This window comes from Balearica regulorum, chromosome 4 (genome assembly GCF_011004875.1).
Source record: "Balearica regulorum gibbericeps isolate bBalReg1 chromosome 4, bBalReg1.pri, whole genome shotgun sequence".
Lineage (NCBI taxonomy): Eukaryota > Metazoa > Chordata > Aves > Gruiformes > Gruidae > Balearica > Balearica regulorum.
In genome coordinates, this window is record NC_046187.1 from 7,566,264 (window position 1) to 7,854,621 (window position 288,358).

The following is a 288,358-nucleotide window of genomic DNA, read 5'->3' on the forward strand; positions in this document are numbered from 1 at the left end:
GGTATTTTTCCAACTGTCCTTGAAGGTTGCCTTTTTTTTTTAGAGAATTTATGGGACTCTGAAGCTAAGCGAGTTGCCCACGGAAAGGTTGCTGGCTCATCAGTGAGATTTACAGCCTGCTAACTACTCCGTAATAAGGTAAATACAGAATGGCTGGGCCATCGTGGAGCTGCCACGGAAGAAAACTGGCAGCAGTTTCTGTTCCTTTCCCAAGCCCCTTTTCTCCTGATGTGTGTGGGGGGGGGGGGGGGGGGAAAAAAAAAACCCCCAACAACCAACTTGGTCTGTGATTTAAAAAGAGAGTTAAGTTTTAATAAAATGGAAACTGTCCATTTTGAGATAAAGCTAGAACTTCTAGTGCTATGCTTTAAACGTAGTTGGTGAGATTAAAGGAAGTGAGGTCTGGATAAATACCGTGGAATGCTAAACAGGATTGCTATCAAACAATAAAAAAATGCCCTACAGAAGAAAGCCCGCTCGCTGATTATTCTCCAGTGCTGTATAATTACCATCCATTTTGTCATAACTCTCAAATTTGGAACAGCCTTGATTTTACAACTGAGAAAACAACATACAGGAGAAGACAAAGTCCCATGAGATATGATTTTATTGGCAGGGAAGGGAAGCATGCACATGTCCAGTAGATAAACTAAGCTGTAAATTAACTTTAATGGAATTGAGATTTCCCAGAAAAAAATCTTATCATTTTCTAGCAGAACTTACGGTACTTTCTCTGCACTGTATTGGCAACATCTCTGCTTTCATTGCATCGCTCTGGAATAGACTGGCTTTCTGGATAGCCCTTGTCACCACATGTCGTTGTGTCACAGCCTTTTTGTCATGCTGAACTTTCAAAGACATTCCTGTATACCTACTGCCGGATCATTTCTCTTCTCATCACCTACACAGGGACAGCTATAGACTCTAAACAAATACTTCTTTCCTCTTCTTACAGTCAAAACATAAATCTTGATATGATGACGAAAAATCATATTTCTCCGTCTTGGTTACTAAGCCATAATGTATCTAAATACCAGAAAGTTTTTAATCAGTGCCCATATGAGCAAAGCTCCAACACTGAAAAGTACAAAGTACCTGAAGGACCACTCCTGCCTTTGGAAAAAGCACCTCACACATTGAAAAGAAGCTATTTTTCTCTCATCTCAGTACATTTACTGACTATAACCACATAACCTTAAGTAACACAGCCACAAAATGCAGGTTCTTTTAGAAAGTACTTTGGCTTAGGGGACTTTTTTTCAGAATACTGTATGAGCTGGGGTTTTTTAGGCTCAAGTAAACAGATCAAAAAATTTGGTGTAGAGAGGCAGAAATAAAAACCGACCTAGAAAATATCACATAAATGGAACTGCAAACACTGCTCTTAGTAAAAACCTGGAGGAAAATGCCAGCCAGAATTACATATTACCCTGAAAAGAACAAAGTAAATATTTTTTTCCTAGAGCTACTGAAGTACCTACTCCGGGTCTACTGGAATATGGTGTGGTTTATGTTCCAGGTGTCCTCAGTTCACTCGCTTCACTCCTACACTTAAGACTTTCGATCCGTGATTTTTTCCATACAGGTGGACAAGTGCGAGCAACAGAGTTATGCTGATTGTGACAAATTAGTTCGTTTGCTTGCAGGTGCTGTCAAGTGTTACTTGGAGGCTGAGGCAGTTGGAAAGTGGAACAGCAAGGATTTTCCAAGTAAAGGCCAAAAACTTGCACGCATGAGCACACAAAAGCTTAATTGCGAGGAAATAGTAGGGGACAGACTGCCATCCAAAAAATACTGAAAGCAGCTAGAGCAAGGAAAATGTTGTGTGTTGAAGAAGAAAATCTGGGGGAAAGTTAAGGCCGAGATTCTCCTGGAAGACCTAGTTCTGCCAAGGGCTCTGTTTGAAGTGGGCAGCTGGTAAGTAGTGCTTGAAGTGAGGTGCAGAAACGTCATAAAGTCACTTCTTTACTTTCAATAATTGCACTTTTCCCACAAAAATGACGATGTTTTTAATGCAGCAGGAGCTCCTACGGTGCCAAACCAGAGCAAGCCAAAATCAGCAAAAGACCATACGCTGGTTCCTCTGAGAAAGGCAAGGTACAGCTTTTCATAACCTCGTCGCCATCACAGGGTCTGTCTGCAGACATTGCTTGTTTCTTCTGCGTTTGAAACCCCGTTCTCACTCGGGGCACGGGCTATAGGGACGGAATGAGGGTAGCTGCGCTGCGTGGCCGTGGTGTGATGCCAAGGTGCTGCTTTCTGGTCTGCTGCTTGATTGTTCAGTCCCGTGCTGCTGTACACCGACAGTAGGTACAGAACGCGTACATCGATCGCAAAGTGTTTCGCAACGAGGCCTTTCATACATTGGTACAAATTACATCTGCGCTTAAACTCCTGACCCAAATCCATAATCCTGATCTGACTTTCCTCCAAGAGGGGAAAAAAAAAAAAAAAAAAATTTTTTTTTGCATGATAAAGATATGCCTGACCTCAGATCTAAATCTGGAGAGACAAGAATCGGAAGGCAGGGCTCTGGGATGACAAGAACTAGCTGATATTCTCATTTCTGGCAACACAACAGCTCGCTGTGTGACCCGAGGGAGTCGTTTCCTCCCTGCGTGCCTTGCTTTCCCCGTCTAAACAGAGGTAAAAAAGCTTACCCTCACAAAGGTGATTTGAGGTCTATCACCAAAGGCTGCTGTACACATCTATAACTGCCTGGAAAAGTTTGTGCTTTGTTTCCTAGAGAATAATCAGGATATGCAGCTTCTACATAGCTTTGAGATGTTTACATGCGGCTGTCCAAATCAGCCCATTGCTAACACAAATTTCACAAGGTCTTTGGGAACCTCCATATATTTGTTGTCCTTTGGTGCGTGCTACAATTAAGCAGCGTATACAAACAATACCTGCAAAAACAGTTTCTCTGTTGCAGTGAATTTCCACACCAGTTGCCCTATTGCAGTGTAGGGGAAGGAGGAGGGAAAGCGAGATCTGAGCAAAGACACAATTTTTTACAGCCCCGCTATGTCTCTCCGGGAGCTGGGCCCCTTGGGGCAGACCCTTCCCTCCATGCCCAAGGGAGCCCCGAGATCCTCGTGGGCTCACGGTGCCTCCTCACGATGCACCTGGGTACCAGCTTCCCGTCGCCGCTGCCCGCTCGCCAGCTCGGCCGTGCTCCCTGCTGCATGGATCCGACCTATTTATCTCAAGGAAAATCCCACATGTCCTTATCCAGGGGAATTTTGTCCACCTAGCAGAGGAGCGGGCTGATGTCCGTGGCAGCCCTTTGTGGGTCGGCTGCTGGCGGCGGTTCCTTTCTCAGCTGCTGCGGTGTGTTAGCGCAGCTAGCCCCGGCTGAGTCACTGACCCCAGGCTGGAGACACAGGATGCAAACCCTTCATTACAGGAACTTTGTCAGCTAGATAGATACTCGCTCTTTCTTCTTTCTCAAACTTTGAAGTGGTTTTGCGGTCGTACAGAAGCTCTTCAGTCAGCACAGCTTCCCTGCCAGGCTGCAAAGTAGTTACTGGGATCAGGGATGGAGCGTCAAGACAGACAGAAATCACACTTTTGCATTCATTTGGAAATTATACGCTCATCTGTTTGTACTCCTGCAAGGTGGGAAGTGTCTCAGAGTTCACTTGGAAGAGCCGCCATGCCCAGCTCTTCCCATCTTGAACTCCGAGCGCTGCACGGAGCCCCGAGCCCGCGCCCACCGCCGCAGGGCAGAGCCGAGCCGGGGGCGGCAGCGGGGGGTACGGGCTGCCAGCACAGGGGCAGAGGATGCTCCCGCAGTGCCTGCCCTCGTCTCCGCAATAGAGGAGATCCCGCGCTCCCGTCTCCCGGGCCCTGGCGCTGGTTCTGCCTGTGGAAATCACTTTGTCCTAAGTCTCGCTGAATTACGGACCCCGGTGATTCCCATTTGAGGGCTGTCTGACGACACAAGCAAACAGACTCTGCAAAGGCTTTTCTACACATGCACGCTTCTGTCAAAGTCACAAGGCATATGCAGATTAGGAAAAAAGTAACAAAGCCTGCCTGGAAAAGCGTTTTACTAAACCCTAAACCCCCATCGAGTTTAGAGCAGCCATTTCAGGGGATCATAGACCTCCTGACTCGGTCTCAATCCTTTGTCTACTTCTTATATTGAGATCGATCCTCTCTTTCTAAATTCCCAGTGCCTCTCATCAAAGAGGGCACAGTCACTTCAACCCCCTTCAAGGGAGCCAGACCTTGGGTGCTGGGGAGAAAAAAAGAGGAAAATAAAAAGAGAAAAGCTGCCTTGGGTAGATATATTGAGCAATACTGGTGCATTTGAATATATAGTCTTCCAGGTTCATAACTCTTGATCTCAAACTCTAATTTACTTTTGTAAATGTTGGGGAGAAGTCTAGTCCAGCAAGAAGAGGGAAAAAAAAGGAAAGCAATATAGCTGCCCAATCAAAATACTGCTCGCAGAGCAAGATGGAGCTTTTTAATCTGAGGAAAGTCTCCAGTTTTCTGACTCTTTATCTAAACACCAGGTACCACCTCTATCTATAAAATTAGTATTTATTTGTATTACTTAAGGGCTGATCCATGGACCAGAAATACTCTGCAGTTCCTTGGCTAATACATGCAGAACCACAGAGGTGGTTGTTGCTGCAAAGAGCTGATCTTAAAGACTCAGAGAAAAAAGGCAAAAATGCAAAGACTTTATTCCCAATCTAACTATTCTAACTCATTTTTCTCATTTCAAATGTTCAAGAAACAGTCTCTTGTTTCATGGAGCTGATTAGTCGGTGTTTCTGCCACATTATAACCTGTGATTTGATGTGGATTTATATATGATAAAGCTTTACTTTGCTTTTGTGCAGTCTACATGCCTGAAAGCTTTGAATAGATTCATTTACCTCCGGAAGATCGCTTTGGTCTAACACCACTGACAAAACAGTCATTCCACTTGGTTTTCAGGACAGTCAGATTTTTACTTTACACGTTTGGCTTTTCTCTGCTTGTTCTTTTCCTTTCCTCCCTCGGTTCATTAGCGTGACCCGCTCCCTCCTCTCTCCTCGTGCTCCCCCAGTACCCGCTATCCTCGCGGGGTTTCCTATTTGATGGCTGAAACGTAACAGGGAGCAGCTGCTTTGACTGCTACTTCCGACAGTACAAGTGTAAGTAAAAGGGTGATCAGGCGTCAAATAACAGCCATGAGTGCCTGTAAGCTGATCTTTTTTTTTCCTTTCCCCCCCGCCCCTGTTTCTCTTGATTTGGAATTAAAAGGCAATCAAAGAGCCCAACGCCTCGCCTGCGATACACCAAGCCCCGTGCTGAGCGAGGCTGCGTGGCACGCAAGGGTACGTCCTTTATTACGTCGTGTCCTGGGGGTGGCACGAGCCCTGATCGGGGTCCCGCTCGCTGTCCAAGCAGAGAGGACCCTGCTCCCACCTCACCAGCACCCTCCAGCGCCGTCCGGTTCACACTACCCTCGTCTTTAGAGCTCTAAGTAAAACCTCTGCTGAGAAGCAGGTAGGAGTCACAACCAGGTTCCAAGGCCGGGAGGTACGACGGGCTGCTGTGCCGTTCGATACCTGCGTGATACCGAGCAGAGCCGCGGGGGCACCGTTGGCGACATACCGCTCGCTAACTCCAAAAGTTTAAGCCTTCTTCATCTTAGAAGTCCTCTCGTGAGACATATCTCTTCTCAGCAATACCGTTTCTTCTGCTGTGAAACCTAATTGTTATTACTCCTGCTCCTCTGATTTGAATGGATTCACGCTAAAGAATAAAATCCCTTACAGTTTTAAAGCACTAAACGATCTAAAAGACAAGAAAGCTTCCTACACAGACAAAAATGTTATCCGCTGAATGTTTTTTCCTGCCGTACAGAAGAACATCGTGGTTGTTAAAATTCAGCTTCCAGGAGGTTAAAGCCTTCTGCGTGCCGACTGGAAGAGGCAGCAGCCCGGGAAGTCTCTCACGCAGCTCCGCCGACGCTCTTGGCCTTCAGCAAGGAGGGAGAAGCTCCGAGCAGCTGCCGAGCTGACCCAGCGCGGCTGTGGCTGTCTTTGAACGGCAGCAGGTGTGAAGCAGAGGTTGAGAGCCAGGTCCATCCGACGGGGGGGCCGAGGTCCCTTCTGCAGGGCAGAGCCCAGAACCCTCGCTGGCACCATACCTGCCCGTGCGCCCAGCTCGCGCGGGCGTGGAGGTTTGGGTCAGCGTAGGCTCCGCTTTGAACGGGTGATTTCGGCAGCGCCTCTCGGCTCGTTTTGGTATACGTCTGTCGGAAGGCAGCTACTGGAGCTTGCCGCTGTGCCGCTAGACGGGCTGCTCGAACCTGGGGATGCGGCACGTAGCGGGGGTGCGCTCGAGCATCCGGGGTTTACGGCATCTCTGCCCCTGCGGCTGATCTTCCTGCGGCAGCCAGCCGCTCGGCGCCGGCTGTCCCGGCACAGCTGCAGGGAATTATTTCATATAAAACTGCAATTTGGAAATGCTTTGGATGCGTTCTTTTCAAGCCAAGGAGACGACTCTCCTTCAAACGGGACTTTGAATAGTAAATAATGTCACTTGTCTTTATAGTAAAAGATGATGCTCGGTTAATAGGATGGCAAAGTTCATACGCTACCCTATAATTAAAAAACAAGGGGAAAGACAGACCACTTAAAAGGGTTTCCTGCTGTGACAAATTCTGTGGCTAACAACATTTTCACACTGCTGTAAAAAGCTGCTACGCTGGCTGTAAACTCTCCAGCAAGGGTAATGAGTAGCATAGTCAGGCTTTCATTTATTTTGCAGTCTGATGCTCAATCTTTTCTGAAAATAAAAGCACAATCCTTGCATTGCTTGATCAACTGATCCAAAATATATCTTAAAGAAACAGCTTTGCTTCCCCTCCAGTGCCTAATTTCTGTTGTCTAATTAAAGCAATACCATTTGCATTTCTGAGGTATATGACTTTTGGTCTGCACAAATGAATACCATGTTTTTATTCTAGTCTTTTTTTTTCTCTAGCGGCTCACTTTTCATATCTTTCTGTACATTGACTTTAATATATTTTACTGTACTATATTATTTTTATTTTTAATTGAGCATCTCAAACACTCCCATCCCCTCTTCCCACCATAAATTTTCGTGGCAGGGACAAACTTCTTTCCTCATCTACCAGCAGTCTCTCAGCACAAAACCCTAGGTGAAGCTCACTTCACAATAGATAGCATTTCAAATCTTAACGGGCTCAACCTCTAAATTTCTTTTGCACCTGTGTTAACCTCAGAATATAGCAAGTTCACAGATTTATTTTTTTTTTGTCTAAAGTATGATGAAAGAGACCCCTCCTCCCCTCCTCCCATTTCCTCCTGAGATTAATTGAAACACAGCCCTCTAAACCTCCACTAATCTGTTTCGAAGCCAGCTATTTCCTCAAACAGTTGCAGAAGATGAAAGTTGTTGATAGGAGCTGCAAAATTTTATAATTTTTTTTTTTTTTCTGTTCCACTGCTACATGCCACTTAAATCCCTGGCTTTGCTCCCGTATCTCTTGACACATGTATCAGAGCTACCCTGGATAAAAACCACGAGGCTCAACTCCGCGTTCATTTGACCCCCGAGAGCTTTCTGCCGAACAGTTGGGTATGGGCCGCGAACGCGGCAGCAGCGGAGGCGGGAGCAGGGCGCAGGGGTTTTAGCGGTGAAGGTTATCATTTCCCATGCTACTTCAGGGGTCAGATTTTTCCACCCTTTCCCAGCCCGAGCGCTTCAAAAGCAGGCAGCTGCTGAGCCGGCGCAGGCGGACGGGGCGGAGGGCTCAACTTGCAAAACTTGCAAATAAACCTCGATTATAAGGCACATTTATTTCAGCGCGGGAATTCAAGGCAGCGTAGGGACTAATTTTACCAAGTCATTGATTGAGAGATTAAAGCTGGCCTTTAATATGTGCATGGTAGTACTAGCGAAACCTATTCTCCTCCTGAAGGCTATGCACGACTGGGTTGTTCGGACAAAACTCTCGCTCCTTTTTTTTGTCGCTGCAGTTAGCTTGATTTCATCCGAGTCATTCTCATTCTTCGCATGCCATGCTCTGCGTATGCTCGCCGCCAGATTTACATCCTAAGTTGGTTGTGTCCCAACCTTCTTTACCTTTTTTTTTATTTATTTTTTTTTTCCCCGTCTCAAATGTAGATGTTTTCTTTCTGGGACTGAATCCCAGTTTCCTTCTGTTGATTGTTGTCCTCAGTTTTCGGCTTGTTTGGGGCGGGGGGGTTTCCACAGTCCCGTTGGTGCTGGGGGAAGCTGAGCTGCAGCTGATCTAGTACTTGACTGATGTACTATGTTTCTGTTCCATCAGCTTTCCACACAACCGACCGTAAAATTAAACCTACTTTTCTAAAGCCTTTCAGAGCACTGTAAAAATTACCCATTATGTTCATTTATTTACCGGATGGGGTTTTTATTTTATCTCTTTTTTTGTGTGTGCGCGCTGGTTTAGTACTTTGCATCTCAATGTCCCCATTAGTAAAAGAAAAAAAAAGGGGCATCTAAGGGCCACATAAGCAAGGAGACATGTAGCCACCAGACTCTGAATCGGAGGGGGAGTTCTGCTTTTGTTTCCACTGGTGTTGGCAGCGTTCGTAGCCCGATAGTCTGTAAGAAAACTTCTTCAAAGAGCAATTCTGTTGCTGCTTGGCTGCGCTTGTCTCTGGGTTTTTTGGCCGTCACTGAAGCATTGACTTAAGAATCACTGAAAACTACCATCAATTTCTAATGAGTAAGACTTTACCAAGCAGGTATTTAAACAAAGAATAACAAACCCCACTTTTCTCTCCACCCCAGCTGCTTTTGATCCCATTGAATACTGTCAAATGGGTTAGAGTCATGCGTGAAGTTTGTCACTTCTGAGTTGCTGACAGTACCTACCTCAATGTACTACATGCTATGAATTTTAAATGATTTTATTGAAATAACCCAAAATTTATTGAAGTATTGCCATCTGGTATGTAGCACAATTCTTCTCACTGGCAACTGGGAAAAACAAGACAAAGTGGCTGCATTTTGTCATTAGAATTTTCATTTCTGGGACATACGAGGATTTCAGTTGCCGAATAGCAGTAGTCACTGTGTTCAGCCCGTCTATTCCGGCACAAGGTTGATACTCAACTACGGCGTCCCACTTAGGGCTGGCTGTGCTCTTACATACATAAATACGAGAGGAATACATTTTCTGTAGGCTCGTAGTGATACAAAAACTTCACAGCATCCTGTCTTCCAGCTTTCTAAAGGACACTCCTCAGCGCCGGCGTGCCCCCTCCGTTCCTCACCGTGTTGCCATCGGCACTGACGGACCACGCACAAAGCCTGTTGCACATCAGAGGATGCATCACGGACCCACCCGTGGGTCCACACAGCAGGACGTATAACGTCTCGCTCGGCGATTCCTGCAGTATCCAAAAGAGTCATCAGGATTTCTTTGGTGTTGTACTGAAGATTTTTTCCGAGATATCTCTTCCATAGAGGAGAATAACAGTAGATCTCTTGGCAAAAATCAAGTTTGAGTATCAGAAATGTCTTTATCGCTTCCTGTGAAGAACACTTCTTATAAAATAACCGCCCCAAGCCCCACAGTATCACTATTTCACCATATGTTTTAGACCATTTTTCCAAGAGCCATATGTAAGAAGATGTGCTCATGGGGAATAGCATCCCTGCAGTAAGATATTAATTGAAGTTACTTTTTGTTTTGTTTTTAACCTTCGAAGCCACTGCAAATTAGGGCATCATATGAAGTGGTGAAATGGAGAAGGTCCTTTTTAACTTAGTCTCTCTGCCTGATCCACACTATAAAGCAGGGTTATTTTCTCAGGAGACCAGTTCTTCGATGAGATCTGCCTGTACCCAACTATCTGATAAGCTGAGAACTAGAGATCCAATGTCACCTTTTATTTTATTTACCTATCTATCTGCCAGTGGTGCAGGGATCTGGGGATACAGTCACTCCAAAGTTTTCAGAATATTTTCTTAGCCATAATTCATAAATTAAATCCCCAAATAATTTCTTTCCCTTTAAAATCACAAATGAAATATGATTTTCTGAAAGGGGAAAAAAAAAAGGTTTAAAAAGGTTTAAAAGCTGTAAATCATATCTCCTAGGGATATCTCTTAGCATCTGTTGTCCAAATCATAAGGCTTTGCCATTACTATTCAGAGGCCGTCTGTGTTGTACTGGCCTAGCATTTTGACTAGACGAATAACAAGCCGGTTAGCTTGTTAAAACGTTAACCAGGCTAAAAAGCAGTTCTTAACTCTATATAAATGGGTAGTTACCTTTTTTTTGCTCGTAACAAAATTTTGTGTGAAACACCTTGGACTAGGATTTTGAGATGCACCTGTTCCCGGGCTTTGTATTTTGATCTGTCCACCTGACTGTATTTTAACGTTTAATGCTCTGTTTTGAAATTCGGGCTTGCTACTTCAAAAGAAAATGGCCTGGAAAGATGATTTAAATAAATAATGATCAGTCATTTATTATTATTCAAGGGAGACTGCAACCTAATGTATATTTTAACACCAATGGGGTTTATATAATGAAATTATTGCACTAGTGATGTAATTACAACAAAACCACAGTTTGGGGCTATTCATTTATTTTTGTTACTGTGCACGGATAGAATGCAAGGCTTTCCACAGATCCTCCGTGTGCCTGTTTAATGCTCTGATTTGACCGTATCTTGCTTTCCCTGATTAACCCACCTCGCTGCGCAACTCCGCCTCCCGTATTTGAGCTTTAACTTTAAAAAGGCTGCCTGGCGTCTCTGTGAGCGTGCCCGCTCCGTGCCTTTTTATCAGACAAAATTATCACGAAGAAGGAATCGCAGGAATCCCGCTCTGGGCTCTGCTGGCCGTTCAAGCTTGACCTGTGACTCTGGCATTCCTCACGTCTCCTGCGCAGTCATCCCTTTGCTGCTGCAGAACCCCCCCGTTATTGCGGGGAGCAATGGCCAGCTGCTGCCATCACTGCCTTGCAGGGCACCCTTCCTACGAGGGAAGAGTATGCACGCTGTACTTGCACAGCTACAAAAGTAAACCTTAGTGTTTTCCTCAGCTTCTTCCTAAGTCAATTGTCCCTAAAATAAGAACACAAGAAGTTTAGGCGTTATTTTGACTACGCCTGCGTGGTGAGGAAGGTGCTCAGCTGGTAGGATTGCTTTAGAGGCACGATGGCCGTGAGCAAAATGAGGATCTGCCTCATCCCGTCTCGCCGGGGATGCCCTGCACAGTGTTACTACTGCCGTTTAGTTGATCATGGGAAAGGTGACGATTATTCCTTTTGCCTTAAACACCGAAAACAAAAAATCTTTATTTCCATGCCTGAACTATCACCTTCTAGTGAATACATCAGCTTCAATTCAAAGGCTTATCCCCAGGCTCGTTCCTTATCTGCTACTAGACTTTTTGCATACTTGTACTTTAAACTTCTCATATCCTTTCTATAGCTGCATGGATATTTACAGAACCAGATGATAATTAATTTATTTTTTCATACGCATTTTGTTTTCATAAATTTTTTTAAGTTGCTCTGGTGCTTCATTTCATGAACACAGTCTTATAAATGCTACTGAGAAATAAACCAAAACAAATTACATAAGGAACAGAGTCTTCGTAGCGCCAAGATTTTATTTTCTGCATTGCACACGCAGTTTTTCTAGCTAATTAAGAACACACACGCGCACAGCACAACTAGCTCCTACGACATGAATTTCATTTCCTTGAAGCTAAATAAAGACCAAACAAAACCATTCTTTTTACAATTCCGATCTTCAAAGGAGTTTGTTTATTTCTTTTCATAGGTCCGGACAGCCTTGAGCTCTCTGTGTTTAGATTAAATCAGCTCCAGAATCCTCCTGTCCCTCTCAGCTGTAAACAACGCCGAAACGGGCACGGTACACCAGGATTAAAGCTGAAATCAGCGGGATGAACTGGCAAGAGGTTGCCAAGAAGCAAGAGTCACCCTGGCCTGGACTCCCGCGGTCCGGAGCCCCTGCAGGTCTGCGGCGCTGGGCAAAGGGCTGGGAACACCGCCACGGTCCCCGCTTTGTTCCCTGGGAGGGGGATCACTTCGAAACACACCAACCAGCGTTATTAGAAGTAACGCTTTAACACGCTAGAACGTCGGTGAGTCTGTATGATCCCTTCAATAACCTTCTTTATTTTCTCTTTGTCTTAAAACTGAGAGCTGCACCTCCAAATTACAAAATTTAAACTATTTTTGTCCACTACGTTCTCATTTGTAAAGGGTTTACATCCCCTGCACAAATCATGGCATCAAGTCTAAATTTTTGACTAGCCACAAGTATTGCTAATTTTTTTCTTCACAGCATTAAAAAGAAATTTGTTGAACCTGTAAGCTGCCCACGACGAAAGAAAATATTGTCACTTTTTTTCCCCCTAAAAGCTCAGTTTTGTTATGGTGGAGCTACACGGGAGAAATGAAGCCAGCCCAGGAGCGATGAACGCTGGGCGTCTGGTGGAGCTGTGCTGGAGCGTGCTGGCGTGAGGACACCGAGGGCAGCCTGGGGAGCGGGGCTGCAGTCTAAGAGCTCACCTGGCACGGATTTCTGGTTTGAGCACGGCAAAGATGTGTTCTGGATACTTCGACATGCAGACACTTTGCCTCGAATAGGTCAGGCGAGGACGGGCAGTTGTGTGAAGGCTAGAATGAAGGGGTATGGGAAAATTTATGTCAAAGCACAATATCCTCCTGTTGTCTACTGGGATTGTGTAATCATTTTCGATATGTATTTTAAAATAGTAGGGTATGTGAAAAGTTCAGTTTTCATTGCAAGGTATAGGCTGTATAGAATGTACTGCAGCTGAGACAAAGGGTCCCTGAAACTTAATAGCCTTGGCCCTCCATCCTACAGCTCCCAGCGAGCACCGGAGCGCTCACTTCTATCGCCACTAAAAGCTCAACTGTTCACCTAATGCAGACCATCTGGCTAGACTGCTTGTAAACTCAATTCTCATGATTTGATAGAAAACGTTACTCAAAATAATGCTATTTAGGAAGCCCTTTATTACATTCTGGTTGTTTCTGTGCTGTCACTTGAGAGACTAGCTGAGATTGTCTTTGATGGATGAGCAGCAGTTTACAATCCAGGGTCTACCTTCCCTCTCAGGTTTGAAAATGCCAGTAGTGAAATCTCCCTGGAAGCCGGTGGAGCCACTGCAGATTAATATTAGAAAGGAAATTACAGTATAATACCATATTCCAATAATGCCACGCTACCACTGCTTATTCTTAGCATGTTGCCGTTGCTGTTTCTTCCAGTGAGGAGCAATTGTGTGGACCAAGCTGCTGCCTCATTTCAGGGATGAAACACCCACCGTGAGATCTCCCTTACCTAATCCTAGAGTTTTCCAGCCCACTCCTTGGCTTCCATCATTTTCCATGAACAACTCCCCAGTAAAACCGAATTGTTGAATACTCACGGAAAGCAATCGCTGTAGGGGTGTAAGCAGGACTGAGAGAAAATTGCTATATCTTTGAGTGAGTTAATGAAAAGAGGAATTTATGCCTGTGTCTGCTGTCAGGACTGTGCATAGCGCTCAGACTGACATGGTATACATGCACCATATATTAGCTCATATGGGGAAAATCCACCCTACGCATGAAAGAAATGCTGCATCGGGGGGGCAAATGAAGACCTCACTGTCTGCCCAGACCTGATGCCAGCTGGGGGAAAAAGTGCCATTTTGAGGAGTTGTGTCCTTGTCCTCTCCATGGCTGTGCTGATCTGGGCAGGGAGACGTAATGGCAACCCACATTGCCCCCCACCAAGCAGCTGTCTACGAGGCAGTGGACACAGCAAGGGAAGTTTTTTGACCTTGGACATCCCTGTCCTGCTCCCTCCCACAGGGATTGCAAGGAAGCCGGTCCCCACCGTTTCCCACCCGAGGTGCAGGCGAGTTTGCTGGCATGAGCACATGCAATATTGGTACCACCAAGCCTTAAAACCGCGGTTACAGATCCTGGGTGGAGCCACAGGTGAAGGTTGCACGGGGAGGGACGTCACCACAGCCTGCTGTCACACCGCACGGACCACTGCCAGCATCGTTTCTGCTGACAAGGGTTACGCCAGCAAATCGCCAGGCACCACGGTGGGTGCCAAAAATATTACTCTGACTTGGCTCTTGAGTTAAGTCTAGGCAGCAGGGACTGCTCCGTGCTCCCCAATCTCCTTTAAGGCTCTACACATCACCAAATATGGTTCCCATGATCTGATCCTGACCTTGCAAACCCTCTGGGAAGTCCTGAGCTCAGCATTACTCAGGTCCTTCCTGGCCTTTTAATCGGCAGGTCAATGAGACTGGTCATGTCTCAGATGGGTAATACCAGCAGTTTTGAGTATTTGAGCAACACTAATTCTCCTTCTGATATATTAGGCAGAGATTCTTAAAATCAGAACAAAAACATCTCCTGAAAAAAAAATAAAAATACAGTGGTTATGAAAATGTGGTCTAAGTACTGACATAGACTCAGTAGGAATACGTGCTCATACGAACGTATACGAGCATATAGAGCAGAACATATGGCACGTACGCAGCTGGTGTCTCACCCTCGGCTGCTCCGAGACCCCCGCTCGGCGTTCTGCAGTGGCTGCTGGTGCTGAACCAGCGTGAACAACCGCTGCCTTCACATGAGGTGAGCCTCAAAATTTTCTCCCTTGCCATTAACAGGAAGAAAATAATCTAGTTTAAATAATTCCCTGATAGAACACAGGTCACGCACAATGACCTCCTGGCATACTTTCATTAAACTGCTTTTTACACGATTGAAATAAACAAATAATAAACAAATTGGATTGCTAGTAGTAAATAGAAAGTAAACCCACGTTTATCAAGAAAGTTATGATGAATTGTTCTCTAAATTCTGGTTAGGAGGAAGAACCCCATGAAGAAAACGAGAATTTTATTTGAAATTAAGTTTGGCTATGAATGTATTTTAATGTTTTTGGAAGCGGTTCTAGTAAACACAAGATTACCTGCATTAACTTATATTGGATAACTTTTCAGTTGTCAAAAATAAACTTTCCAATTAAAATAATATGAAGGATGGTGAAAACATGCTGTACATAAATTGTATATAGAGCGCAATAACTTTTTGCCCCCTCGCTGACCAGGGAGCTATGTCTGCCATTGCTCTGTGATGAACACTGGCCAGAAGAAACAGAAAACTCATCAGGACAGTGCCGTGCCGAGATTGTTGCACTCGGAAGAGCGGGAGGTTAATGCAATCCATGATGATATTTTAGTACCTGAGAAGAATATACTACTCTCGGAAAACTTCTAAAGTTATTTGTAAAGTATGTTAAAAAGGGATTAATTCTCCGGGCATTTTACAGTGTGCGAGGAATTCTGTTCTGTAAAAGCCAAGAGCAATTTCTTTTAATGAAGGTGATGCTTAATTTATATAGATAGAATAATTTTAATACACTTTCATTTCCATTTATCATTATTATTGTCATGAAGTATCTGATCTTCTGTAGTATTGAAAAGCCAGTAAAGGCAAACATCTCCACCAAGCTTGTCACTAATTTACATCATCATACTGGGCATGTTTTGCAGGTTGTCAGCCTCTTAATCTCTTTTTATAATTGCAGAAGTAATTGTACTTGCCCTCCTTTGCACAGTACTTTCAGCTCCAGAGGTGAAAGTACTATAAAAGCATTAAGTGTTATCTTACCAGTGGCAAGTATATTAAAAATTACTTCAAATCTTGCATGGAGAAAACGTTGCCAAACCTGAATGTAATTTTTATTACATCCTTTTCATATTACACAGGCAATAATGTATCCTTAATAAAGCTGAAACACATGATTTTTTTTTTTTTTTTTTATTAGATGTAATTCTGCAATTAGTTCCACAGTATAGCTCAGGAGACAAATGAGACCGATAAAACTATTTAGCTGTTTCATCTTCAGAATGCATGACGGTTCGAACGTTACTAAACTGAATTTGCAACCGTCCCCTGGGACTGCAGATCGGCCACGAGCTGCCGGTGTGGTCCACCTTCCCTGGAGAAGTCATCTGAGCTCCCCCACCACCACCCCCTGCCCCACGCTGGGGGCTGCGAAAGCCACGTAACCCACCAGTGAAACGAGCTGCTTGTTTTTCTACTGCTGAAAAGCAGGAAAAGTCAGAGGTGGAGGGGAAACATTTCCAAAAGACAAAGTTAGTCACAAGGAAGGTTTCAGCGTGATAACCCAGAGGAGGAAATCCTATCAGTGTGAGCAAGAGCTAGAATAAACAAGTCACTACAAATACTTCTTTCCCCTTTAATAAATATTTGACTGAGGTCATCAACCTTGCCTGAACTGGACCCGTGTTTGATAATGCAGACCATTCCTCCCTCTTACAGCTGGAAAGTGGTTTTGCTTGTTTTAGAAGTCAGAGTTTGCAAATCTGTTTGCACACAGGCTTTTCTGCCCTGTAAATCAGCAAGCAATCAAAAACTGTTATTACTCAGATAATTATCGGAATCTAGTGACACGGTCTCTATTCTTTTTTATTAAAGCCAGTTAGTGAATACTTATTCTTTGTCCCTCTGTGCCAGCACACCGCTCAAAATTGTTAGTTCTGAAAAGTAACGCTGGCCACAGCGCCCAGAGCCACGTGCCCATGAGGGACAGACGAACCAGCCTCTGGCAGTTTACAGCCATCCCACCATGCCACGCTCATCACTAACGGTTCAAAAGAGTTCAAGTCACGTATCCCTCCACTTTATTTGCCTCAAAGACACCGTTTGGTCTATAGGGAAGAAAGAATTCAAGTATTCCTCCGGTCCAAATTTCTCATTTGATGTTTAGGCACATTCAGTTTTATTGTGCTTAGGTACACAGGATGAAGAACGGGAACAAACCCGAGCAGCGCCGAAAACAGATAGCACCGGTTGCAATGTATTCCCATTCACCTTTGCTTTCACCATAAATATCAGACCCCATCCTACGGGATCCTCAGCGCCTGGTATCGCGAAAGCTCTCTGGCCAGCAGAAAGCACTGGGATCTTTCCCAACCGCGCTCAGCTTTGGAGCGTTTTCACAGATATCAGCTGCTTTGGCATTTGCCGCAAGATGATTTCCTTGTACGACGTATCTGTAAGTACGTGGTTTCGCCGTGAAAATACACAAGTTATCAAAATATCTGAAGTCCCAAACAGACAGCGGCCATCACCTCGAGCTTGGAGGAAGATCCGTTTGATTTCAGAAAGAAGCATGGCAATTCTTTCTCAAATCCTGACATCACAATTGCACAGAACCACAAAGCAGCTGATAGCTCGCAAGGAAACTGCCTGGATTCCCGGTAACCAGAAACTACAAGAGTCTCATTTTCTCATTGGTGCTGCTGGAGCACCGATTTCTGAAAAACGTAGCGCTCCTATCTGTAACGCGGCGTTTCACATAGCCAAATGTTTCACAGAAAACGCGGCAAAGCTGTTGTAACTATGTGAGAGATTTGGTTAACTATGTCCTAAAGTCTAAAGAAAACATGGCACAAATTGCCTAGCTGTCTGAGCGCCAAGTAATTTTCTTATCTCAAACTGCGTCCTGTGAATTGGGCATTAAAAGCAGAGTTTGCAGCTTACAACGCCACCGCCATTTGTTGTAGCTGAGGAAAGGGCGTTCCAGGATGGTGCTTCACAGGCAACCCGAGGGGAAAATTCCCAGGCCCCAAAACTTCGTGCCTGCTGTCACATCTGCTACCTTACCGTATGCAGCAGTTCCCAAAGTCTTTGGCTTTGCTGTGAGTGTCGATGTTCACAAGTCTCCATCTCCCTTGGAGCAGTCATGGCAGCAGAGTAGGCAGGCTCCCAAAACGTGAAAGAATATCTGCAAATATACAACTGCAAACTTTCACTAAGTCACGCACACGCCAAGCGCCGATATTTTATCCGTAGGGTCTGGCCGCCTCCAAGCCGTGGCGGGATGCCCACGACTGCGCTGTTTTGCTACTTGAGCCACCAGTAACAGAAATACTGAAAAAGGACTACCTGTATGTTCGTATAGAGACACAGAGGCATGGACCTGGCTTTCTTTTTACTAAACTCAAAATACACGTCAGGTTTGACTTCCACAGCCTATGGCACACGTATAGATCTGGATGTTTAAGAGAAACGAGCTTTCTCAAGCATTTTTCCACTGCTATCTTTCTTCGAATACTATTTTAATCTGTTTCTCAGTGCGTTCCCGGTACATCCAAAGAACAAGAGCAAAGTCTTTCTGTGGCTAACCTAGCGAACGTAAATTCTCAGACCGTAGTGAAAGCTTGCGTGACCTCACGGATAAAATGTTTGCTTCATATTTTGAAGGTCATAAATTCAAATCCTGTTAATAGTCCTCTTTTATTAAATGTCTCATAGCTTATTTTCAGCAGTATAATTACACACTAGGTCAGTTAATTATTACTGAATTCCTCCAGCAACAACAAAAAGGGCAAACTACCCACTAAAAGCAACTTAGAAAGTAATACTTACAAAATGATTAGCAATTTAAATAGTCCAATTAAATGAGACAATTAAGGTTAAGTAGATTCCTCATTAGAGCAATTTTCTGTACTCATAACTCTACAAAAGTCCTCTAAGGCTTTTTGGGAACTGGGGAGCTTGATGCATTTCCATGAACATAAGCGTGCCATGACTGAGGCTTATACGTACCTATCTGATGAAAAAATTTGGCTGGGGGAATTTATAAACGCACATATGGGAGCTCTCGGTCAGAGAGAGAGATATCTATTTTCTTTAACAGAATCTTGTTTAACTTATTGAAAGACATACCACAGGCTTTTCCTGAGGTCGTTGGGAAGAACGACCTTATTCCATGCTATAAGAGCAAATAACACCTTGTTTTGAACCTATATTTCTTGGAGACATGAGAACACAGTACAAATAAAAACAGCCTTCTGTGGGGCTTTATGGTCGTACATCAAAATTAATGTGCTGCTTCATTAAGTAGTTGTAACATTTTGCATGGAAACACCTTGCCTTTCCTGACCTGGGAGAATGCACATCTGTTTCTCAGGGTTCAGTGGCAATGCTCTCCATAAAATCACAGAACGGCCTGGGTTGGAAGGGACCTCAAAGCCCATCTAGTTCCAACCCCCCTGCCACGGGCAGGGACACCCTCCACTAGTCCAGGTTGCCCAAAGCCCCATCCAACCTGGCCTTGGACACTGCCAGGGATGGGGCATCCACAGCTTCTCTGGGCAACCTGTTCCAGTGCCTCACCACCCTCACAGTAAAGAGTTTCTTCCTCAGATCTAATCTAAATCTCCCCTCCTTCAGCTTAAGGCCATTCCCCCTTGTCCTATCAGTCCATGCCCTTGTAAACAGTCCCTCTCCAGCTTTCCTGTAGCCCCTTTTAGGTGCTGGAAGGCTGCTGTAAGGATTTGCTTACATTTGCTTGCAAGGATTTAATGTTTTGCCTACATTGAATAACACTTGACAGAATAAATAAGCCAGGGAAAATGCTTGTGCTATAAAGTACAGCCATGTGTTAGAAAGTCAGTCTACATCTTTTAGCTATGTTTTAGGGTGCTAAAAATATTTCTCATTATTAGTTGTGGTTTATTTCCTGATACCCTCTAAGTGTTGGATCAATGCAATGATACCAGAGAGCACGGCAACGACAAATTATTCAGGCTGCTCCATGGGCAAGCTTGCTCAAAGTCAAGCCTGACCTGCTTACAAAATTTTGGGAGACCCAGACGAGACCCTAAGAGTTCTGCATTCACCTTCAGGCATGTGCCAAGAGACAAATACAAGGCTGGGGAGGAAAATTTGTCATTGCCCCAGAGGGGCTGGCAGCTCTGCCAGCACGACATGGGGCAGGAGGGCTGGGGCACTGCTCGCTGAAGGAAGGCAGCCTTCCATGGCTGCAAGAGCCTGAAGCAAACCAGCCCTGAAGGGGTTTTTATACCTGCATAGAAGGGCACAGTTTTGTATTTAAACAGTAGGTTTTGATGTGACAATTTTATCTTCCTGTGTCAGAACTTTAAAAAAAAAAAGTGGCATGAATAAGAAAACAAATGCGCTCTTCCCAGAGGTGACTTTCAAACTAAAGCCAGGACCATTTGTCTTGAAGCTCATTTCACATTAGGACGTGTTTTTCACAATATGTTAAGCCCTAAGGGGATGCTAAGATGAAAAATGTGTTTTAATTATTTTGTATGGGTTAAATAAAGAGACTCGAAACTTTATCTCTGCTTTCTACAGCCATCCATGCATGAAATGGAGAATTCTATAATACACAGCAAGACAAATAGAGCACCAACAGTGCAACAAGGTTCAAATCCAGCACAGACCTCAACACTGGGGGAAGAGGGCAGCTGCTCTTCTGTGGAAAAATAATCCCACAAAATTCCCTGGAAAGGTTTGTGTACAAGACATACACGTACCTTTGCAGATAGGTTGCCTTGTAAATTAAAGATGAATCTATGAGAGCAAGTGGAAGTTATCAGTGGTAACATAGTGTTATTGATTGGTCCGCAGGTGAGGATTTACTTTCCCTATCTATGGTATCATACAAAAATATTAAGTTACTCCCACCACGTGGAACAATGTCTGAGGTGCCATGAGATAACCTCACATGAGCTTTCCTTCTCTGGGGCAAAAAGGATCCACTGCTGTAATCTCAGGTTATCCTCCTGCGTGGCTGCATCGAAGGAACGAAATATTTCCTTCTTCCAGCCTGCTGGCCAGCCTGGCAGGCAGGATTGACCTTATGCATGCAGTAGAGGACGAAATAACACTCAAAAAGTGTTCGGTGATGAAGAATTCATCACGCTGGGCTGTGCTACGGAGACTGAGGTCTTGATTTGAGATCTAGAGATAATAGGAAAGAAACACCGATGAGCTGAGGATAGCGAATGACCCTTCCGAGCGCCCTCCTGGAAGGGAAGAGCTACTTCCACACATCTCGATGCTGCCATACACAAATCTGCAATCAGCAAAGGTAACCTTAATGTTGTGTTTTCACTGCAAGTTTTAAAAACGCCCGTTTTATCCCAGAGGTATTGGACACAGCCCGTGTATTTGATGAAGATTTATTTAGTTTGTGCACTAACGCGCTTTCTGATATTTTCAACTTAATTAAAATGCAGCTTTACCAATGACTAACTTACAAAATCTACTGCCACAAATTTTAATTTGCAGCATGCTACTTACCAAAGAAATTTTCTTTGTTGCTTACTTGATTGAGTGCCAAGTGATTGCTCTTTAGTTGCCAGAAGACATTTTTGAATGGAAGAAATTAGAGGTGATAGTCAAATTGCTAAATAGTGCTCATGAGTAACAAGAAATCAGAACTCTGCACTAGAATGCAAGCTAAGAAAATTATTCATCTAGCTATTTTATTGAACATTCAATTAAGAAAACTAGATAATTTTAATTTTTGTTCCTATGTTTTATTTCCCATTTCTTTTTTTTTTAGTTCTCTAAACCATAATTCAAAAAGCCCGAAAGGAAGGAAGTTCCATAAAAATCGGTACACAAGCATATTATATATACAGAAACATTTTTAAATTCCTCTGGGTTTCTTTAGTCTTGGCTTGGACGATCTTGACTGAGGTTATAGAATATATTAGCCACTGCCAAAACAGAATCCTAAACACTGTAAACTGAGAAAATGGCATTCTGCCCTTTTCCCAGCTTCAGAAAACCCAGGTACAATTTAAAGCAGCCATATTGTATTACGAAGCAAAAGTCTGAATATTGGTCCTATCAAAATCAATGATTATACTCCTCTGTCAAACTGTAGCCATGATTATAGCTCCCTGAGAAGAAATTTATTTGCAGTTTTACATAATCTGTGTTTATTTTTTAATTCAGTGTGAATTTGATGAATGGTTTCAAAGACATGAAAAAATAATGAAAAATGAGCCCAAGCAGTGGAGAAGAGCACTGAGCACTCCACAGCTCCTTGCAAAAAGGCAGTGCATTTTTGGAAAATACAGAAAAATAGCAGCAAATCAGGGTTTCCAGCATATTTACCATATGAGGAAAAAGCACACTAAGAAAAATATTAATGTAATTCAAAGAATCTTTGCATTAGGCTTTGAAGCGGTCGCTCTTTACTGTAGATGTTATTTACCCTGTATCCACTAGTGCTGTTACCAGTCATAGTAAGATGCAGAGATCAAAGCTAGCGGGTTGATGTGGGACGCAATAGATGGAAGCAAAGAAAAAACCATCGGAGGAGAACAGGAGCAGTCGGCTTTACTGCACTTGCACGAGTACAGTTAGACACTGTTAGCTCCTGTTCCACCCGTAGAAATCTCTCACCTGCCACCCCCAGAGAGCAAACAGCACAGCAAAGTAAATACATAACATGAGAGGGGAAAACACAAAACTGGGAGAGGCCACAGACGTATTTGATATGACAAAAAAAGGGAGCGTGAGCTGAATTTCGGTTCAGCATGGGTGCTGCTTGCCTGGTGACTACCTCTGCCCTAGCGCGTGGCATTTTCAGTCTGAGCGTGCCGCATTTTAGATAAACCATACTCAGCAGTACACTTTGAGGTATCGTGCAATGCAGAAGTGAACAATACGGGAAAAGAGCTTGCCTCAAATAAGAAAAAGGACCGAAGCGTGCAAAACAAGTGAGAGGTGCAGAGAAATGGGAAAACCAAGTTGCTGTGTGTGCTGGACACTGAAAACTGCAGGTGAAGGTTTCCGAAACAGCCAGAGACGTTTGGAGGGATTTGTACCGTGTCAGCTAAGGCTGCCCACACGGACGCCTGTTCCCCAAACCTTCCTGCCATCAGACTCCCAGCAGTGTCTCTAGAGGTTTCCATGGTAAGGAAACAGGCTCGGCTGGCTCAGGATGCCAGAGCGGATGACACCGAGCACAGGCTCTCTGCTAGCCTCAGAGGCGCGGTGAAGTGTGCTTTCTGATAGAAAAAACTGAAACAGGCAAAGCACTCGCATAAATGGACCCTAGGAACAGGATAAACCCCGCTCCTGCTGAAGTCCAAGGGGCCACTGACTGCTTTTTGGACAGACTCTGCTACTAGGACAAGGGTGTTCAATCCTCTTATTGACATAAAGAGCCATTTTCCATCACGTTGATCTTCAAGGGACTATTTATAGAAATAAGGCATTTCAGATAGCTTTAATTAATATCATTCATAATCAGTGTCCTAACACTGCCTAGAAACTCACAGTCCAGAACTATTTAAATCAACAGGAGTCTTTAATTACAACAGAGTTCTCCATGGCTTCCAGGTAGGGAAGATGGAAGTATGGAGCAGAAACCAGTATTGACATTTTGTCATCACTGCATTATAGCATTCAGTAACGGGCAAATAACAGAAATTAGGGTAAACAAGAGCATGCATTTGGAGAGGTACGTACAGTATGCCTCAGGGTGCCGCAAGCACAGAAACAAAGTCCAAATGACTCAGCATCCAAGACAAGCACATTTATCTTTGGGACCACACACATGTTCATTGTGCTACCTGCACAAGGGCATATTATGTTAAGAACAGAGTATTAGAGTAGAAATGTTTCCATGCTTTTAATGTACACAGCCCTTTTGTGTAACGAGCATTGCATGGTTTTCATGTCATGGCATATACAGTTACTCTGTCAGTATAGTTATTCCTCTCTGTGGTGATGTATAAGTCTGTTCAGAGTTTCAGTGTACTTTTTATACAGTGATTGCAGTCAGAAGTATAACCAGCTTCTTTATGACTCCTTCATTACCTTTCAACCTTCAGTTTCCCAGTTCCCAGGTAGCTGTCACAAAATAAATATCAAATCCACGACCACTTGTACGCAACAATCCTGGAGCCCTTTGGTGTGCACTATGCAGGAAAAAGGAAATGGGTTTTTGACTCCTTGAGAACTGGCTCATCACCAGCCTATGAACATGTAAACAGTGGTAAGCATAAAGGAAGAGCAAAAATGAAAAACAAGTTTGTGGAAACAGAGAAGTCAATACTGCAAAGCAACGAAGCAACTCCAGAGACGAGAGAATCTGGGAAGACTCACATGCCCAGAGGTGATGTTAAAACAACACCATGAACCAGGGCATACAAAAGGAAAACCAAAACAAACCAATTAAACACAGTATTTTATATTTTGACCTTCCTTTAATCCAGTAACATGCCAATTATGGTCAACATTGTTTTTAAAAGACTGCTTTACTCAGGAAAATTTAAAACCTGATGTGCTTTGATAAGAAACAATCTTTTAAAGTAAACCTGAACTAACAGTTTAAAGCCAAATAATATAGAGGCCTGAATTAAAATTCTGGAAAGGTTGTAGCTTAGGTCAATGAGCTTACTAGCACCTAGAAAATAAGTGCTGCCTTCAGGTATCTAATGCAACAGAATAAGCACAACCATAGCTTATGATAGCACATTCTCCTAGGAAATAAAAAATGAGGCTTCCAGACCCTCCTCCACAAGCTTTAAGATGTTTTATTTAGTAATGATTTCTTGCAAAACAGATGAAAAAAAATCATATGAACAGGTTTTTCCCTTTAAGGGCTAGGACCTAGACACTAACAAATTAATCTGCCTGTTTGCTTTCTAGACAAAGAAGTCTTGGGGACAGATCACAGAAAGGAGCTGTTGTTACTATTAGGGTTTTCTTACCTTTATTAGAGCTGCTTTGACAAAAGGAGCAGCACTCTTCTGAGGTGTTTGAAGCCTTCAGTGCTTTCTTCCGTAGCCCTGCTTCTTCACACCAGCCTAGAAGCCTAGAGAAAATCTAGAGCCAGCTCTAAATAGAAGAAGGACTTGAGCCCAAGGCTGTGATGAAGAATGCTCCAATCACAGCATCCAACTGCCTGCAGGTACCAGGGGCTGCTTCTGCATCCTTTCCTGCAGGTACACCCTGCCTCAGAGCCCAGCTGCAGCCAAACCAGGAAGGGCTTACTTGTAACCAGAAAGTCAAAAGAAAGCTCTCTATACCAAAACTGCCCTCTATTTGCTACTTTAAGTTGTTTTTTTGTTGTTGTTTTTTTTTTTTTTAAGTCTCTCAAACTCTATTAAATAAAAACAAACAAACAAAAAAATAGGCTTAGCCAGAAACCAGACTATTAACTATTGAGAGTCAATACAGTCCTACTACCTGAGAGATTCCTCCCTGGCCACTAATCAGAAAAAAAAAAACCACAAACTAGAAGTTGACTGTCCCCTGAACTCCCCTTTTAAGGATTTTACCTGCCCTGGGCTCCACCCACCACCCAGGTGAAGGGCATAAGTGCTGGAGTAAGGGTGTGGGTGTCGTGGTGTGTAAATAGCGTGCTGGGGGCAAGCAGGGAGGAGGTAGCAACCCCTCTCTGAGGGGGAGCCTGTAGCAGGGGAGGGCTAATCTGTAGTGATCTGCTGGAGACTGGGGGAAAAGGAGAAGGTGAGTTTATTCTGCTTTAGTAAGAAAGTAAAAGAAAATAGAGAATATGTGAAATTACTTATTTTAATCTGCTTTTTCTTGTGGGAGTGAGTTCTGGTACTAGAAGAGGGATTTTAGATTTCCTAATGCAGTATAGGAGTGAGTATTTAGTGGGACTGAAGGGAATTTTATATATTGAGGGATGCCTTTGTGACTATTTTTGAGGAAAAAGGCTAGACAAGGAGCAGTGCTAGTAGGAGGGTGAGATGAATAATTTATGCAGCTCTGTAAGCTTTGTTACAGACTTGTGCTAAGAGGCAAGGATGGCCTGGTGCAGGGTCTGAAGCCTATGTTCTGCAGATCCATTCAATATTTGCTTAATCCACCATGATGACTCTTAAGCTATGCAATAACTTTTAAGGTTGCAGCCGAAATGTAGAAAAGGAAATACAGGATTTCACTGCTACTGAGAAAGGTGTACTGCTTCTTCACTGTTTTGCTGCTGATTCCAATGTCTCTTGACCTCATAATATTAAGTCATGAAACAGTTTCTGTAAACCAGGATATAGACTCAAAGTAATGCAACTAAAGCTCTTATTGTAAATATCTGAGGCTTAGGTTCTGCATGTAAATGGTAATTTTCTTATGATCCAAAAGATGTATACAAATAAAAGACAATTATGAGAAGGGACTAGGCTATTAAAGCCATGTTTCTGCAATACAGCATTTGCATAAACATGCTGGAAATTCAGTGGTGTTCAAATACAGTATGATCATGAACAGCATAATTAAATTACAATTTAAAATATGTGAACCATCTGCACTGCAATGTGAATCCTAGTGCTACTGTGGGAATATTGATGATGAGTTTTGTATTATGTAGTAAAATAAAATCTACCAAAGCTCTGCCTATCTTCCAGTCCCTTCAATGTTTGCTATTAGTAGAGCATTCCCCTTGGCCTTGTCTAACTTATTACTGAGTGTTACACTTCTATGACTCTATAATTGCTTCAAAGACCTTGCAAAAGCTGAATCTAATGTGTTTTATCTTGTGTATGCCTTCTCTAAGCTCATAGTCAAAATAAAGGGAATAGGAAAGATACCAAGAGTTCTAGGTGAACTTGCAGGAGAAAGCTTTAGGTGAAGACATTAAAGCAGGCTGCAGAGTATCCAAAATAAAATGTTCTTGCTGGATTGTTGGTTTTATGTTAGTACAAATATATGAAAGGGTAGCAGCTGAACTTAATTTAGAAGTCTGCTGGGGACATGAGTCTGTCTCTGATACTTTCACTTTTGGTGGGTTTTGACCTTGAAAGAAAGCCATAGGACATGTCCCAGGAAAAGATAGCTGATCTGCTAAGTTAACAGGCATTTTTAGCTACTGAAAAGCAGCACTAGCTGGGTTTAATGTAGTTCTTTATTAAAGGCAATGTACAGGAACAATTCTGTTGCCCCTGGCTTTGAGATTGAAACTTGTGTGAAACCTAGTGGGGTTGTGAGTGGATGTTTGGAGGTTATGGGGTGTGTGCTGCAGGCACCCCTTCTCCTAGAGGCTGTTTCCAGGAGTGACCAGGAAAGACCACATCCTCCCACCCTGTGTGAGCCTGAGCCCTTTGTCCCCAGCCTTTCCACACCTGCAGTGAGCACTTCTGTGAGGGAGCAGGTGGCACTGAGGACCTGCTGGCCTTCAGCTGTCACTAATGGACTGCAAAACTTCAATACCAGGTGAAGGACCTTTCTTTGATTTGCTGCTTTGTTGGTTAATGGCATGCTTCCCTTCCCAGCTTTACTTGGATGCCAGGATGGAGGACTGAAATGGGATGTAATGGGGGTCTAGCAGCGTGTTGCCAGGCAATGATCTACGGTAGCCTCCTGCCACCACTTGATCCTGCTGCAATTTCCCCAGCTGATGGCTTTCAGTGGGATGTCAGGCTAATTTCAGGAGCCTGGGGTTAGAATGGAGGCAAACAAAAGGACCATTAGGGGCTCTTTTAGAGAGGGAGAAGAAATTAAATGGAAGCATTCTCTGAAGGGAATGGTACAGAAGTGGTGGGAAATGTCTCTTAAATATTTTGAGAAAGAAGTAAAAAGGGTAGAAGTAATTAGTTAAGCAGACTGGGTTTGTACAGTTGGATAACCTGTTAAATCAGAAGTGAAAAATAAATTGTATTTTGCAGGATAGTTCAATGCAATTTCTTTCTCTTATGCTTTCCCTTTAAGAATGACTATAGGAAGACTTTGCTTCTTTACTGACCAAGGTAAAGGGAGGAAAACTCTTGGTTTGTATTGTGTGTCTTTTGGTGAGATGGTATTTCTTCCTGGACTGTGACATGACCTGTTTGTCTATTTTACCTCTCACATTCCTGAAAATCTGAGTAATTTTAGGACTGGATTTGCCAACCCATGCAGACTGAAACAAGGGGAAGGATTAAAAGCTGGGAGGAGGGGGGCAAGGACAGGTGGTTTTCATAAAGAAAAAAGGTTTTGCAAGGAAAAAAGCAAGAGTGAAGAGTTGGCTTCATTTGGATATTTGATGCCACCTAATTTTAAAAATTAAGATGATAACTGGTCAAGACTAGAGAACACTTCACAGCAAAGCACAATAGGAATGGAAAATCAACTAGGCTTACACAGGAGTGAGGATTTTGGTTTGTTTCATATTGTTTAATGTGTTTGTAAACTTGTTTTTTTGAGACCTAAGTTACCTTACAGATGGGAGGGAAGTTTGAACCATGCTTTATGAACATATAATCTTTTCCAGTCACTCCTGTCCAAAAGACACCAAAACTAACCTGGAGAGATCCCTACTGCCATGACCAACAGGACTCCTCTTCCTGACCCCTCTCAAAAGGGAGAAAGGAAAGAGTTTTTACAGACAAACTCTATGTAAAACTGTAACCAAAGTGGGTTAATCTAAAAAAAAAAAAAGGCAGTGGAAGCTGGTGCAGAATTGATATTGCATCAGATATCCCTATATGTTATGCAATAATGTCACAGGGAAGTCTTGGTGCATCAAGAAATTTCATACCAAATTTAATAACTGATTCTCTCAGCTGTGGAGGCTGCATCTGGGTTAAAACTTTATTTTGCTTCAAAACCTATGCAAAAGATAAGTGATATACTAGCCAACTTTCTTCCAGTAGGTTTTGAGTACACTGAGTAAAATTAGTCATGAGCAGAGTCTCACTAAAGCAAGAAAATTGCCATAAGATACTGCAGGTCCATAAAGTCCCTTAACAGGGATGTGCTTCTACTCTGGTTCCTGCAGCATGTTACTGATAACTGGCACCTGAGTACTGCTCACTGAGGGGACTCCTGTTACCTGTATCAGCTGGGGACTGTGATCTGATGTGGCCAGATAGCTGTGGTGCTCCTCAAGCTGAGGGTGTTCATGAAGAGTACCTTGGGCTGGGTCTGTAAAACACTCATGTGCTTCAGTCTGATACAGTTGTATTGAAAATCTCAGGTAGATACCTTCCTTTTTATAATCAAACCAACAAATTATGTGGACAGATGTAAGTTGTTAAAAGGAATATAATGGTTATTGCTTCCTGCTTTCTACTTCCTGGAGAGTAGCATGTTGGTGTGAGAGTGTAGTTTTGGTAGTTTTAGTTCATTGCACCTGATGCTTCATCCTTTTTTATGCATTTAGAAATATTTGCTAAGTGACAACTTCCTTGCACCTAAATGATCCTATTTTGCTTGAATAAATATTATTTCCTATGACTAGGAGTGTAGAGTAAATCCCATTCATGTTTCTTTTGCTGCAACAAGCCTAAATCTGTGTTTTATTAATTCTTAAACATAGGTCACCGGCTATTTATTATTCTTAACTTGAGAACATTAAAAAAAAAAGCCCAAACATCAAACTGGCTGTTCTAAATCCTTCTTCCTATTTCACATGAATAAGAAAACTTAATGTCTTCAGTGTGAAATATGGAGATGTTAGACCAATTTTTAATTTATTGTTTGTCTGAAACAATTATACTTTCCATAGCTTATTGAGATTGCATGTCTAAAATAATGCATATTCCAACTAGCCTCTGTTGAGACCTCCAGAACAAAGACAAACTCCCAAAGGACTGCTGGCAGATAGAAATTTAACATAATATATATATATAAACAGGTCTTAACTTACCCCAATTAAAGTCTAAAGAGGTATCTGAACAAGGTTGCTACATGCTGTACTTCTTCCTACTGTTCAGATCTTGCCTTTCTATAGCTTTCTGAACTAAAGTAGCAATGCAATATAGCTTTACTTGATAGAAACCATCTTTTAAAATTAGCACAGTCTGAGTTTGCTACACTTGAATATTCAGTATTATATTGAATCATGTAATGATGTCATTATCAGTTTGGTAAAACTAAAAATGGAGGGGAGGGAAGAGAACTGGCATGGGATACTCTTATGAACTGTATTCCCGCCACAAGCTTGCATTTTTCATCTCTGGGATGTGAACCTCCAAAAACTGCAAGGAGCAGGCAATTGTAAGTACCTGGCCTCCTGGGTGGGTCTAAAAGCATTTTCATATCCTGAGTAAGTTTTCATACATGTGTTTGTTGTGTCACCCGTTCAGAGCTGGAACACTCAGTTATAACACAGTGCTCCCATACCTTTTTTACTAAGGCTGTTATTGCACCTGCACTGGGAGGCTGTGACATCAAAGGCAACACATGAAAGAGAAAACAGAAACATTAAATTTAGGGATTTGATTATTTGTGTAAATCATCATAGATATGGCATCTTTCTTTGATGTAGCCAGCAGAGCAAAAGACTGGAAGGTAATACTTTAATATTAACTGCCCTCCAGCTCCTGCATGGGTCCTCTTCCAGGGCAAGACTTTGGTGCAATAGTTTCCCCCTTTTGTTTTGTTTCCCCCTGCCCCTTCCATGGTTGCCATGTGGAGCAATTGCTCATTCATTACTTGTGCAACTGCTGGAGGGAGCCTTACCAACAGATGTCAATGTGTAACCCAGTCTCCCTTTTGGTACACCGATGTCTCCAAACTAGCCCTCCAGATATGGATTAAAGAGGATATGTCGCTGAAGCTGAAATGTGCCTGCTGAAATCTCCTGGACACTGGGTTAGAAGCACCATAATAAAGTGATAGCACTTACAAAACCAGGCTCCTGCTGGAGACAGCCAGGGCAGGAAGGTAAAATCCTCACATTGCTGGTCTGTGCCAGAATAGTATTGCCTGACTTGGCAAGTCCTGTGCAACTATGTTTACAAGAGCTGCAAGACTTTTGTCATGCATGGTGTGCAATCCACCAGGCAGGCTTGCCGTGGGAACCCTCGCAAGCAGTGATTTCGGATTACAACTCGGGCATACTTTGGACTCACTCCTGTAAAGTCCTACTCATGAAAGAAATCTCAGTCAAGTCAGGAGGATTAATTTAGTGAAACATAGACATTTAACATCAGTGCTTTCAAGGTCTGCTCCTGTTCTTATATCTGAGTAATTTCTTATGCCACAAGACATCAGTCTTCCTGTGCTTTTAACTAAAAAGCATCTTTCAAATACAGAATTTCAAGGTCATTTCTCCCCTCAGTATAATGAGGAAAAGATTTCAGGACTGAACTTGAAGGAATAAAGATATTCCTAAAGTGGAACTCTTTGCTACTTTGATGTCATTATTTTTCTATAGGTGTGGGTGAAGTATCAATAATCACTTTGGGGAAGCAGTATGGCCAAGCTAAAGTCAAATACTTTCTGTCAATTGGGCAGGCAATTGGAGAAAAGCATAGATGCACTGGCAAATTACCCACAGGATATCACAGTGATCTTATCCCATGGGGCTCTTGAGTGGATTAATTAGTAATGCTTGGTGAAATAGTCACAATTAATCTATTTTATTAGCTTGGATTTTTCCTTTTTCCCCTCCATGAAATCACCTGTGAGAATCCTATGGATTTTTAAAAATGCATGTAATTGGGATAACAGTCCATCTGGATTTCAAACACTTACCCAGCAAAGCAACCTTCTTGTCTGCTCTGTCACACAGAGATCGTGCAGACTGCAGTCCCAAAATGATGCTGAAACTGTGTCCCCCCACTGTTTCTTCGCCTGCCTTCTGAATTGGATGCTGATGGGGGAGCTGGCTGAGAATATAACATCTCCAGTCTGCCCAGCTCTAGGACATGCAGTGAGCATGGGTCTTGCTATGAGAGGAGGGTTGTTTGCTCACCCTGCAGTTTGTTGTGTAATGCTCCACTCCAAAAAAAACTTTGCTGTGAGGTAAGAGTGACATCCTTCGATAGCTCGTGCATCAGAGACTGAACTTTGCTTTTAACCTATCAGTGATAAGCTGCTGCAGGCAGTGACCTACCCACTTAACACAGTGGAGGTGGCCTGAAGAAAAAATACTAGTGGTGGTGATTTTTTTTATGGGGGGAGCACATTGTTGGGGTAGTATTTGAGCCTATCCTAATGAGGGAAACAGATGAGCTTTCAGATCAGACTAGTAGTGACTTAGAGATACTGTAATGTTTCAATCCAGAATTCCAGACGGCTCCAAGAGGAAACTGCTGTTTCCTATCCCATAATAATACATTATTGCTTTAAAAATACTTGAAATGTATCCTGAGGCATAGAAAATTATCCTACTTCTTGAATACAGATTATGCACAGAGTTTATAGAATAACACAGGAAAAGTGTTCTTTGAAAAGCATGTTTCATATACATTTGTTTCTGTGAAAATATGGATTTTTCTGCTCTTCTACATCAATTTTAATTGTGCTGATCAATGTGGACTGAAATGCATATAGAAGCTTCTAGTGAGGTAGAGAAAAATATGTTGTATTTCTTTATATGCATGTGGCATTTTAAAGCACAATAATAAGCAATTACAGCTACATCATATATCTTGTATTTCATACCAATAACTTGCACTTTAAGTCTCATGTGGTGGAGCAATGGATTAAATAATATGCATGAAAGCAGACCGGTCAGTATCATTTCAGAGAAAATGATGATGATTTCAGAAGGAATCGGGCTGTAACACCTACAGGCAGGTGGTGTGTCGGGGAGGGGGATTAAAGTTCTCACGAGTCAGTTGCTCAGGATTAACTTTTAAATTCCTTGAACATTACATCTAGGAAAAGTGTGATATGGTGTTTATTTCTGGCAAAGCTGTTTATTCTCATGTGAACATCTCATTAAAGGTAAGATCCAGGTGTAATTCCCAGAGGATTGAAATGGAACCAGCAGCAAGTAAACTGCCTTGCACACACACACTCTTCCCCAGCCCAGGGAACCAGCAATGGGGCATTGAGGGTACCGATGAAATTTGAAATCCTTCTTGCTTTCATCAAAAACCATCTGATTAAGTTCATTGTGGGATTTAGAGAACATGTTAAGAAAGCCTATGATAATATGAAAGTGATGAAGTCTCTCTTTGAACATCTGTATGCATAGCGAGAGCATCATTTTCCCGCAGCAGCTGTGCAGAAGGAGCTAACCTTCCTGTGATCGCAGCTGCGGTGTTTATTCCAGCAGAGGCTTTGCCCTTCTGCGCAGGGATCCTTCGGATCTCGGCACGGTTTAAGTTAGCAGCGCTAATTGTGACGAGGTCCCCAAACCTTGGAGGGGGGATGTTGCTCCAGCAGCCTCTCCAAGTGCTGTGGGAGAAAGCGCTGGCTTGGAGATTGCAGTTCTACTGCACACTGCTTACACTGATTAGTTTTGATGGATGAATTGCTTTGGAAATAGTATTATACATCACTGCGCTCTAAGTGAGTCTTTCATTCCCTTACGGATGTGATTATCCTCATCCTCTTTTTGACAGCGTTTTGTCGGAGAGGAGAAAGGCAGCTCGTGCAGAAGGGGGGAAGCCGAACGCTCAGCCTGTGCCAGCCACCGTGGCTGGAGCTGCTGCTCTTCACCATCTTGTGCAAATCCGAGGGGGCTGACAACATCAAATAAAGTATTGCAAATTACGTTAACAGTACTCCAGGTAGCAGCTTTTGAAATATCTGGTGTCTGATGCATATGAATGACTAAAACCATTAGCCTTTCCTCCTAATATTTCCGCTAATGATTTCCAATTGGTTTCTCTAATGAGGAAAGCCACAAAAGGGAAGTGAGAACAAAACCATTTGGTCTGTACTAGGTAAAGCTCTTCAGCTGGAGAAAACGGTACAGCTTTAATAATTGGATCTTTTTTCCTTTTTTTCCCCTGAAAGCATACAGGAAAACTCACAAAAGAACCAAACTAATAATTGGCTTTATGTCAATGTTTTGCATGTGGCACTGAGGAGAGGCAACCCTTCTCGAAAGCCCTAAGGCAAGCTGCAGGGATGGAGCGTGGCCGCTCTGGGTTTGCTCCTTCAGCCCCTGGGCTGGCTCGGCAGCTGTTACCTTCTGCATCTCCCAAGAAGCCTTTCCCAGCTAATTGTTTTGCATAAACACAAAGGGCCTTTTCCTTCACATCTCCCCTCAAAGGCAGCCTTTTTCAGAGCTGGCAGGAAGCCTGCCTCTCCACTGAGCAGGGCTTTTTGCGGGACCCCTTTCTGCTCTGCTGCAGATCTGCTTTTACAGCCCTACCACCTTGTGCTGCTTCTCTGCGTGGGGTAAATTCAGCCAGGTAGCCCAGCTGTGAACTTCTCTGTGTGTGTGTGTGTAACTCTGGCCTTAGCAAAATGGCTCGATCGTAGGTGTGTCTGTAGGTGACGGCTCCATCCAGCTTTGTATCTGTCTGACAGCCCTTTCCCGAGCATCCGCCTGCTGTCAGGTGAACCCCTGCAGTCTGCTCTGGCAGCTTCTAGGTGCGCAAACGGTTTCAGAAATATCTGTGGGTGTAGCTGTGTCCAAAACCCTGTTCTTCCAAAGGCTGTTTTGTATTTGTGCTTAACAGTATCTCAAACCAAGCCTTCTATTTATGCCTTGCATATACTTGTGTGCAATAAAGCTGCATCCAATTCCTTTCTTATGCATGTACAACAAAACTCAATTAGGATTAATCTGCCTGGTGCAATGCCTGCTTGCAGAGATGGGAGGCACCGAGTTATTTTTATGTGACTGCATGTTCTCTTGACCCTGGAGAAGCCCCTGGCTCATCTGGGTTACACTGTGGTCTGTGCTGCTGCCTCAACTGTGGGTGCTGTCAGGTGAACTGGGTGCTCTTTCCAAGTGATGCTGTTTGCCCCCACTGTTCTTCCCAGCTTGCTGCTTCCCCCAGCTGTGCTGGGGTCCCTGGGGGGCAGCCCTGTGATGGTCTCCTGCAGACCTGCTGCTCCTCAGGGCTGCTCTCAGCATTAATGTAAAAAAAGAGATATGTCCACTGCATTTTTTTCTGAGCTCTCCTTTCCAAAGAAGCCCAACCCAACAGAAAGTGGTATTTAAGCACCTTATGCCTGTTAGAGTAAATGTTGAAATGCTGATGTTTTCAACAGAGCTGCAGTTTTGATTTTTCCACCAGCTGTACAGCACTGAGTGTATCGCCACCTCTTTGTAATCGACACACTGAATTCTACACCTGGTGTCTCTTTGATCAGACCCTGTATCACTCCATGCTTTGTGGGTTTTATTCCCTGTGGTTCCAGTACAGAGATCTCTTGGCTGCAGACAGCAAAAACGAAGATCGTCCTGTTTATGCCATGAAGCGAGGCTGCTCAGCAGCTGGATAAAGGGGACCAGGTGGAGAAAGGTTAAAGCGGGTGGGCAGAAGCAGCGTCCTGTTGGGGTGGCGATGGCCTGCGTGCGTGACAGGCGTGCAGGTCAGCAGGATGGGAGCACGGGATTTCCGTCTCACTGGTGGCTCCTGGCTTTGCCCTCGCACAAGGTTTGTGATCGGGGAGGAGTGCTGCTGTTTCTTCAAACTCGGCCGTATAAAGGTAACAACCGATGTGCAGTGGTCTCGCTGCTCCTGTGGGCTCCTCCTCCTCTCGGCCTGTTTGGCAAGTCATTTAGTTCTGTCTCACAAAGCAAAGTTTGGCCTCTGGGCCCTCGTTTGAACCCTGTAACGCAGGAGTTTGTGGTATTTCTCTTAGGAGCAGGAGGTGGTTAGCTAGATGTGCTACCCATACCCCAGCTTGAGGAATCACATCTGCCTATGTGTACGTAAAGCTGTCTCCATCCCTGTAAACGGCCGACTATACGTTCCTGCTGTTCCTAAAGGTGCTGTGCAGCGTTCCTGGCTCAGGACAGAGGAGGTTGAACATCAGCATGACTCAGGTACCCAACAGCTGGTACTGCACTCGCTTCAGGGAGGACAGTGCTGGATAACTACAAAATAATTATTTGCATGTCTGTGTAATGGGTTTAATTATCAGAATTAATCGCTGGTCCCCGTAGAGGGAGGTTGTTTTAAAGAACAGACTTATCAGACTAGAAACTGGGGAAAGGAAAGGACACGGATCCACCCAAGAAGGGAGAGCTATGGCGAGTGTGGAAGCTCCAAAGGCCAGACCCTGGGGGCACGCAGCCCTCCAGCCCTGCCCCCAGATCCAGCCCCGGCCGTACCCAGCATCAGCCCCCTTCAGCTCTGGCTGAAGGGCACTGGCCGTGCCCACTGCCCCGCTCGAGCAACTGCCTCCGGGCTCCCAGGGGCAGCCCCTTCCCCCCGGAACGAGCCACCGGCTTCTCGAGTTACCTTATTTATGATCATGTCTCAGAGCCGTAATTTAAAAAAAAAGCTTAAGTAGATATATCCAGTTAATCTGATAAAATGTCAAAATACTTCTGTGTACAAGATAATGATCTGCAGGCTTTCTACGAGTGCTCGCCGAGAATAATGGCAGCCTTGTTCAGAGAAAATACCTGGATAAAACAGCACCTTTTGAGGCAGGTAATCATCAGGAAGATATTCTGATAAAACAACCCATGTCTTAGAAAGGAGCTCTTGCTGCAGAGGAACTCCCCACAAACAAATACCCACATACCAGCATCACAAAAACGAAATGACCAGCCAGCTCTTGTACGTAAAAACTGATGTAGACCCCTTGCCTCCCGTGCAGCTACGTCTCCTTTCACCAGGCAGGCTGTGAACTGATGGAATGAGAATATGTGTACCGAGAGGCAACTTTAGGCAGGGGAAAAAAGGGGATGGATGGCTGGACCGCCTCTTCTTATCTCTGCCAGGTGCCTCTATGCTTATGGCTTTCATTTCTTCTAGGAATATCAAACCGACGCACTGAGCTGAAATTTTCTCTGTTGGAGGTTAACTTTCTGGTGGTTTTATTTACTCCGGTAGAAACAGTCTGGTAATTCTAAGCAGGGGAAAATAGAGTATTTCAACTTATTAAATAATTCTGGTAATCCACTTAAAAGAACGCAAATAGGACGAACTGTCCCCATTTTGAGGCAAAGCATTAATATTTAAGGAAGGAGTGATCTCTGTATCACAAGAGTTTCCCGACATGGTAAACTTTTCTTTTGATATGACAGCATCAATAGTAGTATAGTATTATTTTTCATATAACATTTAGAACAGTACAATAAATAGTATTACTTCATTTCCATTCAGGCTGTTTCTCTTCTCTCCTTTTAACCCCCTTAAGGACAAAGAGATACAAGGCAACGGGGCATGTAAGAATTAGAAATTGGAAATGAATCCTTGCTGTAAGGCATGGCTTCAAACACGACTTTCTCCGTTTCAACCTCAGACTAGCTTTTCATCTCGCTTCTTCCCTATGCAAATTGTTAACAGTGCAACAATAGTAAGGATTAAAAAAAAAAAAACCAAAAATAAGAGTTTCAAAAAGACATGAGTATTTTGCTTCAGGAACTCCCTCTAAATCAGAGGCTGCCTTGCAGGCGCTGTGTAATTGCCTGGTGTAGGTTTTCCCGCACCTCCGTCTCCCATCAGGGACAGGCTATGATTGATCAGAACCAGGAGGATGATTGTATTAACTTTATTTGGAAGTTCATTTTGAGCTGGAAGTGGAAACTCGAGACAATCTTCATGTTATTGAGAAAGCAGGGAGAGTTGCTTTATAAAACTCTGAATTGAATTTAAACTCTGGTCTCTTTTAAATTGTTGGTTTTTTCCCACCACCTCCTCTTTTTTATGAACAAAAGCTTGTAAGGTGATAACTTTTAGTATACCATAATGATTCTGGAAGGAAGATATTTCAGTGTCAAATGTACCACTCGGAAGCAAAAAGCATACTCGAGTGAAGAAGCTTATTTTCAAATTAAATCCAAACCTTTCCCTGGGTGCTTGGGGAGTAACGGTTCAACTCTTCATACAGGAGAATAGCATCTATTTAGTGGTTTAGAGGTACTTATTAACAGCAGATTACAAGCCTAAGTCTTGTAGGATTCTCACATCTGTGCTATCAAAGATGAAATGCCCCAGACCAGAGGCAGCAAGTGAAGACATTGTTATATTTCATGTGCACTGGAAGATTCAGATGGTCTGGCTTAGATGCAGTTTATTCTTTTTCTTTGCAAGAAGAGCTTTCACGTTATGGGTGAAGGGGAAGAAAAAAAAAAGTAGTTTTACATCTTTCCCATGTTGTTTTGGATTTTCTCTGTTTCCTTTTCATTACCACGGTCACCTAATTACTCCCTGTACACGTGTGTTTCCTCTCCCTGCCCCCCGTCTCTCTGCTGCATCCTTTCTGGGTTTCCCTTTCCATTTGTTTTCTGCCTCAGCCCCACTTCTGGGCCTACTGAGCCCTGTGTCCTTGTCCTAATTTCTTTTCCAGACTGAACTCATTTCCTTTCTTGGCCATATTTCTCCTGCCCCAGTCCAAGCTTCCTTTACACCTGCCCAGAGCTATTTTCCTGCCAAACCCCAAATACAGTAATTGTGCTATGAAAGTCTCTAAAAAGGCCAAATACTGGAAGATGCAGAAAATGGTTCTGCTGTATGCTGCGCTGCTCTGCGCTTATGCAGCTTCTGGTTGCCAGTGAAAACCGTGTTGGGTAGCATGGATCCCAAAAAAACATTTCTGAGCATAAAAGGACAGATGCAAACTTTCAGTAAATTCGTGTAGCTCAGTTGCAACAATAAAATGATATTTTATACCAGATGTGGACTCGATCCCTGGAGGAGGAAGATACTAGAGATTATGAAATAAAGCACACTGGGTTTGCTGGTTGGTTTGTTTTCAGTGCAATGAACTTCCAGAGCTTTGTTTTGCATTATGATGACATTGCTGGCATGTCTGTACTTTATCCCACGGAAAAAAAAATTATCCCAGCCTGTTCTGTTTTGTTCTGAGCAAGAACTTCTCCATTTATGCTGCCCTTTTCTGTTTCCTGTCTCGCACTAGGAACTTTGGTTTCTTTACTTGTTTTAATTTAAAAGTCCCCTTCAAGGCCGGGCAAGCAGCGAGCATTAACCCTGTTGAGATCTAGGCTTGACCAGAACTTGTAAAGTTTCACTCCCCATAGCCTCCCTTGCTTTAAAATTAGCTGGTGCAGCGTTTCCTACGTTAGCTCCGTGAAAAAAAGCATCGTAGGAAGCAAGTTACTATCGGAAGTCACTTCACGGTATTCAAATTGTGAAAGGAGTCTGTGGTCAAAGATTTAGATTTGGTTTAAATCTGGCTGAACTAACAGGAAAGACACAGAAAAGGGCCCTCTGAGCCCCCACATACTATACTGTGTACGTAATCTCAGGAGTGGTGATGGCTGGAGATGGTAATGTATGTTGCAGCCATAGTGTCTCAGGCTGGGATCTTCCCACATCCTAAAGCAATGTAGCTTTCAGGGCTGGCCTGCCTTTGGGAGACTTCCAAAGAAAACCTAAGTGTTATTATAAGTGACGCTGGTGATTTAAGAGGTGGCATTTTCCTTTCTGCATTAATCTTAAGTCAGTGCCCCAGCATGATGCTAAAGGGAGTTACGTTTCTAGAGGTGCTCTGCTTTGGAGGAGATGCGGAATGGTGATCCACTGCTCATCTCTTTATTTTCTGTCATTCCATGATGCTCTAGGCAGAAGTTTTGTTCCTTAAAAGGCAGCTTTGAGACAACTGTATTTCTGCAATAATTTGTTTCACGCTTGTGTTAGGTCTTTGAAGCGCGTTAGTGCAATGTTATTTTCTTATGAGATGTCATATGTACTAAACGTGGGCTGTGGCCGCTGCTTCTTGGTGATCTTTAATGAAACAGGGAGAAGAGAAACGTCCGTAAGACTAATTTGCAGAATGTGACTAGTATGTAACCAAGCGCTCTTGCTAACCCTACGTTATATATAGCAAGCTGAAGTTTCGAACCTGAATTCTTGCATCATTTTCTCAAGCTATTCACGTGCGCATAGGTAAACCGTGCTTCTGAATGCAGGTAGGTACTTCCTTCTGCAAGTAGTATTTTGACTTGACGCACTTAAATGGCCTTTTTGCTCAATCGTTTCAAGACGCATCTGACGGCTCTGTCTGGGAATGCATCCTAGCACGTGTGTGTATCGAGGGACAGATAATAAATAGTTGGGAAAAACACAGTCACTTGCATAAGGAGTCCAATAACTTCTCCCTGCTGGTGGTATCTATAAGATACAGATGTGGGAAACAGCAGGAGGTCCTAAGTGGTGGTGGTAGAGGGATACTGACAGCGAGAGAAATAAAGGTAGTTATAAACCAAACATATTTTCCCCATCTGAAGGAACAGCTGTACTACTAGAAAATATGAAATGACAAAGTCAGGTGAACACTAATTTCACACTTATTTCCCGCTGTTACATAGAATCTAACGGGGTCATGTTTTCAGTATTCCCCCCCTCCCTGAAATGCACGTTGAATTTGATAGAACATCTCCTGCTGGACTGCACGTTGTCCTGTCTATTCCCTCCACTACATCAGCACCTCTCTGTGATGAAGATCAGCTGTACTGTATCCCAGATGGCTATAGAGTAGCCAACATCTCGCTCAAAACTCATCTTTCTTCTTGGCACTTGAAGGTTGGGGGATGTTTTTGAAATTGCTTTCTCTCCCTCCAATTACAAATGACCAATTCTCTTTCAGCCCTTGGAAATTATGAGTTCCTCTGGGCTGTAAGTCCAGAAAGCTCTAGCAAAGAAAACCTTAAGGTATAAAACCTCTGGGGGATGAGGGATTTGTTTGTTTCATATTGCAGACTTCACTCAGCGTCAGGGTTTCACCGGGTTAGGAGCTACGAGTACAGAGTCAGGGAGGTCAGGATGAGGAGCGCTTGCAGAAGCAGCTGCAAGATTAAAAAAAAAAAAAACCACAAACCAAAAAAAAAAAAGCAGTGCTTGAGCAAAGATTAATCAATCAGCAGGCAGCAATCACAACTGTTATATATAAATGCAGTCTGTGTAAATCAGAGCCATGGCAATTAAGTTTGCAACTTTTTTTTTTTTAATATGGCTGGAGAAGAGGCTTTAAATCATGGTGTTCCAAAAAAAGCCCACCCTCCTCCTGTTTTTAACACATTTTCTTTTGGAAACTTTTACTTCTTCTTCCAAAAATGAATTTGCCTCCATATGTCATAGCCATTCCCGTGGAAAGATGTCTGATGGTATTAAAACGTACGTGAAACATTTGGGCTCTGATACACGTTTGAACATCATACGGCTTAATGCCCTCGGTCACCGCGCAAAACTGTGATGATATTTTGAGATGCGTATATGGCATCAGCTGTGGTTTTGCCAGAAACCCAAGGCGTAAACATCATTTTAGTACGCTGCCCCAGGAGCAGAGGCCAAATCCTCGTCTAATTTCTTTGGTGAACTGCGTTGGCTCTGCAGCTGGGATGCGCTACGGTACGCCGACGCAGGTCTGCTTTCTGGTGCACTTGGGGAAGGGAGTAGAAGTCCGACCTTTGCCCAGCGCACTCACCCCTCTCCTGACTGTCCTTATTTCTCTTACAATGCAAGAAGGAAATATAAGGTAAAAAAAAAATTCAGTTTGCCAGACTACTATGATAGCAGATGGATAGGCCATGGTTAGACACTAAAATAGACATAGAATGTGTTATACTTAATAACTAAAAATGTTACAACACCTTCTTTTTTACCTTACCATTTCAATATTTTAGTTCACAAAAGCCTTTACACAGTGAACATGGGTTTTTTTGAGTTCTAACCAGATCAAATAGCAACATTAACGGTTAATATAAACCAAAATGTGATATAAAAGGTTTTATTGCTTCCAAGATAACATGGTGATATTTATAATAACAGAAAGAAAAATCAAAAAAGTAAAAGAATCCTACTTATAAACACATGGCTAAACCCAAGAAAATTCTTGATTGCTGCTAAGTCAATTCCAGAGATTCACATGTCAACCTCCATTATCCTGTTTCTTAGGCTGTAGGAAATTCCACTTACATCATTGACTTCCTGCCGCTGTGGAAAATAGGTTTTGGTAATGGCTTAGAGTTAGAATTAGCCCTCATCTGCCTTGTTCTCCAGTTCTCGACCATGCCAGTTTAATTACCCAGAAATTATTAGTGCAGTCTTCTTTCTTTTTCCTCCTTTCATACCCCAGCATTTCCCCTCTATTAAACAAAAACAAATTTTTGCAAGCCAGAGCAAAAGTAGGATTTAAAGCAGTTAATGCTGCTTCGAGCAAAAAATCTCTCTCGGTCTAAAAGCTATACCGGACACAGGGAATCCCAAAACTGGAGGGAAAATCATTGGTTTCTACCTCCGAGAAGAACTGCAATGCTCATTTGCAGAGCTTTAAAGGCCAGTAATAATGCCTGCACTGCCTGAGCAGCGGGAAAGCTCCTGCTTCTCACAAATTAATCCAAAACGCAGCCGTGAACGTTAGGTTAGGGTGGCTGCTGCTGCACGTCAGGGATGCCTGATAGGCGCTGCCCTTTTTGGTGACCGCCTTTTGACAGTTTCCAGAGGTCATCGAGTAGCTGCTGGAGCAGTGGGAAGCTCCTGCTGGCTAAGGATGTGGCAATGACCTTCAAGGAACTAGCTGGGGAGGGATTTTTACTGCTTGGAGGACACACGTGGCTGAGACGCTGGTGTGACTGGAGCATAATGAATTAATACCGGTGGGTTTGGGTCTTGTGCTTCATCCCCTCTTCTCAGGCTCGCCGTGCACGACGACATGTATTTGTTGCTTGTGTCTGGCAAGCGTAAGATACAGAGAAAAAGAGATGATCCCTATGGTACTGGCAGAAATCTCTGCTTTTTGCTGCATTTCATATATTTATAATATTATCAGGGATAATATCTTAAGGCATCGCAACAAGGGCAGCTGATCTTATCTCTTTGACTGCTGAAAAAAGATTCAGAGCCTAAAATAGCAAACATCTTTCCCTGAGAGTAATTGCTTTATTAGTTTTACATTCATGCCCCTAATGATATATTTCAGGGAGGTAATGGCTCCTTATTTTAGCTCTGGAATAAATATTTGTGGGGTTTTTAATGAGCGTTTTGCAATTCCCTTCCCATTCCCAAGTGAGGGCACTTCCACACGAGGAGGAGGAGGTGTCACGCTCATCCATTCCCACCCCCAGTTTTGGGTTTGTTTCTCATCTGATCCGTTCACTAGAAGCTCATTCCAAGAGCAGAGATTTCCAGCCCAGGGTATATTCTTGTTTATTCAGATTATTTTGCTGAGAGCAATGCCCTGCTGTGATATCAAATGAGAAGAAAACAAAGTGGGAGATTTGATTAATGAGCTGCCTGTTGACGTGGGGATGTGTGGGCAGATTAGGCACAAGAGCAAAATTACCCGGCTAAGCCTGGGCGCTGAGAGGGCTTCTCAAAGCGTTAAGATATTTGCATGTGTTTCATTCTCTAGGCTGGCATCTTAATTCAAGCTCTTGGATGCAGCTTATTAACAGTGAAACTGGGAGGCTTTGCCATTTGTCAGCTTACATGGGTAGTAATTAGCCATTAGAGTGCAGTCCTATTTTTTGTAATTAACTTTGTGTCAAAATCTGTCTGTTAATTATCTATGGAAAACACTCACAAAACAATCAACATCCATTTTACTAGAAGTACTGTTGAATGCACTTGTTTTCTTCAAGTTATCACCTTCTGATATCACCGCACACCCCCCTGTTTCTTGCTATCTCCTTCACCTTATCATGCTTTGGAGGGACTGAATGAGGAGGGCATAAGTTTGAGGGCTTTCTTTTTTTATAATCTCTTAAGAACATACCTGAATACTTAGCAACTCTCATTTAGTGCCAGTAAATACTACACACCTTTAATATTTGTGTTCCTAGTCATATGTAGAGGCTTAGCATATAGATGTATTTCATTAGTATCAATGACGGCAAAGCAAGAGAAATGCTGTAAACTAGCTATGTGGTTTAGCCCTACATGGATAAAAAGTTTGTTAGTGGTAACGTACAACTCTTTGGGGCCCATGTACCCTGTCTTGAGAACGTGCAAGGGTTATCACCTTCAGAAGGTGAATTGTGAAGACGGCGTGTGGATCGTGCATTGATCCAGACCACTCTCCTGGTTTAATTCCAGGGGAAATAAAGTTTTGGTTGTAAGGCAAGACTGGGAAGGTTGGGGCTGATGCACTGCGTGTTTTGGGTTTTTTTCCTCATACCCTTTGATTCTCATGGGAAAAGAACACACTAAATTCAGCTTTTCAGGCCTCTCTCTAAAAACAAAGGAGGAAGCGAGGTCTGTTAGATAGCACGATCACACACAAATATTCATGGGAGCTGTCTCCTTCCAGTGAGCCCCTTTTCACACGCTCGGGCATCATGTAGGTATTACATGCATTCAAGAATTCAGAAGACAATCCCTCTCCCAAACATGATTCTTTTCACTCCCCTCTCGCCAGCTGGAAATAGGTGGCTCGCTAGCTTTGATGTCTAGGTGGTAGAAAAATATCCATCCCTGCAAATACAGGCAGGGATGGATCGTCATAGCAATAGACAGACATTCACCCCCCACCACCAGCCAGGCCTGTCCTCTGCATGACCAGGGAAAGCCTAACTGGCCTAAAGGACATTCTTTTTTTGCCAAATCAGAAGTGAGCTGACAGAAATCCCTCACAAGGAATTGCACGTCAGCCTTTATTGTCCTGGGGCTCCCCGACCTGGGTGTACTCACTCTTAAGCCACCTACAAAGGAAGAGCAGAGAGGTTCCTCCAAGGTGCCCACCCTTCCAAGTCACTTGCTCAGTCCAGGGGTGGTCCCCAAATGCTCACGTAGTCCCTGCAAACCGGGATGTAGCCTGGCACTCTCCTGGGCTTTCAGCTCTTTCCTTACAGCCTCCTGTTTTCCCTTTTCATCCTAAGAGCAATTGAAAAAGGCAGAATATAGGGAATTTTTTTTTTTTTCTTTCATGCAAATATATCACCTGTTTATGAAATCAAACCAGATCTTTAATAGAGCTCATCACCCTTCATTTTAACACCAGGCAGCTACCAGGTTCGGCATTACTGCTGTCTGTAGTTGTAAAAAAGCTGGCATAGTATAACACAAATTGGCTCCCAGGAGTCACAGGGACTAAACGTAATGGTCCATCAACTCTAATTTTCTTTAAAAGTGGTTGGTATGAACTGCGTTAGAGGAGGGAGTTAAAGATCCTGCATCACAGAGCTATTTGCTCGAACTACTCTCCCGAAGGACAATTTTTTCCTAGGTTTACACTCTGAAATGCAACAGTTCCCTTCCATGCCTGTTATTTTCATGGATGGGGGGATGTATTTTTAAAACAAATGTTCTGGTCTTTCAATAAAAATAAATGCTATTTTTTAAATCATGCTAAACTTCTCAAAATGTCTTGAGACGAGTTCCACCAGTCACCGAGCGAACATATATTTCTTTTAAAACATGGCAAACAAACCCCCCATTCACTAAATGCCCCTTGCCGTTGTTTTTGTGTTTATAAGAACGGGCAAGCCTAGCTTAGCTCGATTTCCTTCTATATTCTGCTCAGTCGCATGTTTTGGTTTAGCCATTTCCTCCCTGAAGTGAGGAGGCCAGCCGTCCCCAACCCTGCGCACCCACGCCAGGGCCCTTTGCAGGTTGACCTGAAGGCACCCATCCTGCCGCGAGGTACGTTCCCATCTCCTTGCGCCCCAAACATGCAGCAATTCCTTTAAAATAAGAGTATCGCGTTTGCTTGCTTCAAAGGAGCAGCTTCTTGGCTTTCTCATTACTATACCCTGCTCTCCCAGCCAGCCCGACATTTGAAAAGAGAAGAATCGCTTCACTTTAATTGTGGCTTTTTGAGGTGAATAACATGCAGGCTATTTTGTAAAATAGCACAGACCATAAAGCTTTAGAAAAAGGTTTCCCATTTATTGCAGAACACCTTGTTTTCCTGTTAGTGCAAAGACTAAAAGACACAAAGACCCTCTTTCCCTCTAATCAGGTTACAGCATCACAATATGGCTCTCTTTATAGGGGTCATTAGATCTTTTCTTTGGGGAAGAGAGTTCTTCCCATAGCTTTGCTGAATTAACTCTTTTGTCTCTAACAGAAGGTGCTTCCCTCAAGCAAGCTTTTTCAGGCTCTACAAAGCAATCTCTGCTGCCTGGAAGTTGCGTGTTTGTTTTACTCCCTTTGTTTGCAGAAATACTTACTTTCTGAAGAAAACACTACGCGAACTTCACTGCTACCTCGAGTGTCTGTCTTTACATACCGGCTTGTTGTTTACATGCCATTCGGTCTTTGAAGAAACTTGGAATAACTACCACGATATTCAAACAGCATCAAACTTTTCAGGAAGGCTGTCGATGAAAACTCTGTGGGGCTCACTACCTAGCCTGAATTCTGGACAGCAGAGGCAATCTGTTTGAATTTCTGTCCACTAAAGGATCAATTTTAAAAAGGAATGCTTCTCAAATTAAAACAATTGTCTTCGTTCAGACATGCGGTGTATGTATTGGTTAATATCATCCGGGTATGTTTCTGATTTGCAACTTCTTTTCGCATCGGACTAGTTGCCACAACCTGAGCTTCCACCTAAGAAGACAGCGCCCTGTTGGCAGCACTCCACAACTGGGGTTAAGGGCTAAAGCAGATACAGATACAGATATTTACAGGTTAGAAAAGCCCTTTGCCACAGCTTTCCATTAGGGAAATCCGTAACAGAAGGTTACTGTTACCAGGCTCTTATTCGCTAGCTTTTCATGTCTGAAAAACTCTTCTACAAAAAGCATCGTTGCATTGAAAAATGCTAAATGTTCTTCTGAGGTGGGATTTGCGTATCTGCTACAATTAACAGTAGGAAAATAAAAACTCTCTGTGCTTTTTATCTTGGGACTCATTCATTACTGAAGCGGTTTCCCCGTGAAGCCCAAGTGCCACAGCAAAGCTACTCATTTCCAAAAAGAGGGGAAAAAAAGATAGGATTACGCAGGCAGAGGAGGTGTTTTGAGCGAGTGGCAGTGACCTTGGGCTAGGCAGCAGTCTCCAGGAGGCAGGCAATGGAATCACCTTGCTAGCACGTGATTCTACGACAATTAACAGATTTTACCATAGCCCCAGATGTTATCTACAAGGGGAATAATATCTCACTGTATTATACCCAGAGGGTATAAAACTAGCTCGTGCCATCTGTGTATATTCACTGTAGCGAACAAGGAGAGATCCAAGCCGTTAAATTCTTTGCCTGTGCTCTGCGGCTGCAGGATTGGTGGGCAAACCTGAATGGCCGCAGACGCTGAGGAAAAGGGATGCCTGGCGGGATGCAGGTGAGGGAGATCAGTCCCCCCACTGGCACCCCACGACTGACCCTACAAAGGTCTGAAGAGGAAGCCCGTCCTGGAAATGTGGGGTAGGAGAAGCAGGGCAGGTGTCTGCCCCCCCAGTACCCGAGCCAGGTCCCTGTGCAACATCTCCTCCCTCCGCACTAATAGCCCCAGCCACGTGCACTGGAAGAGGTTGCCCATAGAGCTGTGGCTGCCCCTGGCTCCCTGGCAGTGTCCAAGGCCAGGTTGGATGGGGCTTTGGGCAACCTGGGCTAGTGGAGGGTGTCCCTGCCCATGGCAGGGGGGTTGGAACTAGATGGGCTTTGAGGTCCCTCCCAACCCAGACCATTCTGTGATTCTGTGCTTTGGGAGAGGAAATAGAAGGATCGTGGCTAGGGAACACCGCTCCTCATTCCCCTCCTTCTCCGTGCTCTGCCTGGCAGGAAACCCTTCTGCTGTCAGTCCCGGCTACCACGTGGGGGGCTCCCACTGACCGCGGCCCACGCGTGATCAGGACGAGCAGCCTGGAGGGAGGAGACCTTCAACCACCAGGATGGGCAGGTTATGTTTCTGCAACCCCCACTACTTTTTCAGGTAACTTGGGGTTTATCTGGCTCTGCTATTTTATTTTTGTTAGACTCTTTTTTTTTTTTTTTTTTGATGTGGCTTTAGAAGTCAGTCACCATTTCACATCCATATCAAAGTGATTTTGGAAATTAGAAGAACAAGGATAATTACAATCCTCTATTTTTGCTGGCAGTACTTGGCACAAGTGAAATCTGTCCTTTCTTTCCCTCTCTCTCATTCTTTTTTTATATGTATCTAATGCATTACAAAAAAAAATTTCGCAATTTTAATAATAAGTTGAAAAATAAAATAATTGTACAAATAATATGTTGCTTGAAAATTATTCCTGAGACATCATGAAATTCCAAAAATGTTTTAACCTTATGAAAAGTATTGGCTGCTACTCAATATTCTGTTGAACTTTGTTATCACAAGCAAAAGTGCATGATTTCTCTTCCTTGAAGCCACTCTAATTCTCCTTGCACATTATAAGGTCTCCTTCCTCCAGGAAATTAATCTTTGTTCCACTTGTGAAGGAAATTTTCACCTTCCTAGATTATACTGAAAAAATTTAGTGGTTTCTAGAGAATTTAGAGCTCCTGCTGCTGCACTTTAATTCCAGCAATTCTATGGGCTTTTCTTTTCTTCTTCTTCTTCTTCTTTTTTTTTTTTTTTTTTAAAGGCTACAATGGCTTTCCTTGTTATTATTTTTTAAACTTGTTCAACTGAAACCTTAAAAACATTCTTTTAAGGATTTGAGAGAGCCATTTTGTTATTTCTCTTTACCTTCAATTACACATACCTTCAGTACAGATCTTACTGTTTCCTCTGCTCTTCCAGACTGGTGAGCTGCTTCAACCTTTGTGTTCCATTTGATTTATTTCCCACATACCTGAATTTGCTAACTAGTCTGCACAGCCTTGTCTTAATTAGCAGCTTCTGGGTCAAGCAGTCATATAATTTAATTTATTATTCCTTACACTTCAGGACTTTTATTCCTGCCTTTGTGTGACATCTGAGCTGTGACTCTACTGTCCACTTTTAAAATTGGGACAAGGATGCTCTTGGGATTGCATTAAGAAGAGTAACACCAGTAACCCTCAGAAACTCCAGCTGAAGCTGAGATCCATTGCAGGTGGTGTTCACCATCTCCGAGATGTCTTCCGTGAAAAGTTAAGCGGACAAATCAGATGAGGGAACAGCGGTAAAAAGAGGAGATGTCATCAGGCTTTATTATTGTTTCTGCAAGGAAGAAGACGCTGTTCTCCAGGCTCCTAATTTTGTACCAACCTTTTGATCGCACTTCCTCCTGATAATGTGTTTTGCTAGCAAACAATATTAATTATTATGTCATAAGCTGAACGACCCAAAGCAAACAGACCAAATCCACCCTGGCAGCAGAAAATAAACAAGAAAACCATGGCAACACAACTGCAAAAGTAGTGGGCTCCTCTTCAAAAGTATTTTCAAAACTGATATTGCCACGTCGTGCTCATTCAGTAACCTTTAAAAGAACAATCCTCTTTTGCCAAATATTACTTTGGCAGGAAAACTTAGGGAATAAGTTAATAAATCTAGCAACATCTAAGAGGCTTTTGAAGAGTATTTGCTTCCACTCACGTCTCCTCCTTACCCCGCTCTCTCTGTTTACACTCCTGGCTTTTGTTTGTTTCACATAATAAATAACAGGGTTAATAGGTAGTACGCTGGTAGTCAGAACCTGATATGGCACCAGGCTCACGTGAGATTCCGACTCCAACGTCTGTTGGATGGAGAATGACCTGTCTGGTTGCTGGAAGCCCATCAAAGCCTGTGTGGCACGTCCTCGCTGGGGTGCAGGTGTGGTGACCGATGGAGGACCCTGCAGTGCACGCAGTGCAAAAATAAAACCGTACGCTGATCTTTTCTCCCCGCTTCAGCATGATTCATGCTGTAGTGGTTTTTTCATCCGTGAAAATGTACCTGTATCATTTATTTACGGCATGTTTGATATATCAAAATATGTCAAACACAAGCTGCTGCATTTGGAGTCATCCAAGGACTTGAACTCGAGTGTGTAACTGAGCGTGCAACAGATCAGCCAACGTAGAGGAATTGCACAAGCACCAGCACAGAGACAGCGAGGGTCTGTTCCAGGTTCTGAACGAAGTCAAGACCAACGCGTTTTCCATTCTTAAACCTGCTGATCTTTACGATGGTTAAAAATACTGCTACAGACATTAAGACGTACTGCTAACCTTTGTAAAGTAGATCTGAGCCTGATGGGGAGGGGAAACTCCTCATCAGTTCCTCAGGAGGAGGAAACTTCTGCCTGGCTCATACTGGGTGTCATTTTAACACCAGCGTTACTGAACAGCACCAAGCTGAACAGGATCGCTCCCACCTTGGTTCTGGGTGATGGCCATCGTTTTTTATGGTCTGCAATTTCTGAAGACAGAAATTATTTCAAGATTAATAGGCCTTCTTTCCACAGTCCTAATTCTTCTTGAGTCTTGGTGAGAACGCAGAAAAAGGAGTGTATTCTACTTCTTAACCGGAAAAAAATCAATTCAAATCAAAGGGAAATGAACACTTTTTCCTTCACAGCTGCTGTCCTTTCTCAGTGAGACAGCTTTACTGTTCCAGTCTGCTGGGCTTATTACATTTACTTTTTTTCCTCAGATTCATTCATTATCACAGGTAACCTTAGATTTACCTCTCGATGATCTCAAAACAAGCTATCAGAATACCTGGGGAAAATGAATGCTCTGAAATTACAGTGCTTCTGGTGAAACTGTTGCTGGTGTTGCCTTTACTGTTCGGGTTTTGGGGTTTTTTTTTGGAGGGGGGTGTTAGATAAAGCAACCACTCATACAAATCTTTATTTATAATCTACCCATCATTTGAGCTGAAGTAATGAAAATAAAATGATAATAGTGTTTAATGGTGGTGAAGCAACCTTTTAGCTGATGCAAATAGTCATGGATTCTGCCTTATCTATAGCTGTCCCCTTTAAACCAAGGCACATGCTGAAGTCAAACGGTTGGGTAGACCACTTGGGAGCTCACGTTTTTCTGCTGACTTAATATCATTTGTCCTACCCTTGACCTCAGTTAAAACACCTAGGAAGAAGGAAATTCATCACCACCACATCAAAACTTCTGGCTCTGTAACTTATCCTATCAGTATTTATTTTTCTGTGCTACTCATCTTTATACATCAGGCTTACTCTTTTTTTTCCCCCCCTCTTCTTCTGTATGTTAGTGTAGAAGAAAACGCTTCTTTTTCAGGCCTGGGACAGTTGATTTTCCTTTTCTGGGGGAACTGCAGATGTTGGTGACCTGAATTACGATAGAATAGCTGTAGCTACAAAAACGACAATTTCCAACAATGGCTTCTTCATCATCTTGTCTTCTGCAGCACGAATACAAGATCCATAGCTTCTGTTATAACAAGAGATGTGTTTGTTGATAGGCAAACAAAAAAATATCCTTAGTCTGGAAATAATATAATCTACTAGCAATTCAACAAAACGTTACACTAACGACAGACAAATAATCGATGCTTTGTCTATGATTTGCAAAACAAAGCAGTTGTATTAAAATAAGAACTCTATTTATTCAGATACTTTTGTTTTTTACATGTTCCTTCAATATTTGGAGCTATGTACTTTAAAAACAAAAAAAAAGGAAAGCTGTAAGCTTGCCAACAACTTCCCAGACCTCAACTTTAAAATCAGCTCTCCGCAACTAGGTGACAAATAATTTATTGTCTTACTAGATTATGCAGATGTTGAAAATATCATGAGGTTTTCTTGGTTCCATTAGGTCCTGCTAGGCTGCTTGGGCTCGCCTCCACAGTCCTGGGATTTGGCCAGCCTGGCTTTCTTGGACTCTTTGATGTTCATATGCTCTGTTGGGCTTCCTGGGATTTGCTCCTTCCTGATTAGAAAAAAAATAAGTACTTTCCCAAGCCCATCAATTCCTGGCACTTCTCTGAGCCGTGAGTCACAGGAGGCTAATTGAATCAGCGGTGCTCAATTCCCTCCATCCCCAGACCTGCCCCCAGCCTCCGGCAGCCGGCACCGATGTCAGGGAATTGCGGCTGGGAGCTGCTGATATGCCGGATATGTACAGAAGAGAAAAAAAAAAAGAAAAGAAGAAAAGAAAAGAAGAAAAGAAGAAAAGAAAAGAAAAGAAAAGAAAAGAAAAGAAAAGAAAAGAAAAGAAAAGAAAAGAAAAGAAAAGAAAAGAAAAGAAAAGAAAAGAAAAGAGAAAAGAAAAGATTCTGCATAAGGAGGAGCGACAGTTAAGTGGCACCTGAGTAAACATTTACTGCAAAGGAGGGAATAACGCATATTAATCATAGAATGATAGAATGGTTTGGGTTGGAAGGGACCTCAAAGCCCATCTAGTTCCAACCCCCCTGCCATGGGCAGGGACACCCCCCACTAGCCCAGGTTGCCCAAAGCCCCATCCAACCTGGCCTTGGACACTGCCAGGGGTGGGGCCTCCACAGCTTCTCTGGGCAACCTGTTCCAGTGCCTCACCACCCTCACAGGGAAGAATTTCTTTCTAACACCTAATCTAAATCTCCCCTCCTTCAGCTGAACCCATTCCCCCTTGTCCTGTCACTACACTCCCTGACAAACAGTCCCTCGCCATCTTTCCTGTAGGCCCCTTCAGGTGCTGGCAGGCTGCAATTAGATCTCCCCGGAGCCTTCTCTTCTCCAGGCTGAACAACCCCAGCTCTCTCAGCCTGTCCTCATAGGAGAGGTGCTCCAGCCCTCTCATCATCTTTGTGACCCTCCTCTGGACTCTCTCCAACAGCTCCATGTCTTTCTTGTACTGGGGCCCCCAGACCTGGACGGAGTGCTCCAGGTGGGGTCTCACCAGAGCGGAGTAGAGGGGCAGGATCACCTCCCTCGACCTGCTGGTCACGCCTCTTTGGATGCAGCCCAGGACATGGTTGGCTTTCTGGGCTGCAAGCACACACTGCCGGCTCATGTTGAGCTTCTCATCAATCAATACCCCCAAGTCCTTCTCCTCAGGGCTGGAGACGGAGCCGTTGTGGAGCCAGAGAGATGGAGGTTGGGCCGCGAGTCTCCACCTGCCAGGCAGCGCGGCAGCCACGAGGGCAGGCAGTCGTGTTCCTTCTTGCACGCTCCCACCAAAGGGGGGGGAGTACAGGCGGATTTCACAACACCTTTGATTACAGTTTCTAAAGTTTACAGAGGAGCCAAAACACACAAATGATACAAAAGGAGGAGAGAAGCTGGATCCTTGCGTTTAGCATGAGGTTTGCACCAGAGTCGTGTGTCTGGAAGGCAAACGAGACCTTCTGGAGGGTTTTGCTGGGACGTGTCCTTTTTGCATATGTCCTCTTTCTCCTAGAAGGCCGGATTGCACGCGCTCGCTAGTTCTCAGGTAGCGCCACGATTTCTTTACGCTGAAAAGCCTAGAGGAGAAAAATACGCCAGCTGTGACTATTAAAGAAAAGCCCCATTGATTTACATTCAAACGCAGCTGTCACTCGCCGGTTATAGCCCGTACAGCAAAGGCAATAGGACACGGCACTGAAACACTGCAGGGCGCTTGTACTTTTATGTGCTCGCAAAGCACCTCGCTCTGCTGCGATCTGAAGGAGAAAACAGGCGGCAATGAATGCCAACACGCAGCAGCCCTGTCCTCCCAGCTTAACACGCTGCCCGTGAGGGGCACGAGCAAAATCCCGCTCAGCTCCGGGGGTGGGCTTGGGGGCTCCAATTGCTTGTGGGGAACGGGGGTGGGGGGGGAATTGGGCTGCATGGCGGGAGCCGCAGCTGCTCTCCTCGCTGGCTCCTTCTCCCTGGGTCGTATGTCAGCGCTCGCATGCATAAAGCACTATTGTTCGCGGCCGAAAAATTGCTAGGGGAGCACAGGACAGTATCGCCGCCTTACGGCATCGGAAAGCGCACGTGTTCCCTCACCCACCCACACCAGCACACGTGCAAACAGTCATCCCCAGCGTCCCGCCGACAGGCGCGGGGAGGGGTAGGAGAAGCACCGCTGACTTCAGGCTGTCCCTCCGCACGCACCCGGGGACCGCTCGATGCTCGGAGGGTGGGAAGCGATGGACGTCCCCACTGGGTGGGCGCTTAGGTCGTCCAGCTGGCACGTCCGAGCTCAGCAGCCACCGTGAAGAAAACCCGTGTAAATAGCTGAATGAATATCTGGTATTAAACTGCGGAGTTGATTCACTAGTTTTTTGTGTCCCACTTGGGATGGAATATTTGATTTTTACATGGGATTCTGGGGGTTTTCAAGCCCTCTGAAACACTTCTGAGTGTAGAGTGACATGTACCAACGATAAAAGGGAATACTTCCCCAGCGCTAGTTTTTAATTCTGTATATAACAAACACTTCTTTCTTTAGCGTTTCTTTCAACTCCATTTTTGAAGTTGATTTATATCTGCCTCCTGTTTTGCTCCGGTTTCAATCTTCTGGCGGCGCTCCTTGCCAAGCCAGCCTAATGCCCACATGAGCCCCATTAAGCTGCGTGCTTCTGTACAGGCAGAAGTACATGTTTTTTTCTGGGCTGAGTTTTGTTTGCCAAATCTAGGCCTGTTTTCACAGATAATGACTTCCTTTTTGTCTCTTTCTCCGTCTGTGTGGGTTTTTTGCACGCACGGTCTTTTCAAAATGTAATGTGACCCTCATACATCATTTTTATCAGCCTTATAAACCCAGCATAGTCCGGCGAATGATGTGTGTAAATTCATGCATCTAAAGGCAGTGAGGGAAAAAATCTTTTAGTTCTCTGTCAGGAAAAGAGGTTACCTCTATGTTATTCAGAGTCAAGGTTTTTTCTATCTGAAACTATTAGCTACAACAGTCCTATATTTAGGATAAAAAAATAGAAATACCTTCTTTTCAAGATGTCATAATTCATTTCTGTGTTTTCTCAAATGGTAAGATTCTGACATTCTCTTTCAAAGTCACTTTTCATTTTGAAGTGTATTTTTATGCAGTGCTGTAAACCCCTTTAAATCAAAATTTTAAAAAAAGTGACTGACCAAATAAGATTTTGCAATTTCATTTCACAAAATACTTGGAAGCTTTAGCCTGTTTTTCTCACTGGTAATGAAAAAGTGTTCTGGAGAAATGCAAAAATATACTTTTGGAGTAGTATTCATCATGGTCATATTTGTGGAGTCGCATCTGTGTGCTAGATAGGCAATCGCTACCAGTGAGGTCTCCGTGAATGGAGCTTGGCCATAGGATCATAGAACGGTTTGGGTAGGAAGGGACCTTTAAGATCATCTAGTTCCATCTCCAAAGCACTCAGCTTTGCCCCGGTACCCCACCATGGTTTAAAGTTAGAAACTAATTCTGCAAGAAGAGGGTTAGTTTACCTAGGGGCACCCCAGGAAGGATGGGGAAGTTTTACCAAGTGTAAAAAACTTTTCCCATATGCTGTGAGGAAGCCCGCACTGGCCAGCAGCACCTCTGAAGAGCAAGCCGTGGGACACGACACGCTAGCAAAGGATCCCCCATCGCCGGCAGGTCCGACAGTGCTGCGCAGAGGAAAATTCAGGTCTCGCTGTTACAAAAGCGCATGGGGCTATGAGGTTTCAGTTCGTTATGTTATACCCCTGTCTGTTGAGACTCCCTGATAGCATCTGGGGTTTCTGAGCACTACAGGGACTTCTGTAAATGAAGTCGCCTAAACGATGTTTGTCCTAGACTGAATACGCTGAGGCAGACAACTGATAAGGGACCTACAAGCTTGACATCAATACACAGTTGCGCTGTCATAACAAAACAACCTCAGCCTCTAGGTTACAACTTCTCTAGAAATAAGGAATGCTCATTAAGGGGAAAGATAATTGCGAGCGGTTTCCTCGAAAGGAAAGCCACTCCAGGCAGCCGCAGTGTCGAGGGCAGGCCTTCACAACGGCGGCATTGTTTAGGAGTCATTGACGTCTGCAAACAAAAATCTATTTAACTTAGTGTTACGGTCTAAGAAAAAGAATATCAGGAATCTGTTACCCTTCGGCTCCAAACAGAGTTGTCGGAGATTCAGCAAAGCTACCTACCTCTGTAGATAAAACAGGTTTATGTTTCTGAAGGCGTTAATATGAATGCCACAGGTTTCCTTTGAGGTATTTTCTCCTCCGCCGGTAGACGTGTGACTAGGTTATCTGGGCAAATATCAGACGTTGTGTAGGGCCAGAGCAATAGAAATATTTTTCAGCAGTGACTGTGCTGCAGAATACCGTGGCGTCTTTTCACTTTAAAATATTTATATTTAGGTTTCAACGAAAACATTTCTTTGAAATCTCCAAATCATCATATTCTTCAAATTTTACAGGCACAGGATGAAGCCATTTTTTTAAAGAAGAACTACCTAGAACTGAATAAGAAATGTTTAATGTACAGATAAGTACCTCTAATATACAGGTGCAGAGACAGGTAATCTTTACCCTACCGCTCTTTATTTTAAATCTAAAAAGCAGAGTCTGAAATACCTGCAAGCCAAGCAAAAATATCTCATATCTGTCAGTTTTATCAATAATTATTCTTTCCAACGCTACAGCGGAGACTGCAGCTGTGTTCTTTGGGCCATATCCTGAACTTGCTTAATGTCTAGTGCAATTCCTCTTTGTTGACTTTTACACCACCCAGTATTTTAGAGCCTTCATTTTGTGGAAGGTAGAGAACAATTTATATTTGGCTGATTGTGTGACAGACGGAACCCATTACAACATGTCCTACATTCCTACAGACTGGATGAATCAGAGCGTTTGTGGCGGTACGCTAAATCTGTGCCTGTGTGTGTCGCAGCCCGGGTCAGTTCTGACCAGTAATTAGCACCTCTGAGCGAAGATTCCACCAAGAGAGCAATTACAGGGACAGCAGCTCAGCCCTCCCTCCCTGATGACCCTCTCCAGAACCTGGAAAAAAAACATATTTGTGAGACCACACGTTAACTTTTTCAGTGGCATTACTTATGTGGTATGCCATCTGTGATCACACAGAACTCCCAGAGCAAGGCAGCCCTTGTACCACCAATTTCATCTCCTCCGCCATCCCTGCTGTTTCGGTAGAGCAACCTTCTTGCCTTATTTCTCAACTCATGCCTGTGGAATTCCCATTGAAATCAAAACTCGCTCATGATTTTGTATATATGCTAAATTAAATTGCTTGCCAAGAAATACCAAGACAAACAAAAGCTCTTCACGCGCAGAGGAGCGACTACAACTTGAGTTATGACACTGGTGTGTCTACCTACCTACATAGACGTGCATCTGTGTGGGTCTACTTCATCTTTTTTTAAGTTAAGGTGAAGTTGAATTTTCTTACCAAATGGAAAAAAAAAAAAAAAAAAAGAAAAAGAAAAGAAAACAAAAGAGAAGGGAGGTTTTAAATAGACCCAGTTATGTCTGTATTTGTTCTAATCCCTTTTTCCCCTCTTTCTCTCCCCTACCTTCAAGACCCCCCTCCCTTACTGCCTCCCTCTCCCTCTCTCTGTAACATGCACCCATGCACACACATTATGGACAAAAATGAGAAGATAGAAGTGAAAGAAGCCATAGGAAACTTCTGCTTGTTTCAAACTGTGAAGTGAAGACAATACAATGCCTTTGTGCCATCTTTTCCAGTTTTAAAATTATAAGATTTGCAGGTATGCACATGTTTCCTTGTCAGCAAGAAAAAATAGGTAGCTGGAAAAAAATCCTTGAGAGCCACCAGTTGCACATCAGTAGCTCCAGTACTTGATGAACAGAGAGGTAGAAGTAAGGCATCCGTTGTTTTGTTTGTATGACAAATAACCATAATTATGAGAAGAAAAGGAATTATGATATTTAGATTTTTTTCTCCTTTTCTGTCCCTGAGGGATTTTTCAATGGCTGTTTCTGAAATGAAAAACAAAACAAAAAAAAAAGCAAATGCAAAGGAAATCCTTTAATCCCATCCTTTACTTTTAATCCAATCCATGTGACACAGAATACAGCATTTAAGGAAGAGGTTTGTAACTGAGATGGCACTTTTCAGTTCTTGGTTGGAGAGTTGCGCTGGCTGTGCTGACCGGGGGTGACATTTTCCTCCGCAGTTACAGAGCATGTGCCACGTCACTGCCTCACAAAGCCAGCCACAACAGCCAGACTAGATTCAAGGATGGTGAGATCTATGCCTGGAAAAAGCTTCTTTTTTTTTTTTTTTTTTCATTCTTTCCGCTTCCTTTCTATTAATTATGGAGTTTTATGGACTGCTGTAGACAAATCATGCTTCCTTTTATGAAAATTTAGATTTTATCTTCTCTTTTTCCTTCTTGGGGACTGTTGATGGGTACAAAATGGAAGGATTGCTGGTAGGTAATGCCGCACTGGGAAACCCTCACAGCATAAGTTTCTGAGCCGATCGGGATATTAAAACAGCCCTTATCTCCTGGTGGTTCAATCCTGCCGGATTTATAACACGCTCCTCAGCCGACCATACATTATTGAAGAGTTCTCTGGGTAAACACAGGCTACTGCGGTCTCTGGCTGCACAAGAGACATTACCGAGCTGGAACCGCTGTGACAGCCCCCAACTCCTTTCGTTTCCATTTCCCACCCCTGCCCGAATCGGAAGGAAGTGCCTTTACCGTCACTGCTGTAGTCACGGAGAACGCACCCTGCGGACTGCAAGAGGCTTTTCTCTGGGGTCCAGGAGCGGAACCCGTGCAAGGTTCCCCATCTTTAATGATGGCTTTTACCTATCTTTGCTGGCCATAAATAAATTTAAGCTTGACATTACAATGCTCTTGTGCTCTTAGACAAGAACAGAGAATTTCTTAAGTCACCTTTTAGTCACAAGAAAAAAGGTGAGGATGTGGAGCCCAGGAACTTATACAGTACCTGTGACTGACAGACAGAGATGATAGGAGAAGCTCTCTAAACTTTAGATAGCCCACTCTTCAGCCTCAAAGCACGGCTCAATGATTGAACATAATCACTGCATTTTGTGTGGCTTTTGAACCAGCAGTCGACGTCTCGGCACTGGAGAAATCAATGTACCTGAGTGCCAGCCAGAGAACGAAACCACCACATCTGAACCGTGAAGGAAAAAGGGCATGTAGATGTAGCTGGCTACCCAATGGGAACCAGGAGGGGAAACGAATAACAGTACAAATACAAATAATCATGCATCGGTCTCTGCAAGACTGCTAAAACTGACTTAATCAAATCATTATCTATCGCTAAGTCATAGTGGACAGTGGGAAAATCCTCACAGAATGAACGTGACTGAAGGTGTGAGATGATATGAATGGCTCAAAGGATCAAGGCAACTCTAATTACAAGTGCTTGATCCCATCCAAAGATAATACTTTCCTTCAGCCCCCCTGCTCAGGAGGTGGAGCAGTATGCACTCCAGGCTACATCGCTCTTTTACATATGGCGTATGAGCTAAGTTTTGTCCAGTATTTGCATCAAACAAAGAGTAAACCATGATGCTTGCTTATTAATTAGCATAGAAATTTAATACTGACTGGTTTACTGGCTTACAAATATATTTTGGCAATTATGAGAACCTTCTGGATACACCCACAAGATGAAATCCTGGGAATTTTTCCATTACTTTAAATAAAGCCAAGACTGACCTCAATTCACTAGAAGGAAGGTGAACGTTTTATCTTCTTAGGCATCTCTCAGTATTTTGAAACCTTTCCTCTTATGTGTAGTATTTCACATATGAATATATACAACATTTTTTGGTAAGCTCTTGGTTTGTTTAATCTTATCTATATTTTTTTAATGTACAGTAACTGGACATATGAAAATGCTTGGAAATAGATGAATTTGCATAAGGTCAGTGTTGTTTCAAATTTTCTTCACTTGAGAAATGATAGTAAATATGCCAGTGAAATTCATGCTCAAATAATCTCTGGTATTCTACTACACTGAAAAAATGTAATACTCCCGTTCCTTTCTGTTCACAGCACAGACATTGATTTCATGTTATCCTTACAGCCTTTATTGCCAAATATAATTTGTGTTCCAGATTCTGATGCCAGATGCTATTATCTTGGAAAGCATTTGATATACATAAGTGTAACAGCCAATTCTATAAAACGTTTCATGGGTTCCCATGTTCCCACGCAGCATTGACAACATTTTGTTAATCAGGAAAATCAGATTTGCCCAAGGAAGGAGAAGAGGTCATCAATATTAATAATGGCAAGATCTTTCTCTCATCATCTGAATCACACATTTCATAGTAATCACCAAATTATGTTCTTTGGAGGATAGGAAGAAAACCAGTTTTGCCAGGCATCCATTGAACAAGGATAGAGAGGTGCTCTGCAGACTCTGATGAGCAAAGTATTTGTCGTCTGAAGTGGACATGTGGCAGCACAAGCTTCCAGACACCATTTCAGGCTCTAAGAGGAAGCATGAGAAAGCTCTGCTCTGAAATACTGGTTAACGTGGACCTAGCAGTGACTGTAACAGGGCTTTTCATTTCTGCCATGCAGCATTCCCAAGAACATCGGAATCCAAGATGAAACTTGGCTCAAGGGGATTAACTTTAAATGTGAAAGGAAGATACAGATGTCCAGTTAGCAGATGCACAGAGGAGAGAGCTCTGTGCAAGAATAAAAGTGCGGCTGCCCCACTGGCACCAAAGTGATGCCCAGAAGAACGGAGCAGGGTGCTGCTCTGCAGGTCTAACACGCAATGCTGAGGGTCCAGGGCAGGTGATGGTCATTGATGTTTTGGATTTTTTTTTTAATAGGAGGGTTATCAGATGATATCAGCAAGGCTCTTAGGAGATACACCGACTTGGAAAACAGAAAGGAATCAAGACATATTGAAGGTACCGAGCATTGCCTTTACAAATGTTGTAGGAAAGGAGTGAATAGCGCAGGCGGACGATAAACGGGAGGAACCTTAGTGGAAGCAATTCACAGAGCATTTCCTCGGTAGCACGAACAGATTGTGAAATGGATGTTGATAACAGTGCAAGGATCTGTGTTGGCTTTTACCTTGAGACTTCTTTGTTTGGGAACAAAGGGATGCAGGACCAGCCAGGCAACACGAGGTCCCAGCGGTACCTCCTGCGGGCACGGAGCGGGGAAAGCCTCGGCAGCCTTCCCGAAACGACAGGCACCCATTTCAGTGCAGGAGGTGGCGCGTCCACCCCAACCGTTGCCAAGCAATATACCTTTTCAATTTGCAGCATATCCCATTTAAACCACAAATTTATTTTACGATGAAAAAACGCATGCGGACTACAGCGGCACTTCCTAGCAAGAAAGGAGTTGGTTTGCTCTACAGCAAGCTACTCTAATCCAGAGATAATGGGAGGATCCTAATCAAGGACTGTAAGCTATTGTTCTAGTAATCAGTTATGAATTATTATTTTCCTACATTTAGTCATCATTCCATATCTATTATGTTTCCTCCAGAATATCCCGTTTGACACGGTGGGAAAGCTGGCGTATGTGGATTTTGCTTGCTGGAGAGTTTAATTGTGCCTTATGGGGATTCCCTTCTGTCAATGATTTGTTGGATATTGATCCCCATAACTGGAGGACCTTTTCATTTTTTTTTTAAAATAATTTATCTATAAACAGACATTTTAAAGAAAACACACTAGGCAAGGAGAGCTTTCATCTTTCAAAATTCTGCCAGTAAAAAGCCTCCTAAAAATCTGTAGATATCTTGGACCACGTCCTTTGCTGGTGTTGAAAATTGAATATTATTTCAGGGAGTGATTTCAGAGTCATCATTTGGGTTTTTTTGTTATTATTTTATAAGACATCCCATTATTTTCGTGGTGCACAACAGGTGCAGGGAAGATGATTCAGCCGAGGGCAGAAAGACCTAATCATAGGGCTGCTGTTTAGACGGTACCACCTTGATTATCCAAATGTCATGGGGACACTGAATATGTTTGCATAATTAAGGCCTTGGCTAATGGTAGTGCTTTTAAATGTAATTAATAGCTTTCTGGGGATATGATTATTTTGAAAAACAAGGCGATTGTGGTAATTGAGGTTCTGTGTAACTGTGGTAGAACTAACAAGAGCTAGCATGAAATGAGTGAAGAATTATGTGAAATACTAATTAATGAAGAAATATGAAGTTATTGTTCATTTTTGAGGATACTATCAAAACATATTAGCAGATGACTTCCAGTCACAATATGTATTAAATTTAACAGAAAGCATGAAAGCAAAATTACATTCACAAAATTTAAAAAAAAAAAGACGTATTGCTAGACTAGATTTAGAAAGGCAACTGACAAATTCATTTCATCATTTAATGAACAGTTTTCCTTCTTTCTTATTTGAGAGGCGGTCAGTCTCACTCTGTTCAAGGTTCCTGCCTATATGTGTAACAGAGATAAGACACTTTCTTCCAGTACAATTCGCAATTTTTTAAATGCTGGCTATGATTCAAGCGAGCTTTTATTGTCTTTTTAAAGAAAAAAAAAAAAAAAGAAAAGCCCCCTAAACTTAAGAATGATATGCAAATATCATGCAAATATGTAAAATACAGCCCCCTCTTAGAAAAGCAAGGCTACACCTGCACCAAAGGCAAAGCATCGCACCACTTTTTTTTCGGGTTTCCCCAGGCACCGGGCGGACAAGGGCGGCCCCCAGCGCGGCGGTGGGGAGCTGGCTTCGTGTCCAGCGCCCTTTGGAAACAGAGTCCAGGTTTTCATATGCTCAGATCTAGGCAGAGACAGCGAAAAGGGATTTACATAGATGCTCCAAGAAAATACTAAGGGTATTAGTTTTTGCAAAATCTTTAACTTTCCCCCCCCCCCCCCTTTTAAAAAATAACAGAGAGCTACTGTACCCTGCTGAGACCAACATCTGTGCAGACAATTAAACCCTTTTAGACTCGGAGCGGGAGAAACTCAGAGGAACTGGCCCTTTTCTACTACATCCTCTGAAGGATTACAGATAAATAAAAGATTTTGCAAGTAGCTAGGCACATACATAATTACAAAGAGGTCCCGCTGATTTGCTTTTAAATAAATTTGGTTAACAATGAAGTTTTATTTACTGAAAAATACTTACCGATATTGGCACTTGGATCTGAAATGCAGCACTAACGTCTTTGTTGTGTCCCCCCTTTGGAAGGAAGCCAGATCTAAGACGACAGAATGAGCAGCTGAATAAGTCCTTGGGTTTTATTCCTCAAATTTCACAGGAAATGATTTATCAAAACTTGATTCACAATGATATAACACCAAAGGCTCATTATACCGCAATCTGGTTTTCTTCTTTAAGCACCTTTTATTTTCCTTAACTTTTTCTGTCATTTAGCTAGGGTGGGGCAAGCGATGCAGAATACTTCTGCAAGGCATTTTCTCTAATTAAAGTTTATACCTGGGATGATGGTTAAGAAAGGGACTCCAAACAAGGAGGGATGTCCCTGCTCTGAAGGGCTTAAGGTCTAAACGAACAAGGTGAGAGAGGAAACCGAAATTAAGAGTTCTGCAAGAGGAAGACAAATGGAAAAGACAGTATGGCAGATCCCATTTTAATGGCACTTTCTGCTGAAAAATGCTTCTCTGGAAATTATTCTGACCCCGGGCTGCGTATTAACAGCTCTCAGCGTTAATCACTGTACATGCTTCCCTGTGCACGCACCGTTCTCTAGAAACAGAAGTTCATACATTTATCAAATCACACTTGAAATGCCCACCACCGATTTCAGGTGTGTAGGCAAACAGGCGGGTTGGCCGTGGTTCCTCCGAGGAGCAGGTGGGTGCTGGCCACACCGTGATTTTGGCAGTGCTTTCGTTCACTTCCATGCCTAGAGGTAACACTAAGAAAAAGTAGCTGTGGGAAATACGTATTGCCTTCAACTGGAGCTGACAGCGTGTGACGCTTCCTATCCTAGAGAGGATGCCTTAACAAAATCTGACCTGCCAAGGTTTAGCCCCTTGCAGTGCAAGATGCAGATGTTGCCTCTAACAACATCTTTAAAAAAAAAAAAAAAAAAAAAAAGCCCAGTTTTAATGGCACAATATCAGGAAATGAGTTTTACACTGCTTCTAAATTGTCAAACCCGGTACAATTCTCTATGTACAACTTCAGGTTCATAACAGCCTGAGAAACTCTGCAGAGATTGGATGCAGGAACGGTTTGCTTCCCGTGCTCTGAGCAGAGACTTTCAAAACTGATTTCCCCTGCAAGGCTAGAAACATAACCATAGCAGTTCACTCTTAACACCAGCAAAGCAAAATTACTCCTGCAGAGTTCCAACAGAAAATGGAAAATGACAGATAGTAAGACAAGTCAGGCTGTTTTTTGTGAATTTTAAGAAAACATGACCTACAGCAGGAACAGTTCAACGGTGAGAAACTCCAGGGCAAGGAAGGGAACTATCTCATCGCTACGGCACTGCGCCTGGCGCTCTGCCCCAGCAGCCTTTCGTCCCTCTTCCCCGCACCCGCTTTTCCATGCTACAGAAATCCGGGGGCAGAAGCTGGGCCAGAGGCCAGGGGCTGGGCGACTGCCGCAGCAAGGCCACCAGGTCCACCGCACGCCGGTCTCCTCCTCGAGACACCTTCGGCAAGGGCAAGGAAGCTGCGCCTAACCAAAGGCTTCCCTGCCTTCACGGGTCTTCTGCGTCCCTTCCGGGCTTTGCCTCCTATCATTGTTCCATCAGGGAAGTTATAAAGTCAATTTGACGGTAGGAGATAAGGTAATTAATGTTTGGGCACGTCCACCATGCAGCCTGCGCTGTCACCTGCACGACATGTATGCTGGGTACAGCGGGCTGCAAACCTCGCGGTCTGCAAACCTGAGCTGGGCTGACAGGAAAGCCCCGAGAGAGACTAGAAGCCCAGATAGGAAGAAAAGTTTGCTTATAAACACGGCGACAAACCTTCCTTTCCAAAAGCGTCATTTTGCTTTATATTTAAACATATAGCTCCAATCCAGCTTGGTGCGCAATATCGCTATGATATCAACGGTGATGGTTTCAAGAGGCACCGAAACTGCAGCGATGAAAATGTCTATTTCAGCGTGAAAAAGATGAGTTTTCCTAATACTTGATGTGTGTTTAAATACTTGTTTCAAAATGTGGCTCGGATTATAAAGACAAATATTTTCAGAGCAAATAATTGTTTAATTCAGTTTGCACACCGGGTTAATTTCATAACAAGATTTATAGAACATGTAATGCTGAGTGTTCGCCTAATAAATGCTCGCGAGATGAAAGAGCACTCCTGCCAAAGCAGAAGCAGCGCCAACTTAGCTACACGCAGTGCCTCCCCTCCGTTAGGCACATGCTGTCCCCGCTCTGGGACAGGGCTCCGCTGGCCAAGGGACCCCCTGCCTTCGGGGGCACTGGGTGTGAAGGAATTAGTTATGGTTGTTTTCATGAAGGCAGCGGGATGTGTTGCGCCGCTTCCCTACTGTGCCTTGAAATAGTCACTCTTAAACCGAACACGAGCTTTCGGGTGATGGGCGCGTTAGGAAGGGGGTTCTGCTAAGTTTGCTTTGTAAGGAACCCCATCCTTTTGGTTCCTCTACTGAAGTCTGAGCTCAGAGAGGCAAAATGGAAACGAAAACGTGTCTGTATGCGCACAGGCCGGCCATCCATCGCTGTTGCAATGGCAGATTTACTGGGTTCCGCCAGCGCTTCACAGGAACGGAGGCAGCTTTGCTCTTTTGTCTCCGACTTGACTTCAGCGCGAGGTTTGTGTTACAATTCCTACCGACTGCCGAGCCTGGCAAAGTGTAGTGGGGAGTAACAGAAAAAAAAAAAAAAAATAACAGAAACGTCCACAGAAACATTTTAATTGGGGATTTTCATTCTCGTTATCTCAGAATTAAATGGAAGCAGCCAACTGCAAACCAGAGCGTAGCTCAGATGGAATGGACGGGGGCTCTTCCATATGGGTAGTAATCCTCAAGAAAGCGAAGCGGTTTAGCCTCAAATACAGCTTGCATGCAAATAAATAAAAAACTCACCCTCGCTAATATAGGTGAGCCTGTACTACAGCAAAAGCTGCAAGACAGCATTTATTCTGAAATAACGCAAGGAGTGTATACTGCGGCCTGTAAACTATTCCCTAAGGAAAATCAAGGAGGAAATTTTAGTAATTACCACTCCAAGAGCATTTCAAATAATGAAGAGGTGCAGAAGAAATACTTGCTGTGCTCGTTCTCCCTCTTCTGGCTTTCTGTTCCTGTCGCTATTTCATTCCTTGACAGACACCCGTGTATACATACATCCATGGGAAGTTATGCCTACTAGAGAGGTTTATTATTGTGGCATCCAACAACCTGAAACCTGGCACGTCAAAGAGTATCGGATGGACTTTGCTCTCTCTTCAGGGGAGTGCTCCGAGGGGAGGGTTCGGCTTCTTGCTGCATTTGGCAGCTATGCAAGGACACGTGCTTCCTCCGCGCAGACGCACACGGAGCGCTGGAAGAAGGCGTGAAGACAGGGGTACCCGAATGCATGAAATCAGCCCCGGTATAATTTGGTTATGCTTGATTGTAGCTGGGATGTAAGAGACACAGAACAAAAGATTCTCATTTTATATTTTATAAAAGTGAAAGGATCTTTGCTAGGCGTTCCGCCAGGTGATGTCGTACGAGGAATGCGCCTGCTGGGGTCCTCCTCAATGCAACAAACAAACAGGGTCGTTCCTGACTGCTGTGGTGGAGGCTACAGCTATGGATTCAACACGTAGAGAGAAAAAGTGACTTATAAAGAGGACACGGACACAAAATTTACGTGCTTTCTTTAAATTTTCTTGGCTCCTTATGCAACAATTAATTCCAGATGATTGTGCCTTCTCAGCCTGTTTTATGCTCTGGTACCCTACAGAGGATGCACGCTGCTTGCTCACGTTCCCACCGACGGAAAGCCCTTGAACGTGATGTGTGTTGTCAGATCTCAGGCAGGAAGGTCACGGTGGGAGTCTGAGCTGCCTTGGCCACTACCTGGGATTCAGTTGCCAAATCCTCAGAGCATTTCAGATTCCACTGATGGCTTTTCATCAGTGTTCACGAGTCACTCTTAACGCTTGCCACTGGATGCGAGATCACTGGATCCTCCCTTTGTGTGGGACACAGTCACCCTTTTAAGGAAAAGTTTCTTACCTTTTTCTCTTTGGTGAAGCCAGCCTTCAAAATGTGAGTGCCAAGGGTGTCGTGCGGCTCTTCCTCAGGAAGCCCGCTATTGTTCCAGGGACGTGAACTGCCCCGGGATCCCCAGCGGATATCATCTCCGCTATTGCAGAGCTCACAGCGTTGCTCCTGACATCCTGCACCGTTTTTCCCTGGGAGAGGCGTTTGCAGCCCAGCGGGGAGACAAGGGAGCTGGCGTACCGCGGGGGGGACACACACGGGGACACGGGGGCACACACGGGGACACGGGGGCACGCACAGGGACATGGGGACACACACACGGGGGCACGGGGGCACACACGGGGACACGGCTCTGCCGGCCGCATCCCCAGCGATGCCCGCTCAGGTCGGCACTGCTGTCCTGTCCGCGGGGAGTCGGAGTGGCGGGGTGCCACAGAGGCGTTGCAGCCGCTTCTCCGGTGATAGGCAATTCATTTATTGTCACCTGACGTGAGTTCCAGCTTCCGTTTACAACTCCCGTTCAGCACTTAGTTTGGTATATTTTACCTTAGAGTAATGAAGGTACTTCTTAGGATGACATTAAGCAGTGAAACAAAGTGCCTCTGCCTTACCCTTAGGGTCCCCTCATAATAAGTTAGAATTTTAATATTACTGACATTTTTTGTAAAAATAAAATTCTACCTTAGTTACTTAATCAGTGAAAGATGAAACGTTTAGTTAACCTAAAACATGATGTGTTTCGCCTACTGCACAGCCTGAAGGCTCCAAGGTTTTTCCTTTTAGCATCAAAAAGCCTTCACAGTAAATCACCATATGATACTAGAAGACATAAAAGTCTTGTGCCGTCTTATTCCGAGCCTGATTTAATTCCGAGATCTTTTTTTTTTTTTATCGAGTGTGAAATACAGTAATTTGCTTTAAGGCGATGTAGGATAAGGCCTACGCACCACGTACATCTCGCACAACTCAGTACAGAGCTCTTTGCACTTAAATGCTTCACAGTTTTTCTAAGGTACTTTAAAAAAAAATATTGAGGGACGTGTCTGGTTGGTTGGGGGTTTTTTCCCAATAGAGAGTACACATTTCAGAATGGTATGCAGATCCTGTCTCTTATTTAAATTTAGTTTCTGCTGTTTCCTCACAGATTACTACCTAGTAGCAACTTGGGTTGAGCAGGTAACAACAGAGTATCCCAACGATGGGGCTGAGGAGATAATCAGCAGGGGCTGAGTCTTGTCAGCTGCATCAATGGCTCAATATGAGCTCATTTATTTGGGTTTATAAGTAAAGCCCTGCAGAAAGGGCTAAGGGGGAGGCTGGGGCTGTTTTAGGGTTTTTGTGGCTGTCTCTGCAGCATCAGGCTAGAGACTTGTGGGATGCTGCAAAGTGGGGGCTGCTTTTGGGTGATGCTTTCAGCTCTGCAGATCAGCAGTGTGCTGACTGGTGGAGATGGCCCTTGCAAGCATATGAATTATGGTAATGTATGTGAAAAATCTTTCTAACCAGACTTTTGCCTAACTTTTTTGCTTTGACTTCTCATTATGTTCATGCTGAAGTAGCTGCTATTGTAGGCCAAATTTATATAAAAGTTTTATTCTTCTGGGCTCTGAGTTACTTTGATATTAATGGCTTTGCTGCTTCAAATACTGCATTTGAAATACTATGGGTACTTTTTCTTTCTTGAACAAATGGCATTGTGACAAGAGTCAGTAAAGCACCATTTAGCATCAGGAAGGCTATCAGTAAAGCTGTTGGACTCCAAAGAACAGCTTTAACTTTCAGATTTCCAGATTTGCAGAGCTGTTTTACTGGATAATAGGCTGTATTTCTGATTTAAAGATGGGGGGTTGGGGGTTTTTTAGTGAAGACTGAGTAAAAGCCCAGCAGCTTCACAGTAACTGATGTACTAAGCTCTCTTACAGATTTACTGGGTTTAAGATAAATAGTCTGTATTCTCAATGTCTCGCTGTCAGGGGTTGCATCCCATTACTAAACACATCAGATGAGAGAATACCATCTCAGGAGTATGGAATACAGATGCTTGAATGAGTGATGAGATGCATTCATTTGCTTTCTTTCAAATTGACAACAAAGGCTAAGCAAGCAATGAAAAGCTCTCCAAATGTTTACACAGATTATGGGGGGGGGAAGGTTGCAATTGAGCTTCTGGGACATTAGCAAAATTAATTAGTAATTAGTTAACAATGCTACATGTTCATAGTTCAGGCAATAGTAACTAGGGTAGACTATGCTACTTCTCAGCTGAACTATACCATCTTGTGGGTTCCCAGGAAATTACAGTTTCAGTATTAAAATCATCTTTAGTAAGTTTGTCAGTCTAAAACAGCTGAAAGCATTGCTATTTTTATGACTAAGGGGCACACTATGAACAGAACACTATTAAAGCTTTTCTGTAACTTGTATTTTCCATTTGTGATTTTTTTTTCAAGCCATAATATGTACACATCCTGCTTATTCTAGTATTTCCCAGTTATGTTACAAACCTCTAACTTGATCTGTGGAAGTTTAACAGTGAGAATAGCAACAGAAGGTTTGCATTGTTCTCTTTTTCTATTTAGGTTTTTAAATCTTGTGACAAGGAAATCAGAACAGCAAAATGTCAAAGAAAGAAGTGAACAAAAAAGCAGCATTAGCAATTGCTTTGAGAATCCCTTTCTTTTTCCTGGCCAGTTAAAGCGTCCTTAATAAGTGCTAGAGATCAGAACAGTTTTGTCTGGGAACTGTAGGATTTCTACTTGTTCAGGGTTTTTTGTGTGGTGTATTCTATTAATGTAGTTTCTCTTTTTTTTCTGTTCAGAATTGATGGGAATATGACTTTGAGTAGGATAATGCTGAATTTAGCACCTGAATTGTAGAGGATATCTGTAAAAACATTAAAAATGGGGCAGCTGCTCGCTTCAGCAGGGTTTCACCAACAGCCAGGCCATGAGCTATTAAAAAAAAACACCACAAAACTCCAACCCCCTTAATTTAAAACCAGAAATTCCACAGGTACAATACACTGTTAAAAGCACTCCTGAGTACTCCAGCTGTTAAAGGAAAAAGAAAACATATTGTTGCAGATAGGACTTGAAAAATAAAACTACGAAGTTCAGACCAGTATATTCCTAGGCTATGAAACATGGCTGGAAAAACATTTTAATGTTTGGTTTTTTTTCCCAAGCAGAGGGAGTATAAGTGCTAAATATCAAAAGACCAATTCAGCTCTTGTTAGCGTGACTGGGAAGGCAACAGAGAACTGAATCAAACTGGAAAGAGCTGATGGTGCTGTGCCTATCTGGGATGACGTGATCCTCAGTAGCACATCGCAACTAGCCCAGTCCAAAGTCTTTAGCGTCAGAGCAGGTAAAGCTTGAATGTTCTGAGGACTAAACACGGTGTATCCAGAACAGGGCTCCATGATGTATTATCTATTTTGCTTTTTTTATTGACACGCTCCACTTGCAGTGGCATGTGAACCATGGCAAGCTCCCTTGCAGCCTTGGTAGGAGACAAGGGAGCAGCCACGGCAAGGGAGAGAAGAAATAGCTGACTTTGGCCAGCTGCTTCTGCCACCAGTGAAAAGTGGGTGTGCATGTTGAAAATAACGCTGCCCATGCCTGCAGAGAGGATTTCCCATATCATATCAATTTCCAGGAAGACTTTCTGCGTTGAAGTCATAGCTCTGAGCCCCATGACAGTGTTTATCAGAAGGTCCTGGGCAGAGCTGAGGATGATGATGCGAATCCCAGGGACCCAACTCTCCCTCTTCTCCGGGAGTAGTAGCAATCATGTATCTTCACACTTACAGATTTTAAAATGTCTTTCAATCGATGACACGTGGACCTCAGGACGTTGTGAATGACTCCTGAAAGTCCCCATGAAAGGCAATTGTGGAAAAGCAACCCTCTTGCAGGAGGCTTAAATTATCTGCAGTTATACCGCTGCCTCGCTTGCTCTTGGCTACAGGCTGCCTTGTGTTACTTCTAACTCACCTGTCAACTCACCGTACTCAGACCTCTGTCTTCTGCAGAATAAGAATGAAAAGGTTACCCTCAATACCTAAGGATTTAAGTTGACACTTTTCTGCCTCAGTGATGGCTAAACTGCATCCTGAGAAAAATACTACAATAATATTTCATTCCTATAACACCAAAAGAGAAAGCAATGGAGCAAAGGTGCTTTCCACTGTATCTGCCCCTCACTGAAATACAAAATTGTGTTACAAATTTGAAGTTAGTAAAATGAGAAAAAGCTTGGTAGAAGAATCAGCGAGGATTAAATTTACTCAATCATCAAACAGATGCTGCACCCGCTTAAGAAAGAAATGTCTCAAATAAGGCAGAGGAATATGACAAATCCATTTTCAGAGAAAAAGCTAGGAAAGTATTCTAAGAAATCAAGAAACTGAATGAGAAGCTGGTAAGAAAAAGTGGGAAATTCTTATCCTTTGCAACTGTATGTTTAACAGAATGCAATTGCTAAAACCCAGATTTGATATCGAGTTTTGTGCTGGGAAATTCACAATTTTATTACAAGCCCTGGACTTTCCCATTCCCGTGCTAGTCTAGGGCCTGAAATAACACTTTGGGGGAGAGCAGATTCCAATCTGTGTCTGTGATAAACCCGTCTGAAGCCTGATCTCTCGGGCTGCTTTGAGGATGTTCACAATTCTCGAGCAATTTGGTTGTCATAGCGCCTCCAATAAAGTCCTGCTAGAACATAGAAATATCACCTCTGAGGGGTTTTATAGGCCAATAAAACCAGCTGGCTTGGACTGGCATCGAGACATGGAATATAGGCTTTAACAACAAATAAAAAATTATCAAATGTTGCTTTATGTGAGTAATGACGAGACTGGTCCTGTGGTAAAAGCTCCTGGAAAAACTCACGCTAGTCCATTGATGAGGAAAACATTTGTTTTCTTCACACACACACACAAAAAAGAGATAAATATAACAAAAAGCAATATTTACTGTACAAGTCAAGAACCATAGCTCTCATCCTGGCTGCTGTAAAATGATCCAGCTTCACAAAACCCTAGTGAGCTACGTAACTGGAAATCTACTCCGTCCTGCCTGAAATCATTCCCTTCCCAAAACTGGCACACAAAAATGAAGGTAATCCCCCCAAGTAAAAGGAGGGTAGACAATTGACCTCAAACATGGACATCTACAAATGCAACGTAAACCCTAAGTCTAGTATCAAGTGCTAGTTTAGACACCTATATCATATTTTGAGATATTGACTTTCTACTTAATGTTGAGACTACAAGGCAGCATGGCTTGAAGAAATGACTGGTATATGTTGATACAAGTACGTGCTTTAAATTTTGACGGAGGTATAATTCTTCCAGGAAAACAAATATTTTTGTTAACTGCTTTCAATGGTCTGAAAGATTTCCTCTGTTCTTGCTGTGGACTCACTGTATAATTTGTCTCTTTTCCTGGCATCTGGTGGCTGGGTACAGTAATGTCAGCACAGCAGCTATGACGGATTCTGTGCATTAAAAAAAAACAACCCCAAAAACCAATATTAGAATAATTCTTGGCTTCCAGGACCTGGAATGCTCATTTTAAACAAATTCTTGAATATATCAATGAAATACTAAAAGACAGTCAAATATTAATACTACACATTTACACAGACTGGAGGGGACAGACTGGTTAGTCTGTCGTATAATCACGTAAGGCACCTGCGGTGTGCAAGCACAGAATTAAAGCAACGAGTGCCAGGCTGCCTTGGAACGTATTTAAAAATAGGATTTCTCTAAGAAACAAACAAGTCTAATAAAGTTGAGTTTGATATTGGTTTTGTGAGTAGCGATACTAAGGTTTTTTACAGTATTTAACTAAACCCCGTATGAATCCTGATAAAATATCCCCGCTCGGAGAGCAGTCTGTGTTCAATACACCAACACAAGTGGACTGATAGACCTAAAAAATATCAGTTAATGAGTTATCTGTATTCTGTTAAGGTGTTTTTGGTGGCTCTGCCAGGAACCACTTGGTCTTGGTCAAATACCGTTCCCGATCTTTATCAATGGTCTAGAAGGAAATAAAATTAGTTCTGATAAAAACATCAGCCGACAGCAAAATGTGTGGTGTAGCAAAACGATGAGTCAGTTATTCAGAGGAATTTATGAATGCTTTTTGTCTGAGATACAGCACACACCATATGAAAACACACAAATGCGGGGTAATGTCCCCAGCCAAGCTGTGTTACTGGTTGTCTTGACCTACCGGGAAGCTGAACTCAGACCACAATGCATTTTAATACAGCATGAAGTTGTGTTATAGGAACAAGGAGCATAGCTCACGCCGAGAGGGTAGCTGTTGGTGTATCTCTGCGACACCCTAAGATTTTTTTAAAAGATGTCCGCCTAATTTCCTGACTACAAAGCTCCCCAGCGCAGTGCCGATGAGAAGTCAATGGATTTGGTTGCTGCATGCAGGAGTACAGGAATATCTTCCTGGAGATGTGTGGTGACATTTCCTTTATATATCATCCTAGTGAAATTAGAAACTACCTCCTGGGAAGACCTAGGCATCTCCTGAACAGCTTCCAGCTCCACCACGTGCCCTTGCAGGGATGGCATTAGGCAAGTGAGAAGATCAAGTTCTTCCTAAAAGGACTCTGATGATTCTATGATCACCTACAGACCCCAGCTTCATTTAGGTTGGAAAAGACCTTTAAGATCATTGAGTCCCAGCGTAATGAGGTAAGCTTGGGCAGGATTCCAGCCGCCTGGAAGGAGTAATGAAGATGCCCAACGCCAAGCCCCGCGTTACTCAGGAGCACGGTGCATCAAACAGGGCTTTTGTGGTCTCGCCTTCAGCCCATCAAATGCAAAGCACCGAAACCCACCTGCCGGATTTGTAACCGGTTCCTATTCTGGCTGCAGAATAAAATTATTTGCCTGTCGTAATATCTGATTATAAGCCTGGGACCTCTGAGGACTGTGTGAGATAACAGGTACGCATCCAATTTTCATTTAGCTTGCACAGGAAGAAAACATGCTTAAAAACTAATTTTATTTCCTATAACACTTTTTATTTAATTCATCAGCCCTCCGCTTGCTTCTGTACTTTCCGTGCCTTCCAGCACAACATTTCAGCAGCATCGTTGGCCGCTTTAGGCAAAACAGCATTGGAAACACATTAAACGTGACAGCCAGATGTGTCGATCTGTTGACACCGGACGCTATGAGGTCACTATTAAGACATTGCAGTGGAGTGTGAGCTGGACGGTGTTGGGCTTAGACTGCTTTTTCTGTATCTGGAGGTGAAAGCCCGATGAAGTGTCGGGCTGTGTTATCAACAGAGCTGTAGGCAAGACGAAAAGTGCCAAATGACCTTTTCTTCACTTTATTTCCGTTCTCACAAGTTATGAGCGGTGGAACACTTCCTAGCACAGCTTTAACTGTGGCTCAATTTATTTGCGTTGATCTAAAAGGGGTCAAAACTCTACCCGTGCTTATGCTGATGTAGCACCACAGTAACTCCACCGACACGAGCAGGGCTACTCCGGACTTAGGCTAAAGCAACGTGAAGTAGAAGCTGGCTTAGGATGTGTCTCTGGCGTGGTTTACTCACAGGCTCTGAGAATTGCAAAGAGGAAACAGTTCTACATGTACAGTTTCAGGGAAGAATTTGGGGAGTTTCCCTGAGTTTTAAGACCTCTCTTCTTTTTTTTTTTTCTTCTCTCTCTTTATTACCCTCATGCAAAGCAAAAAACCAGTGACATGTGACAAGCACATCTGAATCTTTGTATCAACAAATCGTTCGTCTTTCAGGAAGCAAAATTAGGGGCAGTGACAGAGGGGAGAATGGATCCCAAGGGATTTATCACGCTGTTCCATTAACTCATTTGAAACACATCTCGCTGACAGTACCAGTGACAGCACAGGGAGGTTTCTGTCGGTTTATATCTGCCATAGCTGCTTTAATTTCAATAGATTTTTTTTTCTTAGCCATTTTTTTTTTTTTCAAAAAACAAAACGGAATAAAGTAAAATTGTTGTTCTTAAAACATCTCCTAACTTTGGCTAAGTTTGAAAGAGAAGCTCACATTAAAAATATAATACAGCTGCAATAAGAATGTTATAAAAAATTTTGCCCAAGATTGTTTTGGTAACTGAAAATTGGCTGTAAAATTTCATATAATTTTCTGTAAACATTTTGATTAAAAAACCCCTACTTTCTGAATCCTATGAAATGGAATTTTGACATATCAAAATGCTTCAGGAATTTAAGAGTTGGGTTTTTTCTTTTGTGTCTTGTATCTAGAAATACCTCGAGGATAGCTTTACATCGACGGATACAACAGGCTTAAGTAAATTCTGTCTCTGAAACAACTTGCTGATATTTACAGTCATCGTATTAGATCGGCGATATAATTCCAAATATTAAATTACGAGGCCTGTAAACCAACACGGAGATATCGTTTGCTTTATTATCATATGTGAGTTGCAAAGTTTTGCAATGTATCATTTGTGTTAATACAACGCAAGGGGTACGCATCGCGATTCTGGTATTGGATGTTGACAGGCATTATTTGCGAGCATCTCGAATAGTGTGAACCTGGTCCTTTAAAACCTGTTGTCTAGCTAGTCTGATGTTTTCTAGGTATTCTCTTTTCCAGAATTTTCTGCATTTTGCTTACCTCAGATGTACAGCCTTTAAAAGGCTGATGTTGAGGGTTCGTATATTTGAATTTCCATACTTTTGTAGTAGCATTTTTAATTTTGACGTTTGTGAGAAGAGCCCAGAGGAAAGTGCCAAGTGCGGGCAGAGAAAAGCTTGAACAAAGCTTTAACGCTTGGTTCTGACCTGTTCGTCACTGAATGGACCAAAGTCCTTGCGGGGGGTGTCGGAACGCCCACCGCGTTTCTCAGTGCTCCGTTTTCGACTTGGAGCTCAAACTTAGCTGGCAGATTTGAAAAATCTCAGGTACTGAGAAAAAACTCCATGGCGAATGCTTGAAAAGTTATTCTAACTGAGGCTGACGTTAACTTAGGTCGGTCATCCTCCGCCTCCACCCCATATACTCTTTGTTCTTTCCCGATGCAGTATTACCGTTGTTTTCCGCTGACTCTAAACACCTCACTTAAACTGGGGGCATTTTTATAACACAAATAGAGAAGCCACCCAGACACGCAGGGCTGCCTTTCGAGAAGAGCCGGTGAATTGCTCGCTGCAAGCAAGGGTCGATACACGCCTGTAGATGGAGTTAAATATCAAAGAACGGGTGCAGCCCTTAACAGCGATACGTGCTCCGGGCAGGCAGACGCGACCCACCATCCCTTCTCAGTTGTGGCATCGGTTTACTGCCCTGCGCTACGAACGGTTTGTAGATAAATTTGCTATCTCCTGCCGAACCAACGAGAGCAGCTAGAAAAAACAGAGCACTTTCAGGCACAAAAGTCCTTCTCCGGGTCGGTAGCAGACACTGAGAAGCGCAAAACTAAATGCAGGCTGAGGACAGCTGCCTCTGAGAGGAGAGGTCCCCCGCTATAACGGCGCCGGCACGGGGTGGCCACGCAGGGAGCTGGGCACCGAGCTTCCCAACCGCGCCGGCCCACGGTGTCGGGACCAGCCGTGGGCGTGAGGCTCCACCGCCTAAAGGAAAGGGGGATCTGCAGGGGTTAATGGCCTCAAGTATCTCTTTGGGTTAGATGACACTGGTGTCCAAGGACAGGGACCACCGCTTCCAGGCAAGACTCCTGCTAATGTTTATTTGATCTCCCTTTTTTCGTCGTATCCTGGGGAAAAAGGGGGAGCAAACCGCCTTTGACACCTTATCCTCACAGTTCTTCCAACTCCGCATTACTCATACGCGCTCCTCATTTCTTTTCACCTAACTTCCCTCTTTTCTTACTTTTCCATGTTGGAAAAATGACTGCCAGGTTCACTAACGACCTCACGAGGATAAATAAACTCTGTATTTGCCAGTTTGTGACACGGCTACACTGGATTTACCTCGCCAGCTTAATTGCTGCCTACAGGTTGGTCGACGGCCGTGTTTACATCCGTGCTTGCATTTAAAGGTTAACGAAGTCAAAAATTAGACTTTTGCTTCCGCAGGCGGACGGGATGAGGGCTTCCCGGGTCACTCACAGGCGGCACTGCTGTTTCGGGATGAAGCCAGCTGCGGGCTCTCGGCCGGGCGCAGATCTCTGCCAGACCGAGGATGCGGTCCGCATCCGATGCTCCCGCATCCCTGGGATGCTTCACCGTTCCCCCCCTCCCCGCCGCCCGGGGAGGCGAGGACCGGACCCCCCTCCAGCCCCCGGTTGCCGGGGCCGGGCGGCGGGACGCGGGGCAGCAGAGGGCGCTCCCGGCCCGCGCGTGGAGCACGGCGGCGGGGCTGGCGGGGCGGGGGGCTGCCCACCCCCACGCTGCCCACCCCCACGCTGCCCACCCCCCGCTGCCCACCCCCACGCTGCCCACCCCCCGCGGTGCCGCGTCGCTGCGCGTACGTGGAAGTTTATGGCCGCACAGCGGAGCATCTTCCCGGGGATAACGTATCTCGGCCGCCGCGCAGCCGAAAAGTTCCTTCAAGAGCCGCTTTGAAAATAAGAGGCGGCGCAGCGCCCGCCGCCACGTCCCTCGGTGTGCAGGGCAGGCGCTCCGCTCCGCCCCGGCCCGACCGGGGAGGGGGGGGTCCCCGCCGCCCCGACTCCCTCCCCACCCCACGCAAGACCGAGAGCCTGTCGGCGGGGAGCCAAGCCTCCCTCCCGGGGCGGACGGACGGGCACCCCCCCCCCCCCCCCATCGGCGGCCGCCTCCCCCCGGTACAGCGGCGGTGCGGGGGGGACGACGGGACGGGACGGGACGGGACACGACACCCCCAGGTGCGCGGGGCGGCCGGGCCCCCGCCGGGCGGGGCGGGGCGGTGGGCGGGGCGGCGGTGGGCGGGGCGGCCAATGGGAGGCCGAGGGGGGAGCCGGCCCCGGGCGTCAAGAGGGAAGGGAGCAATGAGCGCCGGGCAAAGTTGGGGCCGGGCGGCGGCGGAGCGCCGCGGCCGTGGATTACAAACCCGGCGGCGTCCCGCATCGCCGCTGAGCGCCCGGGCATGGTGGCGGGCCGGCGGCCGCTGAGGAGCGGCGGAGCGCGGGGCTCCCGGCGGTAACGACGGCGGCTGCTGAGCGGCGATGCGGCGCGGCGCCCCCGGCCGCCCCCCAGCCCCGGAGCGGCGGCGGCGGCGGAAGGAGCGGCGGCGGCGACGGCGGCAGCAGCAGCGGCAGAGCGCCCCGTGAGCGCGGCGCGCCGGCGGGTCTGCTCCCGTCCGTGGCGGGACAGGGCGAGCGGAGCCTCCGCGGGTGAGGAGAGAGGGAGGGAAGCGGGGAGCGGTCGGGGCGGCTGCGGGGGGAGGTGGACCCCCGGGGGGCCCCGCCGAGAGCAGCGGCGCCGGCCCCCCCCCCCCCCCCCCCCCCCCCCGCCCCGCTCCTTTCCCGCCTCGGGGCGCCGTTCCCCCCGGGGCGCCATGGGCCGCCCCCCCGCCGTCCGCGGGGCCCCACTGCTGCTGTCGCTGCTGCTGCTGCTGCTGCCGCCGCTGGGCGCCGCCGCGGAGCCCCGCCAGGTCTTCCAGGTGCTGGAGGAGCAGCCGCCCGGCACCTGGGTGGGCACCATCGCCACCCGCCCCGGCTTCACCTACCGCCTGAGCGAGCACCATGCCCTCTTCGCCATCAACGCCACTTCGGGCGCCCTGCACACCCGTGCCACCATCGACCGCGAGAGCCTGGCCAGCGACGTGGTGGACCTGGTGGTGCTCTCCAGCCAGCCCACCTACCCCAGCGAGGTGCGGGTCCTGGTGCTCGACCTCAACGACAACGCGCCCGTCTTCCCCGACCCCTCCATCGTGGTGACTTTCAAGGAGGACACGGGTAGCGGGCGCCAGCTCATCCTGGACACGGCCACTGACGCCGACAGCGGCACTAACGGCGTAGACCATGGCTCCTATCGCATTGTGGCTGGCAACGAGGAGGGGCGTTTCCGGCTCAACATCACCCTCAACCCCAGCGGCGAAGGAGCTTTCTTGCACCTGGTTTCCCGGGGTGGGCTGGACCGGGAGGCCACCCCCACCTACCAGCTGTTGGTGCAAGTGGAGGACAAGGGCGAGCCCCGGCGGCAGGGGTACCTTCAGGTCAACGTCACCGTCCAGGATATCAATGACAACCCACCCATCTTCAGCCAGACTCTTTACCAGGCACGGGTGCCTGAGGATGCGCCTGTTGGGGCCAGCGTTCTCCAGGTGGCCGCAGCTGATGCTGATGAAGGCACCAATGCTGATATCCGCTACCGTCTGGAAGGAGGTGATGGCGGCGGCGGCGGTGGTGGGGAGGGGGCTGGCAGCCTCCCGTTTGAGGTGGACCCTGAGAGCGGGGTGATCCGTATCCGGGAGCGCTTGGACTATGAGGTGCGCCAGCAGTACTCCCTGACGGTGCAGGCCATGGACCGAGGGGTGCCAGCGCTGAGCGGCCGGGCCGAGGCCCTCATCCGCCTGCTCGACGTCAATGACAACGAGCCCCGGGTGAAATTTCGCTATTTCCCGGCCACCTCACGCTTTGCCTCCGTGGATGAGAACGCAGCCCCTGGCACGGTGGTGGCCCTGCTGACGGTGAGCGATGCCGACTCGCCTGCGGCCAACGGGAACATCTCTGTGTCGATCCTGGCGGGAAACGAGCAGCGGCACTTTGAGGTGCACAGCAGTAAGGTACCCAACCTCAGCCTTATCAAGGTGGCAGCAGCGTTGGACCGGGAGCGCATCCCGGCCTATAACCTTACGGTGGCCGTGGCCGATAACTACGGGGCCCTGCCGCCACCCCCAGGCTCCCCGACTTCTTCCCTCTCCCCCGATGGGGCGGTGACGGCTCCTGTGAGCCGCTCGTCAGTAGCTAGCCTGGTGATATTTGTGAATGACATTAACGACCACCCCCCAGTCTTCGGGCAGTCGGTCTACATGGTGAACATCAGTGAGGAGGTGCCGCTGGGCAGCTACGTGCGGGGCTTGAGTGCCACGGACCGTGACTCGGGCCTCAACGCCAACCTCAAATACAGCATCGTCTCCGGCAACGAGCTTGGCTGGTTTCGCATCAGCGAGCACAGCGGGCTGGTCACCACGGCCGGCCCCGAGGGCGGCTCTGCCGGGCATGCTGCGGGCACGTCCATTTCCAGCGGGCTGGACCGGGAGACTGCTTCTCAGGTGGTGCTCAACATCAGCGCCCGTGACCAGGGGGTGCAGCCCAAGTTCTCCTACGCACAGCTGGTGGTGACCATCCTGGATGTCAATGACAACAAACCTCGCTTCAGTCAGCCTGAGGGCTACCAGGTGTCCCTGGCTGAAAACTCCCCGTCAGGAACTGAGCTGCTGGTCCTGAGCGCCACGGATGGGGACCTGGGGGACAATGGGACCGTCCGCTTCTCCCTGCAGGAAGCTGAGCCGGCGCTGGCAGCGGTCGGCCCCTCCTCGGTGACCCCTCGACGGATCTTTCGCTTGGATCCCGTGTCAGGCAAGCTCAGCACCATCTCGCAGCTGGACCGGGAGGATCAGGCTCTCTTCTCCCTGCAGGTCCTGGCCACTGATTTAGGCTCTCCTCCCCTTTCCTCGATAGCCCGAGTTAACGTGAGTCTCCTGGATGTGAACGACAATAGCCCCGTGTTTTACCCCGTTCAGTATTTTGCCCATATCCAAGAGAACGAGCCAGCCGGAACCTATGTGACTACAGTGTCTGCCACGGACCCTGATCTGGGACCCAATGGGACGGTCAAGTACAGCATCTCAGCTGGAGACACCTCCAGATTTCAGGTCCATGGTCAGACAGGGGTCATCACGACCAAAATAGCCCTTGACAGGGAGGAGAAAACTGCTTACCAGTTGCAGATTGTGGCCACTGATGGTGGCCATCTTCAGTCACAGAACCAAGCCATTGTCACTATCACTGTCTTGGACACCCAGGACAATCCCCCTGTTTTCAGCCAAGGCATGTACAGTTTTGTTGTCTTTGAAAATGTTGCTCTAGGTTACCACGTAGGTACTGTTTTTGCTTCCACCATGGACCTTAACACCAACATCAGTTATCTTATTACGACGGGCGACCAAAGGGGCATGTTTGCCGTCAACAGAGTGACGGGGCAGATCACCACAGCCAGTGTTATTGACAGGGAGGAACAAGCATTTTACCAGCTGAAGGTGGTCGCTAGTGGTGGGGCGATAACTGGAGATGCTGTGGTCAATATAACTGTCAAAGATTTAAATGACAATTCCCCACACTTTATTCAGGCGGTGGAAAGTGTAAATGTGGTTGAAAACTGGAAAGCTGGGCATACCATATTCCAGGCCAAAGCTCTTGATCCTGACGAAGGTGTTAATGGCGTGGTCCTTTACAGCCTTAAGCAAAACCCAAGGGGCTTGTTTTCAATAAATGAACAAACGGGGGCCATAAGCTTAACAGGGCCACTCGACATAAACACTGGGTCTTACCAGGTTGAAATCCTGGCCTCGGATATGGGGGTGCCACAGCTGTCCTCTAACTTTATCCTGACTGTCTCTGTCCATGATGTAAATGATAACCCGCCTGTGTTCGACCAGCTTTCCTATGAAATTACTATTTTGGAGTCGGAGCCTGTGAATTCCAGGTTCTTTAGGGTGCAGGCTTCTGACAAAGACTCGGGAGTGAACGGTGAAATAGCTTATAGTATAATTGAAGGAAATACTGGGGATGCCTTTGGCATATTCCCAGATGGTCAGCTGTATATAAAAAGTGAACTGGACCGTGAACTTCAGGAAAGATATATTTTACTGGTTGTTGCCTCTGATAGAGCAGTAGAACCACTCAATGCTACTGTGAACGTTACCGTAATTCTGGAGGATGTAAATGATAATAGGCCCCTGTTCAACAGTACCAACTATGTATTTTATTTTGAAGAGGAGCAGAGAGGTGGATCGTACGTAGGTAAAATAAATGCTGTAGACAAAGACTTTGGGCCGAACGGGGAAGTCAGGTATTCATTTGAGCATATGCAGCCAGATTTTGAGCTGAACACGGTAACTGGGGAAATAAGAAGCACTCACCAGTTTGACAGAGAAGCTCTTATGAGGCAAAGGGGAGCTGCAGTGTTTAGTTTCACGGTGATAGCAACAGATCAGGGGTTGCCAAAGCCTCTAAAGGATCAGGCAACCGTACAAATCTACATGAAAGACATCAATGATAACGCCCCCAAATTTTTGAAAGATCTCTACCAAGCTACTATATCTGAATTAGCAGCGAATCTGACACAGGTTCTGAGAGTTTCTGCCTCAGATGTTGATGAAGGGGTTAATGGACTGATTCAGTACTCTGTAATCAAGGGAAATGAAGAAAAACAATTTGCAATAGATAGTAGCACAGGCCAAGTGACCTTAGTAGGCAAACTAGATCATGAAGCTACTGCGTCGTATTCACTTGTCATCCAAGCGGTAGACTCTGGAGCAGTTTCCCTAAGCTCAACTTGCATGTTGAGCATTGATGTATTGGATGAAAACGACAACAGTCCTTCCTTCCCTAAATCAACCTTGTTGGTGGACGTCTTGGAAAATATGAGAGTTGGTGAACTTGTGTCATCTGTCACTGCCACTGATTCTGATTCGGGTGACAATGCTGACCTCCATTATAGCATTACGGGGACAAACAATCACGGGACCTTTAGCATCAGTCCCAACACCGGTAGTATTTTTCTAGCAAAGAAACTGGACTTTGAGACGCAATCTCTGTATAAGCTAAATATAACAGCAAAAGACCAAGGCAGGCCACCACGGTCATCTACAATGTCAGTGGTCATACATGTTAGGGATTTTAATGACAACCCTCCTAATTTTCCTTCGGGGGACATCTTTAAATCTATTGTTGAGAACGTTCCTGTTGGTAGCTCTGTCATTTCCGTGACTGCTCATGATCCAGACGCGGATATTAATGGGCAGCTAACGTATGCAATCATTCAACAGATGCCGAGGGGTAATCATTTCCGTATAGATGAAGTGAGAGGGACGATATTTACCAATGCTGAAATAGATCGTGAGTTTGCTAATCTCTTTGAGTTAACAGTCAAAGCCACCGATCAGGCTGTTCCTGTGGAGTCCAGGCGATTTGCTTTGAAGAATGTGACCATTTTGGTGACGGATCAAAACGACAATGTTCCCGTGTTCGTATCGCAAAATGCTCTCGCAGCTGACCCCTCGGTTTTGATCGGTTCAATCCTAACGACAATTGTTGCTGCAGATCCTGACGAGGGCGCCAACGGAGAAGTGGAATATGAAATAATCAACGGAGATACCGAAACCTTCATTGTGGATCGCTACAGTGGAGATTTAAGAGTAGCGTCAGCTTTGGTGCCTTCTCAGCTCATATACAATCTCATAGTTTCTGCCACGGATCTTGGCCCTGAAAGGAGAAAATCCACCACTGAGATGACTATAATCCTGCAAGGGGTTGACGGGCCTGTCTTCACTCAGCCAAAATACATCACCATCTTAAAAGAAGGCGAGCCTATCGGGACAAACGTGATCTCTATCGAAGCGGCGAGTCCGCGGGGCTCCGAAGCTCAGGTGGAATATTACATCGTGTCTGTCCGATGCGAAGATAAGCGCCTCGGGCGCCTCTTCACCATTGGGCGCCACACTGGTGTCATCCAGACCGCTGCCATTTTGGACAGGGAGCAAGGAGCACGTCTCTACTTGGTGGATGTTTATGCCATTGAAAAGTCGTCTGTTTTGCCCCGCACGCAACGAGCAGAGGTAAAGCTTTTATTTAGTAACTATTTACCTGTTTGCGTTCTAAAGGAGCCATTTGTGTATTTGTTGTTAGCTGTTTTACGGAGGGTAGTGCACAGCAGAAGACCTCGGGGCTGAGTCTGCTGATTTGTTAGTTAAAGGTAACCTTTCAGTTAGTATACCTCAAACTGTTTTCCTCAAAGCCGCTTCTTAGGAATTTGAGAGGCTTACGCGTAGCGCGTAAATTTGCATACTGTAGGCACAATGTCGGTCAAATTTTAGGTACTAAATACTTCAGGTGCTAAAAGCTTTAATCACGAGCATTTTGGAGTTTCGCATGCCTTCTCATTTTAGCAGCTGTTAATTATTTTAAGTCTTTCTGTTCCTATGTGGATTATAGCTGAACTTCTTTCACCACAGTCATCGTGTCAGTGTTTGTCTGAGAACTGGCCAGTAGAGGACTGCCCTCCAAACAGCTCATCTAGTGTCTCAAGTCTTGGATGCGCTTGGTGTCTCTGCCTGGTTAAACACCTCAGATAGGTCTCCTCGTGCATCTTCACTTTAGGTTACTCCTTTACCTTCACTGATGAGTATGAAAATGGTCTTGTTTCTGTTCTTGGATGTGACAGATGGTAAAAGTGTAACGTTGAAGCCGGCAGCTTTCCTTATCACAAAGCCATTTGCCTCGGTGTTGACTGAAAGGTCTTTCAATGTTCTCTGCATGACTAGCTTGAGGAGCAAAGGGTTTGAAACAACTGTGAAGTGCAAATGTTTTATTGGCTCTGTCTGGTAATTGAGCCACAGAGCTGATCGTTTACACCATTCTTGCTGTCTTCTGCGGGGCCTGAGAAGCCTGGTGTGCGAGGTGCCTTGTGTTTGTTTTAAGTTGCACCATCTTCTGGAGCTGCCTTCTGTGGGCCTTTTAACTCTCAGTTCCTGGAAGTTTGGGGCTGGCATCGCTGAGTGGGACAACCAGCAGAGGATGCTGGTAGCGTGTAGTGGTTCAACCATTTCCCTCGCCAGCTAAATGTATTACCTCAATACTGCGCAGCCCTACGCATGCCAGGCGTTACCCCCAGCTATGCTCCCTCTTGGGAATTACATCTTAGTTTTGATCCACCAAGGATACTGTGGCGGTTTGGGTTTTTTTCTTTTTGATTTTAGCAGATGTGGTATTTCTAATTTTTACTTGGCAGCTGTAGCTCTTTCTCTTCATAGCCACTTTGTTGTTGTTTTACTGTAGTTTAAGTGTGATCTGTATGGGTATGTAATCTTACTCTCCGGTGCTGGCAGTGACTGATACTCTACAAGTAATTGTTAGGCAGGGAGTTTAAGCACTGTTCAAACTCAAAGATTTCTTAGCATGTATACAAGAGCTCATCTTGGTGTGTGTGCTAAGTGTTGTGGATTATCATGTTTTGAAGAGCAAATAGGAAGGAAAATAACCTGTTCTAGTAGCTGCTGGTTTAAATAATGCATGCTTTTTTTTATGAGAAGATTATGTTCTATAGGTTCTACAGGTCTTTGTTACCCCTGCTAGTAATCTGTAAAAGATTAAACCATTATAATTTTTTCTTTGATTATTATTACATCATATTTTGTCTTGATGGACAGTTATTTTGAGGGTTAAGCCTTTGTCAGTGACTATTTGGATCACAGTCCTGCAACTTTGAGTCTGCCTGCATGGCCGAAGAGTTTCTTGACTGGAGAAGGACTCATAGGAAACCCTGTGGCTGCAATAGGCTCGTACATTGTAAAAGTATTTAATATGAATAGTTGGTGAGTGGGGAAGAGAACAACCATTGAAACTTTAAACAAATTTTACATCGCTGAATATGAACCATTCCTGAAATTAAAAGCAAATGTTTTATTCTGTAAAACATTGAAAGCAATAGTTGGGAGCTAGGATTTCATATTACTGGTTGCATCTTTATAGCTTCTAAAATGCTTCTTATCCCAAATGTAATTAGCTTACTGTGCTTCTTTAGAAATATATTATAAATTACAATCAGCTATCAACTTTAAAAACCATAACCATATGCAGTCTCTCTCTTGACGGATTTAATTTCTCTGGAATGGCTTTTGCTGTCCCACACTTGAACAAGAACTATTACAGTAAGATTCTTTGTGCAAGCTGACCATCAGTGGGCGCTGAATAAGCAACGCAGCTTTTTTCCGTGTTGCTTTTGGACGTTAACTTTTTTTGTTCACTGAGGTAGTGGTTTGATGTATCGAGTGCACGCATTCCGGTCTTCTACTGCCAATCTTCTTTCATAAAAACTGGAAGAGCCAGCACCCGAGTTATGTGAGTGTTAGCTCTTATCTTTGGAAACACACTGGTACTAAGGTCTTTGTGCATCAAATGTGCCATTCAGAAGCTTTAATGTTTTCATTCAGTCCTGGTTTTTGCAGTGATGGTTTGAGGTTTGGTATAACCAGAACACTGAGGAGGGACGATGAATTTGTATGAACCTGTAGAATATATAAAGCCAGAAAACTTAAGTGTTCTTTTGCACACGATGTCTTCAACTTGTTTTTGGTATGCGGCGTGAGGACTGACTGATTTTTAGATCCCCTCCATGAGAAGTAAGTTGTAAAGCATTGATGGAGGCACGCAGACAAAACCTGATAGGTACCGCTATACCTGTCAGTTTTCTGAGCAAATAAGCTGTGTGGATATAAGTCTTATTTGTTTGTTTTCTGGGTTCTTTGTGAGGGGAAAAAACCCCTTGGGCTTTGTGTAATTTTTTTTTTGCTTCCTTCTCTTATGAAGAGTAATTTGGGTTTTGTTTCTGCATCTGGTTAAAGAAAAGGGGAAAAACCAGTAATGGGATATGCGTAAGAGTTCCTCTTCGCTGCCCTGATGCCAGACATCATCTCGATTGCGCTGTGGCATGCGGGAGAGCCACCGAGCGCTCCGAGCCACCCAGCGTCAAACTCGCTGGCTGAGACTGATGGAGAGAGCAGCCGTAGCGAGAAAGTTAATAATCTTTTGTCTAACGTAGGGTTTAGGAATGGTTTTGGGTGGCAGGTACCTGGTGTGAAATAAAGATATTTACAGCTTTGGAACAGTGACTAGGCTTTGTCTAGCCAGCAGGCAGTATAAAAGAAGAGCAGGCTGGCGTGAAACCACTTACTCTGGAAGTGAATCAAACCATGTCCTTGAGAAATGGTGTGATTTTCCCCCCCCCCTCCCCCCCGAATTCTGTCACTAAACTCTACAACTCTATCTTTGTGTTTTGTGTTTTTTTTTTTCCTTCCCCAATAATATCAACTATATTGAAAAGATCCACCCAGTGCTCCAAACGAAAGTCTCTTTCTCATCCATCCCTGGGGTTTTCCCTATAGGCTCAGACTATAGATCTGCTGATCGCGGGGCTGTACGCTAGCCCCCCCCGAAGAGAGGGGCCAAGGGAAGAGCCAGGCAACAGCAGGACTGCGGTGAACCCCCTCCGGAACCCAAAGCAGATGACATGTCTGGAAACTGAAGGTTTACATTAGGCTTTCAGTAAAGCAACAGCAGAGTTTAGAAAACAAAGAACAGTTTATTTACAGTTTTGTGGATTTGTTTATATTTTTTTTAGCACCGTTTTTCATATTTGCATACGTTTCTGTGCTTGTTTTTACTACGCGGAGAGAAAAGTGGGAGGGTTCAGAAAAGTGCAAGTTGGGTGGTAAAGCTTATGCCTCAAGTACCAAATACGTGGAGATTTGCAAAGAAAACCTGAGTGCTCGTTCCGTTGTATTTTACAGCTACGTGGTGCGATTTTGGATAGTTACTGAATTTGAAACCTTTATTTTGGACTTTTAGCCTATTTCTGTGTAATTTACAGTGGCAAAGCAGATGATTTGACATTGTGTGAACGCTGTGATCAGTCTTAGTTTTTCCCCTCCTGTATTACTCATTAGGTGTTGCGCTGTTCTTCTCAGATAAGAAAAAAATACTGTAGGTGTCCTGAAGGGACACCTGTTTGTTCTGTTTGCCATTTTATGCCTTTTTATGTGTTTCTGCTGAAAGAAAAAAAAAAAACCAAACAAAAACTCGGCAATTGCTTAGCTCGTTTCCCTTGGCTCTCCAACGTAAAATGTCTTTTAACCTCTTCAGGCAGGACTGAGGGTTTCACCACCGTGATCTTGTGTTTAATATAGAATGGCTAATGCCTGTTGGCATCACTTGAAACCCGTGCGGCTCTTCCGTCCTGCCTCCCAAAGCAACGACCGTACGCTCCGGGATCTTCTGGGTTGGGCGTGTGTTGTACCCTGTTTTTCGGCTGGCAGGAATAATAGGAACCCAGGGACAATACCTCATCTTCTGCGCTGTGTTTCTAGGGATTAAACAGAATTAGACAGGATCTCTGGTTTGCATGTTTAACCCTTCAGCAGATGGTTTCCTTGAAAAGGAGCAGCGGGTTTGCTAGGGACCAGCGAGGCCAAGATGTATATCGCATACGGCAAACGAGAGGGTAACGGTTTGGGAGGTGAGCCACTCGTGCAGTTAAACATCTTTCGTGTACTTTAAATAGGTTCATAGTTTCCAGGGAAAGGAGAGGAGGGTATAAATGAGGAAAGGGTATAAACTTCAAAGGAGAGATTTAGTGAGGGTGTTGATTTGAAAATGGAAATACTTGGAGAGGCAGATCGATGATCCTAGTAGCGCTTTTTACCTGTGGATGTTAACACCCTCTGAATAGAGGGGTGATTGTCTTCGTTTTCGGACGGGGAAACGTGAGGCACCGGGTTTTCTTTTGCATTTGTGCATTCGTAGTTGCTTCTTGTGCTACATTTTATGACTGGCACTGTTGGGAAGCTTGGACTTCCAAGCTGGGAGAGGCTTTTATCTCCCAAATCCATAGTCTAGGAAAAAAGTGTTCTTTGATCGGGTTAGATACAGGGATTTTAGACAATGCTTGCTGCTGCAAGATAGTAAAGATCTGGACGTTAATGAAGACAGGCGTTAATGAACGGTCCTCTCCTCCTGGAAAGAAAATCATAGGATGTTTCACCTTGACTCAGTGTGAGCTGCAGCCCTGGCCATAACGCCATGATGTAACTAGCTGATGTGGAGCTTTTTGACTCAGCCCAGCCTAGGTGCCGCGGCTTAGCCAGCTCTGTGTCACTCCTGCACGCCGCGGGTCCTCGCTGGACCTCGCAGTGAGATGGAGGTGCTCAAAAACGGTCTCCTCCATTGCATGCATCTGCCGCAGAGCTCCGGAAACCCGGGCTAGGAAAGGGAAGATGCTGCTAAGCAGGAAGGACCGAACACGTTGCAGGAGAGGCTGCCCGAGCCATAGGAGCGTGCTGCATCCCTTGTGTTGTTTGGGCTGGGTACCGCTTGAGGGATGCGGGGCTAGACCTGACAGCCCTTCGAGAGAGGGAAAGGGGCAAAACATTGAAGGTGTTACTTGTCTAACCAAGCTGGCTAACGGTGTAGGGCTTTAAATTTAGTACGAGAATTTAAAACCCGCTTCAGAGAAGTCTTATCTGGCATGTCTCGTTATTTACCAGTACAAATAAGAACAATGGGGTGCTCCTTGTATTCATACTATTTATAAATCGTTTTATTCTTTAATGATACATGGCACATTAATTGTAGCTTGACAAAGGAAACTACTTATGAAACGTTTGAGTAAACAATGAAAATCTGCTGCTTTGTCCCAGCTCCAAAGCCAGGTTTTTTTGTTTTTTAGTTCCTAGTGCTGATACTACTGATTCTGAGAAATGTGGAGTTATTTAAGTTGTTGCTGTCACTTGCACTGATTTGAAAAGGGATCTCTAAGTTCTCCTTGAACTAGAGTGGGAGATGAATGTGCCTTATGTTGAAAACTGTTCCAATCCAATTTGTGGGTTTCAGTTCAAAGGTGTCCCTTTTTTCATCCTCTTTCATTTCTTTAATGATTCTGCCCTGCTACATTTTCTTAATAGCTAGAATTTCTCATTTCTTTGCTATTTGAGCAGCCTCTGGGCATTTTTGCATGTGAGGTCACGTCACAATTTTTATGTTGAAAATCACTAGACTTTAAAACCAACATTCCTTATTATGGAAAATATTATTTTTCATGCGTCTCTAATGCAAACACTAGAAATAATAGCCAAAAAACCAGAGCAAAACTTTCATGTGCTTATTTTTGCTAAGTGTTAAATTCTTCATAGAAATCTCTAAATGATTCTTGGGTTCTATCGACGTCAACAAGCGAGTCCTTTTCCATGTAAAGCGATAGCCGCCCCGTGCTGCCGGAGCGTGAAGGCTTCTTTCCACGCGTCAGTGTAAAGTGAAGCAATCGGTGGGTATCCGCTTAGGAGAACTGCAGAAGTTGGTCACCAAAGCCTGCCTGCCCTCTTGGCGTCTCCAGCTCTCACCGCTGGCTTTACTTGGGTAAGACCTACGTTGTCGTTGGCTCCTGAAACCTTTGCTGTTGTTTTCCCGTTTCCTGTGCATATCTTGAACCTTGCGACTGCATCTCATCAGAGGATGTTCGTACCCTTTTGACTGACGGAAGGAGGCTCCAGACGTTTCCATGGTCTCTCCTGAGTCTTTTCAGAGGTTGGATGTCATTGAGCTACCACTCCAAGGGCCACTTCCCACCCCTCCAAATAACAAGGTGCCCATTTAATTTATATCAAAGCAAACCCTTAGCGTGCCGTAGTTATCCTGGTATGGTTTATTTAAACGGTGTCTAGACTAGGGAGCAGCATTGCTGTTAAGTCAGTTTGGTTTTTTACCGGCGTAATTCTGTCTGTGCTAAACCTGTGTGTAGACAAGCCCCAATACTCTGGGGTTCTAATTAGAAGAGAAACTTACGGTGACTGAAATTGAAGTAAAACAAAGAGTTTTCCTAACGTATTCTCGTGGTCAGGAAAAGCGATGCCAGATCAGTATGGTACATCAGTACCGTACTGATTTGTTTCAGTAAATTTATAGCCTTACTTCCCTTTGCCAAGAATAATACCAGAGATGTTTGAGAAACTGTGTCTTTGCTTTACTATGATGTATCCCTCTATTCTAATAAATCTTATTTTTTAATTAGACACTTAGTCTAGACTGTCACCCAGGTTTGTTTTTGTTTTAGTGATCTATTTTTGTTTACTTCCGCAGCGCAATAACATACCAAAAGGACAGTAGACCAGATGGAAGCCGATAGCTGTGATAGCACTGCAAAATACGTATAGTCGCCTTAGTTAATGCAAAAGAATTTCCAAGAGCCTATTACGAAGTGGTAATTTATGTGCCAACAGCTATGCAAAAAGTAACGAAAACAAGCGTTTGCCTTAGCGTTTCGTGCTCTGCAGTCTTTGCGCACACGCACCGTTAATAGGCTGTCGCTTGTATTGACGTAGCGATCTTCTCAATTAACGTATAAGGGTTCTATTATGTTTAACGCAGCCATCCAGCGCTACAGGCAGAAAGGCGTGCTCGTGGTGACAACATTCGGCGGCTCCGGACGCTCAGACAGGCGGAAGGAGCTTTGGGGGCTTCTTCTTTTGGAGAAGAGCATCTTGTCGCGGTACCTCGCGTTCCCCCCCCTCTCTGCCCTGTGTCCTGGAGGTGACGTCCCTTGGCCGAGTTTGGGTTCCCTGCGGTGAGGGAAGCTGACTCCCAAGAGCCCCGTGAAGTTGAGCTGGATCCCCTACTAGAGCTGAAACACGAAGAAAGGATCTTTCTCACAGCTCTTTAAGTGAAACAAGCGGGAGAAGCTTTGAGATCTGCCATATGGCTAGTACGTGAAGTAGCACCAGTGTTAACGCAAAATCATAACTTTCTTGATTTCATACATCTGCATTTTCCAGCCTCATGGCTAGTTATACTCTTCTAAATACGCACGTACACGCACGCGTCAAAATAATTCTCTCTTCGGCACCCAGTTGGATGCGCTTGGAAAACACAACTGGGTCAGGCAGCGTTGTGGTTTTTTTCTGTAGGATCTGCCTGTACCGCCTTCAGTGCCCGTCAGGTGCCCATCTGGACTGCCCCCAGCCAGGAGTCGAGCCCCAGCTCGCCATTGCGAGGAAAGCAGCGTGTAAAAGGCGAGGGAAGCGTGGCAGCGTGACTCTGTGTTAGTTTTTAGGAGATTCAGAAGGGGAATGAGAAGGCTGCGCTTGTTTCTTCCATAGTACCTGTGACGCAAGGTGGGTGATGAAGGTTCGGAGCAAAGCCGTTGCGTTCGGTGCGGCACGCCTGTGCTGCGCTGCGGTACGTCCACTAACCTGAACGCTGACGGTTTGGCGGGGGTTTTTTATTTTATTTCTTTTTTATGAATGTAAGGGAACGCTGAAGCTGCTGTTTCAAGGGTGGCCATTGGTAGGTGTCTCCTGTGCCTCTGCCGCACGCCGCCGCAGCGTGGCAGGATGCGAAGTGCTCCCCTGCGTGTAGGGCGCGTCATCCGCTTGTTTAATTCTGCGTGAACGGCCCTGAGCAGACTGATGAGCTGGAGACTTCGTGTCTTGCTAGTTGCTGTTGACCCTGTTGCAGGCCCTTAGCTGGTTGTGTCTTCTGCGGGGCAGCTTACTGGTACGGAGCGTACTGCCGCTGGTGGGAACGGAGCGTGGGTTTGCGAGCCGTGCTACGAGAGCGACCGCTTTCAGAGGTCTCCATCACAGCTTCGCGACTCGGTCCTGTCCTCCGTCCCGGAGAGCGGAGCGGGACCAGCCTGCGGCAGCCGTGTGCCCGTCCTGCCCGCGGGAGCAGGTCTGCGGTCCGGTGGCGGCGGGCGTGGAGCTGCTCGGGGATGAGTCACAGCTCTGCTCTGACATCGCCGCTGGCGCGAGTTTAGCGCCCGCTATGAAGCGAACGAAGAGCAAAGGGCCACTTTTCACCCTGTGGGTTATGCTAGTGAGTGTCAGTTGTGAAATCACTGAAGCTTTTTCCTTAAGGATTCCCTTAGAAGTATATTCAATTCTAATGCTTCTGGAGCCTTTTCAAGTTGTGTTTTTGTCTAGAATATGAATGAGTAAAATATTAACTTACAGTTTTAAGCAAGCACTTCATATCTAGTCCTCTTCGGGTTTATAGGCAAAAAGTTTACTTTTGGTAGCTGCAGCGTTTCTTGAAATACAACCCAGGAGAAGACTATTAATTCTAAGAATGTGTATGTGCTGTTTCACCCACCCAAATCCGTAGTCTTCTTTTTAAGCTGTGCTCACAATTTATATCCTGCTTGGACCAAATGAATTTCAATAGCACCCAACACTGGACAGTGCTGAAATAAATTCAGCAGTAGCAATTGGCTATCAAAACAAGAATTTGATGTGCAGCATCCTGAAGCAGCTGGGGAGAGAAACAGCACAAGTTCGCATCACGGGGCCTGTATGTCTATTAAGATAGAAAAAGCACTACTTAAAACTTTAAGCTAGAGGTGTGGGTTTGCCACAGGCACTGCGTATGGGGAAATATGTGATTGGGTTTCCCTTGCAGCGTGCTAGGAGGGAAATTGCTGCTTGGAGAGCTAGAGAGGCAACTGAGTTGAGGGCTTTTCATGTCAACTCCTCTTTGGATCATTTCTGATAAATTAAGAGAATTCTACTGAAATAGTTCAGAGGAACGAATGAGATGCCTGAGCTATGGTACGCTTCTGTAGGATACGGGCTCAAAGCCTGAATTTTCCATAGGGGTTTGCTTCTATGATATTACACTTCGGGTTTCCTGGTGCTTTTCTCCATGTCACATTCTTTATTCTTTTCAATACAACAAGTCTTTTTAATCCATCAAAACGTCATGCTGTCTGAAATATGAAGACGTGTTGCAATTACAAGGCTGTTTAGAAACAGAAGGTGAACTCAGTAGTTTATTGCACTCTTATTCCTTTGAGACCCGTGTTTTTGTTTGTGTGTATTTACATGACTTTTTCTGAGCAGAACTCTTCCCTGTGAAAGTTGCCTAATAAAGTTTTTATGCCTGTCTGCTTTGAGAAAAGAACTTCAGCCTTTATGATTTCAGTGGGGAAAAAAAATAATTAATGAAAATCCAGATTTTTAACCCCAGTTGGGTCATGTCGGATTGTCTGGAAACTAATTGATGGTGGTGGTGATCTTATATGAAGTAGAGGGTTTCTTTCTTTCCACTGCTTTCTCCCTCTAACAGCACTCAACTCCTGCGCTTCTAACTTTCAAGGAATCAGCTTGTTTTGTTTTATTTTTATGTATAAATTCCTTAACTCCAAATAATTCCTCTGGCTGGCACTGCAAGTTGCATGGGTTTTATCATCTGTTTATTTCTCCGCCTGTGTTATCACACGGGGTTGCAGTTACTCAGAATAAGGTGAAGTGATCACGTTGAGATCATAATTAATTAAACATAAGCGCCGATACCTTATTATTTCAAGTCCTGCAATCGGCAGACTGAGAACGCCGCTGGACCCATGCGCCGGTGGAGAGGGGAGGAAGTGGGAGGGGAGGTTTTCTTGCGGGGCAGGATGATATTGGGTCGGAGCAAGCTGCACGCACGCCTGCCAAAACCCTTGGATCAGACTAAAGGAACACAGATGGCTGAGGCTGATAAAGGTGTCTCTTATTGTTGTGGGGTTTGTGTTTTGTTTTGTTTTTTTTTTTTCTGCTCGGTACTGTTTTGAGTTTTTGTGTTAGAGAGGAGTAAGAGGGGAGGAAGACGACTGCATGAATATGTTTATTTTAATACGTTTGTACAGTGTAGGAAAGAAGTTGTATCAATTCAATACTCGTGCATGTCCGTGCTCAGTAGGATGCCAAAGGCTGGAGCTAAGACCTCCTTTTAGGTTTCTGTAACAAATGAACAATAATGCGTCCTTGGGGATTTATGTCATGCCGTCTGACCTTCGCTTCTTATCTGCAAATAGAAAAATCCCACTGCAATGCTGAAAGTAGCTCCTAAAAATTGGACTGAGAAGCCTTAAAAGCACGTGGCTGCTGCCGCCCGTAACCAGCCCCAACGCTAGCTCGCCTCTTGCATGGCCCCTTCGTGTCTCCTCGTCTCGTTACCCTGATTATTGGTTTGTTACCATGCTTTATGTGATCTGTGTGTATGTCTAAACATGTATAGACGTGTATATACGCACATAAGTATAAATAATATCTTCTTGTCTGCGGAGGTAGCGCTGAAGTCCGTCTGCATTTTTCTGGCAGAGGAGGAAGCCAAGCCACCGCAGGACAGGGATGTGTAAGGGAAGAGCAAGTCCCACAGACTCTGAACCTGAGCAAAGTCCAGTTCTTAGCGTTTGTTATTTATTGTTGTAGAAATTAACTGGTCGTCCCTATCGAAGAATGGTATGTCTGAACTTTAAAGTTGCTTACAGAAATAAATCATTGTCACCAGACGTAGTGGTTGCTCCAAGTCTGTTGGATCTGTTACACCCATGAGCAGCACCATCCATCACGGCAGGGCCGAGGAGAAGGGAGGAGAAGCGAGGCCTATTTTTTCTTTTCTTTTCTTTTCTCTTTTTTTTTTTTTTTTTTGTCTGAAACAGGCAATTTCATTAGCAGGCTTCAGAAAGATTCTAGTATTGTAAAAGATGGTGGAAATGTTCTCCTGCTTGTGACAGCTGGAAATCCGCTGGATGCTCTTGCTGGTGAGCATGAAAGATGGTACTTGAGACTTCGTGCTAGGGCAAATAAATTTCATTTTGAAGATCTCTTTCAATTTGCAGTCATTAAGTTGAGATATTGCAGTTGTGTTCTTCATAGAAAATGATATATTCAAAACCTATTTGCAAAGCCATACTCCTAATGGTATACTGTGAATAACTAAGACCAAACTTCATCCAAACCAGTGCTATTTTGGTCTATTGTCTTCTGAATGCTCTGTCTCTCCTTCCTTGATCACACCCTATGTATATGTTTTTAAAATAGACATTGAAATACTTTTTTTTTTTTTTGGGGGGGGGGAGGAGGGAGGAGGACAGCAGTAAAGTTGCTCAAAACTGATGGAGGGAAGACAGTATTTCATTCTGAGATTGTGTTATAAAAATGAATGTGATTTTTTTAATGCCTTCAGGCATGTGCAACCAGTCTCCTCTCTAAATACAGCATAATAATATGAATATTAATTGTAGCTACTAGTATACAAACAGAAAAATAAACACAGCCCAGCTACATTCCCCCTGGGAAGAAAAAAAAAAAGCCCTTTATATGAGCAGGAAAATTCTACTTTTTTTCTGTGAAAATGTATCATTGTTATTACAGCTTTGGCTCTATAAAGGACGTATGAGCATGAGAATCTGGAGTTTATAAAAGAAATTATTACTAACAGTGGACTGGCTTTTCTTTGAGTGATGCTAATTTTCCATCACTGTAACTATATTTTATTTAATTAAATTACTCCTCATTTACATTGGTATAACCAAGCAGAAAATGAGGCCCCGGGTAAACGAGAAAGACCTTCTATTTGTGTAAATTAAAATCTATATTGAAAGTGACACAGGGTAAAGACTAAATATCTAACAAAAACCTTGCCTTTGCCAAGGAAATAAGGAAATCAAGACGTTCTGCTGTCTATAATTAGGCACTTTACATGGATGTAGCTCAGTTGAAAGGAATATAAGACAATGGTAGTAGCACAGTACTCCAATGAAAAGAACTAGTGATAAATTATAGTGCAAAGTGAGCTACAGGACAACTTAATGGAGAACAGCGTTGTAGGGGCCTCCGCCGAGAAGTCCATTAAACTCTAGAAATTCCTTTGTAATCATATGCATTGCGCGTTAATATCATTTAAAAACTAGCTTTATCTAGTATTAATTAACAGTGCTTTCTGTTGTGGCGTAGTTCTAAAAAGACAAAAACTAGCTGCCCCCCCCCAAGTCACGGGGTAGGGACTTGGTGGTTACGTAGGCTGGTAAAAAGAATGGAGCAGCTGTCTTAGGTAGTTGGGTGTGGGCATGTAAACAGCCTAAATATTGTACGCGTGCCACGTCTATTCCAGCTACTACTAGCTGCTCGCACTTAGGAAAAGCAAAGAACAGGAAAAGGAAAAGAAAAAAGAAAAGAAAGCAGCACTAAGAAGGGTTGTGTTGATAGGCCCCACCTACATAATCTTACTGGTTTTATCTTAATGAAAATATTATTTAAAGTAATATTTCTTGGGAATAAGAACCTTTTTTTTATGGAGAGATGATGTAGGGTTAGAAAATGTAGCTATTGAGAAACTTGAGTGTGTGCACACTCATAAAGACCCAACTACAAAATCCTGTTGTCTTCACTCCTCTGGCTAGTTAGTTGGACACCAGAAGGACCACCACTGCAAAGCTAGCAGAATTTGACCTTCTGATAGCACCCACACTTCTTGTAGGCCATTTCTCAATTTACAGGAAAGTCAAATATTTCTGATGTAAAATAAAACGGGCTGCTCACTAAAATGGGAAATCCTTGAGAAATGTTTACATGTGCGCTGTGGGGAAGGACTTCACCAAAGGTGGATTGACTGGAGCTGTTTTCCTCTCTTACTGCTGTCTGGACCAGCAGTCCTTTCAGTTGAAGTGATGGTGAGTTTTGGAGTCACTTGCAAGCTCTCATCCCCTGCAACTTTTCTCTCTCAGTATTTGCTTAATGCGGGGACTATAGCGTTATGATTGAAGTATTTCTTCATTTGGCTCTCCAGATGCATCTAGCGCTTATGGTGGAATTCAGAGCATGTAACGTTAGCTCTGTAAGACTAATAAGCCACTTGTTGAGGCTTCTGATATCTCCTCCTGAATGGACAATAGATCCCCCAGAGACTGTCCTTCAGTGGCAATCAAGAAGGGGAACCTGCCCATCTATCGTGGGGTGGGAGACTCGCCCTTCCAAAGTGTCCGCTCTGGGACCTCGTGCCTTGTTTAAAGGAAGCCCCTGTATTTGAGATTTGGCTAAATCTGGGTAGTGAGTCCCACAGTAGATGCAGGTTTCTGTTTACATCAGGAAGAGTGACCATCAAATGCTTGTAGCACACTTGAGAGCAGGTTGGTGCTAGCAGGTCAACCTTCCTATGGCCCCCAAGTTCACCTGCAGATGGAAGGCTAGGACATAGACTGTTCAATGGTTCACAAACCATTGGTTTAACCAAGTTTATGTGGCAATCTCCTCTTTAGAAGCAATTCAGTTTATGAATAGTTTTTTTAATTTTCATTCAGGAAAGTTGTGTTGAAAAAAAGAATTGCTGTTAGTAGGCTGAAAGATACTGTCTTTCACCACACCTCCAAAGATTTATTTTAATATGATTATAATAAATACCTAGCTGTCTGTGTATTTCTTCATTTAAAAACCAGAAGTCTGGTGTTTAGAATAAAGGATTCTGAAACAGAAACAGTGCATTTAGATTTCCTTTGCAACTCCCACAGACGTTGATTAATTGGGACAGTCAGCATGGCTTGCCTTTAGAAAGGAAAATGCTTCGTGATTAACTAAGTTCTTTTTCTGTCCCCCCCCACCGAGCATATAAAATGCTTATAAAAGAATGTAGAAATGGGCCAGTTGGAGTTGTTGTTGTTGTGCACAATAGAAACACAGCTGAATATTTCACAATATACTATATATAGCCAGAAACATTAATTTCCATGCGATAGCTGTCAAGACCTGAATATAATAGTGTATGGTCCAAGTCATTTGGTGTTTTTTTGGAAAGAAAAGCTGTCATTCTCTCTAGGTTGTAGATAAAGTAACACCTTTATTGAATGATTTACCAACAGGGTTTTTTTACGTGTGTTGCAACACTGGAATGGAAAACCGGGTGTTTGATAAATTGTTATCAATTCTAATGACATTGCTCTGGCTTAACGTTTCTGTATGCCTAGTGAAAAGTAGTGAGAATCGAGACGTGCCCTCTTTGAATGTGTGAATGTTTTCTTTGGTGTCGTCGGGGGGAAATGACAAATTTGTTCTATAAATAAGGGAACGGTAAGGCACCCTGTCTGACACGGTTGGCGATGGCTGTCACGTTCCAGTTGCAATTCCGTGTTGTTGGTGGCTGCCAGCAATGACTGGAGCATGCTGAAAGGTGTAATTAAGCATCTCTTGAATGAAGCCTACATAATATTCAGTATTTCTTCTACCAGGATCAAATTCAACTCGGCTGAAATGACATTTTCAAGCCAGTGTAACATATAAAATTTGGGCATATGCTTTTGGAAAACATGTTCTTGAGACTTCTTGTGTTAAAATATTTATCTCCTTATTTGTCTCTCTAAACTGGGATTTGATTTTTATCTAATGGGACAGTGGAATGACAGTGAGGTGCTTTTGTGCTTTAGGAAATGATTTGCTTTTACGTCACACAAATCTCCCAAATTATTTAAGAACGCCTCCTTCGCACGTGGGAGCCTGCAGAGGGAGGGAATGGGACAGTAAGAGGGTCGATCAAGCTGGCATGAATTGGATTCAACAGGAGCAGCCCAATGTATGTCATAGATGCAAACTTTTTGGCGATGCCATGATTGGTGAAGCATCACATTTTTTTGCTCCTATTTAGTGATATCAGTTGCGTTTTTCAGTTCTTAACCTCTCTCAAGACCCCTAGTTTATTTTTTGGAAACTTTCCTCTTATGGGGAAGAGTTTTCCTTGTATTAGCTGATAGTAATTGTAAATTGCTGTGATTTTTTTTTTTCCCCGCCCAGTCCTGTGAAGAAGAATAGTAGGATATAGCTGTATGATTCACCAATTCACCAGAACTTTTAAAATACAAACGTTTGTGTAACTTTGTGGTAATCTTAACTCCATTTAACAGATGTTATGTATAGACTGATGCGAAAGTTACAGCAGGGTAGTTTCAATGTGGTGACTTGGATTTATAGATTTTGAAAGATGCACCCTTTGTAAAGCTACTTTACAAATACGGCACGGTGGGTTTACACAGTCGATGCCTGTCAGTAGCTTCCAGCTCAATGGTCTCGTCTGAGACTCCTAAAAGTCATCTTCCCTCTAAGTTGGTATACTCAACCAACGCTGGTTTCACAAGTGCCAGCTTGTGCACACCGAAGCGTTTTAAATTTAGTTTTATCTTGATGGGTGCTGGAATTAGGTCTCTTACAGCATGTGAATAGTGTCACCAGAAAAATTTACAACTTCAAGTCCAAGCTTAACATATAGCTTTGCGCGAGTGTTTGTGTTACAGGCCAATAGGTTTTGTCTGGCTCCGCCGGCTTTCTCAAACATTGGTGGGATGGTGGCACGGTGGTGGGATGGTCCGGTGGTCTCTCATCTTGAGGATTTACTTTCTTTTGAGGAACCTAATTCTACTCCAGGCTGGTTTGTATTAATTTTTATTGCGACAGTGGGTTTATTTTCTGGAAGTGGCCTGCACTGGCCGTTAGTCTCAAAGCTTTCAATAGGTTTGGAGCATCCGGGCATCTCCTAGGACTTGGTTCCTTTCTTGTGTGCCTGTTTTGGATGGGAAGGGGCACCTCTGTGAGGCTGGACTTTGCTCTCAATGGAAAGGGCCACTGTACTGTATCCTTAACGTAACTGGAGCCACAGAATAACCCCATTTTTTAAGAATCCTCTCTGTACTGAGCCTTCAAGTATTTGTTTTAGTTTTCTATAAAATTCTGTTATCTGTCCTTATGTCTTTTTTTAATAGAGGCGTATGTTTTTCTTTATCAAACAGAAAACCATGTTCTTCATTTTTGTGTTTAATAGCTATTATTTTGAAGCCAGAAATGTTGTAGCAGTCAGGTTTTAACTGTGTCTTGCAACAAGTCTGCCAAAAAATAAGGAATTTATCTAAGGATTTAGTTAGTGGTGCAACCGCTCCTTCCCTTCACATGCAGACCTGCCTGGGTGGGTGATGGCATCCAGGAATGAGTGGAATGAAGGAATGCAGCTGGATCCCAAGGCTCCAGGAGACGTCAAGGCTGTCCACAGCCAGGGCATCGGTGGTCACTGGGGATGAGCGCTTGGCCGATTGCAAGGTGATTTTCCCCAGGCATAGAGCGCTCCTGGTTACAGAGGTGGATAAACACCCGTGTCCTCTTGCAGAGTATAGGGAGCCTCACTCAGGAGAGCTGGAGAGAGGTGGTACGGGCAAGGTGTTAGAAAATGGGGTGACCTATCTATCGTGTCACCTTCCCTACAGAAAGAGGTGAAGTGGAGCCCCTGATCCAACTAACCATCATTGCTCGCTCTATTTATTACTTCTTTTGCCCGCCTTTGCCCTGGCTCCTGTAGCCCACATCTCCAAAGCATCACCTTGGGAGGCAAGTCAGGCGGGCCACGAACTCGCTTGCACACCTGTGCCGTGATGCCGGTGGGGAGTGAAGGCGGCTTGCCCCAAGAGCTCCCCCCATTGCGTGCCTTTCTCCGGGCTTTGTGAACTACTTACTGGAGCGGTCGCCCGAAGGGAAATCATTGCCCGGTCATTCCCTGTGTAAGAACGCAGGCCTTGACTCGAGAGGGTCGCTTAAAAACGGGGAGGGAACAAACCTTTCCTTTAGAAGACAGGTGCAGGTTTGTCTTGCTGTTGTACTCTAGTTTTCTCCGTCGTTGATGGTACTCGTGGGTACTTTACTCCTCTGTTAATTTCCAAATACTGATTGTATGTGTGTGTGTTTATTTTAGTGTGCAGTCATTTGTATTTATTGTTTTTATTTAACATTTCTTCCTGCTCTGCTACTGGCAGCAGCATTTGATTTATTTCTGTGATTAATTCTTATCCCTTTGAAATCCACGGAGCCTTTAAAAAAGAAGAAAGAAATCCTAACAATAATAGTAGCATTCAAGCTCCTTTATCTTCATTTTGTTCCAGTGCAGTGGTGGATATTCCAAATTCTCCATGGTAATAGAGAAGTATTTCAGAAGCAGATATCTTGCCAGATCTTTGCATTTTCATTACAATTATTGCTAAGGAGAAAGAGTACTTTATCAGCCATAGGCTTTGTAGCACCAGAACATGGATGTTTAAAGCTGATGCAAATGAGTGTTCTCTTTCCATTGTGAGTTTACTGCTGAAGTAGTGCAATTTTTTTAAGAACCAAAGATCTTTTCTTAGTAAAACTTCACTGGCATCTCTTTGGTAAGCAAGCGGCGCAATGCATCCCTGCGGTTCCTTACAGGCAGAACAGAAAGATCTCCTTTACTCGGCCGATTTTGTTACTCGTGGATTATATGCATTAGCTGTTATCCCATTATATGGTACATTCGTAACTGTTCTGTTCAAGGTCTGAAGTAACCAGGTTGGGACTGCGTATAGTCCCGCTGACACGAAAAGAACGCGGACAAAAAAAAGACCTAAGTGGTTGGCTACTGCGAGGGCAAGTAATTAACCAAAGATTTTTATTTATTTCAATCAGTTCAACATTTCTTTCTCCTTGTATGTTCCACCTGCCCGCCTGCTAGTCTCGGGTGGGCATCTCCCCTCTGTGGTTCCACGTATCGCATCCGGTCTCAGATTCCCCCGCAAACGGGGAAATAATTTGCTGCTCCTGAAGGTTCTGCCTGGTCTTACAGTGGCGCGAGTGAGGGTTTGTTCCTGCGCCGTAGATCTTACAAAAACAAGGGTTGGAAGCTGTGCAGCTTCTCTACGTTAATCAAAACCACGGTCAAGTTGCAGTAACAAGTACATTTCTTTTCCTGTCGTGTTTTTATTTTGCTTCATTCTCTTATTTTAATCCCATAACCAAGATCCTACTTTGGACTCAACTTAGAATTAGTACTTGTAGCCTTAAACCATTTTAACATCCATTTATTCTACTTAGACAATTTATGGGATCAACACGCTACCCTTTCAAAAGAAATAATTTCATGTTTTTAATTCAAGTTTTCTTAGACCAAAAATAGTTCTAGTTGAGTGAAGGGTAGGGCTGAATGCAGCGCTGTCCTTGACTGGACTAATTACTGAATACTTCAAGTTAAGGACATTCATCAAGTAAACCCACGAAAGAAGTGATCTAATTAAAAAAATAATGTTCGAAGAGCTTTCATCTTCACTGAGATTACTTCCATGAATCAGTTGAAAAACATTCACCTTTGTTCACTGACATTTAAGAAATTAAGTAGCTTGGAGCTACTCGTTATGTTGTAGTTACTTAATACTTGCTTAACTACAGGCTGATGCATCTATAATACAGAGGATTAATTCTGGATAAATTACGTATGATAGCTAATCTGATATTTAAGACTTCCTTAATTGCTGAACTAAATTATTATTAACAGTGAAATTAAAAAAATTAATTATAATAATAATTAGCATAGTAAACCCATATCCATTCCCTTTATGAGCATAATTTATTAAAAATCTGTGCACCTAAAACGTTTTGCCTGCAAGGCAAAGGAGGTTTGTGAGACTTGGGCAGACGCTGGGACAAGTATAATAATGCAAGGCAGAGCGCATGGAATTGTCTGCGTTTGGCTTAATTTAAGTGCTGGTTTTTATTAGGCTGCTCTTTTCACCAGGGTTTGATGTGTGCATTCCTAGCTGCATAAGAATATGCACGTTGGTGGGAAGAAGAAGATAATAAACTGTTTCGTGCAATTGTGAGAGTTGAGCCTGGATGTGAACATTGCAGTCGGGTCTGTATGTCCTTGTATCAGCTTAATATATGGAATAATACATAAGTAAAGGAAAGGGAATTGTTTCGCTCCTTACAGGCTTCGTACACGTGATTTTTCATGTTGACCGATTATTTTTTGAGACATCTTTATGTAGATAAACATTTCAATCCAAATCGTAGTATCCGCTGTGGAAGATCTTACACATAGCAGCACACGTTATGTATTACGTAGAGGACAGCCAAGAAATGGATGTAATCATCCCATCGTCACCTTTGAGAGACCTGTATGGCTCTGCTGCTGGAGCTTATGTTGCTACTATGCTCCTGACGAGGATGACATCTCTCTCCACGGATAACGTACTGGTAACTCTTGAAGGTATTGCTGTCTATTCCTTATAAAGTTATCCTGATAGCTTTCTGTCGTAGCCCGGGAAAATTAACAAAGCAGCAGAAAAAGGCTCCCGTAGGGAAGGATAAACTTCTGGTTAAGGTCTGCAGCACTGGGCATCAATCCCAACCCGGACGCTAAGGAGGTTACTCAGTCTGTGCCATGACAGCTCACCCAAAATGTGTCGGAAATGTTAGTCACCTGTTAGTTTAAATTAATGAACTTTACAAATTTTGTATTTGGCAGGTTTGGGTAGATGTTGCTAATTTTTTCCTGGTAGTTTGAGAGTCACATAGAAGCACGCCCCATGGGGCAGTTATCCATACCAGTACATGAAACCTCTGCCTCTGCCCCGGTAGCTGGGGCCGGTCCCTGGAGGTCAGAGAGCCCCAGGTGGTGCCCATGGTCGTGTCTGAAGGCAGTTTTCTGCCCCGCTGACTCTTAAATTGCTTTTCCCTGGTCCTCCTTAGTGCTTGAGCCCACCCTTTTCACAAATCCTGCCTTGCTGGTTCTCCGCTTTATTCACAGGCGCTCTTGGCAGTAGGAAAACTAACAGTTCTTATTAATTTCAATTCTTAATTTTGATTGATTCCAGTTTTTATAACTTTTAACCGAGGGGAATATTGGTACTAAAGGGTCTCTGGAGATGAGAACTCTACCAGTTGGATACGGTGCTGCTTTGCTGCTTGGTGTAGTTAAAGAGCTCGTAGCACTGCAATGTAATCTCAAAAAGGAAAGCGTTGGTGGGGTCAGTCTGTTTGTGCCATGCTACTTCTGAAGCGTAACGAAGACTTTTGAATAAACAAACTAAATCGTTGCTGCCTTCTAGATCTTCCTATTCAGTACTGAAAGCTACCTGCTTGGCGCTGATGCGGATTGCTGACTTCTCAATCTGTTAAATCCATATTACAGGATGCTGTGCTATTACTAGAGATTGTTTATGACAGGTGGCTCCTACACCAAAATGATTATAAACTGGTGTAAAAAACAGCAAACAAAACCAAAAGTCAGTAACATTGATCAATGAGAACAGGGTAAGTGCCATTGACTGTAATGCCAGGGCTCTGTATCGCCGGGCGCTTAGACATCTTTTCAGAAGAAATCTTCAAGAAAACTGTAATCCTATGGTAGTGCTCACAGAGGTTTTTTTGTATTTTTTTCCTGCAGGAGTGTGGTGGTGTTTAGTCGAAAGCAAAATGTTATTTTCCAGATGATTTTTCTGAAGGGGGATGTTTAGTTAGAGTAGGACACGGTATTTGTGGGTCCGCAGCAGGTAGGGTTAAGTCCTGAGTTAAGACTGGGTAGAGGTAAGTCCGAAACGGTGTGGAACAACAGATGAAAGTATGAAAGTATACGTAGGTATGTTCACGCCATGCTGAATGCAACGAGATGGGTGACGGTGAAGTTCGCTCTCGCAGCGAAGGGCTGTAACTGCATCAGCTTCTGCACATCCAGAGCATCAGTCTAGTGGGATCTTAGGTGTGCTTCAGGATCAGCAGGAGCTGCCCATCTTCTCTTCTGCACTACCGGAATTCAGGTATGCAAACAGGTATCTCCTGTAGTGACACACCTTTATTTTGCTATGTAGGGTTTTTTCCAAGGTAGAAAAGTTTGTTTGCTTCAGTTAACAAACAAACAAACAAAAAACCCCCCAAAACAAAAAAACCCCACAACCAACCAAAAAACACATCAAAAAACCCTAACTGAAAACCAATGGTAAAAATATTTTACTAGAAGCATTTAGAAAGATTTGAACGTACAAAACCGAAGGAAGATGTGGTAGTTCAGATTCCAAAAGATGGTGCCCTTGAGAAAAATCCTCGCTACGTGAACCAAGAGCGCTGCAGGGTGTCGTACTGGGAGGAACACCAAGGTTTAGGCACGGAGCATCTGGTAAAACTCTGGAGGCAAAACCGAGTCGGAGATGATGCCTGCCTGGTAGTAGTGGTGGTGCCTCAGGTGAATGAATATATTAGGTGAGCTGTGATTCACGTAACCTTCTGGTTAATGACAAAAGACGTCATGTAGATGTAACTTCTTTTCCGTGATTTGTCAGTGTCTACCTGTGCCCCGGAACTGCTGATATGGATAAAGAGCGTTTCCTAAGGAAACTTGTTAGGTATTTGTCCTCATCTCCGCGTTTCATTACATGTGGGGGTTAACTTCAAATTAGTATTTCATATATTTCGTTTAAAGTTCGTCTTAAACTGTCACAAATAAAAGCAAGTGCGCGGTTGTCCTCGTAGTATAATGTTTAAAAGTTTTGGAGGTTTTTTTGTCTTACATGAGCTGTATCTTCCTGTTTTCAGAGACATAGTTCAGTTATGTTCTTGTGAGCTGCATGGGATTACTCATTTCTTAGAGGCAATCAAGTTTTTCTTATTTAACTTGCTGTCGACAAGTGGGTTTTTTCAAAAGTAATGCTCTTAGAAGCTTATTTGACTTTTGAGGGTTATTCACTTTGTTAGCCCAAACACTAAAACCTTGTGTCCTTGGGTTCTGATTAGTGACACTTTAATAAAGTCATTTGAAGTTCAGTAGACTGAATTTTCCACCTTTTCTAATGTTTCTATGGTCACAGGGAAGCGACCTGTATTCAATCTTTTAAATGCAAATCTTCTTTTAAAAGTTACTGTGCAATTTTGTGTATCGGACTTCTTCATGGGGTTACAAAAAGTGCCTTTTTTTTTTAAAAAAAAAACAACACAGCTACAGCAGTGTCTTTTCCTTTTCTGTTTTCCTCCTCTCTTTCTTTCTAGTGATGTGACAGCAATTGACTAAACTCGGGTCTTTTGGGATAACAAAAGATTGAGAAAAATCGTAAAGGTTTTTATTGCTGCGCTTTTTCTTTTTTTTTTTTTTGGCTGGGCCAAGGCAGACAAAGGCCTTTCCACTTGATTAGATAATAAGGCTAACGTGGGCTTTGAGTGGAAAAATATCTTTGCATTCTGCTCTTCTCTTTCCTCCAACCAAAAATAAGAAAGGCGGGGAGGCGGGGGGAGGAGAAAACTATGCCTAATCGGCCACAATTAAATCTTTCATGGTGAACTCACTTTGGAGGAATTAATGCATTTTGTATTGCCTAACAACTCGAGTGAACATTAACAACACGTGAGAACTGAGGGGAAGAAAAATTATGGCCGTTTTTTTTTTTTTTTTTTTTTTTCTTCCCCCTTTCTTTTTTGGTTCTCAAGGAACAGGGAAGGGCAGGTCATTGACTTGATTTTCATGGGAAGATTGACTCCGGAGCGCTCGCATATCCAGGAGCGGAGTGAGGGGGTATTGACAGCTGGGGTTTGGGGAGGGGAGTGTGCGGGAGCAGTGATTGCGCTGCGGCTTGTTGGGGGAAAACAAGGGACGATGGAGAACAAAGCCCGGAGAGGGAACAGTAGCTGCAGTGTCCTGGGGTCGAGGGGCTGCTTCTCCTCAGTGTGGTGGGTACGTGTCGCTCTTGGACTCGAGCGGTTATGGTAGAGAAATTTTGGTATAATGAAAGGGGCTGCCCTGAAGTGAGAAATAGTTTGCTCTTGATGAAGCTGGAGAAGTTGCACCGTGCTCCTCCGTGCGTGCCGTGAAAGGGTACGGGAGATGCTCTTTCAGCCCTTTCCTCCTCGCCACTGAAGAACAGGTTGTGCAAAAGAAATTTGGGAATCCAGATGTGCTTTCCCAAGATAGTCTGTAGGACTTGTTAGGAAAAGAACAGTAACTAAAGGTGTGTTTAACTATTATTTTAAAGATTTCTTTCTTCTGACACCTATTTTGTTTCATATTTGGTGATTAAAAATAATCTGGATGCTGAGGTGTGCTCACATGAATACATCAGTCCACTTGTTTCCCCGTCACCCACGTGGGTCCAGGGCTTTGTCTGACGTAGGCATCCAGACAGACCCTGGGAACGCAGATATTCGTACGGTCTTCTGATCCCTTCTCCTCCCAGGGAAACGTGCACGCCTCGTCCTCTGCTCATTGTGCAACTCTACTGCCTCTGCCACGGGCGTCCCAGACCTCCTCCTCGTTCCTCCTCGTTCCTCCTCGTTCCTCCTCGTTCCTCCTCGTTCCTCCTCGTTCCTCCTCGTTCCTCCTCGTTCCTCCGCTCATGTGTGCTCATTCCCACAGTGGTCACGGCCCTGCCTGCAAGACCTCGGCTCCTCGCTTGTCTCCTTTTACCCGATGAATCGCTTGTCTCTCTCGTCCCTCCCTCTACCTCTGCCATCGTTTCCCATTCCCAGCAGCCCTACCCGCAGCCAGGTTTCCTTCGAACGCAGTGCGTTTTCCAACTTCTTTCCCAGGAAGGTTTTGGTCCCTTTAGAGCATCACATGCAGGATACAAGATTGTTATTCAAAGTAAATATTTTTTAATTTTTTTTTTCCTTTGAGAAGCTGGCACTTAAAGTGAAGGTGCAATACGTTAGAGCCTAATCTCGTGAGCTATTAAAATACCTTAAACCAAACAAAAAAATGCAAATTGTATGTGGTTTTTCAGTAAAGAAAACATGGCAAGAGCCAAACCAAACAAGTTTGGCCCTTAAATGCTGCACGAGAGAAGGCTCTTTGCTAGTCCTTAAGGCTTTTACCTCTCATCTGGGCTCCAAAAGGTGGATGTACCCCTCGTAGCAGCCAAGCGAACCCCTCTCCTCGCTCAGGGTCCCATGCCAGGTTGTGTAGCCTAGTCCTGAAGGTTTCACCACCGCTTGCAGAAAAATCACCACCCAAAAGCTCGGAACCATGTTGTTTTTTTTTTTTTTTAAAGTACTTAGCCAGGTTTTGGCAGCAAAAGCCTTGACTACTACATCAGAAGTTTCTTCAGTTTGCTCAACTCCTTCAGGTCGTTTAGAACTTGGAAATCGATTGGAAGCTGGAAAAACATGGAGAAAGCATACTTGCCGTAGCCAAAAGTAATGACGAACCTGTGAGAGCATGAGATCTGCTAACTGTGGGCTTCTGGCGAGCGGGGTGACGAGGTGACAGCTGGGTCTTCCCTTCCAGTCCCTGAGGCCAGAGGAAAGGTACCAAGGTAGCCAGCTCACTGCCCTCTGGTAGAAGCTTTTGTCTGAGTAGCAAACCCGTAACTGTTTTTTTTTTTTTTTTAAATGTTTCTCTGTATTTATCAGACCCTTTCTTACCGTGCATTGTGGGATTACCACAGTTTCAGTGGCTGTGACTTCATAGGTGACAACAAAAGTCAAGTACATCTTCATAGTTTCATCTTATAGCCAAATTTTCATTAATTCTTTTGAATTGCCTGTAGTGGGCTTGTGAATATATATCAAGATATGCAAACTTATGAAAACTGTTTGGTTTATTTAGGTATCTATATGGTCTTCCTCTGGGATGTGCTACCTCATTTTTCTCTCATTGCAATACTTAGTACTGGTTTAGGTTTTTTACTTGTGTTTTTCATGAATTGCTTAGCTGGTCCTGTATAGGTACTTTTTTTGAAATCTTTTTTTAAAACTTCTGAAATTCATCAGCTGAATTTTCCCTTTTAGAAAGCTGAAGTTACCGTTCACGCATGTAGCTCTTTGCACGGTTGCTCTGAATTTGAACTGTTCTCTGCAATGGCACATAACAGCTCTCCAAAGCAAAGCCCCCAGTTTTTGATGACTGAGAGCAAACCGCCCCACACTCCCCAGCATCCAAAAAACCAAAGTGGCTAAGTTGTTGTGTGTGGGGGGGGGGTTTTGGTTGGGGTTTTTTTTTTGTTGTTTTGTTTTGTTTTGTTTTTTTACCTCTGGCTTTTATCTGAATCCCTGCTTTGCTTGAGCTGTAGAAGTCAAATGAGCAGAAGCAATGCAGTAGCTGATGTGAGATGCGTGTGGGAAGAACGGCAGCTGAAAGATGGGCTTTCTGAAGTTCCTGCCTTCCCCAAGAGACCGTGGGGAGGTTATTCTTCCTGACTGCATCGCTGAAGCAAAATAATTGCCTTCAGGATGGCCCTGTGGCAAAACACTTGTTCCAGATTATCTTTGTTTTAATAGAGGTTAAAAAAAAAAAAAAAGCAGAGGTAGGGAATTGGTTTGGATACATTTTAGTGCGTTATGGATAATTTAATAAATGTGAATGGCATCATTAAAATCAAACAGAAACATGGATTCCTAAACACGATGGCTTTAACTAACATGCCATATTTCACGCAGCGGCAGTTGTGAGCGCTGGAATGTAGCCGTGCTTCGTGAGCCCCTCACTCCCGATGGAAACGGGGGGGTGTCTACGCTTTTCCGCGGTGGGGGCGAAATGACGTGAATGACGGAGGCGGATCAGGCGTTGGGGGGTCTTGGTGCACTGGCAGCTCCAGGCAACCCGGCGACTTCAGCCCGCCCGAGGTGCCTCTGCTGGGTATCTCCCGGGGCTCCGCTGGGAGCAAGCCCGCGTCCCGTGGAGGCACATTGCGCTCTCCCTAGCACCCACCGGATCAAACGCTGTCCTCAGCTCGGACCCGTGGTGCCTTAATCGATTAGTCCTGGGAAGTGCTTCCAACTGTAATTGGTCTGATCTGTAATCTTATCACCTCCGACGGCAGATTATCTGGTTTTAGCTGATTTGCGGGCCGGCAACCTGCACGTCCCAGCAAGTCGGATGCTGTCAGGTCGCTGCTGCTTGCGGCGTTTCTGTAGCTGTCTCTTTCCCTGCTGGCAGCTCTGTGCCCCTCTAAACCGGGGCAAATAATTGACTGGAAGAGGAACATCAGGTCAGGAGAAGATGCCATTTGAGTGTTCAGAGAAAGCTATGTGTTATTGCTGCTCATTCAAGCAAAAAAAAAAAAAAAAAAAAAAAAATCCACTTTCATTGAATTCCGAGCTAGTGTATTAAGATGTCAAATCGTGGTGCTGTATGTTGTAGATAAACAAATGTAATGTAGTGACATTGCATTAAATACAGCAATATCTGTAAAGAACCCAAGGCACAAAAGTTGAAAAATTCATTCTTGCTAATTAGTGTTTCTACAGGCAACTGCCATTTTAATTCCAAAGCTGTTTCATAGTATTATGGCTATTATCCAGTGTATTTTTTTTAAGTTGTAGCCCTTTTGACTGAAGTTAAATGAAAAATTTCAGATCCGACCCATTGTGCACAGTTAATGAAAGTATTCCAACGGGAGAGCAGGGTGGAACGTCATTCCTAGACGTGTGTCTTTATTTGTCAGGATGCCAACAGGACTTCCAGTTACTTGCCACACCTTCATTTCATTTCTGCCCCAATACAAAAAGCGGTAGCCAAAGCATTTTCGTTGCCAGCCCCTGGCTCTGGACCTTCCTGCACCCCACACTTTCTGACTCTTTGGAAAGCCTGGGGGTTTTGTGTTTCTACCCCTTCTAACCTCTTGAGCCCTGAAAGGATGGAATCTCTGATTTATCACTTCCATTGTTTGTATTAATCTAAGCCTCGAGTAGATCTATTCTCTATCTTCAGCTTTTATTACTGCTAATTTTCCCAAGTTGCTTGGCATTCATTTTTTTTAGCAGTTTTGTGGTTGGATATTGCAGAAATGTAATGTGGTGTATCTCCAATTTTTCTGCAATTAGTAAAAATCCCATTGCCTGCAGTAGGATTACATGACCTCGAAGAGCAAGCTGATTCTCTGTGGAGTTTCTCACCTCTTCCTCTGTGCATTATGAGAATAAAGGCACATCTTTCTACTTGCAATTTTGGACAGACAATTTAGATGATGTAGTTCTTGTAAGTTAGACAGCTTTTATTTAAAATGTGTGTAACTGATTAAGTGGCTTGGCAGCCAGTCAGAATGATTGCTTAAGTACTGCAGCTTCACAGTAACTTTAAAATGGAAAACCAGCCAGTCATTTAGTGATATCATTGAGAAACAACATTCTTTCAAAGCAAGCAAAGCCGTTATACACAAGGGACGGAGATCATCCCTGCTTTTGGCCATTGCTGGCTCAGACGTTCCCCTACGCTGCTTTGTTCCATGTTAAGCAAAAAATGAATGTTGAGTATTTTGTTTAATCTAGTGCAAACTTTCCGTTTGCTAGAGCCGTACAAGACATCAGAGCGCGTCCACCCTAGACTTACAAACCCCTGCTTTGTGCTGTGTCAATTGGATTAAGTTGTTACGGAGAGGAGACAAGCTCTCTCTGGCAACGTTAGTGTGGGACAGCTTGTTTACGTGGAGGGGCTGTGCCTCGTTGCAATCGTTAGGAAGTTAACTAGCAACGCCGGCTTCCCCGCGGTGGTATGTCTCCCCGCCTGCAGAAAATAGTACAGATCGTGATCCAGAAATCCTTTCCGTTCACAAGACAAGATGAGCAGTAGCGTGGGGAAGATAGAGGCACAGAGAAGTGAGTGTTCTGAGTCTTGCTCCGATGCTGTCCCCTAGGTTTCTATCACTTTACATTTCTGTTAATTATTTTACTGAAGGCACTGTGCAGACCCATGGAGTATGGTCCAGCATGGACCGGGGAATTTCTGTTCCAGCTGCAAAAGCCACCTTGTAGTTTTGCAGTGTTGCTCTAACTGCCTACTGCTGATTTTCAAGATTAAAATGAATCACTGCCAGGCTTGCACGTAATTCCATGTTTGGTCTTAATGCAGAGCTTGCCTATAAACCACGCGCGTGTTTATATCACGGGAAATGCATTTTCCTAAAAAACGGACAAGGGGAAGCTAACAAACCACGGCGCGCTCCAGTTTTCTTCACAGGAAGGCTTAGTTGTGTAAATGGTCTGTTAGAAGGTGCTGTCTGGGGGCACGCACCAGCGTCGCACGCTTCGAGGAGGATGGCTGCGGGTCTGGCAGGAGCCGTGATGGAGGCGCGCAGGGTGCCTGGGCCGGTCGTGCTTTGGGAACGACGGCGTGCTGCCGCTTTCCTTATGAATCAAAGCGGCTTTTAGGTCTCACCCAGCACAATTCTCAGGTCTCGTTATTCCCGCCAAGGTAAACCTGTCTAAAATTGGCATGGTCGAGCAGGCGAGAGTCGGGCTGCTTTGTGGAAGAGCTGCCTGCGTCGCAGCTGCATCCTGTGATTGACGCGGTCGCGTCCGGAGAGGAGCAGTCCCGCTGTTTGGATTCTGGGCTGGTTTCTCTCTGTGGTCTGTCTGACGCGCTCTCCTCGGTGGGTGCCGCGGACCCCTGGTTGATAAAAGGCCACCTTGTCACCGTGTCTGTCTCTGAATTACTTGGGAGATGAGCTGCGGCGGTGCTCCTGCCGCTGTGCGAGGCAGTTTTGTTTGTGCCCTCTCCTCCCCCGTACGGCAGTGCACGTCCCTAACTCGCATCTCCACCGGCCGCTTGATCCAGCCACGACTGGAAATACCGAGAACGGGATAATTTGGCTTCGCTTGAGGGAATAGGAGACACGACTTGCGTGTGTGATGTTTAGCAGTGCTACAGCTTTAGGGGAGGGGATGCCGACAGTGAGAGGATCCATTTTAATGTGATTTTGGATCGGGGCTTGCTTTCTCTGCATGCTTACAGCTCTGTCCTTGCACAAGGCTTTCGGGGAGCCCGGAGGTGGGGGATGCCCTCGTCCTCCCTGCCCAGCGGCCGTGGAGGTGGCCACCGGCGGGGGGGCTTGTGACACCCCTCAGGGCCGTACCCACCCTGGGAGCAGCATGCCCGTGCTGAGGGCAGAGAGGAGCGACCGAGCCCAAGGGCTTTGGAAAATCCCACCCCAGAGTTCCCGTAAGTCAAGCAGCTTTCCGTGATCCCGAGAGCAGGAGTCGGGCTAAAGGCACGAGCAAGCCTGGGGTTTTACAAGCTGCCCGGTGTGTAATCCAACCCTCAAGCGTTACCGAATGCCGCTTGGTGTGGTTTTGGTCTGTGCGATGTGCGCTTCCTTAAATTACATGTGTCACGGGCGTTAAGATAACTTTTTTTCCCCCCCCTCCCCGTAAATGAAGGTGTTTCCTGAGAGAGTGCCAAAAAAATTCCCCGTCTGTTTGATAGGAAGCGTTGGTGATGTTAGAGAAATTACAGCATTAAGCATTCAGTGCTTGTCAAGAACAGTTTGCTCTCGAGAAGATTCCTTTATAGGATAAACTGGTAAGACACACAAATGCCCTCCGTAATGACAAATCAGGAAAAATGCCCAAATCGCAGAACTAGAAGACGATTTAGGCAGGACTCTGTTTCTTAAGCCCAGGTCTTCCAGCTAATGATTTGCCTGTAGTCAGGAATATCAGGCAACTGCTACCAGGTGGCAACATCCCCAGAGCTAACGCTCCAAGGAAGGTGTTTTCCGTAGCGTGGCAGATCGTATCTGCAGACCGTGTTGCTAATGCATCAGTGTTGAACTGAGCTGCGAGGTAATTTGTGTTCAGAAGAAAAATCTACCGTGTAACTGAGACAGAAATGGGGAAAAAAGCTAGTTTAACAAATGACTTTTCATCCTCCGTCTCACGGGTCAAAAGTACTAACAGAATAATTGACTAAGTGTGGACCAAAAGGATCTTTTATAGTCACTTATATTGCAAAAAAAAATCACGGGATCGTACAATCTTTTTATTAATTTGCTTTTTTAAAAAAACCCTAACCTCCTTTCAGTCCTGAGCAGCACTGCAGCACTACTGTCATTCTTCTTTCCATTAGCAAAAGCAGATCTTTAGACCCTTCCCCCACCTAATGTTACTCCTCACATGGCGACATTCAAAAACCCATTGACAAGCTGCAAATGATGTGTGAAGCAAACTCCAGGATTAAGTTTATAACCTTTCCCCAGGGGGAAAGAATTTGGAGGCAGGAATGAACTCGGGATAGTAAAACAAAAGGGCACAACTGAGATGGATCAGGAAAACTCATATTCATATTTAGCTAAATGAAAAATACCAGCCAGTCCTAGCTTATGTGGTATCCCGGGGGTTTTCCGCACAGGTATGTAGGACGTTATTTTACGGCTCCTTCTCACAGGTTTTACTGCTCTCGCTAATGAGAAACTACATCCCCCTCTCTCTTCAGCTTTGCAGCTGGGATGCGAAAGCGCAATAAATAAAATATAAACGGTAGAAGACGGAGGGCTTACGTCCCGTGGATACGTTTGCATCTTGGGTTTCGAAAGGCTTGTACCTTCCTCCTGGGGGGTTGTCATTTACTACCGAGTTTGTCGTCTGATGGGTGAGAATGGGCTTTGGGGGCCTTTAGACACTGTTAAATCGCGGATGTTAATGAAGTGATGGAGCTAGGGACCTCCTTCCCCGCCGTAGTCAAAGAAACAGCTAGTTCCTTCACAGATCTATAAGATTATTTCCTTTCATCTGCTAGTATTAGTTTCTTTTGAAGTCATTTAATCTTTGCTCCATATAAATTGAGAAAAGTTATTTTAAGCAGCTCAGTGGGCAAACGGGAGTCTTGTGACCGAGCACTCACAAAAAGAGGTCCGACCGCAGGAGTTAACCCCTGTCACCCTGGCACCTGCCACTCACCGAGGATGCTTCTAGTTAGTTGGCCCTGCCGTCAGCTGGATGCCAGCGTGAGCTGTGCCCAGACTGAAACGGGGCTTTACTGGAAGTGGGTAATTGAGGAGAACCACAATATAAAGGGGTTAAGGCTTGCTGGTACGGCCACTTCTTTAAAAATAAGTAAATAATAATAAAACCCCACAACTTGGGTTCTGTATTCAATAACAGGTGTAACTTGGGCCTTGGTTAATTCCTAGGAAAGCTGATAGTGAAGTCGGCCTGGCGGGGTTAACACGGAGTTCAGCCGTGCCCATAAAGTGAGCAGTGCACTTCAGTCACAGCAGCAGAGAATCACAGAACAGTCTGGGATGGAAGGGACCTTTGAAGGTCATCTAGTCCAACTCCCCTGCCATGAGCAGGGACATCTTCAACCAGATCAGGTTGCTCAGAGCCCCATCCAACCTGACCTTGAATGTTCTCAGGGATGGGGCATCTGCCACCTCTCTGGGCAACCTGTGCCAGTGTTTGACCACCCTCATCGTAAAAAATTTCTTCCCTATGTCTAGTCTAAATCAACCCTCTTTTAGCTTAAAACCATTACCCCTTGTCCTATCGCTACAGGCCCTACTAAAAAGCCTGTCCCCATCTTTTTTATAAGCCACCTTTAAGTACTGAAAGGCCGCAATAAGGTGCAGTGGTCTGACCAGACCTGGATTTCCAGCGTTCTTCTGTGCACCTACGTTACTCAACAAAATTTGACACTTGGGTTTTTGGCTTGTTTTTGTTTCCTGACAGCATTCTTATGTAAATGAAAAATCATGATGACTTGCAAATGGTTGCCAAAAATGCGGAGAGCTCCTATATAAAGGTGAGCTCCATCAACAGGACCATACAACAGGACAAGTTCCAGTTGCCAAATTAAGACGTATGCTTGGAATGCGACGTCAGGGCCCTGCGTTGTTATTCCGCTGATGCTGCGTTATCACCCATATGATAAATTGTCCTCTTCATGGTTAGCTGTGGAGTGGCAGTGCTCTCCCTTCTAGATTTCAGAGCCATGGATCGTGGGTTTTGTGTCTTCATTTTTATGGAAAATATCACCTTTTTTTTTTCTTCTTGGGTTGTTGCATGCTTTTGGCACTTCTGTTCCTTCCGCATGGGTCACTTTTTTTTTTAAGGTGGGACCATAGTTTGGAAAGTCCAGAAATGTGCTCTTTCAGGAATTCAAGACAGAAAATGTTTGGCAAGGTTTTTTGTTGGATATCCTTTGGAAATACACTAGTTCAAAAGTAAATATTAAGAAATAAATTCAAGATGAGGAAGAAAAAAAGTTTTAGTCATAACTAGTCTTTTGCACATAAGAAGAAAGTTGTTGGTATCATCTATCTTTTTAATTGCAAAGCGTGAGTTCACGCTTGTGTTACGACTCCTTCTCTTGACTCTCAGCACTCACGGCCTGGACTGCAGGCGTTCCTTCTGTATCCTCATCAGGGATGATGGAACGAGGCAACAAACGATCTGCAGAAACTAGCCAATTGAATGATGGAAAATACGCAAACACACACTGTCTTCTGCCACTTCAGAGACATGTGGGGCCGAGTGTTCTGTGACCAACAGAGGTGTTACGGTGTGAGGGCTTGGGATGATGTCTTACAATCTTTCCCTTAACTAGACTTGTGTAAACAGTTTGACTTGCTGCGGTTTAGAGAAAGGAGCTTGTAGTTGTGTATCTGCTTTCCTGAGTGTTACATCCTGAGAAGAAACTGAGTTATTGCAGAGCCTGATGGGTTTTTCCTCCCAAAAGATTTGAAGTATCAGTTCTTTTGATTCCTGAAGTGCTCCTTAAAAAAGTCAAGACACACGTGCAATCTTTGGACACTCTATTATATTTGAAAATATGCTTTTCATAGAATCATAGAATGAATGGTCTGGGTTGGAAGGGACCTAAAAGCCCCTCTAGTCCCAACTCCCCTGCCATGGGCAGAGACACCCTCCACTAGCCCAGGTTGCCCAAAGCCCCATCCAACCTGGCCTTGAACACTGCCAGGGATGGGGCATCCACAGCTTCTCTGGGGTTTTTTGTTCCTTTTTTAAAAAAACAAACCCGTGCGTCACCATGCTTTGTAAGCACTCTTCATGATTGGGATTTATTTTGTTAAATATTAAAATGCCTTCAGCAGTTGTAGGTAATTCAGCATCTGCCTTTCTTGATCCTTGACCCCTGACTGCCATGTCTGACCCCTGTCCCCAGGTGTCAGAGGGTGGTGGTTTGCAGCAACCTGTACCTGGCTGGTATCTCCAAGTCATAACCTGAAGGTTATGACTTGGCTGCGGGCTCCTCCCTGGCTGCCTGCTCTGCCTGGTCCTCTGGCAGGGATGCTTCGGTGGGGAAAAAGTGGTGGCAACTGGTGACATTTTACAGAGCTAAAGTAAAACTGGGGGGAGGGACATTACCTCAAAGTGGGAAGACAGCTGAAGATTATGTTTTTGTTTAGAAATCTGGAGCCTACAGCCTGGGTCCTACAGCCCAAATATTTTTCCTTGAGTCAGTATCAAGCCCCGAATGTGATGGTTTGGCCGCGTTTACCAAACGCCACTGTCAAAAGTCTCGCTCCTGTTGAATAACATAACTTTTGCTTGTACATATTGTTGTGTTGGAAGGTTGTGTGTCATCCTGTGGCTTTGAGCTGCAATATCCATCAAGTGCTTCCTTATTATTACTTAAACCTTTACACCAGAAAACATGCACATTCCTTAGGCTGTTTCATTCGGGTTTCGGTGTTGTTGCACCTGTTGCTATTGTCTAAGCCAGAAGAAGGAGATGATGGTAAAAGCAGATGGAAGCCGTGGCCATCCAGAGACGTGGCAGCGGCCAGCTGTGAGATTCCCTCAAGTTTGGCCGCGAAGTTCATGCTGGATGTCAGGCCTTCTTTTCAATCAGGCTTTGGTTTTCCTTGCTGGGTTGTTGTTTTTTTTTTTTGGGGGGGGGGGTGGGGGGGGTGGGGGTGTTTTGTTTTGTTTTTGTAGTCCTGTTTTATAGTAGAAATAAAAGAGCAGATTACTGTTCTCCATCAGGAGAAACGAAGGGAAGAGGAGACCCTTGTGCAGATCTTCTTTGGAGGTTATCTCAGATGGTTTTCAGATGATCGTAGGAGAGTGTGCCAAAAAGTTGACTCATTGCTATAGTGTCATACCAGAGGCTTGAGTTTTCCAGAATACTTTTGTGTCGCACATAATGCCCACATCTTGGATGCTGAGCTCTGAAATGTTTCCTCGGTGATCCTGCAGTGCTTTGATGAGAAAAAGTCTTTTTGAATTACAGGGATTGGTTAGCTGTCTTTAAGAAAAATAAATTCCAAGTGGTCTTTGTTAACCGCGGAATGATAGGTTATTGTAGCATAAAATAGAAGTTCACTTAGACTGCACATTTTTGTCCTGAAATCGGCAGGAGGAGGAAATGCTGATATGGGTGTATACATGGGAGGAAGATTTATCAAAGAAGCATACATTCACACACCCTCTCTTTTTCAAAGTTATGGTCAGTAAATGATAGGCTTCCTTCCCTTGTTTTTGAATGCCAAATAGATTTCTAACGAAATTATTTATACACACATCCCTTTTAAAAATGTAAAGCATCACCAGGTCAGCGCAAGGCCTCAGCATCCAGTTTAAAGTGGGAGATTAGGAAACTTCAAGCACAACCTCCGGCCTTTCCTGTCAGCACCATTTCTCTCCAGGAAGGGAAGGTGGATAATGTGAATTTAATATTTTATTATCGATAGTTTTCTTGCTGCTTATTTTAATGTGTATCAATTGCAACAGACGCTCCTTGCGGTTGGCCGGCTTAAATCTTACTGCTGTAAATTTGAGCATCTTTATGGCTTTTTTTGCTGGTTCTGTGTTGAGTAAGGCTCCCGGTGTCCGCGGCCGCAGAGCTGGGTGTGTAGGAGCGTGGCGGCGATGCCGGTGCCCCAGCAGGTCGGTGCTGGCGGGGGGAGCGGGCAGCGTGGCACCGGCTGGTACCCGCTCCCTTCCAGCTCAGACAGGTCTTCTCCATCAGCACAGCACCTTGTGAGTTAATCAAACACAGAAAAAGGAAAATTATCCAACCTGCAATCCTAAAACACTAGATACCGAGGGAGGTATTTTCCCCAGACCAAGCGAAAATATGTGCATAGAAAGTTAGTGCTTCGTTGCTAGACCTACTAGACGTATTCTATTTGTGTCGTTGAACTCGCTGAGACAGTCAGGATGTAGGTTTCACAGCAAATGAATGTGTGTGTGTGCTTGCATAGCCTTCCTTCTTCAGGGACGCTCTTCCTGTTTCCTTTTCGGTGTTTCTCCTAAAATTAGCTGCTTTCTGACAGTAAGCACAATTGGGTACTTTTTTTATAAAAAACCATGAGTAAAGGGGAAAAACGTTACTGGTTTTAATAGTCTTGCTGTGGGTCTGAGTGATGCTGGTAGCAATTAATTAGTACCACTTGTTGTTTTACTTGGTGGTGTTTAAGCAGTAGAAACCAAGGACATGCTTAACCATAAATGACCAAACCATCTCCTGAAAGGCTTTGTTTGCAACTGGGCTGAACCATCCGTAATTCTGCAGAAATGTTTCTTTCTTTAGACTTTGTTACCAATCTTTACATTTTAATGGCCAACCGTAATGAGTTTTACGGTTACCATTTGTCTAAACATTTAAAACCTCCTCTTCCCTCCCTTCCGCCCCTCGTATGCAGTGGCCCTGCAGGGAGGGCATCCTTGCGAAGGCAGAAAGCCGGGCTCCACGTGAGCGTCGTGTTAGAACTGTGCCTGGCACGGCAGCAGCCGGCGGAGGATGAGCAGCGGGTGTTTGCAAGTGCAGGTCCTTCGCACGTCCTCCGACCGGCTCCGCGTCCTTCCTCGGATGGGGGGGACACCTCAAGCCCCAGTGCATGTCACCCACGCAGCTGGACCAGAAGGATTTGGGCTCCTGAGAGGACTTTGGGGTCCTGGGAGGCTCAGACTCCCACTTGGATCTGTTGTCTTAGAAATCACTTTGTTTAAAATTCGTCACGTTTGCATACTTCACTACTCTGTTTTAAAATCTCCTCCTCCTTAAAAAGAGAAAAGAGCAGAAAAATTAGTGAAATAGAACCAAGTGATTGACAGAAAACGCAGCGATCTTTAGGTTCGATCAAGCTGCATTTTGCTGTGCTGCAGCGGGAGCAGCAGAGGGAGCACAAGTTAACACATAATTCCTCTACCAAGAGCTGTACTGTCATCACTGATGACATTTTGCTCGATGGATGAAGATCAAGAATGGGAAAAAAAAAAACAAAACACCCCAGTCTAGTGAGTTTGCCATAGGACAGGAGGATAATGTCCTCTATATTAAATATAGAGGGGTAGCGAATGAAAATGTATCCTATTACGGCTTCTGTTTTAAATTGGAGGTTGTGCTCTCCATGCAGCTCCAGGTTGCATGATGTCAGTACTGTTTCATGCCAGGGTGCAACCAAGGGAAGATTGATGCTGCGCAGTTTCGGAGGGCTGTGGTGCCGTCCTGCATCACGCTGTTCTCCTGATAGACCTGGAGCAGCAGATTAATAACTGTAGGTATCGAAAGGGAAAATGACGTCAGCAAACAACTGGCCAAGTTATCTGTGGTGGGTGAGAGCAGAGCCACGAGCCACTCAGGCTCTCGCAGCAGGCAGCAGCCTGACCTGGCTTCCCGGCAGTATTTAAAGCAGAGCTGCCTTTTCCTTGAGTTTACAATCATGCGCAAAAAATAATTTTTTTTTTTTTTTTTTTTTTCCTTGAAGTCCATTGTGTTCTTCAGACCTGGGCAGCGTGGGCTCTCTTCATCTGCGCTGCTCTTGCTGCCGTGCCAGGGCAGGCACGTGGGTTTTCAGAGCAGATGGCCGTCACCAGTGTCACCAACGTCACCGAATCGTATTTGTCACTTATTTATTTGTCATCTTAACCCTTAGGCTTGCAATTTTGTCAGCTGTTTTTCCCATAACCAGGACTTTGGACAGGACTGAATTTCCTCTTGTCAGTCCCCAAAGCAAAGTCCCGAATAAGGTCAAAGAGGAGAGATTTTTATTTTTTTTCCCCTCTCTGGGAGTTTTAATAAGCAAAATGCAGGCTTTAAGGGTTGTGGGTTTTTTTTTTTCAGATTAGAGATAGCCAATAGAGACTCTTTGCTTTGTTGAATTATTAAGCAGAAGTAAAGGTTATTGAAACGTGCACAGATAGAAGGCTGGAGACCCAGAGCGATAACTTTAAAAAGCCCTGGCAGCACTGGGGGCAGGAACCATTTTTGATCTCAGAGAATAGAAAGAGTAGCAATTTCTTTGTGCGGAAAAAATAAACCACTGGTGTACTTTCACAAATTCACCCTTTCCACCTTGCTGTTTTATTCAGCAGCCTACTCTGTTTCTGAGGCCAGCGCTCTGTGTACAGCAGAGATAGGCACGGACCGCTGAGAAACGAAAGGTTATCTGGGCAGGTCAGGCAGCAAGTTCATTGTTCTCCAGGAACACTTGTTCAACACACGATTGCGTAATGCTCACAGCCGCGGCGCACAAGTTGGATGCCCTAATAAAGACGGTGGCCTTTATTATTCATTACCTGTGAAATTAATTACCACCTCCATAGATTTTTAATGTAATTTGCTTGATAGCTGCTTTTAAATACCTTCTGGAAGTGGCTATTTCTTCTCCTAAGTATCGATTTTTCGTGTTTCGGAGAAGCTTCCCTGGTGTATCTTTACTCGTAGTTGTCCCTTGAACCTCCACAAGGATTGGCTGGACTCTGAGCACATAAGCTGCTCTTCCCAAACCTCTGCAGGGTTTTCTGTGCGTTGCAGTACCGGGCTGCTGCCACCCAGGAGCCCGTCTCCCGTGGCTGTGAAGAGCTGACTAGTTGATGAATAGCTTCAAGACCAAAGAGACCACCGTAACACCCAGCCTGATCCTCGGCTTTCACAGGCCACAGACCTTCTCTGCTTATTAAAATGCGTCTCAAAGATATCTAACAACTTCTAAAAGGCTCTGTGGCTCCAGCACACAAAACTTGCCTGGTTTTACTCATTTCAGAAATGTTGTTTTTCTTCTGGGCAGTCTCATAACAGGTTAGAACAAGGTTCTGACTGCAGTTGCTGACTTATTTGCATGAAGAATCTGCTTAAAAAACCATTTAAGGTCTAATGCAAGACCTCTAGCATTACGTATCTGATACAAAACACGATTGCCTATTATAGTTTATCTTTTTTTTTAAATGACTCCCTTTCCTTTACCAGAAGCAGGGAACTAGAGATCAGAAGTAGAGGTAGGTGTCACCATGGCCACCCGTTACCAACGATGGATGGCAAGTTGGTACGTTACTCATCTAATACTCTTAAATGCAATAGTTTTAAGGAAAACTTCCATATGCTGATATTGGAGATGTAGGGGTGGTTTTTTTTGTTCTCCTTTATGACGGTGTTGGCTATATTTTGGCCATGAATACGAATATCATTTATCACGTGCCTTGGTTTAGCTTCAGCCAGCTGCTTTTTATTGAAGAGCCGATCTTGTTTCAGCAGCAGGAGAGCTCAGAAGTGATAGAAGTAGCACCCAGAGTGCAAAATACAGAGTCCAGTGTCATCCGTAAACTTCCAGAACTGTCTGTTTTTACTTCTAACCCGTCCTGTTTGTTTGATATCGAAATTGGAGATTGATCTGCGGCATTTTTGTGCGAGTGAGCTGTGAAGGTAGTTCTCTTCATGTGTGCCTCTGTCTTACCAATATCCTGTGTGGGGAGAGAAAAATGTACATTTGCAATGGAAAACCAAAATCATTGTAATTTGTGACTAAGTTATTTTTTGAGGTAGACAGCACAAAAAGTAATGTATGAGCATATCCGCCTGTGCAGATGTAAAAAAAATTCAGAGCTTTGGGACTGGATTTACACAGCCGTTTTTGCAATTGAAAGACCTCTCTGCAAATAATGAGGCAAAGACAGTTGAGTTTGTCACTTCTCATTTCTTTCCGTTCCTCTTTTTCTCCCCCGAGGAGCGGGGTTTGGCCTCCAGAGCTCTGCTTACGGTCGGTGCTTAGCGATGTTCCCCCCGCGCTGCTGCACCGGTGTTGGGTGTTGGTAGGTTTGTCTCTGTCAAGTCCTGGGCAGGATGCAGGTCGGTAGCTATTGCAAGAAACAGCGAAGAAGTGAACGGTTGCACACCTGGTAGACTCATTTATTTTTTCATTGTCTTAGATCTAGAGAACAGTTTGCTTTATCCTAATCCAGTATTCAGTTAATAAATTCTGTCGAGGCATTGACCCTGTTTCCGAAATAATCTTCCTGGGTCTTGAGGGACAGGCCATCAAGACCAGAGTAGGACTCTACGACTCTACGGTCTATCAGAGTGGTACTTGCAACAGCATGCATCGTGTTGGTTTAAATACATAGGCACCACATCTTGCTCAAGAATCCTTGAACTGAAGGTGGCTGGAAGCTGAGGAAGTGGGGGAGAATTGTCCTTATAGGTGTCCTTTTTTTATTTCCATGGTTTTAGACTTGATTTTTCAGCCCCACATTGTGGGCGGTGGAGGGTAGAGAATGGAACAGGGACAAAATCCCAGCAATAAAATACATTTTACTTAAGAAAATTTTCTATACGTGCTTTTCATAACGCACATCTTTCACAAGTAATAACTGTACGGAACTGAAGTTGGGCTCTTGTTTATGGCAGCGTTGAAGGCCTAAGCAGGCGAACCTTCGGTCTGAGCAGTATGATCGTTCTCATGCTGTTACATAGCAGACCAGGCAATTAAAAGACAAGAAGGCACTGGGAGAGGTACAGCCTGACAAGACATTTAAATCAATTGCATTGCTTCGAGAGCATCTAGAGAGTCAACAAAAGGCCAAAGAGCTTTTGATCTTCATAGCTATTTAAGATAAGAACCACATCAGTGCTCTGCAAAGAGGATGCTCAAATAATTGTTGTTGGACTGTTTGTGTTGAAACAGAGATTATTTTCACACCTGTTTGTGGAGGAAGACTGTTTCTGTGTCCACCACCTAAAGGATAGCGGACAAGAGAAGAGAGGAGATGTGCCAGCCCTCAAAAACATGGGTGGTTCCTGCAGCTCCATCTCTTTATTGTCAACAAAAAAAGCTATTTTTGACTTGCTGCATCAAAGGAGAGATTGCTTAGTCACTTGGACAGTTTTTTAATAGCAAAGTTAGTAATGCCTTGTAAGGGCATGTCTAGGGAGTTTTTAAAATAGTTTTTAGGATAGATTTCTCAGAGTGGTTACAGAAGTGCCTGTCTGGGATACCGCAGGTACAGTTGATCCTCTCTTTGGGCATGGGGATGAACCAACTAGTCGATTTCCAGATTTTTCCAGCCTTATTTTTTTGTGTTTGTAATGCAGGACAGAAGAACTTGGCATTGGTTTTAGGACTGCTAATCCTAGCAGGGTTGAATAACTCAGACGTACCCAAAATTTTAGGCCAAGCCGAAATATAGTACAATTAATAAATAGCAATTCAAGCTGCAGTGCCCCAAAATAGGAACAAATGTATTCTGAGCTGGAAAATTAAGATGTTTACAAATTAATTGCTGCCAATGGTACGAATTTTTTGTATGGCAGCTTAGCCTTCTACCTACTAATAACTGTTACTCCTATAAACATTCTAGGCAGGTTTAAACAAAAAAAAAAAGTTCCCTTTTTTTTCTTCTCTGGACAAGAAGCAATGGCTCACTTCCAACCGTTTCTCTTTCTCTAGCGAATGCCTACCTGAGATGTTCTGGTGGTTTGTTAAGGCACATGCTTTCTCTGCAGCCCAGGGCATTGCACCGTTCTGGCGAGAGCGAGGACTGCCAAAAACAATAGCAGAGATTTCAGATTCATTTCTTATCCACCGTTGCCTTCTCGACGTGCATCCTTTTTGCAGTTAGGAGGATGTGTTTCACAGTGTCAGGAAGGTTTTTCCAGCCCCTGTGTTCATTTCTGCATCTTTTTTGGTCATAATTTCTGTTACTAATGAAAGCTGCACACAAACACATATTTTGGGTTTAATTTACAATTCTTCAGCTGCTGTGTAGTGTATATGGAAAAAGGGTTTTGCCATTTGCAGCGTTGTTGGGGGGGTACAGCAGAAATCCGTTATTTCAAAAACACGGGCAGAAGCCAGTTAACTGGCTGCCTTTCTCAGAGCATCTTGAATGTAAAAGACACCAAGGGTTGCTAAAATATTCATGTACTGCCGTAACTCTAGGGAGGAGGAGGGTACATCACCCAAGGAGGTCAAAGCCGGGATAACTAAATAAATAATGCACGTTCAGAAGCCATTGCTGTTAAATAAAGGTTGAGCGAGCCACAGGTTTTGTTCAACTAATGTGAAGTTTCTTATAGAATCTGTGAAGTCTAAGGTGGGAGATCTTTGATCTTTTGCTGTCAGGTTTGCTCAGTATTGTATAAGGGCGTTATGCCAATGTGTAGATGACAACTTTAACTCCGTGGTGTCAATATTTGCTTTTAAAGCACATGAGTTTTGAAAATATGCACGGGTATGTATACATACATTAGGTAAAGACAGGAAATAGATTTAGATGCCACAGAGAAAAACACCACCACTAAACCCCTGAGATAGTATTTAATTGTTCTTTTTTAAATTGTATTTTAGTCTCTGTTTCTTTGATTAGAAGTAGAAGAGGCTATCTTCCATCGTGTACTCTGCCACCTAAAATAGTGTTAATAGTTTCAATCTTGAGTAAAGTTGTAATTTGGAAGATTTGTATTTTTGTGAATGTTTTGTCATGTATGTAACTGAAGCTTGAAATTCTAGTGTCCTTTACAGGTGGTATGCCAAAATAGATGAATACCGTTCTCTCAACTTTACAGATGATAATCTGTCTACGGGGGACAAATTTCATTAGGAAAGTGATGGGGGTAATTAGAGTGAAGGACAGACTTACAGAAATGGGAGACGTTTGTTACTAAGAGCTCTATAAAAATATTTCCTTCTGTAAACACAGCTGCCGTATGAAATGTTGTTTTAAAATATATTGTAAGTGTCATATAAATGTCTAATTGACAGCTGAGCCGTTGCAGAATGTAATCTGTGTGTATAGGTCAGGAAAAGAAAGTGATAATTCACTGACAAGATTGTTTTTGACACAGTAGTCGCAAATTCAAACTTTATGTATGCGTCTCGTTTACAGATTTAGATCATATGTACCTTTCCTTATGGGACTGAAATCTTCCAGGACATTCCTCCTCCCCGTAACGCTGGTTTCCATTTCATCGAGAGCCTGTTCAAAACACTGTGTTAGTTGTTCGTGGAGGGGAGCGGAGTGGTGCATTTCCCTGCGTTTTCATGGCCAGACCTGGCAGAAAAGCCTTCAGTTGGCCATGTGTAGATGGCAGCATTTACCTACTGTACTTCCTTCTTAAATGACTTCAAGCGATGGGGATGATTAGTTCTCAGTGCTGGAATAAATCATCTTTCGGGGGGGGGGAAGAAAACCTAATTTTGTCCCTGCTCGTTTTTTAAAGTCAGCAGCAGGACTGAAATAAATGGGGTAGGTGAGCGAGGAAAGACACCCATATGCTGCTGTTGGACTCTTTTTTACGTTCGCCAGAAATTCAGCGATCCTGTGATGGGGATTGTGTTTTCTCTACGAGGAAGAAGTTTAAAGCACCGTCTACCTTTGAGGGTTTGGCTATTTGGGCTAAAAAAGGGCAGCGCTGGGTGTTGGTGGGTCCCGATGGGAAGCGCTGGCTTCCTAAGGCTGCTTGCCTCTCGGCCATCAGCATTGCCGTTGGTTTGGGTCTCGTCCGTGTCTCTGTTGATTTTTCACTGTGAAAAATCCATATGAGTGCTCTCCAAACTGTTTTCGTGTATTTGAGGTTTGACTTTTTTATTGAATGGCTTATTTCCTGTTATTCAAGTTTAACTTGTATAACAAATGTAGTAATACAGACATTCTTAGAGAGCTGTCTGTAGGATTTTTCTTATTTATTTAAAAGCATTTTAAGTAATTGCGTGCAGAAGGATTAGACTCCCTACCCCCCCCCCCCAAAAAAAAATCTTTCCATGAAGTCCAGCTTTTGGACAAGGAAGATACAGTTTTTGGAAGGTAAACAACATATGGCACAGAATTTGAATGGCTGACAAGCACCGTGCAATGCAACCCTCTTCATTTTGCAGCACTGGGAAGACTTTTAAAGGAAAATTTTCAAATCGTGTTGCTATTTGCTTTTGACCTTGTTTATTCCTCTACTCTAACATGGTTATCATCCGTTAAACTAGTATTATTATTCCTCCTATCTCCTTTACACTGAGCAATCCATTGCGGGCAGCTCACGAGCAGCAGCCCGTGTGCTCCTGAGCAGGCGAGTAGCTGGTACATATGTGATGGGAGATGCTCTGCACTGGGAGTAGGGACACCTTTACTCCAGTAGGCTGTAGGCTCAACCTTAGTCTAGAACAACGTTTCAGTCAAATGATGAAGCAATGTTCAGTGTGTGCTAGCAAGGATCACAATTCAGTGTTCTACCTTCTTCTGTAAACTCAGATTAAGAAGGTACAGTTCAGACTGCCTTCTGCCCCAAGGAGTCTGCAGAATAAATAAAATCGTCAGAGCAGAGTGCACTGGGGAAAGCAAAAAGGAAATACCTAAGACTGAAAAAAAAAATCTTTGGATTATTATTGTTGACTCATATTTCTGGCTATTATATTAAATATAAAATGAGATGAGAATAAAAACAATACCTGGAAACCCCATGGTGTCCAAAAGTAGGAGGAATCTCACTGTGCAGGGTTTTAGTATTATAAGATTTTTATAAGAGTCCATGACTTTGCAAGTTCTGTTGCCATAAGGGTTGGCAGTGAAGCATAGTAAAGTAATAAAAGGGCAAGGCGTGGAGCCAAATACTTCTGTTTGTAATTGTGGTGGTGATGTGCAGAGCAGCAGGAAGAGCAAATCAAATGCAGATGGTTTTTGTATGAAGTCTTGACTTTTATTGGTGATAGTGCTCAAGGTGGTGTTGACACTGAAATATCCCTGAATAAAGGCTTGCATTATGCAGCGTTTAAGAGGGATGCAGACAAGTATCCTGCATGTCATGGACGGTGCCATGCTGCGGTCTGAAGCTTCAGTTTGGTTGCCCTCTCAGTTTTCTCACTGAGGCCTCTACCAGGTTGGTCTTACCAATTGCTGGTAGTAACTGTTCAATCAAACTGCTCCTGAACTACTATGGGATCGCAGGCGAGAGGGATGGGAGGAACCTGCGTGTTTTCCAGCCCAGAGGCAGGACCTGGTGTGCCTTTGTTGTTCCTGGCAGTGGCTTCTGCTGCTTCCTAGACTGTCCTCCCTTCCAGTGCTGCAGCATTTCCTCTTGTTTCTGACCTAAGTTCCTTTTATTACTGTTTAAGTCCTCTGGTTTTTAGACATGCAGAACAATTTATTCTATTTCTTTTCACGGTTTAAGGCTATTTCCATATCATTTCTCCCAGTTTTCTTTTTCTAGGCTGAACCTCAGCAATTTCAATATTATCCAGTTGGTGGGTCACGTTTAATGACTATGGTCATCGTCGCTCTTCTTTTCTGAGTTCTTTCCTTTGGATCCACACTATTACTGGATTTCTGTACCGCCATTTGATCTGAGTGCTGTAGCTGAGGTGAGCCCGCGAGTAGCGGAACAGAAGGATTATTTCTGGAGCCATACGCATGGCAGTCCTGGTTTTATGCCCTAGCATGTTGCTTGCCTTTCCTGCAGCTGGGACACATTATTGGCGTGTGTTCAGGTGGGAAGATCCCCTCTAATAGAAAGATGTGACATCTATGGCTTTTCCCCTGTACGCATGGTCTGGTGCTCCATCACTGAAGAAAATTAGGTCTGGTTTACGCAGTTGGCTTTCTGCTGTTTTTCATCTCTTTGTTGCCTTTTAGGTGCCTATGAACTTTCTCTGGTTGTCTAGGTGGCATCTCTCTCCTTTTGTGTTCTAGAAAAAAGTCTACTTAAATTCTTATGCCAGTGGATTGGGAATGAGCAGGTAATCTTTCCTCCTTCCCTCCCTCGCTTCTCCTTCAGGAGCACTCCATCATGACACAGAAACAATGCCGGGACATAACTGCTCCCCAGAAGGGACATATTGAACAGCTCGTACCTCCCTTGTCAGAGGCATGTGTTGGAAGGTTGCTTGTAAAACGTCAGAATATATTGACTACACGTAGCCTTTGTGCTGCGCTGCCCACAGCGTTGCCTGCTTGCTTGGGAAGGGTATTGAAGCATGCAAAGAAGAGCAATAAAAATTATGAGAAGATTGCAGGTAGAGAATAAGACCAATGAAAAAAGCTTGAAGGAGCTAGTTAATTTTTCAATGGTTAGAAGACAAACGCCTTAGCTGATATTTAATCTGCCTACTTACATAGAGAGAGAAACATATATATTAACGGCAGTGGAATAAAAGCAGTGAGGTTAGGAAGGGGCAATGACCTGAGTCAACAGAAGGAAATAGGTAGATTTTTGGAAAACTGTACCTTCTGTGGCACCACCGCTGCCCCTAGCAGCTAGAAGGGGAGGAGGTGAATTGTGGGTGAAGTTGGGAGTGATAATTTAGGTGATCTTTTCTTCTTCTTTCCCTAAGAAAGCAGCAGACACTGCAAATCCCATGTTCCAGTGTGCAGGTAGGTGAATGCTCTGCCAAGGAAAGCACTATTAGACTCTTCTCAAATAAGTCAGATTTAATTAATACTGTTGCATTAATACACCCACAGTCGTGTTAGCTGAACCCATTTATAACTGTGCAGCTGCATTTTGAGCAAGCTACAAACAATGGAAGAGATCTCACAGCATTTTCCAAAAAATGGGATCTATTAGCAAGTAGAAGTTGCACCACAAAGGTGCGTACCGCTGCTGCGTCGGTAGGACGAGAACACAGATAGTACAAATTGTACGTCTAGCAAAATATTTTGAACTCCTCCACTTGGTTCACGTGTACCTGGCAAAGCCGAGACTGAAACTGAGGTAAAAGCTCTCATTTGCCAGCCCTGAAATAATCTCGGTAGCGGGCACCCAGGATGCCGCTCTGCGTGGAGCTGGCAACAGGGAATAAACAGGCGATCTCTATTAAATACTGAATATATTTTACCTTCTGCTCGTTTCTGAGACTTTATGTAGGCTTTGAGGATATTCAGTAGCTTTCAGCTTTGAGGTATGTCACATTTCAAGCTCCCACTGAAATTACTCTGTTATCTGTCCCTCCTGCCGAGATGCCCCTGCAGCTGGTCAAGGCTTGCTCTGAACCGAGTGTTAATTTGATACCTTCAGAAACCTTCTTCTGAAAATATCAGGGAGGGTTAACGCTGACAGCTCCCTTTGCTTTAAAATGTGGTGGTTTGCTTTTCCCAACCATAAACTTTTTGAGGAGATTTTTTACTAAAGTATATTTAACAGAACATTTTTATTAAATTCTTTGTTTGTAAACCACCATCACCAGCCAATGAATACTTACAATGAAGCTCTCCAATGGAGATTTTTCTTTTGCTAATACATTCCTGGAAGGTGGCTCCTCCAGTTTCACACAAACCTTTTTGTATCTGAAAATATAAAGCCCGGTCCTGCTACACACATCTTTTTTTTTTTTTTTTTTAACTCAGCTTTTGTCCAGTGGATCGTTAGCTTAGTCCTATCCGTGGATTCATACCTATTACATGAACTTAATATATTTTTTTCGCTTGACTTGAAGAAGTTGTGAGATGATCTCTGGTTGTGTTTATAAGGTTGTTGTTGACAGCGCTGAGCAGGTGCATGAAGCCCATGCAAAGGCTTCAGAGCAGGTGCCGCAATTACAGAATTACAGATGTGCTAATTTATTCTTATTTTTAAGACGTGCATTGATAAATTGTAAGGAATTAAATTTATCTCTTTTATTTTCCCCCCCTTTGTTTTTAAACTGTACGCTGTAAGCACAGGTGTATTTTCCTCTGCTGAGAGGATGGTTCACTCTGAATGCATTGGACTTTAAGGCTGTATCTGGTAGGAATTTCAGTAACGACCTGCTTTTTTCTCTTGTGCGTCAACTCTGCAAAAGTTATCTAGGTTACCAGAGCGTTTCAACGTTTGGCAAGCGTTGCCTGGCCCCATGCCAAATCAGACACACAACTTGTGTTGCTGTGGTGCATAAGTTGTACAAATAAAGAAGATTTTTTTTATGCCTACAGGAAAAAACATGTCGATTGAAATTCTCAGACGCTTTTTCTTAGTCATGTTTTAGAGGAACAAGATGGTATCGTAGCCATTGTCCAGGGTTACACAATTCGAAGGGGCATGTGGTAAGAGTAAAATAAATCTTTTCAGTTGGCCTTAGTTACATGATTGCTGTTTGCTGGTTTGTAGCAGATGACTAACATAATGGACCATTTCTGGCATGGTTATTGAAGTCAATAGGATTCACACCAGCAGGAATTTTGATGTAATTTAATTATGATTTCAATACCAGGAAATAAGCTCAAGTTTGGAAGAAAAAAAATTAAAGTGCTGCTCTGTTTCTCTGTAGCTTGATGATGTTACTTGTCAAATTGAATTTTCGAATTTGTGGTGTTAATAGAGTTACTCTTCATAAGATGCACACGTAAATGTACAAAGAAATCAAAGGAGCTGAGTTGTCTTTGTACTTAAATTAGCAAATTTGATAAACTACTGTGATATAAAGTAAGTGGGGTACGGAAGGCTTAATTAGGAAGTGCCAGTGAGGTCAATGACTGTACAGTATAAAAATTAGTGCAGAATTTGATATGCTTTCTGTGATGATTTTATTAGTTCAGCAGTGTCTTTGTAATGTAGCTGTGTTAAGTTAAAGAGCTACTTTTAAATGCTGAAAATCATGGTTTGCAGCCTGCTTTCTAAATCTGGAAAGTACGAAGTTATTAAAACAACACTATATACTAGGGCCAAGAACTAGAAGTTGAAAGTTCATCAAGCTCTTGCTGAAATACAGTGGATAAATATGAGTTTGAAGCTACTTGCATATTCTTAATGATCTTTTATGCAAAGTAAGTTATGATAATATGCTTCGTATGCTGCTTTCTAATGCTGTTCTGATGTCTGTGCTGTTTTACCGGGGACTGCTAGAAACCTAGGAAAAGACTTTTGTCTAACATTGATGGAAAAAGGATGTCTTCGTATGTGTCAAAGTACTTTGGGTAATTATCTGTCAGTAGAAAATTGATTTAGGATTCCTATTTGCATTTCTGCTCTTCATTAAGTACACGTTCATCAGCCTGAAAAATAAGAAGCAAGAAGGATTTGTGGGAGCAGGTATGGATTCACCAGGGATGCCAACAGGACTTGTGTGCCCCGGGTGTGTAGCTCTGGTCTCCCGGCTGTGGGGACATCCAGGCTGCCCGAGACCCTGAAACACTGCCCGAAGGGGTGTCGGAGCACTTGGGCTCCTCCAGCGAGTTTCAGGGGTCACCTCTGCTTGGTTGTGCCATGCCGTGGGTGCAGGCTTGCAAAGTCCCATGGGGAAGCTCACTCCGCTTTGTAAAGTTTTTCTTGACAGGCTGAGAGGGCTGGAGTTGTTCAGCCTGGAGAAGAGAAGGCTCCGGGCAGATCTAATTGCGGCCTGCCAGCACCTGAAGGGGCCTACAGGAAAGGTGGCGAGGGACTGTTTGTCAGGGAGTGTAGTGACGAAAGCGCTTAAGCTGAAGGAGGGTCGATTTAGATTAGGTGTTAGAAAGAAATTCTTTACTGTGAGGGTGGTGAGGCACTGGCACAGGTTGCCCGGAGAAGCTGTGGAGGCCCCATCCCTGGCAGTGTCCAAGGCCAGGTTGGATGGGGCTTTGGGCAACCTGGGCTAGTGGAGGGTGTCCCTGCCCATGGCAGGGGGGTTGGAACTAGATGGGCTTTGAGGTCCCTTCTAACCCAAACCATTCTGTGATTCTATGATTCTTTGAAAGGTTTTTTTTTTTTTTCTTTGCTTGTTTTTCTCTAAGGGCTACGATGGGAAAAGTTTTAAAACCAGCACAGGGTATAATTATCATAGGCCTCAGCTGCGGCTTTGTTGCTGTCCTACATGAAAGGTATTGGTGTCTGAAGCCTGCAGATTGTTGCCTGGTCCCCTCCAGCTCTGGGCCTGACCCGTTTTGCAGCTGGACCTCTGTGGGCAGGATGGAGTCGGGAGGGGAGGAGCGGCCCTGCGGCTCAGTCATCGGCTGAGGAGGCACTTCGGAGCTGCAGTCCCATCCAAGCATAATGTGGGTATCAAGCCCAGAGAAATAAAAGGATTCCCTATGCTTTCGTGGCCCCTCACACCAGGATGGCAGGGCAGGATCTGAAACGCAATGTCTTCTGCCACGCGCTGGCCAGACTACTCCCAGACGTGAGGTGGCATCACTTCAGTACGTACAGAAGCGCACTCTGGAAACCTCCTGCCTGCTGTGTTCTGAAATTATTGCACAAAATCAGCAAGATTAATGCAGCTATTAGTTACAAAGAAGGGCAGGAGGAATAACACTGGCTAAAATACTAAATGAATACTGAAAAAATCTTAAACCTGCTCACCCATCTTTAACAATGTTCAAAGAAACAATTTTGGACAGGAAGAAAGCTGATTTCACTAGGTATTCAACTACTAAGCATAAATACAGACAGTCATTGTTTATTCTGAATTTGTACAGGCCATTGTAATCATTAGCGAAGTTAATGCTTGGCAAAGCACAGACTCCCCCTTATTTTACAATACCTGGTATTGTGGGTAGACAGTAAATTGCTTAAAGTATAGCCTATTAAAGAAAAGCACATTGCAAGCATTGTTGGTTTTCATTCACCTCATGAAAGCAAACTGTTTATAAACACCTTTTCTTGTTTGCCTTTATATAATGTCATCTTCCATACAGCTCTAGTAGTTTAAGTTGCCATATAGTCTTTGGTGATGACTAGCTAGCAAGATAGATTTTTCTCTTCCTCTTTTTTACATTTGTCCAGCAGTAATTCAGCAGACTTTGAGACTTACTACAAATTGGTAAATCAGATGTAATTTTTGTTTAGTTGCATTTATATATTGTTTGCACAAAATTATTGGCTATTTGGGTACTTTTTTTTTCCTTTTCTGGTTGCACCACTAGGCATCCATCATTCTCCAGATTTTGATCTTCATTAGAGAGATGCAAGGCAAATTTTCCTGAAATGGAGAGAGTGGAAGAGGCATTGTTTAGCTGTACTGTGCATAGTGTTTATTGTCTCATTTAACTATGACCAGATGTGTTTCTACATGACCGTTTCCAGGTCCTGCATTTATTCTTCTTTCAAAGTTAGTTACAGCAGCTAAATTCTTCTCTCTAATAACATTAGGTGCAAGTATGCCAGTTAAAGGGGTATTACACAGCTTTTCATTTGCAAGAATATTTTGTTCTCGGGGAGTTGCCTTCACAAATTGGAAGAGAAACTTAAAGTTTCCTTCCCTAGGGGGGAAAAAAAAATGCAGAAAGATCTATATTTCTCAACTCGTGAAGCATACAAGATTGTCTATTTACTACATATTTCTTGAGGATGAAGATGTTCTGTAAGGTTCTGGTCTGGATTGAACTTGCAGTCTAATGCCTATTTTCTTCTGAAGGTCATTTTTTATAAAAGACAGGAAAGTAGTCCTCCAAGGCTAGAAAGAGTTTTCTCAGCTGAAAGACCTTGACTAAATGTACAACCTCCCCCTTGGTGTTTGGTGTTTTACTGTTCTGATTCCAGCCCTGAATCTCTGGGGCGCCGGAAAGGCAGCTGTTAAATCTGGGAGCTGAGAAGCACAGACTAAAAAGGAGAAAGTTTGGCTATGCTGACCATAGGGTGCAGGAAGCTGGCACATCGTATTGAACATCAACTTACCCTACACGTTGAAAATGAAGAGACAGCTGTCATTGGAGATGGGAGAGGTAGTAAACCATTTCCTTATTCTAGTAATGTAGAAAAGAGGATAAAGGATTCTATGATTCTAAGCATAGAATCATAGAATCACAGAATGGTTTGGGTTGGGAGGGACCTCAAAGCTCATCTAGTTCCAACCCTCTGCCATGGGCAGGGACACCCTGCACCAGACCAGGTTGCCCAAAACCCCATCCAACCTGGCCTTGAACACTGCCAGGGATGGGGCATCCACAACTTGTCTGGGCAAAAAAATAATAATGAATTAATTAACAGGCCAGATTTAATTCCCAGGGAATTCAAACTCCCACTGTCCGAAGGAGATGCCATATTATGTCAGTGCTCTAAGTGTAAAGTAGATAAATGTCGGTATGTGTCGTGGTAGCTGGTTCTTCTCAGTTCCATTCACTTTGTCATTTTCAATATATAAAATAGGTTAGAAAGTGTACTGTGCTGCACCTCCCATTTGTGCAATTGCAGCTGGATTGTCATCCCAGAATATCAGCAAGTTGCAGGTGCTTTTTAGTAGTGGAGGAGGCTGGCAGAGCAGTAACTTCTCATGAAAACTTTCCGTTCACGCTGAAGCATGTCTGTTCATCAGCCTTGCTTTCACCAGTAAATGCCAGAGAAAGATATCAAATGATTTCAATAGAGTGTAAATGAATACGTTCAAATATGGCGATAATGGTAGATTTTTTGGTTCTGAAATTTCTAGATTGTCAATATATGTAACGGTACAGAAAATTAACATAAAGCAACATCAATCTCGAGCCTTCATTTTTGACCAGTGCGCTGTGAGACGTGCCGTTGCTTACACAAGAGGTTTATTGGCTTTATTTGCCGATGCTTCCGTAGACTAAAGATGCAGGATTCAGGGGGGTATGTTGTGGCGAGCCAAGTGCTGGAAAAATGAATTGTTAATGTCCTGGCTGTCTCCTTCCTTCTTCATACCTCCTGAGCTTCACGTCAGCCTTTCCCAATGGGGAGAAACGACAAGAAGCAAGGGGATCGTTCCAGTTGCAGTCAGCCTGGGTGAACTTGAGTTGTGTATGCTAATGGGTATTTTGTATTTGCTCAGAGGTTCAAAGTTAAATTGAGCTCCGGAGGCATTCCCAATTTCTTTAAGGCATGTGGTGGAGACCTGAGGACTGATGGACAAAGGGGTCGTAACAGAACTGAGTTTTATAGGAAACAAGGCTGTGTGCCTTACCTGTAACTTTTCAAATTAGCACATTCTTTCCTTACTATGAGAACTTTTTTCCATGGATTCATTGTCTTGAAATATCCATGACTGTCTTCTAGCAAATAGTTTTGGCTGAATAAAGTTATCCAGCTTCTCGGCCCTGCCCTGACTCTCCTCTGAAGAAGAGCACCAAGCTGTGTGCTTGCTTGCCTGGTAGCAGCTCGGACCCCGATTTGGATATTCGTTACTTTTCTGTACGTTTCTGTGGGCTGCTCTTAACAGGTTTGGAGGTTTACTGTGACCTCAAGAACATGGGTTAGCAAAGATGATTAAAAGGGTGGTGAATTCCATTGCCCAATGAAGTCCTCTCTGTTGCATTAAAGGGATAACAGGCTGTGAAATATAAATACCACAGCTAGAAGAAAAGAATAGATTTTCTATAGCATTTATTAACGTGAGGCAGACTGTAGGTTCTGGCGGTCTAGACGGGAGAACTGCAATGTTTCTTCTGGCCTTTCTCATTAATTTTGACAGAGTTGAGGGGTTTGCATTTCTGCACAAAGAGGTTTCAATTAACCCTTTTAACTTTCCTGTATCATAGCCTCATGGTAATTCATCCAGCAGTGTTTACCAAGTAAGTTAGTCTGTGCAACATGTGCAAAGAAAGGCATTAACCTTGCTGGAGTCTCTCAGGTGTTTTTTGGGGGGATAACTGAAAACAGAATGTGAATCCAGTCATCAATTAGCATTGCTACAAATATTTCCCCTTCATTTCTTTTTACTGTTGTTATTTTAACCTGAATTACTGTAATCATAACCTGTAACTTTCTCCCTGAAGCATAGTGCAAATACTTACAGCATTTTGCATACCATCTCATGTTGGGGGATTACTGTGGCCCGGTTGGAGAGCATACGTGAATTACTGGGCTTTGAGAAGTAAGAAAGCTGTTGTGTGTTGTTTGGTGATGCCCGTGTAAGAAATATGTTGGAAAAAAATGCACAGATGATAGCTATCAGGAAAATGTTTTGAATATACAAGCAATCTATAATTCATAATTTTAAGAAATACCTTCTTTTGCAACAAAATATAACATGTCAGCAAATGGCACACAGCGGGGTATGTGTCATTGATTCATAAAGCATAAAGGAAAGATAAAGATGCCTTCAAAGAGGCATTTAAATACTGTATTGAAAACTCTGTGAATAAGCAGATAGAAACCACAAAGCAAGGTAATGTATCTGAAGTTATGAGAAATTATATTATCCTTAATATTTGTAAGTCAGGATGGTAACATAAATCAATTTTTAATGTTAAAACACTGTATAACTCATGGAATTTCAAATGGCATCTTGCTAGGCAGGAGTAGTCCTTTTACTTCTTTTGTACTGTTTGCAAGGCTCTGAGTATTACTGACGTGCCCGTAATTCAGGATTTATGGTTTTCAGTGCCAGTTAAATATCCAAGAATAAATGAAAGGCAACAGATGTGCTACTTTTTCTTTACTCTTTGAGGAGTTTAATAATTTCATTCAAATGTTTCGGGCTTTAATTCATCTGGTTTTGACAGCTAGGCTTGCAATATAGATCATGTTATAGAGCAGTGGTTTTAAGTCACTAAATGCTGAATTCACAAGGAATTTTCAAAAATGCTAATGTTCTCCCCCACTTCTTTTTTTGTTCCATAACACAGTGGTAACAGGTAGCAGTAATGGTGTCTATGTTTGATCATTGCTACACAGCGGAATGATTCAGGTCCCTTCAGATCCAGATGGAGGTACAGATTTAAGCTGTTGTGTGCTATTTGGTTCGTGGTGATATCAGTTAAGATGCGGGATATTGTTCAGGAAAGCACAAGTAAGTTTGCTAGTGGATTGACTGAGCCAGTTCTCAGTGGGTTTTTGCTTTGGCTTGCTTCTTCAAAGGGCGTTGGTCCGCATAAGAGCTGAGTAAGTTGTGGAAAATTCTGCAAAACATTTAATATATTCTGAACTTGTGCATGCCTGTATGATACATATTTACTTAATAAATGGCATAAAAGTATAATAGTGTACATAAACTGGGGGTATTTTGGTTCTATGAATAGAAAAGCTTGACAAACTTCTATCTGCTCAGTTTTAGATATATATATATATACATACACACGCTTGGGCGACGGAGGGAACTGTAGCTAGGTTATTTCAGTGTTATGGTCATCACTGTAGCAATAGACAGTGAATAAACTTTGTGTGGTAGTACATTTCCATGGTAGTTTTACAAATCTGAACTTAGTGTATGATTAATTTCTTATCTTTCTGCTGCTTGCAAACGGTGGATTTTCAAACTGCGGTATGTCTTTTTTAGACAATGTACCTTAGGATTCCAAAATGAGGATACCATCTCTTACCATCTCTTGAAATATTTGCTGTATTAACAGCAGCTTCTGCTTCTCCGTACTATAGTTTGGTCACAGAAATCACTGAAGGAATGACCGCGTTATACCCATACTTTTGGGAGCTTTTTTGGGGGCTGAGAGCAAGACAGAGATTTCCTGTGCGAGGTTTCCTTTCCTCCCTTTGTCGTTAGTGTCCATTCAGCTTTTGGATAACGTCTCATTCTGACTCTGAAAATGAGGAATGATGAGGGCTTAGGCTGGCAGCCAGATCTGCCATGAACTGCGCTATACCAATCATATCGCCTTATTTCTCTGTCCCTTCTTTTTTTTTTTTTTTTTTCCCCCCTGGAAGGCTAATACAGTAATCATTTTACTACCTCAAAGGTGCCTTTAGTCGTGTTTGAGAAGTTTGCTGGATGTTTGTAGTAGGCAGCTATTGATAAATGCAAAAATCGATGTTACTAATTTCTCACAAATGCTAACAGCGCTTTTCAAACAATATGTTTCTAGGTAGGTATTTATATTTTCAGTTATAGAATATTTTTAAACAGAGCATCTGCATCTCTACTTCCTATGCAATTACTTGTAGTAAGAGAAACAAACCCCTGTAAAGCACACTACGGTGTCTTGGAGGCATAACGCTTTCTCCGTTGCCCTATCACCAACTGTTCATTATGAAATTACTTTGGCAATTATGTTGTTGTCACCGTTAATGCTATGAGCTAGCGGAAGCTTCTGAGTTGTTGCCATTATTTTAATTATTCAGAACTCTTTGGCTGCCTTGTTTTCCTTCTTTGCACTGCTTGATTACTTTCTTAGCTTTCAGGATTATTATGTTCGGACCTAGAAAATAATTTTTTATATAAGAGTTTTGCTCTGGCATTCTACATTGTGCTGAGGGGAAAAAAAAAATAAAATAAAATCTGTGTCATACCCGGTGGAAGGATCAAACCGGGCTGAGATTTAAGAATTTTAGGTGGTGATGAGGAAAACAGTACAAAAAGGGGGGGGAAATGCAGCATTATTTTCTAGATCTCTCCATGATGCCCAGGTTTGCTGCTGTGGTTTTCTTACTAAGAGTCAATATATGACTTGCTGTGGCTTAATACATTAATTTTTGCATACCCTCTGTTTCTGTTCTCCTGCCCTTTAATATAATATAATCATTTTGCTGTAAACCATTCCATTTTTGTCCTCAAAATACTTTTTTCTTGATTGTTTATAAAACTATTGAAATGCTTCAATTGTGAACATACAATGAATGATCTTCCTCTAATTTGTTCCACATGGATAGTGGGCCAGTTTGTACATCCAGTGCTTCTTGATTCAGTTAAAACCAGCAAGACTGATGCTTTTGCAGTTTAACCTTGCAAAAATCACTCAGAAAAACCATACATTTCTTAAAAATCGAATGCCACAGTATAACACCCCATTGAACACATGATGTGTTATCACCTATGAGGAATGGAGAAGGAAAACAAAAGATAACACAAAGAAATTGAGCTTAGGTTCAATCTTCCAAAGAAAGAATTATATCTTTTAGTCATGTATTTAAGGGTGCTTAAACTCTGTGAAGAATTTCTGAGTCTTTTATAGTTACATTTGAACATTCATTCTGACTTTTAATTTTTTTTTCCCCAAGTATGTTCCTCAGAAGGGAACTAGTGATTCTCAGCACTGCTAAAATTCTTCCCATACGTTTTTGAAAATCCAGCGGCTTGTAGTAATGACCAGTGATGGTGAAATTTCAAAGGATCAAAGGTTTGGCATGATCAGGATAATAACCAAAAACCCCAAGCGCTATAATGCAATGGATAGCTGAGTCCCTTTAGTCAGGACATCAGACAGGGACCTGAGCAAGAAAAGTCTCTTTGGTTTCATTTGTGCTGGAAATATCATGAGAACTGTTCTCTTGTGGTATTTCTGCTTCCTGCCACACTAAAATTAAGATAGGCAGAAATGCCAGTATATTTCTTTATTTTTTTTTCCCCCTTTAAAGTATACTAAGATTATCAAAACTCAAAGTTAGTTTTGACTTAATTGAAGGGAGGCTTTGGTTTGGTCATTCTTTGTCTGGAGTAGTCCAACTGACCTTCCTAACAGCTGTGTTTCTGCTATAATTGCCCACTGCTGGTGATATTTCTGACTCAGTAATCAGGGCTTGCTTAGCACTATCCACAATAAAACCACGTTCTTCTCATGTGCTTTGGGAGGACAGGTGTCTCCAAGTCAGTCGTGGAGTGTCCCATAGAAGTGCTGCAGGACAGCGTGAACCGACCATCTGGCGTTAACCCCTGTCCTCTCCTCCCAGGCAGCCTAGAAGTGTACTACACTAAAGCTAGAAAAAAACCGAAAACATATCAGTTTAACCCTTTGAGTAAGGAATTAACCATAAAACTGTTAAATAAGTTCACTCGGCTCATGTGTTGTATATTCGTATGTCTACAGTCTCTCTTTGCTCTTCCCTTGTGGTGTCGTCTTTGAACACACTGAAGTCAATGAGAGATTGGCTGTGATGCAAAGTTATTAGTATTGGGGGAGAGAGCTGTAATATAGTACTTGGATATTGATACAGGATTTGGACTCTTAAAAGTTCTCGTTATTGACTGTAGCGGCCAGAGAGCGTAACTTCATAAGCTGATGTAGGTTCTACATGTAAGGAAAGATGTAGCAGATCTTTAGGAACCAATAAAAGTCAAATCTCTGAATTTATGCTCAAATAAAACACTTCATATTCTTTATTAAGGAAGATGACTGTAAGAATCCCACATAAGCATACTATTCCAGCTATTCCAGCTATATTCCTATGAATGCCTATTTTCTTTCACTTTATTTTTCTTCAGTGCGCAAGGTCACGTATATTTACAGAAGTGATGAAACATTAAGTTTGAAAGGTACTTTTTAAAAAGTCTTTAAGGCCTGATTTTCTAAATTCTTCTATGTCGAATCCAAAGTCTAACAGCTGAGTAAGAAAATTCAAAAAATAAATGTGGGAAACTAAAATTGTGGTTGGCTGACACAAAAAATTTTATAAATTGAGTTTCAGCCACCTTCCACAGTCCCAGGATAAAAAAAAATGTTATTCAGCTGTTCAGAACATTTCTGGAGATCAAAGTTTGTAGTTATATGTAAATTTGAATCTTCCCAGTTTGGTAAAGTCCCGATATAGCTGTCTTTATTCAGCTTCAAGAAGGGTCTTACTGCAAAACCTCATCACTAGAAACAGCAATTTTTAAAGGAGAGATAATGTAGACCAGAAAAATGAAGTTTGGAGGCATGTGGGACTTTCTTTTTTTGTTCAAGTATATGAGTGGGTCTAATACGCACTGCAGCAGTCTACTGTTAGCAAGAAGGACTTTCTTGATAATTGTAGTAAAGGTGGTATGGTCATGATTGACCAAAAAGATCACTGGGGTAAGATTTGTGTGAAGATACAGCTGCCTAACAAAGATTCTGATATATGGGAGAAAAATGGAGAAAGGAAGGCTGGTGGTGGCAGCTGGTTTACTTGCTGTCCTAGCCATTGTAAAGCTCCTGATCATGGACACTTGGGGGCTGCTGTCTGGGTCCCACAGATGAAAAACTCCACATTTTTCTAAATGTCCCCTAATCTGATGAGGCTGAAGCCTGGTCTCTCTCCTTGGCAAATTTCCTTGAGACTAAGGATGAAGCTGGATGTATCCAAGTTGAACCTGTTTTAGCCTTCCCAGAACTAGTATTTGCCCCAAAAATGTTCCAGGGAATATACATTATTTTTGAAGTCCCACGTGACCTACGTTTGAGCAGACCTACGGTGGCTTTTGCAGCCGTGCAGAAGAGAGGAAAGGCAGGGGAGTACGAATCTGCAGTGTATAGCCAGGCGGCGCGGGTCTGCTGGCACTAAGCGAACTCATCTTAAGAAACCTCTTTGTGATCCTCTGAGTGCCCAGAAACTTGCCCTGCTGGCAGGGGAGACCCTGCCACCATAGCCTTGATGGTCAGCTGGGTCTGCTGAGGACAGCCACAATGAGAAGCTCCATCTCTGGCCACATAAAAAAGCCTTTCTGGCCGCAAATGGCCCATGGCCACAGGGAGGGAACCCCCCCACGCTGCAGGAGCAGATGTGAAGCTGCTTCGGAAGACTGCAGTCTGCAAACGAGGAATTAGATGAGGAGGGCATTTCCCTGAAATTTGTAGGAGGATGTGAAAATATTTGGAGTTTCTAACCTCGCAGTTGCCTGCTGGCAGGCTGTTGGTGCTGTGGGGGAAAAGCTTTTACGCATTTCTAGAAAATGACCCTGTTCTAAATGTGAAACTAGAAGGTAACACTTTGGCTTTGTGTGTTTTATTTGCTAAAATCTATTTAGCCTCATACAGGGTTTCTTCTCACAAAGGTGCCGCTATAAAACCCTCGTAACACTGCAAAACATCAGTCAGCATTCAGTCCTGTGTCTTTAATTCCCTTCCACTCCTAGAAAGAACCCTGTGGTTTCTTGAGTGACTATAGCAATGCTTCTTCTACCACGGCTCTGGGTAAAGAGCTTTGCTGCTGCTGCCTTCAGTGATAGAGTGGATTTATCCTATTGTCCTGATGATCAAATATGTCTTAAATGTCACACCTGTAAGTTTAATTAGGTGATTTATTTAATTTAGAGTTGTGACATTCCCATACTTGAGCTGCTAATGCTTACTTTTCTGTCTTTATCCTTTTTTTTTTTTTTTCTTTCTCTGACATGGACAGGAGTGTTCTTACCAATTTAATCCATTTCTTATTACATGGCAGTGGACCTCATTTAATTAAATGCAAAGTTATAAACTAAATGGTTCCCAAATGTATAATGTTTTGAGTATTTAGCAAAAAAATCCCCCCAAAACCCTAAACCAAAAAGAAAAACCTCACTAGCAAGTGTTTGCCAAGTGTTTGTATTGGTTTGGCAGGTATTTGAATAGATTTTGTAACTGGAGGTGCTGCTAGATACAGAAGAATTAACGTCTTTATGAGAAAATTGCCCCAGAAAATGTCTGGGGAAATGACATAGGACCACATGTGTGTGCATCCATGGGAAGGCAGTGAAAGGATGGGTGGAGGACCTTTCTGGTCCCTGCAGTGGTCAAGCAGTGCTGCTGACTCAGTGTTTGAGGAACGGGCGGAGCTGCTCTGCTCTCCCTGCCCTCATCACCATGCACAGGGCCCTGATGGCAGAGCAAGAAGTAGTTGCACCTCTTAACGTGTGCCATAGTAAACTGGTCTTTCTGGTACACGTAGCGGTCGCTGCGTACCCCCATGGTGCTCCCCAGGTCAGTGAGTTTTCACGTTGAGATTACTCGTTGGGCCATGCATGCGCTCAAGGTCTCCTGGACTAACTTGTGCTGCAAACCTCTTTGAGATGTAGTTCTAGAGTAGACTGGAAAAACTGATGCTTTCCATTTGTGGGAAGAGTTGCGGTTTGTGTCAGCTTCTCCGGGGAAGGCGTGCTCGTGCTCGCCTGCCCCAGCTGCCTGGGCTGTGCTGTTGGGACCAGCTCGGTGGGAGAGGACACATGCAACAGCTCCACCGTGTCCCCGTCCTTGTGCCCGCTCAGAGCGTGGCAACCTGGTCTTTGTTATATGCATGTATACATACACACATGCCCACAGGTGCCGTATGCATTTAAAGCAGCTTATGGGCCTTAGTGCCAGCCCACCGATGTGTCGTTCCCGTTTGTGGGCAGACCTGGGAGAGGTCCTAGTATGTTAGTTGGTCCTATTGAAATGGGGTTCAAAATAACTTATTTGAACAATCAATCTCTTTTTTAAACTGTATGAATATTGACTGAGCTACACATGTTACTCATTTACCAGTAGTGACAAAATAACCTGTATTTCATTATGGTTTTGGTGGTAAAGGGAGGAAAAAAAATGACTGCTTGTGGCATTTCTTATCATTTTTATTCCTTGTACCACTTTGATGTTTATCTCTCATTTATTGTGAAGTTGGATTATTCCAGGTTTCCATGTGTATGATTATGTATGTTTTGATGTGTGTTTTAAAGTCAACGTGCTGTTGCTTTCTTAAATTAGCCAAGGTTTGAGTAGCGCATTCCTTAACCCAGGCTTAATTCCCTCCGTTGCATGTGAGGCCGTGCCTCTTTTTAGAGAGCAGTAAATGATGTAGCACTTAAACAATTACTTAAAAATATTGATCTCAGGAAGAGTGGAAATGGTAACATGGCTTGCTTTGCCTCTAGAAAGGCTTTTTTTTTTTTTTTTTTTTTTTTTTTTTTTTTCTGTTCTGGCTTTTCAAACAATGGAGCCAGCTCCTAAAGCCCCGCTCGTTGTTATTGCACCCCATCCTCAGCAAGCCTTTGCAGGTGTTTGGGGACTGGGAGCAGAGGTACCGCTGTCCTGTTCTGGGTCTGCAGAAGTAGTCGTCTTTACTGGAGGAATGCTGTCAGTTGTGCCTGCGTGCATGTAATGCGCCCGAGCAATAAATCATCGGTAATTGAAACATAGCCTGAAGTGTTCTCAAGATTTGAGTATCTGACCCTTTCTTTCCCAGCGCCCCGGGGTGCGTAACTCGACGTCGTGACACATCTTTGCCTGGAGTGACCTGACAGGGTATCTGAACATGTCAGTGGCGTGGGGGAAGTGGAGGGAGTCAGCCTGGGGAGCCCAGAGAGCGTCTTTGCTTCTGACTTCGGACCAGGGACCCGCTGAGCAGCAGGGCCGAGTGCCTGGCTCCAGCGTTTATTTCGTTAACGGCCCTGTCGGGATATCGCTTGTGTGATTTATGGCATGCATGCGAGGAGTAAGTGCTCCAAATAACAGTTTCTGAAGTTAATTTCTGTATGCTGCTCTGGTGTTTGTTCATCTGTTTCCCTGAGCGTGTAGAAGGGCAGGATTTATCAGCCACGCGTGTTTACTCACGGCTGATAATGCCGTTTCCCCGTTGCTGGTTTTAATGAATATTCCACCCAGGTACTGATGGACCCCTAGCACGAATGGATAAATCATCCTGCATGTCTGCTAAAAGTGGTATTTGCAGCGCTCTCACAAAACCGAGCCATTTCTTTTCAGTGGCGGTATCATCCGGACTTTGCCGAAAAGTTCGATGTAACTGCAGTAGGTAACGCATTTCCAGACAATGCCTTATTGTCTGCACAGGCGAGCAAGGCTGGACGTGGAGCCCTTGCATACCTACTTAGAATCAAGATTAAATTACCAACCTTTTTGGCATATTTATGTAAAATGTTCTTTATTATGGTCTTCTCATAGCTAAAGCATGAGTCACTTGCAAGCCATAATAGATTTTGGCTATGCTGCATGATGAAGTGTTCTGGATGCAGTGAAACATTTAATCAAGACTCCAGGCAGTGCAACTCCCAGCGGTTACCTTAACAAAAAAAAAGGGGGGGGGGGAGAAAGAAGAAACAAATTATGGCACCTTTTCTTTGCAGCACTAAGATGAGTATTTGTTAGAGACAACACAAGACAATGACATCTTTTCAATTTTAAATAGCGATGAAAGCAAATTTATACTTGATTTAGACTAGATATAAGGAAGAAATTTTTCACCACAGGTTGCCCAGAGAGGTGGCAGATGCTGCATCCCTGGGAACATTCAAGGTCAGGTTGGATGGGGCTCAGAGCAACCTGATCTGGTTGAAGATGTCCCTGCTCATGGCGAGGGGTTGGACTAGATGACCTTTAAAGGTCCCTTCCATCCCAAACCATTCTATGATTCTCTGCTTTTTCTGTGATAGTGTCAGATAAATTTCTGATTTTTTGAAAGCACTCTGATCTCCTAGCATTCTTTAGAAAATATTGATGCTTTATGAAAGTGAGTTAGTTGCAAAAACATCAGATTGCCTTATTAAACTGTACTTTATGATATGGTTTTAACTCCAGGAAAGTTATGCAGTGTTAATATACTGGAATTAGAGCCCATGGCTTAAAATTACCTGGGAAATTCCAGTATTGCATATAAATCTTATTAGTCGTGTTTCCATGAATGTTTATTTAACGGAGAAAATGAAGCATGTTAACAAAATGCATTGAGCCCTAAGTTTCCAAACAATTTCCAGGCTGGTAATCCATAGTAATTCCTGGGTTTGTGAGGGAAAAGGAAGTATTCCTATAATTCCTGCTCTAGATGGGCTCAAACTGTTGTCTTTTGCTGGGTCGATATTTGAATCTGTGATTGGAGTGGGCAGTCGCGTAGCCCAGGACAGCTTTCACATCCTCCCTTTCATTAAGGTGCTCTTCAGCTCAGACATCGAAATTAAGTCTTGTGCCCTGATCTCCTTCTGTGGAGAGATCCAAAGTGCCTAAGGTCTGAGTGTATGGCTGACATCCATTTATTGCCTGAGCACTTGCCACCATCACCTAAAATTAGGAACTTTGCCTGGAATGCAAGGAGGAGTTTGAGTTAAATTCGCTACATTGATTTTTTTTTTTTTTTTTTCAAAGATGTTACCCCAAAACTCCAAGATCAAGTGATTGCCACTGCCCCTGGACATTCAAACTTGTTTTTTTTTTTTTTTTGCTTCCCCAAACAGTGCCTTTTTAGAGGTTTGGTGGGGTTTTTTTCCACATTTTCTCCCCAGCTGCCATCTTCCCACTGTTAATAGTGGGATTCTTAACAACTTAGTATTTCTATTTAACAGGTTTGCTGGCCTGCAGCACAATAGACTAATGCGATTTTTATTGTACTGGCATGCGCTGGGATTGTTTGACTCCTGGAAAATGGGATATTCAGATGCCTCATTCAGCCTCTGTCTAAGCAAAAGCTATTACCTCGTCCCAAGACATTTTCTTTATAAATGGGCTTTCCATCTTGTTGTAGAAATTGTAAATATGCATGGTCTGTAGTTCAGGTTTTCTACCTTCCTGAGCTCTGCTATTATTGGTTATTCAATTAATTTTAAAACATAAGTGTTTATTTTTTGCCCCCAAACTTACTGTTTCCCAGTATTTTAGTAAGAGCAAGGTGGGAAACTGGTTCAGGATAGCCTATGGGTTTTATAATTTAGAAATGTTATTTTAGATATTTTCTTGGAGTATCAATATATATGTATATTTATTTAAAAAAAAGATCTTCTTTTCTTTCTGGAAATACATTTTTGCTTGCTTGTACTCTGATACTTAATCTCTCTGTTCCCTTCCCTTCACAGTTCGGAGGAAGCATGCACGCACTGGTCCTGCAAACACTTAATATAACCATAACTTCACTGTTGTGAGTAGCCAATATCATTACTCACATCAATAAAAAAAGGAATCTACACGTACATGTGTGTTTTTCAGGATTAGCGAAGGATTGTTTGCTGGGTGAACAAAAAGGCTGAAGTCATGGAAGCAGGAGAAAAATGACTGGTGTTGGCCCAGTTCTTCAGTTAGTTACAGGGATGTAATAAATTAATAGTTGAATTTCTCTTTTTATCATCGTGAATGACATTATTTAGACTATTTACTAGCAGATGGGGAATAGAATCCTTTCATTTTTATTCTGTTAAAATTGATAATGCACTGACATCGTTTCCAGCAAAGAAGCATAAGCTCCTTAACTTTTTTAAAATGAAGGATCACATAATGGTTTAAGCATAAATAAAAGGCTTCAGGGCGACATGTGCCAATGCTGCCTGTGGATTATTAGATGGTATCTCATGAGAGAGGCAGAGAACATCACGGCAGCAAGCAAAGGGGAAGAAGAATTACTCAACAACGTATAAATTGAAAGAAAAGCTGTTGCCTTTCCACTCTGTTTGATCTTTAATCAAATAGCTGTAGCGTTTGAAGAATATCGAACACGTGAGACATCTGGGAGTTCCTTTCTTCTTAGATCGTGTTCTATCTATAGATCTCCAATCGAGTGTGTAACTTGGATAGGGTGGCTGCAAGCAAGAATTACTGCACGCGTTTTGGGACTCCCGGTGCTGCCACATGAGCTCATTCAGGTTTCCTGTGGCATCTTTTTTTCCCCTCATTTTCATTTGCTAGATGGAAGAACTTTAGAAAAGTGTTCTGTCTATAAACCTTCCTCACCTTGAAATAAAAGAAAAATGAATGTTAATAAGTGTAATAAAACAGAGGGATAGGTTATGGCCAAATGAGCCCATTGGTTTATGGAAGGTGTTATGATCGGCTAGAATTTGGCATGTTGCCGTCCAGTGCAATGTTTTATTTTACATACCTTTGTAGCTCATAAACCTAATAAGTTTGGTCACTAAAATAATATCTTGTTCCAGAATAAAACTCTCGTGTTAAGCTTTTTATGTTGAACATGGAATTTGTCTAGCCTGTTCAGTAATAATTGTCTGGGGTACTAGTATTTTTGAAGTGGATTGGTTCTTTTGGTCTAAGAAATGAAACTTCACGTTTTAGAAACTGTTTCTTAACTCAACAAATTATTTTGAATATGTATAAGAATAGGTTATTCAAATGCAAACTCATATTCATTTTGGTTATCAGGGTTTTTTTCTTGGTTTCCATCATGATTGAATTTCTCCTTGCCTTCCCAGAATAAATTGTTTTCAGAACCATGTACAAAGTAGGAAGCTATTGAAGACGTTACACTGCAGCATCGCTCTTTGTAAAGAGTCTCTTTCACAGAGACTCCTCATAAATGCCACCAGTTAATTCAAAGGGGGTAGTTTCTACTTTCCTCAAAGTAAAGGCAACAGTTTGAAATAACAGTGAGTTTCCCAGTGACTTCTTGTGCTCAGGTTCGTGCCCTAAATGCTTCAATAGATGCTTAAATGTATGCTTTATGAAGTGAGGTCCTGGTATGGTTCCTTATGTCTGTTAAGACCTGAGGTTGGTTTGCACGGAGAACTCTTATTTTTCTTACATCTACATTTAAAGTAAATTGAGGCAAAACTGCTTGAGGTGAGTGCTGCCCTGCCTCGATCTATTCTGAATTTCTTTATGGAGAAAAAACACAAGAGAGTGATTTGAGCAGCAAGTAAGCATCTTAACAAGATCAAGGCAATTAATACTTCCTCTGCTCTGAAAATGTCCGTGACAGTCGGCAGCAGCAATCAGGTTGTCGCAGATGAGGATGGGTGAACCATCCGTAAGAGTGGCAGGGCATGGCACTGTTGTGAGAACGTCGCTCAGCCCTCAGAAGGAGAGATTGGATTCAGGCACAGGGAAATTTTGTGGTATTGACTCGCTACTCTTGCTAATCTCTGGTTTGTTCTATGTCTGTATTTTTGCATCTTAGTTTAATATAGGTTGAATCAAACATAAGCCAAACACAAACAAACAAAAAACGCCACCCAAAGACAGTTTGCGTAGAAATTGATATATAAAATTATTGTGTTTATTTGACAAGGCATAGTAAATAAGCAACACGTATTTTTCTGCAGAATAAACTGAGGGAAAGCTTCAATTTTCAGTCCTTTTTTTCTAGACGCATGAAACGTGTAAGGGAAAAGTGTTATACTAGAATTTGTAATACTGCCATGACCACCTTGTCTTGCTTTCATTAAGTCTGAGATAGAGTTGCACATAATTATTAATTGGTAGCATATGATATTAATCAAACCGTGTGTTTCAAGAACCTAAGTGACACATATTGCTATCTTTATGCAAATGTAATGTGTGATTAGAAAGAAGGAGGCAGTTCGTTGGGGAGAGATTGAATTTGGATGTTTGATTAAAGCTTTGTGGATTTTTTTTTTTTCCCCCACTTTTTCCTGCCCAGTAAAGATGTGATAAGACATCCTGAAATCTTCCAGTGCCCCGTGGCCACAAAAGACTTTGTTGGTGTCCTTTGAGCTTCTGCTTGGGGTTGGAACTTCTGAAATAATTTCAAAGTGAAATTAATTTCTGAACTCCTGAATAGAAGGCTGAACATTGAATTTACACCTGAACTCGTTCAGGATATATACTTTCTTCAATGAGGCCTTTGACATAAAACTTAATGGACTTTCTTGTTTTGGGGAAATGTGAAGATTTTTCTCAAGTCTTTCTTAGAGACGTATTACTTGAGGGAAATTTCTGGAAACAGGCACATTCTGGGATCTTGTTCCCTAGGTTTGAAGTACTGTGTGTAAGCTGAAGTAATAAGTTACAGCAGAAGTAAAAAGATAACTTTACACAGGGACACTAATTAGACTTAGCCAACAGTGAATTATGACGCAATATGCATTATCTAAGCCCTGTGGATAAATGGACAATCATGGTGTAAATGCTCTTTAAAAATATTGTGGTCTCTTTCTAAAAAATTCTCTTCCTTATTTGAGAATTTCTTATTTTTCCACCATCTAAAGCATGTCTTCAGCGTAAAATACAGTGTCTTTGTTTACCTGTGAGCTGATTTTTCAGGATAAAATTACTACTTCTATTATTCTTCTCTTTTTTTTTTTTTTTTTTCCAGTTTTCTGGAATCTGACTTTATAATTAATTTATTTTGTCCCACAACCCTTAGCCATCTGTATTCTTGGATTCTGCCTCTTTTACATTATGCAAGCTGTAGGCAATGCACAGCTCCTAACCCCAAACCCCAGAAGCTGTCATATATTTTTCATACGATTTTCACAAAGGGCAATCTCTCATCGCGAAAATGGGTTCTGGTGGTGAAACGTCACCTGCGGCTGAAACATGAGCTGTGCGTGACACATACGGTATGAATAAATAAATTGCAGAGCCACGCAGCTGCTTTACCTTGAAACCGTATCTGGGGAATGCTCTGTTTTGAGCAGAAGAGCGTACGCAGTTTGCTGTGCCAGTTCGTGGGGCAGGACCCGCTTGGTGAGGATAGCTGGCAAAATCCATCGTCCGTCATTTCTGCTGCGTCTTCTCCCGTTTCTGTGAGTAATTCTCACCCAGACGCAGCAGTCGGCATGAAAACCAACACGGGCAGCTTTAGTCTCTGAAAGTTGCTGTCTGGTTAGTTAGTTAACAAATTATTGCTTGCGATGCTCCGGTCAGCGCTTCTTGTGCTTCGGTTGTTAGGGATTTAGAGTTAATGATAAAACTTTCTGGGTTAATCTGTTTCAGGCCATGAAGTGTTTCGTGTACCATTTGTGAATGGTCAAAGGAGTTAAACAGAAATATAAATAAATATAAAAGGCCACGTAAGGCCTATAGGGCCAGTGTTTTGTCTGCACTTCCAGCAGATGCACCTATCATATTAATGTAATATTTCCTCTGCTTTTAATGACACTTCAGTTCTCTTTAATGCTGTGGAAAAGTTCTGGCAGGCTGACAGTAACCAACTGTGGGCATAAATACTGAACGCAAACTGAAATAAAAAAAACATAATTAAAACAAAAAAGCTCATTTAGTTGAGGTGACTGAGGATGGCTTGGATCCCCAGGTGGAAGGTGTCTCCCTGTACGGCACACGTACTGACCAGAGACCGATGCAGCCGTAATGCGTTCCCAATGGTCTCAATCTCTCCATCCTCTGAAGAAACACTATTGGAGGAAAAATGCTTATCAGGGAAAGAGCTGGGCTCCTTGCAGCCTTCTCTGTGTTAGAAACATCCTTTGAGGCAGAAGAGAAGACTGTGTGAGGATCAAATATACTCTCAGAAAATTTACATGTCTACAGCAATTTCTATTTTCAGGATCTTTGAAGAACAGTAGCACGACACACCAGATCTGTTCCGTCACGAAGTCTAGCACTGGTGGAAATGTTAGGCTTTCTGAAACAGTTGCCTTTGGGAGGACAGGAGGATGGAGCATCCTTCAGGGTGCGGTCTCAGGAGGCCCACAGAGGACCGATGACCCTAGGGTGCAGCCCCTGATAGCTCGGGAAAGATGCAGCAAGTGAGCCCCGGTGACTCGGTTGTTCTGCGGGGACAGCCAAGCCTCTGCCACTGAAGTGCTTATCTTTGGCATCATCCCGGTGATCAGGTCAGAATGGCTCAGCAATTGGCAGTCTGTATGAAAAGAGAATGAAAAAAGAAAATATTAGGGCAAGTGACTAGAAATAGAAGAAAACATAGACTTCAGCTGACCAGAAAGGTCTGTGTTGATTACATCCAGAGCAGCCTAAGCCATGTATTTTCAGCTAAGTGCGGGGAGATCCCTTCTGGATATTGGCATGGCAGGTACTGTAGTATAAATAACATTTTGTCTGTCAATCTAGGTATCTTCTTTAAGTCATCCATACCTTTGCCTCCCTCCTGTGCACCAGCCCTATCTACCTTCCTCTCTTCCTTGATGAGCACCAACGACAGACTGCCTTCAGCTACTTTCTCATTTCATGGGTCTTTGGACTTCGGTGACCATTTAATGGTTTGGGTCCAAAACAAGCCTTCCCCCCCCCCAATAAATGTAAAGCAACTGTGTCCTCTCTTTCTTTCTTTCTTTCTTTCTTTCTTTCTTGAATATTACGTGTCATACCCGGCAACAAGGGAAAATGTAGCTCTGCAGCTTTTTGAATTAGCATCAGCAGGGCAGCAATCTTGCTTGTGGAAAAACTAGGAATAAAGAACACACAACGACCTTTCAGGAACTATCATTACTACTTGGAAAAGCATACAAATATCACATGTGAAAAGAACATTTGTTTAGGTGCGCATAGGCAAGGAGAGTAGATGCTAGGGGGTGCTTCTAAAGTAACGTTTATGTTTGCAATTAGAGGAGAGCTTTGAGAGAGAGAAAAACAGATTATTTTTTTTAAAAAAAACATAAAGTGCAAGGGTGTTTTTTCCTCCCTCAGAACGAAGACTTGCCAATATATAAACATTTCAGAGAGAATTTTACACCACCTCATCTTTATGTCAGGCAGCATTTAATGGTTGAGTGATCTCCTGCCCCGAGACTTGGCAGCTATTCTCCAGGGGCCGACTTTGAAGATTACAATGACAGTCTATCAGTGGATCTTTTCCAATATAAACTAGACTAGGACCATTTAAAATCAGTTGCTATCAACAAGTCAAATTAACTGTATTTATCTTAGAGGCTTTCCTATGAGTATTTTTATAACAATGTGGAATTTTAATATCCAGAGGGGCTTTTCCTGTTGTTGGTGTGATTTGGGAATGTTCTAATTCACGTGATTAAGAACAATTTGCCTGATTTCTTTCAAAATTATGTGATTTGTAACATTCGGGTCCAATCAGCATCTAACTCGCAGTGCTCACATAACTTTTCCTGATTCCTGCTTTTTCCAGGTGGAAATAACGCTTCAGGATATCAACGACAACCCACCAGTATTCCCCACAGATATGCTCGATCTGACGGTAGAAGAGAATATAGGAGATGGATCTAAAATATTGCAGCTGACAGCCATGGATGCTGATGAGGTAGGAGCATGGGTTTGTATTTGAATATCTGTGTTAAAAATGCTATTCTGGAAATACACATTTTCACCCGTTCCCTTTGTGAGAGCATGGCTTTGGGAGTCTTTGCGGTCATGCTTTAAACCGCGTCTGGCCCGTTCACAAAACTGTGTTCAGTATCATGGGGTCACGCAAACACACACAAGTGAGACAAATACTCTAGTACTTGAAGGCTGCTCACTGCTTTGAGTATAATAAATTAACTTTCTCCTAACATCTCTTAATGAGCGGTTCCACTAATGGCAAAAAATGCCCCACGTTTTGGTTTTAGGTGGTCTTGTTGGTATCGGCCTCATCATACACCATACCCGATGACTTGGCGAAGGTGCTGGGCTGCCCAGCAGTGGTAAAGATTTATTGACATTGAGCTTAAGACCACAGCTTGAGATCTAAACTGACTTTGAAGCAGAGATGTAGTTGAGCCTGATTTCAAGGTGTGCATTAAAATTAATGTGAGATGAGCCTTGGAGAACAAGAAAACTTTTGATAATGCCCGCTTGCCCTTTGACTAGAACTACTTAATATTATCCTTTCCTACAGAAGGTTTTATTTCACCAAAAGGAGGGGAAAAGAAATAATGCTAAAATACATGCTCTGTAAGTGAACCAGTTTGCAAAATCATTTTACCTGCTTAGATTCATTACTGTGAGGATGCTGCAACTAAGGAGTTATTAAGAAATTAGCAAAAGCCTTTGAGCAACTGATGTTAAACATTTGGCCAGTTGGGTTAGTGAGGGGTATTGCAGTCATCTTGTATGCATCAGGGAAATAGATCCACGTATAATTTGATGTATTTGTTTCTTTTGTAATGAAAGTAAGTTATGAGAATGTTAATCGTATTGTTTCATTCACTTGAACTGATTCTTTCCACTAGGGAAAGGCCTAAAAAGTCAATATAAGCATGCAAAGAAGTTTGTGTTGTCATTAAAATATAGGGTTACACCTGACAACAACTAGCAATTCTTGCATTCAAATAATAAGGTAATTCAATCCCCTCCAGAGAATTTTATTTCTGGCCTTTTATGTGTTAGCTTGGTTGGTTGTCCTGTGATTGTTAATTGATGTACTTAGTCTTACTACTACATGGGGAACCAGCAGAACACCCTCAGAAATGGTACGAATGTGATTATGAACTTTTTGTTCTTTCCTTTATTATCTGGGAGCAGCCTGACATACAGACAAAAAGTAGGATTTTGGAAAGGTGCATATCTGTAACAAAAACTGTAGGTGTTTGTCGTGAGTTTGGGAAGAAGTAAATATTGACCTACAACTCTCTGCTGTGATATGGCAAACAGAGATCTAAGATTTTAACAATATATTATGGTCCAGCCTCTTTTTGACCATTCCTAAACTGCACCTAATATGTCATCCGTTCTGAAACGCTCCATCCAGTGGGAATTGAATTGTTGCCTTAGACAGAAATCAGTCAATCTTTTTATAAAAAGGGATGATTTCAATTTCCCTACCAGAACATTTGTAACTCAGACCCTTTACAAAGAGTCCAAAATTTTTTAGCAAAGCACAGTTTGGGGTCAACATACTTGCCTTTCCCCATCCTTCTTTGAAGCTGAAGGCACGCTCCTTGTTTTTCATACAATATTCCTGCAACGTTATGCTTTTCTGGCTTCTTTCTTTGCACATGCAGCCTATGTACGAGGCTCAATAAAACAGCATGCTGCTTTGCTGCATGCACAAGTGCTTTCAGAATCAAAGTTTTAGATTAAAAGGGTAAGTGACAGAACCCTTAAAACTCACGGCTGAGTTGTGTACAAGAACCCCTCTTAGAAATATTTTAGAATGGTAATATGAAGGCAGCAAATTTCAAACCCTTGTCGGTTTGTAATGACATTGTAGAGATCTGAGAAAAGATGTAAAGACATTCTCTAGGTACTAAGTGGTACCAAAGGCTTTAACAATTATGACAGCTTCTAGCACTCTGCAACTTTTTAAAGTCAGTTGTCAATGGGAAATTTCTGTACGGCTTTTTGATAGGTTTGATATCTGTATTTTGGTTTGTGTCTCACCTGACTCATGTAAAGTTACTAATTTGATTAAACCAGCATCACACGTGGCTGCGGTTTTAGCTGCACTCTCTTAGGAGGACGCTGGCTAGTCAAACAAGTGATGAGGAATGTGATGACCTCTGAAATCTTAAATTCTCATCAGATGTTTTTGCTAAGCTGCACAATGGCAGGAAAGCGTGTTACATCCCCCAGGTACACCTAAGCACACAGATGCTGTGTACGCTGAAGCACCGCATGCAGCAATTCAGGGCTGGGCACCTGCAGAAGCTTGTTTTCTTTCTAAATTTCATTTTATCAGTTAGCTCAGTCCGCCTCTTTGAAACAACACTCCAAAGAAAAAGTTTGGCACGAGGCACTCTCATAAGGTCAGGTAACCAATGCTTGTCTCTCATCTCACAAATAGAGGTGGGCGTTTATCTCTGTTAATTTGCTTTTTTAGGCAAGAGTGTTTGAACCAGCTATAGAATTTCTTTCTCCCTGATCTCTTTGATCTGTTGTTCATGACAGAAGTGTAACCTGCATGCCAGCTATGAAACCCACGCACTAGTCTGGCACTGGGGGAGGACACCGTAAATATCTGCTCACCCACCAAAACGCGTTGCGGGGCATGGTCAGCACCTGGGGTATAGGTACATCCGATGTGCGAGGTTACCAAACCCTCAGTGCCCTTAAGCCCCTCTTCGAAAAAGGAGGACGTCGTCCCAGGATCTTAGGGCTCTTTCTGTTTTCCCTTAAAGACCAACGTCAGTCTGCTAAGAAGCAAAATTTATAGCTGAGTACTGGCTTTTGGGGGAAATGTCACCCAAGCTGGTGCTTATATCCCCTGGACCACACTCTGGCTGCAGCATCACTGCATGACCCTATCCCCAGGAGGGGGATGAACGAACAAAGATCAGGCAGCATCCCTTTCTCTAGGAAACCTCAGTACTCCTCAGAGCTAAGACCGGTAAGGCAGATTGATTCTGTTGCTAATAATCAGTGATACAGAGTGGACGCAGGTGACTTTTCTCAGTGTTTGTGATGGGCAAGGGCTGAGGCAAAATGCACTGTGTCAGTGGTTTTCGAGTGGAAGTGTCTGTATTTTTTTTCCTAAGTTTTAAGTTGAATCTTTAGGGTGGAAAAAAAAAAAAAGGTGATCATTTTTCTATGTAAAATTACTTTTCCTTCATTTTCCTTTTAACCAAAATGCTCAAAGTCCATATGAATCCTTTTTTTCCAAGAATGAATGAGATGCTTTGTTTGACCCAAAAGCAAATGCTCTTAACTTCCAGCACAACCCAAGAGATCAGAACTGTGACTTTAATGACATATGATTTGTCACTTTGGGGCTGTTTATTTACAGGGATAAATGTATTTCCCTGCAGAAACTGGCCTTTGAGGGGCTGCTGCAAGCATGGCTCCCGTGAGTTTCTCCTGACCGGGAGCTGCAGCTCTTGCTGTGCGTGCTGGCCGGCGGAGCTGCAGCGTGGCTGCCCCTGGTCCTCCCTCCTTGCCTTCCTCCTCCTCCTCCTCCCTCCCTCCCACCTCCAGAGAGCGAGAAGGGCAGAGCTGATCCCACCAGCAGGGATTTAATTTAAACTTTTTAACATAAAACAAAAAGAATAAACACTGATCCCTGTCAAGAGGGAAGATGTTACACTGTTCAGTGATGGTGGCTTGAAATTAAAACAGGTATCAGAGCTGTATGGTATTGACTGGATGCGATCCTTTTATGAACAGTGGAGCAAAAAGTATCTGGGTAATCTTGTCATTTCACGTCTCATAAATAAAAACTGCGTGCGTATGCATCTTTACTGGAGGACTGAAGCAGGGACTGGGGCAGGAAGGCTGTTTATTAAAGGAAACTGTTCTGAAAAATATTCACCAAGTGCAGTTACTGGAACGATTCTCGTCTTACTGAAAATTATGATGTGGTTTTCCTGGCAAATACCTTGATTTGACCACTTCTGTTTTTACTTAGGGAGCCAATGCCCTCGTCACATACACTATTATCAGCGGTGCGGATGATAGCTTCCACATTGACCCCGAGTCAGGAGATCTGATAGCCACCAAGCGCCTGGATCGGGAGCGCCGCTCCAAGTATTCCTTGCTGGTTCGTGCTGATGACGGCCTGCAGTCCTCAGACATGAGAATAAACATCACTGTTAGCGATGTTAACGACCACATCCCCAAATTCTCCAAGCCAGTGTATTCCTTCGACATCCCGGAAGATGCAACTCCAGGTAAATAGGAAAGATGATGCTGAAGGCGGCTGTTGGATGGGGTGGAGAAACAGAGGGAGTCACATCATGCTGAAAGTGTGCTTGCTAGGAAATCTGTATCATTCCTGAGGTCAAATTTCATTTCAAGGGAAACAGAGAAATGGTTGCCACCCAAATAAAGCCTAGATGCAGGGTAGGATGCCTGTATCTCAATGGAAGCCTCTGAATGTGACTACTTAAAAAATAGCAAACAGAAAAGTAGGAGGAGGAATGATTTACAGGATACAAACAGTATAACCTACTGCTGGTGTTGATTTAGTGAGCCATCGTCAGTGAATGTGATGTACAGCGCTTAATTCATCAAGTGTAGGATCACAAAACGGATGACCATTAAGCAGCTAGTAATACACTGATTCCTTAATAATGTTCCCGACACGCACTCACTTACTAACCCGAACGTCGTATTTCCTTGATCTTACCTTTGAGTCTTGTTTTTGACAAGGTTTTTGTAGAAAATCTAGCCTTTAGATAATTAATTCTGGTTCCTAACTATGATCACCGACCTCTTAAGCCGTTTTCTTCTTTTAAAGCTTGTTTCTTATGCAAGAATGTTTGGATGTTTCAAAGTTAGGTCGTAAGCTAGAAACTATTTAGACCAAGAAAAAAGTTTTCAAAAGCTGTGCTATATTATATGTCTCCAGAGGAGAAATTAGTATTTCTCGCAATAAATAGTTTCCAGTATTTTATACAGAGCGCTGGTATAAAAGCAGTATCTGCTGGAATTAGTTACTGAAGCATCTCAGAAACTTGTTCTAAAACATGAATAAACAAAGGAGATGTAAATGACACGGTGATAGCTTTCAAGCTTTTATTAATGCTTTGACTTAAAAGCGTGGGAGGCCGAGCTTGGGACAACCACCGTTACCCCACTGCCTCCAACCTTTGCACTCTGTCCCACAGTCCCAGTCCCAAAATTCAGCGGTGTTTTGAATTAAAGGATTACAGCGCAATCAGCTGTGCCTCAGGAATCTGATCTGGAAGTAATCGAGACATCTGTGCAGCACGGGGCGGTTTGGTTGCTGATCCCCAGCTCTGCTCTTCTCTCTTGTCGCTATCCCAGAGACCGATCCCCGTTCCCCTTGCAGTCTGGCGTTTGGGATGGGGAATTGTACCTTCCCGGGGCCTCAGCGAGGCTCTCTGCCGAGATTCCCTGACCCCGCTGTGCTGCGGGCTCGCTGGAGGGCTTCATAATGCCATCCGGCTTCGGGACAGCCTTCTTCACCAATTAACGCACAATCACCAACGTTAAAGCACGAGGTAATCAAACGGATGTAAAAGACACCAGCGTGTTCAGCTGGATTAAAGGAAGTTGTAGCACTATTCTTCATTCCAATGATAAGCAGTTTTCGTTGTCACGTTGCTCAAAAATAGTTAACTGTGCTGCACACATGTAATTCATCTGGTTCCATGGAAAATAAATTAAATTATTTATTTTCTTGGAAACAAGCTGATCTTAATTATAATTAGTGTTCGAAATACTAAAAAGTGACACTTAATTTCCAAACTTTAGTAAGATAGGTCAGCCGTGCGAACGCAGCTATGCAGAAATGAAAACAATGGCACGAATTCACAAGGAGTTGAATTTCAGAAAACACTGAAGAACAGACCCCTATAAGGTTTCTAGTTCTCTAACCGCAGTTACCCTGCAAAGGCACTTTTTCAAAAAGTAGAGCTGGGATATTTGGTATGCACTGACATTTCGGTTTCTGCATTTCGAAAGAAATATCTAGAAGGTTTCAAACTTGTATTTGTCTGTGATAAGGAAAGGGTCCTTTGAGTCACAGAAAGAAGATACCTAGCAGGAGAAAAGGTATTTTTGCCCCAGTTGATATCTAATTGGGACATCTTCCCATTTAAAGATAAAAACAAATATTCCTGGCCATTTCCTGGGGTTTTTTTAGTAGCCCTTTAAAATAAACATCATACTGAATATTATTCCTTTCAGCTTTGAAACACCTTCCACAGTAGTTACTCATACAATATTCAGGCTCAAACTTCTACTGGCAGATACCTCTTACTCTGCAGAGCTGCTTGATGACGCGCTGGCTCTGACCACGCCAGTGAGCTGCCTTTTGCAAGTGCCTGATTTTGCTGTCCTTTCATGCTGTGCAGGTTCCTTAGTGGCGGCCATCCTAGCCACTGACGATGACTGCGGTGTCAACGGGGAAATCACGTACACTGTAAGTGAAGATGATGAAGAGGGTATCTTCTTCCTGAACCCTGTTACCGGAGTCTTCAACCTGACTCGCGCACTGGACTACGAAGCGCAGCAGTATTACATTCTTACCGTTCGCGCTGAAGATGGGGGAGGCCAATTTACCACCATCAGAGTGTACTTCAATATATTGGACATCAACGATAACCCGCCAGTGTTCAGCACGACCTCATATAGCACGTCTTTGATGGAGAACCTGTCTCCAGGATCCGCTATTCTCAACTTCAGTGTCACTGACGCGGATGATGGTAGGCATTTCCTCATATTCTGTGTCTCTGATGATAAATACGTATTTCGCCTTAGCGATGTTTCAGAAGACCTAGTAGAAAGGGCAAATTAGGGCTATCCTTAGGATGCCATCATATGCTTAAATTCACTGCATGCTGTGTAAATAGAAGTTATTTTTCTCATATTTCACACTAGGTTTAAGCAGGTGGTTTCTTCCTTGTTTTTATTTGTGGTAAATTAAAAATACAGTCAAATACTCCTTTTAACTGCTGTTGTGGAAATGAGTTGCAGAGCTGTATTTTACCTAGAGTATGTTACAGCAGTTGAACACCACGATTTCTCCCCTGGTGCTTAGGTTGCACATTTAAATTAGACCTAAGTGTTCTTTCAGATTGCTTTTTTTTTTTTTTTTTCTTAAAGTGTATAATATATTCTAAATAAGGTTCTGGCCATATGAGACGTCATCTGCAATCATCTTAAATGTGCAGTAACTTTTAAGTGTATCATGAAGAGAATTGTGATCTATAGGGTATTGACAGTAGAGGTTAAAAAAATTGATTAAAAGAGATCATGGGAAAATTTCTCTTTAAAATAAGATTTAATCTTAGGATTATTTATGGCATCTAGAAGGTGTTAATGTGTTGGAATGTAAAAGATACAATCTTCATAGCTTAAGCATTTTGCCATACAGTTTATGTCCAGTCAAGAGTAATTATTGAACATGGCCATAAAATACATAAAAATCATTCCGTAGTGTACTGCATTTTCTTAAGTGTCCACAGACATTAGTTAGGGTGGCTTAACATAAAGTTATTCATAACACTCGTACTGACTTTACAGGTGAAGGTTATTTTTGTGACATGTTAAGCAACCTTGTCTCCTCTCAACTTGACACTGGCTCAGCAAAGCCCAGGGAAATGTCTTGAACTGAAATGTGTGCTGCAAGCCCAAAGCACCTACATGCTTCGAGGAGCTCCAGTTTATGCATTTAAAATGACTGAGCTGGTCAAAATTATTCCGTAAAACAAGTTTTCCTCAGGAAATGCTGGGTTGTTGAACTCAAACATTTTTGTGGCAACATAAATTTTGTGCTGATGGATAGAACTTTCCATGGTAAAAATTGTGCAACTGGTTTTGAGATCAAACTGAGAAAGTGAGTAAGAAGAGATTCCGTGAGATAAGCCACCAGGTCAGAAGTTATAACTTGGTGATATTGGCTATTCTTGCATGGATCTCTCACCATCTTGTTAAAGCTTTTATTGGACGTAAACTAACTGTAAGTTTGAGGAGGAACTTGTGCTTGCATCATGCGTATCCAGCAAAGGGATTGTTCCTTCAGACCTGCAGATAAATGGGTTTGTGTCTAATCTATCTCCTCTTTTAGTTTCCTGTTAGGAGTACAACGCTTGGTTTCAAATCCTTTTCGAAGTTAATTTTGCCTAACCATTATGGGTCTGTTTTCCTTTTCTCTTGCACCTCATACATTAATTTCCATCTGCGCGCGGTGGACGTGAACTATATCATAGCACTGACATATCGTTTTACATTCATCAAGCACTCAATTAGGAAGGAAGCAAATGAGTATTTGAGGAGCCATGCAATGAAAAGTCAGATATCTTGCATTTTATATTTTCTGGCACACTTACTTTTCTAACGGGCTGGTTTTAAAATTAAGGGGGCAGGAATTTCATTCCAAGAGCTTGCCAGGGTGAGTTCCCCCATAGGACTATAACTTCAGCAAATGTTACAATCTACTGGTATTTCTGTTTCAAGCCCAAACTTGTTACCTTGTGTTGTCTTATATTTATCTAGAGTACAGAAATAGCTAGTCCTATACTCCCCTGCATGTGGCTCGCAGATAATGCACTCAATGCACACAAATATAGGTTTGTTCATTATTTATATGAGCCCACAGTTTGAAGGAGCTCTGAAAACATGTTGTTTTATAATGAGGTATGCCTGTTGTTTTAGGATAAACACTGATAAGAGACAAAAACATGGTGATAGTGAAACTGCTCCCATTTTCATTTTCTTGTTCAACACACCCTTTGGGAAATAGAAGCTGTTTATCTCAGCTTGGACAGTTTCATATACGGATGCATACTAAATATCAGCTACAGCTCTTCATTATTTACAGAGCAATAAAGAACTCAGTTTCTTTAAACACACTCATTTTGAGATGCAGATTTTAATTTTTTCCACATCGAATTAACAGGAAAGATCTCAGGGCAAAGCACATGCTTGTCTATTTGTTAAAAAGTATAGCAAGATATTCCTCTAGGCAAAAACTAGAAACAAGACCCTTAAAAGAGCATCATCGTGAAATTGGTGGCTCCACGTCTGAGCTCTCACTCAGAGTTTTATCAGATTAACCCTCAGATTAAATAAACCCAAAGCTGAGCAAAGAGGATGCCCCTGCATTCTCCCTAAGAAAAGTCCGGCTCCAAACCTGGGGAGAGGGGATGGATGAGGCACACAGTGCCAGCTTGGCGTGCTGTGTTTAAAAACGAATAGTTCATTAAGTGGCAGTCCTGGCTCCACTGATACTTAGGGAACTCTCCTTCTGCTTCACAGTTTAATCTATATAAGCATTAGCAGCACCGAAACCTAGAGAATACAGGACAAGGAATGAAAAGGTACATGGAGGTGAGATAAAGAAGAGCAAGCAGTAAGTTTTATTAGAACAAACACCACCATAAAAAAACGCTGGGGAAAAAAATAGTATTTTTTAAAAATAACCTAATTCCTACCCATCTCCAAAGTCAATTGACAAAAATCTTGAATTGCCAGAAAGCACTTAACTGAAAGCAGAAGACTTTCATGCATAGAATTAGTCATTTGAAGATACAGCTGAACAAAAAATAGACTAGCATTAAATTTTCACAGTGCTTCACTTGATCAAAGTAATGTAGAAACACGAATATCTGGCATATAAATGTATTAATTTATTTAATTGCATTAAAATATTTTGTCTTTCATGTTTGGTCCTATTTATTTTATAATTAGGTTCCTACAAGAGAAGAAGAGAGAGGGAAAGATGCCAATTAGAGTAGCCACTGTGTGGTAGACAAGTAAGACTGGAGTTCCCAAGTCTGAGCATAATCAACAGCAGAGATTAATAAATCTCACACAGGAATAATTTTATTATCAAAGCAATTCAGTCAGAGGGAAAAGAACTTCTGAATAAAAATGACAAAATGCACAGCAAAGTAATCAGCTACTTAAGCAGACAGCTTGGGTTCGTTGCATGAAAACAGTGAGTTTGAGAAGTAAAGTAGTAGCAAACGATCTGTTAATCCTAAATCGCAGTCTTTGACCCAAAACAAGAAAAAAGCATTTTAAAAATTATTTAAAATAGGAGTAAGACAGATATATAGACACATATATATGAGAGAAGACTCATTTCAATTAGTTTTTCCCAATAATTACTTGTGAATTACTGAGTGAAGTCTGGAGCTGAAGCCGTAACATACATTTGTTTCCTGCATGGCATATTTAAGGTCATTTCACAGCCTTGTCAAGATTCAGAGTGCATTTCCCTTACCACAATTATAAATCTCTCCCTTGACCATAATTGCTAGTTATGTTTCGATCATGAGGGCTGTTCATGTGATATTTTGGAATACCATACCGTATATGGGAAGCATACCTCTCCCCAGTATTCACTCTTGGCTTGCTCCAGCTAGGCTTGGGAGTTTCTAGTTGTGGCTTTTTTTAATTGAGTGGAAGAATTCATGAAATAATTACATTAATAATAATGTTGCTTACTTGAACTTGGGAGAACAGAGGAAAACAGCTGTTCAATGAGCAGCAGAACTATTGACTCTTGGTTTCTGAAGGAAAACCCTTCAAATCCTTTGTCCCTAACCATTGCGGATGGGGAAAAATTCTGCATGTTGCCACCATGCAGGTCCTGCTGAATGAAATGCAGAGACAAGCTCTGCCGGCCGTTCCTTCCGCAGCCGCTCCAATTAACATCCTTCCCTCTCTCTCTTATACTCTTGTCAGAAAATAATTATTTCAAAGGCTTCTGCTCCACTGTGAAACTTTCTGAAATTAGCTGGTGCATTCAAAAATGGTGAGCAGGAGGCTGAGCAGGCAACGTGATCGTACAGTCCTCGTTTCCATAGAAATGAGGCCAGAAATGTTTCTGTCTAGGTCGGTGGGATGAAGTCACGTTCTCTACCTTTCTTCTCCCCACCCCACCAGGTTCCAACTCGCAGCTGTCCTTCAGCATCGCGTCCGGGGACAGCGCGGGGCAGTTCAGCATCGACAACAGCGGGATGCTGAGCATCAGGCAGCCTTTGGACCGGGAAAGCCAGTCTTTCTACAGCCTCGTCGTGCAAGTCCATGACATGGCCCCCCTCCCAGCCTCCAGGTACACAAGCACAGCCCAAGTTTCCATTATTCTGCTGGATGTGAACGACAGCCCGCCGAGCTTTATCTCCCCAAAGCTGACCTACGTCCCAGAAAACACGCCTATTGACATGATTGTGTTCAAAGCGCAAGCGACTGATCCCGACAGCGGTCCGAACAGCTACATCGAATACAGTCTGCTCCGGTCTCTGGGAAACAAATTCAGCATCGGCACTATTGACGGTGAAGTGAGGCTTACCGGGGAGCTCGACAGAGAAGCCGTGTCCAACTACACCTTGACTGTGGTAGCCACAGACAAGGGCCAGCCATCCCTTTCGTCATCTACGGATGTGGTGGTTATAGTCCTGGACATTAATGACAATAACCCGCTTTTTGCCCAAAAGCTTTATAAAGTAGAGGTGGGGGAAAATACTTTGACAGGCACGGATTTAATCCAGGTGTTTGCTACGGATGGAGACGAAGGTACAAACGGCCAGGTCCGCTATGCCATCGTGAGCGGAGATGCCAATAATGAGTTTCGGATCGATTCTGTGACGGGAGTGATAACAGTTGCCAAGCCTTTGGACAGAGAGAAAAAGCCCTCCTATACATTGACTGTTCAGTCGGCCGACCGTGGGAGCAGCCCGAGAACTGATACCACAACAGTCAGTATTATTCTGAAGGATGTCAATGACTATATTCCCACATTTGAACTTTCACCCTACTCTGTGAATGTCCCTGAGAATTTAGAGACGCTCCCGAAGGTTATTCTTCAGGTGAGTATATTCAGCGAATAAATATGTATCTCCTACAATTACTAGCACGCCTCAGTATGTGGTATTGATATATAGTGTCATTCCTCCAAAATTAAAAAGGTGCAAGACAATTTTTAAAAGTTGCCTCTCGGCTGTAACCTAACATGCAGTGGTTGTTGGCTTATTTTCCTTTTTATTTGTTTGGGTGGGTTGGGTTTTTTTGCTTGCCTTTTTTTTTACCAAAAGTTTATATTATACTTTGGAGTTTAGTTTTTGTTTTCCCTACCTATCTTCCCACCTACACTGGGACTTTAAGAGCTTGCTCTATCTCTCATCTCAGTCTTTATTTTCATGCAACAAATCTCTCAGTCTGATCGTTGCCTCCATGGGATGAGGCTCTGTGCCAAACGTTGCAAGAGCACTAAATGGATTCAGCCGGCAGGACGTGCAATGCTTGCTTTGGTACAGAGCTCAGCCTATGCCAGATCATCTCTGGTTTTCAGCGAGCCCCAACACAATCTTTACTGTATTTCTGCTTGAGAAAAGTAAGCAATCAACTATTTAATATTTCCAAACTATGCTTTTAAGTCCATCACCGCTGTGGTAAGTCATTTTTACAATTACAGCTAATTTATACTAGCCCTGAAAGCATTTGGATTAATTCAATCCGTTAATTTGGATTATTCTCTATGACAATATTTCCTCTACGCCAGTAAAATTTTACAGACCCTGCGCTCATCAGTTCTTGATATTTCTTCCCGCGTGTTTGCAATGCTTTTGTAGGTTGTAGCAAGGGACGATGATCAAGGCCTAAACAGCAAGCTTACTTATGTTCTGGTGGCTGGAAACGAAGAAGGAGCCTTTACGCTCTCGGCCAGCGGAGAGCTGCGCTTGGTGCAGAGCCTGGACCGGGAGGCAAAGGAGCAGTACGTACTACTGATCACAGCTGCTGATGCAGGTAAAGCAAACGGGCAGTCTCTGCTGGTGAAAACTCGTCCTCGCTTGAAAACATTGCGTTCTGGATAGAAAAGAAAGATTTTTATGATGGTCTGAAACTTTAGTGGATGGGGATTGGTACCCTAGCTTCAGGTTAGAGCTCTCTGGGGAGAGCTGGGCTTACCTGATGTCAAAGGGAGCTCAAATTTTATCCTTATGTCTAGTTGTCTAGTGTTAGTACTCACTGCAGATTTAGGGAGGTTGATTTTTGCCCTGTAGTAGTAAATGGTCCTACATAGGTCATAAGAGCCTGATGCATGGCAGTAAAACCCCAATATAAATGGCAATAAAACCCAACATAATGTCAGAAATGTGCAGACAGGTCAAATCGATGGCCAGAAAACAGCTATGCACTGCTCAGTTAATCTTACCAAAATCTTACCCCTGAAAAGTAATGGAAATTTACATTTCCACATTTGAATTTTCTGCTTTGCTCAGCATCCAGTCATAGGTTTTCTTCAGCAAATTCCCTCAGTTTAAAACAGGACGTGAATTCTTGTAATGAAGATTAATTACACTTTCACTTGAGGTGTCTGAGCACAAAATTTTGGTTTCAGATTTTGGTATGAATATTAGTAACAAAGACATCCTGCACCATATTCTGGACTGATCTCTGATCCCTCCATGGTCTGATGGATTTAATTTACTGCAGAATTGTTTCTGCTTTCTAATAATAAAAATAGAAGCAAAGCCAACTTGTTGACAAGTGGATACAATTTTGTTTGCTGCCATATTGCGTGCAGTATCTTGTGTCGCTGACAATATCTATGGCTTATATTTTCCTATTGCAGCAGTGCTCAGGTATTTCACAGTCTGAGCACAGCTGAAGCCGCGAAACACAATTTTAGGACTTGACGTACCATTTGTCTTGTACTTTGGCTAGAGATACTCTATGCTTTGTATTTTTTACGCTGGCTTTCCATTACTCTGTGGCTGCAAATTGCTCACTTGTGACTTGGACTTGCTTGGGCTTGAACGTCCTCATGTTCCTTCAGAAGCTGAGGCTGGTCGTGTAAGGGAAAGCAGATCCTTGACGTGTGTTTACTTTCCCTGTCCAAGTTGGCAGGAGTCAGTTAGGGTTGTACAGAACCTATTAGCTCTACATACAAAATACCCAAAGGCTGAACTGATAAGGGGTATCACACAGCCAACAATTATTGTCCTCCTTGGAAAAAGGAGAGGAGCAGGAAGTCGGTTGTACCCTGCGCCTCGCACCGTGTGTAAGCCAAATGTTTGACGAGCGCACAACCTTCTCCTAGACTCTGGTTCGTAAAAAATATGAAATCCAGGAGATTTACCCAACCATTCCGAATGAAAATATTTATTTGCACTGGGAGATGTCTGAGTTTCAGATAATCCAGGGGGGGCTTTAATACCTGAAGTATGCATGGGGCCTTTGCCGTAAGTGGCTGACAAAACCAGCAGCACGTTTCGTTGGTTCCCATGTTTAAACATACAGATATTATGCTGATTAAACACTCAAGCTCTTTTGTTTGTGGGGTTTTTTAATTTGCTGTGTTCTCGTAAAGGTAACTAACAAGTTATTCTTCCCTCCTATCTGTGTTAAAAGGTACTAGCAAAAGTGTTCAGAAGCAGATGTTCAGCAGCAACTTTAAGCTAAATTTAACTGTTCTTCTGTGTTTAAGTTTACAATCTGACTAATGCACAGATAGTGTGATTTGGTGTAGTTTTCAACCAGCCTCATGAATAACATTAGATAATAACTTCTGATTAGACTGGAGACTTGCTCTAAATTCTTACCATCAAAGTATACATTTGAAACTGTTAGTAATGATTTATCTAAACTAAAACATCACAGGAAAATGTCCAGCTTCTGTAGAAGTCAATGCCAAAACTTTACTTGATTTCATGGAAGCAGGATGTGGACTGTAGTCATAATAGATACTTAATAACATATTTAAAGTACTTTAATTCTAGGAGATCCCTGTTATGCTTGAATTAGTCATACTGACTTCAAGCAGTCTAGATGGTAAAGAACGCTGGCATATGATTCGTTGGAGACCTCTTAAAAAGCCATGTTTGTCACAATAATGTGCAACGAACGGACCGAGTTACAGACTCTGGGATTTCTGTCGAGCTACATCTCAAATTTTATATTACTATAAATTACATTATCGTACACAGAACGCACATGTACTTCTCTAGACACTTGGCAGCTGAGTTAGAAAAATATTATGTGGGAGGAAGCCTTTCTAAAAGAGTTGCAGCTTATCAGAAGAGGAATGTTATTACTTTAAACTATACAAAACAGTACAAAAGCTACCAGTATGAGTGTGTGATGGATATCCAGGTGGTAACACACTGACCTTTGGTAGTGGTGGTTCCCTGCTTCATTAAATCAGGTAGTTCTGGCTGTACTAGCAGAAAAATGGCAACGACAGAATCTTGAAATGCGTAAGAAAAGTGGTTTGAATATTATGCTCTTGAGCAGCTGCTAAAGGTTTATAAAAGAAATTCTCACTGACACATCCAGCTCTTTGCCTACTGCAGCTGTTTCTTTGGAGTGTCTTAGTTTGTAATTGTTTGGTAACGCTTACAAAGGAGGATTTTGCAAAGAGACAATTCAACCAGAAACACACACACAAACCAGGTAGTGCTCCTCTGTAGGAAAGCGGTGCCTGCCAAAATGTTGAAGAAAGCAAACTTGTCTGAAATTATCCACATCCGTATTATCTTTGAAAGTAAATCAAGGGAGAGGTATTATACTCTGCACTTTGAGTTTGGCTTTTGTTAGCTGCAATTAAACAGTCTTTTGGATTGTCTTTAGCAACCCAAACAACAGTCTTGCCATATATGGTGCATCTTCTTTAGTTTGTTTTGTGGGGTTTTTTTTTTACAGATTAAAAATCATGGTAGACATCCAGACACAGTTAAGTCTGGAAATGTCTGGGTAGCACATGAAGGGCAGATTTCTGTCTGTCCAACCCACTTCCCATTTTTCTTAGGATCTGCATCTCAATTTTTATAGGCTATGTTGACTGGTTTAAAACATTAAAGGACGATATCCTGCTCCTATTGAAGTCTATGCCAACTCTTCCCTTTCTTTCAAGGAAACAGACACCATACGTCCTTAGAAGCACCTTCAGACATAAGAACGGATGGATTCTCAACTTGGTTTTGGCTGTCTTCCCAATCTCCCTATGTATAATCAAGGATTTCTTACTTTTCTTACGTTTATTTTCACTTTGTCAACTTGTGACTGTGGTTCTTGCAGTGTTACCCTAGCCTGCGTACGGGGAAGTTGATGGAAGAAGAAGGATTTTTAATTTTTCATTATTTTCATCTAGAGGTGTCAGTGCAACGTACGTGAAAGCAATCCGTGACCTCAGAAGGGGCAGCCGCTTTGGTAATGGCTGTTATTTCATCCTCGGTACCTTATGGGTTTTATACCATGTTATTGGGAGCACGTACACTGAGTCTACTTGTAGCAGGTGAAGGATTAGGACATCGTGAAGCAGCAGCCCGCATACGTGGAGCGTTGAGCTGGCAAGGCTGCACAGGATGCACCAGTGATGGAAATTTGGGCAATTGTTGAAAAAATGCTTTCCTAAGCAAGGGCTCCCTGCAAGCCCAGAGAAATCAGTCGTGATATATGCATCGTCCTGGCTCTGGCCCAGCTATTCCTTGGCCTTGCCTGCTAATCCTCCACCCAGTCCTCAGGGTAGATCGTGGGTCGGCAAAGAGTCTTCCCTCCGCTCTGGGGGAGGGAAAAGACCGATGAAATGTTTTCTGGTGCTTGGCTCAGTGATTTGTGGCCATGCAGCCTGCTTCATGCCCAGTTTCCACAAGCCAGTCTGCACAAAGGCTCTCGATTTCAGCCTTGTTGTATCATCACTCTTCCCTCACTCCTGCACTTCCACCCTGCTCTGAGTTCTGGGTCTCAGATCCCAGACTGCCGCTCTGGGCGGTGGGGGTTTACAAAGACACGCAAAGCGTCCATCGCTAGGAGCATTCAGCATCTTCCAGAGGGGTACACCTGTGGCTTTGGTTGAGAAATAAAACATAATTCAACTCCAAAGTTTACCCATCCCAATTTAGAGCCTCTCTTGCAGCACAAGCTGTAAGACCAGAGTGCGTGAATTATAAATATAATGACAGGCGAAATGATGGACTGTGGAATAACATGATAGTGTTTAGATTGCAGATGCTCCCCTAAAATGTCTGCTAACATAAACGCCAAGAAACCTACATGCAACTATTTGAATGTGTCTTTATGGGTCTGTTTCTACCATATAAATCATTTGTTTTGCTTCTCTATGCCCTTCTTCATGGCAAAATGGTTGGGAAAAGAGACTTTCTAAATGTTTTTTCACCCCATCTGGTGGGGACGCAGCGCTGGGTAAACATTCAGTTCTGGCACCATGACAAGAACTGGTGCAGCCGCTTTTATCATCCCTGTCTTTAACTCTTTGAGCAATTTTTCTGGAGCAAATGTTAGCATTCCAACAGTCCTCTTCCTTTTATTTATTGATTGCAGGGATGTCGAGTAGCACATCTGGAAACCTGCTAGCTGCCCAGGACTACTGTTTAAATAAACTGCAACCACCATCTCTTCATTTGGTTGGTCAGAGTGGCACATTGCCACAATAAAAACAAGATCAAAATGTGATGTTTCTAATTAGAAGCTGTGTTCCTGTGGGTTTTTTTTTTTTTAGATTTTTTCAAAATAATCTATTTACTGATTTAGATAAATAGTTCTGAAAGAAATGAATCAGTGGACCTATTATTATATTTAGTTAGCTGTTCTTTGTGTACGTCCCTGGCCTGTATGAAAAACAACCATATGTTTTTTCTTTAGAAAATATTGGCCCCCGACTTATACATTCTTTCCTTCAAGAATGCAGGAGGGCAACCAAGCAAGAGAGGTTACGTCCTCCTCAGGAATTCTCTTCTGAGATAGGCTTTTGCTTCCCTTCAATCCTAATATCAAATGAAATCTGACAATGTGGTTGTGTTGGGTTTTAACACATTTTAAGACATTTCCCAGTTTGGGGTGACAAGTAAAGGATGACTGTATTGTCTAGTAATGGTAAGAAAGAGGCTGGAGGGTTAACACTGTGTGAGATTTATGTGACCAGGCTTAAAGACGTTTATACTCGTCCTGTTTTCTTAGCACACGCTGTATTTCTACTTAACAGGCAGGCTACAGTGTGAAAAGATGTTGCCTGAAAAGAATGAGTTGTGTTGTTAAAACAAACTCGGCTGTTTTAAAATCTTGTCGCTGTCGAAACAAACAAGCAACTCACAAGTTTCCGTTAGAAATCTGGTGTTTTCTATACTTTCTGTGCTTTGTCTAAATATATACATCGCTTGAGGCTTCGGTGAGCTAAACGAAGCTGACGTATGCTTACCTTGGGGCTTAGCAGTTTACGTCACGATTGCTCTCTTCTTTCGTCTTGGTTTATGCCACAGCTGTTTCAAAATGAACATTGGTTTCTGTCCCAGCTCCATTTATTTCCTGGCCCTTACGGAAGCTCTTCCTCGTGTCAATGCTGTCTATTTAAGTCTAGTGTTACTGGTTTACTATTTTACTAGTTTTATTATTTTTGCTCTTGTAATACTGGTATTAAAACTATCGTTTTAGTAGTTTTGTGTGGGTTTTTTTTAATTTATTTCTAAATCACTCGGTGGGAGAACCGAAATGGTGACAGACTCAGTTCATAGTGTTCATTTTGTCTTGCCATCGTCTAAAAATCAGGAGAGAACTGAGAGTGGCTTTTTGTAGTTGTGGGAAGCTAATATCTTACCCTTTCACAGGCCCTACAAACTGTTAGCACTTTCTAATTTTTCTCTAGAAGGCAAAAGCTGAAAAAACTATTTAGGAAGCGGGTTTACGGCAAAGTCAGTCCGATGTCCCCTGGAGAGTAACTGTCAAAGAAGAGAGCGTATCCATGCTATATGATGTGACACATTTACCCCCCCAAAGGAGATGAGGGCTTTAGCCCGTCCTTTCAGAGGACCATTCCACGAGATGCACCATCCAGCCCCAGAATACCATTTGAGGGATTTAGTCTTCTATTTGGAGTTAAACCTTCATTATTAGATGGCTATTTTCAAAAGAGTTCAGCGAGAGCCTCTGGGCTAAATCCAAGCATCTCTCTTCTCTGGGGTGTGGTGTGGGAGAGACGTATATTCCAGTTGGCAAAGGGCTCAGGCTGGCCAGTGCCAGCTGAAATACCTGTGAAAACAATGAAAATTTTTCACTCCGGTTAACATCATCGATGGAACTGCAGTTTTGAAACCAACTCAAACTGATGGTGGATTTTATTTGGACAAGGCAAGCAGAGTTAGAGATACAGGTTCAAGGTGTTTATTCTCTGTAGTTGAGACGTACTCATGGACTTTCCTAAAAGTCCTGAGTTTAAGTGCACGCCTCTCCATTCAAACATTTCTTGCGTGTGTAATTCTCTTTCTGCTTTGTTGGGATCGTGGAGAATCCAGCGAGTAATTGACGGGCTTATTCAGGATGGGATAAGCTGCTTCTAGCTGAGTTTGTTGAGTGAGCTGTTCTCCATTTCACTGCACTCAACAAAGAAAAAGAAAGGAAATTATTTTAAATAATGTAAGATGTTCTAATTTTCAGTTAATAATCTATATAAAAAAATAAACCCATTGCTAACCTATAGCCGTTAGAAGTATTATTCTTTAGAAATAGGTCTTCAGAGATTTTTCTATTGGCAGAGGCAAGAAGGTTCAGAAATTGGGGTGTTGGGAGAGAGCCAGCTATGGCAGAGCTGACATGGGAGGGGGACGTTGCAGTAGAAAAACCTGCAGACTATCCACACAAAAATACAGTAATGTTATTGAGGTCCAAGTGGTGTTGAGGAGAACTCCAGAGGTTCTGCCTCAGTATGGATGCAAATCCTATATTTGTTTTATTGGCTGTTTGGGGTTTTTTTAATAGACGAGCAGAATCCTAATGAGATTAATGTATTTCTCTTCTAGAGTCTAGGAAAGCATAAGATAAGATATAGTAACACGGCCAAAAGTTTTAATCTCTTTACAGACATTCCTGAAATTACAGTTGAAAACTTCAAGTTTTATTAGGTAACTAAATATTTTGCCTCTTTGCATCTCTCATAAGTAAAAGAAATCCTGACTATTGGTAGAAACATCATTATTTATTACGAATTTTTGGTTAGTCATAAGTGTTGGTGAGAATAGTTGTTGTCTCTTTCAAGGAACATAATTTTATGCCACCTGAAAAGATTGAGTGTAGGTGATGGTCTTTCTTATTCTATCAGATTACCTCATCACTAATGAGGTAAACAGGAATATCCAGTAACTCAAGGATGTTTCGCATCATCCAGAGTTTCTTACAAGAACCTTGTAAAAATAACAAAGGAACAAAACAGAAATAAAGGGCTACGAATACCAGCTTTGCCAGGGACGCGTGTGCCGTGAACTGTCAAAGCTGATTTCTGCTCCTTCTTAAAGGGTTAATCTAAGAAAAAGCAGTTAGCATCATCTATGATTAGGATTACAGGTTTATCTGATTAAAGTTTGAAATATTTTCAGTCATAAATGATAGAAGTATTGATCTATGGTAAGCTGAGATCAGCTGTACTAGGTACTCTACTGGATGTAGTTCAAAGAAGTTCTTACTGCTCTTTTTCAAGTAGCTTATCTGCTTGGTAAGGATATTTTTTTTCTCCTTTTTCCATCCATGTTGGGCTGGAAATTTCCATCGCACAGTTGGGAAAAAGTCCTTTCTTGCTTTGGTGGAAATACCATTGTTTTCTTCAGTTGTGCGATTATATCTTGTGTTCGTTTCTTTCAGGTAGATGTATTTAAACTGGAAAATAAGCTAGGATATAATGCTTAATATATAGGATTTAGTAGATGATCAAAAATTTCAAGGAAGAAAGAATTGTCAGTTTGTAAATTTTCAGGCTGTTACACTTCTGTTATCTCTTCATTCATCCATCTTGCTATGATTAGTTTGGAAGTTTTAAATGCAAATTAATTTAAAATTGTCATCCTTCTGCTTTCATCACTTTTATATGAAATTCTGCTCCAAATGTGCTAATGAGTTCACTGAATGTAATCTGTTTTGCAGAAGAATAAGATAACTAGAGTAGTCATTATGCTGTGCAATTTCTCAGCCTTTAAGAAATACTGAGATTTTTCCAGTCTTTGTGATCTTAAACCATTTTTTTTAAATTAAACATTACACCTTATAAAATGAAAGTCTGCTAGCTCATTCTTCAAATACAAAGCTACAAGTTCAGGAAGCCTTAATTGCAAGCATAAAACAAGTAAAACATGCACATGTGGCCTGAACACTTATCCTGCTGGTTAATCTTCACTATTTATACAGGGTGTTTTTAAAGCATAATTCAAAATCATGCATTACAGGAATTTCACTGTGGGATATTCAGGAGTCACAAGCAGTCAAAAATTGCTTTAGTCAGCAGTCCCTGCAGGAGCCAGCTTCTCTATTTTTTTCTGTTTACGGCAATAACTTATAACAAGGAGAAGTAACTTGGTGGTTTTAAGAAAATATTTTTTTAAGGTCTCCGCCTTTCTTTTAAACTGCAGTTCTACTCTTTAAATCTTTCTTTGGCCACCAGAAGCCTTGGCGGTGCCCATGGTCGTGCTGCCCTCCCAGCACTGCCCGCAGCGCCGATACAGGAGATGCACCCTTACGATCAGTCATCCGCCAGGTTTTGTATCAGCGTTATATTCGGCTGCAAAAAAATTTTCCTTAAAGATTTGTTTTCAGGAGCATATTTGGAAGAAGGCAACTTCTTGCTCTGAGACTAAGCGCAGTTCTGGCTGAGAAACCTGCGATACCTGCGTCTTTTCTGAGCACTGTCTCCAGTGACATATACCTTCGATGTTAATAGATGACAAGCGTATGTCAAGGGTTTATGGCATGTGGGATTAATGGTTGTGCCTTTTGTGGAAGGAGAATGAAACATGACAGCCACGAGTCGCTAAATGGCATCTGCTTATGTCAGCAACCCCGTATCCAGCTCACGCTGTGGGTGGTGGAGCAGGACTCTTTCAGCCTTTCTTTCATACATTTTGAAATTTGCTGAACAAAAGCAGCAATGGGGAAAAATGCTAAACTGGAGGGATATATTATCTACTGTTTCTCAGATGTGTAAGTGATAAGTTTATGATAATGTGCGTGTGTATGTGTAGAACAAGATTGTTATGTGGAACAGCTTGAAGTTGTGTTAAATGCATTCTATACTTTTGCTTTATTGCATGTGTTTTGGTCTCGGTCTGTATCTCTGTTCCAGCAGGTCCAGCTCTGTAATAGTGCAACAGTGTTGTTTTTTTTTTTCCCCTCTCTGGGTAAACAGCTGCAGGTAACTTGTTCAGATGAGCAGGTCAGAGGAAAAGAACAGGGATAAGGAAATGTATATACACCAGAGAACTTAAAACTCTCTCTATATGTGCATACAAGTCCCGCCATTTCAACAGCATATTTAGATGTATGGCAGTGAAATTCTGGAAACTGCAAAGCTTAGTGAATTCGTCAGATGCGGTCAGCCAGGAATTTTGATAGGAAACTGTCCAAATTTAAAAATCATTTGGATAAAAACAGATGAGAGATCCCATCTTGCATCACTGTTTGGGATAAGGATTTCTTTTGCACTGCCAAAACATGTGTGAGTGGGTGTGTTTGTGGACGTGCATCAGCCTAAGTGTGGCTGGAGATGTCATTCCTTGAACAAGGTTGGACTCTTGTCTAATGAATTTTTTTTTTTTTTTTTACTTTTAATGCCTTATGTTTCCAAATTTAGGTCTGTTTGCTCTCAGCTTCTTTAGGCTGGTAGATGAGGGAGGATATTGAGTTTTCTAATATCTGTTTTTCTTGTCAGATAAACCTTGCACATGTACAGATCTATCCCAACAGTTCCCTTGTTTTTTGAAGTACGTGTTCTGTTAAATCAGCTTTGGGAACAACCACTACTTTGTACCTAACTACGACAAAAACTCAGATTTGACACGCTCAGAAATTTGGAAAATCTCAGTTCCTGCATGGTCTCATTCACCAGTCACCCGCTGAACTGAATGAGAGTAGGGCTAGCTTCTAAGCTCTTTATTATGTTTGGTTTTTAACTACGTATTTCAGCTTTTGCCTCAAAATATACGAGGTTCACCAGTTTTTTAAGACTTAGTATGGAAGCCTGCAGTGAAAAATTGAGTAAGAGGAAAACAAAACGCAATCAACATATCCAGCCAGGACGAGTATTTGTGGTGCAATCTTGTAAAATGAACTACTTATTTTTCTCATTTCACATACACACTTTCTTTTGTGTTCCTGGTAAATAAGTTAATTGAAGGTCATCCACGTTTCAAATCAAGCTCTGTGTATACTGGAACTCCAAAGTGTGATGCAAGCTAGTTGCATTTTAACTTACTCTAGCTCCATATTTGTTTTAAAAGTCACCAGTTGTGTGAGGCTCAGCACACTCTGTCTGCATTTAAATGCTTTTAGAAAGATTGGCCGCTTTATTGTGAGAAAGGCCTTGTTTACTTGAGCGAAAAAGTTAATGCTCTGTAATAACGCATACAACTTCTAGTCCTGGGACTCATTCTCTGAGTGTTTGACTAGAGAAGTGCAATCCGCTTTGTTGCAAAGCAACGCATTTCAGTAAAGCAAAAATTCCATTTCTGTTAAATCGCTTTCCAATTTTCGGGATAATGATGTGTTTAATTTACCACAAAACACGGTAAACTGCCTGCAGTATGAGTTTCGATTAGTCATTTAGATTCATTTTATTTAAGTGTAATCCCTTTTTTTCAATTTAGTGAAATGTATCTGTAGGGTTTTTGTTTAAGTTTATTGTTAGTTTCCTAGCACTTAATTTTGATATTTTAATGCTGGCAAAAACTTTGAGTGCCTGGTTTCTGAAAGGAATGATAGTTTTGTTATCTGCTGTGCTAACTGTGGCACAGACCGGACCCAGAAGCCGTTAAAGCTTCAAACAATAACGTGTTGAACACGTTCTCCTATTTCTAATTTTTACTGTGAGCCATACATTACCACACAGCCAAGATAATTTCCAATAGCATCATCTTTTCCTGAGCTTTCTTGAAGATGGTAAATGGCTTTGCAGGTTTCTTTCAATAGTTTTCTTTTACTGCTCCAGTCCCCTAAGCACTCTGATCCTTCCTCGCTCGTCCTGACGTCCAGCTGTGGTGTGGAGACCTGAAGATGCGCTGGAGCATATGGTGCCATGTGTTTGGGGATTACAGGGACCCGAGAGGGCTTACCTTCCCCGTTCTGCAGGACAAGGGTGGATGAAGAGAGTAGGTGGCGCTCCCTTCTTCTGAAGGTGCATGAGTAGGCCAAGGTGAAAGTGAAAGCGGTCTTTAGGTGCATCCCTTGTGGATGACTTTGTGGCTCGTAAGCATTAGCACCAATTAGGAGAATGAGTGACTTATGATGAGTTCACCCAGAAATGTTTGTCCTCTCGTTGCTGGTTATCCTGCATTTGGGAGGTAGAAATTGTCAGGTTAAATGTCACCATCCTGCATTTAGTTTCCTTTCTTCTATTTGTGTTGCTGCACATAGCCAGTATTTTTCTTCCCCCTTCTCCTGGATGAGGGGAGGAAAAATTTGAGAGGGCGCGTTAAACTTCTAAGCTGTCGCATTTCCACTACCGTCACATTTTTGCGGCAATCAGTCGCAAACAAGCGTTGGCGAATGGGGCGAAAGACCAGCTTGTAGGTCTTTGCCGGTCCTGCCTTGCTGGGAGAAAAGAGGTCCTGCCCCCATGCTGCTCCCTGCCCGCCCCACGGTCCCCCACGGCCATTTCTTCACGTCACCTCCTCCACGTCCCACGCGGAGAGGGGAGCCACAGCCCCGCGCTGGCCAAGCCCGAGGTGGCCTCTTGTACCCACCCCACCCCCCCGTAACGCGTCCTCCACCGTGGGCCTCCGAGGAGCAGGCTCCCAAGGTCTGCTCCTTCTCTTCGTCCCCAGACACATGTTTACTTGCAGATGTAAGCAAAAAGCTTAAATTTTTGGAAGAACATCCGTGGGAAGCAATTTTCTTCCTGAACTCAGCGTTACTATTTTGACACTATCCCAGGTTAATCTTCATGTCAGCTGTGACGTGTGGACGTTTGTGGGACTGTCTGCTTAATGTATATGTACAGCTGTCACCTAGAAAATAAACCGTTCAGTTCATAGAAACAGACCACAGCACACAGAGATGGGAAATTCAAAATAGTAATAATAATATAATATTAATGTCATCATCTTTAAAATTTAAAAGATTTGATATTCACTGAACAGTCGATCCAATCTCTCCCATTTGGTTTGCATAGTTAACTTTATGTTTTCCAGTGATCAATCATTTCATGGTTCTTTCTTTCCTCCGCCTTTCTAGAAAACTTTTTTTCAGCATGGATGTCCTAAGCCTCTGTGAGACATGGTGTTTTGGGATTTGGGAAAAAAAAAAAAAAAGTATTAGTGGTATAGCACTAGAAAGAAATAGGTGCTGCTTCTACTGAAAAATAGTTCGGACTGTTATGAAAAATTGGTAGAAATTTTAGTGTAAGTTCACTAAGGGAAAAGTGTATGTTTCTTTGTGGATCTGGCCCTCAGGGCTGTTTGTAGGAGTACTCCGAGGCTTGCGTGGCTGTGTACAGCAGTTTTATATAGGTTGTAACATGCCTGGTTTATTAAAAACAGTTTGGGGGCATCTTGAGTGTTTGGCTAATACTGCAGAACTTACACAGAATTTACTACACTTATTTATGCAAAATATTAAGTTTGAAGAAAAAAAGGGATGATACTCCAGCATAATAAGAATAACCGACTTGGGGAAGATTTGCTATCGAAGCAAAACTAAGAAATCTGGGAACTCAGCCTGACCATGGAAACTACTTCTCTCACCACAAATATGACATGTACATTTTATGAAACCTACTTATTACCAGGGGCCAAATTTTGTGGTCCTTATGCAAGCACAACTTTCACTGAAAGTTCACTGAGGACGGTAGAATTTGGCCCCAAGCTATTTCTTTTCCATAGAAAATTACTTCATTTGTAATTTCCTCTTCTTATATTTCTCAGTAACTGCAGAAATGTGAGCTAGTCATTTAATTTCAAGTGAATAAAAGCTTTGAGGAGTCTCTGTGAAATTGCAACTTTATCTTTCAGTGTAATAGAATAAAGGAGTAAATTTGTGGACGTGATGTTTTACTTAGAGGGTAAAAAAACCCATATTTGGATAACTGCATAGACAGGAAACCAATGTAAATACGTGAGTTTTTCCATCTAAGTAAAATGAGAAGGATTTGGGATTTTGAACTGAAGAGCAGTGACTTGGGATGTTGCAAACAGCTGAATTAATATTGGACTTCTGGGATGTTTCTGCGAGCACAACGCAGCCGCAAGCTAACGCTGAATGAGATCTGGGTTACTTACATTACCCTAGCTAATTTTATTAGTGTGGTGCTCAACCTTGGCTGGTATATTCACTTCTCTGAGGCTAATATAAATACGTCCGTACTGCGCTGTGCACTGCCTCCAACTGCACAAGCATCCAACGGGGAAGTGGAATCGGAGAATAATGGCATGGAATATATGGGGAGCTGAGGCGGGGGCTGGGATTTGACCCTTGGAGAGTTTGTTTGGTACCCTGCAAATTCAGATTCCTCAGAGAGGAATGGGAGCTGAGGCTGCTTGGAGTCAAATGGTTGAGCTAAAAGCTGCTGCTATCGGTGTAATCCTGAGCAGGACAATATCCATAGCGCGCAAGCAGCTATTACATCTGGCATCCCTTCTGACCATTTCCAGTATGTGACCAAAGGTTTCATAGCCACACGGGAGAAAGAGCAAACCCATTGCTGTTAGCGTATGGCCACGCGGTGCTTTGCCGGCAGACGTGAACGCGTTCTTCCCGTTCTCCTCTCTCCGGCACAGCTAGCGCGGCACAGAGCCCGAGTTCGGTGCTCCCCGCTGGGATGGGCCAGCCTGCAGAGCCGCGCTGGAGCCAGTCCCATCGCCCCAGCATCAGGTTGCCTCTAAAGGAGCGGTTTGGAGGAGCTGCTGCTGCAGGTCATTTGTGTGAATAAACCGATAGCGTGAATTTTCCAGCGTTGGCTCTTTGCGTTAGCAAATAAATCTAAAACAATGAGTTTCAGGTTTTAGCTGCGAGTTCGCTTTCTTTTCCAGGCTGAATTGCGTTACTGATGCTCTTTGAATGTGACTTAACCAAGATTAATTTCTGAATTATGTATAAATTGTTTAATCACCTGTGAAACTTAACAACTTTCAACTTTTCATTTCATTAGCTGCTAGATGAATGTCGATTAAATGTGTTTGGAAGGCCAGAGCTTGATGACACATGCAGCAAACACCATTGAGGACTCTGTTTCATTTAATGCAGTAATAATAAACACTCCGCGGGCAATATTTCAGCAATCAAGAACGCTTTTGCAGTCTTTTCTATCTATAAGTGTTTGGCTAAATGACAAAATCGGGGGAGAGGATAAAAAATGAGTCAGGCTTATTGCCTTAATGTAGCCTTCCTGGCTGAAAGTATATTAATTGGCAAAATGAATTACCTCAGACTAGAGCAGAGAAAGGCCTCCATTGTGCGAGGCTGTGGCATGAAACCTATACTCTTTGGCTCGTATGTTCTTTCCTCGATGTCGTGATCCGGCCCGTCCGATCAGCAGGCTTCAAAGTCAGCCTTGCGAGATTTATAGCGCCATTCAATTGGAAGCTCTTTCCTTCAGCCGGTCTGCGCGTTAAGCCAAGTTACTTTGAAGTATTTAACGGTGAAAAACCTCCTTCCCGTGCGCAAGCTGCTCCCAGCTTCTTCCCGGGTTGCAGTGTGGTGGTACTTCAACCTGCAAGGGTTAACATGTGGGAAAGCGGATCGTTATTTCTTCTTTTATGCAAGACCTCGGTGTCTGGAGCCCTTGCCAGGACCACATAAGACCTAAGAGCAGAGCTTGCCTCCTCCCCAGCCCTAAGGTTGAGGTCCAGCAATAACTTAGGGGAGCAGCGACCCGATCGTCTGCTGAGTTGGAAGCACTGGGGCAGTCACACGAGGACTGCCTGCCTTTCGTCAAACGAAAGCCCTGTGTAAGATGCTTCCCTTGCGGCAAGGGCTCAAACCAGTCTCTGGCCCAAAGCATTTCATTATCATCGATTTTTCCCAGTCTAGCAAATGTTGAATAGTTCTATCTCTTTGAGGCTGAAGGGGAAGGTGATGCAATCCTGGGTAAAACAGGCACGGTTGTCATCTGTCTTTTCAGTAAAAGGGGCCATAACTCATGTGTTTTATGCTCTACTATCATTCTCTCATTATCCTTTGTGTTATGTATCCAAAGAAAGGAACGATACCATTTTTTTCAGGGAAGAATTTGGTTAGCAGAAGATGTCTTGCTGATTTTTGGCTAAAAATAAGTGTAATAGACTGGCAAAACTAACATGAACTTGTAAAACTCTTCATTGTCTTTTTTTGGACTTGACAAAGGAAAAGCTTAAGAGAATAAATGCTGAGAGATTGCACATGAATAAACATGCTATTTCTGACTTGTTTCTGCTCATCAGAGTTAAGCATTAGAATAACAAGGAGGACGAAAGCCGTAGGTTGAATACGCTCGGTCTGATTTCCCATCCAAGCGAGCATTATTTGCTGCTATAGATGGTTGCTTCTACGAAGAAATTGAGTCTGAACGGGGCTGCTGACTGTGCAACCTTCTCACCCGCTCAGAGAAGGTCTTCCCAGGTCAGGGGTGCGACCGGCAGCGGAAAAGTCGCGTGGAAAGCTGGGGTTTGCCACTGTTCCGCTCTATTTGTTCTGTGGATAAATAAATTGAGGGCTAGAGTCTTCACGGCTGTCAGTGTGCCACCTTTAAACATCTTCTCTTAGAGAAATAGGAAAGGCAACCGCATGTTCAAATTGGTCCTAATTGTTACAGGAAGGCTTCTGAGCGGTTCCAAGACCATCTTTTTCCACTGAGCTTGTATTACAAAATATTTCTGGAATTAGATGGAGCAAGAAAAAAATAACAACTTTTTTTTTTTTTTTTCCTTTCACAAGTTGTACTTTCTGTTGGAGGTGCCTTTGAAACAAATCTGACCCTTTCTTGTATGCTGAATTGGTTTTCTTGTTCTGTGAACTGTGACATGCTGAAGCGCTAGGCTTTAAATCGGGGATGGCAGAGCTCGGATTAGCACGGTGGTATTTGTAACCTCTAGCATTTTGTATCCCGCTTTCCCGCAGGATCTCCTGCTCTCACTGGCACTGGAACCATTGCTGTCACGGTGGATGATGTCAATGACAATGTCCCCACATTCGCCTTTAATGTGTATTCTGCCACTGTTCCGGAGGATGCTCCTACGGGGACAGATATTTTGCTCGTAAACTCCTCAGATGCTGATGCTTCTACAAATGCTGTTATTAGGTAGGTCGTTTGCTGTTGCTGTATGTAATACTGCCTCATACCTTGCCTGAAGATTTTTTTCCCCAGTGTCCATCACCCACGAGCCATAAAGCTGTAAGACACAAAAGGACAGCTCTACATGTGCATCTAAATTATATCGGCAAATCTGGTGCTTTTTTGTTGTTGTTGTTGTTGTTGTTGTTGTTTATAGGCTTTTAGAATTATATTAAGGACAAGTAGAGTTGCAGTGTTATTTTAGGTTTTTTGCAAAGTGAAAAGCAAACAAGTTTACTTTGCACCCAAGTGGAATTGTTAACAGGCTAGATTTATATTTATCAATAAGTGCAAAGGTAGATGAATTAAAAAAAAAAACAAAAACAAAGAAACCCTGAAACTTCAAATAATATCATAAATGGATTAAGCACTTCAGCTTGCAGTCTTTATATATACATTCTCTGCATTAAGAAATACAATATAGGCTGTGAATGATCATCATTCCTGACTGCCATCAGCTTGCGTAGCCTTTGGAAAGGCTTTTGCCTTCTACTTAGCATAGCTTTTAGAATTGGGGCCTTGTAATGAAGGATATAGTTAATAGATAGAATACAAATCTTTGAAAACGTATCCCTGAAGAAGCTAGAAAGCCTTGGAGGCTGACAGCCGCCTTAAATATGAATCGAAGGAGCTTTCGGGAAGGGCTTGGCGGGGAAGAGGAAGATGTACTTTTCAAACGTCATTAACAAATTTGCTACAAAAGCTGACTTTGGGGCAGAGTTAAATAATATTATAGTACAGAATGTATTTTGCAGTTCTGACTAGAACTTGCATTCTTAAGCTAGGCAAATCTAGAAAATCAGTATCACTTTTTTTGCATAAAAATGTCCAAACTAGTGGATAGTGTTAATTTTGTGATAGCATACGTATATTTGGGGAAGGCTTTGGTATCTTATTTTGAAACTTAAGTGTTTTTTTCAAACCTAACTGTAGTTTAGATAACTGCTTGTGCACGCATGGATGCTTTTATAATAAATTAGCTGAGCAGGTACCGTATCACCCAACATGCTAATACAGATGTTAGGGGAGACACCGCTGAACGGGCAACGGAAACCTCTACCTGCCTAGCTGCTGCGTTCACATCTTTTCATGCACTAAGCAATTTTCATGTTTCAAGCCAACATGTTCCTTGGGTAAATTTATGGTCAGTTAATGTCTTCAGTTTAGAATGAAAATTGCACAAGGCGAGGTGTAAAGTTTATCCCGTTTGGAAAACCAGTAAAAAGTTAGAATCTGGTATTTTTGCTTTAAATGTCACATGGTTTGCAGAGCTCAGTTGATGCAACTTAACTGGGCACTGGGCTGAACCTGGGCCGTTCCCAGTTTCGCAGACAAGAGTGATGAAGATGCTGAGTGACAGTGACAAGCTGAAGATCATCCACTGAGGACTAATTTATTGTGAATGGAGTACAAAGCAGATTCGGATTAGTTATTAACTGGAAGGACACGTAGGTAATGTCATCACATTTAACTATTATGACTGCAAACACCTGTATCTCTGTTTCCAAACTTACAAAACAGGCTACGAAAGTAGCTTTGTTATTTATTTCTGTTAGTTCACCTCAGTCCATTCCTCAAAGTGCCTAAAAAGATCACTGTGGTTGTCACTTTTTTAAAAAAAAGGAAGTAAAATAAAACAGAACTATGTTATGGCAAAGCAAGTGTGTATAAAGTACTGTAATATTTTCTTTCCAACTAGCTACAAGCCAAAAATAGAAACCTGATGTTTTGGCATCTTTAAATATTTGAAAAGCATCCAAAATTACCATTTATTAAATTGTTAAACAATGAAGCTTTTAATTCTATTCGTTCTTACTCTAAGAAACTATTTCTGACTAGAAAAGAGAATTCCATACAAAGCATGAATGATTGTAATGATTGCATCCCATAATCAGAAATTATCAGGGTGCTCTCGGATTTCTTTAATGTGGCTGAATTGCTTTAATATCTCTGCCATTAGTCTTTGTCATTCACTCAGTACCTCATAGTAGAATAGTTGACAAAAATATTTTTTTTGTTCGTTAGTAGCTATTTAAAAATTGTTGTCAGTTTTGTTTTACACTTTGTAGACTCAGGAACATACTTTGTTTTTCTTGGACAGAATTTGTCCAGATTCAGCATTTAGAGTAATGCAAATCTTAAAATATGGCTGATATTGCAAAACTGGTAAAATCTAGAGGGACCAGAACACGTCAGGTCTCTTGTCAGAGGAGTTCTTCTCAGAACCCCTTTTCAGTCTTGTTAGAGCCTGTTTCAAAATCAAATCTTTGGTTTCCAATGATGGTATGTAAAATCCTCTGCTAAAGTTTTCACGTAAGGTCAAAAATATGGACTGTGTTTTGCAAGAAGTACATAAACTGCGAAACTGTTATATGTCCATACGTACCAACTCTTTTTCTCTTATTTCTGGTGATAACCTATGACATCATTAAAGGAGGCTGATGAGGTTGTTAACGGCAATGCACACATGAGCAGTCTTGTTCAAGATAGTATAGATAAGAGGGGTCAGCACAGACTAGTCGAAAGGCCAGATTTTAAGTGCTTCAGTCAAATCCCTTTTTATGCGAGTTGTCACCATTAAAGTTTCGGGGGGGGGGGGTTGGTTGTTTGTTTTGGGGGGGTTTTGGCTTGAGTTTGGAATTTTTTGGTAACTGTGCTGAGACACACTTATATTGTCCTATTGGTTTGCACGCAGTGGTACTCAGACTGTCCTGTCACAAATGTAATTTGTCTTTATTGTCTTTTTATTAAAAAAAAAATAAATGTTTTCATAGCATCTTTCCGATGCTAAAGCTTGAGCCGTTCTGTATATGTGGAAATACAGACGAGAAAGTCTCTGTTTTCTGCAACACCTCACATGGGGTTAACACGTTGCAAAGTACAGACAAAATTTGCCCGTGCTGCTGGTATTTAGGGAGATTTAAGTGGCGCATTAGGCTTTGTGCACATTCTTTCCACCCTAGATGCACATTGCTATGGCTGGAGAATAATTACATATGACCATCATATTCTATCATAATTAAGCAATTAAAGTATGCTCATGGCATTCTGTAGAGATTAATGACTGAACAGGAGAAGGTGCCACAGCTTATTACACAGGCTGGCTATCAATTCCTGAGGTAAAGCTTCTGGCCTCTGTTATCATTTCTCTTCTGATTTTCAAAAGGTGAAGATAGGAATATTACTCTTCTTTCATAAAAGCTATTTTCTTCTGAATCTTTTGTAGAATTGTGTACCTCAAAAAAGCCTCTATTGTGCTGTACCAGGCTTCTCTGAAGAAGCAATGCTAATCACGGCTGTGTTGGGTTTTGTCAGGGTTATAATACGGGAATTGTTCATTTTAGCCAGTTTTCGTTTCCTTTGTTTTGTAGAAACCCCATTGTCTGAATTAATAAAAAATTTAATAATAACCGATAACCTTTAAAAATACAGCCCAGTGCTCCACATATCTTTGAGATTCCTTCTGTACGAACACAAGCTGGGTGAGCGTTCCAAGAGAAGGGACAAATTCACCGTGCTAGTAAGCCAGAGGTAGCCCGCACGACGCACTGCAGTAAGCACACGGTCAGTTCTTACCAAATCACATCTTTGCACACACACGCAGATGTGTGCACATACATATACACCCATCAAGGATCAAATTCGGGTCCCATTTAGCCTCTATTAATGTAGTTCTGTGGTTACTAATTTGCTATGAATTACTATGAATTAACATTGAAATCTTGAATAACAAAACTTAGCTCAGTATCAGGAAACAATATGAATTACAAATCCTCATATTATTTTGTAAAATTGGCATCCTTTTATTTAGAAAGTAGTATTTTTTCTAATTATATTCTGTAGATTCAGTTAAGAGGTATGTCAGCCTTTTGGAATAACACTGTTTTTAGCCCAGGGAAATAAGTACTAGAGGATGCTTCCAGTAGGCAATTTTGAGAGTACATCCAACTGTATCTCCAAATGTGCAAAGGCTCAGTCTGCTCCTCATTTATTAGAAATCGATCTGTATTAAGCAACTACACTTGGAGATCCTCAGAAATGTAATTTATGACAGGTCTCAAAATATGGAAGAGGGAAAAAAGTGAAGACAGATGGACAGTTAGAAGAAAATCTGTGTGTTGATACCCATCAGCATAGTGGCCTGAGGAGTATAGAAAATTGTCATTATCTTAAGGCAGCAGGCTGCCTTATGAAATACTAATCGAATTTTTCTTCCTTGTTTTTTTTCTTTCAAACAGCTACAGGCTTACCGGTGGCAATTCACAGTTCACAATCAACCCATCAACAGGGCAAATCATCACCAGCGCTCTCCTCGATCGAGAGGTGAGGGAGAACTACACTTTGGTGGTGGTGGCCAGCGATGGGGGCTTCCCCAGGGCTCTCTCCAGTTCCACCAGCGTGCTCGTCTCCGTCGCCGATGTGAATGACAACCCACCCAAATTTCAACACCATCCCTACGTCACCCACGTCCCATCGCCTACCACTTCAGGTAACGTGATCAGTGGCAGTGCTTGGGATGCTTCACATTGCATAAACGTCTTACCAAATGCAAAGCTGTGCCACGAGAAATGTTTCTGAGATGTTCCTCTGCAGCTATTTTCCAGGTTTTCTTATCTTTGTGTTGCATGGGAATGAATAGCAGCAAGGCTCAGTATATCACTTGCAATTCAGCAATTTTTTTTTTTACTTTGTTCCTTCCATCCAAATTCAATTATTTTCCTGCAGTTATGTAAAGAAGACATAGTGTAAACGAACACCCACTCAAACAAGTGATTTAATTACTTTGCCAAGGTTAGGAAGGCAATGGCCTCTTTTTTCCTCTGAAATTCTTTTCCTGCATGTAGATGTTCTTTTTCCACCCTGAGCAATTCTTAAAGAGGATTTTGTCAACCTCTTCCAAAAAGGCTGTACCTATATCAGATGTTAACTATATTGCCTTTGCTTGAGCCAAGTGGTGAAGTGAAATAAAATAAAAGTAAAGCCAAGCAGAAACCTTCCTTTTGTGTAACCTACACCCAAATTGAAGTGACTTCACTCAATGCAGGATTTAATTTCTGATTCAGTTTATGTTTAAACTAGCCTGATAAATAAATACATTAGAAATGGGTAAGTCCAAAATACTAATGTTTTCTATTTGCGGAATTGGCATTGCAACGGGAAAGAAAGGAGAATATGTGTATTTGCATGAGGATGGAGATAATTTACTGAAAGATACTGCCATTCTGAGATTTTTTTTTTTTCCCAAGATTTAAAATGCGCTAATACCAGGACCTCTACTACCTCAAAACAGTAAAAGGATTTTATGACATGATCACTGTATTACCACAGATCCACCAAACTGCAGTCAGCGTGGTTGGCTGTGGAAGTCAGGGGCGCTGTGTGTTTCCACATGCATATGCATACATGGATATGTGATGCCTACAGAGAGGATTCCAAGACAAATGGTTTACAAAACAAATTTTCCTTTAAAAGAACAAAAAAAAGGAAAAAAAAGGGCTTATTTCCATGTGTTGGGTTTTCTCTCTAATTTTTAAACAATTGCAAATACTTCTCCTTTTTATGGAAGAATGAATTTGTTTACATTTCTTCCCTGTTTCCAGAACGGCATTATGAAATTATTTTATTATTGCATTGGTGAATCTTTCTGTATTCTGACTAGGGCACAGTGCCTTTGTGTGGTTCTTTTTGGGGTGTTTCTTTAAATGGGTTTATGAGGAGTGCACATAGGTTTAACTGATGTTTTCTGGCAATATCTTTTTGGATACTTTTTGTATATAACCCGTTATAACTAGAAACATATAGAAAGCCTAAGCTATGTTTATTCTGTTTTTAACTTAGCAAAAACCTGGGGATGCATGTACTTTTTAATTTGCAGCTTCCTCACTTGATAGTTCACTTTCATTTGAAAGGAAATGTTAATATCTTTTCACATTATTTTGAAAGGCTGCTGACAATGATGCTACTAGCAGGCATGGTGTCCATTTAAGAAACAAAACAAAACAAAAAGACCAACAAAAAACCTAAAACCACAAAACTCCATGACTTTATTGCAGTCCAATATAGCATCTGAAATAGTTTTTCCAAAAAAAAAAAAAAAAAAAAAGAACAAATCCTCACAACTTGATTAAGAATTCTGCTTTTATTCCAATCACAGTATATCTAGTGTACGTTTTGAAAGAAAAGGCTTAATTTCCTTGTTATTCTTAAGAGGGAACTACTACTAATAATAATTAATAATATAATTTGCTTAACTGAAGAAAAAAGCTTAATTTTTTCCTGTCCCAGTTCTCACAAGGATTTGAATACTGTTCGTGTCTAAATATTCCTCCCTCTGGAGTACAAATCATTGCACATGACAAATAGTGACATGAAGTATAGTTTTAAGGGGACGCTGTCAAAGTCATTCCTGCCTGTAAATGATTTTGCCTTCAGAGGTTGAAAACAACATGATTTTTATACAGGAGTGGGTATTTTTCTAAATTTCAGAACCAGTAAAACATCAGCAGAGTGTTCTGCAAATTGGTTGGACAGTGTCAAATTTGAAGGACGTGCCCTGCATTAGGTCTGTAAACTCCAGTGCAAAAGAACACCCTGGATTCTCCTTGCAGATAGGCAAATATAGACGTTAATGCAAACGGTGCCTGGATAGTCGAACTCATTGTGAAGCGTGAATTCTGAAGACCTGAAACATAATATGTTCATGTTATTGCGCTAGTATGCAATAGTTTTGTATTTCTATGTGATTTTACCCCTATCTCAGAGGACGAGCATGCTTTTAAAAATGTGGTCCTATTAGTTACTGTCCTCAGAATACTCTTATAACATCAGAAGCAAAAGGCTATTGGGGTTGGAGCGAGTCCAGAGGAGGGTCATGAAGATGATGAGAGGGCTGGAGCCCTCTTATTTTGATAGGCTGAGAGAATTGGGGTTGTTCAGCCTGGAGAAGAGGAGGCTCCGGGGAGACCTTACAGCAGCCTTCCAGCACCTAAAGCGCCTACAAGAAAGCTGGAGAGGGACTGTTTACAGGGGCATAGAGCGATAGGACAAGGGGGAATGGGCTTAAGCTGAAGGGGAGATTTAGATTAGATGTTAGAAAGAAATTCTTCCCCAAGAGGGTGGTGAGGCACTGGCACAGGTTGCCCAGAGAAGCTGTGGAGGCCCCATCCCTGGCAGTGTCCAAGGCCAGGTTGGATGGGGCTTTGGGCAACCTGGGCTAGTGGGGGGTGTCCCTGCCCATGGCAGGGGGTTGGAACTAGATGATCTTTAAGTTCCCTTCCAACCCAAACCATTTGATGATTCTATGATACTATTCTATGATAACAAAGGAGCAGCATCTGGGGAATAGAAAGAAAAGGGGCTGCAAGGGAAGGTGGGTGTGTAGGGTAAATGTCCCTGGGTGCTGCCTGTTCACTTATGTAACCTTAATAGTTGTTGAAGTCCAGGGTTGTTTTTTTTCTTTTTTTTTTTTTACATGGATAAATAAATTATGAATAATTAAAAAAAAATCAAAATAACATTCAATCTTATTAATTCATGGCTTTCATAATGTGAATGTTCTAGAAATGGGATGCTAGGCTTCCGAAGAGTTGTGGGTCCATTTTCCAGTGCAGATGTATGTGCAGCCTTTGGCATCTGTACATGCATTTCTCTGAATGCAGTCACCTACTTTTCAAATCCACATTTTTTGGCTGCATGCCTGTCTTGCAGGCTCACAAACTCACCTACCTTTTGTTGAACTTGTCATCTGGTGAAAAAAGCAGTTCATTTTCAGAGCAGTGTAAGGAAGAGCATACTGCTCCAGGACATGCTTCCGAGTGAAAAGCTGTCATCACGCTTCCTGCAATCAGTGCATTCGTTAAAGAACTGCCCTAACTTTGTTCTCCATTTCAGGCTCGTTCGTGTTTGCTGTGACTGTCACCGATGCAGATGCTGGCTCCAATGCCGAGCTCCATTATTCTCTCGTGGGGAAAAACTCCGAGAAATTCCACATCGATCCAGCGAGAGGGGCGATACTGGCTGCGAACCCACTGGCAGGAGAGTCTGAAGTCACCATTTCAGTTCATGTGAGGGATGGCGGCCGGTACCCCAAGACAGACTCTACAACTGTCACCGTGAGGTTTGTGAACAGAGCAGAATTTCCTCATGTTCAGGCGGATCAGGAGACCTTCACGTTTCCTGAAAACCAAGCAGTCGGTACGCTTGTCACCACTGTCTCTGGATCTTCAGCCAGAGGAGGCTCCTTGTCTTACTATATTGCCAGCGGCAACCTGGGCAGCACCTTCCTGGTTGACCAGGTGACAGGACAGCTTTCTGTCGGACAGGCTTTAGATTTCGAAGCCATACAGAAATACGTGGTTTGGATCGAGGCAAGAGATACGGGCTTTCCTCCCTTTTCCTCATATAAGAAACTGGAAGTAACGGTGATAGACGTCAATGATAACGCGCCAGAGTTTGAGCAAGATCCGTTCATTGCAGAAATAGTGGAGAACCTGTCCCCGCGGAAGATACTGACGGTGGCTGCTGTCGACAGGGACAGTGGTCTGAACGGACAGCTAAGTTATGAAATAATTGAGGGTAATTCGGAAAATAGTTTCAGTATCAATCGAGCCACTGGTGAGATCAGAAGTGTCAGGCCTTTGGACAGGGAGAAATTGTCTCAATACACACTAACCATAAAAGCTTCAGATAAAGGCACCCCACTCCAGAGCACGACTGTCAAAGTTATCATTAATATTTTAGATGAAAATGACAATGCTCCAAGGTTTTCCCAGATATTCAGTGCATCTGTGCCTGAAAATGCACCTCTGGGTTTTACAGTAACCCGAGTCACAACATCAGATGAAGACATTGGGGTGAATGCAGTCAGCAGGTACTCCATAAGGGATACGAGTCTCCCGTTTACCATAAATCCCAGCACCGGGGACATCACCATCAGCAGACCGCTCAACAGGGAGGACACAGACCGCTACAGAATCAGGGTCTCTGCGCATGACTCCGGGTGGACGGTGAGCACAGATGTCACAATATTTGTCACGGATGTCAATGACAACGCCCCACGATTTACAAAGCCATCCTATTACCTGGAGTGTCCTGAGCTTCCTGGGATCGGGTTGAAGGTCACCCAGGTTTCAGCCACCGATCCTGATGAAGGTTCGAACGGCCAAGTCTTCTATTTCATAAAATCCCAGTCCGAGTTCTTCCGGATTAATGCAACCACGGGGGAAATTTTCAACAAGCAGTATTTAAGGTACCAAAACTCCAGTGGTTCAAGCAATGTCAACATTAACAGGCATAGCTTCATCGTTACTTCTTCAGACCGAGGCAGTCCTCCGTTAATGAGTGAGACAACTGTCACCATTAACATAGTAGACAGCAATGACAATGCACCACTGTTCCTCGCTCGTAAATATTTTACTCCTGTTACTAAGAACGTGAGGGTTGGCACAAACTTAATTAAAGTTACAGCAGTGGATGACAAAGACTTTGGCTTGAATTCCGAAGTGGAGTACTTTATCTCTGATGAAAGCAAAACTAATAAATTCAAACTGGACAGGAGTACAGGCTGGATTTCTGTGTCATCTTCACTAATGGCTGATTTGAACAAAAACTTTCTGTTTAAAGTGAAAGCAAAGGATAAAGGTAATCCTCCACTCTCATCCGAGGTAGCTGTTGAAATAGTAGTAACAGAGGAAAATTACCATACACCCGAGTTTTCTCAAAGCCGTATGAGCGTTACTATTCCAGAGAGTCACTCTGTTGGAACAGTGGTCAGGACGGTTTCAGCCCGAGACAGAGATGCTGCTATGAACGGATTAATCAGATATAATATTTCCTCTGGAAATGAGGCTGGCATCTTTGCTATTAATACAACTACTGGTACGCTGACACTATCAAAACCACTTGATTTTGAGTCACGCCAAAAGCATGAGCTAGTTGTTACTGCCACAGATGGAGGATGGGTGTCCAGAACAGGCTACTGCAGTGTCACTGTTAACGTCATTGATGTGAATGATAATTCTCCGGCATTCAGCCCTGAGGACTACTTTCCCAATGTGTTAGAAAATGCCCCCAGTGGAACAACTGTTATTCGTTTAAATGCCACTGATGCTGACTCTGGACCTAACGCTGTGATTGCGTATGCTATTCAGTCCTCGGATAGTGACCTCTTTGTCATTGACCCCAACACAGGAACGATTACCACCCAGGGATTTTTAGATTATGAAACAAAGCAAAGTTACCATTTAATGGTAAAGGCTTTTAATGTTCCAGATGAAGAGAGGTGCAGCTTTGCTAGTGTCAACATCCAGTTAGTAGGGACAAATGAATACGTGCCCCGTTTTGTGTCCAAGCTTTATTATTTTGAGGTTTCTGAGGCAGCCTTGAAAGGTACTGTTGTAGGTGAAGTTTTTGCAAGTGATCGTGATATGGGAACTGATGGAGAAGTCCACTACCTTATCTTTGGCAACAGCAGAAAGAAAGGCTTCCAGATAGATGAGAAAAGTGGCCAGATCTACGTTTCAGGACCTCTTGACAGAGAAAAGGAAGAACGAATCTCTCTGAAAATCCTCGCAAAAAATTTTGGGAGCATTCGTGGTGCAGATATAGACGAAGTAACTGTTAATATCACTATACTGGATGCCAACGATCCTCCTGTTTTTACCTTAGGAACCTACAATGTACGAATCAGCGAGGGTGTTCCTCCAGGCACCCACGTCACGTTCGTGAGTGCCTTTGATTCAGATTCTGTCCCTAGCTGGAGCAGGTTTTCCTATTTCATTGGGTCTGGCAACAACAACAGCGCCTTTTCCATCAACCCGCAGACAGGACAGGTGACCGTCACTGCAGAGCTGGACCGAGAAACGTTGCCTGTGTACAACCTGTCTATGCTGGCCATTGATTCGGGAACACCATCTGCTACAGGAAGTGCTTCTTTATTGGTAACTTTGGAAGATATCAATGACAATGGCCCTACCTTGTCCACCAGCCAAGGAGAAGTCATGGAGAATAATCGTGCAGGAACTCTTGTGATGACACTTCAATCATCAGATCCTGATCTCCCTCCAAACCAAGGTCCCTTTACATATTACTTGCTCAGCACTGGCCCCGCAACCAGCTACTTCAGCCTTAGCACTGCTGGCGTGCTGACAACGACGAGAGAGATTGACAGGGAGCAAATCAGCGATTTCTACCTGTCAGTGATTACAAGAGACTCTGGCGTTCCTCAGATGTCTTCCACAGGAACTGTGCAGATCAAGGTAATAGACCAAAACGACAACCCGTCTCAGCCCAGAACAGTAGAAATCTTTGTTCACTATTATGGCAACCTCTTCCCAGGTGGAATTTTGGGCAACGTAAAGCCACAGGATCCAGACGAACTAGACAGCTTCCAGTGCTCCCTCACATCAGGAGTCACCAGCCTCTTCAGCATTCCCGGGGGCACCTGCGAGCTGCTCTCGCAGGCGAGGTCCACGGATGGCACGTTTGACCTGGCCGTCCTCAGCAACGATGGGTTGCATGGTGCCGTCACCAGCAGCGTCCGGATTTTCTTCGCAGGCTTCAGCAACGCCACCATTGACAACAGCATCCTCCTCCGCCTGAGCGCCCACAGCGTGCGGGATTTCCTGACGAATCACTATCTCCACTTCTTGCGCATCGCCAGCTCCCAGCTGACAGGTCTGGGCACCGCCGTGCAGCTCTACGGGCTGTACGAGGAGAGCAACCACACCTTCCTAATGGCGGCCATCAAACGCGGCAACAACCAGTACGTGAATCCCAGCGGCGTGGCCACCTTCTTCGAGAGCATCAAAGATGTCCTCTTCCGCCAGAGTGGGGTGCGGATCGAGGCTGTGGACCACGACTGGTGCCTGCAGAGCCCCTGCCAGAACGGAGGGAGCTGCCTGAGGAGGTTGGCGGTGAGCCCAGCTCTGAAGAGCCACGAGAGCGTCCCAGTCATCATCGTGGCCAACGAGCCCCTCCGGCCCTTCGTGTGTAGGTGCATGCCGGGGTACGATGGGAGTCTGTGTGAGACGGACATCGACGAATGCCTCCCTTCCCCCTGCCACAACGACGGGACTTGCCACAACTTGGTGGGGGGCTTCTCGTGCAGTTGCCCGGAGGGCTTCACTGGCATGGCCTGCGAGAGGGACGTCAACGAGTGCCTTTCCAACCCCTGCAAAAACGGTGCCGCCTGCCAGAACTTCCCGGGAAGCTTCAACTGCGTTTGTAAAACTGGGTATACAGGTACGCTTTTACTTCTCTGTATCTTACAGTCCAGAAGAGATGGAAAGAGGGCAGAAACGTACCTTTTTAGCACGAGATTGTCTGAATATGACAATCTCCGCTAGGTGAAGAGGTCACGCAAAATGAGGTATTTGTAGTTATGAAAGCTCGGAAGACCAGGTGCCCACGGCATTATTTTATTTTAGCTCTGTCCTCAGGCAAATCTCACTTACCTGATTTGCATTAGAACAGACGGATTTTTGCAAAAGCTATTTTAATTTCTTAAATATGTAGAAACCATTTCCAACACTTAAGTATGATTTTTCTGTTCTTGTTATTGTTATGCATATTGTGGTAGCATTTCAAGTCTGCTAGGAGTGTGCCAAGCAAGAAAATCAGCCTCTGCCCCAAATTGCTTACAGTCATACAAGACAGAAAACAGATGAAGGATATGGGAAAAAACAGAATTCAGGCAAAATGATCAAGCATGTCTGTTCTGTATTTTGTCCCTTTTTCATTTATTTTTTTTCATTAACAACAGAAATGTCTGCCACGTTCCTACCTCTTCTGAGTATTTTCTTTCTAATATTTATTACACATTCAAACATAGCAGCATTTTATCCCTAGAAAAGCAGGTTGATGTTTGCTTCTGTCATGAGTATGATATTTAAGGTCTGATCCACTTTAACCATTGCTTATGGCTGCTTTTTACAGACATCATAAAAACATCTAACCAGAGAAGATTAGGTAAGGCTTTCATTACCTTTTCGAAGGAGTATTTCTGTATCGCAGATGCCCCGGGGCACCCAGGTCGGCACAGCCATGCTTGTTCTCTGCGGGTACTCGGGCTTGCCACCACTGCCACCAAAACTCACTTGCAACCAGTTGAGTGATCATTATGCTTTTTTTTAATTTATTTTTTTCTTAAACCAGATTAGTAGAGGAGATGTCATACACTTTATTGCAAAGGAGAAGGTTAATCGATTTCAAAACAAAGGTTGAACTTTCATTTAAAGCACGGCTACAGGAGTGGATACACATGCAGTGTGAAAGATCTGTTGACACAAAGGACACTGATGGGATCTTTTGTGAACCTCACAAATGTACTACTTAGCCTTAAGTCAGCAGCAATTATTATTCATTGACAAGCGGTTCTAATTAAGTTAGCAGTCTAGGATTTTATTTCATGTTGTGTTAGTACATCAAATTATTTTGCAAACAGCATGGCAAAATAATTCTAGGGCATCTATCCCCTGTAACTCTTTAGGTCATTAGCACCAGAGATTACATGGGCATATGTTTGATGTTGCAATGAAGCAAAACACTTCATTAACTCTAGCAGCATACTGTAGCATATGCCTCTAGCCTATAATTTGAAACATTAAAGAAACGTCCAGCTAATTTTTTTCTGGTATTAAAGTGCATCTCTTAATGTTCAACCCTTATGTCAGCTAAAAATAAAGCTCTAGATGTGACAAGCTCAAAAAAAGAATGTTTTAACTAAGAAAATGTGATGGGAGACACTTACAGTTTGAAGTGTTGGATTTCTTTCACGTTATGAATTAAATGTGGCATCTGATATGAGCTTTCTTAAACTCCTTGTCAACACAAATAACTTTAAGATAGACTATCACTGAGGCAGACATTTCTATTTGGGAGTCAGATCTTTTTACATCGGATGGCCATTGCAGAATCCAGAATTGTTTAAGTGTCTGGAGATTGATTGATCAAGACGAAAACAAATGGCACCAAAGTATGTAATTAAAACCCAAAATATCTTCAGAGATGAATATCGGCAGAGCTTATTAGATAAGATCACCATTAATATTCAGTATATTTAGACATTTTATGTCTGCAAAAGCATATTTGAAATTCTGCAAATTTAATATTCAATAGGTTCTGCAAACAAATGTCAGAATACAGATTGTTTGAGAATGCTTGACATAGAGACTATTATGTCATTATTATAACTGCCAACAGAAAGAGAACACAGCTGCTTGGGCGTTTAATCCTGATTCACGTATGATTAAAGATAGCCACAGTGAATATAAAAATAAAGCCTGAAACTGTTTCTTTATGAATATAAACTTTAAGTGCCTCAGAAAAAAAAACAAACAAAAAACCCCATCCAAAATAGTGGATTTCTAATTCAGTTTACCATGCACATAGCTTTGCTGCTTCTCTTGGAATGAAAATACAGTCTCATAATTGAATTTGCATGCTTGTAAAAAAATAATATTTACACGGTACTGCATACAAGTAGAAATTAGTATTTTCTGAGACAGGCTCTCCGTTCACCGTAAATTAGAGTACATGAGCTGTAGACCTCTATAATGGCCTACCTGAAAACTGAGTCTTACTTTTCCTTGATTTATTATGTTTTGTCAGCTGCATTTCACTTCATCATACTGCAAAGGTAATGTAGTTCTTTTCACTGGATAGGATTATAAAGCCTGATTACCTCAGAGCAACATTAGGGTTTAAACAATCTGTTATAATTACATCTCTTAATGATGATCGGGTTTTGTTTTTAAAATAATCACTTTCTGGAGGGAATATACTTTGTGATTTACAGTAGTTGTCTGCCCTTCCTTTGAACCCTTTATTTCCTGTTTTCCAGGACTCATTAAGATGAAGGAATGTAGGTTTGTGAAATTGTTTCAAATGCAAGATTAAAATAGTAGAACAACCACTTTAAAAGGCGGACACAGAGACCCACAAAAAGTCAAACTCTCAAATCAGCTGAAATCTAACCCAAGAGCATTCAGCTGGTATCTGTTCCTGTTACATTTTTCAATTTAAAAAAAAAAAATCCTCCGTAAGTTAGATTTTTGCATAAGCCCCTGCATGAGATATCATCAGGTTGCAGTGATGAATGATAAGTGCCGAAAGCTGTCTCTTATCAATTATCCAGCGTTATCCTCATTTTCATGATCTTCAGAGAAAGGTCTTTCTGCCACAAAATGAATACCCTGAATCTTTTGGTATTTCAGCTGAGACGAGATCTATAAACTCAACTAACTGCAGCGTTCCCCTGACGTCCCCAACATTGTTACTGGGGACGGCTCTGGTTTGAGATCACCTTGGTTCTCAAAACATTGGCTGAGGGGTTTCCTTCCCCTCGCTGGATTTGATACCCTCAAACACTAATCAAACACTAATTCTTCATGCTGTCTGAATAAAATTACTCCCCAGCTGAGATGTGCGTAGTAGTCCGAATGTGTGAAAAAGCTTCTTGAAAATTGACTTGCTTACGCCATGGAAACACATTCATCTCATCATTTTTTGAGGGACATTACTTAAATGGGATAAAGGTTTATCAGAACATTACTCTTAAATTCCTGTTGTAAACCTTAAATCAGCAGACCATTGTGGAAAATGACCTCTGAAAACCAAAACTGCTCTAGTTTTGTGAGGTTAAAATCATTGGCTTTATCTTTTTGGAAAGCAGTAAAACTGAGGACTTGGGCTCAGGTGAGGATGGTTTTATGCATAGTGGCAAACAGTTTCTTATCCTTTTCAATCCAGTAAAGTTCCTTGAATGATTTATCTGTGCAAGAGAGAATTTCAAAATAGCTAGTACTTGTGCAAATTCTCTACTCAAGAAAAACAGTCCTCTCTAAAACTTTTTTTTTCTTTTTTTTTCTCTGCACAAAAAATAAATCTAAATATAAGAACAGTATCTTGGGCAGAACAGCAAAACCAATGGGTTTTCAAGCTATGTGGTAGGACAACCTCTTGCCATCTTGGGTGGCTCTACTTGCTAGAAGAATAAGGTGTTAAAAGAAAAAAGTCAAAGTTTAGCAGAAGTTGCAGGACCAAGAACAACGTAACTGGTATCACAGCAACGTATCTGGAGGAATCTCCACAGTGAAGAAAAGACAAACAAGAGAAAAACTCTGCTGGGAAAAGCCCTGAGCAGCCGGATCTAACTTTGAAGGTTGCCTTGCTTTGAATGGGGGTTGGACATCATGACCTCCAAGGTCCCTCCAGCCTAACTTTTTCCATCCGCTTCTGCCTATCAAATCTGGGCAATAACAACAGAGGGAAAAAGTAGGAGCACAGGAGGAACGCGGCTTAGATGAAAAGGGAAAAGTAAGAAGGTGCAGTCTGAACACTGGTGGACCATCCAAAAACCAGGAGTTAATAGAAGCTCTCCAGATTTCGGCAGAGTAGCCGTTGCAGGCTGTCAGTAATAGCTTGAAATGCAGAGACCTTTCCTTAGAGGGTGGACGAGGAATGCAGGAGAGTTTCTGTCTCAGAGGAGTCTAAGGAGAGACTGACCAAAGATCTGAAGGTAGCAGGAAATTTGGATGAATCGAAGTTCAGGATCCTGCAGAAAAGAGGGAATGAAGCCTTGTAGCAGCAACTGTCTTCAGAAGCAGCTAATGTAAGATCATTGGTAGGTAAGGTTGCCTGGACGGATACACGTAGGAGAAGAAATTCAGGAGAGTTGGAATCTTTTAGAAGAAAAAGTATAACTAAAAATCATCTTAAAGCAGGGGAAAAAAAAAAAAGATGTCTTTAAGATTTTTAAGTGGTTATACCAGGATTTTTTTTTTAGTTGAAAATTAGTTATATACTACATAAAAATAACTTTCTGTTCTTTTTTCATGACATAATATTAAACTGTTTACCTACTTCTTTATTTATCAGTTTCTATTTTATGACTCTTAGCATCCATTTACCAGGTTTTTCTAATGATCTTGCTTTGTCAAAGTAATTTATTTCAAATCCTTATACAGAACAGCCATAATGATAAACTAGAATAGTATTCTCAAGTTATACTTTTGTCCTGCTGATATCTGGCTAAAGGACTCTTGCTTTCTGGAGTATGCATGCTTAACATGCATTTAAAGAGGAAAAATAAGCTTCATAGACATCTTTTGTTGGATCTTTATTCCAAATGTAAATAGATATATTTTTCCCAGGTCTTTAGCACTTCAGTGAATGGCAAAAAATTTCTTCTTCATTTTAAATAAATATTAGTTTTAATAGCTCTGATGAATTGTTAAATCACAGTATTTGTCTTCTCCTGTGTCAAAATAGTTGGAATAAATGCAAACACACTTTTATTAGTTTCATGAATTATTCAAACAATTGTTAAATATGAAGAAGATGTTGTTATTCGCTGGTTAAAATATGTGCAGCTAAAATAAACATCCATATTCTGTTGCTGACTCAGCAGATACGCCATCTTTAATGTTAGCTGAGAAAGACAAGACTATTTAGTTAGACTGAATCGCAAAAAACTGAGTAAGCCTTATTAGCTACACTTGAGTTTTGTGAAAACTAAGAAACCTTATTTAGCTATTTTAATCATCACTGCCTCACTCTTGCTATGTGTTCTCCTCGGTAAGTCAAAGATCTGTGCTATGTACCATATTTTTAACATAAAGAAAACAGCAAAATCTAACATAAAGTTATCTCATCCTTCAGTCATGCCCATTAGAGAATAAAATATAAATAAATACCCCCAAAGCATAATTAGATTCAGACACTGGAAATGTTTCCTGGATTTATGGTGAATCTACAAGTTACGTATTAACCACAGGAATCCTCCAGTGCTCTGTTTCCATCCTGCTTGCAGTTGCACATGGAGGACTGCTGCTCACACAGAAGAACTGCCTGCAAATTTCTTTAGGTTAAACAGAAAAGTAGAGGGGGGAAAAAAAATGGGTTTTTTTTAATTAGGTGACGGAAGTTTTGATATTCTGAAAAAAGCAGAGTTAATATAGCACAGTCCTGATTTTCTGCAGTTTTAGTGACCAGCAGTCCCTAAGGACTGCACATTGTGCACTGCTGTCGTGTGAGATGTAAGAATTGTAAGATGTAGGTGACATATATATATATAGTATTTATATGGTGTGAGGAATAAAATAATTCATTAGTGGTGCAGTAAGAAGCATTAAGGCAGTCTTAGCCTTTGTTATGTGTATATGTCCTGGTCTAGATGAAGTTGAAGGAGAGGTCTGGAAGAGCGTGGCTGGTTTTGCCAGTTTTTGCAGAGGAAGATGAGGGTCAAACATGACGGCTCTTCCAGCGTTTCGCTGGGCAGGCTGGGAAGGCTGGCACTGCTGGCAGAAGGCAGGCAGGTATCGAGAGCGGTATATAGTGGAAGTGTTGCTAAACTGATAAAAGCTAAGCAATTGAAAACTTAGAAGTGAAGACCAATACTTTTGTAGTAAATGTTTCCATACAAAGAAAATTTTAGTTTTGTACAAAGAATCCCCTTGTCAGTATTTGGCATCTGTTAAAATCTTGACTTTCTCTCTTGGTTCCTTTCCTTGTTGAAATGAGTTATGTGATTTCAGTTTATTCTCTGGTGAATAATATTTACCACATGTGACGATCTCTGCTTAGAAAAGGACTATAGTCAGGGTAACTTGTTTTAGCTCCAGAGGACTGTGGTCCCCTCCGAGTCAGGAAGGAGGTTGTAATTGATGAGGAAAAATAAGAAAAAATCATATAATGTACAATAGCAGCCTGTGTTCGGCATGCCGTGTTCATACAGGGTCCAGCAAGGGCTGCCTGTATCTCCTTCACACTAATGAGTACACGGGGAAAAAACACATTTGGGGTTTTTTTTTTAGTTCAGCATCTTCTTTCATTTAATGATCTCTCTTTTACAGACACCAGTTAATTAAAAAAAAAAAAAAACCAACCCAAAACAAAAAATACCGAACCAACCAACCATCCCACCAATACCTATATAAGATTATTACAAAGTTAATGTCTCCGGGCTGTGTAGTATGTGCGTGTCAGGGCTGCCCAGCATCGGGTCTGTGTTTCCTCTCCATCCCACAGCCGCAAATGGTCCCTGGCACACTCCCCCCCGGCCGTGCCTTCCCCATTGGTTCATAAGCGTGTTACCTAAATACCCGCCCAACTTTCCTACTGACCTGAATACTCTGACCTGGAAATTGCCTTTTTTTTTTTTCCCCTAATTGCAGGGAAAACGTGCGACTCCACTGTCAATTACTGCGAGTGCAACCCCTGTTTCAATGGTGGATCTTGCCAAAGCGGGGTGGAGGGGTATTACTGCCACTGTCCCTTCGGTGAGTAACCTTCTCCTCTCTGCTTGATCTTCCCTTTCCCTATTAATTTATTTTTAACTATATGAAACCAATGGGTATGTATATGGATCCCAGTCCATGGTGTTGGTCATCTCCTGGCCTCGTCCTCTCTGTTTTTCCCTGTCTGCAAGAAGGGGAAGCTGATATTTTGGCCAGCACGGCGGGAGATGGAAGCACATGGCAGCGTGGGGGGGGTCACTGTGGCTGCTGGGGGGACACAGTGAGGACTCCGAGCAGTGCTTGCTCTCCTGCCCGATAACAGACACTTGTAGGAGGGCCAAAGAGCAAGACCACTGTAAATTACATCAGTATTCTTGCATCCTACGCGCTTGCAAAGTGCAAGGAGGTCGTCATAATGTTAAACTAGAAAAAGGGACTTTGGGGTGATACTGAGCAGACGGGGCTTGGTTTTCTTTTAAAAAATTTGCATAATTTGTCAAAATATCTGTAAGGCAAGAATTGGAGAGCACCCACATTGTTCTGCAAGTGAGGAGCACAGCATTAGATATTGGCACTTTTCTATTTAGTAGATTTGGTAAAGAGAACCTGACCGAATCAAAGCAGCTTTGTTAGCCCACACCAGTACTTGCCCATTCAATTTATTCTACCTTAAGAAAGTTCTGAGTTCCAAAACCAGAGTACTATTCCGAGAATCAGAGAGGCATAGTACTGCCAAAATAGTTTAATAATTATTAGAATTTAATTATCCCAAATTTGGTTTGTGGAATGAACCCAATAAAGACACAAAACACAGACATTTTAAGGTATCACGATATAATTGCAGCAAAATTGGTTTTGAATGCAGATTAATCCAGAATTGTCATTGCTCATACAGAAAAGCACGAAAGTAAATGCAAAAGATTAATCAAAAACCAGATAAACCTGAGAAAACATCTACAATGTTTTAAGGCTGCTGAAAACCCTCACAGAAAATTATGATTCTCAATACAGACTTGTAACTACCTCTGAATGCACTTTTCTACTAACAGGTGGATTAACTTCTTTATTCTGTTTTATTTCCTTTGTTTTACGTTTCCTCAGAGTTTATTAATTTCCTATGCAGTCGTAGTCCATTGTAAATGTAACTAATATTCATAAATTAAGTAAGTTTTTTCCTCATTGTCGCTGCAATAAAAAAATCAAGGACAATTATGTGACAGATCTGAAAAGAAATACATAGAATGCACCAAAATATTCAGATCCATTTTTAAGTTTAAATATATGTGCTTCAGCACCCAGCTGTGGGTAATAGGATTCTGACGTTCAGGTTGCATAGTTTTCTATATCGTACATTAGAGGTTTCTTAAAGAGCCTGCGTTATCAGAGCCGTGTCTAGAGAATATCAATACTTTGTTTCTGGGAGAATTCAGAATGAGGGGAAAAAAAAAATATCTGATACCAGATTTTACTTTTCATTTTGCAGGTGTTTTTGGGAATCACTGTGAACTGAACAGTTATGGATTTGAAGAGTTGTCGTATATGGAGTTTCCCAGTATGGATCCAAACAATAATTACATCTATATAAAGTTTGCCACTATAAAAAGTAATGCCTTAATGTTGTATAACTATGATAACCAAACCGGAGAGCGGGCAGAATTTCTGGCCCTGGAAATCGCAGAAGAGAGGCTGAGATTCTCCTACAACCTTGGCAGTGGCACATACAAGCTTACCACAACTAAGAAGGTGTCTGATGGACAATTTCACACAGTTATTGCCCGGAGGGCTGGAATGGTAAGAAATGCTAAAATGAGAATTTAAGACAAGTTCAGCCAAGTCACTTTGGCTTCCACATGAACTCAGAGGAACGTAAAATTAGTAACGTTGTATTTGCTATAGCAGAACCTCCAACTTTGGAAAAAACCTCCCTCATTTCTGTCTTATTCCGACTGACTCAAAGACCTATAATGGTTTGTTTAGTATGATGATGATAAAGAGTAATTTTAAAAACATGTGCTATACCCTGTACTCTAAATGTGAAAAATGAGAACCAGGAATAATTAACGCAATAAATTACTACACATGAGGCTAATTAACTGATGCCGATTACAGTGATGATTATCAGGGAAGGCTAATTAACCGTAGTAACTACAAAAAGCCTCAAAATAATTTTTCTCAATATTTGGAAAATAGAAGCAGACAAACTTAAAATTCCAGGCGGCCCTGACCTCCTTGAGCTAGTTCAGAGATTTTACCAATCTCATCAGACTGGAAGCCTGGTTTTCCTCTGTAGCATACATGTTAAAAATTCAAAGGTGCTACATTGAGAGGGGTTTTTTGGGGGGAAGGAGGGAAGATACTTTTCTTTTTTGTCCCCCAGAAAACATCTGAGGGGAGGAATTCTGCCAAAAACTGGACTGGGACAACTGATTGCCATATGCCTGGTACTCTGACCTCTCTCCTGCCTTCGTTTTTTTCCCAGTAAATGTTTTCTATTCCTCCTCTCTCATTTCTTAATAATATTTCCAAAGCATAACATAAACCAAATGCTCTTTGAGTTCCAGCCAAGCTTTTTGACTCCACAGTGTTTGAGTTAGAGATGAAACCAAATCTATTTGCCATCCATAATCAGTAACTGTTGCCCTTCTCAGGCAGAAATGGCCAGCATACGTGGAATCCCATATTCTTCCCGTGTTTGAAATTAAAGTCATATAAGAATAATATATGGTTGAGGCTCCACATTTTGTTTTATATATTTCAAGCCAGAAGTGATGTAGGGAATAAAAGAATAAACTGTTTTACCCAGCGCGGCTCCCCCTGAGTCCTTGGAGAGGTTTCCCATCACGAAGCGCTGCAGAAGGCAGTGCTGCTGAGATACAGCCCTTTTCTAGGTTTAAGCTCCTCTTGTTCAGAGCACCCTGCTGAAGAGCTTCAGGTCCAGGGTGAGATGGCCATAGGCACAAATGTCCCAAGAGCAGCAGAGGATGTATGAACTTCTGGTCCGGGGTTCTTTGTAGGTCCAGGGTTGTCTCCTGACCTTCCTAAACGGTGCTTTTTTTCTCCTCTCTTAGCGAGAATGAGCCTGAAACTGCATTTCAGTTGCACAGTGCAAGACCCGATTTCTCCGTTTATTGAAGCGGGGGATGGCTTAGTGTTCAGCTGGATTTGCAAATCCAATTTGTGTGTGTTTGCAGGAGTTATATATCCAAATCAGGTGAAGGATAATTGTGATGTTGAGTAATGATTTTGTTTTAACATACCTTAATATCATATACTTAATAATTTGCATCACAGCTTCCAAATGGTAAAGCCCAAAGTTGCACCTAAATCCTTAAAGGCACCAGGTTCCCATTTTAGCAACTAAATTAGTGTGATATGTCTATCAATAAGATTTAAATGGCTAAGTGTAAGAGTACATATTAAAAATTGCAACAAATAAATGAAATACACTTCAGAAAAAAAATAGAGCAGGAAGGTGTTTTACTTGTAGATATGCCAGAAGGCTAGACTATAGAAGAGATAACATAAAAAGGACTATTGACAGAAAATTTCAGTTATGAAAGCTTCAGGCTGAAAGCAAACTAAGACAACCTATACCTTTGTGTGATTATTTTTTTTATGTATATGTTTAAACCATCTCAGTAACATCAGATGTTTACAAACACAGTTATGTGAAAAGAATCGCCTTTGTCTTAGATATTTCTGCTGCAGGAAAAATGTCTCCCAGGTGTCCAAAACTGTATAAAATAGCCCCCCTTCAGGATTCCAAATCTGTCATTTCCTACAGCACAGTGGGATTTTATCGGAAACTGGTAAAATCATTAAGTTGTCAGTCCTGAGCTATTGCAGAGTGACAGGATAGAAAGTCTCATAATGCGGCAAGGTAACCGTAGAGTAATGCTTAAGTAACAAGCAGGAACATTTGACTAACATTAGAAAATAAATTGTATGAACTCTGGTCCAAGTAAAATATATTCTCAAATATCTAGCCCTTCAGCTGGGGTTGTAGCTTGGCTTTCACAGCGCATAGCAATGTAAGTTAGGGAGATTACGCTGATTGAGCTAAGAACAAAAAACTCATTTCATTTTTTTGTTGTTGATATTCTGAAGGAAAAATATGTATGCGTGTGATGGCATACAGACCGGCCGGCTTATTATTCTTTCTGTGAATTGTTTCATTTATACAGGGCTATAATCTGCTTTGGAACTGCAGGCTGATGTTTCTCGGGAGTAGGAGTTTGCTCATTATGTATGGAAAGGAATTTAAGATAAGCTTTCATTAAAAAATAGCAAATTGAACAATTTAGGTGTGCTGTAGGGCATGATATAGGGCTAAGAGCTGTGAATCTGTTTGGTCAATCCAATGCATCAGCTCACAGTATGTATTTGGAAATACATCAATGGGGATTTCAACAGGACGTTGTTAGTGAACTTTGCTGCAGGAAGCAAACAAAGCCATTGCAGAGTAATGACGTACTGATAGCCATTGCTGTCTGCTCAGCTCCTGTAGAGTAATCTAAATCAAAATATAAACCAAGGCATTTTTAAAAGTGACCTTTGATTTAAATTTGCCGTAAAACTGTACCACACATCTAGTTGAAACATGAGAAGCTGATATGTACAATTTGGAGATTATGTTTATTTTTCTGAAAATTTGTTTTAAGGAATAACTATCCTTCAGGGTTTTTGTTTTTTTCACAGCGCATCTGTTATTAATAAATCGCTGTGGGGAAAATTCTTTGCTAAATAAGGAATAAAATAAAAATTCCTTTTCAAATCAGCTGGAATTATTTCATGATTTTAGTGAAAGCTTTGGTTAGACTTTTAGAGATCACGAATAAAAGTGCCACGATTTGCGTTAGTGTAAATGGCCGAGATGGGCAATGAGGCAACTCCATTGTCTGGGACTCGATGGCTTGGAGATAATAATAAAGAGGAAGACTGCTCTAAGTGCTGGTCATGCCTGGTACTTCTCTGACCATCAGCTTGGTCCCACTGTAGGTATCCACGTTACACCATTATCAACATGGGGCAAACATCCCTCATGACGTATCAGCCTAAGGGTTACCTTAATCAAGTCCACTGGTGTTATTGAGTGGTTGGTTATTATTTTTAACTAGTAATCTCAGTGTTTGTACTCCCAGCTTTTGTAACGTGCTTTTTATCGAGTTCAAGCAGTATGTTTAATGTCACGGTCAAGCCCCTGAAGGAATGCCCTTTGTGTTTGGTTGGAGGGAGCAGTGCTCTGTTCAGATCAAGGATACGGTATGAGCCAAAATAACTGCAGTTTCGAGGAATAAAGCAAACAAACATGAAAGAAACCCTACCCAAACCTGAAAACTTTGTGTTTAGCTGATTCTCTGTATGAAGCAGTCAATTAGCTTCCTGTCTGTTAGTATCCACACCTTGGTATTCCCTGTGCTGATGCAGAATGTAGCTGCTCGGTGGCTCTGAGGCACCCTGCGATCCTGAGTGACATAGTAATATACAAGTGCTCCATTCTAGCCAAGTCTTTGATATAATATATTTAATCGTAAATATTTAACGTGGTTGGGGACTACAACCTTATAATATTCAGCATATTTGTGTGTGTGGCTTTTGCAGGCAGCATCGCTGACGGTGGATTCCTGCTCTGAGGATCAGGAGCCAGGCTACTGCACTGTTAGCAATGTTGCTGTTTCTACTGACTGGTAAATCTTCATTTTGTGGGGTTTTTTTGGAGTAAAATGAAAAGTAAAATGAAAAAGGCATCACCCTCTAAAGCCCAGGAGATTTGGAGCAATGATTACATGCCCAGCCTCAAGGAAGGGATATATACCTCAGCTGTGCTCCTTCAGAGGCGTGCAAAGGCAAGGCTCCCAAGTGTCATTGTCTCTCATCTTTGCAGCAGCAAATTAAACTTCCTACATGTATGCACTGCTACTTGGTAACTCAGGTCACTACATTTCTGCTTGGAGTTTATTTGTGACAAGGAGTTTATTCAGAAATCCCCAATTCTCAGCTCCGTCTCTGTTCCCAGGCTCTGGTGGTACCCAAGAAATGTATGGCCATGGGTAGTCTGCACTGTGGTGTAAACGGGGATAAGACTTCTTGCCTAATGCTATGAGATTTCACATCATAATCTAGAAAGAGCTAACAAGTCAGAATATCAGAAGCTCATGATTACTGACAACTTGTAAATCTTAGATAGTAAAACACAAATGTATTTGTTATAATCAACTGGCTCTTAAATATACAGCACTACTCTTTGACAGTTTGAAGTTCTGCAATATTTAGTGCTACAAATCTTTAGTAAAGCCTTCTCCACTTTCACATGTTGAATCATATCTATCTTGCCAAAACCAGGCTCAAAAAGCTATTACTCTAGTAGCACCTGTATTTCACTCCAGTGTTCAGTTTTGGGCTTGCTTAGGGTCTTGTCTTTATTCATTTGTTTGTTTGTTTATTTAAACTGCACTTCTCATTTCTTATAAAGGTGTAAGAAATAACATCACCCGATTACTGCTTTCTTTTAAAAAAATATTAGGAGTAATTACTTTGACATCGTTTTCAGTAATTTCCAGATGTCATCTTTTGCAGTTTTCATTTCTTAAACATCGGCCAGTAAAGAGAATAAACTTTATTTCTTGTGTTTACCATAACTAACTCCGAAGCCTTTCTGCCGCATCTTTAGATCCTCTTTGGAGATAATAACTTTAATCCAAATCACTTTGACTAATTTCTTACAATAGTCACAATCATATTTCCTGTCACACGTGGTTTCCCCACTAGCGAAGGTGTTATATCTTTGTAAAATAATGAATCCATCTTCCAGCTATTTAAATATCATCTACAATTGAAACGATAATTGAGTGAAAAGCCTTATTCATTATGATTTCAAGCATGCTGCTCAGTCAAGTGAATAGAAATTTTGACGTGCAATAACTGAGTATGAATTTAGAGTCATACCCATTATAACTGTTAGTTTAAGTGCTACTGGCCTTCTGTCTCCCCTTCTAAATGTGAAATACAGATTTTGGAAGAGGAATTTTAGCCACAGACCATAGATGATGGTTACAGTTCCTTTGCTGTCATTGCTACCTTAATGTCTGATACTGATAAATTATTTTTCTGACTCTTTTATAGGACTCTCGATGTACAACCAAATCGAGTTACTGTTGGTGGCATCAGGTCTGTAGAGCCCATCCTTCAAAGGAGAGGACAGGTGGAAAGCCATGATTTTGTGGGCTGTATAATGGAGTTTGCAGTCAACGGACGTCCCCTGGAGCCCAGCCAGGCTTTGGCAGCTCAAGGAATCTTAGATCAGTACGTCTGCTATATGTGGTATCGAATGGACCGCGTTTACAATAAAGGACGCCATCGTGAAAGTCAGACGCTATTCCATTCAGACACTGTCAGATATTTCTTGTAAAAAAATGACTGTAGAATTCATTGTGAAGTGTGAAAAATGTAGGAAGAGTGTGATTTTGGATGAAAGGTTCACAAAAGATTACAGAGGCTTCAAAAAAGCAACATCATTACCTTTCTATTGCCAATTATTATTAATGTTGCTTTGCAGGCTGAAATAGAGTAGCCCTGATATTGGGTTTCTTTATAAATTCCACGTGGGTTTGACTGTGCTCATACTGTTTGCTAACCCTCTACTCCCTCTTATTTCTTTTTAATCCACAATGTCTGTTCGATCACTTTGCCTCTCAAGTATCACTGAATTTCCCTCATATCCTCTGAGCAGAAATGATGAACTATCTGATTCTATCGGGTTTTTTCCATCTCAGTATTTGAAGTCACAGTTGTAGCAATAATGCTGATCTTTTGTCCAAATTTGCTAGCTCACCCTTCCTCTTTCAACCCCCAAGTTTGTGCTCTTTGTTGTGATGTGAAGTCTCTGGAAGTCTGCAGTGTGAAAAGCACCTAAAAGAGTTTCTTCTTCTCTTGCGTAGCAGATAATAGGAGTTTCACTGTCTCTGAATTCTTTTCTCTTTGGTAAGACTGTTACAATTTGACACTGAAAATTGGGATCTGTTTAGAAACATGAGCTGTCTATGGAGAAGAGCCTCTCCATTTCTTCATCTCTGGGGGGGGGAAGAAAGGGAGTATCGTTCAAACACAGGACACTTCCCAGCACATTTTCTCTGCTTATTTGTGTGCACATTCTTCAGCATCTACTTTTCTGTTTTATTTCAGGTGTCCCAGACTAGAAGGTGCTTGCACAACCAGCCCCTGCCAACATGGTGGCACCTGTGTTGATCACTGGTCATGGCAGCAATGTCACTGCAAAGATGGACTGACGGGAAAGCACTGTGAAAAATGTATGGAGGGGGTTTGGCTGTCTTCCTCTTTAATGTACACCCAGCTGTGGTTTAACCTAATGCCATTAAGAGTTTCTTTTCAGGGGCATGGGATAATGAATTTTATAAAATAATGAATACAATCAGCATACCTGCCTCTTAAATAACTTTGAATGAAAAGTCCATAATGGGCTATTGTCCTTTCATGACCTAAAAATAGCAACAAGTTAAATATATTATGTTTTCTGGTCTGTATATCACTTTTCAGGTAACTTGCGCTCATTTAAAACTACTGCTTCCCAGTAATGTATAATCAGTAATTAAAATAAAGTTATCCCGTACGAGGGATTTGTCTGCTATGGGGAGGTAAGAGGGTAAGAAAAAGCCCTTCCCTTCACACAAACATTGTGTGCATGTGCTTCTGGCTTCTGGCCTTTTTATCAAATGACCATCAGATTATATGCAAGAAAATATGGTAAATGTAAATGAAAGCAAGCCATTTACACTCTGGGGTTATTAACTCGCATGTGGATGGCTCTGTAAATCAATATGGGAGAGTAATCACTTTGTCTAGGAGAGCAAAGTGATTTATTTCCGTGTAGTTGTAGTATAATGACTGGGCTTTGTTTTCTTACATGTCCCATTATTGTTTAGCTGATTTATACGCTTTTATTGCACCAGTTTACAAAAGAATTTAGCCATAATTTTAACAGCATTTGGTAGTCAATGCTCTCTATTTTTTATTCTTTTTTTTTTTTTATGCCATAACAAATAGAAAGTCATTATCTCTGCCCTGAAGAGCTTAGAGTTCAATATATCATGAAACCCTGCTTGCAGTAATGGAAACAGTAACATCCTTGGGAAGGAATTACAGTTCTGAGTGCCAAATTTTTTCCCCTACTCCCTCACTTGTTCCTTAGTGAGTTTTAATTTACTATTGACTGATAGCAGCAGTAAATTACTAGCACACTCCCACTCTCAAACACACATTCTGGTTGAAGCCAAAGAATAGAGGGGCTGAAATTGCCATTCATTCCTGCTCTCCTCCCTGACCTGCTCTGAACTTGATCTCTGCTCTGAAAGAAAACGGTCGTTATTAGGCAGATGATCACTGTGGCTGTAACGCGCTGCCTACTCAGTACTTCCCCGTCCTTGTCCCAGATATTACTGCCGACACTGCCTTATCGCTCGAAGGCAAAGGACGACTAGACTACCACATGAGCCCGAACAAGAAGCGAGAATACATGATGAGACTCGGCTCTCGAGGCGCCGGCCCAGGACCCCCGAATGCGGACCGCTTGGAAGTGAAGTTCAGGACAAGAAGTGAGAACGGCATTTTAGTTCACGTCCAGGAAAGCAGCAACTTCACTACTGTGAAGGTAAGATTACAGCTAATGCCGAGTTTGATTTGATTGGACTGCCTCATGCATAGTGATCAAAATCACATTTTTCCATTACTCTTGCTGTTTCCTTTATAAAATATTAGGTCTTTAACTGAGGCTAGGCACTGCTCCAGTATCATTCATCTTCTCAACAATTCCCTTGCTATTTGCCAAGGTATCAGAAGATCTTGATGGTTTTGTATCTAATCAGTTTTGTCTAGACTCCAAATAGTGACTGTTTTAAGGCCACAGGAACAGTACTCATTGCCATATTTGTTATCATCAGTAAGTTACACTCTACAGAACAAATCATTTCGTTATTGGCCTTTTATCTTCTGATTTTTCAGGCCTCGAACCCAGACCCTCCTTAAGCCCAGCAAACAATTGCCAAAAAGTTTTCATTAATTCCTACTAGCGTGGCTCATGCTTATCAAACTAGGAAGTGAGGGATAATTTGAATTCACGAGGTTACTCATAGACCAGTGTCAATATCAAATTATTTTGAGATAGGTAGCTGAATTAATGCTTCAAATGCCACACAGTTTTGGGTTTCAGTTTGTTGGTTGGGTTTTTTTTTCCCCAACAAGTTTATTGCAGCAGAAGTTACCTTTCTCAAGAGAAAGCAATGGTTCAGTTCCTGGCTATGACTCAGTCCATTTACTCATAACTCTAAATGAGTACAGCAGTGATGTTGGCAAGCCCATTTATTGGGTTGGTGTAAGCTCCAAGTTTCCTTGACTGCTCTAAGGCTTTCCAAGTTTTGGGGTTTTTTTCCCTGACTTTTAAAGAAACTCATACAGAAATTCACACTTTCTAAGCTTGAGCCCCATGGATATTCTCCACCTGCCTGGTCAGAGGTATAGAGCTTTCCTGACACACCGGCTGTGTTTAAGCAGCAAGTCTGCATTACTTCCCTTGCATGTGCTTTTAGCACATCATTTGATAGGAAGTTTCTGCCTCACTCATATTAGCAGATAAGTTCTCATTATTTTGAGTTCTGGAGAGAGAAAAAACCAAAACAAAACCAAATAATACCACCTTCTCCTTAGAATTTGCTAGGTCAGCTCTACAAGCATTATTAGAAAAAAGAAAAAGAGAGTTGCCTTTCTTGGCTGAAAGCACTAGTGGTGTGTTTATGCAAACACTCTTATTATTGTTAATATTGGTGAAGTTATACAAGCAAGCAGAGGGTGTCAAGTCCCAGAGCCAGCTGTGCAAGGGCAAAGAGCAGAGGTTTGCCTAGAAACAGATGCAGGGGTTTGAGGAAGGAGAGGTACCATCACCGTACCGATTATCGCCAAAAAGTTCCCGGATTATGCTAGTTAATAAAACTGTAATAATTTAACTGTAGTATGGCTTCTGCACCACTGCTCATACCTGGAGTAGGTATCACAACGGACACTTCCCTCAGCGGTGGCCCAAGATGACAGTGAAGCCAACTCACACAAAGATCTCCCTGGCATCTCAGTCTGTTCCGGGTGCAGATGATGAGCTTTAGTGACTTCCCAACTCTCTCTTCAGTCTTCTAAACAGACAATTTTATAACTTTTAATATGCTTGTTATCCAAAGTGTAAGCATTCAGAGAATACATGCCATATATTTTTTTAATATTAAACTTTGCTAGGGAAAAGCTACAAGTCCTGTGGCTACTTCCGTGCCTCCACATTTTTCCTCTTGTAGTTAACTGATTTTGGTGTAGCTGGGATTGGGGTAAAATTAGACAAATGGTAATAAATCAGACCAACTGAGATTGCGAGCGGCTGATTCACTAAATGATGGATGTAAACTACCCCCAAAGAACCCAACAGAGATCTTTATGGTATAAAGGGATCTTTAATCCCAGAAAGATACAAAACCTAGCAGATTAAATTAAACAATGGTCAAATTCAGATGGAAAATGCGCCCCCAAAAAAGCAACAAAAAGGAAGAGGGTAGGAGATTCCTTATTACTGAAGCTCTTTGTCACAGCTTATTTTCCTACAAATAATTCACATTGCAACTAATTCAGTTAGAAGTAATGGGATAAATACAGCAGGTTAAAGGTGAAATTGCTTGCCTTGTTTTAGCTGAAAGTCTCATCTGAAATTAGCATAACTGTAGCTCTAAGATCTATGTATTATACGGGTAGAGAATGGGAATTACACATTACCTATATGAGCTAACATATGCATATGTTAGGGTGGTGAGGCACTGGAAGAGGTTGCCCAGAGAAGCTGTGGATGCCCCATCCCTGGCAGTGTCCAAGGCCAGGCTGGATGGGGCTTTGGGCAACCTGGGCTAGTGGAGGGTGTCCCTGCCCATGGCAGGGGGTTGGAACTAGATGGGCTTTGAGGTCCCTCCCAACCCAAACAATTCTGTGATTCTACGCACATGTCGAGTTGCAGGAATAAATCAGAACATAACTCATTTAAATGATACCTCATCCAATGGGCTATAAATCTGTAAAGGCTAGTGCTCAGATTTAAGACAAATAAGAAGGAAGTTGTTCAGTAAAGGAGACTCAGAATGTTAGTAAAGTTGAATCATCCTTGTAGTTAGGAGTATGTTTGCTTTAGTGGTTCATTCTTTTCATTATGTCCTACTTGTCAGTTGCTCTGCCATTTAAATAAACCCCAGAAATGGGTGTTACTCAATATTGTCAGCACCAGCATTTGTTTCGAATTTAGAAATATGTTGTGCTTCAAGGAACCGAGAAGAACATTTCTTATTTTTTCCTGGTTGAAGAAGTCATGGACCGGTCTTGTCTCTGGAAATTTTATTTTTCCAAATGCCACTATTATAGTATTTATGAGTCTGTTAGCATTGGTCACATGCAATTTTAAAGAAACAGAAATAGAGCTAGAGAGTCATAAATGAGTATGGAAAATATCAGTTGCTGACAGGTAAATAATTCTATAGTTCTTCTCTGATGTGGAATTAAATTTACGATGCTGTGCTTAGTCTTCCCATGAGCTTAGAGGATATTGTCTGATATGGTATATTAATTTTCATTTACATAAAGACCAAAATACAAGGCAGTATTTTCACAGAGCATAAAAGACAAAATAAGGCTAACAAACCAGTTACAGGTTACAGACATAAATATATGTATATATTCAGCCCAGTTAATCATTTTAGGAATACTTTTGATTGTGGCAAATGGTGTTTAATATATTATAATAGTCTGTGTGACTGCATTTCCAAATGTGGCATTTTCTTTGGGCTGTGTGATAGTTGAGATGTCTGTCACCTGTGTTTCCCAGTATCAAAAGCATCCCACCTCTGAGGGGCAGCTTTATCAGAGTCCCTCAAACAATACATTTTCAAATAGTCCAAATTATTGCATTTATAAATGAAGTGCGTGCACATATTAACCATTGTATTTCTTGATCCAAATGGAATATGTGCTAGATACATTCAGTTCAGGCTGCGGCCAAGGCATGAGCGTGGTCTTACAGCCGTATTAGAGCTGATCTGTATGAACAAAGTGCTCAGCTTGCATCACTAAAGAAGTAAATCCAGAGCATTTAACAGTTTCTGGAAACGAGAGCAGCATTCTTGTAGCCGGTGTGTCACCTCACAGTTCTTCCCAGGTGAACGTTATTTTTCCTGGAACAAAGCATGCGAGGCTTAGAGAGCTTTCAACAAACCTGGGGCTTTGACCTTTCCTGGACCACGCGTGTACGTGTTCTGCACGCTCGTGTTGCAGATCACGGACCAACCGAGCTGCAGCGAGGAACACGGGAGGGAAAAATAGTTGTCTTATTTAACGTGCATGACCAAGCGTGGAGAGCATGGAAGGAAACCTGCAACACGTGGCAGAGCCGCCCTATATGACCTGCACATAAGTTTATATACCCTGAGGAGGTCAGCTGATGTACCCAACTCCTACGCAATATTTAAGAAGCTGGCAGGTTTGGCTGGTGTAGGGGTTTTTTTTAGTTCCTATATCTTAAAGTCAGAATTTGCACAGATCTCATTTTGGGATCATTTAATATTGAGCTCGTAAGATGTTGAAATCCTGCATCTCATGATTCAGTAGAATTGCGAGGCGGCATTCCTAGAGGAAAAACCAAAAAATTTTTCATGGAATTTAATAGTACCTTTTTTTTTTTCTAACAGCTCACAAGTTTAAAAGCAGTTTGCTCAAGTAAGCAGAAAATTCACACAAAATCATGCACCTTGCAAGTCTTCAGAAAGGTTTCTAAAACACAACTATTTTTCTGCAAAACGCAAATTAACAGCAAAACGAGATAGGAAATGGGACTCTTGTTCAAGTCCTGCCATGCCATATATATTCCTACTGGGTCATAATGAAAACTAGATGCAAGTTTTTTGGGCAAGGACAACATCTGTTTACTCTGCAAAGCATTTTCCACACTTGCATTGAAGGAAGAGGAATTATTATTCTTTTATTGGTCAAAATGTTTTGTCATGTGCATGCCCTATTGCTGGCCTCTCAGTAGGATTTTCCCTTGTGAGATTAGCTGGGGAATGAGTGGATGGCAGCTCTAAGTTTGCTACAGATGTAATGATGTATTTAATTGCAGCCAAATTTTTAGTACTAATTAATGCATGCATTTTTAGTACAAAACAATTGTTGGGGGGAAAATACAGCCAGGCTTCCTATTACAACCGAAGCCATGTGTTACTGTAGCTGTACTGAATAGGCATTACATTGGTTATGCGTGTATCATTTTAAAATTATGCATTTTACTGTTTTCTGATCAGATAAAAGGTGGGAAAGTACATTACGTATCCGATGCTGGAATTGCTGGGAAAGTGGAAAGAAATATCCCAGAAGTGTATGCTGCGGATGGTCAATGGCATTCAGTGCTCATCGAGAAGAACGGGTCTGCTACTATCCTGTCGGTTGACAAGACTCATAGCCGAGACATTCTCCATGCCACGCAAGACTTCGGCGGCCTAAATGTTCTTACAATTTCTTTGGGAGGAATCCCATCAAGCCAACATTTCAAGAGCACAGTTGCAGGTAATTTTTATTATATTTTTTTTAATATAGTGCACATAAGCACATTTGAACAAACCAGGGCTCTCTGTTTGCTTAAAGGATGCAGAAAGTACAGTAATTCTTTATCAGTAATGGGTATACCTCCATCCTTTGCCAGAAAAACTGCAATTTGAATCAGTAAGAATTGCAGACTTTGTTCCTTCAGTACACGTTGCAACCTTGTTGTTTGCAAAAGCAGGCGCTCCATCCGCAGGGTGTGTTGGAGGCAGGGGGTGAGTTTGCTTGCTTGTCTGTAAATCAGGTATTATAATTGTTGTTATGCTAATGGAGAAGAAAGGATCTATTCTTCACCTGGGTCAGAATCTGGAAAATCAAGGCAAATCTTTTACTTGGGCAAAAATGCTAAATGAGAACTGTGTCTCTGTAGGGGTTTGGCAAGTACTGCAGGATTTAGCCTGTTTTTAATATGATTAAAATATTTTCTGAAACTCCAACTTCCTCCTGCTTTATCCTGCTGTCAAATGGAGAATAGGATTTATTTCTGAGCAACAGAAACCATGGACAATAAGGAACCACCCTCTGACCGAAATCTAGCCGTTAAGAAGTAAATCAATCTCCCTTAAGAGTTAAAGCAACTGTCTTAGACCCTGGCCAAAGAAGTAGATAACATATATTTGCTATCATTCTCCCAGTGATAAGTAGAGATGGAAGTGATTTTTAGCTACAAACTGTGAGATACTCCAGACCATGCAGGCGTAGGTTTCACAGAGGTTTTATATTGAAAAGTCTTCCTGACTTCGAGAATTGTGACCAGACAGAGGATCTCTGAGTGGAGCAAATTCACACTTCACACGTGTGTATTGTGAATTTGCATGAGATCATATGAATGCTATGCTTACCTTTACCATTTTTACATGTATGTTTTATGAGCGGTGTATGCATGGAAAAGTCAGAGGCTTTTAGGAAAGCTGGAACAAAGAAAATTGAGGACGCTAAAATCTCACCACTGCCTGATGCTGTAGCAGACAAATTAGGAATGTCTGGCTTCCATTAGGAATATACAATCCAAAATCTCTTATTCATATGATTTTATTTTATTTTAATATTGGATTACATTGTGTACGACATACCAAGGATTTACAAGGGGGAGGTATAAAACTCTGCATGAACTCAGACAGTCAAAAATATCTGCTGTACTGTTAAAGGCAGACAAAAACATACGCGGGTGACAATTCCAAGGCTGTGAAACTGGTATATCTAATAACATTCCCAAACCCGGGCAGACCTGACAAAATCCCAGTTGCTGTTTATCACATCACTGCTGCAAGGGACCACCAAGCATGTGGCAAGGTAATCGTGCATTCTGCTTGGGCTCCCACCTGAACCTAAATCCTCAATTTCCTCTTTATTTGGGAAAGTAAAAGCAGGAGAAAATGAAAATATAAGTAAAGCTGAAAGAAAATACATTTCTCTCTGAGAATGGAAATAATACAGAAATAGCATGCTTGCAAAACATAGAAGGCTCTTTCATGTCCCCTTACACCGCGTGAATTGCATCTCTCTCTGAAACGTATTTGATGTTGATACCCACTCATATTTCATTTCTGACATCAGAGGGTGGTCAAATTTTAAAACAACATACTTTGAAGATTATAAATCTGTAATATCACCTCATACAACTTGAGTATATTTGCTATTTCATGACAGAGTAAATATTCGTAACATTTATCGGTGCGCTACCCATTTTTACAGAGATTTCCACAATTATTCACAGTTACTATTCATAGTGGCTGTTCTTCCATTTCAGCAATATGTTTGCAGAAATGAGCCTTTCCCCGACACTACTAATGCATGGAAAATATGCTCCTGTTTATTATTTCACCCGAGTGTAATGCCTCAGAACTGAGCAGTGGCACTTTCTGTCTCCTTGTTGATTATTTTTATTGATAATAGCTGATAAATTTGCTCTTGAATAATATCCTCGGTAAACCCAGCACAGCGCACGGCATCCCAAGGACAGTCCATCATAAGTTAAGGAGAAATAAACGTGGTTTTTGCAGCAACCACACGTGTGGACAGTGAGAGCACGACTTACGCATCTCTGCGACTTACAAACGCGTTTTGTCGCAGCTCTGAGTAGAGGTCGGCGTAAGGTTGCGCTATTCTAAAACCCTTGCAGAAAGGATTAAGTCTGGGGAACATGGAGAATTATTAGGCTGACAAAAGGCCGGATTTTCCTGCGACTTTCCACGCAACCACCGTACAAAGGCCGGGGATAATCCCATCTCCCTGGGTAGCACTACGACCGAGCTATGGGAAGTTTGGGAAAAGGCCGCTCAAGATTCGGAGCCGTAAAAGTATTGCCGTGATTTTAGGAGACAGTAAGGCAGGAGGCGTCGCTGAAGCACGATGAGCAACTTCAGCTCGGAATATGGGAAAGTGGAGAGCACGCAAGCGGCGGGGAATGGAAGCTAATGTTCTGCACGCAGGTTTCTCTGTGTGGATGATAAGGTGTTTTAGAAATATGGGAAAGTTAGGAAACAAAAACGTTGTAGTATATTGAATGAACTCGCTAGAAGGAATAGTTGTTCAAATCCATGAGAATAGATGTTTCCTTATGGTAACCATTTGAATTCCTGGCTTATTTACTGAACAACAGAGCCTTTCATTTCGCTCCAGTGAAATGGGTCTATAAATTGAAAATTGAGTCAGTTTAACAATACATTTTTAGAAAATATAATGTTTCTGCAAAATCCAACCATTTGCTCATTGCTTAGTGTTTGGGCAAAATAATTTTGCTTTGAGAGGAAATTACATTATAATAAAGATCTGAGAATATAACCTTCAGACTTCCTTGGATGAGTCTATCTGTAAGATAAGCATGCTGCAATCACAAAAAGTATTCGTTTGCATTGCCAACCTCAGATCTGATCTGCTCACTGAGCAGCAGAGTTGAGGCTATGTGTGAGCAACCTGGTTTTACCCAAAATGCATTTTTTCTTTTCATTTTATATTATGGGGTTTTCCTCGATTTGAGATTTATTCCCAGTCTGCAAACATGAGGTAGATACTTCCTAATCAGACAGTAGTTCCTTCTCCTGTGCAGCCTATAGAATTCTTAAAAGCCAGATCAACATTTCAAATTATATTGAGCTTTCTGCTTACAATTGCCTGGGGTTTTTTTTCAGGTTTAATGAAAGCAATGGTAGTACAAAATATCTTACAGGCCTTCTAGAAAATATACGCTCATTTCAGCATCTTAATTGCAGGGTTTGGTACATTTTATTTACTCACCTAAGAATATTTTTATTGCTTTGAAATCTTAGTGTTGAAATTAAAACCCATGGTCTGTTTCTGAATTCTTATTTGGCAGACTTGAACCAAGATACCTTGGTATCATTTATATAAGCACCATGCATATATCTTCAGAAATTACTTAATTACTTTCTTATCTCTAATCTCCATTTCTATGCACAGCTTAAAGGTGAAAATCTTTAGTTTTAAAAGGTGCATGTATAGAAGTTATGTGAGAAGCTCCGGGCATGACAGCCTTTACTTAATCTCGTTCTGCTTAAAAGTAGATTTCAATTTCTATCTAATATGAACCAAAAAAAATTATCAAAAGGTTATGAACAAAATAGTCATTACAACGTAAGAGGAAATATTTAACAGAAGCAACAAAATGTTCCTTACCCCTGACCCTAAATGATTCAGCACAGGTTGTCAGCTAGTGAAACATCTGTGAATGGGCCATCCTTCTAGCAAAATAAGCAGTTACTTAAATCTTACACCGTTGTGTGGAAGCAGTCGTAAGCTCAGTACGTGTAAGATTCACCCGTGAAAATGTGGAGGCTTCACGTGCACAGCTGACAGCGTGATTTACCCCGCTCTGCTTGAGACCACATCACGAGATAAGGCTGTCGCCTCCGTTGCAGCATTGGGTTTTCCATTTTGTTGCTTCTGTGTTTGTGTTTCCCCTTTCGTTTCAGGGGGCGAGAGGCACGCTGCGGATCTTGCCACCTGCTGATCAAAAGGGTTCCTCTTTAGCGTGACACCAATGCTCAGCACGTCTTTGGCCTCTGTTGACATAATCACTCTTCAGGTCCTGACGTCACTCTTGCTTTTCCTCCTAGGCTTCAACGGCTGCATTTCCTACGTCAAGTACGGCGGGGAGAGCCTTCCCTTCGCTGGCAAGCACAGCCTCGCCACCCTCTCCAAAACAGACGCCTCGGTGAAGATCGGCTGCCGTGGCCCCGACGTCTGCGCCAGCGGTCCCTGCTGGGGCGACCTGATGTGCATCAACCAGTGGTACGCCTACCAGTGCGTCCCGCCAGGTGCCTGCGCCTCCAACCCCTGCCAAAACGGGGGCAGCTGCGAGCCCGCAGCGCACGCCGGCTTCACCTGCAGCTGCCCCGAGGCGTACGCAGGACAGACGTGCGAGGCGGTGGTGGTGTGCCTGGGGGTCTCGTGCCCTCCGGGCCACGAGTGTAGAGCGGGGATCAGTGGTGGCCATGTCTGCCTCCCATCCCCACACCCCGCCGAGCTGTCCTTGCCGCTCTGGGCCGTGCCGGCTATCGTGGGCAGCTGCGCGACGGTCCTGGCGCTGCTGGTCCTCAGCCTCATCCTCTGCAACCAGTGCCGAGGAAAGAAGTCGAAAGCCCCGAAAGAGGAGAAGAAAACAAAGGAGAAGAAGAAAAAAGGCAGCGAGAACGTGGCGTTTGATGACCCTGACAACATCCCACCGTATGGCGATGACATGACCGTCAGGAAGCAGCCCGAAGGGAACCCAAAACCCGATATCATCGAAAGAGAAAACCCGTATCTCATCTACGATGAAACCGACATCCCACATGCCACGGAGACGATCCCCAGCGCCCCACTGGCTTCCCCCGAGCCTGAGATCGAGCACTACGACATCGACAACGCCAGCAGCATCGCCCCCTCGGACGCCGACATCATCCAGCACTACAAGCAGTTTCGGAGCCACACACCCAAGTTCTCCATCCAGAGGCACAGCCCGCTGGGCTTCGCACGGCAGTCTCCCATGCCCCTGGGAGCCAGCAGCTTGACGTACCAGCCCGCTTACGGGCAGGGCTTGAGGACGACGTCGTTAAGCCACTCAGCATGCCCTGCTCCCAACCCCCTGTCTCGGCACAGCCCCGCACCCTTCTCCAAATCATCGACTTTCTACAGGCACAGTCCGGCGAGGGAGCTGCACCTCGCCATAAGGGAAGGGAGCCCGCTGGAGATGCACAACGATGTCTGCCAGCCCGGCATCTTTAACTACGCCACTCGGCTGGGGAGGAGAAGTAAGAGTCCGCAGACCATGGCGAGCCACGGTTCACGACCGGGAAGCCGCCTGAAGCAGCCCATCGGGCAGATCCCTCTCGAGACTGCTCCTCCGGTGGGGCTATCCATCGAAGAGGTGGAGAGACTGAACACCCCTCGCCCCAGAAACCCCAGCATCTGCAGCGCGGACCACGGCCGGTCCTCTTCTGAGGAGGACTGCAGAAGGCCTCTGTCCCGGACGAGGAACCCGGCCGATGGTATTCCCGCGCCCGAGTCCTCCTCTGACAGCGACTCCCACGAGTCCTTCACCTGCTCGGAGATGGAGTACGACAGGGATAAACCCATAGCGTACACCTCCAGGATGCCCAAGTTATCCCAGGTCAATGAGTCCGACGCGGATGATGAGGACAACTACGGCGCCAGGCTGAAGCCCCGGCGGTACCCTGGCCGCCGAGGCGAGGGGGGGCCGGTGGGGGCACAGGCGACCGCCACCAGCGCCGGGGAGAGCTCCCTGCCCATGAAGTTGGGGCAGCAAGCGGGAAGCTTCAACTGGGACAACCTCTTGAACTGGGGCCCAGGCTTTGGGCATTATGTGGATGTTTTCAAAGATTTGGCATCACTTCCTGAAAAAACAGCAGCAGCAGCAGCGAGCGAAGACGGCAAAGGTGGTACAACGAAGCCTGCTTCCAAGGACGGGGAAGCAGAACAGTATGTATAGGCTTTATCTCCTGGTGTTGCCGCAGTGCAAAGCCATGGGGACCGGTCAAACCATTATATGGTTGTAGAAAAGCAAAGGTCAGCATTTGAACCCCAGGCCAGTTTGGTTAGAGGAGACTTTAAAAATAATAACCATTATGCTGCTGAAAGAGACTTAAAACATTTTTAATTTAATTATGCTTGGATGAATTTATTTCTCCTGCATGCATTGTATTTGAAAACAAGATATTTGGCATGCAGCCTTTGAAAAGGGTTTCCTATTTACCATTGTTTGGTTTGTGATTCTTAAATTAATAATGCTTTGTTCTGAAAATAAACTAATTTTTTTTTTTTAAATTGTGAAGGATGTGCATATTGTCTCCAGCTACTAACATGTTTTATGATGCAATAGTATTGAGGATTTAATTTTCCTTAAGAAGTGCATGGAAGAAGGATGGTGAATGAAGGAATTACGGTAGTAAGGTGTCTCAGAAAACGTAGTTACCATATCCTGCAGTTGCTCACGTGTAACTTTATGGATGAAATCAGCTTGAATAATTGCTGGCAACAGTGCTGTAAGTCTTATTCCATACAAGAGGTGCTAGAAGCAGCTCAAGCCAGTCAGCACTTTAGGAGTTTTATTTCTTTTCAGCTTGTTTATTTGTTTTGGTTTGGGTTTTTTTCCTTTTTTTTCCCCCTCTCTTTTTTTTTTTTTTTTTTTTTTTTTGTTTTGGTTTTTTGACAAAGTTGTGTGAGAGCTTCTGAATCTCTATGAACTATTATGGGATGCTTAACCCCGGTCCCTACCCGCCCCCATCAGTGCTTCCAGTGGGATGGGAGCGATTGGCGTTGGTCAGCCTGGCTGGCAGCAGCACGATCAATGGAAGCGAGGGGGGGAAAAAAAAAATAAACCTCGATTTCCACATCTCTTGGCCTCTCATCTTGGCTGTGTGGCTGCTGCAGCCTGGGCTTCTCCCCAGATTTCATTTTTCCCATCTGTACTATGGAAAGGTAGGAAAAACACTTACTCACCAACCTCACAGGGGTGTTGTGAGGACTAATTAGTTAACTCGTCTGAAGTGCTTAGACATTATAAAGCACTATAATAAGTATTAGCGTAATTATTATTAAAGCACTGCCTAGCCTTTGTGACCTTGGAGTGGCATTTTCTGCATTATATGATTTTCTATGATGGAAACTTTGAAGAATTATTTATTGTATAGGAAATTACTGCACTCTAGCATTTCGGAGTGGATATGAGGGAAAACTACTTGTAGATTCATTAATGTAGCTTACTGTTTGTCCCAAATTCCCTAAAGTTTTAGGTAAAGTAGAACCTCACAAAGTCCTTATTACATCTTCATGCAGATCTGATGATCCTATTGTACTGTGTAAAAACTTCAAGTGTTTTGGTTTTGTTTTTTTTTTACCTAAGCTGTGTTTTTATATCAATATTTTCCTATGCTGAATAGTTTTCTTACTTTCAGGGAAGGTAAGAAAAATACTTTTTTTACATTTGTTACTTATGTAACATCCATATTTTTCACATTTTGATAAAATTGTAACATACTGTATGCTTTCTACCTGTAAATGCCAATATTAGAATTAAAATATTTATTTAAAATCTTTAGTGTGTGGTATTGGAAACCTTTCATCTTTTCTAATTTCCACTCCTCGATCTTCGCTTTTACTAGCTTTTTATTCAGCAAATGGGCTTCAGGAAGGAAGGTGATGATGTAAAGTTCATGCACAGCAACAGCAGCACTGGTATCACTGTGGGAATTAAATTAATCTCCTTGCAGAGGGGCAGCACAAGCCCAGTGCGCTTCTTGAAGTCCCACCGAGTCCGGCGTGGTTGTCCCTTGCAAAGGGATGAATTTCACCTCGGGTGAGAGAAGCATTCAGCGTATCACTCTTGTATTTCATGAGTGACCTTGGTACGTTCGAAAAACAGTAGGCTTCACCCAATCTCGGGGAGATAGAGAGAAGAGATGGTATTGTGATGTTGTTGAGCCTAAGATAATGTCAAAAAGTACCAAATCTACTTTCAGATTTCTCATAATGTAATAAAACTGTATTTTAGTCCATAGGAGTTTATTAGTAGCAACTGATTTTACTTTTGTTAACCAAGATTTCCACCTCTGCCCAAAGCTGAAGCTTGCTAGTTAGGAGTGTGAGAACAAGAGCTTGCTTTAATAAAGCAGCGGCTGAACAATAAGTAACTGCATTCTTGTGTATTTGTAAGAGAGTAAATCAAACTTAGACAACTTGTTGGAGAATGCAAAGAGTGAGAAAGTTAAGACTGCAGGCAAGAGGTGAGTTCTGAGGTCACACTTTGAATCAGTGGTATTTTGTTTAAAGAACTTAGAAAACCAGTAACAATTCAAGGTTTTTTATCAGTTAGTTACTCATTCGTTTTAGAATTTTTTGGTCAGCTTGTCTCGGAACCAGCAATGAGGAACCATCTCTTTTTGGCTAAAAATGTTGCCAAATTCATCTTGCCCCACAATAGTGAAAAGATAATGGGCCAAAGTAGCCCACATTTGTATGTAAGTAGTTTCATCTGAAATAACAAGAGATCCACAAATTATTTCGGAGTTTGAGAAGCTGCTGTAATCAAACATCTGTTAAAAAGCTGTATGTTTACTTTGAATATTATCCTTTAATACAAACTGTACCACATCCAAGCAGTGACTTTAATAACACATGAAAACTTTAACAAATGAAATCTTTTAAATGTAACACCAAACATATTGAGAACTGCATTTTGCCAGTTAAGAATTTGGAGATTATCAAAAAGTTTTGTTAAAGGAAAATAATATGCAATGTGGACTTACACAAAATTTATGTCATAATTTTAATGCAGTTTACAGTTTATCGAGTTGTAGTGGATTCCTCTAAATTTTGACAATTTCAATGACAGACAAAAGTATATTTTACTGATTTCCTTGTTTCCCTGTTTCTTGCACGACGAGGATCAGGAAAGGGCTCGAAGTGAATCACGTGATGCAATCATCCAAAGTTACGAGAGTCGCGAGGAGCGAGCTGCAGAATTCCCCTGGTTCATCATCCGAACTGCACGGTCCTGTTTCCAGATCTGGGATATATTATAAGTCACAAATACGTGGAAAGGAAAACTGTGTGCACTGCTCACTTCAGTGCACAAGAGCCTCCAAACACATCTCATGGCAGCAGTTGGACTTAGCGACCTATCTTTCTGCTCACGCTCCTGTTTCTTTCCCGTGGGAGGAGGGAGGGAACTGTGCCACTCTCCACCTTCTCCCAGAGGGCTACAGCTGAGCTCTCATGGCCGTCTCACATGGGGATGTCTTCTCCAGATGACTAATCAGATGAAAATGGACAGGGATATGGCAGATTTATTCAGCATTCTCTTGTATGTAAAGGAAAACATAACAGTTTTGAAATACTGCAATTTCTGGTACGGGGATAAATTATTAAAAGAAGTGAAATCTAGATTTGTCTGATTCAAGACCTTCCAGTGTTTTTCATCGAAGTTATATAATTTAAAACCCACAAAATTAATAGAAAGGCACACTACATTAAAAAGTATTGTAAAGTCCCACATTCTGGTGAAAACATCCCCCATCAACAAGCGGACTGTGAGTCTACGCTTGTAGACGTCCTGTGTTAAAGAGTATGGGCTAGCAATGCAAAACCCGGCTGGAGCCGCGTGACTCCGGTCTGAACATGGGAAGGCTTGGGGCGGGAAGGGGTTGCGGGGTCTCACTGATGCTTTCAAAATCAGAAGATGGAGCCAGACAGTCCCCAAAGGTGCACAGCAAAAGGACTACAGCCGCCAGTGGTTGTCAGGTGAATTCCCGTTGGATATGATGGAAATTGTTGTGGCAGCGGGAGCAGTTAGGTGCTGGAGGAGATCGCCCAGCGGTGGTGTGGCATCCCTCTTCCTGGAAACATTCAAAAATTGCTCAGACAGCATACCATGGAACCTCATCTAACTTCATAGCTGGCTCGGCTTTGAGCAGGGTGTTTGACCACGTGATCTCCAGTGGTCTCTCCCAACCGGAACGATCCTGTGATTCCAGGTATGTCCAGCACCCTCCATTTCCCTTCCTGGTGGTATAGAGAGAAAGGGGTGAGATGTCCCAGCCTGGGGCACCACTCCTCCAGCACCAGCACATTTGAAGATGTTTCCATCAGAGTCACAAATGAGTGCAACGAGCACATTGAGCTGATATCAGCAAATTAATCTAGCTTCACTACAGCATTACTGTATTTCATTTATTTCTTCTGTGCAACGTTGACTGTACTTGAATTTTGCCAGCCAGCTCCTATAGGTGATAATCTGAAGTGCCCCTAAGATGATGTATTGCGTGCTTTTAGTGATCACCTCCTGGGCCGCTTTGAGAGTACCGTCTTCTTTGTTGTATTGTAGGTTATATTTCTGAAGCATAAAATTCAAATGATAATAGTATCCTTCAGTGTATTTAATTTAAAAATGTTGCCATGTAAAAGGCACTCAACTGAAATCTGTAAGAGACTCCTAATTAATGATTTCTGTTGTGCATTGTCTTTTGAAATTTGGGAAGGAGAATGAGGAGAAAAAGATGGTTAAGAAAAAAGGTTGCTATTTTTTGAAGTAGGACTGAGGGAAGAAGAAAGTGAAAAGGTTGATCTCTCTGCTTTCTCATGCTAGTGTTTTACTGTTTGCTCTTTTATCCTTTCCCATGTCCATCGACGTATTCATTCAACAATCTTCCCTCTGCTCTGTGAAGTCAGTGCTTTGTTCATCCCAATGTGCTCACTTTGGTTTTCTATAAATAGCACTTAATGAGGATGACTGACAGCGTGTGTTCAGGTTGCATCACAACCTGTCTTTTTTGAAAATTTGGATATCTGCACTTAATTGGCCTTTCCTATATTTTTATGAACCTCACCTTTCTTTCAACCAAGCCGTACAAGAGCTTTTTCTAGCAAACAAATCCATTCTTAATAATTTTTACAGCCTTTTCTTTTTTCCAGTCGCTTCCAGGTTTCATCATTCTTCTATGCTGACATGATCCGCAGTAAATAGAGTGTTTCTAAGTTGGATTTTGTGTTTAAAAGTACCTCTATCTCTGGCCTTCAGAGGAAATTCTCAACAGAATTGCTCTTCAATTTTATGGCCACATGTATTTCGTTTAGAGGCACGTACAAAAAATAAATAAAAAATAGAGTTGTAATAGTAGCAGGCAAATTTCTCAACAACTTCTAAAGGTAAGGGGAAGAATCTACAAAAGCAGCACCAGAAAGTTTGGCAACCTGCTGAAACAAAACCGTGGGGCATTTCAGTTGATTGCATTCTCCATTGGGGAAAAAAGTACTGACAAGCATGTCTACCGCTAACGGTGAAAACTGCTTGACGTTTGAGCAGCTAACGATGAGACGCCCTCAGCAGAGACTGCGTAGGAGCCATCTCCTGCGCGGTACCTGTCAGACCTGGCCACCTTGTAGGTCTTGGCTGGGATCCGCTTCTGACAGCACCCAAGGCCAGAAGCTCCTACCGCGTGCTTTGAGGTTTTCAAGAGCCCTAGCTGAGGGCAAGTTCAAAAGCTTTGCCTCGGGCCAAAGTGAAGGACTGGTTTCCAGGGGCCGCTCTGAAGTCATTCCACATGAATGACCAAATCCGTTCCTCTAATTTGCCATTTACTGGTGGGGAAGAAAAAGGCTCTCGGTCTGTGCTTCTAAGTAAGTATTTCGTTTTGGGGGATGGATGCAATTTTCAGAAGTTTCCACCAACTTGGCTCAAGCTCCTCAAGCCCATGTCAGCTGAGAACTCAGGAAAGCTGGTTATGGGAAGACCCTGCACGGTGCCTTACGCCGGTCAAACGACAACACGTTCTGCCTGTTCTTTGTGGTTGTCGTGGTTCATACTGTGGTGGCGTGTAGCTCTACGTCACCCCGTATCTTACACAATCTTCCTGCTTCTCTGCTTTCAGGGCAAAACAAGGATCCAGTAAGGTGTTGCTTGCCCCCGTCCCTTACAGCTGGAAAGCACAACTAACAATAGGTGGAGAATGAGTAGGAATGGCTCTTCCTAACCGCTGGTAAACAGGAATGCTAAAGTAAATGCATTTGACTTTAATTTAAATCCTTTTTAGAGGGAGCATTTTCAGGGAGCCATCAAACAGTGTCAGCTAGAAGAAAACAAAGACAAAAGCCCCGCATCCAAAAATTGGTTTCAGTTAGGACAAATCAACAACATAGCGATTAAAAGCTGAAATCATCACAGTCTTTCTAGACTTCTGGCTGAGCTCCAAGGACGATGCGTGAATTTCAGATAACTCACATGCTGTGTCAACTACTGTGTTAAAATTGTCAGGAGAAGAAAGTGAGATAGCTTGAGGTGGAAATCATAAAGCAGATCAGAAACTTCAGTGTGAAAAGATGCACCAGACTGAAAAGCCAGGAGTAAAAGAGGAGATGGAGGGAGCAGCAGCAGAACACAGAAGGCCATGATGGAATGAAAATTTTATATATTTTTCCCAGGGACCTCCACCCTCATGGAACACCCTCATTGCTACAGTCAGCATACACAAGGGGACAGTTCGGGAGTGTGTGACCAGCAACTGTTGTGTAGCCTGAAAAAATATATGTCAACAGAAAGTCTCTTTACAAAGGAGTATGGATGTATGCACACATGCGTAAGTTGATGCGTACACATGGCAGCATATGTTAGGTAGACATTCACGAACGTGCTTTCCATAAGGCAATTAATGCCTTGCAAATTCCCTGGCAAGACTCCATGATTGGAAAACAGATTAGCAACCTCTCTTCCCCCCAGTAATTAAAAAACAAGCCACTGTTCTGTATAATTCTGTGCGTTCTCTTAAAATACTGTGACTCTCTGTGCAGCCCGTCAGGCAAGGAGTAGGGAAAATAAACAGGTCCCTGTCTTCCCGTTTGTTGGTTTATTTCCCCTGAGTCTTTTAAAAGCCAGAGTCTGATTTAGTAATTAGCGTTTGTTCTTGCATATCTTGTGCAATTAGCTAAAACAGCAAATTAGGGAATAAGAAATAAACATTAATATAAAACCCAAACATTAATATAAAAGGACATATACAGGATGAGGAATAGATATTGTCAAGTCATTCGAAAAGCATAATAATACTTTGGGAGGGCAGGAAAGAAGCATGTTTTCTCATGATGGCTGCAGAAGTGATGATAATCAATAGCAAGTATTCCTTTTCTTTAGGAAACTCAACTTTAATGTCTTCTGAAGGAAGCGAAGGAGGCTCCGAGGACAGCCAAAGACGATTCTTGGCTGTTATATGCCTCTGTGCCAGAACTGCACAACTTCAGAACATGTTCTCCTTCCCGGATCCAAGACCATGTCAGGACACATAACCATTCCTCTAGTTCTATGCTAATTTTCCAGTGCATGGGCTGGAAGGGAGTCACCATGCCTGCTGGTTAGGTACCGACCCGCCTGACCCATGGTAGAAGCAGAGGAGCGCCCTGACAGCCCAGGCACTGCTACGCTCAGAGACGCCGTCGTATGCTTTGACCCAGCTGCTGTTCTGGGTTTGAATTGGAACCTATATATAAGCAACGTAGACTAGAAACTAGATTTTGTTTGAGATTTAATCATCAAAGCCGGAAGCACTTAAAGATAACAGCATGTAAGACTGCAATCCTTTAAAAGCCAAAAATTAATGTACCCAATCTACAGGAGCACCCCAACGTTTGAGCAATTACATTATGAAACTGCATAAATCTCTGGCTTCCCAGAAATGCCAAAGGAAAGCCAAATAACCAGATTATTTTGTCCCTATCAAATATACTTCTATTAAAATTACCCACAGAGTCTACAGTAGGTATCTTAATGATCGTGCGCTGGCTGCACTAGCAGCACCACCCAATCACTCAAAGCACAGCAAGTAGAAAACAGCTCCTGATGGAACAAATAGATCCCAGAGAATGATAATTTTTCCTTGCTTCTCCTGAAGGAGATCATTCCTGGTAAGCGCCAGTGATGCTGAAAACTTGTGGCCTCAGTTTAATTAGGAAATGACTTCTCAGCTAGGGCAAATCATGCGCTATGGGTGTCGTTTGGGGCTTTTCTAATCCTGTTACGTTTATGGGTTTGATTCTTCTTTTTTTTCCAAAGTAGTTTGCAGCTTGAGTCATGTGAAAGAGGTGAGAAATATTCTCATTATTTCAACAGAACTGATTTTTGTGATTGAAGTTTTTAATTGCAGTAAGGAGTAGTTTCTTATGAGGGAGATTACATTAAATTATCTGCACCTTGACTTCTTTTCCTAGTGTTAGCAGACATTCAGCTGTTATTTGCCTTTCTGTGTTCCATTTGGTTTTCTCAATATTAGTTTTGTTCACCTGCTCTTAGCATTAAACCCCGCAGCAGTTTTTTATTAAGCTAACGCCGTGGATAGCAATGCTTGTGAAACCTTCCGATACTGCTCAGCAGTTTGCGGCGAAGGGGCCCTTCTTTTTCATTGATTTGAGTACCCTGACTGAATAATTGCATCTGACAAGGTTCTGAAGCTTTGTCAAAGTTTCCTTTGCCTTCTGATTTCGGTTGCTTCTGTTTTGACTTTAAGATGTCCCTGGATGTTTGTCACGGGAAATGAACTTGGCTGTTTGTTTTGTTTTAAGTGACATTCAATACTCTGAAGAAAGAAGTGGAGTATGACAAGTCTGTAATTGTGTCAATTTTCCTTTTTTCCATCCATGAAATAGCCAGACATGTACGTATCTGACTGTTCTGCTCATGCAGTACATTATGTCCTGGATTTTTAATAGGACTTCTCAGTAGCCAGTTTAGGAGTCTATAATTGGGGTTTTTTTACACTTATAAATGAACCGTATGACTTTTGTAGAGCACTGAGAATTTTTGATCTGGCAAATGCCAGTGACAAGAGAAAAGCTGTGGTATAACAACTAAGGGAACCTTCTCCAATTTGTCTCATCAGCATTTCTCTGCCCTTTGGCAGGAGACGCTGTCATTTTGTGAAAAACAAAGCTGCGGCGTCTATAGCGCCTGAAAAACAAAGGTAATAAGGAAAACCGTAGGCTTCATGCACAACAAGCAACAGGTTATGAAGCTAAAATCTGCCCTTACTAAATGTTTTCAATAAGATCAAATAGTGCAGATTCCTGGCTTTAACTGCCCCATGGTGGTTTTTGCTCTGAAGGGTTGAGAGTCCTGGTGCAAAACTGGCCCCGCTTCGCTGAGAACAAGGGCACTTTGCTGATTTACAGCAGCCGAAGAGCCGACCCTTTGTGGTTAGTTAAGAACAGCACAGGTCCCCAAACATCTCTGAGCAGATTTCTGTCCCCTCGGTGACACACGTGCGAGTTCTGAATTGGCCAGTCTGGGTGAAACGCAGTAGCCAAAAGAGATGCTCATCCTATAGATACATACGGGCTGGCTCCCTACCGGTGCACTGAGATACCGGCCGCACAAAGCGTTGACTCAAACGCATCAACTTCCCACGTTAGCATTTGTCATGGCAAAGTCGACACACGGCAGGCGCTTCCCTGCTAATTAACCAGCGCCATTAGCAACGCGCCCCCGTTCGCCTTTGGCCGCAGCGATTGGACCGTCGCTGCGTTCACCGTAATTTGTGCCCTTACAGGCACCGACGGTGCGTGCGGATCTCAGCGGCTGCAGGCTGCTGTATTTCAGAATTACCCCAGTAAGGGCTCGGTTGTACTTCTAAAGGGGCAACCGGTGGGCTCTCAAGTAAGCAGAGAAACAGCACGCCAGGGGAAATCTGCTTTTCAAACCCATGCGCTGACACACGCGGTAATTGCTGGTTGGACAAGATGCTCCAGCTCCTTAAAAAGGCAGCTGATTTACAAACATTAGCGGTCCGTAAACGCTATAGTTTTTCAGTGAGTGGCAAGGGGGTTATGTGGATGAAGAACTTGGGTTGGTTCTACACTGCTGTGTGTCTCTTGACTACCGTGGCACGACGGTATTGTTTGAAGCAAACAAGGCTGCCACCTGTGAACCTCTTTTGCTACCTAAACAAGGTTTTGCTTCTCTAATAATAATTATTTAGCAGACTTCTTCTACATCTTTGACTTAAAAATATAATACGCAAGACATCAAGGGATGAGACAAACGGTGTCTTAAGCCAACAGAGTCTCAGCTCTGGGTCCGATGTCCGGCTCGTGTGATATTTGCTGTCTGATAACCCTTCCACAGCTCCACCGAACTGCCTCCTTAGTTGCCTAAGTATAAGGAAGAGATTAATCCTTCCCTGCCACCCCCAACCACCCTGCTCTGTGTTTTATACACCTACAGCTGTAGGACATCTGCTGAGACAGAAGATTCTACATAAATAAGATGTTAATGTAAAAAATGTTATTTACATTACCTAAAATGAGAACTGTTAGGGAAACGTCCAAGAGGCTGTGTATCTTTCCTGTGACGGCTCGATGGAGGTTCCTAAACAAAAAGCAGCAGGCAACCCAATGTTTTCAAGGGGTCTTTTACATTTTTGTAAACTCTAAGAGTTCCGTGGAAAGAAAATCTTCTAAGGTTCCTTTTCCACAGATCTTTATGGTCTTAATTGCTCTTTTGTCCTTTCATCTCTTCTTGTTCTAGCAGGTTCTTTCCCCTGCTTGTTGAGGCTTAAGAAATGTTCAGGAGGGTCACACACAACTTCTAGATGAGCTTCCATACCGGATAAAACCCAGATGGAGGAGAGAAATCCCTGTCCACCTTTGAAAGGCACCAGGCTTCAGCTTCCAGCGTGAGCCTTTTCTTTAGCTTTTCTTTCTTCTAGACTCAATTTGATGCCTAAATAGCCAACCATCACACAAATCTGGGTTGCGTTTAATCTTTCTACTCGATCCCAGGTAGAGTCTTGTTCTGCGCGGCACTGTGCTGTACACCCAGGGATTTGGGCCGTACAGCCCCTGTTTTCAGAAGACGCAGGAACAACTATTTTAACGAGGTTATGCGGATCCTGCTGCCAGCAAAAGGACCTCAGCCAATTTCCCAGCTACGGGATCATTAAAGGCAACAGCTTCTGAGTTTTCACAGCCAGCACCGAGTCGTGAGGGTGCGAAAGGCGAGCAGCTCTGCACTGCCACAGCTGAGGCTGCGCCGCTCTTTTCCTGCAGAAAACCATACCAAAGCGACCTCGGGTTTCGGGGTCCCTTTTTCTTGATTATGCTGATCTCACACGTAGATGCGGGCAACACGCAAGGAGGTGCCCGTTGATTATAATCGCTTGTCTTACGGAGAGAGCAGTCTCTAAGTTTGCCAGATGCCAGCGCTGATACGGCAAGCGCAGTCAGCAGGGAAAAACATGCCATGTCAGCAGTATAATATGAACAAATAAAACCATCGAATTATTTGTGGTTGGATGTTTATTTCATGACTCTTTTGTCACTCAGCCGCCCTTCTCTTCATCATGTTTTTTTTTTTTTTTTTTCCTTTCCTGCTAAACTGCTTTGACACATTTTCCACTCTATACGTCACCAAAAATTGCTGCCTTGGGAGCGGCTGTGGTAGGACACATTCCTTCCTTTTTATCCCTGATTTCTGACATTTATAGTGAAGGAACGGCCCTTCAGAGCATGACCGGGTGCTGCTGGGGCTCAGGGATCACCTCGCTGCTCCCTGGCACCTCTTCTGCAAACTAGCACCCCGTACCTACTTGCTCACCACAGAATTAAAGCAAAATAAAAAGATAAGCGCAAGCAAAGCTGGGAGCTCTCCGGCTGGTGGGGTAAAATGTGAGGGTCTGGTGAGACCATGCTGTGTTGCGAGGATGTTCTGTTGCTCGCATACTCTGATCGCTTCCAAATTATGTTGATCTTAAATGTTTAGATCTTTAAACTTCCATGAGGTATTCAGGTGTTTTAGGTTATTCTGGACAGTTTGAGCCCAGCCACCGGTTACCCAGAGCCTCTGTGATGTTCTTTTGAGCCAACGCAAGGACTTTTTGTTTACCTCACCATGGGTAAGTGCAATCTCTCTGTTTCTCAGGAGCTAATCGAGCAGAAGAGGACCAAACCCGGCTTGTTGTACAACCCCGGGCGTTCGGTGCAGCTTGCAGGCTGGAACCAGCAGCGTTCCTCATGACAGTCAGTGCCCGGACCAGGACCAGTGCCCAGAGCCATTTCCCATCTCAAAGGGACACCAGTTTGGTGAAAAGAGGCAGGGTTTATTAGCGTGAGAGCCACAGCACAGCACGGACTTGGCTGCTGGTCACCCGAGCGACCAGAATGGAACAAGAAGAGAAGTAAAGGAGAGGTGAGGCTGCTGCACGGTAAGGCAGGAGAGGTACCCGATGGTCACAGAGGTGCACACACACACACACACACACACACACGTGTGCACACACACGGACTCCACCGGGAGCTTGTTCGGTGCGAGATCCCGACACGACGTTCTTGCCGTGAATGGTTTGGCTCCCGCGCTAAGAGCTGCTGCAGGCTGGTTCTCTCCTGCCTCGGCGATGGGCTCCGGGCGTTGCTTTTACAGGCTCATTCGGTCCCGCGATAAAGAGCAAGCCTTCCAGGGAAACAGCAGAAAGCTCTTCAGCTCTGAAAGTGGGTTCTCGGCAGCTTTGGATCTGATAACGGATGACCCGTGCTTTGGATAGGTTTGTCTTTAAAATGCTATAAACAGCAAATCAATTTCTCAGCGGTGTTTTAGAGTCATTAAGTATTTTAGCATTTGTTATTTACTTACGGCGCGCAGTTAAGAGATATCTACTATCATGAAATCTAAGCACGCAGCATGAAATTGTGTCACGTTGGAAGGACCTCCAGCGTTGGGAGTGACACCAATCAAACTGGTGGTCTTCAGGTGCTTTAAGGAATGTGTGTTTGTGGTAGCTGCTGATCCTAGTTTTCATGTTTCCACCAGGCCTGGCTGAAAGACACGCCGTGTTTAGCAAACATCTCTCAGTCTTGCAGAATGGACTAATGAATTTCTCTGTGCGCTACTTTTCATTTGGTATTTCATTCTCATTTTTCATTCTCCAGCAGCTGTTATAAAACGAGCTCTGTCAAATGCTGCACTCCGGGTTTGTATCCACAAGAAAACACACGTGCAAAATCGACAGAGGAGAACTTTTATTGTGGTTTTTAAAAAAAAAAAATCAGGTGCCATTGCTTTTTACCTTAATGACGTTCTGATTATTCCACTAACCGGTCTCTTGAGGCCAGCTGCAGTTGGGTCTGCCTCTCTGGGACGTGGTGCGGTGTCTGGGGGTCGGGCAGCACGCAGCTGCAGCTCTAACCCACATCCCATATCCAAGCTCCTGCGCACAGAAATCAGAGATGCGTGCACAGGACAGTGTTTTATACCCGGATTTAGGAGCCTAGAGACCCTCCTGAGGATAACAGCATCCACAAAAATCATAGGCTGAAATGGAAACACATGAGAAGCGACACCGGGTTAAGTGGTAGGGTGTAGCTCAAAACATCGAAACTTCCTTTTCTTCACGTTATGCACAAAAATAGTGCAGTAGCCTTGACTAATATATCTAATGAGTCGGCTTTTCCCCGGGCCAGTGGGATTTGGGGTGAAGAATCAAGAACAAAGAGAAAAACATACATAAGCTATGTTTTACACCATAATGCTCTGGTCACCCGCGAACCAAAAATGCTGAAATAGCTGAGTGAATGAGTTCATCTGATGCAGAACCGCATGAAAGACTGTCGTACGGAGCTCCCCACTGCAGACTTGCCGCTCTCTGCTTTTTTCCCTAAGGACACCAGCTGTGGTTTATCCTCTCCTCCCCTCCTTTCCCCACTTAAAAAGTGCTACATTCTCGCTGAAATCTCCATTCCCAAAGGAAAGAGAATCGTTAGTTGCTGACACGTAAAAAACCTGCCAAATCTGCCTCGTCTGAACTTCACCTCGGCAATCTGTCAGGAGGATGCACCACCCTTTGCCAGAGCAAGTCTCACCTGAAAGAACTCGGGCTATAGAGCCTGGTTGCTCCTCGAATAAAGGATTATCCTCCAAACTCAGTGCCCCGCATCCCAGATATAAGCAGTGATATTTGGGCAGCAGTTAGACCCGTTTCCTAGTTCCACGGTCTGCAAAGAACCGGGGTAATTGATCTACATTTTGTTGTTCAGTCTTTCCTGGCTTTGGATGACTTTTTCCACTTGTTTATACTGCACTTCTTTTAGCAGTCTGTGTGATCTGTATATGGCTGATCAATTATAGCTAGAAGCTGTAAATCTAGGAAAAACTCCAGAGAAAATGTAGCACTTAGCAAAGTGCTGATGGAGGCACACCCGAACAGAAATTTAACCCCCTCTCGTCCGTGGAAGATCCTCACGGTGCTCAGCATTGCTCGACTGGGCAATGAGAAAAACTTGTGCCGTGAAGAGACTGCGCTTCTCTTTGCGACCATTCCCCGGTCCCCCCGCCTTGCCAATTAAAGGCAGGTTTATTTGGCTGCGTTGATGTTAACGGGGGTTAGAGACGCATGGGGGTATGTGAATTTTGTGAGAGCTTTGTCACGTCTGAAGGAACGATAGCACAAGTGTGGCTTTGCCTGCTTGTGTCGAGGCACCCAAGGCTTTGGGAAGAAATCTCCTATGTGTTTTGGGAATAATACTAGTCATAGTAACTATTCAGCGTTTCATGCCATGGAGTACGATTATTTGCTTCTCTGGTGTGCAGGTTCAATGCTGTTAATCACAAAACATTCCACATATTGCCCACGGTTTTGATGGTTTTAGCCGGGAGAGCTGTTATACTCGGCTAATGAAACCTCTGCCTTGCTTGGAGGGATTGTTCTTTAAAGAGCAGATAGAAAGGGACCATCAAAAAAGCAGGTTTGATTGCGTGCTCTGCGAGGAAAACGCGCCCGTGCTGGCCTCCTCCATCGCAGCCAGGTGCGAGCAGCCACGAGGCACCCCGGCTCGCCAGCAAGCCCTCACAACGCTGATTTCAGCCTATCAATTTTACGCTTGCTAAAGGCAATCTCAGGTCTCCAATTTACTGAGGTGACCTACGACTACAAGGAGGTAAGGACTGCGGTCTTTCGGGCTGTCGCAGCAGCCCCACATCAGCCCCGTGCGTTGCCCGTACGGCCCCTCTGCGTCTTACCAGTTAGGTAGTTCCTGGCGTAAACGTTTTTTATAAAATCAAAAAGCTAAGCCAGCATCTAGTCATTCCAAAATATGGAGTTATCGAGACCGAATTACTTTTCATTTGCTTTAATAATCACGGGAAGCATAGCAGAGTGTTGTCAAAAAGTGGCTTGTTTCTGTAATCGCTGAAGAGTCTGCTGGCATTCGTATTGCGAACGAGTTCATCGAAATAAAGATAGACTTATTATGGATTAACTGGGAGCAAACATTCGACCTTGCAATAGCCAAAAAAAGCACTATTATTCTTGCTATCTGCACATTGTCTTTACAAGAGCACTCTTCTTTGTGTTGCTGGGTGGTTCTTTTTTTTGGAGAGGAAGGGTTGTTTTTAATATTCAATGATAAGAAGACCCTGAAAAAATAAATAAGCTGGGATTGAGGCGAGGGGGACGGACAACACTGCTCTCAGTAAACCATTGTGTTTCCAAAGCTTTACTCTTTCAACAGCCTGGCCCTGGAGTCACGACTCTGTATGTTTATTATTGTATTATCATTGTATATATTGACAGTCTGACCAGTAAAACTCCGCTAGCATCATTCCAAAGATGCTGAGAGAAAACAGTAACGAACCCTCCAAACCAGTACTTGCTGAAGCTATTTCTGTCTGGCAAGGAACTAGCAAACTGCCGTGAGTTGGTTCATATGGCCCCTTTCTTTCCCCTTTTTCCCCTTCTATTTTGTGACTTTCTCCTCTCCTGCCCCCTTATTTTATTTTTTTTATCCGCGTGGCATCTGTTGGCATCACACCATGCCACAGAATATTTGGTTGCATTTTTCAGGAGGGAGGGAGATAATCGAGCTAAAACCTCATCCCAAATTCTCCAGCAGACTGGATAACGGTCTGAGCCGGTGGCAGGGACAGGAACAGAAACTTGAAAGCAATCGCTTTCAAATTCCTGCTACTAAATTATAGTCAGGCCACCTCTCAGTGTGCATTAATTAGCTGCCCCAATTTAACCATCCGCAATAGCTTCAACATACTTTCTACATGGCCTGTCAGCCGTCAGAAGGGTGAGGCAGAACACCCGCTCTGTTCTGGGCTGATGCCGCTCACCCGGCCGGAAGGCTTTCCTCTACCTCCCTACCCTCTGCCTCACACCTTTTTTTTTTTTTGGGCGTCCTTTTGTTTTTTTTCTTGCCTAATTACAATCAGATTCCGGGCTAGTCAGAGCACCAAGTCGGCCAAAGTGCCTTGCATTTCTAGACTCTTGAAATGCAAACAAGAGTGAAAAAGCCCTTTTCAGAGAGATGAACTGGTCTTAGCACCGAGGGAAGGGAACAATCTAGCACCCACCCAGCCGTCAGTGCTGTGGAAAAAATGTGTTGGCAGGTTTTCTTCCGAGGTTGAGTTATCTGAGGTGGCGTTGGCTGGTAGATGTTCCTCAGCCGATAGCAGAGCAGCACCTGGCTATGGCAGCGGGGGCTGCGGCGGCGCTGGGTTCTGAAATCCTCCTCGGGCTCGAAGCCTCATAAGGAAAAATGCCTTACTAGAATTCAGTAGTTGGCAGAAAATAAGGGAGAGGGAGAACTCAGCCTGAGTCTCCGTTCTCATTAGTTTTAAATTAGGGGAACTCCACTGGCTTCACAGGAGTTATTTCTGATTTACGCCGAGATAACCGAGATCAGAATCCGTCGTGACACGTACTGAAACCCTTTGCGTTTGCTGTCGCGTGACCGTCCTGCGACGATAAGTCGGACAACGCTGCATTGTGCCAGGCTGCCAGGAGGCCGGCGCCTGGTACCCTGCCCGCCAAAGAGAAGCCGAGCATGACGTCATTTTGTCGCCAGCCTTGTGTCACGCCGAGCTCCGCTGGTGTGCCGGGTAGCGCCGTTAAGCGCATAATGCCTTTTTCACAGAGGTAAGGAAAAGCCATCAGCAGAATTAATCTCTGCTTTGAGAGGCGACCTCTCCACAACCAAAAAGGCTCGTTCAGTTAAATACAGGTTGCTGATAAATAGTTTATGATGGTGCTGAAGGCCGGCGTTGCCATGATTATTTATACTGTGTTGTAGTGTATCTGCCGCGGACAAACTGCACTGCCGGTCCTTCAAGGCTTATTTCTCAAAATGAAATGTTCACTCAGCAGCCAAGTTTGTTTTCATAACTAATAACGTTCAAAGTGACAGAGGCTTAGTTTCTCCCTACAACTTTTCTTTCAATGCTGTTTACACCGCGGAGATTCATCGCCTTCTTTCAGTCAGCACTGGTTAAACATAACCTAACGTTTCTGAGGTTTGCTGTTCCTTGATTTCATTTTTTTTTTTTTCTGACACTTTGGTTACGCTGATTGCGTTTTAATCGGGTAGGAAATCAGCAGGGTCTGGAGAAGGCAGAAGAACTGAAAACTGAGAAGGTCAGTGTGTTGCAGCAAGCCAGGCACGCTCAGCATCCTCCGCAACGGCCCCAAAATCTGTCTGCTCTCTGCTGACAGCCGAATTTTCGTAGCGTGGGCTTTGCCCGGGTTTACAGCTGCACTTCTGTAGTTTTAAGTATCTCAGGCTACTCTATCTATCTCAGACGTGCACTGAGGTAACCAGGAGCAGAATCTGATTTGCAAATGAAACTTAGCAGTGAAACCAAAACAATGACTCCATAGTGGAGGCATTAACGTCATTCAAAAGCCTTTAGTGCGCTATGGGTAAAATTTGGGCTGTTCTGCTTCTGTGCTCCTGCAATATCGTCAGAAGAAACGAGCCAATGTGAAAGAAATTAGAAGTGATATTTTTTTTTAAAACCAGAATACCAAATGTTACTCTTTTAGTTTGAGAACCTGCTTTTGCTAAATAGGTGAACATATTATAAAAAAAAAATAACTGTACGTTTACCTATCTGCATACATGTTCTGTACAGGCATGGGCTTGCTTCTCAACCGTTTGCAGTGATTTAAGGTTCTGGCAAGACAGCATTACTGAATTACAGCGAGCAAAGCTGTGTTTTGGTAAAGCCCAAAGCTGTTGGGCCTTTCCAAGCAGAATAAGGTCTTAAAAGTACCAGAAATCCTTCATGAAAACATGCTCCGAAACTTACCTTTTAAGGAAGTTTATGATGATTCAGATAAGACTGGAAAGAATTTCCCAACTTCCAAGCACTTACCGATTTCTATAAACAAACGTAACACCTAAACTTTTGATAAATTACTCCAGGGTTTCCCCACGGCACGCTGCAGTACGTCCAGACGCGGTGCCGATGGATTCTGCAGTTATTGGGGGATGGGGTGGGGGGGAAATTAAAATGTGCTGCCGTGATTTCATGACCCGAACCATAGTTATTCATTTTGGTGTATCCCGTTGTATTTTTACCACAGTCTCTAACCGCACGGCTATGATTCAGCTGGGAAAACAGAGGGTTTGTTTGCAGTGACATTTTGGGTAGCCTTAAAGCTGTCTTCCCCCAGCCTCGGCTGCATGAGCTCATTCGCAGCCTGCCTCGGCATTTGCGATACAGCTGTTCACCGTATGCGTCCTGACCCCCCTATTTCACTTAGTCCCGCTCCTCTTTCTAGGCTTGTCTTTGTCGATCAAAATTAGAGATGTGAAAAATAACATCATGACGTTATAGCCGAATAAGAAGGAAAAAGGCAGGAAATCGGAGCGAGGGTTTGGTCTGATTGTTCCTGGCGGAGGGGCTCTGGTTTGGTGGGGGTTACAGACGGACGGGGACACTAGTGCCTCGTGTCTTCAGTATTGCCACTTTTCCAGGCTTGGGCAGAAATCTGCTCAGACTTAAGGTTTTTAGTGAGCTGATGAGTGTGAAGTTGATGATGATCTTAACATTGATGCTTAATTTAGATTTAGATTAGATACTAGGAAATTCTTCCCTGGGAGGGTGGAGAGGCTCTGGAAGAAGTTGCCCAGAGAAGCTGTGGAGGCCCCATCCCTGGCAGTGTCCAAGGCCAGGTTGGATGGGGCTTTGGGCAACCTGGGCTAGTGGGGGGTGTCCCTGCCCATGGCAGGGGGGTTGGAACTAGATGGGCTTTGAGGTCCCTTCCAACCCAAACCATTCTGTGATTCTATAAATTTCAGTTTGGACTGAGAGTCCTTACTGACTAATTTGGGGAGGGAGGGAGGGAAGGTTTTAATTAATCAGGCTGAAGGCAGTGAAACATTTTTTGAGGGCCACACTTCCAAGGTGCCACCATAAATCAAGCCTTGGCTTTGCAGTGCCACCCCTGCACCCTGGGCAGGCGAGCGGGTACTTGACTGCCTCCAGCTCCAACGGCAAAGCACGGAGCGACATCTTTACCTGGCTGCTGGGTTTTAATGGTCGTATTCTGCAATGCCTCCAGGATTACATCCTCCTGGGTGGCTTAGGCACTTTCCCAAGCTTGCCACACAAGCTTGGGACCGTACGCAAACTAGCTATGTTAAAGGTTGGTGTACATGTATGGGGAAGAAACCTTTGAACCCTGTGGAAAGTCCCTGCTTTGGAGTACCTATTCTGCAGTAGGATTGGAGAGGTCGTGTAGCGTGGTTATTGGTGGCCATTTCACAAATATTAAAGTGTTTTTCCTAGAAATGTGATTTGCTAGGAAAGCAGATGGAATTCCTGCTAATAGTGTCAAATACACTTCCAGATGGGCACTCTTCTGAGGGGAAAATGTCCGGAGTGAAGATTTCAGGGGTTTTTCAAAGGATGGTCCAACCCATTAACATCCATTCAGCTACTGATGCTTGGACCGTCTGCAGAAGGAGCTTTAAAGCGAGCAGGCAAACAGGGAGAAAGGAGGAGAGAAGAAGAGACAAAAACTGTCAACAGTCCAAATGCTGCTAAGGCTTATGCAATGTGTATGGTGGTAATTGCCTTTCCTGCTTCCAAGCCAGCTCATCATCATCTTCAGTTGAGGTTTTCCACAGATCAGTGTAAAACAATTTTCTGTAAATCCCAAGCCTAACAAAAATAATCCTTTATTGTTTAGCACTTAATTATGGGTCACCACTTCAATTCTAAACAGAAAAAAATGACCGCAACCTGTAGGGGAAAATCAAAGCACACGCTACATGAAAGCTAGTAAGAGTCACTGAAGTACATAGGTAGATATTTTTCTGGTAATTAAAAGTCAGGTTGGCAATCGTTGGATGGAAAGTCTCTGTGCTTGTCAACTTCAAAATGGGCTGAGGTCACACTGAAGATTACTCACTGTTAAGTAAACTCAGATTAGCTGTGTCCTTCTGCCCTGGAAGACCAAGGCACTGTGGCAATACAGACAAAAAGAAAGATGCTTCCCTCATGGGATACATTCAATAAGTAACTAATTCATAATATAAAAATATATGAAAAAAATGTTGATATTCGATGCCTGATTCCAGAAACTGAGTTGCTGCTGGATGTTTTGAGAACCTGGCAACTTTAAAAAGTATGTGGCAAATTCTTTCCTGCTGTGACTCTAGCAAGCCTATTGATTTCAGCCAAGCCAGGCTGGCTTATGCTCCGTGTATGTGTAACCATGTGCCACCTCCTCAAACTATGAGTGGGCTATCACAGGGCTGATATACTCTTACTCTTGTTTGAGCATGTCCAGCTCCATTTTAGAAGCAAGGGGGGTGTGTGTGTGTTAACCACTGTTGTTTATTTACGCTGAGACAATTTAATGTGAAAATTGCTGCAAGATGTTAAATATGGACCTCCCCACTATCACTCCGACAGACACTTCGGTAACGGCACAGCCACACTCTGATATTGCTTAAATGTTACTTGTTCTTTTTTGTACGCTGATCGAATTCTTGTTTCCGCCTAATGGTCAAATAACATTGGTCTAATTAAAATCAGGCAAATATTTTGTGTCATGTGTAATAGGTAATATAAAGTGCATATGTAATGATTTAACTGAACATCTAAGCTTTCGCTAAAGTTTTAATCTGGCATTAAGTTCCCAGTGACTGTTGCCAGACCTGTCGGAGCCCTCTGATAGATGCTCCACAGGTAGCCCGCACCTTTCTGTAGGAATTATTTAAGCACAGCAAGCTCAAGATTTTTTTTTTATTTTTTTTAATTCTTTTTTTATTTTTGGTAGCTTTCATTTGCATGGGAAAATAATCCTCAGTGATAACAGAAGAAGATAGAACAACAGCAAATTTTTGTGATACTTCTGTGAGAGTGTCCCAATCTAATCTCCGTTTGGTTATGGTAGTTGGATTAGTATGAAACATTAGCAAATTGGGTCTCTGGCCTCACAAAACCAAACACAAATATTTAACCTGGCAAAGGATTTTTCAGTAACAACCCCCCAAAAGCCTAAGAGAAACTAGGCCTTGAAATCTTTTTTAAACTGATAAAATACTCATGTGCCAGGCTTCTGCCACTGTTCAAAAATAGCAGAAAGGAATTCTCTCCAGCCAGGGATATCGATTCAGAAAGAGCGAAGTAAGTGTTGTAGTCCCTTGTGAACTTTGAGAAAGAGCCCACCTAAATTCCTACTTTCTCTCTTCAGAATTTGAGAGGTGAGGAGTAAATGCAGGTAATTTTCTGTAGCTCTATGTCCAGTGTACCCAAGTTTTGAAAGAGTGCAGCGAGAGGAGATGGCTACATCAGTCAGTGGCCACCCACCGGAGGAACGGCTAAAGGGAGAAGCTATTTTACTGCTGAAAGAACCATACTAATATTTCCATTCCCTTCGAGGTTTGCGACTCTCTAAATTGCAGCATAAAGCTATAAATCCTTTCCCCTTGTTTTCCAAATTTATGTATCAATGGTGTTTTTTCTGTTCTGTTTTTAAATAGCTGTTTGCTGCTATTTCTGTTTTTCTTGGCTTATTAAACAGAATCATTTACGAAACACAACAGAACTCAGAAAACTTAGAAAATACGCACACACAAACACATTCTTATTTGTATCGCCAGGTTATAACAAATATGTGAAACTTATTCGCAGAATTTATTACTGATATAAAAGGATCTGACAGGAATTGAGAATGTTTAGGCATTTATGTAAATTCACACCTGCATCACGCAGGATTAAAAAGTAGTGTAGGATTAAAAAGAGAAAAAGAATCGAAATCTTTTTGCTTTGTGGCACAAGCCAACCCTTAATTCACAGTGCTTTCCATGGGGACCTTTTTTTTTACTTGTATTCTCTTTTTAGACCTCTCCCACCGGCTATTATCTGAGAGAAAGGGTAAAGTGGGTCTCTACTCTGAATCGAGATGGAAATTTCTGTGCTTGCATTTCAGCCGTTCTCCCAGTCTCCACTCTCCTGACTTGGATGAGGGTGGGAGAGCCCACATCAGGAGGCGGCACTGGCAAAAGTTCCCAGAGGCCGGTCCCATTCGCTGCGATTCCTAAGGCATTGGGGTTTATATTAGGAATTGAAAAACACTAATTTGATGTTAAGGGGAGGAATTATTTCCTTAGATTCTTTTTTTTTTTTGGGGGGGGGGTATTTTAAAAATTTAGACAGCTAAGCTGTTAAGAAAAACCCCACACCGCTACTGTGAAATAAAACCTTTAACTTTCCTTAATTGGAATAATTTGCGTAGACAGCATTTGGCAACACCAAAGAGAATTAATTGTGATTTTCTTTGATTGTATGGGTTTTTCTCCCCTAAACCTGTGGTCTACACATAGTCTCTATGCTCAGTCATCTCCCGTTCCTGCTTTGCTGGCTGGGGAGGGACGAGGGGTACGAGTCAGGCAGCGCAGCACCGGCCCCTCAGCAAAACCCCCTCCGACGCCCGCGGCAGAGGGGGTACAGCCTCTCTGCAGTCCTCGCTCCAGCCGCCCCCCACCACAGCGAGGGCACGCACTCGGCACCATCTATAACTCGGTCTCCTCGGATTCGGGGACGCGCTCGCCTCCAGCAGCTCTGGGTACAGCTGGTGCCGCAGCCCGAGGCAGACCTCTCGGGGCAATACTGATTTTCATGGACGAGTCTCCTCCTCCCGAGTTCCTCCTCCACTCGCCCCAGCGCTCCTGTGCGGCACAGCGAAGGAGTCAGCTGGGTGCGAGCAAGTGGCGGGGGCTTTGCTGTGAACCCCACGAGCCCTCCCACAGCTTCAGGCTAAACACGTACCAAAGCAGCAGAGAAATACAGTTACCAAGAGCCCCGTTCTGTAAAGGCAAACATCTCTTTTTATTAAAAGCTATGGACTTTTAACCCGCCCTGAACAGAGTTTTGAAAGTTTCGTTTGACTTGCGGGGACTGTAAATTTCCTGGGTTTGTACTTAGCTCCAGTCCTTAATTCCCAGTATACCTGAAATCACACTCACGAGCATGACCAGACACTCTAGTCCTAACAAGACACCCTGATTTTTTTCTTACAGCCAGTCAGGCATCGCTGTCTCGGCTCTCCTCTCCCTATCCCCTCAGCCTGTGCCTCCCACCCACCTACCCCCCCCCGTGGTTGCTAATTGCACCTTCACTGAATTTTTATTTCTTTTCACCTGAACTCATCGCGCCGTCATTGGAGTGAGAAGCTGAGTGGCCAAACTGCTTGTAGCGAGCGCGTTTTCCCAGGAGGAGGAAATCAGTGAATCCAAGGCTTGCTCCAATGAATTTTGAGTACTAAAAAAAAATCAAAAAAATCACTGGAGTAAGGCATAGAAACCTAGATCTGCCCTCCAGGCACGACACCTGCTTTATAGAGCTGCACTCCATCCTCTGGTTGCATAATTACTTCCATGTAAAGTGGAAGGGCCTTTTTCTGTCCCAAATTCCAGTGGCCGAGCGTGAAAGCCCTGCCGTCAGATAAACTCTTGGTGCTAAGCTTAGAGGGCTTTGGGAAGAGCATTGCGACACGCGGTTTGTCGTGGCTGGTGACGTACATGTCCAGCTGGCTCCCGAAAATCTGTCATCGATTGCACCGTTGCTGCTGACTGTGAAGGACCAAATTTGAAGGGCTGGGTGGGGGCTTCCACCCTATGTTACCAAAATCAGGGGGGCCGGGAAAGAAAAGGGTAATTTTATCTAGGTGTTTCATATACTAGATGGGAGCTACTTGGTTAGTGGGGCAAAGGGAAAGTGGCACAGCCACCTTGGCTCTGTTCACCCCTCTAAGAGCCAGCCCAAGCCTACGAATTGTAACAGGATGGAAATATCTTTGCACTTTAATGAAGAGAGGGTTTCGAGTCCTGGCCAGATGTCGGGATGCGCAAGTGTTGGTATGCGGCGTGGCCAAACGCAGTCAGGTGCGGACAGATGTGAACCCTTCCGCTGACGCTTCCCACCGGCTGGGCCCCTGCCACCTCTTGCGCAGGCGGTGCGGCGTCGTGCCAGTGCCGTGGTGTGCCGGAGCTGATGTCGGAGAAGAGGACGTGTTATCCCAGGCACCGCACACCGGGCTGTTAACATTGGAACTGGCCACATGAAGCCAGTTTTGAGCTCGGGCAGCACCGTGCAGCGCGGGGGGTTCTCCCTACACCCCGTACGGGTGTAGCCCGGTGCTGGGGTCTCCTGGGGGTCCCAAGGGAGGTGCAGCCTTAGCTGGTTAGCTGATCGCCACTCGCGAGGCTCTGCAAAGTCTCCGTACGGTGAGGAGATACCGACCTGCCAAAGGAATACGGTTGTGCAAGTGCCAGGCGGGGAGTGTCTGAGAACAGAGTTCTGGGGTTGGCAGCAATGAGGCACCTCACGCCTCGTGCAGGACTTTTTCAAAACACCTGTAAAAGAGATGTCACAGCAAGGTAGATGCTACACACAACTGAAGACAGTTTTATCATTTTGAGGCCTTGCTGCTAAGTAGAGGAGCATAAACACCGAATGGTAGCTCGCTTCCAGTTTCCATCTTCCCTTTTAGTGCTGCCCGGGTACGCGTGGCTTAGCTGGGGAAGTGTGGGTCAAATTCCTTTACTAGCAGGATCTGGCAGGGGCAGGGTTAAAACCCAAGCTCTTCCCAGGGAAACTCCCTTTGCCACAGGTGTCTGTTGCAGGGCAGGAGCCACCTGCGGCCGGTCGCTTGGGAGGGCGTGATGAAGACCCGTGGCTCTCCGAAAGGCACACCTCCCTGGGGATTAGAAAGCTGAGCCAGGAGGACCTTGGAAGGGTGATGCTCATGCTTAGGGTTTTGTAAGCAATGAAGCATTGGGGTTTTTTTTATGATTATAGTTGTTGTTATTCTTATTATTACTACTACTATAATATCTTTTGCTTTTCTCCACATTAGGAATTTTCTTGAACACCAGCATTTTTTTCTCGTCATTTCTTTCCCCTCTTTCAGAATTCCCTTTTGTTCCTCGTAGCAGATTAATAGAAAAGGGGTTTTTACCTCTGTAATTTGGACAAGGGGGTATTTGAAAGGGAGTATAATTCTGTAGGCTTGCGTGGTGGTTGACTTAAGCTAAGCTTGTTTTTAATCTTAGGTTGGTGTGTCTTTACCAGTCTAAACAAAAGAGCTGATAAGGCATGGTGCTTAAATCACAGGGATGGTAGTTTACAAGCATATACCTTGCTCTGTGTTTCCCTCTGACAGCTGTAAATAACAGACAACCTCCTCCTTCAAATTCAGCTAAGCTTTTAAAAATCACGCAGATTTTCTGCCTGAGCCTGCATACTGCAGTTCATCTCATTTTATATCTCTAGACTAAATCTAATGACTGACTTGGCTCAGAATGAAGCGTTCCCATTCTCAGGAAACGTAGCTGTCATTCAGAGCCGCAGATGGGGCCGTACCCGTCTACGCCTCCTGCAGTAACCGATTTTAGCAGCTGAGCTATTCCCGTTTGATCCCAGCCCCATTCCTCCCCGTAGATGTGTGTGTGGGGGGGTAAAGGGCTGCGTACAAGTGACCCGTGGGCAGTTCCTTTTGTGTTTCCGCCGATCTCACGCGGCGCGTTAGAGGCACCAGGCACTTGCTTCAAAGTCAGCGCCTTGAAGCACGTCTGAGGAACAGGGTTGTGGAGGCAGAAATGCGTGAGGCTCGCTCCGACTACTGTTGTAGCGGTTGTGCCGGCTGTATCTAATCTGCTGTTAAGGGCTGTTGTAGCTGCCAGCACTGTTACTCCCTAGCTGGGAGCAAGCTAAACCATCCAAATACTGTTTGGGTAGACAAAGTAGTAAGAAACTGAACCCAAGAAAATGTTTGGCTGCCTTTCCTATTGCAAATAGCATTGCCAGTCTGAGAGAGGACTTCTCTAGAGGAAGGAAACTAAACGTTTACTGATGCTGATTAGTTTCTGAAAAGACTTGAGAAATCTGTTTATACATGGGCTGGTGGTGATATCATTTTGTCTGATGTCTGGAAAGAATGAAGACTTCTTTAATTTGCTTATTCAGGCATTAAGGTCTGAGAGGTGAACAGAGAAAACACCACATTCGCAAAGAAAGCACAAGGCCACGTAGTCTAGATTCAATAACAACACCTGGCCTCAAAAGAGAGCAAAACCTTATTTGTGGCTCTATTTGCAGGCAGGACCCTTTGAGCAAGCTTGTGGGACGTGCCTCCCAGGCAGGACCAGGGATGCTCTGCAGCGCCTGGTGTGCTCCTGCCTGCTTCCCGCTCCCAATCCGCAGGGCTGCTGGGGAAGGGCTTTTCAAGCCAGTCCTTTACAGCGGGACAGCTGTCCTTCCCCAGGAGGCCGGGCTGAGCTGGGAGAGCAGCGTGCTGAGGAGCAGGAGGGTCCCTGGGGCGCGTGAGGTGCATGCCTCCTTACCCAGACCTCCCTCCGGCGCTCCCGGGGAGAGCGGCAGCCAAGGTGAGCTGCCACGGGGCAGGCAGCTTGCAGAAATAATAATAATAATAATAATAATAACAATAATAATACCATTTCTTAGAGTAGGTATAAATTCTGGGAGAGTCTTAAGGTTTGTATTTATACAGAATATGAGCTGAAGTGTGTTTTACCCAGGAGAGCGAAGGCAGACGTGAGGGCTGCAGGAGGTAAGGCTTAGCTCAAGGTGAGGTTTTGATTAGCCCAGTACGAGGTCAGAGCGCGGGATCGCTTGCTTTCCTCAGCCGAAAGCCAGACGCACCGCTCATCGCCACGGGGCACAGGACCACGCTGAAAGTGCGGGGAGGCGGCGGTCACAGCGTGGGTGGGAGAAAACCTGGGAGATCCAGGGAGGAATGAGAATTTATGGTTATGGTAGACTGCAAAACAGAGTCTGATGGTGAGATTTTAAAATTGACTTGCTAGAGTAGTTTAGTATTTACAGGCGCTGGGGACAATGAGATGGCTCTGGTTTGCTCAGAAGGTAGAGTTAATGTTTCAACACTCAGAGTGTCAAGCCAATATGAGATACTAGCCAATATTGATGCAATAAATCGCTGATCAATAGGAACTGGAGAAGTTCAGGGAAGTGTTTAAGAGTGCCAAGTACCATCTCCTCTGAACAGTAACGGATGGGGTCCCAGACAGCCTGCAGAAGGTCTAAGCTAGGTTGTGGTTAACACTAAAGATGCTCCTCCTACAAACCTAATCTCAAAGACTATGGTTTCTGCTGTGGTATATGAAGGGAAACGTTTTTCCCACACGGTTGGGGTCAGAAGCTGATTGATTGTTATTCTGCAAAGCAGAATCTACTTTGGCTTTCTACGTCTTCAGGTTTGCTTGGTGTCTGTATTATACAGGTTATCTTTCAAAACTGTAGCATGAAAGCTGGGATGGAAATGCAAATCACTGTTCTGGGGACCCCTAACAATCTAAACCACGCTCTACCTCCTACGCTTGTCTGTAATACCTCCTTTATTACACGATCGTCCTGGTCAGCAGCTCGCCTTTATGAATCTCAGGTAAGCAATAGTGTGACGAGAGCATAACAGCCGATCAGATGTGCAAAATGCAGTGTCAGTGTTTGGGAAATTTGAGACACAAGGATTGGATTTGGAGGGGGGGGGGGGGAATGTGATCGAAGGAAGCCTAGGGCCTGAATGCTTTTAAAATGCTGGCTCGATGTCTACTGCGCTGTTAATTAAATCCTGATCCCTTCTAGCCTTACGCATATGGTTGTGCCACTGAAGCCAAAGGGGTTTAAGAATGTTCAGCACGTGACTTTTAGCCTTGCTCAAATTGCTGCCCGAGTTGCTTAAGTTACATATTATTAGTAAGGATCTGAAGAATTACATATTTCAATAGTTTCATTGTTTCATAGGGTTCTTCAGTGTCATGATGAAACTTATATCTTGCGGGGGGAAAAAAACACCTTATTCAAATTGACACCTTGCATCTCCAGTGGAGCATAGATATGGGAGGGAGTAAACAAAGAATGAGAAAGTTTCTCTTTTTTTTTTTTTCTTGTTACAGAAGCGAGAACGTATTGAGCACTTAAAGCAAAAGTCCAATGCTAGCTTGCAGAAAGTAAATTACCAACGGAAATTAGTGATAACATATTATCATTGATATTTTAAAAGTCTGCATTAATAATGGTGGCACTGATATGACTTTGAAACTGATAAATGATTTCCGTATTTTACTGCTTTTGTATCCATTGTATCCATTCACTGCTTTTGTATCCATTATTTAGCCTGTTTGTTGGAAATGATTTGTGTATTTAAGTCAATACATGTGTAATATATTGGGAAGATAGTGTTTCATCTTTTGTCAATCAAGTCAGGGGCTGTGGGCAAATCACGACGTTGTAGAACAAAAATCAGTCCCCTGTTTTTTTGGGCATGTTGAATCCTTTTGTTATTATTACTGTACGTCCAGGTTTGAGTTAGTATAAGGACACCTACCTTTGTCTTCCTTCCAACCTCCTCCTCCTGGGGAAAGCATGGCTCTTGGTATTTTTCATCTTCCTTACACAAGCTTGAGAGAGTGCAGAGAAAGAAAGATTCAGGGGTCAAACAAGGAAAGGTCATTAGATGAATGAAGAAGCCTTCTGCTCTTGAGCAGAGAGAGCACTCTGAAGACAATACCCTTTTTTCTGAATTAGATCCAGTATTGTACTGAGCATGTTCGTGCACTACATACTTCTGCTCAAACGCTCTGGCAAATATTTAAGCTGTATGTGCAATAAATGCACAACAAAATCATGGCTAATTTGAAGGAAACATGCTTGACTGACTCGAAGTGCACTAACATCTTTTAGTGGTTCCCATGCAAGCAAGATCTCTGTATTTATTTATTTATTTTTAACTTTGATTCTGCATGTGTGTTTGCTTTGTGTGTGTTTGCTTACTTGGATCAAACACTCCTATGCATCGATGTGAAAAGCACTAAAGGCTCAGCATCAGCGGTGTGCTGCACAAATACCCTGCTCTGGGATTTGGATGTTGCTGGTTCTCAGAGGCAAGTTAGGTGAGCAGGGGCAATTCCCATCATTTTGTCCAGCCTCCTTCAATGCTGCCGGGATTTTCTCTCCTGGATGCTATTTCTTCAGGCCACGGCTATTCTTGCTGTCAGTACGAGCTGGTTAGTGCTTCCAAGGGCTCTGTAATATAAAATAATATAATAATATAATAATAAAATAATATAATAATAAAATAATATAAATAATATTCGTGCCTGTCCCAAAGCCTTGGAGACTTCACTGGGTACCTATACAACTGCAAAGTTTGTTGCTCTGATAACAAGCTAGTGGTTCCTTACCTCATGAAAGTGTGATTCACCGTGATCTTTAAATTTAAAATATTTTACCAGATGAGTCTTTCAAGACTGATTTTTATTATTTATTTTTTTTCCTTAAAATGGTGAACTGGGAAAACAATGTTTTATAACCCCAGTGCATAATTTCCAAAACAGTATATTCATAGGACAAATGCCAATAAGCTAGAATGTTACACAAACAAGAACGCTATAAATTACGTGTGGACTATTTACATAAAAACTTCAGTTTGAGAATTTACACAATAATTCATTTTTAAGTATTCTACGGCATAATCAGTAGAAAAGAGGAAGGTAACAGAGTTAAACCATTTCTCTTGTAACTCCGAAGTTTAGAAAGGAAGATTTATCGGATGGTCAGTCAAATTTTGTATAGTCATGAACAATAAACCCTAAAGTTACTACAGCTGTAGTTACTTGACAGAAAAGACCATCCAGCCAGCACAAGCCAGAAACACAAATGGTCCAGTTGTCCCTTTAGACAGATGTTTACGTGTTAAACTCCAGCAACCAGAGGAAGAAATTTTGTAGGGTATCAGGTATTTCTTCCTTAATATTAGTGGTGTTATTCCCCTTTCTGGTCATAATACTTACACACCTAAATTTGGATCTCTGCTATTAATGTTTCTCAAGTCTGGCAAAGTTGGAGAGCCAAAGGTGGCGTTGGAAGGGGGACGGGAAGGCTGTCCCCCCTTGCTGCCTGCCTTGCCCCTCAGTCAGAACTGCGCCGCCGGTCACGTAATGGCAAAGCCTCCTTCATCACGGTGGGCGTTTTGACAGGATACTCCTCTTTAACAGGTTTTTGGTTTTCCCCTTTGCATCAGCTAAAGTGAAAATTTTAACCCAATTTATAATTGTTTTCTTAGTTTTAAAGAAAAATCTGAAGGGGTCAAAGGCGTGCAGACAGAAAGCTATGGGCTGAAGTTTAGCATCTGAGTTTTCCGGATGAATGAAGAATGTTTCTTGATTTCACTTCTCTTAGTGCTTAATATGTCATTCTACAGAAAATTTCTTAATGTATATTACAGCTGAAACATAAAACCACCTTCATGTACAAAACAGAGATGCTATTTGTTTATCCTCTGTTGTTTTCTCTCCCCTGACACAGCAAGTTTAAGCAGGCTATAACAAAACAAGTCGAGTAGTGATCTACTTAAGCTTGCTGTGTCAGGGGAGAGAAAAGAACAAAGTTTCTTATTGCAATACTTTCATTTATGATTAAAACTTCAAAACTTGTGATGATCTGACAAGTTACAACACTCATTTTTCTTCAACCGAGTGGCCACAACAACCCAACAAAATGTGAATCTAAATGTTGCAGCCAGATATGCTGCTTGAATATTTTCAAACGGAGGGAAATGCCATCTTCTTTCTTTCTTTTACAGTACAGTCTTTCTCTATTCCCTCTGTCTTTGTTTAACCTGAAAAAAACCCCAAAACTTCTGAGACTTATTATTCTACCATTTCCCAGCACTCATGGTGTTAAGCGGTCTGAAATACTGCCTCCACCCTCATATCCACAAAAACTTTATCACCTGGCGCTCCTAAAGGAGTGGTATATTCGTGGGCACTGCTCCTATTCAAGTCGGTTTTCACAGATTCAACAAGAAAAGTAGAAAAAATGTGTTTTTGAGAGAACTCTTTACATTGAGGCCAAATCTAGCCTATATTTAAACAAAAGCCTTTTTGGAATCTCCTTTCTTGTATGGAAACAGGTGAATTCCCCAGCTGTGTAGTTTCTGGCCTGGTTTTAGGCTTCCGTTGTCTTCATGGTAACCAACTTATATGTTTGATTGGCATTCAATAATTTCTGGGTTTGTAACTTGAGAAAAAAAAAAGTGCTTCAGGGCAGCATGCCAGTTTGGTTGGTTTCGTTGTGGATAGCACTGCAATACTTGTGAGCAGCATTACAAACCAATTAGGGTGAAATGAATTCCAATAATCAGAAGCATTGCTTTCATTTGGCTCCTTGGAAAGAGAATTTTGTTTGTTCTTTTGTTTCTTCTGTCACCTTTGTCAAAATGAAATGCACGACTGAGTAGCATCAGTGAACCTGCAGCTCTATAAAGCTAGCATTTTGTGCAGCAGGGTAGGATTTTTTGTGTGTATGTCTATATAAAAATGTATATGTGTAGTGAAAGCGGACCTAACAAATTGTTTTGAACATGCGACTGAGTAAAAATTGTTGTCACACATCCCTTTTGATCCTGCGAGTGTTTAGGTTTACGTATGTCAGACTGATGGAAAACTCATGAGCGCGGTGAGCTGAGTCCTGCTGAAGGCATGTGTAGGAAGGAAAGGCCAGCTGAACTCAGACACACACTTTTTGTAATGTTAGGCAGAATTGATGGTCTAGTGATCCCTCAGCGCATTTTTCTTCCGGAATGAATCCTGGGTTTGGCCACTCTTTTGTAGCATGCCATCTTGATTTAATGTACAAAGTGCTTGAGCTGTTGGATATGACCATAAAGCTTTTTACCTTAGTTTCAGGTTTTAAATTTTATCTCGGTAATAAGCACCTACATTTCATTACAAGTGAATGGGGCTGTCTGACCATAAATCATTGCAATTGGTTTTGCTTCCTTCATAGATGAGCAGACTTCAGTTTCTTCCACATAGCTCGAGTGCAGGGGCAGGCTGAGAGAGAAAACAGTTTACTTGAGTCTCGGATATAAACACAAAGTCATCCTCTTCAGGATAAACTTTAGTCAGGGTTAATCCAAATTTAAATTTAAGTCTGGCTTTGGCCAGCACTTCAGTGCAGTTTTAAGTATAGCAGTCATAAATAAAATTCCAGAAGAACAAATCACACTGAGTGACATCTCTCTTTGTTCCCTGGAGTTCATTGTCCCGGCTCTGAGGAAGTATAACTTCTTCTAACACACTAATATGTTTATTTTAGAGAGGTAAGCATACCTAGGTATGGCTGTATTTACTCGGATCCCTGTTGGCACACCTTTCGGTGGGGTGTCTGAGGTGAAACCTTACGGTATTGGCAGCCTCTGTCCGAAGAGCTCCTCTATGAGGTATGAGGACATCTCTCTTTGATTTACCATATTTCTGCTTTTTCTTTTTCTTCTGAGCTATGTGTTCTTTGCCCAAGATTTTTTCAGTGGTTTATGGCTGTGTCAGTCTAATAAAAAGATATTGCTTCTTCTTACTAATGATTCCTCTCCTATGGCCTTAGACTGTTACAGCTGCAACAATACTGCTGCTATTAAAATCTTTGCCTTAATCTCTTTTGTTGTTGTTGTTACCAGTTTTTCTATGAAAGCAATTAGAGTATACTCTGGCAAATACATTTTTCTTCAAGAAAGTAGCAATTCTGTGGATATGTGGTAACTTAATTATTATAATTTTATCCAGATTTAACTTTTTTTTTTTTTTAACCTTTTTAGGAAAGGCTAATGAATTTCATATTCATTTATGCAAGCAAAAGTAACAAAAAATTGGAGGAATCCAAGCGCAAGAGCTGACTTCTGGTGTACCATGTGTGTGACACCACTGTGACAAACAAACTTTGGGTAACACAGCGTTTCAAAGTACTTCCAAATGCATCAGAGATTTGCCGGAATTCTCTTATATAACGTAGAAGGTACCATACACAGACTTGCTCTGTTTGGCTGGGATTTCAGAGCAGCCAGATTTACCCTTTGACGTATTCACTGGTAAAGACTATAGCTCTCCTGCTAGAAAGATGTGTATTACACTGTTGGATTACCCGCAGAGATCAGGTTAAATGGTCGGCTTTTGTCTTGCACAAAAAGAGAAACAGCAAGAAGCTGCAAGACGGTCCCTTCTTATCACAGTTTGCAGTGAGGAAGGAACAGATCGGCGCGTCAGGCTGTTGTTGAGCTGTGGTGTGACTGATGAGCGAGGCCTGGAGCTTCTTGTAAGGCTGCGAAGGCTTCCATGTCTGCAGAAATAACACGCAGCAAAAAAAAAACCCCCGAGTCAGTTGGCTGGAGTGATGGGTATCAAAAAGAATCTTGAATAATTAGCTTAAGAGAAAAAACAAATCGTTAAGTACAATTATTATTTTTCATTTAGGTTTTCAAGACCACCCTAATGGAGTCTGTCAGCCACTAATGTCAGACAAACTGCAGTCACAGAGTAATCAGGCACAGAAGTGATCTTTAGTCAGCCAGGCTGAACTATACTTGAATAGAGAGGTAAGCTTTGAATTTTAGGTGTTCCATGCAAAGCTCCCGTAATACATGTGTTTTAGTGGCTTGCTCTTATTTTATTCCAAACATTCTCTTTGTAGTTTCCTCCCTCTCCCTTCCTGGTCTCCTCATCAAAACTGATCTGTATTTTTACACCTGATACTGTACTTTTACCTTCATTATTTGGACCTGTGGAAAAAATATGACTAAATACAGCTTAGGTCTCATCTTTAAAAATACGCTATGAGTTCAACATAACAGTTTATTTTCTCCTCATACCTGATCAGGCTTTAGTTTTACTTTAGACAATTAACTTATTTATGCATTAATGACGTAACTCCATTTGGGTGAGAAACGCTCTGTGACCACTGTAATCTTGTCCACTGCCGCTCTTCTGCCCACCCAGCATGACCGGCGGCAGCAGTCAGACGTACGTTGCTTTGAGCACATGAGAGTCATGGCGACGGGAACCTGGACGCCTCATCGCTGCTTCGGTTCACAGCTTGTAGTTACAGCCACTCGCTGTAATCTCCTGTGGTGATAAGCAGGATTATCTTCACTGCGGCGTTCAACAAAACATTGCTTTCCTTCCTAGGTCAAAGAAGGAAAGAGGTAACCAGGAGAGGCAGCGCTGAAGGATGCCTGTAGAGACAGGCAGAAGAAGGTCTCATACAAGAACCATGTTTCCACCCTCATTTGCGGCTCCCCAACACCCGTTCGTGTGAGGGGCGTGCTGCTTGGTGGGAGTTACGGCTGTGTCTACGCTAGCTGGTAAGACTGCGCCTGTTTCCTCAGGCATCTGAGCAGGGGATGTCCATGGTCCAGCTCACAGTTAGTGTGGGGTTGGTTCACTGCAAAGGGCTGCGTCGGATCCACTTGAGCGTTGTCCTGTGAGACAGTGTCATGCCAGTGGATCCCGAAATGCTCTGGCTTTTGTCCTTGCCCTTCAGTAAGATGAAGTGCTGGATTAAATCCCCATGTTGCTCACGCAACTTGTTGCTTTCTCCTCCAGCGCTCTTTCTCGTGTGGGTTGCTTTAGTCACTTTGTGTGCGTGCCGGACGTAAAGTTGGTGAAGGACTAGTACCCCTGTCGCTTGGGCTATTAAGACTAAGTGAGCAGCACCTGGCTGATCATATTATTTAACTGGTCTCCCAGCCACCCAAAACCTGTCCTCTGGTGTAATTAATTTGTTAAAAATAATATACTTCGTTTTATGATTTGAAGATCCTGAGCAAACTTCTAAACATGGCATCACGGCAAATGCATGGGTCTGCAAGACTAACAGTATTCAGATGCACCCTTTATGAATCTTTTTAATTAGTATCACTGGAAAAAAATGGTATTCATTCACTGTGGAGGGATGCATCTATACATATGTTATCACAAGTATTTTCTTTTTAGTAGGGAAAACATTAAGCTCAGACTCTTACGAACAACCTAATTTGTCTGGGCATGTGATATTCATGAGGAACAGATAAAAGAAACGATTTAATAGTTTCAGTCCTTGGCAGTATATTTTGTTCCAGTAACCACACAGAATTTAAGCTGTTTGTGTTAAATTTGAACAAAGCTAAACAGAAGAAAAGAGAGATCATGCTGCTTTTCACAGCCAGTCAGAAGAATCTTTCTGGAAACTTACAAAAGGATGAAATATTCCCTTCCCCAGAAAACTTTCTTTAGGATGAGTAAGCTCCCATCTGTGGGGTTCCTCTGAGGTTGTTCAGAACGAGAGGGTATCTTTCTTCTTGATCAGTTGAGTGGTTGTCAGGTACTGAATGCCAGATACTCTAAAGCAAACATTATTATTATTACGATTACTATTATTATTATTTAGATTTAGATTTATTTAGAAGAAATATGCAATCTTGGACATGATTCTAACCATGAGCATACAAACCAACACTCTAGTACCTCCTAAAAACCTGAGTTTCCTTGAAGTTGCTTTATAAACATTTTTCTACCATCTTTTGTGCGGGTAGTAGATGGATTCCCAAAGTCAGCCTTTCTGGTGCATCAATCATGCTACATCTTTTGCCAAGTTTTTTAATCAGGCTGAGCACAAGTTATCTGCTAGTGAAGCGGAGAGAATAATAATTTGTGAAGGTATTGGCACCACTAGACCATAACTTGGTGCGTTAGGGCTTACGGAAGTACTCCGGAGTATAGAGGAAGAAAATGAGAGCACCAATATTCTGGACAATCTGAAGAGAAATAATAGTTGAGCAGTAAGTTCATGCTGTCTTGAAACACCTTTACTTTGATAGCTGGATGTGGCCAACCACACAGGAAGAAGTAGTCTGAGCAGCTCTTTTTTCTCACTTGCTTTGTCTGACTTCCTTGGCTCTGACTATGCGTGTAACAAAATCAACATTTTGTGCAGAAAGGAACGGAGGAGAGGTTTTACAGTAACCGTATGATTGACCTACCATGCAAACGGGGAATAAAGAGCCAATTCGGTCTCGATCTTTCCTACGCTTCCTGTTAGCAACCTACCCATTCTTCCTTGTCAGAGCTGGAAAAGCCATGAACCATGGCAGAGATCCAGGTGAAAGATTTCCAGCAAAGAAGAAGAAATTAGTGAACAAATATAATATTCAGTCAAGTGTTGGTAAAGAAATATTTTGAGAGTTTGCTAAACTTCTCAGCTCCCATGCACTATTAAAGTCACTTGAAATTAATAACTCTTCAGTACTGGCTGGCAGCTGAAGAACTTCTCTAAAGATGAATTAACTAAGAAATGAGGGGAAAGCTCACATCAGAACATAATGGCGTTATAATTTGCACAAGAACATTAGTCAGAGAGGAAATTATTACTAAATGCTACAGAAGAGTCCTATAACAAAGGAACCTTATGGGAGGAAATGTTCAGAGTTTTTTATGGTCTGTTCTCTATTTCGGTGCCTGATGTAAGAACTAGCTCTAATGTGCACAGTCAAGGTCACTCAGTGGAACTTGAGCCAGCAGCCATTTGTTCCAAGAGTCCCTCTATTTCTTCTCAGGTCTTACTGAATTCCTGAAAGATTTTCTTCCCATTGTTTAACAGAGGCTGTGTGAGGTCTAGGAGTTGTCTCCTATTCTTTTCTTTTTATTGCCTTCTTTATAATTTCTTATTCTCTGTTTTCATTACCCCTACATATTTCATTTTCTCCCACAGATGCTATGTGCGAATTCTCCGTGTCCCAAGAGGTAAAAGCTGTACGTATAGGTACAAAAATATTGTCTTTATTTTCACTGGTTTATGCATCTTCAAGATGTATTGCTCCTGTTTTAATTTCTCTACTGTGTTCCAAAATCAGTGTAACTTTCTCTAGCTGGGAAATTTTCTCAAGCCAAGAAAGCTGGCTAGAAGTCGCGATGTATTTTGCCTCCTGCTTGTGTGTCTCCACGCTTGTGAGGTCTTACAGTGTTTTGTGAGCTCTAAGAATTGGAGTGTAGTTTCGGACGATTCAGCATTGCCACCTTGGTTAGAAAGGCTGAACCTTCAGACTGCATTGTGTCAGGTAAAAGATGAATCCTTGAGTTTTGTATACATAAAAAATTCTAAGCGGTTCAAGATATTTGGATCAAATGAATTAATCCAAACCCTTTCACAGAGTGGATTGCACTAGAACAACACCGTTCGCCCAGCAAAATATCTATTTTCATTGCTAGTTGCTACGCAACTAGTTTTATATATTGCCAGTGTTTTCCTGGTTATTTCCCGATTATAATATCGTTCTGTTTGAGCTAAATTAAAGTGTGATATTTTCAATGTGGAGTTTGGAGTCCTAGCTAGAAAAATGATTAAAACTTTTCACATTTAATCAGATCAGCCCGATCCTTAATCCGGAATTTAAAACTAGATAATCCTCTGGTTCATTTTCACTTTCCCTCAGAAATGGCAGTGTAGCTAAGGGATCTTTCAAGCCCCTGACATTGCAAGCAACTACACATGGAAAATAGGTAGTTTATGAAAAGTCTCTCTCCCATCTCCAAAAATTAACTACACCTGTTCTTATTCAGGAAAGTAAGTGCCATTAAATCATGAAATTGCTTATGATAAAACCAAAGAAAGTGTGAGTGAAAAAGTAAACACAATGAAGACGCAGTGGTGCCAAAATTAAAGCTTATATTACACCAGCTGATAGCTAGCTGGAAGTCAGAAATAAGATACATTAAAATAAACAGTTTGAGATTAATCTTCAGCTATCTGGCAGAGCATGAATTAAAGCAAATTTCAAATAATGTCAACATCAGTTTAATTCTCCTTCCCTTACACCCTCTTCCATTCCGCAGCCTTATACATGTGTTCTGAGTTGAACCACAAGGTAGGGGATGGACTTTGAGCCGCTAGCCGGGGGACGCACTTTCACATGCCCAAACGTCTGGGAGCGCAGTATTTTAACAGGAAATTCCCCAGGTCATCTGGAAAAGGAGCGGGACTCTCCATCATTTGCCAGCCAGGCAGCTTTCAGGATAGATCACTGCAAGACCTTGGAGTTGTTTGGGTTTGTTATTTATCTCAGTTTCTAGAAAAAAGCCATCCGAGGTTTGAAATTCAGGCTCTCATTACTGTATATTACCTACAAGAAAACTTTCTGGTTTTGTTGCAAAGAGCTGCATGCCAAGCAAAATTGGGTAGTGTTTGGATTTAATATTGGAGCAAGGCAGATCATACAGAAAATAAAAACCACTCCCCTGTTGTGCAAGATATACTTATATGGCTCTGTTCACTTGAAAATCTGTTCTCGTTGATCTTAGTCTGACTCTCTGCAGGGTTCCCTTGGTCAAGGAGGCTAAAATTGATTCAAGGCCCAAAGCTCTTCAGCTCAGTGTTGACAAAACCTAGAATCCAACGTCCTTGTGTCAACACGCTCTGACTTTCTTGGATCTTCAAACCACATTTCGCTGTATGACCAAAAATGGAAGGTGGATCACAATGAGAAACATATGGCTGGGAATGGAATTTCAAACTGGAGGAGAAGAGAGGAGGAGGACGGAGATTGAGAGGAAAAGAGCTGAGGAAAGTAGAAAATGAAAAGAGAAATTAAATTTGGGCTTCTCTATTAGGAAGAAGAAAAATAACACTCTAAACTGTTCTGGTGACCTTACATGGGAACCTCATAGAGCTTTGTTTTTACGACTTCTCCCTCTTGCATTTATTTCCTTTCACTGTTATTTCTATAATGTGCTAGACATTAGATTTGGGGATAAGCTGGAGAGCTACAAATTTTGAAATATTTACCTGCTTTCCAAAAGGGTGTGCAATATGTTTGAGTAAAAAGGCAGGAGCAGCTTTTTAAATTAAGAAGTTTGGCTATGACTCTGTAGTTCAAGGCTATTCACAGAAATGTCTGAAACAAAAACTCATCCAATAATTAGTTCATAATTAGAGCTGACTGAAGGGCAACAACAATTCTGCTATGTGGCAACTTGTGAGGTCCAGAAATTTGGTTTTGCTCAAACATGGCTTTATCTACTGGGAATTTAAAAATGTCCACTTTTCATTCTGACATGGAACAAAGTTTGGGGCTTTTTGTTTGTTTTTGCAAAATACCAATGTATTTTTACAAGGAAGGGAAATGGACTTTCAGCGAGCCGTGCTTCATAAAGTTTAGTTAGAGCGCCTGCCTGTACTCGCAAGGTGGCCCCGGCTGTCCCTGAAGACAGTGTTGGCCCTTGGTGGTGGGTGCAGAGGGGTTCCTCAAATGGGTGCCACCAAACCCACTGCCCTCTGGCCTTGGCGAAGCTCTGCAGCGTGACCGAGGACTCCTGCCAAACAGACATGAGATGCTGAACGCAGCCAAGCATAAGTCGGATTTGGGACGGAGAAAACGCGTGGGCTGCAAGCCACCCACCCTGTAAGGACCATATGGTCTGTTGGTCACCCTTGGGAGAAACCAGCCGGCAATGAAATGGCTGTGGCTGGGGGCAAAGGTAGGGTGGCTGCAGGAACCAGGTGATGCCCTTTGTGGTCACACCGGTGAATTCCCACCCCGTCCTGGTGGCTGGTGCCACCACATTGACTGGTGCCCGGTCCGGGGAGGCTGAGAGCAGGCTGGTGTTGGCGACGTTGGGGACACAGCGGGGTGGGGGGTAAAGGGACTTGTCTCAGAGGCGCCCTCAGAGGAGCTGCCTGGTTTCTGTAGGTATGGGTTTCAGCTGAGGCTGCTGCTGTTGTGTGGGGGCACCTCTTGGGCAGGGACACTGATTTCAAAAATTGCTCTGCATTTTTGGCCAGGTTGCAGGAGAGTCATGTCTCACAGCATCTAAAACAGCACAAGGTGCCCCGTGTTTAGATAAATGGATTTAGCCTGTGCTGTCCCTTGTCTTTTGAGTTATAGATGGTGGCTATTCAGAGCTGGGAAAGATCTCTTTGTATCATGTATAGTTGCTCTTACCACGTGTTAAGTAGTTGTCTTATTTTTGTAAGGATCACAGAAACCAGGACTTGCCTGGCTGGATTGAGGCATGATGTCTCTTGCTGTAGCTTTCCAAACTGCACCACGCAAAGAGAAAGGGAAAACCAATACCAAATGAGTGAAGCTCATGATTCATACCAAATCCCCGTTGCTGAAAATGATGATGCAGTGGAGGTGCTACAATTACGCTGCTTCAGACCTAATAGCACTTGATAGCCAAAATCATGTCCTTTATTTTGGCAAATTTCTCTGTGACCATCGTGGGAACAATGGCTTGAGGTAACATCTTAAATGCGGTGGCTGGTGCCGGACCCTGCTTCTACATTCACTATACGCCGACCCTGCTGTCACCTAAATCGTTAACAAAGTTCCCATCGATTACACTGAGTGGTAATAATTGAGCTGATTATAAGTGATTCTTGGTACGTCAGCTGAGATTTTAGGGGTAGGACAGAAAATCAGGTTACCACTGACAGGAGCTTCTTTACATGATCTTGACAGTGTAAAGAGGTTTTTATGCGGATAAAGAGCGTGGTTAACCACTGATGTAAGCGTCAATCTGCGCTCAGGTTTCTAATAGGGAACCAGATTATATCTTTAATGAGTAGCCATACTGCATGCAATAAACACACTTCAGATTTTGATTTATAAAATTAACTTGATATGACATTGGCCAAGGTTATGTGAATGTTAACTGGTTTATACAAATGGATATCTTGGAGCATTCTGAATTTGTTTGCTTTTCAAAAAAAAATATAAAATAACTCATCTGTTTTGGACAGCCTATTAAATACTACACAGTACAGACTGCTTTAAAAATAGCATAAGCTAAACATTGATGGTTTTTAATAAACCAGACTTAAACACTCAGTAAGTTTAATAAAGCGGATACTTAAGACAAGCATAATGAAAGGTGAAGGTCTGTTTTCTTTTTATTCCATTTCTTAACCTCTACTCTTCAATCCTGTGTTTGGTTTGGGGTTTAAAATAAATTATTCTCTTAAATGAAGTAATAAGAGAACTAGAGTGAGGAGCTGACCTGTGCAAAGAAATTTATTGCAGAGAAACTAGCAGGCAGGGAGAAAAAAGTTCCTATATTAACTACAAAACAGTAAGTGCTAAGACTTTAATAACTTTATTGCAATGAAAATGTTTTTCATAGAGTCAAAACAGATTAGTTGCGAGAAAAAAATATTTAGTTCTTCTACTTGAAGCCAAACGGTGAAAATTTCAGTTAATCTAAATAGATTTATGGCTCTCATCGTAGTCTGCTCCCTCTGATGATTTGGCACCTTTTTTCTGTAACCAAACCCCTTGGGACTGTACTCAGGCTGGAGAGCAAGGCGATGGCGCGTGCCCTGCCGCCCTTTCGTAGCCTCGTGTCGCTCATCTCCCCTGGGCTCCTCTGCGACGCGCGTCTCCAAGCCCTGGCTTGGAGGAGGTGCGTGTAAATCACTGCCTCTTCTTCCCAGCTTCTACGGTTTGAGGAGGTATTTGACTTCAGATTTTATGATGCGTTGCCCCATTTTGTATTAGCAATTTTTGCAGCTGCTCCTGATTTTTTTTTTTTTTTTTTTGCCAGCGCTACCAGGCCCCAGTAAATGCAGAGAATTTCCCCCAAAGCTTCTCTCCGTATTGAAAACAGGCTTGCGCTCCGAATATTTCAAGCAGAATTGTTTCTGCCAAAAAAAAAAAAAAAAGTAGTTTCAACATAAAGTGAAGTAGAAAGGAATAATTTTCAGTTTTAATTTTACTGTTTCCTGAAAGAAATACAGAGAGAGAGAAATGCGTATGAAATCTCGTTTAAAGTTATTTGTATGTGAACAGTGGTGACAAGGGTTTATTAGTCATATAGCAATATTAAGGTACTGTGTACAGAAATTTTTCTTTGGCGAAAAGGTATCACAAAGTCCTGAAGGCTGTAAACAATTCAAATTTGACACATGAAGGAAAAGGAGAAGGTTTTTTGGTTTGTGTACTTGCATACAGATGAGCATCCACTCACGTTTATTTATGACCTCTATCAATTTTATGGGGAGGGACCTCTCTATCTCACAGTTTCACATGTTATAATTTGCAACTATCAGATGATAGCACTGTATTAACCTATTACTTTAACAGTCTACTTCTTGTAACTCTTTTATTTGTTTCTCCAATTTGCGTTATACCTAGGGATAAAACCGAAAGTTTTCCTACTGACAACATTCAAATTAGGGCCACTGGCATTAATGGCAGGAGCTGATTACAGTGGGCTCAGGTGACTGTGAGCTGGCGACTGGAAAAGATGCTTAAGACATATGTGGCTTTTGCTTTCTTGAAGAGAAATTTTAGCATTTGAGTTGCTTTTCCGAGAATGTTTCAGAATTTAAGAAAGTTGTGCTGCTAAAACAGAGGGATGTCAGTGTAGGTAAGAAAGGGAATAACGCTGCTGATAAAGGTGTTGGTGAGGTTAATTAATAAAGTTACCCAACACCATTTTCTAATGGACACATTATTTGGGGATTCTCTTGAGCTTTCTCCTGCTTAGTCTGTTTATCAGATAAAACATTCTTGATGAAAACAAATCAGCTAACTCTGTAAGCTTTATGTGACATTACCTAAACAGGATCTCCTTCACGTGAGTTTAAAAGTTACAGACATACATCTGAAAAAAAAAAAAAAAGGTTTCTACATCCTTCTTGGTAAAGCAGTCTATACGTCATGACATTTTTAGTTGGTTTTGGGTTTTTGCAAGTAGGTATATAACTCCCCTCTCAGCTGTCCTGCACAAGCTTAGGGTTCAAAGGCTGATGGTCCGAGAACAAAGCTTATTCAAGCTTTTGAAAAAAATACAAGCAACAATTTGAAAGGTGTTTGCTTTTATTTATAGTGGTGTCAGTACTATGTTTGACTGCAAGTTGCATTTTTTTTTTCCCTCTGTGTGTGTAAAACCATTTTCCTATGCTCCTACTGTTAACAACGCGCTCCACCTCTCCCCACATTTTAAGTAGGAACACGTGTAGTCCGAGAGACCGCATTGTCTTTCCTGAGACATTTCACCTGTTCACTGCCTTATTCTGAATTCATGAAAATAATTTACAGTTGCCGTTTGCACGAAACAGAAAGAGAAGCTCACTTTAAGGAAGATAAACACGCCTGTCAGGCTGACGCAGATGGGAGAAGGGATGGCTTGCCTCTTGACAGGCGAGGTGAGCAGGGACGGACCGTTCCCAGAAAGTGCAGCCCTGAGCTGTGAACCAGAAACCAGCTTTCTCTCGCTTTAGAGGAGGAAAAGAAAAAAACTTTCATGTTTTTCCAGCCATGATGTTGACAGGTAACTCCGGGAAACTCCGGTTACAAGGCAGCAGCGGTTTGGGGAATTTTGTTTCGTTGGGGTTTTTTGTTTGTTTGTTTGTTTGTTTGTTTTTTAATTAGTTCACTGCGACAACGATCTTAATGCATTAGGGAGTGGGCTTTGTTGCAGAGGGGGAATTTTTGGAACTGTGAAAATGTGAAAGTCCTGTATAATATCACTGTATTGGTTCAGACACCAGTTCTGACAGGGCTAACTGTGATAACATGCAGAGATGAATTTCAAGTGACTGTTTATACAAGATAATCTCGTCGCAGAACATCAGAAGAACGTGACCCCCTCCCCAGCCATGCGCGCCTTCCCGGCCTCGTCCCAGCGGGAGATCACATATAATTTCATGTAAGCCTCGCTCTCTGCTGGGTGGATCAGTTATTTCTGCCACTTCAGCCACATCTCCTGAATCTGGCATGTGGCACGTTAAGTAACTCCGTTCCTGATCCCAAAGTGGTTAGCCATTGAGAAGACTCTGTGCAGAACCGTCGATACTCTGAGAAACCAAATGCCATCCATTTAATTGGGTTCCCAACTCCCCTGCACATGTGGAAAAGGTAAGATGCTTTTGACAGCGTACCCACTGCGTTTTTAACTCCGTGCTTGCCGTACCTGTGCTACTGTCCCACATCCTCCCTCTGGACCGTGTGAGATGCCATGTCCAGCGTGGTATCACAAAATACCCTTGCATGAACCTGGCTGATGACTTCTATTCTCACATGTGTGCTATGTTCCGCACTTGTAACCGCCTTGGCTGTCCCTCTTTCAGACCCCCACTCTGCAATTTTGCGGTCTGTGTGTCCACGTTTGTCCCTGCAGGGACCATGGCTGTACTCATCAGGCATCTCCAGGAGGAGCTGCCGGAGGGGAGCTGAGACCTGAGTGTGGCACAAGCACGCGGACAACTTAGGCGTGTCGTACCATGTAAATTGTACACCAGATGCATGAAGGATCCCGATCTTTCGGGTCTTGAAGAGGACGCAATCGGGTTGATCTAATTTAGGTATTTTTAATCTTTCTCTTGAGAGGTTTTTACACAGTCAGGACTGAGAAGCTGAGTTATTTTCTTCCTAACAGTATGAGAAACCTACGGTTTGCAGTAAAACTTATGTTTAGTTGTTTGGGTTTTTTAACAAAATATTTTTAAACAAGAATTGTGTCTTAATGTTTAATGCCTTTGTAAAGCACTTGGTTGTGCAGCAAAATATGGAAGGAGGTACTGCAAATTCAGACTATTCATAGCACCTACCAACTGCCTTGCACCCTTTGAAGGACCGCTCCGAGCTGCTCTGTGAGCTCCTGGGAAAGAAACACAATGGCTGTTCGCTGCAGCCACACGTTTCCCTGGTCGTGACGCTGGGACACTATTGGTACAGCTGGACCGTAGCTCGGCAGGAGGTGGAGCGCACAGCTGTGCTGGCTCCGCACCGGCGCGGGAGCCCAGCTGTGACGGTCACACTGTGTTTGCGGTTTCCTCCCTGCTGCCGGGGTGAGCGGTCACCTTGCAGGGCGGAGTGGACGCCTTCCCCTCCCCGCGATGCCTGTCCTGGGCAGGGGCAGCCCAAAGCCTCCGTGAAGTCCCAGGATTTTCCACCCATTCACGCGGGAGGGTGGCGGTATCCTGTGACAGGGTGGGCAGGCTCCTGAGATGGGGGATTTATCTGCCCCACGTAATGATGCTCGGAGAGGCTGGAGGCAGCTCCAGAGAAGCAAGCACAGCCGTACCGCTTCTATCCCATGCCTTTGGTTCTGCAGAAAGGCGTTGCGCACAGTGTGCGTACTCTTTGGTAGCCCTATACGTTTTATACGCCAGCATTGATACACTTGGCTCCCTGGCTCCTTTAGTTTTCTTCTCTGTCCACCCCCCTCCTTCAATCCCATGTTTTCTTTTCTCTCTTTTTTTTTTTTTTTCTAGGCTAGATTTGTGGTGGGCATAATGGAATGAGTTAAAAGGTGCCAAATTAAATTAGTTCACAAATTTGGAAGAAAGCCAGTCAGGAAATAGCAACTGCTTTTATAAGAAAGCATGAGAGAGGGAGAGGGAGGGTGACGGGGAGGATCTGTCTGCCTGTGTGCATGTGCAAATGGAAACCCTGTGCCCAAAACCGAAGGCAAATGATTATAAATGTTTTGGATCGATGCAACACATTTGTGAGTGATTTCTAATACTTCTTCCTGGAAAAATCCCTTGTTTGTTCATAGAAACAGCCAGATGTACGGCACTCATTGAGAACAGGATTAATTTCTGTGTTGGTTTTTTTGTATGTTTAAAAGTTACGTTGCTATGCTGATCAGTGAACGAGCTACCATCTCTACCTTATTAACTCGATGTAAGAGCGCACGACAGAAAATAAATGCGACGTGTTCAGCCCAGTAACTACATAGTAATGGTCTACATTGCTTTAGCTCTCCTCTGAGCTTAGTAACGCAGCAGCCATGAGGAAATCTTTCCAGCTACAGCTTGCCTTTGCTTTACAAGTTGATCTCATTTCATTTGCTCATGTGACTTCCAGCAAAGTTAAATCTGCGGAGGCTTCCTCTCACTTCATTTCATCCTGAACTTAAAATAGTCAAAAACCTTTTATATGGCTTGCAACAAAAAACAGCCGTGGTGCCTTTCAACCAATTACATCATGATTATGCGGTAATCTGTGTTTTCTCTGTGTTCAAAAATGTATTTTTTGCCACAAGTGCCTGTTGTAGTAGATTTATGGAAGAAAAAGGGGCACACTTTCTGCTTTGTAAACTGAATATTTTATTATATTATGGGCTTGCCAAAGTTCTCCTAATAGATTTTGTGTCAGACTGTTGTGGGAAACGGTACAAAATGGAATACATTTCTTACTTTCTCATGATTACTAATCTCTGAAGAAAAATACGGACCATACTCCGCCAGCTTATTCTTGGTGCAACACTAAATACCTATATGAGATTTTAACTCTAGGGTAAATTTACTGTATTCTTTTAATTCTCCGTTATCAACGGCACACAATGTATTGAAATACATTGCTTGAAATATTGATTTGTGTTTCACACAATCAAAACACATTAAATGTGTTTTGAATTATTTGCATGTATATGCCTCTACTGAAAGTCTTCAGAGTTCTTTACAATGGCTACCTTGCACATTTACTTATTCTAAATTTATAAAATATATAATGTATGCTACATTAGTTATATTATACATCTTACATCAGTATAAAGTATAAAGCTAGAAACCAGAAGAAACTAAGTAAATCGCTTGCCAAAGCCAGAGAACAACTATGCGGCAATGTTAACGATGCAACATTAACGATAAAAATCAGGAACTATGATTCTTGGACCTTTATTCTAACCATTAAGAAGTAGGTTTCAATTCTACATTAGCATTTTTTAAAGGCTTGTTGTTTTGGAGAGGAAATGCATCATGAAACTGCATTGAGGAAGTCTTCTTCAGCTTCCCAAATCTGAAGGACTTTGATTGAAAGTACCCTATGACCACGGCTCAAGTGATGGGTGGGAAAAGCCATCATGCCTTCAGCACGGGAATGAATGGTAGCCAGACCAGTAGTTATCTTGCTGCTCTCTCCTTCCAGCTTTCAGCATCCCAATAACATTGATTGCTGACCGTAAGAAAAAAAGAGAAAGTCACTTTCTTCATATAAAAATGGAAATGGTTGCGAAGGCTGAGATGAGGGGGAAAGGATAACTGGCTGTTCAGACTTTGCTCATCTTTGCTCCTAGTGTAATAGATTAAAAGTGACAAATTTCAGATATATTTCCAGTTAATCTCGTAACTGGAAGGGTGAAGGTCGCTCAGTCCCAGAAACTGACTCCTAGACTGGCTGAGCAGTGAAGTGCAGGTTGCTGAAAAGTCTCTCTGCTCTGAAAATAAAGAGGGTCCTAAACAAAATATTGGCAGTTGGCTGGACAGGGGCAGCACTTGTTCCACTGAGAGGAGAGATGAGAGCATCTTTCAAAAGAGAAGTACTCGTGGAGTTCAGTATGGGGCCTGACACCATTGGGTTCACTTTAGATCTTGGCTTTCTGCTCATGTTCCTCCTCAGTCACTTTTAATTTTTGTATGTGAAGATCACTAATAGAACTAAATGCTTAATAATTCCGTAACTCTAACTAAGCCTCTGGCCTAGCACTTATTTACAAGGATTGCAGCTAAAATCCTTTCATGAATGACTCCAGAGCTCATAGCTCCTGTACTTAAACAGGGAAGAGCCAGAAAATAGACTGTGAAAAGATATCAAATGAGACATCTTTGATGTGTTTGCGAACTGAGACTCCTTTCATCTACTTGGTTTTGAAACATCATTTACCTCTTTCGCACTGCTGAATGACCAAATTCTGGGCACTTAGAGATGCTTTTCTGTTAACAGCACCTTTCCAAACTGAGATCAAAATGAGAAAAGCAATTCATCTGTCTCACATGGCATTGATAAGGGGTTTGTTTAGCCACAGCAAAGTAATGTTTTGCGAACAGCATCTTGTGTTCCAGGTTTCTTTCCCGCCACGGTACCATGGCCTCTATTTAGATGCGCTCATCCAGAGGTGGGGGCTGTTTTGCAGTCTACGTCACCCATCTCACAAGTGTTTCTAAAGCAACCGAGAGATGTATTAGAGCATCTTGCTTCAGGTAGATCCCTTGAAGATGTCCTAGTGGTGAATAAAAATCAGATTAAAATGTGATACAGCATGCATAGTGCATTTCTGAGAGGAAATTGAGCCCATGGGTTTTTGAGGCTGGGAGATAGATTGCATTTCATTCAAATGAATGCTTTGCCTTGTTACTTTAGTATACAACCTTGGGAAAACTTCATATTCTGAGCTATATTTGAAGTTAAAGTTAATTATTCATATGATTATTTTTCTTTCCTAGGTACCACCTTTCTCCATTCCATAGTCTGATAATAAGTAATATATCTCATCTGCCTGCATTTCTGGACCAAGGAAAATACACTCAACAGTGAATTTATTTTGTGTTTGGCAATCAAAGTTCAATAAATATAAAGAATTAACCTGTTTTTCATTTATACGAGCACAAAAATGTATTCAAGAAAATTCAGTTTCCTTTACATTTTGCACTCTTAAAACTCCAACTTGGCTTTAGTGACTTTTTTCCCAACTTAAAATCTTGTTTGCCAAGATTCAAACTGAGTGAATTTTTATTGCACAGTTATAAACCATTGAAGGGGGAGAATTATATAATGGAAAAAAGTTGAAATAGCCTTAACTCTAAAAGTGCAAATAGCATACAGCACCCATTAGAGAGGGGAAAAAAAAAAAGGTCATCACTAATATTTTCATCGACACACTCCAATAATGCTTTAAAATGCACCCAGGGTGCATTTCACAGGTGGAACCAATGAACATAATTAAGGAGTAACGACCAATGGGGAGGGCATTTCCTGACAGCTAATGACTAGTTGGGGTAAAAGCTATGGTGAAACCACCAGGCTCGAGTTTCACAGGTCATTAACTGCCAGGAAATGCCAAACTCGAAGGTCATCATTACAAATGCAAGCTGTGAAAGATCCAAAGATGTAAATGAAACTAATTAATATTTTTATATATTGAAAACATTGCTATGGAACTATTCATTGCACCTGATATGTGTTTCTGTTTATGGGACAGGCCTTCTCCTTGTTGGGTGCAGATGGCTCGGGAGCCCGTAGAAAGGGAAGCGTGATGGTACCTGTCCCATCCTGTGGAGTTCACAGCATGGGGAGAGCCCGATGGGCAAGCTTGAGACTTGGCTCGTGGTCATTGTGAAAGAAGATATGCATTGGGTGAAGACATTAAGCGCAGGTAAATAAGTATGTGACATTTATTGTTAGGCTCAGTGCTATTTATAAGCAGAAAGATCATGTTAAAATATCTGCAGGTCAGCTTCCGGTCCTGAAGTCAAGCTCAAGTCTTATTTATCAGCACCCTGTTGATGCTCTCCTGCAAGTAAAAATATTTTACTGATTCCCCATCTGACCCTCCTTTCACCAAATGTGGTGGGTACAAGCAGAATGAGGACATTTTGGAGAAGAGAAAGGGGAATATTGGGGTCCCGATGATGTTTAGCGTGTGGTGCTTGGACTCTGGTGGCCAGCTGAGCATCCTGATGCTCCTAGCTTTGAGAGGAGGAAGAGAGGGCAGAAATACCCAGGGAGATGTCAGCTTTATAATAACCACCCAAGGAAAGCTAGAAAATGTTCAGTCTCTGTTAACAATGGTTTGGATATGCTTCCAAATTTTTCTTTTTGAGCCTGGCAGCTGCCAAGACCATCACTGGTTGTTACTTTGCATACTGTGATGAAGGTCTCGGTGATTATTTATCCCAGCAGAGCACGGACTCCAGTATTTTTCAGCATAACCTGTATGGTCAAATCTTTGGCTAGTTCATTGATTTAAACTGAAATACCATCTGGCAGCAACATAAAGTCCAGTGCAGTCACTCACGGAGCAAAAGGATCAGTAAAAAGAGATGACACGGAAAAACTGGTTCTGTATCAGCAATGGTATCAGGGTACTGCTATTGTCAAAATACCGTCAGGATCAGTCTAAGAAATTCTACGGTATGTCGTCTTGGTTCTCTCTTATGGTTAAGTTTTATGAGGGTACTGTTCATGAGAGGAAACACATAGCTTTGAGGAAAAGAACCAGGGTTCTCCTATCATAGGAAACTATTTTCCTTTGGCGGAAGATGACTATTGCCATTTACAAATGCGCAATAATGAAGGGGAACAAATAGCATTCATTATAATTCTCTTGAACCAACAATCAGAGTCTGTTTAAAAGTGTCTAGCAGTACATGAATTAACTTGACAGAATGAGGAAAATACTATGGAAACTGGAAAATGCACTACATAAAGCTGACTCTGTTTTCCCAATTCATACTCCAGTGCATTTGTATAATTTTTATACATAAATGAAGCATTGTGTAATCTGTGTAAATCATTTATAAGTACTGGGAGCTGTAGTATCTAGAGCATGAAGTGTATGGAGCCAGAGAAAAAGCTCTGAAGAAACAGTAATGTTAATGTGATGACTGAGAAGTAACCACATATCTTAACTATCTGTAAAATAGAAAAATGTTAACTGTTACAGAAGAGGCATAATTATTATAGTACAGCTTTTGAGGACAGTATACGTATCTTGACAATTGTGTGTAAATTCGTGCATCAATCTATGCATCAATTTGAGAGCAAACAAAACTTTTGACCTTTTTATTTTAACATCTATTTTTCTATTATTATTTTTCTATTATCATTCTATTAATGCAACAGAAAAATGTTCCCATCTCATGTAGTTTCATGTGACTCTTATTAACATTTGTTCTTTAACTTGGTGAAACTCCATTTGTAATACATCTTTCTTGTGAACATAGTTTTAATTAATTTCTTCGTGTTTCACAGACATAATGTGTTAAATACGAGTTTCCTAATGCTTGCTATGTTCTGAAAGACAGTGATCAGGACAATAGGAGCTTTAGGTCTTGTTCTTTAAATGAAGAAACCCTGTAGAGGCCTCAGCTGTTGAGCATGTTCAGAAAGCAAATATCCAAAGGCTCCATACTCTATACCTGGAGAAAAAACTCATGGCAAACTCACTCAAGAAACAATGCACAAAACCTTTTCCTTATTCAACAAAAATCTCCTAATTTTAAACAATGGTGTCTTTACATGCCTGCCATTGTCCAGTAATTCTGAATAACTCTTATTTGTTGCAAAACTGATTTTTTTGCCAGGACATTCAAATACTATAACAGTAAAAAAATCAAATATGCAATACAAAATCCCACATCAGAACAGTAAGTTTCAACATAAGAATATCCAGAAGTATAAAAATAAATTGCTATTCAGTAAAGCAAACCAGTTTTGCAAGCTGCAGAAAGAGCGAGACTGAAAGTTTGCGGGGGGAAAAAAAAAAGAATGAAATGGCTTTAAAAAGAGATGGGTGGGGCTCAAGAAAAGAAAGAAGAGATGGTCAGGGGAGAAATTGATAACATTTCTATTAAAAGCCAACCAGAATGGAGAAGGAGTAAACCTTATGAATTGATTATTAACCAATTATCCTGCTTGAGGGCTTTCAGATGGTCCTACATAATACCACATTTCTTTTGTTTTCCTTGGATAACTGCAGTACACTCTCCACAGACTGCAATTCCTTGTATCCGACATCCACGGCATGAGCAGTGGTCCAGATCTCCAGCACAAAACAACACAACAGTTTGTGTGGGTAAGTGAGTAGGGACACCTGAGCTGAATTTCCTTTAAGTGAGAGGAGTTGTGAATTTTGTTCTGGCAATGTTATGGTACTTTAGTCTCTCGTATGGGTCACCAAAGGGTTCTTTGTTGGGTTTTAAGAACAAATTCATTCTAAAACCTCTTCTTCCTGGATATCTTCATAGTACATGCAAAGTCCAACCACTTCCCCCCCGCTTTTGGCAAAGTATGAAGTACCACTATTCATTTCCAGGCCAGGGATATTTGAAACTTGGTTGTTAACAGCCTAATAAAAAGCTTTCTCTTGAAAAATATGGAATATTGATCCAAATTGTAATCCATATTTGTCCATTAAGCGTGATTCCAAGATCATCATTTCGGTGCTCTGTCATGACTGTAAAAAGCTGCCTCACTGTGATGAAACTCTTGCTAGATTTTTCTAGGGTGTAGATATGAACCTGGCTTTCTCACTTGCTCCTTTTTAAGAGCATAAAGAACAAGGAAACTAATTTCACTGACTGATTTAGAGCTATGTTTTCCACAGTAGACAGCTGCTGGAAAAGCAACAATCCACCCATCTGCTGACACAGACATCAGATTAATCAAAGATTTGTGGGGTTTGGGGTTTTTTTTTCCCCTGACATAAGGCTACACAATCTCTGACTCCAAAATTAGATGGGTCAAAACACTCCTTTTCTAGTTAAGCTTTTTGGTTGGAAATGGGATTACCATAGGACAGAGTGGTCCTACAGCAAGTAGGCAAAAACTTCAAAAGCAAACTTCTCGTTAGAGGTTTGGCAAGTAAAACACGAGAAGCCTCTGCCAAGTGTCCTATGTCCAACTGTGCCTAGCATCCTACGCAGAATGAAGTCTAGTGAAACTTTTGATACCTTAATGAGCTAAAGAGGCCATAAAAAAGTAGTGTTTATAATATGTACGTTGTGCCAGAGACCAAAATGAATCCACTTGTTCTCTCCCTGTGTAAAGGATAAAGAGGGAATTCATGGCAGAGAAATAAAAGAAATTATGTCAGGCTGACAAGATTTTTTTTTTTGTTTGAAACTTTTTTTTATATGCGTTATCAATTAATTTCCATAAAGTAATGTTTATCTTTGTTGCATTTCAGTGACAGCTCTGACTCCTTATGATTTGATTCCAAAGTAAATGTTTGAGCCTTTTCAACTGAAATGACAGAATATACCATTTCCATTAAAAAACAAAGTCGTAAGAGCCATGTAAACAGCTTTTACAGACTCTGTAGTCACCTATCTATGTTTCTCCAAGCAGACCAAAGGACGCAGAGCTCTGCCAGTGCAAAAAAATTAGCTGGTGATTTCAGCTGGCGACCAGCACCGCATCCCAGTGTGCGTGGGCAGGCGCCTGTGCCGCCGCCGTCAGCAGGGTTCCGGTGGCCAGGCAGCCAGGGTTCCAGCTCTTTCTTTTCTTTTTGACAGTATTTTTAATATATTTTTAATATATATTATTTTATTATTTCATATACATTATTATTTTATATTTATTTATACCTATTTCTATTATGGAACATCACATGCAAAAAAAAAAAAAAAACCCTAGGAAACACAAATGTTATTCTTCAACAGCTTGGAATATAGCTTGTATATGTGATTTAATATGTTTACATATATACTTGTTATACCATCTAACCACTATTTAGCTGTCATTCATAATGTCAGCAACGTGCCGGCTATGTCTTGAACTTCAGCCTCTAAAGCAGATGACTAAAAGCCGCGTGCTTACATAGAGGAGGAAGTCGCTATATTATCTTGGAGTTTTTATTATAAGAGAGCATAAATTTTAAAACTCAGACTGTCTTTTTGATTTACTGGGCTGAGACTAAGATGTTCACAACGGTTTTAAAGCTTTCTGTGGGAGGGTATAATGTCTATGTATAAAAGACCAATTCAAGCAAATCACCTTTACTGCTGTTAACTCGCGTAGGTCCAGAAGGTAGCATGAAGCTTTCAAAACCAGCTGGTGGTTTAAATCAATATCCTTCTACCAGATCTCTTTTTTTGCATCAAGGAGCTTTAACAGAAGAGCACAGTGGACACTTGTGCCTCAGAAGTCATCTCAAATTAGATATCTCTCAGATAAATTTCCTCTGCTTAGGGTTGAATTGCTTTGATGGAACTGTGTCTTGAAACACGCTGTATAAGCTATGCTCCAGTGGGAAATATAAATATATACGTTCTTAAAATGCATTCATGGTATTTTGACTAACATGGTAAGTTGTAGGGACGTGTTCAATGGCCTCGCCAACTGTGTCCCATCTCTCCTTCCCCTTCTCCTCCCGTTAATGCAATGCTAAAGGTCTGAAAACCTGAGCTTGTGACCTCCTTCAGGGGGATTAATTGTCCCACTGCAAGGGAAGTTGAAAAAAAAAAAAAAGAATGTAAGTATAATCTTTTGTTGCTGTTTTTGCACTTTGTATTTCTTAAATTGCAAAACTGTTTTTATGCTGCTTGAATGGAAGCTCTTTCCCCACTGAAATAATGTCTATTCTGACCTCACCAGCTTAGTTCAGTTGATTGTTCCAGGCCTCTCCCTAATTTTCCTTTTCCATTCATCCCTAGTGCCCAACCAATAGCTGTAGGAAAAAAACTCCATTACTTTTGTTGCCCTTTTAGTTAAAAATTTATGCTGGAATGAGTGCGGCTGCTAAGAAACAAACCGTGGGCATTTGTCTGTATAGCCACTCACAATTGCTTATTATTACGTCGGGAAGTTATCGGGGCAACTACTGAGCAGCATCACCCTTTTGAGTCCAAAAATTCATTCGCTGATGCAAGATGCATCGTCGCCACGTCGGGATTTGCTCTGAGGAGTCACCAGCGGTGTGCAGACAACCATTTGCACAGGGCGCGCGAAGCACAACAGGACAAAACTCTGGTGGTCTGAGTCTGTTTAAAGCCTTAGGTCAGAGTTTCCATCTATAAACATTCTCTTGTATGTTTATATTTTTATACAGCTTGATTGATTGGAGGTGAAAAACACTGTATACTAACTTTTTTAAGCTAACTGATTAATTATTGTTGATAGTAGAATATGCTCATCAGTAATAACTCGGATGATCAGCGCATAGCACCACACTATGAGGTTCATCTGCGTGAAGAGCTCTTTGGTTAGATGTCAGAAAAGCGAAAATCCATGCCACACCTTTTGAAAAAATCAATTTCATAATTATAATATTGCTGTTTTAAAATAAATGTCTTCAGAACAGATGAAATGTCTCTTAAATTTCTGTCTGGGTGAAATCACAGACCTCTGGTGCAGCCAATGGGTGTTTGTTCACAGATTTCCAGTGTGAAAAGCACTTTAAATTGGGAGCTGGGAGTCATTCCTGGGTCTGCACTCTAGACATACAGACATACTTCAGGTTTAGGGTAAGACATTTAGACTTTGGGCTGTAGTTACAATGCCAGTAAAATAATACTTTACTTCTGCTTGTAAAGCACAATAAAAGCTCCACGTTTGTTTGTGCGTGAAATATATTACCATATAGGAAGATATTTTCCATACGTGTACCCTTCAGTGTCCCAGGCAGTTCATAGCTGTGCTACTGCAAGGACTATCGAGTGAGCTGGTCGGTGTGGTCCCAGCCGAGTGCTTTCTTCCCAAAACAAAGGGGGTTTGCACCGCTGCTGCTCAGACACCGGAGGTATCCGTGCATCTGCCTTATGCTCACTGCAGCCTTCCTGCCCCAGGGTGAGACAAGGAGTTTGTCAGCATCGACATCCAGTGTGATCTTCTTGCAAGGCTGAATTTTTCAGTAGCAGCCTTTAGGAAAGGCAGTACGTCTTCCACTAAAAGCACTTTCTTTTTTCCTTTTTTTATTTTCTTTTTTACCAAAGTTTAGTAACTTTTTATGTATTCTTGCATTATTATTGCTCACTACTAGAGCAGCACAAGTAAGAAACCTGTAGCCTTTCTGAGAGGTTTCTCTTTCATTTCCATATCTATGGCATCAACTGCTCATATTTTGTAAATTATTCAATGTGTACTAAAATAACTTTTTTAAACCCAACTTTCCTTTTTTCTCATAAGTCAGATTCACTTCCTTTAAATGCAGAACTTCCTAACCTTGTAGCTAACTTGAAATGTGGAGCAGAGAGTACCATGGTTGCTGTTCTATCCTACACAGTTCAAGCTAAGCTCCGAGTACATAAATATAATGAAGTGATAATACAGGGATGAAAAAAAGATTTCTTTGGGTGTATCTAGCAACCCAGTGGTTGCTAGTAAAAATAAAATCAGCACAAAATGTTGCTTTGAAACCCCAAATCAGTAATTGTTTTTTAATTGTTAACTTGCTATTTAAAAAAAAAAAAAAACAAGTTGTTTGTAGGCAGAAGTGTGTGTTAGTTATTTTATGATGCGTGATCTGATCACAGGTGTAAACAGTTTATGGCACTGCAGTCCTACGTAGGAACCATCCTCCATCCAGAAGCAAACTGCCTCTCTGACTTTCGCTGTTATACTGTTCGGAAGAAATTTAGTTCCTGGACCTGAAGTAGCAAGCAGGCATGAAATGCGATATTGTTCAGTGGTGAATTTCAAACCTTTCACAGGAGGAATCCAAGAGAAAAATGACCTCCGAGCAGCCAGAAATCACTAGCTGCCAACTGCTGACATCTGTACTTCTGGTGATGCTCTGAAATTCCTGACACATGAGGCTGAGCAAACAGAGTCAATTAATAAACCAATCATAACAACTCTGGATTTCAGCTCAGTTTCTTCATATTAAAAATAGTGAGCAGAAAGCCTCAGCGTGGCAACTGTTTCTGAAGAAAACACATCTTGTTTTGATATCACTCCCATCCCGATTCTGCTCTGTGTTTGCATCGGTTAATGCCTCCAGTTTCAACCTCACATGCCATGGCGAGGAAGTGTTCCCTCGCTGACCTGATCCCGCATTCTTTCACTGTGAGATTTTTCTGAATCTTGAGATATTCTTTATTAGCAGCCCAGAAGTTAGGGGCTCAGATCAAAACTTTCAGCGCAGCCAGTCCAGCTCCAAATGTTATAGCTCAATTTCTTTTTGTTCATGACTTTCATACCGATACTCAAATAGCTATGGGGAAATACAGTATATAACCGTCATTTTCCACTTTCTGCTACAAAGTTTTTATCTTTCTGCATTTGTTTTTATGGTAGGATAGTTTCTGGTTTGAATTTTATCTAGCATAAAAACCGCCTAAAGGAGCAGACCTAGATACTATTGTATTATTCCTTTCAGATTTTGGCTGAAACCGAAACATGGAGGAAAACCAATTGTCCTCCTTTTTCCTGTTCTAAAAGATAAGTGTGACATGAAGCACATGCCTCTCTTAAATGCTCTCGCATGTGCCTAGCATTTTAGGTCAATAAACCCAGCTCTGGAACAAGGCTGAGGCAAGCATTATGGATTAAGGGTTTGTCATGAGGGCCAGATTCCAGGCAGAGGTTTCTTTGTTCCTCCAGAAGAGTTTATTCATACACGTTATTCCTCGGTTTATGTCTCTGCTTTTCTGTGCTTAGCCACTAGATGCTAACAGGGTGCAGCCATGCTTCCCCACTGCCCCCACACTTTCCCCACACGCTTCATCCCTTGCAGTGCAGATGTTCAAAGGATGTAGATATGGATATCCATGTCAAGTCTCCCTTGGCAGACTGGAGGATGTCATCACTTCTGTGCTTCCAGGACTCCCAGCAACCCAGAACTTGCAGCCTCTTTGCTGTTTTTTTCACACACGTTGACCTCAACAGGCATCTGAGTTTGTAAAAACTTCAGAGCTGTAGCACCTAGAAGCATTTCCCATCAGCAGAGATGCTAAACTTTTTCTTGGTGACATTGCTTTGGGCCATTTCTCAGCTTGGGCCCAATGCCAACCATCTGTGTGACACCACGAAGCATCTCATTACGGGCTGAGTGCCAAAACGGTTCGTACGCTACCAAACTCACTGAGTGTTACGAGACAGCAGCAAAGGGATGGTACCCAGTGCAGCCAGATTAGAAGAAATATTTTTTTTTTTTTTTTTTTTTTTAAAAAAAAGGTATGGACCTCCACGCTACTGTTCCAGTTAGCTTCTACTTCATGTCCTGAGAGAAAGCTGTGCATGAGCCTTTCAGCCCTTTCATACTTCAGCCACACTCTTCACATTTTAAATCTCTGTTGTCTCGCTATGCCTCGGTGAAAACCTCTATCTTCTAGAAGAGGCTGAGTAAGAGTTTCTATTTCCTATGGCCTCTTGGAAAGCAGCCACTTCTTATTTGAAGTAAATCTAAGAAAATCTGTCTGGATAGCATTGGCTCTTTTTCCTTTGTTACCTGCCTAAGGATACCAGGAGTAGGTGTACCCAGACATTCATAGATTCAATTAACAGTTAACAAATTCACCGTTGATCCAAGCCTTTCAAGAGAAGATCCACACAAAGCAGACCATGATTTCAGCCAGCTAAAGCAAATTAACTTTACTATCAGGCAGATGAGACTTCTTACGTGGCTTTTAAGTTACATCCACTTTCTGCTGCTTCATTTTCAAGCTCCCCATTCTCTTTTTCTTCTGCTGGGGTGATTTCTGTCCCTGGAAGTGATGAGCAGAGAGCACCAGGGCAGGAAAACCGGGAATGCTCGGCTGAAGACAAGCTTCTTTTTGCCTTCCAGGGCCTCCACTCCTGGGGATTTTCTGTTACTAAATAATGCTCTTAATGAGATTTAAGTCTCCCATAAAAATAATTAAATTAACTCTGTCGAAAGACTGTTTTCCTTTCTGACAGTAAGATGGGAGATTAATGATCAATTGATTGCCTGTTCCTTTCTCTCACCCCTTTATAAAAAAATGTTACAAATATAGATTTAAAAGGATATGAGAGAGGTGAGAAAGGAAAATTATGGAAAGACTGGGGCCTTATTATAGGTCTGAAGAGTCTCAAGCACAGCCTGTGGCTCACCATAGGAAAAGCTGAGTGACAGAGCCGATGATTGCCTTACGCACTTCCCTACGGTTTGGCTTAGCGCCTCTTCCCTCAGACTTTTTTTACTTTCCTCAGCCTTGACAATCTACATTCTTTTTACTTGTCCCTTATTGACAACGCAGTCAGAACTTTTCTCCTTGATTTCAGCCCCCCGAGCTGCTGGGAGGTGGTTGCGGATTAGTGTGCCGGAGGCAGGGACTTGTGCAGCCTTCTCCAAGCAGAGTTTGGAGAGTAAATAACCCTGGGTGAACCAGTCCTAGAGGGATCAAAAGGGAGAAATCTCCTCACACAAGGACAAGGAAAATGAAAGAAAATAATCTGAAAGAAAGTGGCTGGGTTAAGGCTTGGGTGCCAGCTTAGCACCCGGTCAATGAAAGAAGTTTTCTAGTTATGGAGAAGATGTGTGCTTCTACATAAAGCATCGTCAGTGTGCTGACCTCGTTGTCCCAGGAGGAACAGCCCAGTAGGAGAAAGAACAGAGTAGTCCATACGCCATCATTGTGACAACGGTTTCATTTTATATCAATGGGACCAAACAGTGGAATTTAAGCTGCAACATGGATACCCTGGGAAATAAACTAAGCCTGCACGTTTAGAATAGGTCACAAAAAGCATCTTGGGGCAAAATTCCACATTTACTTTAAAAACTCCTATTATTGGCAGCATTGGGGCTGACCTGAAGATATCTATCCATTGCTCCAACTTGAATCCTTCTTACTGAGGGTTCTGAGCAGCTCTTTCCGCCGCTGCACTGCTCTGCTGTGAGCAAAGGAGGACTCAGCGCCACGCTCAGTGGAAAAGGGCAAATGTGCCTAACTGATATGCTCTTCTCCATGCACTCGCTATTTGGTGAGTGGGTAAAATATTTGTGCAGGTGAGGGGAAGTCATAGTAACAGGAAGCAGTAAATACAGTGAGCAAGCATCCTCCCCACTTGCCTTATTCCAATAGTTAGACTGGCGTCACTAAAAGTGGGAAAAAAAGAAGTAACAGTCCTATAAACCTTAACAGTCCTATAAACCTCTGGAGTCTAGATGTGGTTTGGTTTTAGAAGCTTAAGTTCTGATTTCACCTTGCAAGTATTTGATACCCGTGTTCCTTATATTATCCTGCCTGAGTGTGCAAACATATACATGCATATACAGGTGCATGTGCCGTGTTAGACTTCATGTGAAACATAGCAACACTCATTGCTTTCTTTTAAAACATATGCCAAAAAGAGGTGGAAGCGGTGCCCTACTAACACCTTTTACCCCATGGTGAAAGGTTCCCTGCTTCTACACTGTAGCTATGAGGTTCAGCGTAGGAAGTTGGACTTTAAGGAGACTCTTGCAAGTAGTGAGCAGCTGTGCAGAGGTTCACATCAGAACGTGCACAGCAGGTGGAATTCAGATACCAATGAAGCATTTCTCCTTTCTGATTTTTGAATACTACACGGGACCAGAAGTAAATGACCCAAGAAAACTAGCCTGATGTGGAATAGTGAGGCAATGGAAAGCCCCACCAGAGCAGAAGGAGGATGAGCTAAAAGGATGCAGCTGTGTTTCACTTTATACTAGCAACTACAGCTACCAACGAAATGAAAACAACCAGCTTCCTAATGACAGTGTCTTCTGGAACACCTGGATTAGATCTAGGCATTTCCTGTTCCACATTTAGTGGATAAAAGGAGCAAATAGAGCTTAGAACAGGGATTGAAGCTGAGGACAAGTTTTTCTATCTCAGGTACTGTCCTAATATTGAAGCAAACCCTCTATTCTCTCTTTCTGACTTGCACTGTTAATGAAAGAGGGGTTATTGTTTTAACTTCAGGACCTAAGAACATCCTTCTGTATGCCAAGTAGAAGGAGATATGATTCCTGTTCTGTGCTTTGCTATGTTCTTTGGTGGAGAGTTTCTGGTTGATAAATTCAAAAAGTTTAGAGTAAGGAGGTCGTCCACATGCCTGCATTAGCAATCTGGAAAAACTAAGAGTTCCAGAGGTGGCAGAGGCTACTACCTTAAGCGTGAAGCAAAAACCATTTGTGTGTTCTCTTACTCTGTTGCAATGTTTAGCAGAAGAGGCTTGTGTTGTCAGTGGTCCTATCACAGCTGAAGGCATTCTTTCTTTCTTCCTCTGTATTGTAAGATGTACAGGTCCTCGAGATGTAGAATTTAAATCTCACTCGTATACTCAGTATTTCATGTTGAAAAGCTTTAGGCACTTGATTATTCTGTTGCTTTAGCAGGCTATATTGAGGTAGCACCATTTAGATTATCTGCTTTTAAGGATCACAACCTAAGGCAAGTTACAGCATGTATACTTATAACGTATAGGAGGCCTGGATGCTTCAGTGAAGGCTGTGAATCTTTATGTGGCGACCAGACAGCTGTAAGTTTACTACAGTGGTAGCTGTGGCAGCCAAAATTACTCTGTATGCCTAGGTCTGGATTCTGCAACATCTGCCCTCTCTGCTTAGCTAGAAACTTTTTCCTCCATGGGGAGAAATGATGAATTGTATGGCTTTAAACTGGTAGGAAACATTAAAGAATAGAAATCCTTTTTTGCCTTTAAAAAAAAAAAAACAACAAAATTGTTTGGCCCTGAAGTTTCTTATATGTTTACTTTGGCCCTAATGTAAAGGAGGCAAATGAAATTCATTTAATAATGTTACTTCTGCTTAGAAGAAAGGAAGTTACATATACTCCAAGCAGCTTTCTGGAAGCTAATTATCTCAGCAATAATAACTACAGTCTTAACGGACAGGTCTTGCTTCTGGTCATTTAGGAGAAACCTTTAATAACACTGTTCTTTGAAGAATCTTCTGTATAACTTTATTATCACAGTTGGGATTGCCTTACTGATTATTTTTAGCTGTCCTTTGAAGAGCTCCTATCTCTCTCCCATGCCATTTCCTAGGGCTGGGGAATTGCCTCATGGAGTGAACATACAAGTTCTGACACTCGTTTAATAAATGATTACAGATGCTGCAGGTACTTTTGCCAGCTGTTCTCTAAAAGTATCTCCTGGGAAAAAAAATAAAGTAATTCAGGGCTAATTCTGATTTTCCTTGTACCAATCACCTAGTGGCATGAGCCCATCAAAACCAGTCAATTTATTTCACTGATAGAGTCCAGAATAAAAATAGTAGTTTAATGCTTGCTTTTAATATTTGTGATAGAAATTTTTATGTTCAAAAATTTAATGTTCAAAAACTGAAAGTAAATTTCATTTAACCTAATTAATACCTCTAGAATTTCTCTGTGAATAAAGTAAGACAGTGAGTATGATATATTTAATAGTCCCTCTATTATTGCTGGCATTTTCAAATGACTATTTCCTAGAAAGTTCATGTCCTCTTCCTGGTAACGTCTGGTTTGCCCCAAGGTATTGGCTGTCTTGGTTATTAACGTATAAGGTCTGATTTCTAATTGCGGGCATGCCAGAACGCAGTGTTTGCCTGGGCAGGCGGTTAGTTCTGCCTATAACCAGCCCTTTGCATGTCTCAGTTACCCTCTGAAATAGCAGGAATGGCAGAGGCACAGAAATAACTTCGTGTCTACAGCTCTGAAAACCATACCAGTGCTCTGAAGAATGAACAATTGTATTTATTCCAGGTTTTCTTGTACCTGCCTGGAACGGGCTGAGCAAGCAGAAGTACCAAGAGGCACCACGCTCCCGTGTAAGTCAGCCTTGGGTATAAGACCTGGGAATGAGGCATGTCGTTTTGCTCTGTAGTAGTCTACTGAGCTTCAAATAAACACAGAGGAATAAATCACATATAAATTATTTGGAAATATCTAAATATTAAGGTTTCAGCTCCTTCGGTTCTTGTATTTTTTTTATCCTCCTTCTATATTTTGATATACATACTTAAACCATACACACTTCTAATTAATCTGGGCCAGTGATGGCAAACTTCTGGCTGGCACATCAGCATTATCACGCAGAGCTGTAGCACGGCAGCAGACGTGGTCCCCTCTGGTCCCCACCGCTCTTCCTACACCTCATCCTGGCCCTGCAGCTGGGGAGGATGAGCTGCCCCGGGGTCAGCTTCTTGGTACAGGTGTGAAATGACTGGTAGGAGCTCTGGGTTTGGTCATAGAGGTAAAATCCATCAGAGGAAGTTCTCTTAGCTGGAATCCTTCAAGAAGTGAGCCCCACCATTCATTGCCTCTCATGGTAGCAATAGCAGATACTCCCCTTTAGAAGGACTTCCTTCTCAAGCAAGTATTTCTATAGGTGATGTAGACTTGTCCTAGTATTTTCTATTTATCTATAACTGAAGAGAGGGTGTATTAAATTACTTGGTAGCAGCTAGGATAGACGGTCATTTTGTCTTTGCTAAATCATGTGCCACGGAAAGTTTAAACCGTTTGAGCGAAACAGTGAATCAAAGTTCAGAGCTGTTGCAAATGCCACTGATTTCAGCTGAGTTGTATAACTTTCACCAGGGTTGAATTATTTGTGAAAGCAAAAACCCTTCAAGGCTATTATTGTGGTAAAAGGAATGGAATACCACATTATTTTATATATGATATTTTATCTGGTTTTTTTCTACTTCAAGTCCTGTTCTTTATGAAAGTCTTCAGTTTAATTGGCTTCAAAGAAGAATTTGCCCACATTTAAGTTATCAAAACTTTAAGCAGAGCAGATAGGAGTAAAGCAAATTATTTATACTTTATTTTTAGTGGACCAAAATGATGAGAATATGAGGCAAAAAGCTTAACCCAAACTCTCTAACATTTTAAGGCCTCAAAAAAACAAGATTAGGACTTTGAAAAGCATCCAAGTAATAAATCCACAGAACCAAAACACAATTTTAGTAAGTTTATTACAAAGAAACATAAGAGCTGATGGGCACAGATGCTAGGCTATGTTGAAAAAAACCCTAGCAGCCTTCTGTGTTTGTGGACTTTTAAAAATAAAGTGGTCAGATGTAATAAGCTGATGGTGCAGTTTGATTCTCTAATGCCAAAGCCCGGTGAGGTACCGGGGGAAGGGTCAAAGAGGGGTGGGAAGAAAAAATGTGTGGAGAGATTGTACAACATCCCTGGGGCAGGGGATGGAGCGGAGGAACTGGAGAGGTACCCCACCTGCAAGGGGCTGTACCCTTGCCAGCCCCACTCGCGCTGCGGATGGAGCGCGCCTCAATGAATTGTAACTACCGTTTTTCAGACACAAGTCTAGTCATAAAGGCAAACCTCTTGAACTCTACTGAGATCTTCTTCAGCAGATCTGTTCCTGGGTATTGTTCAAAATCATAGCTGCTGGCTTCTTGGGGAAAGGGTTGTAACTTCTATTCCGATATAGCCTTGCAGATTTTGCTGAAAAACTGAGGAAATTATTCTAATTTTTCTGAATACCATTAGAGCCATTTATGGATGTTGAATAAGCTATTCTTTTGCAAATCCACTAGAGATTTAATTTAGTCTGCACTCACCAGGGAAAATAAATTCAACTTTACTCTGAAATTTCTGGTTGCATCTCAGGACTGACAGAAAGTAATGCTCTAGAAATCAGCAATTTTGACATGGTAATGAATGGCAGATAAGAATAGTTTTGAGCGTAGTGCTTACTCCCAAGGCACCACGTTTGCAGTTGCTTTTCAGAGTAGAATTATGTTTTACATATTTTTTTTTAATCAGGCCTGGATGTGGTGTATCTTTTGTTTTCCTGTTTTGCCTCAAGCCACAGATCTCTACATTTATTTTGCGTCATGAAATAAAAGGAATCAGATCCCTTTCTGTCTCTTTCTTGCAGCTTTTTGTTGTACTTCTTGCTGCCTCTGAGAATCTGGCCGAGAGACTCACAGGTAGACAAAGGAGCTGTGTCCTTTTTCCTGTGGTTGCAAGCAATGAACGACAAAGGATATTTCTTTTTGTCCTTCTTCCTACTCCTTCTCCCGTTTCTTCCTTTGTCATGTTCACATGTATTTGGGGAAGTAGCTAGATGGAAGAGTTTAGAAAGAGGGAGCTATTCAGACCCCAGTGACACATCACTGAACGTGGCATCACATTTTCCTATAAATTTATATTTAGCCTCTGTACTTGAATATCCCACTTAAGTTATATGGGTAGCACAAACTGACAAAGGTGTTAACTGATTGATTGGCGCAGCAGAGTAACTTCTATTTCATCCACGTCCTCCACCAGCTCTACATTTTCCATGCAGCTGGCCTGCCAATTCTCACACCTAACGGGTGAGCCCTTCTATTTTGTCTTGCTCAAACAAAATTCCATCGGCGTTTCCAAACTGATGCTTGCACCCAGGCATTTCCTAGCTTGCTGGGCAAGGTAGTGGAAGGTGAAGAAGATCCCATGCAGCATAGTTTCTCTTACCAATTATTCTTGGAGGTGCTTCTCGCAGCCTTTCCGGGCAGTCCCAGTCAGTGCTTCTTGATTGTCATAGCCTTCTGACTGCTCTATTTAGTTCCTACAGTTCTTCTTATAGCAACAGCAATGGCAAAGAAATGTAGCTTCTCTCTTCTAAGATGTCTCCAGCCTCATTGGGATGTCCTGCATGGGTTATTTCCAAGCACTGCTGCCAGCAGAGCGTTTTGGATAATATTTTCATGATCAAAATTATTCAATGCAGATCCTGGAGGCATCTGGTATTACCTGCACCTGAAGTACCTTAGAGCTGACAGATGAACATATAAATCCAATGCTATGATGGAGCTGAGGACAAGAATGGCTCCAAAGGAAGCGGAGGATATTCTGTCTGCTCTGGTTTGTTTCCGCAGCGCTAAGCGGTATGGTCTGGAGTAGGCACGGTTCTTCACTGGTTGTCCATAGGTATAGGATATGGTTGCAAATTATTAAGTTAGAATCTCTGGGGTTTGTGTTTGTGAAATTAATTTTCCACCCCAGCAGCTCAGCTGTTATGGGGACGTGCCTGCGTATCCCATCACAGCTTTATGCTGCAGCAACAGCAGGGGAGGCACGTTTCAGGATCGCTGCCGCACCATCCACTTGGCTTTTCCCATTGATTTTGGGAGAAGAAATGGGGCTGATCAGTCAGAGGAAGGATGCAATGGGCCAGAGCGCTTGTAATTGTCTGATCTCGGTTGGACAGAGAAATCTGAGATACAAAATTGTAAGGTGCAAAGACTTAAAAAAAAGAAGTTTGGCAAAGCCTGGAAAAGACAGAGAGGATGATACATGATTGCACTAGGCTGTAGCTTTAAGTGGTTTTCAAGTATTGATGGAATTAAGGGGGGAAAAACATGCATCCAGGTTTTTTGATGTGTGAGAAGCACAGGACAAGAATTCTGCTGCTTTTATCCCCAATTTTGGTCTTTTGTCCTGTGCACTGAGAGGCAACTTTTACCTAAAATTACCTGCTCTGCACATGGTCTTTCCAAGCGTGAACTCCTGTAGAGACTATAACATCGTATGATTTATGCAAAAATAAT

At 42.8% G+C, this 288,358-nt stretch overlaps 1 protein-coding gene across 1 annotated transcript; it reads left to right on the forward strand.

Annotated features, from left to right (window-relative positions):
• Positions 1-78,008: 78,008 nt before the first annotated feature.
• Positions 78,009-223,907, forward strand: FAT4 (FAT atypical cadherin 4). The gene is made up of 17 exons (XM_075751114.1): positions 78,009-83,323; positions 152,988-153,119; positions 157,140-157,401; positions 159,553-159,903; positions 164,093-165,015; positions 165,778-165,952; positions 182,225-182,405; positions 186,677-186,927; positions 190,329-194,678; positions 201,611-201,715; positions 203,157-203,464; positions 207,275-207,360; positions 208,796-208,975; positions 209,855-209,979; positions 211,120-211,337; positions 216,052-216,313; positions 220,426-223,907. The coding sequence occupies exons 1-17, from the start codon at positions 78,038-78,040 to the stop codon at positions 222,297-222,299; spliced, it is 15,069 nt and encodes a 5,022-aa protein (XP_075607229.1). The 5' UTR covers positions 78,009-78,037; the 3' UTR covers positions 222,300-223,907.
• The last annotated feature ends 64,451 nt before the right edge of the window (positions 223,908-288,358 follow it).

Excerpts from the sequence above, each read along its gene's own strand:
- FAT4 (XM_075751114.1), top strand. The coding sequence starts at position 78,038 with ATGGGCCGCCCCCCCGCCGTCCGCGGGGCCCCACTGCTGCTGTCGCTG. Across the intron at positions 83,324-152,987 it reads CCCGCACGCAACGAGCAGAG|GTGGAAATAACGCTTCAGGA; the intron begins GTAAAGCTTTTA and ends TGCTTTTTCCAG. Across the intron at positions 203,465-207,274 it reads TTGCCCGGAGGGCTGGAATG|GCAGCATCGCTGACGGTGGA; the intron begins GTAAGAAATGCT and ends TGGCTTTTGCAG.